The sequence below is a fragment of the Aotus nancymaae genome, unplaced genomic scaffold (genome assembly GCF_030222135.1).
Source record: "Aotus nancymaae isolate 86718 unplaced genomic scaffold, 86718_ANA_hifiasm-v0.15.2.pri h1tg000008l, whole genome shotgun sequence".
Taxonomy (NCBI): Eukaryota; Metazoa; Chordata; class Mammalia; order Primates; family Aotidae; genus Aotus; species Aotus nancymaae.
Genome location: NW_026988419.1, coordinates 11,374,010 through 11,633,549, shown reverse-complemented (window position 1 = coordinate 11,633,549; position 259,540 = coordinate 11,374,010). Strand labels below are relative to the sequence as shown.

Sequence of the window (259,540 nt, the reverse complement as noted above, 5' to 3'; positions counted from 1 at the left end):
GCACATTCTTCCTCAGCTCCTAGGAATATTCTTGGAAATTAAACATTGAACATTCTTACGTCTCCAAGTGTATTTTATAATCAGAAGTTATTGTGAATTCATCACAGAAACAAATTTGCTTTTCTTTGGCATATTTTAGTCTGCATAAGAGTACAGAAGGCTTAGAATCAAACCTGATTGAAGGAAAACAATGCTGGTATATATTACAAAGCTTACCTTATATGGAAAATCAAAAGAGATATCTAGCAGAGGATAAATGCAATCTCTTACACTTTCTTCATTTACATAACTTCAAACTAAGATCCGGCTGCAGTCATTTCTAACACTCATTTCAGAAATAGTTACTACAGTAAATATTAGCTACTCCTCAAACAAACTCACACTATAACAAATACAATTAAAAAAAAACATGATTTCAAAGCAAGAAATGTAATGCATATTTAGCAAGCATGCAGTTCATTGTCCATAATGTGAATTTCATCATCTTTGTATAATAGCAGAAATGTGAAATACAAATATTAGCTAACAGAAATTCAATGATTAAAGAGGGTGTGAGTTGAATCACAGAATAACTGGGGGATTGCTTAGTTATCAAGATTATAAATTCATCAATTCTATAAAGAATGATTTATTAAAATGGCAAAGATTGAATACTTAATAAAACAGGGAGTAACAAATAGTAAGAAATTTAATAGATCTTGTTCTCATGTTGGAAATTCCACTGCAATGTGCTTTATTCCCAGTTACACAGGTGCTGCTAGCCTTGGAGGCAACAATATAGACACGTTCACAAAGACACCTTAAAATGTCACACAGTGCAGAACTGATTAAAAATGGAGGCCAAATATCCTTTAGTCTCTCTAGTGGTTCCTGTCACTGAATATAAAACAGTGAGAGTTCCACTGTTACAGTGCTAATTTTTCTCAAAACTCAAGGTGCTTGCCATAATATTTTTTCACCTTTCAAAAAATCTTATGAAGTAAAGAAGGAAACTGTTTACCTCAGCTTCCCAGGTTAATGTGAGTCTGGGAAGCCAAGTCACCTAACATTCATTCCAGAGTACCCCTTCAGCAGACTCAACAGAACATTTATCAGTCACTCACTATGTGCCCAGAACTGGTTAAGGCTTTCTGGATCAAATGGATGACCAGATAGATAAAGTCCCTGTTCATGTCTTCACATTCCGGTTGCAGGGATTGCTGAAAAATGCAACTGATAAGTAAGACTACTGCAAACAGCGTAACACTTATTAAATAAAGTAAAGCTTATTAAGAAAGTAAAACTGGGATAGATATCCACTGAGATTAGAGTGGTCGGGGCAGACCTCTCTGGGGACGTAATATTAGACCCTTGGAGACCTAAATGAAAGCAAGGTCCATGTAGGGCTTTAGTTTCCAAAGAATTTTCGTGTATTTACCCTCTTATGTGTACAAATCTCCACATCAATTCCATGAGGTAGGTGGGGATGATACTCCCCACCCCTAATTTTATAGATGTGGAGCCTGAGACTCAAAAGAGGTAAATGACTTTTAATGGCTTTTCTGACTAAAGAGAGAACCAATATTCAGGCTTACACCTTCTGGTTGCAGATACTGACCCCAAACCCAATGTGCTTTCTTTTTTTTTTTTTTTTTTTTTGAGACGGAGTTTCGCTCTTGATACCCAGGCTGGAGTGCAATGGCGCGATCTCGGCTCACCGCAACCTCTGCCTCCTGGGTTCAGGCAATTCTCCTGCCTCAGCCTCCTGAGTAGCTGGGATTACAGGCACGCGCCACCGTGCCCAGCTAATTTTTTGTATTAGTAGAGACGGGGTTTCACCATGTCGACCAGGATGGTCTCGATCTCTTGACCTCGTGATCCACCCGCCTCAGCCTCCCAAAGTGCTGGGATTACACCAATGTGCTTTCTAGATGTGCATGTTCTTCACTAACTCCTGTTGTATTCAGAGGCTGAATGTTTAGTTCATCACCTGCATCATAAGTTTCTTTCACCGATAACTCTAAACTGTAGTCCCAGAACCTAGGTAGAACATGGTATGGGGGCCAGGAGTTTCCGACCAGGTACAAAGACCAGGCCAGGCTGGGTTTTTTGTAGTGACTCTACTGGTAGTTTTCACTCATAAGGTGAAGAGGTGTCCAGGATTGAATCAAGCTTTTCCAAGATGATGAAAGTAACCATGGGAAGAGAGAAAAACACTTCATTTTCACCAGGAGTCCTCTAGACAACTAACTTGTTATTTCAACAATTAAACTTCTTAAACTCCTGCTTTGTCTAAGGTGCTGGTGTGCAGGTCCTTCCACGTGAATAGAAATGATTAAATCAAATCTGCTGAATGAAGAGAGGTGAGAGAGACATCTGAATGCCAGATAACCATGAGAAACCAGACAGATATTTTCCATGACCACATCCTGCCACTCAATTCCCGGTAACAAAATCAGAAATTAGCAAAAAAGCATGGTAAGCCACAGAAAATATCTCACCATGTTTAGATACTGAGCCACTAAGTGTGTCTCTTTGATTTAAAAGTATTCTGACTCAAATTTTAATTAGATGAAATTTGCACATGCAATCCATAAGAGAAGCAAAATGTGGCTTTTGTTGTCATTGAGGTGATTCAAGAATGTATTTCCCAGTTATGAGGACTCTTTTAGGTTACATTATTGGTGTATTTTTCTGGAACACAAATAAACTCTAAGAAGAAAGCCGGTGCCCAAAGTAACTTTAAACAGACTTCCAGGTTGCCAGTTTAACACACATAAAAAACTCATGTGTGTGTACACATGTGCACATGGTTACATCCACAAAGCCAATTTGTTACTAGTATGCATATATTTTATACGTAATACATCTTTATACATATACCTGATACATACATATATACACGTGTAGCTATACTTCTGCAACTTAACAGTTTTTAGTGGAAACAGAATTTTAGCAATGGAGGTAAACAAAGAATGAATAAAAGGTAAAAATGGATATAGAAGTAAAACACAAGACATGGGGGTATAAATAAATTAAAACTAATCTCTGAAAAACGATTTTTAGCAATAGAAACCTAAAAACATTTCGTAGAAAGCAGAACAAAATCTAATAACAGAGTTCAATCTTAGTAGATCAAGAGTTGTGGTAGTAAATATGTAAGTTACTTCTCTCTTCGGAATACAACAGATCTCACTGGGCTCCTATTAAATCCTAGAAATAATCCCACAAAACACCCATTTTAGCAACGTGCATTTCCACGTATGAGCTATTTCTCGCTCAGCCCCATTTAAAAATGTAAAATTTGGATTTAGATGGGGACATATATTTAGGGAAGAGAAGCGCCACACAAGTAATGGAGCACTTTTACCATGAAATTAATGTCATAAAATAGATTTTTCTATAAATACCTCTTTTTTATTATTAAGACAATGCATACATAAAACACTTCATACTGTAGTTTCTACATTGCAGCCAACCCACTTATCAATGGCCAATAAATTACTTCACCTCTATGATAGATACAAATGCTCAATTCAAGTTCAATTAATAGAATAGTGTCAGGATATCATGCAGACAGCTTGCATAAATACTCGAGGAATAATAGCATACCTTCAGTAGCTTCTGCTATTTTTAAGCATGAAAACTTTTTCTTATTCCAAATTTCAAAAGATGGAATAAAGAATGTTTTCATATAAAATACATTTGGAACAGTTTTCCTTCTTTAAAAAAGGCATCTAACCCACTTGCAACATACACTGGTAATTCATCTTTGTAGTTACAAAATGAGACAGATATGTATTCTTTTTCAACTCATGTGACTGTATGTGAACATTTCAGTAATTCCAATATCAAACAGCTAAATTCAAAATCATATTATACTTTCTAATATGTGTATATGATATATATGTTTGTAATCAAAGGCAGAAAGACCTTCAGTTAGTTGATTTCATCTTTGGGCACTATTTTATATTTAATCAGATAATTAAAAGCCATTAGTTATTTCACAGTATAAAATATTGAATCAATTACCAACAGGCCTTTATTTTCTGCTCCTAATTTCGAAATGTATTTGGACTCGAGGTATGGAACTAATGTCACTGCTTATCAAACAACTTTTCTGGAAATCTTAATGCACAAAAGTTTCCAGATTTATATATTCAAAAATAAATTATATCTTAAATGAAATTGAGAAAAAATGGCGAGGGAAAGGAGAAAATCTAGTTTACATTCGGCGTGAATAGCTTTCAATATCTTCCAGGTGGGGGCAACAGTAAGTCACTTTTGAGAGAAGGGAGAACAGGCTCTTTAAGCTCCCTGAGTCCAGTTACAGAAGATGAAATGACTTCCTGGCAGTAACACCGTGAATAAAACAACCACAAGCTTCCAGGAGATGAGACTTCTGGGCTCTGCTCCAGACAACACCCGGTCGTGGGCAAGTAAGGCTCACGGCCCTGGGCGCGCCACCGCCTCTGCTGCGCGGAGTCGGCCCCGAGCGCGCACGCGCGCCGTGCACCTGCCCCAACGCGCCCAGCTGCGGCCCGCTGGTTCTTCCCTCAGCTCTGTGTACGCCCGCACTGTGCCGGCGGGTAGTGTCCGTCACTCTCAGCTCTCAGGATGTCTTCCTTTCCTGGACCGCTAGGAAGCAGGGTACCCTTTCCCTCTCGTGTTTACATCCATTTCATTCTTCCTCCGGGCAATTCAAGTCCATTCACAGCCGCCACAGATCCACTTGCGCGCGCGCAGCTGCACCTTTAAAGAAACTCTCAAGCCCTGGCAGCCAGAAAACCCGCTTTCGGGTGGGGCGGCAGGGCTCCCCCTCCCCTTGCCTCCTCTCCGCAGATCTTTGTGCTCTGGGGAGGGATGGCCGCACACTCTGGCGAGGACGAAGGTGGTGCATAACGCAGAGGTCAGTTTTGCACAGTCCGGGCAAAAGGGACCCCCCACCAGCATCCCCACCTGGTCAGTTTCCCTCTCTGGTACCCCTCGAAGGACGACGGGTAACAGAAGCCCGAGGGACAGAAAACCGAGGCCCCGTAGTGGCGGAGTTGGAAGGGGATGTGAGTCCGGGAGAGCCCGGGGGCCGCAGGGAGAGGGCGCAGAAGCTTGTGTGCACCGAGCCAGAGGCCCCCTCTTCGGTCGCGCGGGACTGGAGGTGCAGGCGCCAGGTCGGCGGCCCGGCCCGGCTACGTGTCGCTCCTCCGCGCGCCGCCGGCCGCCGCCCGTGCCCGCGGGCCGCCGCCGCTGCCGCCGCCGCCGCTGCCCCCCGCCGAGCCCGCGGCCGCACCCTCGGGCCGATACTTGAGCCAGCAAATGACCCAGGTGACAATGACCGAGAAGAGAGCCAGGATGCTGGCCACCGACAGGCAGATGGGCCCCACGGGCGAGGGCGAGGGCGACCCGGTGGCCGGTGCCTCGCCAGGGGGCGCCCCGCCTCCAGGGGGTCCCCCGCCGCCGTAGTGGTTGACGAAGATGAGGCCGGTGAAGAGCAGCACCACCATGGAGAGGAAGGAGAAGACCACGCACACGCAGCCAGCGGTCAGCGCCGCGCGCTTGCAGTTCTGGCAGCTGTCGTAGGCGCCTGGGGCGCGCAGGCCGGGGCGGGCGCGAGACCCGGGGGCCTCGTCCTCGGCGTGCGGCGGCGGCTGCGGAGCGGCCGGAGAGGGCGGCGGTGGCGGGGCCGGGGTGGGCGGCGGGGTGGCGGCGGGCGCGGGCAGGCGCGCGGGCAGCGGCGGGAGGCGGTCCTGGGGCAGCGGGTCGTGCGCGGCGCGCAGAGCCAGCGGGAAGGCCTCGGCGAGCTTGGTGTTGTTGGGCAGGCCGTGCACGCGGCTGTCGGGCAGCGGCGTGCGGTGGCGGCACACAGGGCATGCGATGGCGCCGGGCGGGCCGAGCCAGGGCGGCGGGCGCGGCGGGCGCTCAGGCGCGGCAGTAGTGGCGGCGGCGGCGGCAGCGGCGGCGCGGAGCTGCAGCTGGCTCAGGCACTCCTGGCAGAAGGTGTGCAGGCACGCCAGCAGCTTGGGCGCACGCCGGTCCGCGTCGAAGTAGTTGTAGCAGATTTTGCACTCGTAGTCCTCGAGTGGAGGAAGGCCAGGGACCGTCTCCGTCGCGTCCCGGGCTCCTGCGTCCCCGCAGTCCGGGGCTCCCTCCACGGCGACTCCAGTTCCCTCTCGGCTCCTGGGGCTGCCGCTCGGACTCTGCTGGCTGCCGCCGCTGTCGCTCGCTGGCGCTGCCATGGCATGATCCGCCCCTCATCGGGGGCAAGGTGAGGTGCCTTCCTCCCCCTGCGCCGCCGCCGGGGCTGCGGGCGGGGAGGAGGCGCTTCTGCCTCCCCCACTCTGACTGCTGTCGCCTGGCGGGGGAGGCACCGCTGGCTGGGCCAGGCGGGGGCGCAGCGGCGACCGCCTCCCCCTCCCGCCTCCCCGCCCCCGGCGCGTGCACCGCGGTCCTTCCCCGTCCCTGGGCGCCTCAGCAGTCCCCTTCGGCACCCTCAACGCAGCTTTCCCGGCAGCTTTGGATATCGGCTTTAGTTGGACTTGGAATTGGGAGTTGAGGGCGGCCCGGTGGCGCGCGGGAAGGAGATTTGGGGTGCGGCTGCTTTATAAAGATGTTGCTTTTCAACCCAGCAACTCCCCGCCCCCCACGCGGGGTGGTGGCAGGAAACCGGGTCCTGAATTTTCCTGCTTTCTCTTCCTCGACACCACCTCCCCACTGGTGTGGTTCTGTTTATCCTCCCCGGTCTGGGGCTGGGTCTCTGGCGAAGTCTCCTTGTCACCCACCCACCCCCAAGCCAGAGCTCACCAGTGATGTAATGCGGGACCCGTGCAGGGAGGGGAAGTGGCAGCCTCAACGGCCTGGCAGCGGCGGTTCCTTCTCTTCTTGAAAATTGTGATCTCATCTCTCCATCCGAGGGAGAAAAAACAGCCATCACCAAGCCATTCACGCTTTGTGCTTTTGTTAGCGGAGTCCTGGAATCCCTGCAGCGCGCATCTCAGGGTGCAAACGGAGCCGCAGCCTTTTCCTTGTATCATTTAGAGCAAATTTTTGAGCTGAACAGTATTTTCTCTCTCTCTCTCTCTCTCTCTCTCTCTCTCTCTCTCTCTCTCTCAGAAATATTGCTGAAATTTAAAGGAGGACGAAGACAAACTTATAGCTGGGTCTTGCTGTTTTCCTGACGCTGACCACAGCAAATTGAGGTAGCTATTTCGTTGGTGCACAGGCGTTCACAGAGGCAGACGTGGGCGGGGCGGGGGGGGGAAGTTAAACAGGTTCACAGACTTTCAAAGTGCAGCTCAAACCGAGTTCCTGGGCTCCATCACTCTCTTGGTCCACTTAAACTTTTAACATACACATGCAGAGAGCTGAAACTCCAGAGGCAACATGGGACAGGTCTTCTTGATTTAATCAAAACAAATAAATCAGCTGGACTGGGTAGCAAGAAACAGCTTGCTTAAGAAGCACTGAGTAGGTGACAGGAGTGGGGGGCTTGAGGGCGGACCATCTGAGGGCTGGTGTTCAGATATTCCTAACCAGAAAGTCTGCGCCTGGATTTCTCAGGTTGGGCCTCACCCTAGGAGCAGGGAAGCTACCTTCCCCCTGAACACAAAAGATGGCTGTGGAATGTTCTGGATTCCCACAAGTTGGGAATGTTCCTACTTTTTCTTCAGGTTCTCTGCAGAAGACAGCAAGATGCCCCCAGGGAATGTTTGTGAAAAGGATGAATGGATTGGAAGCAAGCTGAAGAAAAAGAAGGAAGAAGGAAAGAGAGACACCAGTAAATCACCAATGTAAAGTCAAGAGGTAGAGAAGAGGACTTACACATATTGCTTCTGTGACATTTGAAAATAAATTTTTTACTCTATACTAATGGTGAATGTAATGTCTTCAGTTTGAGGGGCTTTAAGTGAAGTTCATTAAAACCCACTACTTTCCATTTCCTAGTTTTAAATTTTGCAGTTATTACTTGGGGTGATGATATTATTCTTTCAATTTTTTTAAGCATTTCACTTTGTGATGGGGTGGTGATCAGAGAGGGTGGGTTGAGGGGACATCAGAAGAAGGCCTTAGTCTGGTCTTGGAACATTACAAAGTGTCACAAACCTGACTGGAGGAAGTGGCTTTCTGTCCTCTCCCCCTCATTTAGTTGTATGACTGTGAAAAGCCTGAAAATGTGCATTTATGCACAGTGTTAAACTGGGTTCTTGTGCTTTAAGCCCTGAGTAGCTGTGGGCTGAGAAGAGACCTAATGCTGATGTAGGATATATTGAAAACAGAATATCCGGGAGTAGAGAAGCACGGGAACAGGAGGGCTAGTGTGACCTCCACGCCAAGTGACTAAAAAAAGTTCTGAAGGTCTCTATGTTTGCATATAGTGTGCATATGGGCAAAACATTGAAGATTTTGAAGTTTCACTTTATTATGCATCCTCACTATTCAATGACAGATTTGAGGAACAGAGTGTAGGATGACACCCGGGTTTCTCTAGCTCAGAATTGACATTTGGAGCTGGAAGTCTTTGATACCAGGCTGTTCTGGGCATTGTTCACTGTTTAGCAGCATCTCTGGCCTCTACCCACTTGATGTCAGTAACATCCCTCCCCATTATGACAACCAGAAATGTCCCCAGTTGAGGACCATGGAGCTACAACAAAGTCACAGATTTGGTTAAAGTGAAACCGAAACCAGTAATCTCTTACAGCTCCTAACTAGTGTAAGATAGCATTCTCAAAGAATTTAGTGGCTACAGGCATTTCTTCTATAGCTCATGGTCATTTAGATACCACTGAACTCTCTTTGAGAAATCCAGTACAGTTTTTGTCAATAACACATCCTACCGTTGGAGTCATAAATAATTGCCTGAATTTGGTTAACAATGCTAAAATTTACACTGTGTTTGGATAAGTTTTTCAGAGGAACCTGAATCTTCAATTATTTTATAACCTGGGGCCAATCATTCATTTTTAGGACTCATAAAAATGTCACATGGGGCTTCCATAGGTACAGGGCATGACATTGCTAAGGAGTGTGAGTTTGTGTGATGCAGGCCATAGGCATCCTCCTTAATAGACTGTAAGGCCAGTGCTAGTGTCACCTGCAGGTTTAAGCAGTAAAGCTTGGAAATTCATGTAGAAATTAGAGTTCCACTTTGGAGAAAGATGTGTTGAAAGAGATAAGAAACAAGGAACTCAGTATAGATTGGGCATCCGTAATTTGAAAATCTAAAATCCCAAACTTTCTGAGCACCAACATGATGCCACAAGTGAAAAATTCCACACCTGACCTCATGTGATGAATACATAAATTAATATTTTATAATATTAAAAATATTATATAGGCTGGGCACGGTGGCACACGTCCATAATCCCAGCACTTTGGGAGACTGAGGCCAGTGGATCACTTGAGGTCAGGAGTTTGAGACCAGCCTGGCCAACGTGGTGAAGCCCTGTCTCTACAAAAAAATACAAAAATAGCCAGGTGTGTTGATGGGCGCCTATAATCCCAGCTACTTGGGAGGCTGAGTCAGGAGAATCACTTGAACCTGGGAGGCAGAAGTTGCAGTGAGCCAAGATCGCACCACTGCACTCCAGCCTGGACGACAGAGACATTCCGTCTGTCTCTCTCTCTCCCCACATATATATATATTATATATTTATATATACAATATCTACATATGTTATATATAATATATATACACAGAGCGAGACTGTATTATATGTATAATATATACATATATATAATATATACACAGAGTGAGACTGTCTCAAAAATATACATATTATATATATATTATAAAATTACAAGGTTATATATGTAAGGTGTACATGAAACATAAGAAATTTCGTGTTTAGGGTCCCATCCCTCAAATGTCTCATTATGTATATGCAAATATTCCAAAATCTGACATCTGAAACACTTTTGGTCCCAAGCATTTCAGATAAGGGATATTCATCATGTATTCATGTCAGTATTTGAACTGACTGTGCAAGAATCTTGTTCATCCTTGAACATGTTAGACATCCACTATTTGGTGAATTGTTTTATTTTTGAAGATTTGCATATAAATGGGAGACAGCCATGCTGTCAGGCAATCTCTTACATAGATTCCCTCTACTGATCACCTAAAGTGAGAGAATGCTTTAGTTTTGGAGTTACTGTCTCACAAAGGACTTAGTGGTGAAAAAGCATTCACATCAAGTGTGAGATGACAGTCCTGAGTCCAAATCCTAGTTCTGCTGCTCATCCTTTGTGTAGTATTAGATGTGCTACTTAGCTTTTCTATGCTTCAGTTTCCCAAAGTGTAAAATGAGGATAAGGGTGGTTACTGTACAAGCCCGTTGTGAAGATTGAATATGCTGTACACATAACATACAAAGACTCCTGGGTTGCTGTTAACATTCAATATTATCTATGACAGGGATTCCTATACCTGATCTCAGTAATTCTTACGAAACCCTGTGAGAGAGGTTCAGAAAGTTTATGTAATCAGCCCAAGGTGACACAGCCAATAGTAGCAAAGTAGTTCTCATTCAACTGTTCTGTTATTTCACAGCTAGAGATACAGGTAGTATTTCAGTCAAGAAGACCAAGCAGAGGCCTGACCTATGAATTTAATCACACATTATTGATCTGCTAGTTGCAATAAATAAAGCCCTGCATAAAACATCAGGACAAAGTGAAATCTCACTGGAGGCATTGGAGGAATATATATATATATAGGCAGCTCATGCCACTCAGAAGCAGGTAGTAGATGATTCAATCAAAGCCTTGACATTTTAAAATAGAAACTGGGTCAATTCAGTCAACATTTATTGAGGTCCTATTCCAGAAGCCATTGGTGCTGGTGATAATATACCTGGACTCCTGGATCCCATAATTTAATAAATGAGCCAAGAGGAGCCTCAGAAGGCAGGCTGATTATATGTGGTGTAGTAATATCCTGGAGGGAATCCCAGAACAGAAAAAGTAAGAGCATTAGGGAAAAGCTAAGGAAATCTGTGTAAAGCATGGACTTCAGTAAATAGTAGTGAATCAACAATCAGATTGTCATAATTTATGAAAATGGGTAAAACTAGATAATGGGGATACAGATGCTCATTATACTACTCTCTTCCATGATATTTAAAAATGTTCATGACAGTCATCAATCTGAGACACACTCAAAATTGGCATCATTTGTATAAATATAGCACAAATAATGCTTACAGTTTTGAAGACCTCACTGAGCACATTAGTTTTGAGGGATTGGAGAAAACGATCTGGAATCCAGCTCTTTCGTTCATTTTTTTTCCCTTCAGTCTTTTTTTGTTCTCTGCCTTCTTTAAGAAATCTACAGTGGGGTACAGTGTCTCACACCTGTAATCCCAGCACTTTGGGAGGTAGAGGTGGGAGGATCACTTGAGGACAGAAGTTCAAGACTAGCCTGGGCAACATAGGGAGATTGTCTCTACAAAAAACTAAAATATTAGCCAAGTGTGATGTTGCACGCCTGTAGTCCTAGCTACTCAGGAGGCTGAGGCACGAGGATTCCTTGAGCCCTAGAGTTCGAGGCTACAGTGAGCTATGATCACACCACTGCACTCTAGCCTGGACAGCTGAGCAAGACACTGTCTAAAAATCAAAAAGAAAAGAAAAAAAAAAGAAAGCAAGGAAGGCCAAGGGTGGTGGTTCACCTTTAATTTCAGCACTTTGGGAGGCAGAAGTGGGAGAATCACTTGAGGCCAGGAGTTCAAGACCAGCCTGGGAAATACAGCCAGCCCCTATCTCTACAAAATATAAAAATAAGTAAAACTTAGCCAAGTGTAGTGGTGTGCACATCTGGTCCCAGCTACGAAGAGAGGCTGGAGTGGGAGGATTCCTTGAGCACAGGAGTTCAATGCTACAGTGAGCCACAATTGCACCATTGCACCTAGCCTGGGTGACAAAGGAAGAGTCCATCTCAAAACAAAAACAAAACAAAAAGAAATTAAGGAAGCACTGAAGAGGGCAGGGACCCCAGGTGTCACCTTTTTGAAACAGGAAGGAAAATCAAGGCTGAGCTCACTGCCCAGCACAAGTCCTAGGAGCCCTTCTCTTCCTCTCTCCATTCTCTGCAGGCACTGCTCAGGCCTCAGAGCACTGCCCTTATCACTCCAGATGTTAGTGATATCCTTGCTCCAAAACCCAGACTGCATGGACCACAGCAGATGAACAAGAAATATGGGAGCTTATCAATGCTATATAATAAATAGAATAATGGGAAAATGGCAGAATGGAAAATAGGAGCTTCTTCTATAGTGGATTTTGTAAGAATTACTAAATCCACTGTGGAAGAAATACCTGTTTAAATACCTGTTTCTAATCTATACATGGTCTTTGAAGCTTTTTGCTTTTCAGATCTTTTCAAAGTTTTAAAAGATGCAGGTCTGGAAGGCTGGACTCTCTCCTCATCTGGGAAAATGATTGCCCCACTTTAATCTCTGGAAGCCATTCATGAGCTTATGCCTTCTATGCCAACCAGCTACAGGCTCAATTCTAAAATAGCTTTTTCCTCCTAACATTTGCTACGCTTTGTATGGCAAAGCCAAGATCAAATGGAAATGCATGCAATGTACTTTCTTTCTGAAAGATCATTCTGCAGCCTGTGACTCCTTTTTTAAATTTTTGAGATGGAGTCTTGGAGTCTTGGTCTGTTGCCCAGGCTGGAGTGCATAGCACGATCTCAGCTCAGTGCAACCTCTGCCTCCCAGGTTCAAGCAATTTTCATGCCTCAGCCTCCCAAGTAGCTGGGACTACAGGTGCCCACCACCATATCCAGCTAATTTTTGTATTTTTAATAGAGATGAGGTTTCACCATATTGGCCAGGCTGGTCTGGAACTCCTGACCTTGTGATCCGCCCACCTTGGCCTCCCAAAGTGCTGGGATTATAGGCATGAGCCACCACACCTGGCCACCTGTGACTCTTTCAATCAAGTCTGCATTGTTGTCAGGAAAATTTTTCCCTTTTATAATTCTACCCTTTTATCTGATGCTATTAATACAAAAACACTTATGTCAAAATGTGTGTTGAAATTGAAAAGGCTCTTTCTTTTTGAACAATGAATATTGTCTCTGAGAAATAAAAGTAAAATACAGCACTTTTAATATAGAGAAATACACCTTCTTGGATGTCACAAATAGGAGTAAATGAAGCTGCCATTGTATTGCATTTCTTACCTTTATTTGTCCTGGCAGTTCTATCAAAGCAATGAATCTCAAAACCCAAAATATTGCCCTAGTGCTGGGAAATATTAAAGGCACTCAAGTTCCCAACCTGACACCAGGAAACATCTTGACCTTGAGGAAGAATAAAAGCCAAAGATGGTGTTAAGACTAATCAAGTCTTTGACTGAAAGAAGAGGTACTGTAAGTTCCCATGGACTGTAGGAGGTGAGGAGATGGCCCAGCTTCTGAGACTCTTGTCTCTTTGATACTTCACAAAGATCTAAGTAGTAAAAGGCATCACAGACTGTATGGCCAAGCAGTTCTTGATGTGTTCGATCACCAGTTGCAATATTTGAAAGGAAAGGAAACATCAAATGAAAACATTTCAGACCTGGTGTCAATTTCTCACTCTTTAATGCCCTTTATACACATATGCAGTCTATTTATAATCTCTTAAGCATCCTGGCTCCAAGGGGAATTTATTAAAAGAACTACAGTTGATTAGAACAAAAGTGAACAAAGGTCCACAGAAAGAGAAGTACAGTTGAACAACATGGGTTTGAACTGGGTGGGTCCATTTATACACGGATTTTCTTCTTCCTTTGTCATCCCTGAGACAGCAAGACCAATCCCTCTCCCTCCTCCTCCCCAGCCTACTCAACACGACAACGACAAGGATGAAGACCTTTATGATGATTTACTTCTACTTAATGAACAGTAAATATATTTTCTCTTCCATAAGATTTTCTTAATATTCTTTTCTCTAGCTTGCTTTATTATAAGGATACAGTATATAAAACATATACAAAGTATGTGTGAATCAAGTAATTTGTATTACCTATAAGGCTGCTAGTCAACAGTAGGCTATTAGTAGTTAAGGTTTTAGGAAGTCAAGAGTTATATGCAGATTTTTGACTGAACAAGGGCTGGTTCCCCTAACCTGATTGTTCAAGAGTTAACTGTAGGCTGGGCACAGTGGCTCATGCCAGTAATCCCAGCACTTTGGGAGGTCAAGGTGGGTGGATCACTTGAGGTCAAGAGTTTGATATCAGCCTGACCAACATGACAAAACCCCATCTCTACTAAAAATACAAAATTTAGCCAGGCATGGTGGTGGGTGCCTGTAATTCCAGCTATTTGGGAGGCTGAGGGAGGAGAATTGCTTGAACCTGGAAGGTGGAGGTTGCAGTGAGCCAATATTGTGCCACTGCACTCCAGCCTGGGTGATGAAGTGAGGCTCTGTCTCAAAAAAAAAAAAAAAGAAAAAAAAAAGTCTCAACTTTTCTAGAAAGTCTAGTTGTAAATGGCCTTCATTCATCTTTGAGTAGCTCCCAGACAGTCACTGTTTCATGGTTGCTTTTGTGTGTGTGTGTATGTGTGTGTGTAAAACCCATAAGACAAAATTGATCATCATAACCACTTTAAGTGTACAGTTGAGTAGTGCTAAGTATATTCACATTACTATGAAACAGCTATCTATAACTTCTTATCTTGCAAATCAGAAACTCTATACCCATTAAAGAACAAATTCCTTTTCCCTGCTCTCCCCAGTCCCTGGTAACCACCATTTTACTTTCTGTTTCTATTAGATTGGTGCAAAAGTAATTGCAGTTCTTGCCATTAAAAGTAAACTTCACCATTTAGGTACCTCACATAAGTGGAACCATATGCTTTTTGTCCTCTTGTTACTGGCTTATTTTACTTAGCACAATGTCCTCAAGGCTTATTCATGTTGTAGCGTGTGTTAGAATTTCCTTTTCTTTTATGGCAGAATCATATTCCATTGTATGTGTATACCACATTTTGTTTATCCATTCAACCATCAATGTACATTCTGAGTTGCTTCCACCTCTTGGCTACCCTGAATAAGGCTGCTCTGAACATGGGAATGCTGATATCTCTGACATACTAATTTCAGTTCCTTTGGACATATACCCAGGAGTGAGATTGCTGGCTTCATTGGGCAATTCTATTTTTAATTTTTTTTTTTAGAAATGTTCATACTGTTTTCCATGGTCGTTGCATCATTTTACAATTCCACCAATAGTATGTAAGTATTCCAATTTCTCCACATCCTTGCCAACACTTATTATTATTATTAGTTGTTGTTGTTGTTGTTTTTGATAGTAGCCATCCTGATGGGTCTAAGGTGAAGTTTCATTGTGGTTTTGATTTGCATTTCTCTGATGATTGGTGATATTGAGAATCTTTTCATATGCCTGTTAGACATTTGTATACCATATCTGGAGAAATGTCTATTCAATGCCTTGGCCCATTTTCTAATTAGGTTAATTTTTTTGTTGTTTTTGTTGTGTCATTGTAGAAATTCCTGACATATTCTGAATATTAACCTTCTACAAAATATATGATTTGCAAATACTTTCTCCCATCCCATAGGTGGCCTTTTCATTATGTTGACTGTGTCCTTTGATGTGGAGAAGTTTTTAGGTTTGATGCAGTCCCATTTATCTATTTTGCTTTAGTTGCCAGTGCTTTTGGTATTGTATCCAAGAAATCCTTGCCAAGTCTGATGTCATTAAGCTTCACCTCTATATTTTCTTCTACAAGTTTTATAATTTTAGGTCTTACTTTTAGGGCTTTAATTCATTTTGATTTAATTTTTGTACATGGTATAAAATAAAAGTCAACTTTATCCTTTTGCACATGGATATCCACTTTTCTCAGTACCATTTCTCCATTTCTCTGTCCTTTCCCCCTTGAGTAATCTTGGCATCCCTGTCAAAGATCATTTGATTATACACATGGGTTTATTTCTGGGCTCTCTATTTTTTAAATTAATTAATTAATTATATTATACTTTAAGTTCTGGGATACATGTGCAGAACGTGCAGATTTATTACATAAGTATATATGTGCCATGGCGGTTTGCTGCACCCATAAACCCCTCATCTACATTAGATATTTCTCCTAATGCTATCCCTCCCCTAGCCCCCCAAACCCTGACAGGCCCCAGTGTGTGATGTTCCCCTCCCTGTGTCTGTGTGTTCTTTTCTTTTCTTTTTTTTCTTTTTTTTTTTGGAGACGGAGTTTCGCTCTTGTTACCCAGGCTGGAGTGCAATGGCGCGATCTTGGCTCACCGCTATCTCCGCCGCCTGGGTTCAGGCAATTCTCCTGCCTCAGCCTCCTGAGTAGCTGGAATTACAGGCACGCACCACCGTGCCCAGCTAATTTTTGTATTTTTAGTAGAGACGGGGTTTCACCATGTTGACCGAGATGGTCTCAATTTCTTGACCTCGTGATCCACCTGCCTCAGCCTCCCAAAGTGCTGGGATTACAAACGTGAGCCACTGTGCCCAGCAGTCCATGTATTCTTGTTCTCATTGTTCAACTCCCACTTAAAAGTGAGAACATGCAGTTTGGTTTTCTGTTCTTTTGTTAGTTTGCTGAGAATGATGGTTTCCAGCTTCATCCATGTCCCTGCAAAGGACATGAACTCATCCTTTTTTATGGCTGCATAGTATTCCGTGGTGTATATGTGCCACATTTTCTTTATCCAGTCTGTCATTGATGGGCATTTAAGTTGGTTCCAAGTCTTTGCTATTGGGAACAGTGTTGTAATAAACATACATGTGCATATGTCTTTATAATAGAATGATTTGGGTATATATCCAGTATAGTAGAATGATTTGGGTATATACCCAGTAATGGGATTGCTGTGTCAAATGATATTTCTGGTTCTAGATCCTTGAGGAATCACCACACTGTCTTCCACCATGGTTGAACTAATTTATACTCCCACCAACAGTGTAAAAGCATTCCTATTTCTCCACATCCTCTCCAGCATCTATTGTTTCCTGACTTTTTAATGATTGCCATTCTAACTGGCATGAGATGATATCTCATTGTGGTTTTGATTTGCATTTCTCTAACGACCAGTGATGAGCCTTTTTTCATATATTTGCTGGCCACATACATTTCTTCTTTTGAGAAGTGTTTGTTCATATCCTGCACTCACTTTTTGATGGGGTTGTTTTTTTCCTATAAATTTGTTTAAGTTCTTTGTAGATTCTGGATATTAGCCCTTTGTCAGATGGATAGATTGCAAAAGTTGTCTCCCATTCTGTAGGTTGCCTGTTCGCTCTGATGATAGTTTCTTTCACTGTGCAGAAGCTCTTTAGTTTAACTAGATCCCATTTGTCAGTTTTTGCTTTTGTTGCCATTGCTTTTGGTGTTTTAGTCATGAAGTCTTTGTCCATACCTATGTCCTGAATGGTATTGCCTAGGTTTTCTTCCATGCTTTTTATGGTTTTAGGTCTTACATTTAAGTCTTTAATCCATCTTGAGTTATTTTTTGTATAAGATGTAAGGAAGGGGTCCAATTTCAGTTTTATACTGGCTAGCCAGTTTTCCCAACAGCATTTATTAAATTGCTATGTTTTTGTCAGGCTTGTCAGAGATGAGATGGTTGTAAATGTGTGGCATTATTTCTGAGGCCTCTGTTCTGTTCCATTGGTCTACATGTCTGTTTTGGTAACAATACCATGCTGTTTTGGTTACTGTAGCCTTGTAGTATAGTTTGAAGTCAGGTAGTGTGATGCCTCTAGCTTTGTTCTTTTTGCTTAGAAGTGTCTTGGCTACATGGACTCTTTTTTCATTCCATATGACATTTAAAGTAGTTTTTTCTAATCCTGTGCAGAAAGTTAATGGTAGCTTGATAGGGATAGCATTGAATCTATAAATTACTTTGGGCAGTATGGACATTTTCAATATTGATTCTTCCTATCCATGAACATAGAATGTTTTTCCATTTGTTTGTGTCCTCTCTTATTTCCTTGAGCAGTGGTTTGTAGTTCTTGAAGAGGTCCTTCGTATCCCTTGTAAGTTGTATTCCTAGGTATTTTATTCCCTTTGTAGCAATTGTGAATGGGAGTTCACTCACGATTTGGCTCTCTCTTATTGGTGTATAGGAATGCTTGTGATTTTTGCACATTGATTTTGTATCCTGAGACTTTGCTGAAGTTGCTTATCAGCTTAAGTAGATTTGGGGCTGAGACGATGGAGTTTTCTAAATATACAATCAAGTCATCTGCAAACAGAGACAAATTGACTTCCTCTCTTCCTATTTGAATACCCTCCATTTCTTTCTCTTGCCTGATTGCCCTGGTCAGAACTTCCAATACTATGTTGGAGAAGAGGCATTCTGGTTTTTGGAATTTTCAGCCTTTTTACACTGATTTTTTCCTTATCTTCATTGATTTATCTACCTTTAGTCTGATGTTGGTGACCTTCAGATAGGTTTTCTGTGTGGACATCCTTTTTGTTGATGTTGGTGCTATTCCTTTCTGCTTTGTTAGTTCCTCTTCTAACAGGCCCCTCTGCTGCAGGTCTGCTGGAGTTTGCTGGAAGTCCAGTCCTGAAACTGTTTGCCTGGTTATTACCAGTGGAGGCTGCAGAACAGCAAAGATTACTGCCTGTTCTTTCCTCTGGAAGCTTAGTCCCAGAGAGGCACCTGCCAGATGCCAACTGTGAGCTCTTCTGTGTGAGGTTCATCTCACTGGGACTGATTAGACAGTGAGTGCAGCCTACGGAGGGTGTCAACCCTGCTGGGAGGTGTCTCTTAATCAGGAGGCACAGGGGTCAGGGACCCACTTGAGGAGGCAGTCTGTTCCTCAGTAGAGCTCGAGCACTGTGCTGGGAGATCTGCTGCTCTTTTTAGAGTCAGCAGGCAGAAACGTTTAAGTCTGTTGAAGCTGCGCTTACAGTTGCCCCTTCTCCCAGGTGCTCTGTCCCAGGGAGATGGGAGTTTATAAGCCCCTGACTGGGGCTGCTGCCTTTCTTTCAGAGAAGCCCTGCCCAGAGAGGAGGAAACTAGAGAGGCCATCTGGCTATAGTGGCTTTGCCAAGCTGCAGTGGACTCTGCCCAGTTGAAACTTCTGGGTGGCTTTGCTTACACTGTGAGGAGAAAACTGCCTACTCAATCCTCAATAATGGCAGATGTCCCTCCCCCCACCAAGCTCAAGCATCCCACATGAACTTCAGACTGCTCTGCTGGCAGCGAGAATTTCAAGACTGTGGATCTTAGCTTCTTGGGTTCTGTGGGGTGGGATCTACTGAGCTAGGCCACTTGACTCCCTGGCTTTAGTCCCCTCTCCAGGGGAGTGAACAGTTCTGTCTCACTGGCATTCCTGGTGCCACTGGGGTATGAAAAAATAACTCCTGTAGCTAGCTTGGTGTCTGCCCAAATGGCCACCCAGTTTTGTGCTTGAAACTCAGGGCTCTGGTGACAGGCACCTGAGGGAATCACCTGGTCTGCAGGTTGCGAAGACCATGGGAAAAGCATAATGTCTGGGGTCAGAATGCACCTCACATCCATCAAAGCTTCCCTTGGCTAGGGGAAGGAGTTCCCCGACCTCTTGCACTTCCTAGGTGAGGCATCACCCCACCCTGCTTTTGCTCACCCTCCATAGGGTACACCCACTGTCTAATCAGGCCCAATGAGATGAGCTGAGTGCCTCAATTGGAAATGCAGAAGTCACCCACCTTCTGTGTTTATCTTTCTGGGAGCTGCAGACCAGAGCTTGGCCATCTCTCCAGGCACATTATACATACATATATATATATATATATATATATATATACACACACAGAGTCTCACTCTGCCACCCAGGCTGGAGTGCACTGGTGCAATCTTGGCTCACTGCAACCTCCACCTCCCAGGTTCAAGCAATTCTCCTCAAAAAATCCCAAGTAGCTAGGATTACAGGCATGTGCCACCACACCTGGCTAATTTTTGTATTTTTTTGTAGAGGTGAGGTTTCACTATGTTGGCCAGGCTGCTCTGGAACTCCTGACCTCAGGTGATCTGCTGTCCTTGGCCTCTCAAAGTGCTGGCATTACAGGCATAAGCCACCACACCCAGCTGGGACTCTGTATTTTATTTCATTGTTCTATTTGTCTGTGTTTGTGGCAGTGCCATATTGTTCTGATTTCTGTAGCTCTGTAGTATGTTTTGAAATCAGGAAGTGTGAGTCCTTCAACTTTGTTCTTCTTTTCCAAAATTGTTTTGGCTATTCAGGGTTCCTTGAGTTTCCACATGAACCTTAGAATACATTTTTCTATATTTAAAAAAAAAATGTATTGGAATTCTGATAAGGATTGCACTGATAGTCACTGTTCTTTAATAAATGCAGTGAAGAATCTTAAAAACATAGTGAAAATTACTGAGGCCACAGGCAAAATCTTGATAGCTAGAAACTTGTATAATTTTTCTCAATTTCTTTATAAAATGAAACTACTACAGCAGAAAATTATGAAGTGAATATGTTTATCTTAGAATGTCTTCTTTTCAGATCTATACAGATAGTTTAAATAACTCCTATTAGAAAAGAATGAGAGAACCAATTGATTCCTTTGAACATGGTAGTAATAATAATAATAATAGTTGTTGTCATAGTACCATATAATTTGTTTGGTTTTATGTTAAATAAAGCATTTAAATTATATTGTCTCATTTCATTATAGTCTGAAGCAGAATTTCCTAGTTATGGTCTTTAAAATAATAGTTCCTCAAAAAAAGGGTTTTGTCATTGAATAATTTGGAAAGTATTCCAAACCACATTCTATATTTTCTACTCAGAGATTGATTATTAAAGGCTCTGAGAAGTACTGTTACAAAGATGTAAAGAAATCAGTATGATGTGGTATAAACAAGGTTTATCAAACCTTTACAGCCTCAAAAAATTTTTTTTAGTAAACCTATTAATGTATCTAATGTATGACTAAAAGCCTTAAGAGAAGAGAATTTTGAAGAAACAGATTCAGATGCTGCATCATAAATATTGAAATGTTTCAAAGTGATGCAGGAGAGAAAATGCATAAGACAAAGGAGCACATCTACCAACATAAGAATTGACTTTTCCCTTTATACCTAGAAAAGGCTAAAGCTGGAAGTGAGACTCGATATGCATGGAGAACCGGATGTATTAACAATAAAGAAACAGGGTAATTTTTTCCATATGTCATTTGCATCATCTACATGAAGCCATGTACCTACGTGCAGCAGCGCCCTTGCTGAAAAGAAACAAACAGATTCTAAGGGCATATTGAGCCAAGATAGACTGCCTCTGTTAGATGGTATCTGCTTAATTGACTCTTCACATGATGATGATTTTGTAAAATTTCCCATAGATGGAAATAAAAGACAAATCACCTTTCATCTAGCATGGTTAATCATAATTGGTTGTTTATGTATTTTTCTCCCCGACCATGATATATCCTCCCTCGTAATTTATTTCGTATTTTAAAGAATGTCTTCTTCCAAAACACTGTAAGAGTTCAAAAACCTTTCAACAATGTATTATTTATCTTTCTGGCCACACAGATTCCTTCAGAGTCATTACAATCCATCAGCTGTGCATTTGCTGACTTAATAACAAACAGATTTGCTTTTCAGGAGACTGAGGCAGCTGTAAAGGGCACATCCATTAGGTTCTTTCCCATCCACTATCAAAGTTTGTGGGTGAGATACTCACTTCAACCAGGTGCAAGCCTGTGGGCTTGAAGTTTATACTGTTTGGAGGTCCTTTTTAAGAAAAATAATTCAAACTACTTGGAAAGAAGTCAAGTATTCATTTAGAATTATAAAATAAACCACTGCCACATCCAAACATTTAAAGTTGACAAATTCAAGAAGATATCAAAATCCAGAAAAAAATTTTTAAATTTAATTAGCTGTCTGATATACCCATTAATAAAACTATTTGATTTTCTATTCATACAATAAGAATTTTGTCATACTTTCTACAGAGAGACTAGAAGAAGAAATCAGTCTTTCTTCTAGCATGGTGGACCAAACAATGTATTTTTTTAAAAAAGTTAATAGTATGGAAAGGTTCCATTTGGTTTCACAACTTGTTGGTATTGGTGTGTACATTTTTAGGATTATTATTAATTTTAGAAACCCTTCTCTAGTGAATTTCATATATGAGCTGTAAAATTGCAAGGCATTTTAGGGATTTGTTTGTTGCAGGGACTAATTTTAAGTACTCTGAATTGACAACACTCACTGACTAGCTTGTCTTTGGTGTCCCTAATATTGTGGCATATTAGGAGGGTTATATGAGACCCTGCACCTTCCTTTATAAAGTCAGATGCACAGGTATACAGGGTGGTAAGATTAGGACTGAAAATTGGTTTTTGCACTGGGACAGCTAACTTCTACAATGAAGAATCTGTGAACTACATAAATATTTTACTAAACCAAAACTAAAGATCCACTTCCTTAGTCACGGTCCAAAAATGCCCATGGATACTTCGATGCCATCTAACAAGGGGAAGTTGAAGTGGAAAGAAACAATAGTCTCAAGCATTTGCAGTTAAGTTTATTCCTACGAATTTTGTGAGAACATATGGACATGGGGGTACTTTAAGTTCAAATGAGGGGCCTTGAAACACACATTTCATTAGTTTCATGGTAAATCTACTTCTGGTTTAAACTCAAATTTTCTTCCCCAGAGTTGCTGTCATTTCTTTTGAAAGAATGCATATTTGCATATTGAACTAAAGAGACAGAGTGTGTAGAAATGAAGCAAATACATGAAAGACAGATATATGACTGTAACCCAGCTGGCCAGATTATTAATCTAATAAACCAAGGAGGGGCTTCAGGATGGCTGACCAAAGGCATCTGGAGCTGCCTTCTCCACAAAGAAGAACCAAAATGGTGACTAGATAATCACACTTCTAATAGATCACCTGGAGAGAGAGAGAGAGAGAGAGAGAGAGAAAGAGAGAGACAGAATATGCTGGAATTTAACAGGGAAGTGACAGGAAACACGTAAGACAAGGAAGGAGGGGGAAGCAAGGCAGCCTGCTCAGCAGGGATCTGCTGGGAGCCTGGAGAAGCTCTCCAATGTGGGGAAAGGGTGAATGAGAAACCTCCAACAGGTTCACCTTCTTACCATGGACTCCTGCAATCCTAGCCTGAACCCTTAGCCATTCAACTCAAGCAGACCCTGAGACTAACATAAGGAGCTGCCTGGAGACTACACCCCAGTATTCCTTCTGAGAGGAAGCTCATACAGGGTCCTACAGAGCTCCTAAATCCTAAGCAGTTACAGGAAGGAGCCATTTTGAGAACACAGCCCCTATCATACTGTATTCTGCTGAAGGGCCCAATAGCCCCTGGATCTTCACATCCCTGGAGCCCCGTTGACATTCTCCACCTACATTCACCACCATGGCTGGCTCTGCTGCCAAGGCCAAAACACAAGCCATTGGCAGTAACCCAGCTACCTCCAGTAGCAGGGACACTGTACATTTAAAATCATCCCGAAGAAAGGCTACCTCACTTATAGCAGCTACCTGAGGCCAAAATGTGTGCTCCCCAGCCACCTTTTTATGACTGTTGCCACTTAAAGCAAACCTTCCCTCCCTAGCAGCAGGGTCATAGCACAGCTATCCCTGTGACCTGGGGATTACCCTGCTTTTCACAGACAGCACCCATATGTACCACCAAGGGGGTCTGAAGATAGGCCCACCTGACCTGGCTCCATCCCCCTTCCCCTAGTGTCTAAGCATAATGTCTGGGTGCTTTGGGATTGCCCAACTTTATCTACCACTATAGGCACCTAAGTACTCTTTCCAGGGGCCTGAGGACAGGCCTACCAACCTGCCACTACCACCACAGCTGCCACCCACTTGTATGCCCCACCTGCAGGCCTAGGGACTAGCCCACCCTGCCCAACACAGTCAGCACTGACACCAGCACAGTCAGGATTGTCCTGTCACTGCTACTGCCATCACCCATGCCACACTTGCTGCCCAGGGACCCAAGGACCCTCCCACCCACACGGCCCACTGTTGTGACTGCCAGCACCCAAAAAAGCCTCCTGGTGGCCCAATAATCAGCTGACCTAAATCCACTAACACCAGTGCCAGTGTATACTACTCTGCGGCCCAAGCATAGAGATGCTTGGACTGTTGGTGGCACCACTGGAACCTGAGGACTGGCTCACTTGACATGTCTGTTCACAGCAAAACTTTACCACAGCGCCTACTAATAACAGCACCCTCAGCCATTGAGGAAATCATAGACACTACTTGTAAGGTCTGTTCTCGCTGAGTTTAAAAGGAAAGAAACTGAGGCCAGCACAGGAAGATCTGATGCGAAGGAATTTATTCAGGCTCCTGGACGAGGTTCTGCGGTCTGACAGGAGGGGCCGGAGAAGTCGCGCAGACTCCTCTTAGACGTGGGGTTTTATAGGGAGTGAAGGAGTTTGATTGGTTGTGCCCAAGGTGAGTGGGGCAAAATGGCGGGGAGTGGGGCCCAGATGGAACAAAATGGCAGGGAGTGGGGCCCAGATAGGACAAAATGGTAGGCAGGAAGTGGGGCCCAGATAGGACAAAATGGCGGGGAGTGGGGCCTGGATTGGACAAAATGCTATCAGGCAGGTCCTGGCGGGGCTTTTTTCCCCCGGGCTCCCTGAGGGGGGGTGTGTCCGAGCTCTCCACAAGGGAGGGGGGAGCGTTGAAGCTCTCTGCGAGGGAGGGGGGTGTGTGCGTGAGCTCCCTCGAGGGAAGGGGGTGCACCTGAGCTCCGTGCGAGGGAGGGGGGTGCGTCCGAGCTCCCCGCGAGGGAGGGGGGGTGTGTGTGCGAGCTCCTGGCGACGCAACCAGCCTTACACTACTGACACAGTTTATAGCAAAAGAAATCATATGGAGACCACACTACTGCACACACCTAGACTCAAAGCCAAAGTGTCCTAACCAGCCAATATCATAGATGTATCTTCAGAAAAAAATTCTCCCCTATGAAAGCAAATTTTAAAAAATTGGAAGAGGTGGCTTTTATGCCAGCTGCACAGATATCAATGTAAGGACACAAGAAACGAAAAAACAAGGAAATATGACACCTCCAAAGGAAAAATTAACTTTACAGCAACAGATTCCAATGAAAAAGAAATTTACAAAATTCTAGAAAAAGAATTCAAAACAATGATATTATGTTATTAAAAAAGCTCAGTAAAATTCAAGAGAAGTCAGAAAAAAATACAAAGAAATCAGAAAAACAATTCAGGATATGAAAGAGAAATTTACCAAAAGAACAGATATCATAAAAAAGAATCAAACAGAAATTCTGGAACTGAAGAATTCATTAAGTGAAACACAAAATACACTCAAATGTTTCAACAATAGACTAGATCAAAAAGAAGAACAAATTTCAGAACTTGAAGACTGGTTTTTTGAAATAACTCAGTTGGACAAAAACAAAGAAAAAATAATAAAAACAAATGAACAAAGCCTACATGACATGTGAGACAACATAAAGCAACCATATAGTTGTATTTTCAGTGTCCCAGAAGGCAAAGAGAAAACTAAAGGAATATAAAACCTATTTAATGAAATAATAGCTGAAAACTTTTTAGTCTAGCAAGAGGTTTAGACATCCAGATTCGGGAAGTTCAGAGATCCCCAAATAGATACAATTCAAAAAGGTCTTCTTCATGGTACATTACAGTCAAACTGTCAAAAGCCAAAGAGAAAGAGATAATTCTAAAAATGGCAAAAGAAATGTGTCTACTCACTTATAAGGGAACCCCCATCAAACTAACAGCAGATTTCTCAGTAAAAATCTTAAGACCTGGAGAGAATGAAATGATATATTCAAAGAGCTGAAAGAAAAATAAAATGCAAGCCAAAGATACTATACCTAGTAAAGTTATCCTTCATAAATGAAAGACATATAAAGTCTTTCCCAGAAAAGCAAAAGCTGAAGGAATTTATCACTGCTAGACTGGCCTTATAAGAAATGCTTAAGGGAATCCTACAAGCAAATAGAAAGACATCCCATATTCATGGATTGGAAGAATTAACATCATTAAAATGACCATATTACCCAAAGCAATCTACAGATCCAATGCAATCCTTATCAAAGTACCAACATAATTTTTCAAAGAATTAGAAAAAAAAAATCCTAAAATTTATATATTAAAAAAAAGCCCAAATAGCCAAAGCAATTTTGACAAAAAAGAACAAAACTAAAGTTATCATACTACTTAACTTCAAAATATATTACAAGGCTATAGTAACTAAGACTGCATAGTAGTTGTTTAAAAACAGACACATAAACTAATGGAACAGAATAGAGAACCCAGAAATAAATTCACATATTTACAGCCAACTGATTTTTGACAAAGTTCCCAAGAACATACCCTGGGGAAAAGGATATCCTTTCAATAAATGGTGCTGAGAAAATTGGATATCCATATGCAAAAGAATGAAACTGTACCCCTCTCTCTAATCACATATAAAAATCAACTTAAGATAGATTAAATGCTTTAAGGTAAGATCTGACACTATAAAACTACTGGAAGAAAACATAAAGAAAACTCTTCTGGACATTGGTCTAGGCAAAGATTTTATGACTGAGACCTGAAAAGTATAGGCAACAAAAACAAAAACAGAAAAATGGGATTACATTAAACTAAAAAGCTTCTGTACAGCAAAGGAAACAATCAACAGAATGAAGAGACACGTTGTTGAAAGGGAGAAATATTTACAAACTATTCATCTGACAAGGAACTAATAACAAGAATATATAAGAAACTCACATCAATAGTAAAATAACTACAAATAATTAAAAAGTGGCCAAAGGACATGAATAGACATTTCTCAAAAGAAGACATACAAATGGCCGGCAGGTATATGGAAAAAAATTCAGCATCACTAATCATCAGGGAAATGCAAATTAAAACCAAAATGAGATATCATTTTATCACAGAATAACTATTCCCCAAAAGTCCAAAAATAACAGATGCTGGTGAGGATGTGGAGAGAAAAGAACTCTTACACACTGCTGGTGAGAACGTAAATTAGTATAGCCACTATGGAACAGTATGGAGAGTTCTCAAAAACCTAAAAATAGACCATACGATCAAGCAATCGCACTATTGGTTATTTATTCAAAGGAAAAGAAATCAGTATATCGAAAAGATACCTGTACTTGCAATGATATGGATACTGGTTCTTTCCCAGTATAAGTTTTTGGAACTATATGAATTTTTAAACTGTGTGCTTTATTACTTGGATTTAAAAAGTGTTAAAATTTAAAAGTCTAATTTATGGTATTTCACCCCATTTACAGAAAATACATTAATAGGGATTCCAAAAATCTCTTGGCAACTACAGATTGGCAACTCTCCACAGCTGTAATAAAATAAAACTAAGGTTCAAAATGATCATTCAGATGTATTTTGAGATACCATGTGCCTTTATTAATGAAATATAATACCATGCTTTTAAAGGTTTGTGTTGATAGGCTGGACATGGTGACTCACTATCTGTAATCCCAGCACTTTGAGAGATTGAGATGGCTGGATCACCTGAGATCAGGAGTTTGAGACCAGCCTGGCCGACATGGTGAAACCCATCTCTACTAAGAGCACAAAAATTAGCAAGGTGTGGTGGTGCATGCCTGTAATCACAGCTACTTGGGAGGCTAAAGCAGGAGAATTTCTTGAACCCAGGAGGCAGAGGTTGCAGTAAGCTGAGATTGTGCCACTGTATTACACCTGGGTGACAGAGGGAGACAAGACTCTGTCTCAGGAAAAAAAAAAAAAAGTTTGTGTTGAGTTTAATTCTATGTTAATTTATAAATTTTTGATTTAAAACGTGAAGACAATGACTTCTTACTACCCAAATATTTTATTAAGCTAGACCTTTTTTTTCTTTGCACAACTTCTTGTGAATTTACATGGCTCTTAAAATTTGGCAAAATCAAAGAAAATTTCCAACTTTGATTCTTAAGAGAAACTATTAAAAAGAAATGAGGAAAAAATCTTCACTTAAAAGAATTATGTATAAGAATTGTATCAACCTAGAACCAATCTCTGTATGTTACACAAGGAGTTTTTAAAAGTTCATGGGACTGGTTAAAAGATAATGAGTTATCTCAATTGGTTGTTCACAGTCAGTTACAGATCAAACTCGTTCTTCTATTCTTCCTCCCCTTCTCACTACTGCACTTGAATAGTCTTCAGAACAACAACAACAAAACCCCCCCAGAAGCTCATGGAAAATAGAACTTTTTCACAATATGTGAAAATTTTGTGAAAAATTATGCATGAATTTCAAATTCTTTTGTGCCAAAAATAAACTCATTGTTAATAAATATTAACTTGTTGTAACATGTCTGAACAAGATCTAGTTTGGGATAAGACATCAGTTTGAGGAGTGCCCCTCTCTGAGCAACATGAATTCTGCTAAAATTGAAGCAAGAACAAACATCAAATTTATGGTAAACTTGAGTGGAAGAATGATAAAATCATTGAAGCTTTACAAAAAAATGTACAGGGGACAATGCCTCCAAAGAAATCAGCAGTTTACAAATAGATAACTCATTTTAAGAAGGGATGAGATAAGGTTGAAGATGAAGCCACAGTGGCAAACCATCCACAATGTTCCACGGCAAGGAAAAAAATTATCTTCTTTGTGCCTTAAATGAAGAGGACCAACAAATAACAGCAGAAGCAATAGCCAACACCATAGGCATCTTAACTGGTTTAGTTTACACAATTCTTACTGAAAAGTCAAAGTTGAGCAAACTTTCCACTTGATGGGTGACAAAACCATTGCATTCAGATCAGCTGTACACAAGAGTAGAGCTTCTAATGGAAATTTTAAACAAGTGGGATGAAGACACTGACGCATTTCTTTGAAGAATTTTAACAACTGACTTCATCTTCCAACTGTTCTATTAATTTTTGAATTTTTATATCAAATACAGTCATCCCTTGGTATCAGGAAAGTATTGGTTCCAGCCTGTGTCTTCAGAGGCAGCCATTTGTCCAGGCGTTTATATGTTAAGTTGTATTGCAGAATTTATGTAACTAAGGATACAAAAATTTGAGGATACTCAAGTTCCCTATGAATGAAGGAGTAGTTGCATATAACTTACATACATCTTCTATACTTTTTTCTTTTTTAGAGAGAAGGTCTCACTATTTTGCCCAGATGTGCAACATATGCTTTAAACCATCTCTAAATCACTTATAATACCTAATACAAATGATTTACATCGGTAAGTGCTATGTAAATAGTTGTTATACTGTGTTATCTTTTTGCTTGTATTGTTTTCTTTTCTTTAATTTAAATACTTTTAATCTACAGCTGGTTGAATCCAAGGATGCAGAACCCACGGTTATAGATAGCTGACTGTAATATTTCCAAGAGCTGCTTCTTGTATTTTGAGGACCCCTTTATGTAAGTACTTTTTATGAGTACTATGCCTTATAGAATATCTCTGAAGATACTAAAGGAGATTTTTGACAGATATCTGATACCACCTGAATTATTTCTGTTTTCTCCAAGATCAACTCTCTCATCTATAGAAATATAGATGAGAATAGAAGATCTGATTATGAATGTGGAGCTTATTTGCTGGTAGGAGGTGGTCTGGGAGATGGCATTTTCCCTAAGTACCCACCAAACAACAAAATGTGGAACAGCTGTGCTTGTGGTTCAGCTGAAAGTTCGTTCCATTTCTTTAGAGGTAAAACATTCTGATTTCCTCCTCTGGGAATAAGTGGCCCATATTCTGTATGTGGTTCTATGTGTGGGAATGGGAGAGGTATGTGTCAAACTCTCAAGAGGAGTTAACTGCTTCCTACTCAACTATCAGTTTATCCCTATATTTTCAGCTTCTTCCTGCCTCTATTAAATCTGTCTATCATACTTGAATCCGGAACCATGTTTGGGTCTTGCTGAACAGATTGGTTCCCTTCTCCATTGCAGCTACCTCCTACAATACTCTAGTCTGCAGTTTCCCCAGCTATATTTTTAAAAAACTATCATCTTCTATATGCTATTGTCTGCCAAAAATTTATTGAACTCTCTCATCTGTGAAGGTCCTCCTCTGAATAACTTAGCTTTTATTCCCTTTTTATTCCTGTACTATAATTTTAATGAGATTTCTGAAGGGAAGGGAGTGAAAATGTATGCTCTATATGTGAATACCATATTGAATTTTTAAAAAGTAAGGTATTTCTAACCTGTCCTTGATTTGAAAACTTACAGAGACTTATTATAAAAAATCTGGAAGGTTTATGACATGCTTTTCCCAAAGGACCATACAAGAATAAACTTCCTTCTCCTTTAAATATAACATAATCCAGTTGGATGCAGTGGCTTATGCCTGTAATCCCAGCTACTCAAGAGGCTAGGCAAGAGAATCACTTGAGCCCAGGAGTTTAAGTGAGCGATGATCATACCGCAGCAGTCCAGCCTGGGCAACAGAGTGAGACCCTTCTCTTTAAAAATAAATAAAACATAATCCAGATACTAAACCAAGTTGGACATAGATAACACAAAGAGAAAATAATATTTCTCATTTGTTGAATACCATTTTGTGCATGATACTTTAAGATATTGCCTCATTAAATACCTATTTTATAGATGGAGAAACTGAGGTTCAGTTAAGCAATTTACACAAGGTCACATATCTGTTATAATAAAGGGTAATTCAGTATCAAACATAGTACCATCTGATCTAACCATGCATGTTGCCTACTGGGGCAAAGCTGCTACAAAATATGAGTGACGCCCACAGAGGCAAGTTCTGAGCATAAAATAAAGACCTAAGTATCCATTAAATGGATTATAGCAATAGTCAACATGTACAATGCAAAGTGATCGGGAACTTATTTGTGAGTGTATGGGACTTTTGACAGTTCTATCTCCCCAAGATTGAACACTTGAGAGAGCTGGATTAATTGGCCCACAGTCTCATGTGGCAAGCAGGCTGTTACCTTCCATTTTAGCTCTGTTATTAAGAGGCTCTGTTGAACTCTGTCTTCAGCATACACGCTTATAATCATATTAACATTTCAGTTTCAGAGAAAAGATATCATTAATTAAAACATATTATTGGACAGTCACAGTACATGTTGGATTCTACTATGGGGATGGCAGTAAATGGGCAATTAATTAATCAATTATTGCTACAATTCCAAACTATACTGACAAATAATATTAGTTATGTGACTTAAAAAAAATAGAACTGCTGGCCGGGTGTGGTGGCTTATACCTGTAATCTCAGCACTTTGGGAGGCCTAGGCAGGTGGATCACAGGGTCAAGAGATCAAGACCATCTTGGCCAATATGGTGAAACCCCGTCTCTACTAAAAATACAAAAAAAAATAGCTGGGCTTGGTGGCGCATGCCTGTAGTCCCAGCTACTTGGGAGGCTGAGGCAGGAGAATCACTTGAACCCAGGAGGTGGAAGTTGCAGTGAGTTGAGGCTGAGATTGCAACACTGCACTCCAGCCTGGTGACAGAGTGAGACTCCATCTCAAAAAAAAAAAGAACTGCTTTACTTACACCAATGTCATGTTTTCTTTCCTCAGTTTGAAGTTTTAAAAGACTAAAATTTTCAGTGGCATTATTAAGTCAAATATTTATTACTACTTTTAAAACTACTTCATGACAATGAATCTTATGTATGTAAATGGAAAAATTAGAACTGTAGCTCTCCAGATGGAAGCTATTCAGAACAGATGCCATCATCTAGATATATACCCTGGGGGAAGAGATATTAATCAAAATAAGAGATAATAATGTAGCTCCTAACTGGCTATAGCTGGTTTCTAACTTACAAGATAATTGACAAATATGGGGGAGTCAAAGCACATTTAGGCAGAAGCAAAGAGCCCCTGCTTCCAATAGTATAATTTTCAGGGGAGTGAGGAACATAGATACATCTTGTTTTGTTATTTTAATTATTGACTCAGTTTATTGCTGGAAGTGAAATTGCTATCTCTAGAAACCTCGATACAGGCATAGCCATAAGGAAATACAGAGACCTTACAAAGAGCTCAGAGCACTAGTCTGATATTTCTATGGGTTGATAAAACACCTAACCTAGGGAATATTTTATGTGTTAATATTACTTTTCTCAATGAATCTTTTTCCATTAAGTCTTTAAGAAGCTTTCAGTTTTTGTACTTCATAGATTGAGAATTGGTATTTTGCTTGAACACTCTTTGCAAAAATATATATATATATTTTTGTTACAGTTAGCTGGGAAGGAAAAACCTGAATGAGAAATTCAGATAAATTCTAGCAAAGTTCAGCCTAATTTAAAAAATAAACTAAAAGCCAGGTATAAATTTTGCAAAATTTCTGCCAAACACTCAAATATTAAAATCACATTTATCTTTGACTTTTCTTTTCTTTTTTTTTTTTTTTTGAGACAGAGTTTCACTCTTGTTACCCAGGCTGGAGTGCAATGGTGAGATCTTGGCTCACCGCAACCTCCACTTCCTGGGTTCAGGCAATTCTCCTGCCTCAGCCTCCCGAGTAACTGGGCCTACAGGCGTGTGCCACAATGCCCAGCTAATTTTTGTATTTTTTAGTAGAGACGGGGTTTCACCTCATTTCTCTGAATATCTCTACAAATTCAAAAAACATTTGAAATTTAAGCAAGGTCAGTAAAAGAAACTGTAGTCCCAAGGAAGGTATTAGAGTTAGATTTATGTCAGATGATATTGGCCAAAGAAATTGTTTTTATGAAATAGAAAACCTCAGTGATGTAAGATACTATGATGTTATACAATGCTGTACGTGAACTCTGCCTCTTAGAGTTAAGATCCTTGCAGAACAGAAGAAAAAGAAGTAAAAGACAAAAGCAAAACCATACTGTGATTTAGTTTTGCCTGTGTTGAAGTTAGAGCTTAGCTCACTTAAGAGATGCAGCATGAAATTATAAATGTCATGCAGTTTCAGACTCACGTTCATATCCAAAGGGAAATGGAGACGTGAGCCCATTGTGTAGATAATGAAGACATATCTTTCTTTACTGCAGATTAGACTATGAAGATAATCTTTAGACTGGGATGGATAAAAGTGCTATGTGAAGACAAGAGGATGCCCCAAAGAATAACTACTGTGATGTCACATCATAAGGCCAAGAGACTCACATTTTATAGTAAAATATAAATGAACACTCAATGATACAATATGTTATTTGTGATAATTAGCAAAGTATTATACTCAAGAGCATCAAAATGAAAATAATCACAAATAGTCCAAAGGAAAGTACACATTAAAATGATAAATTGGATTTTGGTTTGAATTTATATATATTTAAAGTAAGTGGCTAAATTTTTTAAATGATGTGGCAATTAGATTTGAAATTCAGAAATGCCATATTTAAGATTTGCAAACTGGAACAATTCCACAGGTTGATTTCACTCTGATAAGGAAGATTATAACTTAAACTGTGCCCTGCTAACACTATAATTACTATTGGCATTGGACTGATATGAACACTTCCTTGCAAAATACAGAGTTCTCAATCAATTTCAAGTGTTAAAAATCTAATGTGCTTAAAAGGAACTTTAAAGATGACAAATATTATCTATTCCTTTTGCCAACTCTACAATAACTGCTGACAAGTCACAATGTTAACTAATTGCTAACACTTCAGCAAAATGTAGTATTAACTAGAACTATACTTCACAGGGCTTAAATGTCTTATTTCACTGAGGAGTATGAAGTAGGCTATATATTTAAGCTTATATACTTTACTTATACTTACATACTTACAGATATAAGTATATATACATACTTAGGTATATATACTTATATACTTTAATATTTTATATACTTATATACAACTTAGTTATATACTTAAGTATATAAGTATATATACCTTATATAGCTAAGCTTATAAACTATGAATCCAGGGAAACCTGTGGGAGTCCTCCCTTCACAGTGACACTGTGAAAATTATTTCTAAACCCTCTGAGCCTAGATTTCTTCATTTATAAAGTCTAATACATGTATCTACTCTGTAGATAATAAAAAGATTAAATAACAGAGCACTTAACAAGTACCTAACCCATAAGATGTAAATTTTGCTTTGTTTTGACAACCTAAATAACAGAGAGAGAGAGAGAGACTCTCTAAAAGAAAATGATGTTTATTCAAGAATAAACATTGCAATGGGAATAAGCATGAGATAGTAAACCAAGCACATATTCCCATTGATGCTGATCCTGAATAAATATCATTTTATTTTAGAGAGCTCCGTCTGTTATTTAGATTGACAGTTTTATTAAATTTTGATGAGTGGATGAAAGTGGAGGACATTATGTTAAATGAAATAAGCCAGGCACAGAAAGACAAATTTCTCGTGTGTTCATTCATTTGTGGAAGCTAAAAAGTAAAACAATTGAACTCACGGAGATAGAGGATAGAATGATGGTTTCCAGAGGCTGGGGAGGGTAGTGGTTAGGAGAGAGGGGAAGTAGGAATGGTTAGTGGGTACAAAAATATAGTTAGATAGAAAGGTAAGATTTAGTATTTGGTAACACAACAGTGTGACTACAGTAAACACTTTATTGTATATTTTAAAATGACTAAAATAGTGGAATTGGAATGTCTGTAACATAAAGAAATGATAAACGCTTGAGGTGAGATGCTCTATTTGCTCTGATGTGATTTTTATACACTTTATGCCTATATCAAAATATTTCATGTACCCCAAAGATATGTGTATATGTATATCATATACTCATAAAAATTAAAAATGAATAATATCCTGTAAAAAGTTATTTCAATATGACACAAATTTAGTAGATATAGTTTGGGAGCATAAATAGAACCTTTAAAATATTACATAGAAAATTTCCTTCTTTGAGGAAATAGATGGCCCAATATGCTTATCGAAAGTAATCTTTGGAAATATCTACGTATGAACATTGTTTGGCAAATAGAGTTCAATGGATTATTTATTTTCAATAAAAGTTATTACTCAGAGGAGAATAATGCTGAATTCACTTATTTATTGGTTGACTTATTCTTACATATATTCACTCATGTATTCAACAATCGCATTCCCTCTATCTGGAATCCGAACCAAGAAACCCAAAGGAAAATTGTAGTCTGTGGGAGGCACTTGAGCTGGAAGGTCGTTTAGATCAAGGCTAAGATGGCTAAATTGGGCCCAGTAGGAGATGAAAAAGCAGAGGATGCTTCAGAGGAGAGGGCAAAAGTGAGAATAAAGCCAATGAAAGCAAGAGATAGAGTCACATGGAGATGAGGTTAGCAAGGCCCTGAGGAGATGGGAACAAGGCCTTGGCTTAGAAATGTTTCTGTTCCTACACCCATGCACTGTGATGACCTAAGTTTCTGGGAAATTTATCAATGGATTATTTCTTTTCAATAAAAGTTCTTACTCAAAGGAGAATAATGCTGAATTCATTTATTTGTTGGTTGACTTATTCATACATATATGCTCTAAATTTTTGCCACATCCCTCCCCATTTTACCTACTTTAGTTTGTGAGGGGGTTTCTGTGCCTTATGACTGAAAGAACCTGGTACATAGTAGACACTATAAAATGTGTCCTTTGGACCTGATACCTATCTTGGGTTTTCTTTTGACTCAAGGGGAAATCCCTCTCTTGAAGACATCCTAGTAATACAAAGATTTCTTATTCTAGTGAGTTAGAAAGATCAGAAAAAAAAAGTGGGAGAGGTACTGGTAAGGAACTTGATTTTTGGTATCATGAGTTCACCTGTCTCCTTGTTGAGTTTTCTGGTTGGCAAATGGACATGATGAAGATGGTACCAACATTCAATTAGATACTTTACTGGCACGTCATTATGTATCTAAATAATAAAATCATTTAGAGACATGATATCTGTTTACAGTTTGGAGAATGAAGAGATGCCTAGTGATGGTTCAGCAAGATGGCATAAGACAATATTCATTGTTTCCACTCTGACTTTGTGTGATTCATCAGTTACATGGTAGTTTTTTAACCTTTCTACTGTGATATATCATGGTAGAGTATGCTATGCTGGATTAACATAATCATACTTTTTGACTATTAATATGACTTTTTTGTTAACTTTTAAGTTCAGCGGTACATGTGCAGGTTTGTTAATAGGTAAACTCGTGTCATGGGGGTTTGTTGTACAGATTATTTCATCATCCAGGTATTAAGCCTATCACTCATTAGTTATTTTTCCTGATCCTCTTCCTCCTCGCACCCTCCACCCTCTGATAGGCCCAGTGGGGGTTGTTCCCCTCTATGTGTCCATGTGTTCTCATCACTTAGCTCCTAGTTATTAGTGAGAACATGCAGCGGTATTTGGTCTTCTGTTCCTACATTATTTTGCTAAGGATAATGGCCTCTAGCTCCATTCATGTTATTCATATGACTTTTTAAAAAAATCCTAGACTCTGTAAAAGACACCATTTTAGGCTAATGCACAGGAATGACAGCACAGAACTGCAGAGGTTAGTTAATGGAGGCCGAAATTCTACACTGCTCATGAAGCATGATATTTAAGAGTTGCAGCAAATTATCCATGAAGTTTCAGCATTGAGCTATAGAAGAAAAATATTTTATGCAATTACAAGGTAAGATTAACTCTATAGATATTATTTATTACCTTAAAATATTTGATGCTTTATTTATTCCTCAATAGTTATTATTGTTTACTAAATATTACTATTATTAAGGGATAAAGTATTATATGTAATAATAACTATTAAAGGTCATTATGCATGTTATATATATAAAGTACATATAAAGTATATAAAGTATATAACAATTAAAATATTTATTATTCATATAGTCAAATAAAGTTCTACTCCATTTATAATATATAGTGCTATGCATTAAAAACAATTATTTCAAAATATTTGGAAAGTATAGGAAATAGAAAAAAAGACAAAAATCCCTTTATTCCACTTATTTTGTTGATATTTTAGTCTATTTCCTTTTGGTCTTTTTTTTAATATAGAAGTTATGCTATTGTTGTCATTTTCTTTGGTTATTATCAAAAGCATCTAGAGTTTTTCATCCTGCTTTTTAAAGATAATGTTATAGCCATAGTGTTTTCCAAGTTTTTTAAATAAAATGTTCATAATTTTTATCATGGTACAATACAGCTGACCTTTGGACAACATAGATTGGAACTGTGCAGGTCTACTAACTAATACACAGATTCTCTTACACCTATGCCACCCTTAAGCCAGCAAGACCAACCCCTCTTCTTCCTCCTCCTCCTCAGCCCACTCAATGTGAAGACAATGAGAATGAAGAATTTTTTGATGATCCATGTATTATTCTATTCTCACACTGCTGATAAAGACATACCCGAGATGAGGGAATTTATAAGGGAAAGAGGTTTTGTGGACTCACAGTTCCACGTGACTGGGAAGTCGTCACAATCATGGTGGAAGGCAAAGGAGGAGCAAAGTCATGTCTTACACGGTAGCAGGCAAGAGAGTATGTGCAGGGGAACTTCCCTTTGTAAAACCATCAGATCTCATGAGACACTATAACAAGAACAGCATGGGAAAAAAAACACCCTCGTGATTCAATTACCTTCTACTGGTTTCTTCCCACCACATGTGGCAATTATTACAATTCAAGGTGAGATTTGGGTGAGACACAGAGCCCAACTATGTCAATCCATTTCCACTTAATGAAGGTAAATATATTTTCTCTTCCTTGTGGTTTTCTTAATAACATTTTCTTTTCTCTAGCTTACTTTGTTATAGAAGTATAGTATATAATATATATAACATACAAAATATATGTGAATCAACTGTTTATGTTATTGGTAAGGCTTCTGATCAACAGCAGGCTATTAATGGTTAAGTTCCAGGGGGGTCAAAAGTTATATGCATTTTCAGTTGTGCCAGGGGTGGGCATCTCTAACTCTTGTGTTGTTCAAAGAGCAACCGAATTTCATTGTATGGTTGTAGCACATTTCATCTATCATTTCTAACTGCACATTTTTCTTTCTAAATAATTTTTATGCTTTTTCTTGGAATATTTTTAGTGAGTCTTCATTAGAATGTAGGAGTATCTTCCTATTATCTATATTTTACTCCTTTAAGTCTGCTTAGTTATTTTAATTGTCATTTGCTATAAATCTTTTAAATTCATATGAGATTTAAATATTTCCACTTCAGATGCAATGGAACTTACTGAAGAATGCAAAACAGTAACTATACTGAGGCTGTGATCACTCTTGGAGACCCAGTCACTATTGCTAATGGTATTTTGGTTTTTGGAGGCTGTCCTCCTAGAACTGGGAAAAGTAATCTAGTACCAACATTTGAAATATTTTCCCTATTGGTGCTTTGCTTAAACTTTGTCAGAGTTTTTAATAACAAAAGTGACATGTTTTAACAAGTCAAACAACATTGAAACACTTAAGAAAATCTAATAATCTGCCCTCTACTCCTGTTGAATCCCACTTGCACTCCCCAAGATAACTGATGTTAACATTTTGCTGCACAAGTTTCTATCTTTCTCAATGCTCATGTTAATATATATCATAAATATACGTATGTATATACACAGAGTTCATTTTTGAAAATGAAATTACATCACATCCCTGTTCTACAATCTTTTTCACATAGTAATATATCATGGGCATCTCCAGAGCCAAAATGTACACCTAACATCATTTTTAATAGCTGCATAGGGCCAGGTGCAGTGGCTCATGCCTATAATCCCAGTACTTTGGGAGGCTGAGACTGGCGGATCACCTGAGGTCAGCAGTTTGAGACCAGCCTGGCCAACATGGTGAAACCCTGTTTCTGCTAAAAATACAAAAATTAGCCGGGTATGGTGGTGCATACCTGTAATCCCAGCTACTTGAGAGGCTGAGGCAAGAGAATTGCTTTAACTCAGGAGGCGGAAGTTGCAGTGAGCCAAAATTGCGCCATTGCACTCCAGCCTGGGCAACAAGAGAGAGACTATCTCAAAATAAAATAAAACAAAACAAACAAACAAACAAATAGCTGCATTATAGCACATGTTATTGATGTGGCATAATTTATTCAGCCATTTCTTAACATGGACGTCGGGTTGTTTAGAGGTGGATTTTTTTTTTTTGTCCTTGTAAATAATGTCATAATAAACATTCTTAAACACATATTATTACATATTGGTTTTCATTTCTATAGGATACATAATTCCAAGTGGAATCCTTAAAGCATATGAGTATTCTAATTTTTAGTAGATATTTTCAGATTAATTTCACAAAAGACTTCAGCAATTGACATTAGATTGCTAGTTTCAGCCCCATCCTCAACAACATTAGATCCTGTTGCTCTTAATAGACAATCTGAAGTTAAAAAATTATCTTGCTTAACTTGCATTTCCATGCTACAAATGGAGCTATTTATGTTTTCAAGAGTTTCTTGATAATCTGAATTTTTTCTTCTATAAATTGTCCATACTTTCTTTTCTTTTCTTTCTTCTTTTTCTTTTTTCTGCTTTTTCTTCTCTTTCATTCTTTTTTTTTCTTTTTCTTAAGGCTTAGCAGGAGGAATTTGTAGTAGGAGGAAATGACACTTGGTTTGTCACATATAATGCAATTATTTTGCTCCAATCCACCATTTGCTCTTCAATTTTATACATGACATCTTTCCCCACATAATTAAAAAAAATGAGTATGGAATTTTGTTGTTTGGGGGTGCATTTTAGACAGAAAGTAAATTATGCCAATATCATGTGTTCAATTATTTATTACCCTGAATTGAAATGTCAGCTTGATTATATATCAAGCTACCATATATCCTTAGAGTTGTTCCTGTTCTATTTTACTGCATTGTTCGATTAACATCTCTGCTATGATATATCATCATAGACTGTTCTATATTGGAGTAAATAAACAATTAATTAAAATTATTATGAGCTGCACACAGTAGCTTACACCTGTAATCCCAGCACATTGGGAGGCCGAGGCCAGCAAATACTTGAACTCAGGAGTTCAAGGCCAGCCTGGGCAACATAGCAAAACCTCATATCTACTAAAAATACTAAAATTAGCCGGGCATGGTGGCGTACCTCTAGTTCCAGCTACTTAGGAGACTGAGGTAAGAGGATCACTTGAGCCCAGGAAGTGAAGGCTGCAGTGAGCCATGATTGTTGTACCATTGCACTCCAACCTGGGCAACAGGGCCAGACCCTGTCTCAAAAATAAAATAAAATAAAATAAAATAATTATGTTATCTTGTTGACTATAAACATACTGTTCTTTTTTTTTTTTTTTTTTTTAAGATGGAGTTTTGCTCTTGTTACCCAGGCTGGAGTGCAAAGGCGTGATCTCGGCTCACTGCAACCTCCGCCTCCTGGGTTCAGGCAATTCTCCTGCTTCAGCCTCCTGAGTAGCTGGGATTACAGGCATGCGCCACCGTGCCTAGCTAATTTTTTGTATTTTTAGTAGAGACGGGGTTTCACCATGTTGACCAGGATGGTCTCGATCTCTTAACCTCGTGATCCACCCGCCTCGGCCTCCCAAAGTGCTGGGATTACAGGCGTGAGCCACCATGCCCGGCCCCAACATACTATTCTTAAGTTCTTTCAGTATTACATCATTGACACTAAAATATAAAATGTTTTAGACTAATGTACAGGAATACTATCTTATCATAGTAGCTTTGTAATGAACTTTAATAGTTGGGAAAGTAAGATGGTATCTATTCCCTGCACTTGTGTTTATGTTCACATGCACATATACACATCTTCCTAAAAAAATTACTGGCTTTTCTCGGATATTAATCCCTCCACATAAAGTTTATATTAATTTTGTCTACTTTTAAACATTGATATTATAACTGAGATTGCATTAAATTATTGCATCCATTTAGAAATCACTGGCATTTTTAATCTTAAGACTTTCCACACAGGAGAAAATGTTTCTCTCTTAGCTCAATTTCATTTTATATCCCTCAATTAAAATTATAGTTATCTAAATAAAAGGCCTTTGCTCATCTTGGGTTGTGGGTTTTTTTATTTGCATGTTTGCTTTTGGTTTGGTTAATATGAATGGAATTTTTTTTTCCATTTCTACTTCTAACATATTATTGCTGTTATAAAATAAGATTATTACATTTTGTGTAATAATTACACAATTATTATTACATTATTATTACATTATATATTATTAATAATTATAATAATTATTATTAATAATTATTACATTATATATATAGTGCCTAAATACATTACCAATTTCTTTTATCATTTTTTTAAAAGTTTATTAGCTTCTTAGTTTTTCTGAATATATAATAATGTTAAAAAGAAAACATAGTCATTTTTGTCTTTACTTTTTCAATATTTATAATGATTATTTCCTTCTCTCATTGTTTCAGTTAAAACTGGATATTATAATTGTGGGAATTTTTTTTGTGTGTGATGGAGTCTCACTCTGTCACCCAGGCTGGAGTGCAGTGGTGCACTCTCAGCTCACTGCAACCTCCAACTCCTGGGTTCAAGTGATTCTCCTGCCTCAGCCTCCCCAGTATTACAGGATTACAGGTGTGCACCACCACACCCAGCTAAGTTTTGTATTTTTAGTAAAGCTGGAGTTTCCTCATGTTGGCCAGACTGACCTCGAACTCCTACCCTCAGGTGATCTGCCCAGCTTGGCTTTCCAAATTTCTGGAATTACAGGCATGAGTCATTGTCCCTGGCTGCAGGCATACTTCTTGATCCTAACTTTAATGGAAATGACTTCAAGGTGTTATTTCTTAGTAACATCTTGACTATTGATTGTTACAATTGTCACAGGATTTTTGTGAGTGGTCTTTAACATATTAAAATACTTCTTTTTATCCTATGCTACTAGGAGTTTTTGTTGAAAATGACTGAATATTGATATAATAATGTGATCTTTTCTCTTTTAGTGTGTTGTTTAATGAACTAATTTGATAGATATCTTAAAGTTTAATGACATTTATGGAATAAGAAACTTTAAACTTTTAGAAATCATAATTTAATTTCAATAAACATCTAAATATAGCTTTCAAAATATTTAGGATTATTTCTTTTGTATTTAGTCCCAGATGTCAATAAGTCAATAGAAAACGTTTGTGAGGGACTTTGTGACATTTTAGAAATCTTACTTAGTTTCTAAAATCTTATTTCATAGAAGGTCAAATACAGGTGAGACCTTAAAGAGTAGCATTTTTATATAATAAATTTTGTGGACGGATTTTGGTTCTCCTATTTGTGTTCTATATCTAATAGAAAAAAAAATCACATTACACTTTCTACTTGAGAAATGTTTGAATCGTACTTAGGTTAATGTCATAAAGATTATTAATTTGTTTCAAAACCTACATTGAAACTTGCAGATTCAGAGATAAAGTGTATTCTGAAAGGGAAATACCCTCTCTAACCTCATTTTTTTTTTTTTAAATCAGAGACAGGGTCTCACTTTGTTGTCCAGGCTGGATTACAGTAGTTATTCACAGATGTGATTGATCACAGAGTACTGCAGCCTCAAACTTTCAAGCTCAAGTGATCCTCCTGCCTCAGCCTCCTGTGGAGCTGGGATTACAGGCAGAAGCCACTGAGCCTGGCTCAAATTTTCCATTTTAATGAAATATATAGTAAAGAGTAATAGATTGTAGTTACCATAATATTATGATGTCTGCAAATGAGGTTGAGTGAACTAAGCCTTCTATTTGAAAATGGAACAAAACAGAATTACATTTGATTATAGTTTTGAATTTTTACAGTTCATTATAGCTTTCGAGCAGATGCAACATTGTATGTAATAATACAGTACCAATGGTGTAACTAATGGTCCTATCTTCTCTGTGTACTTTACTGTTTTTGTTTCTAGTCATGAGTCAACCCTGTAATGATTGAAATATATTCAGTAGCAGACTTATTTTTCAATGCTAACAGGAAAATCAAGTCTAGGAAATTATGTTCAAACTACAACACACAGTCTAAGAGATTATTAGCCTCAAGTATCAAAATGTGATGATGTCCCTTGGCTTTTCTCCTACAGTTTCGTGTACATGGGGTCAGATTCAAAGCTTCTGTATTAAGTAAACTCAGAGGAGCATGACAGCTGAGTAAGGCCAGGAAACATAAAAAAGTGATAAAATTATTGATTAAAAAAGGAGGAAATATCTGATTTTTTTTAATTTTTAATTTTTAATTTTATTATTTATTTATTTATTTTTAATTGCATTTTAGGTTTGGGGGTACATGTGAAGAACATGCAAGATTGTTGCATAGGTGCATATGTGGCAGTGTGATTTGCTGCCTTCCTCCCCATCACCTATATCTGGCATTTCTCCCCATGCTATCTCTCCCCAACTCCCCACCCACCGCTGTCCCTCCCCTATTTCCCCCCAACAGACCCCAGTGTGTAGTGCTCTCCTCCCTGTGTCCATGTGTTCTCATTGTTCATCATCCACCTATGAGTGAGAACATGCGGTGTTTGATTTTGTGTTCTTGTGTCAGTTTGCTGAGAATGATGGTTTCCAGGTTCATCCATGTCCTTACAAAGGATGCAAACTCATCGTTTTTGATGGCTGCATGATATTCCATGGTGTGTATGTGCCACAACCTCTCGAGCTAGACACTGCAAGAATGAGCTTAGGCAGAGATAATGGAGGAGATTGCCTCATTGGTGAGGTGTTAGGGCACTATAAAGAGCTGGATGCTTTATAAATCCTGCTCCAGCTACTGATGCATGCTTGAAATTCTACTGTTTGAGTTCCTTTTTTCTTTCTTCCTTCCTTCCTTTCTTTTTCTCTCTTTCTTTCTTCTTTCCTTTTTTTTGCAGTTTCTTACATTTTTAGGATATATTACCACTTTGAGAGGCCAAGGGAAGTAATGGGAGGCATTCCAGAAAAAAACACACAGACATCGACTGAGAATGCTTTATACCATTTGGAATAAATAAAACACATTTTTCTACTTGTACAGAATATAAAAATAATCTTTTATGTTTATGCTTCACTCCCATTTTTTTTCAGGCAGAAATTCATGTTCATTCTTGGAAAACACACAAAAGTGTTGCAAGGATATGCAAAAACATACAAAATTTTCCATACAAACAAGTAACACAAAAGGTATGTTTTAATCTGTTCCAAAGTTAATCTAACCACAAAAGTGCTGTTTAGCTTGAATGAGAGGATGAAATTGTAGCATGCTATCTGATGAAATGCCATGTCATCTTTGACAGTCAGTGGAATTCATCTCTTGTTTTGACTGTTAAGTGATGAAAAACTATTTTTCACATAGTTCATAAAGGTAATAATGGAATCAGAGCTCCCATCGTACATTTTTTGAGACAAGAGCAGGCCTGAGTCAAGGAACATCAGATTTCTTCAAGACTCTCTTCGCTTAAACCATGTAGCATCAATTCTTTTGTGAAGTCATTGTTGGCGGAATTTGCACGTTTGATGTCAGCAAGTTAAGGATTATAAACACACATTTAATTTCAAGATCACTGGAGCAGAAATAACCATCAAAAGAATTCTGCAAGGTTCCAGGTGCCCACAGATTTTTGCCTGCAGAAAATTGGGAAAAAATATTATTCTCTACTTCAGCCTATAGAAACATTTTTTTTCTATTATTGAAAATAACAGGAGTGCCTGCTCCCATCTCCTTTTCCAGAGCAGCAATTTGGACAGAAGAGCTCACAGAGGCTCTGCAGCTTTCCTAATAGCATGTAAAGCTTTGAATGGAAAAGATCACCTCAATAATTTCATCAAAAGTATCCACCAAACAAGTCAAGCCATGAATAAACTCATCCATGTCCAATTGTCCTAAGTAAATGTTCCTTTATTCTCAACATTTCCTTCCCCTTTCCCCACTTTTTCTTTTTTGCCTGAAGGTCATTCAAATGCTTAAGACTTATCTTGTAGAAAGCCAGCAAATTATTGTCTCTAGAAAACATACTTTAGGCTGGGCAGAATGGTTCACGCCTGTAATCCCAGCACTTTGGGAGGCCAAGGTGGGTGGAATATTTGAGGTCAGGAGTTCAAGACCAGCCTGGCCAACATGGTGAAACCCTGTCTTTACTAAAAATACAAAAATTAGCTGAGCGTGGTAGTGAGCATCTGTAGTCCCAGCTATTTGGGTGGCTGAGGCAGGAGAATCACTTGAACCTTGGGAGGCAGAGGTAGCAGTGAGCTGAGATCACACCACTGCACTCCAGCCTGGGTGGCAGAGTGACAGAAAGAAAGAAAGTAAGAAGAAGAAGAAGAAAGGAAGGAAGGAAGGAAGGAAAGGAAGGAAGGAAGGAAGGAAGGAAGGAGGGAAAGGAAGGAACTTTATTTTCTACTGTATTTCTTTTATAAAAAAATCTTGAAAAAAGTAAAGATTTGAGGTCCTGAGTGTGATGAAGTTTCTGTCTTTCATGGAAATGGACCAGATTTATTGCAGAAAGATTGGCAGGATTTCTGTTGTTGTTGTTGTTGTTGTTGTTGTTGTTTTGTTTCTTTGCCATCAATTTTTGGCTTACATAGAAAGCCACAAACACACACGTCTTTTCCAAAGCTGCAAGTATTGATGTGCTATCACGCATCACAGGGCCCCATCTCTACAGCGAGTATTAAGATTGTTCTTTTAGTGGAAGTCTTACTTTGCAAATTCCATTCTAATGTTGTCGACAGTCTTTGTATGTCCAAAAGGAGATAACAGGGATTCTTTGATGGTGTTAGTGCAGCATAAGGAAGGAAAACCAAGATATGATTCCTTTGGTAGACCATACTATGGGCAGAACCGACAATCCCTCTATAATCTTTTTCAAAATATTCTGGAGTTGGCAGCAATCTTTCATTAAGAAACCACTTCGGTTTTCTTCCTCTGCTTCAAGCCACAAGCCAGCTTGACTATTTCCAGGGTATATAGCTTCAGAAGATCTCTGCAATTGTATGTGGGCAATTTTTTTTTCATTCAAGCATGTTGTAAACAAACTTGAAGAGAGGAGATTTTGTGCAGGAGCAAATACCAATTTTGATAGAGTTTTGGTCTCTATTTAATTATTATCAATTTTCTTCAAAATGTCACTGTTTTGTTTTTAAAGTAAAATCCAGTAACGTTTACACATGGCATTTGTTAACCCTAATCAATTCCCCACCCCCATCCCCAACCATGCATTGACTTCTTGAAAAGACTAAGCAAATTGTCTTTTAGGATATTCCACATTCTGGATTTGTGTAGTTGTTTCGGTTAGGTCTTGTTTAAATTCTCCTATCCTTGGTATTTTCTATGAATTTGAACTTAGGTGTTAAGATTTCAAGAGGCATTTAATGTCAGTTTGTCCCGCTATTAGTGATATTTAAGTTGATCAGTTGGTTACCATGGTGGCAGCCAGATTTTTCCTTTGTAAAGATTCATTTTTTCTCTTTTCGATTAACAATTAATCTGGGGGATACTTTAATCAATCCGTTGGGTAGAATAATACTTTGGTAGCATGCAAACATCCCATTAGCTTTTCTTAAATAACTTTACTGATATATAATTGCCATATAGCAAACTGTACATGTTTAAAGTGTACAATTTAGTAAGTTTTGAAATATAGATATACCTGTAAAATCACCAATACAATAAAGATAATGATAAAGATAATCCCCCTAAAATGCTTCCTCTTGTCCTTTCCTCTCCTTCCCATCCCAAACCATACATCTGTTTTTTGCCACTATAAATTAGTTTGCATTTTCTATAATTTTATACCAATGGAATCCCACAGTATGTATTATTTTTTTGGTCTGGATTCTTTCACTCAGTATAAATATTCTGAGATACATTAGTGTTGCTGTGTATATCAATAGTTTGTTGTTTTTTATTGCTGAATAATTTCCATTTAAAAATATACCATTTCTGTATCCATTCACATGTTGAAAGATTATTCTTTCTTGACTGAACTACTTTTGAATCTATGTTGAAAATTAATTGACCTTTTCTGCATGGGTCTATTTCTGGATCCTCATTCTGTTGTATTGATCTATTTGTCTATCTCATAGCAAGATCATAGCCTTGACTACTGCAGCCTTATAAAAAGTGCTGATGTTACTGTGAGTCTTCTAACTTTGTTCTTTTTCAAAGTTGTTTTTGCTATTCTAGGTCATTTGCTTTTTTATGCAAATTTTAGAATCAACTTTTTTTTTTTTAATAATAATAAAACCTGCTGGGATTTAAATTGAGATAACATTAAATCTTTATGTCAATTTGAGAGAACTGACATTTTAACAATATTGTGTCTCCTAATCTGTGAACACAATAGAGGAACTTTAGGTCTTTTTACATTTCTCTCAGCATTGTTAGTTTTCAGTATACAAGTCTTGCACGTTTTGGTCATATGCATCCCTAACATCAACATTTTTGATGTCATTGTAAATGGCATTGCTTTAAGTTTATCGTTTTCAGTATGTAAGAAAGTCAGCTGACTTCTTTATAGTTAACTGTCATCTGACCACCTTGCTTAACTCACTTACTAGTTCTCATTGCTTTTCTGTAGCTTCCTTAGATTCTCTATGCAAATGATCATACTATCTGAGAATAATGACAGTTTTATGCCTTTCTTTCTAATCTGAATACCTTTTATTTCTCTTTCTTGCCTTATTGCACTGGCTACAAGTTCCAGTGCAATATTGAATAGAAGCAATAGGAGCTTATTCCTGGGTGGAGGAGGCATTCAGTCTTTTACCACCAAATATAATGCCAGCTACAGGTTCAGAGCTGCTCTTTATCAGGTTAAGAAGTTTCTCTCAGTTTTCTGTTTTTTTTTTCTCTTAGAAATACTGATTGATTTTTTTTTTTTTTTTTTTTTTTTTGAGACGGAGTTTCGCTCTTGTTACCCAGGCTGGAGTGCAATGGCGCGATCTCGGCTCACCGCAATCTCCGCCTCCTGGGTTCAGGCAATTCTCCTGCCTCAGCCTCCTGAGTAGCTGGGATTACAGGCACGCGCCACCGTGCCCAGCTAATTTTTTGTATTAGTAGAGACGGGGTTTCACCATGTTGACCAGGATGGTCTCGATCTCTTGACCTCGTGATCCACCCGCCTCGGCCTCCCAAAGTGCTGGGAGAAATACTGATTGATTTTTAAATGCCAAGCCAACTTTGCATTCCTGGGATAAACTCTACTTGGCTAGGATTTTTATATTCTGCTCTGTTCAATTTGCTAAACTTGTGTTTAGAAGTTTTGGCATATATGCTTATAAAGGATATTGGTCCATAATTTTCTTTTCTTTTTAATAAAAGCTTTATTTGGTTCTGTTATCAGAGTAATACTGGCTTCATAAAATGTGATAGAAAGTATTCCCTTCTACAGTTTTGTGGAAGACTGTTTAAAATGTGTGATGTTTCACCAATGAAGATATCTGGGGCTAGAATTTTCTTCATTGGAAGTTTTTTTGGATTTTTTTTTTAACTGCAAATTAAATTTCTTCTAATATTTTCAGGTAGTTCTTTCCCCGATCTCAGGTAGTTTCCTCACATGCATGTGCTTATCAATACTGAGTTGAATATTTGAGGGAGATTTCCATTATATTTCCAGATTTTTAAAAAATGCAGCTCACTTTCTTTCTGCCCTGTGAACTCTGGGCATCTTGGCTTCCCTAGATTGCCAGCTCAATACTCTCAACCCAGGGATACCACTGAGCTCTGCCTTCCCTGTATGGCAGCCTGGAAACTAAATCGAAGCAATAAACTCGTACATTCAGAGGGCTACCTCATTTGTTTTCCACCTCACAAGGATTACTGTCTTTTGTTGTCTCATATCCAGTGCTGAATGTCATCATTACATATTTCATCTAGTGTTTTGCTTGTGTCAGGTAGAAGGGTATATCTTATCCCTGTTACTTTACCTTTAACAAAAACAGAAATCCCATTAGCTTTTTACCTAATGTTGCTAATCTTCATTAATGATTGCTGCTCTGATCAATTATGTCATTGAGGTTTGGGGATTTAAAAAAATATCTACCTTTTAAAAAAGTTAGGTAGCATCTATCTGTAAAGAGGAGCTACCTCTTCTGGAGAGGAAGCTTCTGGAGATGGAGAAGCTACTCTTCACCATCAACTGGAGACGAGTTTTCATTCCTTCTACTCCAAATTAATGCCTAACTCTTTTTCTCTTTTCAGAATAAAGAGTTGTAATAGTTGCCTCCAGGGGTGGTAAATGAGTTTCTTTTTTTCTGTTCTTTTAGTTTTGAGTGTCAGTATGAACCAGGGTTTTTATTTTCTGTATTACAATCACTTTATAGTCATTATTCCTTCTGATGTTGAAACTGTAGCCAATGGGAGTGTCTTCATTCTGGCTTTTGAGTCATTTTGAAACATCCCATTAGACTTTGAGCATCCTTGCTTTAGGGCAAGCAGCTCTCTTAGGTTCATCATGTACTTTTTATGCTCCAGACCTAAAACTGTTCATTCTTCAAGAAGCCTTAGTTTTCGTTAATAAAAAATTGTATTTATAAATCAAAGTCTTGGAAAAAAAATCAAAGTCTTGGGACTACTGGAGTTCTTATGGCACTTTCAACAGGGAAAATTATTTTAGATGTCACAGCCTGGCAACTACAATAATTATACTTTATCCCGTTATGCACGACAGCATATCTGATGCCAGATAACACTTTTCAAAAAATTTGAAGTGTAATGATACTTTAATAGCATTATTAGACTTTTTTCACAATAAATTTTAAAATATGTAAAAAAAAAAAAAGGTTTTTGGAGTTAATTTAAAGAACGCTTTACAGGCTCTCTCCATTGATCACCAAGAAGTGTATGGACTTAGAGCAGTTGTTCTCACCTAGCTTCACACTCTTACCAGGGAAACTTAAAAAATACTGATACCAAAGTCCTACTTCAGAATAAATTAAATCATACTTTTTTTTTTTTTCTTTGAGACAGAGTTTTGCTCTGTTGCCCAGGCTGGAGTGCAGTGGCTTGATCTTGGCTCACTGCAACCTCTGCCTCCCAAGTTCAAGAAATTCTCCTGTCTCAGCCTCTGAGTAGCCAGGACTATATAGGTACCTGCTGTCACACCCGACTATTTTTTGCATTTTTGGTAGAGACAGGGTTTCACCATATTGGTCAGGCTGGTCTTGAATTCCTGACCTCAGGTGATCCACTCCCCTCAGCCTCCCAAAGTGCTGGGATTACAGGCATGAGCCACCACACCCGACCCAGAATTTTTAAAAATATATTCCAGAATTATTGTTTTTGGTTTTTATTTTGTTTTGCTCACATCTTCCCAGTTGATTCTAATGTGTTGCTAGTGTTGAAAACCACTCTCTTAGAGTCATGATTGCATTAAAAAATGCAAGCACCATTGTAAATAGTAATACTTGGATATGTGATAATTTCTTTTTATACCTCATTGATGCTCAGGAGAAGAGAAATAGCCAGGCCACTTGGATGTGTGGATAGTTGCTGAGAAGAGCAGAAGCAAAGAAAAAAGTCAACATACAAAATGAACTGCTTTTTTGCTTGAATCAAATCCTATGATTAACCCCTTTAAATTGTTTACCAAAAATGCAATAAAACTTTGTCAGGAAATATTTGTTTGAGTTGTTGGCAGACTGACAGAATTAATGCACTGTTTGGATAATTCCAGCATCTATGTCCCTTATTCATGTCACTGTATTCCAAAGTTGGCCAGCTGCCACTGCTGCTGTTTTGAAATAACTTACAGCAGCAGTGGTAAGAATAAAAGAGTAAAAAACTCAAGTCAGTAGCCACACTGTCCTTATATTCTGTTGCACAAAATATTTTCCAAATTAATCATGTCACTAAGTCTCTCTCTAGATCTAATGGCCTATAATTTGGAACAAGGGAACTGCTGATATGGTGAGAAATGGTTTTCTCATTTAATTTGTCAAGCTTCCAACTACTCATTTATTCTCCAAGCAAGGTTGCAGCCAAATCTATATTTCAAAATTCAATTATAATTGATTGAAAATATTCTTTCTTCAGAGCTTGTTTCTGAAGAAGGTGTCCTAGAAGGCCTTGTCCTCTGTTTTCATCTGTTCAGGCTGCTATAACAAAATACTATAGACTGGTGGTTTATAAGCAACAGAAATCTATTTCTCACAGCACTGGAGGCTAGAAGTCTGAGATCAAGGTGCTGGCTGATTCACTGTTTAGTAAGTGTCCACTTCCTGGTTCATAGTCAGTGCCTTCTCACTGTATCCTCACTAGGCGGAAGAATAAAACTCTGATCTCTTCAGGTTGATCAAAGGGCACTAGTCCCATTTGTGAAGGTTCCACCCTCATGACCTAATCACCTCCCGAAAACGCCATCTCCTAAGACCACCACACTGAGAATTAAATTTTAGCATATGAATTTTGTAGGACACAACATTTAGTCCATAGCATCCTCCCATTTTTTAATATGTAAAATTTCAAACATACACAAAAGTTGAAAAAAATAACACAGTGAATACCTGCACAGCCTCACCTAGGCTTAACAATGAACAGCATTTTGACATGTGTATTAGTCAGCTTGAGTTGCTAGAACAAAGTACTAGAAATGTGGTGGCTTATACAACAGAAATTTACTTTCTGACACTTCTGGAGGCTAGAAGTCTGAGATCAAGGTGCCGGCAGGGTTAGTTCTGAAGCTTCTTTCCTTGGCTTGTAGCTGGCTGGCCTCTCCCTCTGTCTTCACAGTATCCTCCCTCTGTGTGCCTGTCTGTGTTTTCTCTTCTCTTCTTATAAGACATCAGTCAGGGCCGGGCGCGGTGGCTCACGCCTGTAATCCCAGCACTTTGGGAGGTCGAGGCAGGTGGATCATGAGGTCAAGAGATCGAGACCATCCCGGTCAACATGGTGAAACCCCGTCTCTACTAAAAATACAAAAAATTAGCTGGGCATGGTGGCGCATGCCTGTAATCCCAGCTACTCAGGAGGCTGAGGCAGGAGAATTGCCTGAACCCAGGAGGCGGAGGTTGCGTTGAGCCGAGATCGCGCCATTGCACTCCAGTCTGGGTAACAAGAGCGAAACTCCGTCTCAAAAAAAAAAAAAAAAAAGACATCAGTCATATTGGATTAGAGCCCACCCTAACCACCTCATTTTAATTTAATCACCTCTTTAAAGACCCACTCCAACTATAGTCACATTCTGAGGTACTGGGGGTTAGTATTTTAACATACACATTTACAGGCTGGGCGCAATTCAACACATACCATTATGTTTGCTTTATCTCTTTCTTTAATACACAGGCATATTGATTTGATAATCCATTAGAAGGTATATTATAGACATTATGACATCTCACTCCTAAACATATCGCCTTGCATCATTTAAGAATAAGGATGATCTCCTGCGTAACTTTAATGTCATTATCACATCTAAGAAAATTTAAATGTGTATCAATCCATATTTAATTTTCTACAGTTGTCCAGATAATTTTTTATGGCTGTTTTTATTTTCCTGAATAATGACCCAATAAAGTTCATATATTGGTTTTGGGTGTTATGTCTTTTTACTCATTTTAACTCTACAAGAGTCTCCCCTATCTCTATATCTCATCCTTTTTTTTTTTCTATAACATTGACTTTTTGAAAACCCTAGATGGATAATCTGTAGAATGTTGCACATTTTGGATTTGCCTAATTATTTCTTTATGATATCATTTAACGTTTTCCTCTCCATACTGTGTTTATATAAACCAAAAGTTAGATGTGGTTAGACTGAAAAACTGACAATTTTTCCTATCAAGTGGTGCAGTCTGTTTCTCCTCCCCTAGACTCTGGGCCTGGCCGTATGGCTTGCTTTGGCCAATGAGACAGTAGCAAATGTGGCACAGCAGAGGCTTGCTACGTGCTCGTGTGCTAGGTTTGCTCATCTTTGAATTCATCATAGGGCTTCAGCAGCCATCACCAATTTGCCACACTCACGTCCCCTATGCTTCTCTCTCTTTCTCTTTTTTTAGTTCTTAAAGCAAACTCCAGACATCACATTATTTTAGCCCTAAATATGCTACAGCATGAATTTTGTTATGGCTTGAATGTTTTGACAACTTAATTCCCAACAAAACAGTGTTGGGAGGTGGGGCCTAATAAGAGGTGTAATCACCTAATGGTCATGAGGGATTCATGCCAATATTGTGAAAGTAGGTTCCTTATAAAAGGATGAGTGCAGCCCCCTTTTGCGTTTCTCTCGCGCCTTCTCTTTACCCTTGTGCCACAGAATGGTGAAGAAAGAAGGCCCTCGCCAGATGTCGCCCCCTCAATCTTGGACTTTCTAGCCTCTGGAACCACAAATCAATAAATTCATGTATATTATAAATTACACAGTCCATGGTATTTTATAGCAGCACAAAACAGAATAAGACAAATCTCAAAAGAAGGATGATTTTTCTTAAACAATTATAATGCATTACCACACACAATAAAACTAACAAAAATTCCTAATTCCACCTAATAGTCGGGCCATATTCATATTTCCCCTCTATGCTAAATTTTTTTAAATTGGCTTGTACATATCAAGATCCAGACTTGGATTGTGCAAAATCCAGATATGGCTTGTACGTATCAACATTCAGGGCCACTCATTGTATTCAGCTGCTAATAATCTTATCTCTGCTTTAACCCTCAACTTGGAGCATTCTCTCCTCATTTCTGTTTGTTTATTTCTGAGCCGCTGATTTCTTGAAGAAACCTAGTAATGTCCTGTAGAATGGTGCACATTGTGGATTTGGCTGAATACATATTTTTAAAAAGAAAAAAAGGGGGGTTTTAATTGTGATTCCATAATATTGGCCTGTCTAAAAGTCTCCAAAATACGAAACCCCTAATAATGATAACTATGAGCAAAAGACCAAAATTGGATTATATTAAAAGACATTGGTTTAATGAGCAGCAAACTAATTAGATATAACAAATTGTATTCCCTTTTCTGAATAAGTGTTATTTGGAATGAAAAAGAAAGTTTATGGAGTATTTGGCTTTTTGAAAAATATTTGAAATAGTGCCCTTAATGAATGTAATTAATGTAAGAATACTCTCAATTACGTGCCTTGTAAGGAAACACAATGGTGTTACAAAATAAATATAAATAGGAAAATAAAAATAATAGGAAAGCCAGCAAAGAATAAAAGCAGTATTTCAAATAAAATTTGAAATTTGAGAATATGGATATTTTGACTCTATTCCCATTTACTTAATATGGTTGGATGGGCAAAAAAAAAATGTAGGATACCCAGATAAATTTAAACCTCAGATAAGCAACAAATAAGTGTTCTTAGCACAAATATATCTCATGCAATATTTGGGATATACTAAAAACTATTCATTATTTCTTGAAATGCAAACTTAACTTAGCATCTTGTATCTTAATTTGCTAAATCTGGCAACCCATGGCCAAAATCTCTACTAGAGTAAGGTGCAGGCAATCTGAGGTGGAAATATGGTGCTGGGGAAAGAGTGTTTCATGAGGACACTGTCAACCTCCTGACCCTACTTGGGCAATGTGGAAACACCCGCCCATCTGTGGTGTTCTCTAGCTGATTGCTTAGGAAGGCTGGTTTCCTATTTCTACACATCAACTCCCCCAAGCTGAGATTCTATGGGGACCCTGCCAAACCTGAGTGGAATATGAGAATATGCCTGCTCTGACCTTTCTCTTCGCAAAACAGAAGTCATAGAGGCCAGAATCCCAAGAGATTCTAGAAAGAAAATGAGAAAATTGCCATTGGAATTTCAAAGCCCTCTCTGTAAATACCAGGGTATCCTAAGACTGAACATAACACAAAGGGAAGACAAAGACAAAGGAGAAAATAAGAGGGATAGGAAAATTATGTCCAAAGATTTTGCCTACAAAGTCTTCTCAGTGTTCTGTGAAACTTAATTCTGACCTTCCTAGCAACCAAGGCAAAGAAAAAAATCCAATGGGTTACAGAAATTCTGTGTGTAGGCTAGCAAAAGAAAGTCTCTTCATTCACACAGGAGCAAATGGTTTTACCAACCCTTAGTTCTGAAGGACATTTTTGCTGGGGCTCATACATATTAAGGATGTACAAGAATGGTTTAGTAGCAACTGTTTCTTCTAAGCAAAACCCAAACTTTCTTGTGTAGAAATTTCAAAACCTCCACTGCCTGTAGGCATTCAAATCTTTTAATGACAGTTTGATATAGTTTATATCCTGTATGTCCTTAAATGTTGCATCCAGATTTTTTCAAACCTGGGCCAAAAGCCAGGATAAAATAACTTCATGGCCATCTACATTTCGTGCCCCGACTCTAGCCTTTTCTGTTTCCCCCTCCCCCTTTATAAAGGCATATCTCAGTTTTGCCCTTGATTTCTTGTTTGACAACATGATTTGGATGTGGACTTCCACATTTTTAATTTGGCAACCTTGGGCTCTACTTCCACTGCCCATCCTCCCCATGTATGCTCTTCCCCACTTGCTGAAAAGTGTTATTTCCACTTGTGCCCTTGTGCCACGGGATGATGAAGAAAGAGGGTCCTTGCTGAATGTTGCCCCCTCAGTCTTGGACTTTGTAGCCTCTGGAATGATGAATTAATAAATTTATATATATTATAAATTACACAGTCCATGGTATTCTTTTATAGCAGTACCAAACAGAATAAAACAAATCTCAAAAGAAGGATGACCTACTTTCCCAATAATGGCACACATCAGTATGATAAGAAAGTAGCCCTTTTCTCCAGCTTGCCTGCTGCGATACCGTAGATGTACCTGAGAGTAAGGGTGACAGGTTGCTTGCATTAAAAGCCCCAACTTTTCACACTTCCCTGTATCTATACCCTTTGGCAGTGCTCTCCCACACTACCTCTGGGCTTGGCCACGGTCTTCCTTTGGCCAATGAGAAAAGAGCAAGTTTGACATATCAAACTTGAAAAATGTGTGCATATTTCCGTTTGCTCTCTTGAACAGCTGGGTCCCCTTTCTTGGACTTGTGCCATCGTCTTGAGGACAGACCTGAGCTAGCCTGCTGGAGGGATATGCATGACCCATGCAGACAGACTGAGTCATCAGCTAAGGCCACCCTAGATCAGCCGGCTCCCTGGCCAACAAGCCAGCTGACCACAGACACGCAAGCAAACCCAACCCAGATCGGTAGAACCATTAAACCGACTCATAGCCTCAGGAGAAGTAATAAATGGCTGTTGCCTTAAGATGTTCTGTTTTGGGAGAGTTTATTACACAAGCCATAGTTGACTATACAGTGGGAAAGATGAATTTCATATTTAAATTAATAGCCATTGTATTTCTGCACAAAAGAGAGCTCCATGAACTCTTATAAGTTGCATAAAGGCATTTTGTTTTCCCAGAAAATATATTTCTGAATCTTCTGACATTCAAATGAATATACTCTTCAATCCTCCAAATCCTACTTCTTTAAGAATAGAAGTCAGTGGTGACAGTCACTGGCCTGGAAAACTCTAAGAAAAACCTTAACATGGCTCCTCAGTCATCAGATATGGGTCAAATTATTTCAAGGCCAATGGGGTTTGCATTTGGGTCAGAAGATTCTGGTATCTCTTAAACAGTCCATATTGATACCATTATTTCGTGAACCATGAAATTGGTAGCTCTTCTGATATTTTTGATCTAGCATTAAAAGCTGACTTCACTATTTCAATTCAAGCGTGAATACTTCAATGATTACAAGAAGAGAAAGACTCTAGAGGGAAAAACCACAGAAGAATAAATGCTGTTCAGAACAGATGATTAAGCTGGTAAAAACTGTGGAAATGAGAGCAAAGGGTGAGTCTCTGGGTCCCTTGGAAACCACACCTGGTAGTGAGGAAGGAGGGACTATTAGGGCCAAGATCAGAGAACTACCCCATTAAACATATGGCAGTGAATTAAATTATCTTTCAAATGAAAAAATAAAATGTTCCTGGAGTCAATTAGAGCTGGACCAAGTCCTGACTCTTGTAATTGAATATGGGAAATGATTTGGGGCTGCATTTTATGTTGCTGAAGAGACAGAATGTGATGCAGATTCTTTTCTTTAAAATAATTTTTTTTTGCATTTAATTCAAGTACATACAAAATTTTTTATCCTGGTTATAGCAGGTCCTCCTAAGGCCAGGAAATGATAAAAAAAAGATCTTTTAATAGTATTGTTTTTCAGCAAAAGCTTATGGGAATACCCATTTTACTATTAACTGTCTAAAAGATCGTATCCTATGCATTGCTAGTTTAGAGCTCAGAAGTCAATTAAATTTTAAACTACTCAAAGCAAGTTTGGAAATTCTGTCAGATCACCTGACTACTTCCATAAAGGCACCCGTCTAGCAATCAGATTATATCAGACAAATCATTGATGTTGAAAAGACTTTGACTTAACTGTGGCAAGTATTCCTGCAAAGGTTCTGAGGGGGTTAGGCACAGTCTATAGAAGCACCATTTCTTATTTTTCTTTAGACAGGTCTTATGCCTGAGCTAGGTCTCTAAAATAAATAGAAACATCCAGTAGAAGGCTTTAGAAATCATCTCAGTTCTTCCCCCAAAACATAGCTGTCGCCAAGGTCACAGCCTGTCAGAGCTATGGACTCCATTCCTAGAAGTCACTTTTGATTTTGTGGTGCCATTTGGTCAAAGTTTGTTGTACCTGAACACAGCACTGTGGAGCCAGGAGGCACCACGTGACTCTCATCGACTTGGCATGTTCCTAAGCAGAGGTATGTTATACACAAACACAAACTGGAAATCCTTTGTTGAAAATGACCTTCTGTTAAAGCCAGAACTGTGTCAGCTGTAACCTTGACACCAGAAACTTTACAGTAGAATCATTGTGGGGGCTGGGAAAGAGAGAGAGACAGAGAGAATCCCAACTAAATACAGGATGGGCACAGAATGTCTGGACAATTTATACAGAAACAAAATTTAAAAAGTAATTGAAAATGAGGCATTTACCAACAAGAAATAATCCAAGTAAAGCACCAACCATAGAAGCATCCTGGAATTCATGTTTTCCAAAATCAGAAATCTGTCTTCTAACTCTAATGAGCCAGTGCTTTTTGGATCCTGTAGTAACTTGTTTCTTATACTGTTGTGCATTTTTACTGATTTTATTATCATTGGCTCAACTTTATAGACAAAAGAGAGAATAAAAGAAAAGCAAATTACTGAAGTGAACTTGGAAATGCATATGGTCATATCAAGATGACATTTGAAACACTGATCCAAGTTTTCCTTTTAATTGCACAGTTAAGATCACAGAACAATATGGGAAATGAGCCAGATTACACGGTACATTAAAATAAACTAGAGTTATTTCCTCAACCCCATAAAGTAGCCAATGCCACGGACCACTGCCTTTCCATGAGATAGGGAAATACTTTCCATCTTTTGGAGAGGTACTATTTTAGTCTTTGGAAAGAATATTTGGATTTCTTTATTTTATTTTTATTATACTTCTCTCCCTTGCTAATATATTTCGTATAGTATAAGGCCTCAGCCTCTTCTCTGTGGCTGGTAATACTGTGGGTTGGAATAATACATTGTTTCAGGTTTTTCAAAGTTTATCAATGATCAAGATGATTCCCTTTTATAGAGGAGTCAAGGTGAATATTCTCAAAGTTTCTTTGGGAGTGATATGGTTTGGCTGTGTCCCCACCCAGATCTCATCTTGAATCGGAGTTCCCATTATCCCTGTGTGTTGTGGGAGGAGCCTGGTGGGAGGTAATTGAATCAAGGGGGTGGTTATTACCTCTATGCCGTTCTCGTAATATTCAGTTCTCACAAGATCTGATGGTTTTATAAGGGGCTTTTCCACGTTTGCTTGGCACTTCTCCTTGCTGCAGCCATGTGAAGAAGGACATGTTTGCTTCCTGTTCCGCCATGATTATAAATTTCCTGAGGCCTCCTCAATCCTACGAAATTGTGAGTTAATTAAACCTCTTTCCTTATTACATTATCCAGTCTTGGGTATTTCTTCATAGCAGTGTGAGAACAGACTAATCCAGGGAGGATGTTGGCTTTATTTTCCTATGATGAAAAACAGCCTGGTTGTTATCAGTATTAGAAAATTAGGTTTATTTCTGTCCATCTGTATTATAAACATGAATTACTTTAAATTAATTTAGTATCTTTTTTTAGGTTGGCTTATTAGGTCCATAATAATAACTAAAAGAGAGCCAATTGATTTAAGACCCAACTGCCAAAAATTATATTAAAAATTAGAGTTTTCTTGCTTGTTTCTCTGTGACAAACCCTGAGTGTGTCTCTTTCTCTAGCATGCTTTTTAGGAATCAGTTTAAAGCTACTTTAAAATCATTCAGCCTAAGGTAATAATTGACAGTGGATCTTGTCAGTTTGCTGAGTCCTGGAGTCATTTTCATAGACATTAGTAAGTATTAATTCCTACAAGCAAGGCTCATACTCTGCCCAGTTAAACTAAAGATGGCAGAAAAACAAGGTTCCATTGAAACCTGAAAATTGTGTGTCCTTTTCATAAAATAAAAAATAAATACTTTGCTTATTAAATAAAAATAGGCTGGGCACAGTGACTCACACCTGTAATCCCAGCACTTGGGAGGTTGAGGCAGGTGTATCACTTGAGGTCAGGAGTTCAAGACCAGCCTGGCCAACATGGTGAAACTCTATCTCTACTAAAAATACAAAAATTAGCCAGGCGTATTGGTGGGCACCTATAATCACAGCTACTTGGGAGGCTGAGGCAGGAGAATTGCTTGAACAAGGGGGCGGGAGTAACAGTGAACTGAGATTGTGCCATTGCACTCCAGCCTGGGCAACAAGAGAGAAACTCCATCCAAAAAAAAAAAAAAAAGAATAGAATATTAACTAGGCATCTTGTTATACTTTGCCAAATATATATCACATAGCATACTATGAAAAAGAAATAAATGGTTTTTTATAAAGCAGAATGTATTTTATTACAATATTATAGAGATTGAGAACTTTAGTTTTAAGACTTTGCAATATAGAATGTAATCTATTTACTCTAATTAATGTTGAAAGTTTTTTCCTGTCTTCAAAGCTGTAGTTAAGTCTCGTTTTACTTTTTAACATATTTCCCTGGTGTTCTGAGAACTGACTCCATCATCTGGGCTTACTGTTCTGTGCTGAGTCATCCTTCCTTTTTCATGAAGGCTAACACATGTTTGCAACTTAGTAGTTTTATTAGCCAGTTTATCAGTCTTAGTAGTTTATCAACTTAGTAGTTTATCAGCCTGTAAAATGTGGGGAGTCTAATGGTCTTCTTTCATTCTGTCCCCTTGCTGTCCCTTTCAGACCCACCTTGCTGTGTTTCTTATGGCCTAACATTCTTAAGAACATCATGGGTCTTTTAGGTATGTCACAAGAGATTCATTTCATTAGACAAGAGGTTCCTCCACAGTTCCTTCATGGAAAATCCTATCTTTATTCCTGGCTTTGCTGAGATGGCCAAAGGGATCCTTGAGTCATATGCTTACTCTTCAGAGTCCTTTGTGTAATTAAATATACTGTCTTTTTAATCCTTCCCAGGTACTAGCAAAAGATTGTCTGTTTTTTCCCCCCAAATTATTAATGAATAAACAGAAACTTGGAGATGTTATTAACCTGCCTAAATCTCTCTCAATTCACGATGGCCACACTGTGATCCTTGCTATTCCCCTAATAACAGGGCCTCACTCACCTCAAGTTCATTGCTGTTTCCTTTGCCTGGAATACTCTTCTTCAAAATTTCTATTGAACTTAAGGGTTTCATAGGATGCAAGCCTTTTAGTGCTAAAACTGGAAATGTCCCAGACAAACCAGGATAAATTGGTTGCTTGGTTAGAATACATACTCTACAAAGGCAGAAGCCTTGGTTATTTAGTCATGTTTCCACAGTCTCTAGAAAAGAGCTTGCATCTGGTAGACAATCAGTAAATATTTATTGCATGAATACATGAATACCATGCAGACTCAGTTGTGACAATAGGAGGCAGGAGGGCAGCCATAGTGAGTTTGCAGTGGCAACATTCAGTATCAGAATTGATACTGAAGGCCCAAGATTCACTGCCCAGAGTCTAGTGGTGGCAACCATGGTATTTCCACCAGATCACTACAGTGGGATTTAGGGCATTTTCTTGGCTATGTAACCTCAACCTGATCCTTCCGCCTTCCTAAATATATATGAAACATTCAATATCACTGGAATAAAATTAGGATATGTTTTTAAAAAAGATGATATAGAAGAAGTGTGGTTAACCTGTAGACAGGCTCATTTAGGTGGAATGCAGTTGAAGAACCCAAATCACGGAGGGACTAGATTAAAGCAATAACATGATAGAGGGATTGAAAGAGGGAGAGACTGACTAGAGAGAGATCACCAGTAAGGCCAAGTTAATATTCTAATCTTTACTCTGATATAATGAGGATTCATTCCAAGAGTCATCAGACTCAAGTTAAAGAGAAAAGTTGTGAGACTATTGAGGGCCAGAAATGAAGAGAAAGGAGCCTCAAACATAATTCCAATACAATATCCGCTTCTTATTAGGGCATACAAAGCCACAGTAGACCATAATTGTCATCCTAATAAGCAAATCAAGCTAGAAAAGGTACAAAATCATGTTTTTAAAAACTTAAGAGAGTGTGGAGGATGCAAAGAACCTAAAAGAACCAAATGTTAGAAAGAGACATTTGGAGAGAAGAGATCCACAGTTGCTCTTATTCTTAACACCAGGGCAAGAAGAAAAAGAATTCGGCTGAATTTTCAACAGACTTAATGGCATGTGTGAGCAGATGTGACAAATGAAAATTCCAAGGAAATGCAGCCACAGAGTGAGTCTACAACCTACACCCACCTACCAACACTTTCCCACTTCATTAATGCACCAGTGGAATTTCCTGAATGCTTGAGGCAAGGCAGAAGAACTAAGAGAAATCTTTCCTGAATACATGGAGTCTCTCCCATGTTCAAGGCAATTGCTCTCTAAAGATGAGGGCAGACCAAGAGAACGAGAGAACTCCATCTAAGGCTCTCTAGGCTTCTAGCAGTACATGAGACAGGGAAAGCTGAAAGAAAGCACTTGAGGCATTCTGAGCTTTCAGCAACTGATGACAAGGTGAAACAGAAAAGCTGGGAGAATTAAAGAAACCACCTGGAGGCTATATCAGTTCATTCTCACACTGCTGTAAAGAAATACCTGACACTGGGTAATTTATAAAGGGGCTTGATTGGCTCACAGTTTCATAGGCTGTACAGGAAGCATGATGCTGGCATCCGCTGAGCTTCTGGGAAGACTTCAGGAAACTTCCAATCATGGCAGAAGGCACAGAGGAAGCAGGCATGTCTTACATGGCTAGAAAAGGAGGAAGAGAGAGTGAAGGGGGAGGTGCTACACACCTAAACGACCAGATCTCATGAGAACTTATTCACTATCATGAGGACAGTACCAAGGGAGGATGATGCTAAACCATTCATGAGAAATCTGCCCCCATTATCCTATCACCTCCCACCAGGCCCCACCTCCAACATTGGGGATTACAATTTGACATGAGATTTGGTAGGGGCACAGCTCCAAACCATGTCAGAGGAATTTCTCTGAAGTACTTTTTGGGACTTTACAGAGTATAAGGTAGCAACCCTCTGGGGCTGGAAAAAGAGAGATCCCTCAAAGCCCCCAAATACTGAGAATGGGACTGAAGAGGCATAAATAAATAAATAAATAAATAAATCTCCACTTAACAAAAAACTTGACAGCAAACCTACAAAGCTGAGAGAAGTCACCATTTGAAAGCTGATGACTCAGATGTAAAGTAAAGAGATGTCTGACATCTCTCTAGCACTCAAATCACAAGGTCTGCTGAAGGGAAAGAAATCCTGATACCATTTTTAAAATATTTGATGCTCGTGGTGAAATTAATTAAGCTAAAGCTGCAACAAAGCCCCGATCCAGTTCAACCACAGATCAGAATGACTCAGACATCATTCTAAAGCCAACAGAAGAGGAGCATGCCCTTTTCTCAAGGTAAATATTGCTTACTTTAGTCCCTAATATATAAAATATACAGCACACAGTGAAAGTTATTATGTCACCTGAAAGTGCAAGAAACGCGACCCATGGTCAAGAGAGGAAATAATCAATAGTAGCAGATGTAGAGATGGCTCAGTTGTTAGAATTGTCAGACAAACTTTGAGATAAAAATGCTGATGTATATATTGGCAAAGATAAAAAATATATATGAAGAAATGGGGAGTTTCAGCGAGTAGCAGAGAGACGGAAGGTCTACAAAAGAACCATAAAGAGAAGCTAAAAATAAAAAATGTGATACCAGAAATAAAAAATCATTAGATGAGCTTAATGTCAGGCTGGACCTATGAGAGGAAAATATTAATGAACCTAAATACAGGTCAATTGGATATACCCAAACTGAAACATAAAGAGTGAGGGAGAAGAAAAAGCCAGAACCGAGCATCTGACAATACCATTCAGTCTAATACATATGAAATTTGATTCCCAGAAAAAGAAGAGAGAGAGAATGGGGCAAAAAAAAAGTATAAATAGATCATATCAAGAACATTTCAAAACTGTTAAGTAATATCAACCCGCAGATCCTAGAAACTCAACTAATCCAAAGCAGGCTAAATGCAAAGAAAACCACGCCTCAGCATATCATAATTAAACTGCTGCAAATCAAAGAAGGCAGCAAATCTTAAAGGCAGCCAGAGAAAAAGACACATTGTATATAGGGACACAATACATATAATGGATGAAATCACCAGACAAAATGGAGGCCAGAGGACAATGAAATAATGTCTGCAAAATACTGAAGGATAACTCCAAGGTTGAATGTTGACTGCCAAAATAGTGTTGTCATTCATAGACACTCAATCTCACTATTTTCATCAGGAGGTATTTAGAACTAGAGTAAATCAAGAGATAGAATGAGCTCTCAGAAGCAGAGAGAAAAACTAAGTGGCTGAATAACACTCACAGTAATTGAGTAAAAGGGAGAAACAAAGGAAATGTAGAGGACATAAATGTATGCAGTGTTTCCAAACAAAGGTGCTATCGGCATTTGGGGCTGGGCAGTTCTTCATTGCATACTATAAACACTCCAAAATATTTTGAATCCTTAGCTTCCAGTATAAACGCCAATGGCACTCCCCAGTCTTTCAGTCCTGAAATCATCAAAATAATTCTCATTGCTCCTCACATTTCCAAATGTTCCTGAAGAAACTACACCATTGTGTATTAAATGTTTTTTTGGCCTTGGCAATATTGATATTTGGGGCCATATGATCCTTTGTTGTAGGTGGCTGTCCTGTTCATTGTAAGATTTTTAGCAGCATTTCTGGCCTCTAATCAGTCAATGTCAGGAACATCCCTCCCCCAGTTGTGATAACCAAAAATATGTCCAGATATTGCCAAATATCCACTGGGGATAAAATCCCATCTCCCGTCCTCTCCATTAAGAATCATTTGACTCCAGCCTGGGTAACAAGAGCAAAAAAAAAGAAAAGAAAAAAAAAGAATCACTTGAGGAGAGGGGAGAAGCAATATGACTTAATAAAGCCTCCACCAATCATCACCCATGACAGGGACACCAATTTAACAATGATCAACACTAAAAAAAAAAAAAAAAAAAACAGCTTCATAAGAATTAAAAATTAAAAATTAAAAATCAGGTGAGCACTCACAGCACATGGTTTTAACATAACACTGAAAGAGGCACTGGAAGAGGGTACAGAAGACAGTTTTGAATTGTTGACACCATCCCCTCCCATCTCGCAATGGTGGCTGCATGCCATAGAGAGAGAGAGGACAGCAATTGTGAAACATTTTATTGAACTCAATGCTGCACTGTCTCAGCAGAAAGCAAAACCAGCCTGAATTTAGCTAACATCTGCCCAAGGAGAGAGCATTTTAACCAACCCTAGCTAGAGGAGATTGCGCATCTGAGTGGTTAGAACTTGAGTTCCAGCAAGGCTTGCCACCACAGGCTAAAGGGCTTTGGGGCAAACAGGCATATGACAAGGTGCTCAACATCACTGATCATCAGAGGAATGCAAATCAAAACTACAATAACATATCTTCTCACCCCAGTTAAAATGACTTTTATCCGAAAGTCAGGCAATGACAAATGCTGACAAGGATATGGAGAAAAGGGACCCCTCAGACACTGTTGATGGGAATGTAAATTAGTACCACTGTGGAGAACAGTCTGGAGGTTCCTTGAAAAACTAGAGCTACCATATGATTCAGCAATTGCACTCCTCGGTATATACCCAAAAGAAAGGAAGTCAGTATATCAAAGAGATATCTGCACTCCCATGTTTATTGCAGCACTGTTCATGAGGCAAGATTTCGAAGCAACCTAACTGTCCATCAATAGATTAATGGATAAAGAACATATACACAATGGAGTACTATTCAACTATAAAAAAGAATAAGATCCTGTCATCTGCCATAACTTGGATGGAACTGGAGGTCATTAGGTTAAGTGAAATGAACCAGGCGCAAAAAGACAAATTTTACATATTCTTATTTATATTCTTACATAATTGTGAAAGCTAAAAATTAAAATAATTGAATTCATGGAGGTAGAGAATAGAAGGATAATTGCTAGATGCTGAAAGGGGAGTGTGGGGTTCAGGAGAAGTGGAACTAGTAATGGGTACAAAGAAAAATAGGATGAATAAGGTCTAGTATTTGCTAGCATAACAGGGTGACTATAGTCAATAAAATAATTGAATTGTGCATTTTTGAGTAACCCAAAGAGTATAATTGTATTGTTTGTAACACAAAGGATAAATGCTTGAGGTGATGGATACCCCATTTACCCCGATGTGATTATCATGCATAGCATACTTGTATCAAAATATCTCATGTAACCCATAAATATGTATACCTATTATGTACTCATACAAACTAAAAAATTTTAAAAAGAACCACTTGGGCATGAGAAAGCAAAATAAAAATGTGAATCTTTAAAAAGAGATAATGAAGTACAATAGAAGAAACAAGAAAGAGGTAAAGGAGAATGCTTACAGAAAAGAAGAAAACACATCAATATAGCAGTGTACACTGAAGTCAGATTACAGGGTGTTAAGAAGAGAATTGGTTGAGTTAAAATAGCAGCAACGAAGGTGAACATTGATTTTAAAAATTAGGTAGACAGTGGGTGAAACTGGGAAGATACCCAGAGAGGAAACAGGGTTAGAAAAAAGTCTTCGTTTTGGTTTGTCTTATTTCCCCAAGAGAATGAAGAATTTTGATATCTTAAAGGCAGAAAGACAAAACCTGGTAGAGAAATGGAAACTAAGGATATTGCAGAAATGGAAAAGAATATAAAATCTAGCACTTCTCTGAAACCATGTGTGCGCAGTTGACACTTGATTAAGTAAGTAGGTAGATGTTGTGATGTAGGAATTATTTAAAGTAGTGTTTCTGTATCTTCTGAAACTTATCTGCTCTTTTATATACACAAAGTCCTTATCCCATCTTTGTTTATGACGAGACAAATTAAATCAAGTGGTCACAGCTTTACTTCGTTTTTAATCTACATATGATCCTCCCTCTCCCAGATCTAATAGTCTCTCAAAGGTGAAGTATTTCCTTCAATCTCTCTCCAGTTAGAGAATCATTAATTAGAAGCATAAAAGCAAGATCAGGTCTCACTTACAGACAGTGACTGATGAGATGAGGAAGGTGTGAGGGGGAGGACTGAAAGGGAAAGTGGACCAGAACAGATGAGGGTTAGAGAGAAAAAGGGAGAAGGAAAGTCAGGAATAGGAGAAGGGAATGAAGAAGAGATAAAGGAGGGTAAGAAGGAAAAGGAAATGGCTAAGGTAGAGATATTTAACACATTCAATTGAATTATAATAGTCCTAGTTTCTGCCCTCAGTAGTTAATGTATAGGAAGCATCCCACTCTTGACAGATGATAAGAAATAGAAAAACATGGTAAATGAGTCCAAATTGGATAGAAGGAGCTAAATTCCTACCTCATTCCCTACACCAAAACAAATTTCACATCAACATTAGACTTAAAAAATCGAAATTATAAAAGTGTTGGAAGAAAGTGTGAGTGGATTTTTAAAAATAATATGGGCACATAAAAGACTTTAAAGGCACATTATAAAATCCAAATTCTGTGAAGGAGAAAAAGTGCTAAAAATGACTGACTATAAAATTTTAAAATTCTGCCTGGCAAAAACGACATCATCAAATCAAAATATAGAAGGAAACTGGAAAACACTGTCACACATACTATGGACAAAAAATTTTGTCTCTTTGTGATGATACAAAGAACCCATAAACAAAAATTTTTAATGGGGGAAGAAAAACAGGAAAATGAGCAAATAATTAGGGAGTTCATCGCAAAAGAGATACAAAAAGGCAATAAACCTTTATAATGATAAAAATGCAAATTAAAATGAGAGATGCCTTTTTCACATACTAGATAGGAAAATATTTACAACATCGATAATATTTAATATCATTGAGCATGTAGTAAATTAATTTCATATCTTCTTAGAGGGCCTTTAAATTGGTGACATTTCTCTGCAAGATAATTTTGGAATATCTTTCAAGATTAAAAATGTACAACCTTTTGGCCCAGCAAGATTCTCCCAGGAGCTTATCCGAGACATTAACAGAAGCCTGCACCAAGATGAACACAGCTGAATGCTCACTAAAGCCTTGTTTCTGAGAGCAAATGCAGGGAACAACCTCAAGTGTTGGCAGCAAAACTGAGTCGATACTGACGCTGATCCCTCTCTTGAGGGTCAGGATTTTTCCTAGAGAGTGAAGGAGGGCTTAACACAGTGGAGAAAAGGCAAATAGCTAGCTCAGGTGGAACATCACTAAGGCCTACACAGCCCTACCGAATGCTTATGCTCGGCTATTTTAATAAAGAGTCCCAATTGAAAAAAAAAATCTTTAAAAAGCACTGAGTAGAAAAGCATTCTTATCACACCACATATTTAGTAACCATAGGGGCTTGAAAGCCACAACAAAATTTATCTGGGGTCCTACTCTAAGCCATGTATCCTAGTTAGGAACATGGCTGGTGTCAGAGTCCCTGTAACTCATCGCCCAATTCAGTACCTTTTCACTAGAGAAGATATGGTCATCTTGATTATTGTCTATGTTGAAATACTCATATATTTGAACAGGACCTCAACAAAAGTCTTTAGCATTTCCTAAGCTTCACACCTTAAAATAAACATGGTAAACCTCTTTATGTTATCAGTCACAAGCTGTTCCTGTTTGCATCTATTTGGCATGGTAGCAAATTTCCGGCTAATTATGCTAGTGTGAAACTGGCTATCATGCTTAAAGGCAAGTTTACATCAGGACAATTAACTACTGAATTAATTTCTCTAGTATGAATAAGCTCAAATATCATATTTTCCATATCATCAAATCAGAATTTGGAAAAAATAATTGTTTTCAATGGATATTTTATAAGGATGAAGTTGGTGAACCAAAGGCTAAATATATATTTTAAAATATGTATGCATCCAAAGTACCTAACTGCAGATTAAAATGGGTGGAGCACCTGAGAATCTTGTATAAAGTATACTGAAATTCAGTGTTGCCATTCCTATAAAGTAGAGACAGATTGCATCACTTCATTTGGAGAGTATCACATCTATATTTGCATCGCTTTTGCATTTTAAATGATAACTGTGTTGCTTGCCCAGATTTAGTTAAATATATGGATCAATACTTAATTCAATAGTTCTTAGAAGTTTACTCTGAATATAATCCTTAGCAGTTAAAACATGTTCTCTCTTTCAAAAGCACAAATCAATATATACTTTCTTAGGGCAAGTTATTGCTGTTTTGTGATTCACCTAATCTATCTGTGGTAGGGACTATATTATGGTCTATATAAAAGTGAAAACTTTTCCTTTTGCAGTTAAAGCCATAGTTGTTCATAATTATTATTTTCATACCCGTGTCCCCGTCTCCCTTTCCAACACACACACACACACACACACACACACACACACACCCCTTTGTATACCTTGAGCCATGCCCTAATACAATGTGCTCAACAAATATTTGTTGGATTGATGATGAAATGCCCTTTTCAACCACGGGAGAGACACTATCTGCTATCTAGCCAATATCCATTCTTGCCTCCACCACTCCTGTGAAGAAGACCTTGATTTGTTCAGTTGGTGACTAGGATCTTTACCCCAGCCCGAGGTGATGTATTGTGATTGGTTTAAACCAGTCGTAGCAATATCATTCTCCTTGGTCAATACTGACCCAAGAGTGGCCCCTTCTCCTCTCTTAGCCCGAAAAAATCACTGATCTGCTCTCTACCTCTATAGATTTGCATATTCTGGACACTTCATATAAATGAAATCGTATAACATGTGGGGTTTATTGTCTGGCTTCTTTCATTTAGCATAATGTTTTCTAGGTTCATCTATGTTGTACATGAATAATTTTTGTTTCATATTTTAATTGTGGAATAATATTCAGTTATATGGATACACTATATTTTGTGTATCTGTTCTCTGTGATTGTCTTGATCATGCCTTTACAGTAGCATTCTCTTAAACTGCATTCAATACTGTGAAGCAGAAGCAGGTCCCTCACCATCTCTTCTTTTATAAGGAAGCAAAATCTTTTTCAGGAACCTGGGGCAAGCTTCCTCTTACAATTCATTGGTCAGGATTGGGACACGTGACCACCTGGGCTTCATGTGAAGCTGGGAAAGTAAGCATCTTTGGCAGAAGGCAGGCAAGGATTGAGGAGACTGGAAGTGTCTCTTGGGTTTCTCCTACTATGGGATTTATAATTTTTTTTCATTGTAAATGAATGCTTAGCTATTCTTTCTTTATAGACATTGGCATTTTGTTATACAAGTTAGGGATATGTCTAGTTGAATATAATGTCTCTCCACTAAGAAAGTGACCTTTAACTGACTCTCAGAAATGGAGGGTATGCTAATAGATTATGTTTTCTCAGAACTCTATTTTTGAAGCACTTTCTCTCTCTTGCCCATGGTGGAGTGTAGTGCTGAGTTCATAGCTCACTGCAGCCCCAACCTCCTGGGCTCAAAGTTTCCTCTCATCTCAGCCTCCAGAGTAGCTAAGACTATAGGTATGTGAACACCATGCCCGGCTACGTTTTTTATTATTTGTAGAGACAGAGTCTCACTATGTTGCCCAGGCTTGTCTTGAACTCCTGGGCTTAAGCAATCCTCACTCCCAAAGTGCTGGGATTACAACTGTAAGCCATGCCCAGCCTGACCTTTATCTTTCAAAGATGCATTCTGAAATATTTACAGGTAAAATTACATGATGTCTGAGATGTGTTTCAAAATAATCTGGGATGGAGGGAGACAGATGGGGTATGATGAGGCAGTGTTGGCTATGGGAAGATGATTGTTGGGGTGGGATGAGTGGTACATAGGAGATTCATTACACTAGGATGTCCGCTTTTGCATGTGGTCTAAATTCTCAAAAAATATATCAAAAGATCAGTCTAAAGTCAGTAACATTAGTAGCAGGTCCAACTAGAACCTTAGTGATGGTGATGACCCATCTAAAGACTGTAAATTCAGAGCAGGGAATACATGTTGGTGGTTGGAGAAGCAAGGTTGAACCATGTTCATCCACTGTTGTCTGAAGGAAAATCCTCTGATCATAGAGCTAGAGATGGAGCCCCTGGTGCCCATCTATCTCCACGTGGATTGTGAGTCCCAAGGTCTCTGACTTGATGAAACTGGCCCTGTAAGCTGATCGGCTAGACCCCTTGCCTTCCTTTCCCTGCTTCCTAAACAGATTTCTGGAGGAGAGAATATACTCAGAATTCGATCGTCTGGCCCCATGGGATGTATGGTTATCTTTCTCTGTAAATGAATAATTTGTGATTCTTTTTTATATGCGTGGGATTTATAATTATGTTTTCATTGTAAATGAATAATTTTCTATTCCTGTTCATTTACATTAGTATTTTAGTCTAAAAGTTAAGGATATGTTTAGCTGTATGTAAAGAGAATCCAAAATAAGAGTGGCTTCCATGCATGGAGTTTATGCTTACCTGCAAAAGAAAACCACGAATAGGTGGATCAGGATTGGTGTGGGTTCACAAAGTCGGTGGAGACCTAGGTTATTTCCATCTGTGTCATTGTATTAGTCTGTTTCAACTGATATAAATATAATATATATTAGATGGTATTTCCATCTGTACCATGGTATTGGTCTGTTTCAGCTGATATAATAAAAATAATATGTGTTAGATGGCTTAAACAACACACATTTATTTCTCATGGTTCTGGAGACTGGGGAGTCCAAGATCTAGACACCAGCAGATTTAGTGTCTAGTGAGGACCTGCTATCTGTACATGGCTGTCTTCTAGCTGTGTCTTCATATGACAGGAAAGGGCAAGAGAGCTCTCTAGGGTGTCTTTTATAAAGCACTAATCCCACTCATGAGAGGTCCATCCTTATGACCTCATCACCTCCCAAAGTTCCCACCTCCAAATATCATCACAATGAGAATTAGGATTTCAACACATGAACTTGTGGAGGGGTGAGAGACACAAACATTCAGTCTATAGCACCCACCACTCTAGTGATTGATTTCTGTCTTCACAGTTACTCTTGATTCAACAGTTGAGTGCTGGGGCTGTTGAAGCTTCAATAACCCCAGCATTCAACTCTGTATTCCAGGAAGCAGGAAGAAGAATAATGTAATACTCCTCATTGGCCAGAACTTTGACAATGGCCACATATAGCTGAAAGAAAGACCAAAAAAGGTAATTATCAGCTGAGCATATTCTGACCCTGAATCAAACAGACTCTAATTACTAAGGGAATAATTAGAGAGAAGAGATGTTATATAGGCAACTAGCAGCCCAGTTACTGGTTACTATGAATCAGTCCCCAAAGCCTAATCAACCATAGAGTTGCCTAACGCAAGTTGCTGCACTTGCGTTAAAAGTTAAGTTCAAGTTGGGGAACTTACTTTAATCTTAAGTAGGTTCACCAAGGCCATATCTCTACCAAGAAATTGAAAGCTTGTTGGGTAAAGTGGTGGTAAATTTGATAAAAGAAATGCAACTAAAAGGAAAATACAATTTATCCTTGAACCACATGAGTTTGAACTGCATACGTCCATTTATACGTGGATTCTCTTCTGCCTCTGCCATTCTGAGACAGCAAGACTAACCCTTCTTCCTCCTCCTCAGCCTACTCAGTGTGAGGACAATATGATTCACTTCCACTTAATGAAGAGTACATATATTTTCTCTTATGATTTTTAAATAACATTTTTCCTCTAGTTTACTTTATTGTATGGATACAGTATATAATATATTTAGTATGGTAAATATGCATTAGTTAATAGTTCTTGTTATTGCTAAGGATACAGGCAGCATAGGCTATTAGTAAAGTTTTGGGGGAGTCAAAAATTATACAGGAATTTTTGACTGTGCAGGGGGTCAGCACCTCTAACTCCTGTTCTGGTCTGTTTAAGTCCAGAGATAGTCAAGTTTTAGATTTACTTTGACTCAGAGATTCATGTGGATACAATGTCTTCAGCCCCATTTATTTTTGCTTCTTAAAGCTGTGTCCTCCTCCAGCTTCACTCTCCAGGATGACTTCGGCTATGGAAGTTAAGCTTTTGTCAGTAGTTACTAAGTCGTCTGTCTGCCCTTCCTTCCTTCCTTCCTTCCTTCTTTCCTTCCTAAGTGCTCTCATGGCTCTAGCTAATCACCAGCATATGGCATTTTCATACCTCTGAATTTTTGCCATCTTATCGGCATAAAATAATGTCTTACTACAGTCTTAACTGTGCATTTATCTGATTACTAATAGTGTTTAGCATCTTTCCACGATTAAAGTTGCTCTAATTATGTGGTTCATGTCTTTTATCCACTTTCTACTGGATGGTTTGTCTTTTTCTTATTGACTTGCAAATAATATCTTATTAGTTACACGGCCTTGTAAATATCTTCTCCTAGTTTTGGGCTTCTCTTTTCATTTTCCTATGATGTCTTCTGCAGTGCATAAGTTCTTAATTTTAATAAACTCAAATGTATCATTTCCTTTCATGATTATTAGTTTTGTCTTCTTTTTAAAAATCCTATTCTGAAAATATATTTTCTTACACTAGCACAAAATTAACCAATCCTAAATATTAGTATAGCTTCATCGAAGTTTCCTTTATTACTAAAGATTTATCACTGCTGTTTCGCATGGGGGTGTGATTGAGCAAAGTGTTTTGAGCTGCTTTCGTGCATGGTTGATACCTGCTCGTTTTGAGCCAGGTGATCTAGAGGGCATTTTCACTGGGGCAGGGATGCTTGCATGTGTAATCTTACTAAGAGCTAATAAAAAGGCCAGGACCAGACTTATCTGTTTATATGGGGTGGTGTGGACCCATCTAGACATTTTCAGTATCTTGCTTTGAATAATTAAGCTACATTAACTACATAAATACTTAGTGAAAAAATTAAAATATGAGAAAGAAAAAATAAGTATAAATAGTTGTTTTCAGTTCTGCAAACACAGGGTCTTTAAGGTTGAATTAGCAGAGGTTTGGCTGAGAGAATTACTCAAATAAGAGTATGATTAATTTAGGGTATGGTACAATGGGGCAGGATATAATGTGAGGTATGAGTTCAGATTTATTTTTTTCCATATGGATAATTAAAGGCCAGCACCCATGTTGACTCTTCCATGCTTTTCCCAATGATCTGCAATGCCATCTTGTCATATTTAAAGTTTGCCTATGCATGTGCATCCATTTCTGGGCTCTATATTCAGTTTCATTGGTCAATTTTTCTCTCCCTGAGCCAAAACCAATAGATTTCATTATTCTGGCTTTGAAATAAGTTTTGACTTCTAATACTCTGAACATCTATAAAACAGGACAAAGACATGAGACAACAGCACAGGGCTGTGATCCTTAAGAGTAAGACACAGAAGGGGAGCTCCACATACAGCTCTCTTTCTGCCTGCAGGCATTTTCTAAGCCAAAGCATTGAGAAATGGAGCTTCAACAAAAGCTGTGCTCTTGCTGGATGGAGAAAGAAATATCAGACGTGGGGGCTGCTGAGGCAACTGGAAGTTGTGATGTAGGTGTTGGAAAGAAGGGAGATAATAGAGAAAGTTTTCAGAAATCTGTTTGGTTGAACACTAGGCTTAATCTCTGAAGGTTTCACAGAGCTGAAATCATTAAAATTCTAGCCAGTAAATGGGGAGAGACCTATCCAAACACCATGGCAATGAGTTGAGATTCTAGAGAGACTATTCTTATGAGTAAGGCTACCCTAGCCTTAAAGTGAAGGCTTATGAAGCTGATCTTGCAGCAAATTAACTCCCTACAAGAACAAGGCTCAACATTCTTTAGGGGAGACAACAATATTCAAAGTCCTAACAACTTAATCCAGGTTGAGCATCCCGAATCTGAAACTCTAAAAAAATCAAAATGCCCCCAAATTTGAAACTTTTTGAGCACCAGCATGACACCACAGTGGAAAATTCCACACCTGACATCATGTGATGGGTCACAGTTAAATGAAGGCACACATCACACAGTTTATTCGGCATCCCCAAAGGAAGACGACCCTCCCAGCTCCCTTCAGCTGTAATATGTTTTTTCCACACACACCCAGATTCCCCCTGCAAGCATACCCACAATGGGTAATAAAATGATACATGTACAGGCTAGGTCATGTACAGGAGGTCCCACATGGGGCCAAGACCTCCATGCATTACTCACTATGTTTTTTGATTTTTGGGATTCTTTTTTTTTTCTTTTTTTGCTTATTCTCCACACTGTGGTATAGATATTGTTGCAAATGTCAAAAAGTCCTGCAGATATCCTTACAATTAACAGTAATAAGAAAAAGAGGAAGAATTTATGCTTATCCATAGCACAGAAAGTCCAGCTGTTGGAGAAACCAGCCAGTGGTATAAGTGTAAAACACCTTACAGAAGAATATGATATTAGAATTATCAGCATACATGACCTGAAGAAACAGAAGGATAAACTGTAGAAGTTCTACGCTAAAAATGATGAGTGGATATTAATGAAAGTGAAAAATAGGAAAATGCCACATGAAGCTAAAAATGAAGGTCTTGATCATGTATTGAAAAGGTAGGTCTGTCTGTGTCACAGTGAACACATGCCACTTCATGGTATGCTAATCACAAAACCAGTAAAGAACTATCACGATGAACTGAAAATTGAAAGGAACTGTGAATGTTCAACAGACTGATTGCAGAAATTTGAGAAAAGATACATTAATTTTTCTTAGTGCATCTTATTGTTGGCATTTCATTAATGAAGTTTCCAAAAGCAATGTGTTATCATTAAAATTATTATACATACAGAAAGTTTATCAAACATACATGTGCATTTTACTTTTTTATTCTATTTTAATTTATTCATTATTTTATTTTATTTTGAGGCAGATCTGGGTCTATTGCCAAGGCTGGAGTGCAGTGGCAATGATCTGGGCTCAATGCAACCTCTGCCTCCCAGGCTCAAGCAATCCTCTCACCTCAGCCTCCTGTGTAGCTGGGCTACAGGCATGTACTACCAAACCCGGCTAACTTTTATATCTTTTGTAGGGATGGGGTTTTGTCATGTTGCCTAGGCTGGTCTAGAACTCCTGGACTCAAGTGATCCGCCCACCTCAGACTCCCAAAGTGGTGGGATTACAGACGTTAGCCACCAAACCTGGCCCTATTTGCATTTTAAGGAGTAATATCAAAGCAAACATCCATGTGAAAACCACCCAGTTTGGGAATGGTACTGGCAGTACCTGAGAAGCTCCCTCTATGACTTTTTGAGGCAGGAAAATAGGGTCTGGAGGCAGGGAAGGCCAATTTATACTTCAACTATAACAGGAAATATCTGCTCCATGGGGCATACATCAAGTAAATGACTTTGTAATTTTACTTCATTCTCTTCATTTATATAGGGCGTACCTCAAATAGAGGGCATTTAAACTCACAAAAACTCTGTAACAGGGCCTTTGAGCCCTTATGCTCAGGTCTACTCCCATACCGTGGAGTGTACTTTCATTTTCAATAAAACCCTTCATTCCTTCCTTGTCTTCTTTGTGTGTTTTGTCTGATTCTTTGTTCAAGATGCCAAGAACCTAGATACCCTCCACCATTAACATTTCACTGATCTGCAACTATCATCCCCACTTTTGTGACAAACTTTTCTATGTATTTCTTTACAGTTTCTTTTACTGGAATGCCTTTTTTGTATATTATTGTTGGAAAATCTTAATGTAATCACTTGATCTCAATGTGTAATTTCTGATGATCTCTATTGGACAAAATGACTGAACATAACTTGTGATAGTAAATGGAAGAAGGAGTACATTTTCACCCCTAGGTGAACTGTGGCCTTGACATGAATTTCATGAATGTTTTCTTTGGACTCACTTTAGAGCCTCTGGGGTTAAAACCTACATTGCTTTCTGGGTTCCAGAGTGATACCCAAAGGAGAGGTGGATATAACCTTTGGGGCTAACAATGAACAGAACCTATAAAAATTTGAACCACTGGATTAAATTCGTAAAGACTGCTGGTGATTAAGCATCTGCTGATCACAAAGCAGCAGAGAAATTCACTGATAAGTTAATCAAGGTCATCACTGATGAAAATCTGATGCCAGAACAAGTCTATAATACTGATGAATCATCACTGTTTTGGCCTTATTACTGCAGAAAGGCATTGACTACAGCTGGTGAAAAAGCCCCTATAGGAATTAAGGATTCAAAGACAGAATAATTGTGCTGGGATGTGGTAACACAGCAGGTATGCATGAGTCTAAACTTGCTGCGATAGGCAGAAGCTTTGCTGTTCTCAAGGAGTGAATTTCTTAGCAGTCCTTTGTTATGCTAATAAAAAGCATGGATTGCCAGGGACATCTGACCTTCTTACATATGCGAGAAATATATCCTTAAAATCCATCAATACGCTGGAAGAAGGTGATATTGAAAAATTTTCTAACATTGATAACAAGGGTCCAGTTTATTCAATGACCAATGGTGAAATAAGCCAAAATGGTTCTGAATCAAGACGATCATGATAATAGTGATGATGAAGATGATGTTAACACTGTAGAAAAAGTGTCTATTGATGACACGGTGAAAATGCATGATGGGCTTTTTGAAGGGCTACAGCAGTGTATATTTATAACAAGGCAAGAAATCATGTCAATTTATAAAATAAAAAAAAAGACATCTAAGAAAAAAACTCATTGTTAATGAAGCAGATGACTCTGGAGAAAATATTTTTAAAAGCCATCCTGAAGAATGCCTCTTCATTCCTAGAGGACATAATTCCTGGTCCCTCAATTACTTTTGATGTTTCTTGTTACCAAACAAAAAGAGGAAGGACAAGGAGGAAAAGGAGGAAGAGGAGGAGGAGGAGGACGAGGAAGAGGAGGAGGAGAAGTGGAGGAGGAGGAGAAGAGAAGAAAAAGAGAAGAAACACACTGATTATTAACCTTTTAGTCAAAGAAAAGCATTGTAGGTGGAGACTGAACCACTGTTGTTGCAGTTGTGTAACAGCTGAGACAGGTGTTCTGGTGATGTTACTGTGCTGCTTAGTTACTCTGCGCACATTGTTTCTTCATTGTATTCATGCCATGCCATATTTTTTACTGTTAAGTATATATATGTGAACAAGCTTAAGAAAATGATTGCTTATTAGTAGCATATCAATTCAGAGCCAAGGACGATCGTGATGCCAAACAACCAGATTGTTCACTGGGTGGCTAAGATAGTGACAGTTTTGCTTCCTGATGGCTCAGTGTACACAAACTTTGTTTCATGCACAAAATTATTTAAAATATTGTGAAATTGCCTTTAGTGTATGTGTATAAGGAGTATAGGAAACACAGATAAATTATTTGTTTACACTTGGGTCCTATCCCCAAGATATCACATTATATATATGCAAATATTTAAAAATCTGTAAAAAAAAAAAAATCTCAAATCCAAAATACTTCTAGTCCTAAGCATTTTGGATAAGGGATATTCAATGTGTATTAACAATGACCAGCATACAAGCTAGGCATGGCGGCTCACACTATAGCCCCAGCTATCAGGAGGCTGAAGTGAGAGTCTCACTTGAGCCTGAAAGTTCAAGGCTGTAGTGAGCTATGATTGTGCCACTGCACTCCAGCCTGGGTAACAGAGTGAGACTTCATCTCTAAAGAAGAAGATGGCCAGAATACAATTTTTAGAAATGCTAGATATGCAAAGAAGCAGAAAAATGTGCCATAACCAGGATAGAAAAAGTTAGCAAAGTTCTTCTGTCTTCCAGTCCTCAATGGCAATGACCAGTTGTTGAATTTAACAGACAAGGATGTAAAAATAGCCACTATAAATGTATCCTTGGATGTAAAAGAAAAGACACATATAACAAGAAATCAAAATGGGGAATATTAATGTAGGAATGGGAATTCTAAAAATTAATATCGAATTTGAAATGAAAAAGTTATATTTTCAGGAAATAGTAGATGGAATTAACAGCAGATTGAAAACTGCAGAGGAAAAGATCAATGCACTTGAATAGAAAACAATAAAACCTGTCTGTATTAGTCTGCTAGCAATACATAGCAAAATACCACAGACTGGGTGGCTTAAACAAGACAAATTTATTTTGACAGTTCTGGAGCTGGAAGTCCCAGATCAAGGTGTCAGCAGGGTTAGTTTCCTCTGAGACCTCTAATTCCAGATGACCATCCTCTTCCAACTCTTCGTGTGTGTGTGCCTTGTGCATATACCCTTGGTATCCTTTCTCTTCTCATAGAGACATCAGGCAGAATGGATACCTCTGATATTCTTTTATTTTATTTTATTTTAATCATAGGCTGTTCAGCTGTCATGATATTCTCATTTTAACTCAATCACCTCTTTAAGATCTTATCTCAAAACATGATTACACACTGAGGTACTAAGGGTTGTGAGTTCAAAATATGAATTTAGGGTAGGGGCGCAATTTAGCCCGTAACACTATCTAAGCTGGAGAGAAAAGAGGAAAAAAGCTGGAAAAAACGGAAAAGAAAAGCATCTTAGCGACCTGTGGTAAATATTAAGCATTCTGATATATATGGAAATATAGTCCCAGAATAAGAGGATTCAAATTTTAGGACAGAAAATATTTGGAGAATAAATGACCAGAACTTTTGCCAATTTGATGAAAGCTCAGAAAACCCAAGCAGGGCAAGTCCAAAAAAAAATCACACCTAGATACGTATTAGCCAAATTACTAAGTCTTAAAAGTAGCCAAAGCAAAAAGGTTTTATAACCAGGGAAATAAACGTAAGAATAACCACAGGCTTCTTATCAGAAAAAAATGGAGACCTAAACACAAGAAGATGACATCTTAAAAATATTAAAAGGAAAAATCTCTGTCAACTCAGAATTTTATATCCATCTAAAATACATTGTAATACAAAAGGAAAATAAAGGACTTCTCACATAAATGAAAGCTGAGACAACTTACCTCAATAGGCCTACATTGTAAGCTTTTCAAGGCTTAACGGAAACTCTACCAGGAGGAAAGCTGAATCTTCACAAAGGAATGAAAAACACAGACAATGACAAATATGTAGGTAAATTAAAATAAGCTTTGTTTCTGGTAGAACAAATCCCTTTGTTCCTTCCCCTCCCCATCATTCCTCCTTTCTTCTTCCTTCTGGCTTTTTTTCCACCAATTTTAGAATCAGCTTGTGTGACAGACATAGACTTGCCTTGCATAGACCTCCTTCAAGGAAGAATTTGCTGGCAGGCTGAAAGGAGTGCAGTCAGAGACAGCCCCCAAATGTCAGTTCCTTTAAGATTAGCCTCAACTTCAGAGAAGCACCTCCACTGAGACTCAGCCTTTCCAGGGGCAGTCTGTATCTGGTGGTTCAGTGGGGTAAGGGACATTTTGGCCTGAAGTAGAATGCTCTAAAGGACAATACTTGTCTCAGAGCTCCCCACAGGGTCGGTTGAAACTTGTCCAGGCTGCATCATAGTTTAATATCTTCCTCTATCCAATTCTGCTTTGTCCCTGTTCCTTTCATGCCTTCCTAGTTGATATGGTTTGGATCTGTGTCCCCACTCAAACCTCATGTCAAATTGTAATCCTCAGTGTTGTAGGTAGGGCCTGGTGGGAGGAGATTGGATCATAGGGGTGGATTTTCCCCTTGGTACTGTGTCATGATAGTGAGTGAGTTCTCTTGAGATCTGGTTAAAAGTGTGTGGCATCTCCTCCCTCACTCTCTCTTGCTCCTACTCCTGCCATGTAAGACGTGACTGCCCCCATTTCTGCCATGATTGTGTTAAGTTTCCTGACACCTCATCAGAAGCCAAGCAGATGCCAGCATCAGGCTTCCTGTACAGCCTGTGGAACCACGAGCCAGTTAAATCTCTTTTCTTTATAAATTACCCAGTCTTAGGTATTTCTTTATGGCAATGTGAAAACTGACTACTAGTAAACATCTAGCACCTCAAACTCCATCTCAATGTCTACTTTTGGAGTATACAACCTATCAAGTCCCTTAAAAAAACTTATTAGAATTTTCATAGCAAATGAATTGATGGTATAGAACAAGTTAAAAGTGACATGTTTTAACACCAAGTTTTCATATTTATCCATATGACATAATTCTTCATTTACATCTTCTTTACTATCTTACAATTAAGTTTTCCCATTTCTCATTAAAGGTCTTGCACATATTTCGTTAGTTTTTTTCTTCTAGGTAGCTAGGAGAAAATATTTTTGACTGCATTTACATATGCACACACATATGTATGTTTAAAATAAGTTTCCTATATGTTGTAAGTTTGTGAAACTGGCTTTTCTGTATTGATGATTTGTACTTTCTTATTCATACACAGGACAGAAAGCTATTTTCATACCCTGACCACCAAACAGAAGGATTAAGCTTCACTCTGATTGGACCAACTGGGATCACATACCCATTCCAAAATGAATGACTGAAGTTGGGAAAATGCCTCATGTTGATGGTTGGACCTGGGTTATATAGTGCACTGATCTCTGTGGAAACAGACACAGAATTATGCAACTATTGGAGGCCAATCAAGAGCCACAGCAGTAACACATGGCTAAGAAACTAAGGTTTGATTAGGAAACACGAGTGGAGGATTTTTTGCTTAGGAAGGGCCTCATCATGTCCACTACTCTCAAAAACACTTCTGTTGCTGTAGGACCCTGTATACCCCAGCTTCACCGAAACACTTGATGATTCATTAGAGCAGCAGCAGCGGCAATCTCAACAGCACTTTAGAATATCACCAAGGTTACAAAGTCCAAGGCATCTGATTGGTTATAAAAAGGTTTCTCTTATCCCTGAATAATTAACCATTTCATTTAGGAATAAAGAAAATATAATGCTTTTATCATTCAGCAAATATTTGGATGAATTCTTTATGTTTAACTCAATCTACATTCGAGACAAAAAAGACAAGCTTTGTTTCTGCCAGACATTCTGTTTTATTATATTATTCTATTTCCACAGTATTCAGTGGTTTTATTAACCCCATTTTGTAGATGAGACAGCTAAGTCTCAGAATAATGATGTGGATTCTTGCCCCAGGTAATACAGCTCCTAAGATATTGTGACTCAAAATCAAGTATCTAGTGATCCTAAGTCACATAACACAGTCAGGTGAATTGGATCTTACTGTCTTAAAACAAATGGTCCCTGTTACAGTGAACTATTCTGAGGATAGACATGATTGCTATGTATACAGTATCATTTGCATTATCTGATTATCAGATCTCACATTTCCATGAGCATTTTCTTTCACTGCCACATTGACAATTTTGTGTTCTTTTTTCCGATGTTCCCAGGAAGTAGAAAAGTAGTAAAAGATATTTTAATTTTGTCAAATAGGGGTCTGACAGCCAATATACAGTCGTTTATTATTACAACCATGTCTCAAGGCACCTCATTGCAGCTATTTTGCAAGGTATTTTTAGCTTCATACATATGGTCCTGTGTCAGTCCATTTGTTACCTTAAGAGCCAAACACTCATGTGTATTTTTAGCAACATGATTATGCTGCTTCCTTTATCTGCAGAAGCCCATCTCTTTGCCAATTACAGGATCCATTAGTTGACCAGCTGCCATATGAGCTCTGCTCCTGACATTAGATGTGTTTTTTTCCTTATAATAATTTTTAGAGGAGGAGCTAGCCTTTCTGGAGCAACACAAGTTTTGCCAAACAACATACCTGAGGTAAATGATTCACTTGTATAATCTTTATTAATCTAATTAAAGTTGGCACGAGAAAGCTTTTTTTAAAATCTTGAGATTAACATATTCAGACCTGAATTGTTTGAGGAAAAAAAAAGATCAGAATCTGTTTTAATGGGAAGTGTTATATAAACCAAGCACATAATTATTTTGTTAAAAAATATTCCACTTAAGCCAGGTAGATGGTGTACTCCTGTAGTTCCAGCTAATCAAGCAGCTGAGGCAGTAGAATTGCTGGAGTCCAGAAGTTTGAGTCCAACCTGAGCAACACAGACAGACTCGTTTCTAAAAAAAATTTCTTTAAAATATTTAATTAGTACATAAAAACCTACTCTAGTTCTTAAGATCATAACTGATTTTATCTCCCTTTTTAAAAAGCCAATATATGTAATTTAGTGATTATGCTAGTGTTGAATAACAGTATTTTCTGTAAATTAATACTTAGAAAAGTGTTATTGGAGCCATATTTCATAACTCAGCTTACTAATTAGAAGAATATTCGAACTATTGGCTAGAACAAAATGAGTTGATATTTTAATCTCATCCTCATACAGCCTGTCAATGGCCACTGTTTACTAAATGCCTACTGTGACCCAGGTACTAGTCTATGCTGGCGTTTTATAAATATTATCTCTAATAATCACAGCAACTAAAAAGTTAGGAAAAGTTACTATTAGACTATTTGACAGATGAGAAAACTGAGATTTGAAAAGGCTAAGTCACTTGCTATAACATATAACTTTAATCCATTATTAACTACTATCAACTCATAAGTAGCCTAAATGTTTTTAAAAATATCATGTACCTTAGGACAAAAAACAACTTTTCTTCTTTAAGCAGCTATTGGGGAAAAGTCCCATTTAACTCCCTCATCTAATAATCATCTATAAAATTATTGGGAAGGCCAACATTATGGGCTGGATTGGTGAGTAACTTTTTGCATGAAGTGAGGAAGGCAGGATCAAAGGGGTCTGTTTTGAAGGGATGTCTAGTTGGATGGTCTGGTCTATTCTCCTCCCCAGTTGGTTTCCAACATCCTTCAGGATGTGAGGCTGTTTCTGCACATTTAGCGATCCTGCTCTGGTCTGTTAAGACATTTTCATAGTCTTGTTTAAAGGCCATTTTAATCCCAGGATCTATGAAAACCATGCCATGGAATCCTGAATCCCTCTTAGAGAAGATAAAGGGGGAAAAAAAGGAAAACAGAATTCAATTCAATGCTGAATTGTTCAGCACCAGCTAAATAAAAAGCACTGCTTTAAGGGTAGAAAGTTGAAAAGAGAAATCAACATAGATCTTGTCATCCATGAATAGTCTGTGGGAGTATATGGGTAGATATGGTAACGACTATAACAGCCAAACTGTTCTAAGATGGTGTGATGTGGGAGATAAAGGAGGTAGAAATTAATTGTAACTGGGAGACCAAAGAAACCATAATTGAGGAAGTAGGATCTGAAGACCCATTGGCGGCTGGCAAAGCCCTGACCAATGAGCTCAGGGAAGGATACAACAGAGAGAAGACAGAATGCATTGCACAGAGAAAAACAGAAACAGAAAATGGTGTGAGTCAAAGTCAGGGAGTGATGTAAAGGGAAGAAGTTATCCCAGAGATTAGGAGAAGGCACAATAACAAGATGACTCCATCAGGGTCTGACAACAAGGCTCTAGGGCAGAACAAATTAGTTTGTTGACCAAGGTATGTTCACTGGTTGATGCTAGGGATTCAGTAGTCCAAATAACTTCCAACTTTAATAAAGTCAGGCATTAATTAGAGCTTGAGGATACCCTAGAGATCATCTTGTCTAACCCCTCCCTATCCGTGTGTGTGTGTGTGCGCGCACACGTTTGTTTGTGTGTGTGTGTATAGTTGACCCTTGAACAAACAGGTTTGAACTGAATGGATCCACTTGTATGTGGATTTTCCTCTGCCTCTACCCCTTCATGACAGCAACACCTACTGCTCTTCTTTTTCTTCCTCCTTAGCCTACTCAATGTGAAGAAAACAAGGATGGAGACCTTTATAATGAACCACTTTCACTTAATGACTAGTCAATGTATTTTCTCTTTCTTATCATTATCTTAATAGTTTCTTTTCTCTAGCTTACATTATTGTAAGAATACTGTATATAATACATGTAACATAAAAAATATGTGTGAAGCATCTCATGTTATTTATAAGGCTTCCAGTCAACAGTAGGCTGTTAGTAGTTAAGTTTAATGGAGTTAAATGTTATATGTGGATTTTTGACGATGTGGGGGTCATTACCCATTACCCCTTACCCCTATGTTGTTGGAGTGTCACTTATACACATAAATATGCAACCACTCTAATCCTAAGAAGTTAACATGACAATGATTACACTGGGATGGGACCAGCATTCATGCCTCCTTGAATTCTTAGGAATAAATTTTTACAGTCTGGTGGACTACAGTAATTCCCTAGAAGACTGTGTCTGATGTATGATAGGCAAAGTCTTGTCTGGAATTCAGACACTTCCTTCTGTGTGAGAATTATCCCCCATCCTTGGGTTAGGAGTTCAGTGGCATACTCCTTGATGCTAGAGACCATCAGAAGATTCACCAGGGGCTCTGGCCACTGGAGCTCTTTGGAAATGTCCTGGGATATATGGTGGCAATTACTATTTTCAAGACATATTTTAAGATTTAAAAAAGTGTAAAAGAATGTGCCCCTAAGTGTGTCACTTTGTGATCGGTATACAGGGAATATATACGCTTTAGCTTTGACTTCCCCAAAATAGATGATCCTGAAAAAGTGAATAAAAGAGGAAAGATGTATTAGTCTATTCTCATGCTGCTAATAAAGACATACCCAAGTGCCGAGTACCAGCTCAGCCAGGAGACCCTCAGCCAGGCAGTGCTGAAAGAAATGAGAGGCAAACACCCAGATAGAACAACAAAGTGAGTCTATCTGGGGGGCCAGCAGCCTACTGAGCTGAGAGTCTCAGGGCTGACAGCATTCCAGGCTGAAGGCCCCTAGCAGACTCTGATCCATTTTTTTTCTCTGAACAGGTGACTATTATTAACAAACAGGTGTTCTGTGCTTTCCCATAACTCAAAAATATACCAAGTAGGCAGCTGTTACCTGCTCACCACTGATTACTGACAAACTAAAAGGTATTTTCCATGAGGGAGCCATAGGGGCAGAGTAAACTTAATATTTCTCAACATCTGAGACTAGGTAATTTATAAAGAAAAAGAGGTTTAATGGACTCACATGGCAAGGAGGTCTCACAGTTATGGCAGAAGGTAAAGCCACATCTTACATGGTGGCAGACAAGAAAGAATGAGTCAAGCAAAAGGGGTTTTCCCTTATAAAACCATAAGATCTTATGAAACTTACTCACTACCATGAGAACAGTATGGGGGAAACTGCCCCATAATTCAATTATCTCCCACCAGGTCCCTCCCACAACTCATGGGAATTATGGGAGCTACAATTCAAGATGAGATTTGGGTGGGGACACAGTCAAACCTTAAAAAAAAAGGGTGCTTAGAACATGCCTCTACAACCCCACAGACCCAGCCTTTATCTGACCACTGGCGTGGCAGTCATTGCCTTGGGTTGTAAGGTCTGCTGTTTGGATCACTGCACAGATACTTACCTCTTACTGAGTTAAAAACAACAGTGAAGAAAAGGAGAGAGAAGTATGAATAATGGTTTTTAATAAGTTGTATGGTCCTTTAGAAAGACAAGGTGCACTTTTCACTACTGCTTACTATTTCCTATCCACTTGCACTTCCTTACATGAGGCCAATTGTAAAAATTTATTAGGAATAAAATTTGATTACCCTGGGGTAAAGAAGGAAAAAAAATGATTCTAGGTAAGATAAACATTTGTGTGTATGACACATGAGGGATGTATCAAATATGGGTGGCCCAAAACAGAAGCTACTTGTATTGGTCAATTTTATATGTCAACTTGACTGGGCCACCAGGTGCCCAAATATTCAGTCAAACATTTTTCTGGGGCAGGTGCAGTAGCATACAAAAGCAGTCCCAGCTACCTGGAGGCTGAGGCAGGAGGATCACTTAAGCCCAGGAGTTTGAGGCTGTAGTGCACTATGATGTGCAATGGTAGTGCCTGTGAATGGCCTCTGTACTCCACCCTGAGCAACATAGTGAGACTGTACCTCTAAAATTAATTAAAATTGTAAAAAAAAAAACCCACATTATTCTAGGTGTTTCTCTGTGGGTGTTTTTTTGGATGAGATTAACATTTAAATTGGTAGACTGAATAAAGTGATTACCCTCCCTAAGATGGGTAGACCTCATCAAATCAGTTGAAGGCCTGAATAGAACAAAAGGGCTGACTCTTCCCCAAGTAAGAGAATTTTTTTCTGCCTTGAAACTGGAACATCAGCTTTTTCCTGTCTTTGAACTCAAACTGAAGCATCACCTCTTCCTGGGCTTCAAGCACACTGGCCTTCAGACTGGAACTGCATCATTAGCTCTCCTGATCCCTGGGCCCCTGGACTTGTACTGGTGCCACACCATTGGCTCTCCTGGTCTCTGGTTTACCAACACACCCTGCAGAGCTTGGGACTTACCAGCCTCCACGATTGCATGAACCAATTCCTTATAATAAATCTCCACAACCTATTGGTTCTGTTTCTCTAAAGAACCTTGACTAATACACTACTCTAGATATTTGAAGTAGCAAGAGGGTTAGTACAGGGATTAGAAGCTCATTACCCATTGGAAAGACTGGGAGGAACATAAACTATGGAATCTGCTGACATTTAGGTAATCAGAAAATAAAGGAATCACAGGATCCTGTGGGTGCTCCACAGCAAGACACCTAGAAGCTGCTGGCAAATATGCTGAGGTTCACATGCAAGGCTGTCCATGCTGCCGGAGCAAAACAGCTTCTGATTTTTCTTTCACCTTCAAGTATCACCCCAGCATCTCCCAGGGAGGAATCTAAGCTGGAACTCTGCCAATAAAAGTGAGTTTGAGAAATGTAGTTTTTAGGCCTTCACCCCCTGTAATAATTGGAAGAGCTTGGAAGAGTCACGAATAAAACATCAGTGATTAAAAATTTTTTGTTCTACTCTTTCCCCTCTTCTCACTATTGCTCTTGACTAGTCTTAGGAGAGAAAAAAAAAAAAGGCTGGGGTCCAAAGTAGTGAGTTAAGGCAATTGATTGTTCATAGTCAGTTACAGATTTAACTCCTTGTTCTATTCTTTTCCTTCCTCTCACTACTACACTTGACTGGTCTTAAAAAATACATAAAGTAAACAAAGTAAAATAAAAACAAATTGATAGGATGAAATCTCATTGACCTGAACAACAACAAGAAGATTTATTCCTTTGTAAGACACAGCAAGGGCACACCATTTTAGCTGTGATGGCAGCAGCAGGTGGTGTGGGGACTCCTGCCTGTTGGCTGTGTGAGGTGATACCCGGAACCCAGCACTGTGATTCAGTAGCAAAGCCAAGTTCTCCTAGAGTCCATAAGGCATCATCAGGCTTCCTGGTTCTCAGGCCTTTGGACTGGGAGATGTTCACTGTCTCTATATATGTCAGTGACATTTGAACAGATTCAGCGATACTATTTCCCTGACACAAAATGAAGGTTAACCAAGTATAAAAAAGGAAATGGAAAATTGAAGCCAGACAAGGGAGAAGATTTTGCATTCACTAAAAAGTGGGACAAGCTCCTGGTTCTTAGGAAATTAATAGCTCACTTCTGTCAAAGCAGTCAGCAAACCAACTAAAAGAACTCTCCAGCATGGAGAGTATATGGTCAACAAATCCACCTACCAATTAATACATGTAGACAAACAGTGTTTACCACGATTAACAAATTCAGTTCATGATGACACTATGGATTTATAAACTCCATGAGTGTTTATTAACCAGGCAATACATTGGTATTTTAATGTGGCATCATGTCAACCATAAAACACAGTGTAAAAGCTCTAAATATTCAAGCCCCTAGAACGTGTAGGTAACAAATGGAAATTAGAAATCAGAGTGTGTCTGATTGTCCTGTTGGTCTCCTGCTAACACTTCGCTGTTCATCATGAAGGCTCTCCTTCATTGCATGCTGATCACAGAAGTTAGCAATAAGGAGGGCTTTATGGCATGCAAACAAAGCTGTTAATTTCACCTAACAGAGTGGCTCCAACTATGAATTAGCCTAATGATGCAGGGGAAACCATCTCTACAATGGTGCAGATAGGAAAAATTTGGAGATCTGGAGAAACTCCTATTACAGTTAAAGGAAGAAAGAAGTATCCCATTAACTTCCTAAAATGACCCTACAAGAAAAGTATCCTAATTGTACAGATAGTTAAACTGGGGCACAGAGAAGGAAAGAGAAATATCCAAGGACTAGGAGACCTGGATATGAATCCGGAGTGTGCCTAAACTCAAACCCACTCCACCAGCTGATTTTGCCTCTCAGCATTATTAGTAATACAAAGGGCATTATTAGCAATAAAAAGAAGGCTGCTATTAGCAATGAGAAGGGACCATGCACAAAATCATAAACTAGTATTCTGTTATTCTTCTGAGTAAATAAGTATTTGTTATTATTGTAAGACAACATACCTTATAAAAATTTCCAGTAAACTTACTGACTCCCCTTGAGAGAAATTGCTGCAAATGTCAAGATGGGTAAAATTTAAACACAGAGAAGGAAATTCAGATACAGGATTGTTTGCTAACAAACACTAATTATACTAAGAAAGGCAAGAAGATTTGGAGACCAGACATACGACTAAATTAGATGATACAGATGCCTCTGCAATCTTTTCCACTGCATTCTAGATTCTAGGTGAAGGACTGTTGATTTCTTTTTGGATTGAATGTTGAGACTCTTCTGATACGGTTTAGCTGTGTCCCCACCCAAATTTTGAATTGTAGCTCCCATAATCCCCACATGTTGTGAGAGAGGGACACGGTGGGAGATAATTGAGTCATGGGGGTGGTTTCCCCCATACTGTTCTCATGGTAGTGAATAAGTCTCACAAGATCTGATGGTTTTGTAAGGGAAAACTCCTTTCACTTGGTTCTCATTCTCTCTTGTCTGCTGCCATATAAGATGTTCTTTTCACCTTCCACCATGATTATGAAGGCTCCCCAGCCATGTGGAACTATGAGTCCATTAAACCTCTTTTTCTTTACAAATTGCCCATGATGTACAACAGATCTCTTGATCATATTCCTTCTGTCTAGCTGAAATTTTGTATCTTTTTACCAACACCCTAAGGCCATAGTAACCACCATTTTACTCTCTGCCTCCATGAGTTCAACTTTTTCAGATTCCACATACAAATGAGATCATACAGTATTTGTCTTTCTGTGTCTGGCTTATTTCACTTAATGTCCAGATTCACTTATGCTGTCACAAATTACAGGATTTTCTTCTTAAGGCTGATATGCCTCATTGTGTGTTACATACCACATTTTTTTAACCCATTCATACACAATAAAGACTTGGGTTGATTCCATATCTTGGCTGTTGTTAATAATGCTGCAATAAACACGGAAGTGCAGATATCTCCTTGATACATCAGTGTGATTTCCTTTGGATATATTGGTACACACCCATTTTTGGGATTTCTGGATCATATGGTTGTTCTAGTTTAATTTTTTTGAGGAACGTCCATACTATTTTCCATAATGGCTATACTAATTTACCTTCCCACCTAGGAAGTCACCTGATTTTTAAAGGCTGGCAATTAATTCTATTTTTTAAGATGATGATGTGGGCCAGCCTCTTCTTTAGATGTTAGTTCCTGTGTATTGATAGTTCTCACATTTGTTTGCAGACTCTGCTAAATTAATGCTGATGTCTCAACCAAAGCCATGGTGTGGTCTGCAGGTCATTCTGGTTCTGAGAGTCTGTATCAGCAGGCATGATGGTCGGGGCCTTTGTACAGAGTAGGCATTGCAGGCCTATGTGCACAGGCCACTTACAAGATTGATCATCTGCCCACTGCAGACAGACGTTTTAGTTGGATGGACCTTGCTTAATCTGCCTCTGCATGTTGGAGAACCTTGAGACCCAGAGGGGTTATAGCACGTTCCCAGCACCTCACACTGCTCCCCTCCCTACCCAGGGACCTTCTCACCACCACAAAATGACTTAGTAGATCATTTGGTTGGAAACAAAACAAAACAAAAAAATTCTGTTGTTTATCAGGCGAGTTTAGCAGAGATATTGTTAACTTTGTAAGAAAGATATTCTTGGGATACCTGCTGGCTCACAGCCACCTTTAAATGATTGTGATCTCTCAGCATAATTACAATCTCTTTTGTGTAAGCATTTGAGAAACCTGCTTCTCTCACTAACCAAGCCTGACCAGTTAGGACAGTTTTAAAAGAAAAATAAATCTTTTAAATCACTAAAGCGATACATGTCTGTGAAAATTCAAACAAATGCCACGTAGAGTCAAAAATTAGAAGTCTCCCTTGGCTCCTGTTCCACACCTCTTCCTACAGGGAGCTGGTGTTAGCCAGTGGCTGTTTTTCCCCTAGATCTTTTGCTATTCTTTTGCATGTGCATGCACACACACACACAGACACACACACACACAAATGTGTATCTTAAATATTTTAGACATAAATAGCAACATGCTATATATGTGCTGCATTATTCTGGGACTTACTTTGTTTACTAGACAATGTATTTTAGGGGTGACTATCTGTGAAGTTTTCCAATCAACTTTTAGGTTTTAGGTTATTCATGAAGTTGAATATGTGTATAAAGTACAACCAAAAGTGCTTCACTTAGATCCGGAAGCTTATCCAGAGCTACATGAGGCTTTAAAATTTTTGGATAACTAACTGCTACAGCTGTACCCAGATCTATATAATAAACATGGTCTTGGAAAGTACTGTTAACTGAATTGTAAACTGAATGATGTTACAAAAAATGTCCAGGAAGCTGACTATTGGGAAGGATCCTACAGTGATTTCTTTAAAAAAAAAAAAAAAAAAAAACTTTTATGTATTTACTTTGAGATTTAAAAATACAAAATAGAATTGTCTTGAATATCTTTTTATGACCCATTCATTAAATCTTTAGTATGAATAAAGAATCTGATATATATGCAGCACATATATACCATGAAATACTACGCAGCCATGAAAAAGGATGAGTTCATGTCCTTTGCAGGGATGTGGATGAAGCTGGAAACCATCATTCTCAGCAAACTAACACAGGAACAAAAAACCAAACACCACATGTTCTCACTCGTAAGTGGTTGTGGAACAATGAGAACACATGGACACAGGGAGGGGAACATCACACCAGGGGCCTGTTGGGGAATGGAAGAGCTAGGGGAGGGAGAGCATGGGGGTGGAGGGATTGGGGAGGAATAACATTAGGAGAAATACCTAATGTAGATGACGGGTGGATGGATGCAGTAAACCACCATGGTATGTGTATACCTATGTAACACTCCTACACAATCTGTACATGTACCCCAGAACTTAAAATATAATTAAAGTATAATTTAAAAAATAAAGATATATATTTTTCATTAAAGAGAAGAAAGGGGTTCACCCTTAACAACAGAAGATGAATGCAATGCTTTATATTTCAAAATTTCAGTGACCTGGATAGAAGATGAATGCAATGCTTTATATTTCAAAATTTCAGTGACCTGGAGCTGAGGCTATGACCAATTCATTATCAAATGTGTGCCTCTAATCTGATAAAGCTACTAATCCTCAAGTATTTACATAACACAGATGCAAAGATATGAATTCGTGTTTTTTTTTAAAAAAAACTGTCAGTTACCAAATTCATATACAGGAGTTTGCAAATTTTGAAAAGGCTGTGTGTATCAAAAGTTTTCTTGGCTTTCAAAATGCATTGCCCAAATAAAGTGGCTAGATTTCCAGCAAAGTCCAGGAAGCATTCCGATGTATACACGAGGTGAAATAGTATCAATAGATCACTGAGTTCCAGAATCTCTTAGGAACCCCAGATCCTGCAGTCCTCTGCAACATTCCCAGGCCCTGACACAGGTAGGAATTGGTAGTTTCCATGGCAGCAGCAAGCGAACTCAGCAGAGAGGTGGGTGGGGCTTTGGTGATCTAGTAACTGTGAAGCAAAGGTAGGAAGAAGCTCAGGTTTCAGTCCTAGAGCCTGTCTTTCCATTTCTACCAATTCCTGGCTGTCTGAGTTAGCCCTCTCCTAGCAACAAGTAACAGAAATAAGGAATTTGTTAATAAGTGAATTGTCTGGAGGGCTACTGCTGGCTGTGGAGTGTTTTTCTCTTTTTCCATGGCAACTCTCATCATCTTGGAAAAGCTTGATTCAATGCTGGACACCTCTTCAGCTCATGAGAGAGAACTATCAGTAGAGTTACCGCAAAGGTCAGACCTGGTCCTGTCTGCATACCTGCTTAAAAACTCCCAGTTCTCATGGACTGGATTCTGCCTAGGTTCTGGGGCTTCAGGTTAGAGTTATCATCACGCTTTCACAGCATCTATATTTCAGGTGAAAGAAACTCATGATTCAGATGACGAATTAAACATTCAGCCTCTGAATACAATATGATTTAGTTAACAACATGTACATCTAGAAAGCACATTGGGTTTGGGGTCTAACGATCAGTATCTGCAGCCAGAAGGTGTAAACATGAATATTGGTTCTCCCCTTAGTTGGAAACGCCTTTAGAATTCATTTAACTTCTTTGAGTCTCAGGCTCCTCATCTATAAAATTGGGGGTGGGGAGTATCAGTCCCAACTACCTCAAGGGGTTGGTGTGAAGATTTGTACACATAAGAGGGTAAATGTGTGAAAATGCTTTGGAAACTAAAGCTCTATGTGAACCTTGCTCTCATTCAGGTCTCCAAGGGTCTAATATTACCTCCCCAGACAGGTCTAATAGGTGAGTTTTGGGTTCCCTGAGCTACCCCAAAGCAGGAAAAACCTTACAGTGGCTGGGACCAGGGAACAGAGAGCTGTCTTTCAGGGGCTGTTTGCTCACTTTTGACTTCTCTTTATGGCTGCTTTAATCTTCTCTCATTAGCACATGACAGAGTTATCTGCCTTATAGTGTGTTCTCCAGGTTTTAAATTTTCTTCTCTTTAGTTCAGCAGATACTGATTGGGATCTCTGAATCCAAATTCCCAAAGAGAGATCATGTGATTAGCCCAAATTTGATCGGGTGTCCAGCCCAGGGCCAATTAGCTCTGGCCAGGGCCTGGCTCATCTGGCTTAAACGTGGTGGTCAATCTCCTCTCCCATTCCCTCCTCCTCCAACAGATAGATGATGGGTGGAAGAGGAAGGAACCTCTCTCATAAAGTATTGTGAGATGGTAGATGGTGGGCCCACAAAATGTACCTAATACATTTTATAACTTGAGGAGAAATCACCCCACGTCTCCAAGCCTCGGTTTTCTCCTCCATAAAATGGGGATTAAAACCACTTGCCTACCAGGGCTGCTGTAGAATTTAAATGTAATAATTTGAAAATGAGTCATAAAGTCCAAAAGTTCCAAAAAATGTGAGGCCTTACTCTTAACTAGAGCAACATTCACTAAGTATTTATTTGGCACTTATTATGTATGAAGAATACTTTTCAATACAGAAATGAAAAGTAAAGATAAAACCCATGAATAGAGTGTAGTTTAGTAATAAAGATCACTGGTTTTGGAGTCAAACAGATTTGGGTTCAATTGTTGTAACCACTTATCAGTTGTGTGGCTTTGGCCAAGATTGCTATCTCTGAGCCTCAGTTTCCTCACCTGTAAAGTGAAAGTATTACTCTTTTGGAGATGGAGTCTTGCTCTGTCACCAGGCTGGAGTACAGTGGTGCAATCTCTGCTCACTGCAATCTCCACCTCCTGGGTTCAAGCGATTCCCCTGCCTCAGCCTCCCAAGTAGCTGGGACTACAGGTGCGCACCACCTTGTCAGGATAACTTTTTGTAATTTAGTAGAGACGGGGCTTCACCATGTTGGCCAGGATGGTCTTGATCTCCTAACCTCATGATCCACCTGCTCAGCCTCCTAAAGTGCTGGGATTACAGGCGTGAGCCACTGCACCTGGCCGAGAGTTTTACCCTTAATTACGGCCTCTACAGCCCTACTTGATTCAGCCTCTGTACATGTCTTCCAGGGTCAACCCTGGCACTCAAGCCTCTCCAGCCAGGCTTCCCAGTGGTTGCTCCAGGATGCAGAGCTTGTGCTTGCCTCAAGTTCTTAACAACGGTGGTTCCCTCTGTCTGGAATGCTCTTTCTCCTGGTCTTGGCAGGGTGGGCTCCTTCACTTATTTTTCAGGACTCTGCATAAATATCTCCTCCTCTGAGGTAACCATCCTACCTAAAAATGTGTTCCCCCCACCCCACCCACATGTGATGCTATTTTGTGATATCAAGTGTTTTAAACCTTTGATATTTGACAAACTTTCCAAATCAAATTATAAATTATGTCTTTTTCTTATCTAATTTTTCTTGGATACAAGTCTTCAAAATAATGTTTTTAATGTTTTTTCCTCTTTTTCTTTTTCCTGTTTTTCCTAATTTGGAGTCACTAAAAACTAAGCTGTGCTTTCATAAAGCCCTGTAATCCAAAGCTAGGCAACTTCAACTTCAGAAGAAAGTAACAGCTTGTTTCCATACATAAGCCACTTTCACACCTGCCTACTGATGTATGGGCTTCAGAGTAACGTGGCTTATATCGATTTTCCAGGATTGTTCTTTTGTTTATTGTTGTTTTTCTCCCTTTCTCCCCTATTTCTCTTCATAGGACATAAGACTTCACAACCTTCTGAAAATGAGCTTTCCTAATAACTTGGGACTTACCCCTCTAGGAAGAAACCATCCTAGCCATGAGACATCAGACAAAACATAAGACCAGAGACTCATTTTCTTCTAAAATCCTTTCTCTAAAAGATTTTTAAAAAGAAAATCGGGGAAATGTGAAAGGAAAATATCTTGGAGCCCCAAAATCACTGAGCTAAAGAGAGGAGTCAAGCTGGAATCTGCTTAGGGCAAGCCTGCTTCCCATCCTATTCAAAGTCACCCCTCTGCTCACTGAGATAAATGCATATCTGATTGCCCCCTTTGGAGAGGCTAATCAGAAACTCAAAATAATGCAACTATTTGTCTCTTATCTACCTATGACCTGGAAGCACCCTCCCCACTTCAAGTTGCTTCACCTTTCCAAACCAAACCAATGTTCATCTTATATTTGTCGTTTGATGTCTCATGTCTCCCTAAAATGTATAAAACCAACCTGAGTTCTGACTACCTTGGGCACATGCCATCAGGACCTCCTGAGGCTGTAGCACGTGTCCTCAACCTTAGCAAAATAACCTTTCTAAACTGTCTCAGATTTGGGGAGTTCACAAGAGCATCTGAATCCTAATCCAATGACTAACGCCTTTAGAAGAAGAAGGAAAGTTAGACACGAAGCGCCACATGGGGAGAACGCCATGTGATAACAGAGGAAGATACTGGAGTGAAGAGGAAGTTGGTACATCACTCTCTAGAGGTCCATTAAGCCATATCTCACAATTACAAATGCACAGGCCTTTAGATCCAACAACTCCATCGCTAGGAGTCTATGGTATGGAAGTGCAGGTGGGAACGATGGTTATTTATTGCAGCACCGTCTGTAGTATCATTGTTCGAAAACAACCTAAAGTGTTCATTACTAGAGGACTGGTGAAATAAATTACAACACATAGAATGTTCTGCAGTTAAAAAAAAAAAAAGGTCTTTTAATACTGATGTGTAATAATCTCTAAGTATATCATAATGGACAAAGCAAGACAGAGAACAGCATGTAACATAAGCTACCATTTGTGTGAAAAAGAAAAGAATGGAAAAGTCAGTAGATTCGTGCTTGCTTCAACATGCAATTGAGTGAAATTTCTTCCATCTGAAAAAGTCCTATGAAATCTGAATTATGGGGGCCTATAACGAATATCCACATCTCCAGCATTTCCCGGCTTCCAGACACCATTCATTCAATAGCAAACTTCCCAATTAATTTTCTGGAAACCCTGCTTTTCTCATGTCTTTTATTTGCTTTCCAAAGATTTTTGGGTTTTGTTTGTGTTTTTGTTTTCTGAGACAGAGTCTTGCTCTGTTGCCCAGGCTGGAGTACAGTGATGTGATCTCCGCTCACTGCAACCCCCACCTCCCGGGTTCAAGTGATTCTCCTGCCTCAGCGTTCTGAGTAGCTGGGATTATAGGCACCCACCACCATGCTCAGCTAATTTTTGTATTTTTAGTAGAAACGGGGTTTCACCATGTTGGCCAGGCTAGTCTTGAACTCCTGACCTCAAGTGATCCACCCGCCTCAGTCTCCCAAAGTGCTCCTGGCCTGCCTTTCAAAAATTTCTTATTGCCTCAAACATACTATAAACCTCATAACCTGACATTCAGGACTTACTGCTGAGAAGACACAATTTCTCTTTCCCACATTATGTTCCACTACTCAAATACAAAAACTCTGTATCCAACCAAAATCATTTGCTCACTGACCCCAGACACTAAACACTTTTATTTTACTGAGGAGCTTTGACAAGAGTGAGCGTAAAATATTGTCAAATGGCTTTTCTACATCTATCAAAAAGACAATGTAGGGCTGCTGTGACACAGTGCCACAAACTGGGTAGTTTAAAACAATTGAAATGTGTTGTTTCACAGTTTTGGAGGCCAGATATCAAGGGTCATGCTCCCTCTGAAACCTGTAGAGAAATCTTTCCTAGACTCTTCTGGCTTCTGGTGATTTGCTGGCAATCCCTGACATTCCTTGGTTTTCAGCTGTAAAACTCCAGTCTCCACCTTCATCATCACGTGGTGGTCTCCCTGTGTGTCTCTGACCTCCCTTGGTCATCTAAGTGAGTAAGTGCCTGAGTCATAATAGATCAGGGGTCCAATCTGTTGTATGTTGAGTGTCCCTTATCCAAAATGCTGGGGGCCACAAATGTTTCAGACTTCATATTTGTTCAGATTTTGAAATATTTGCATTTGATTGACCAGTACAGGATCTCTAATCTGAAAGACCAAAATCTGAAATGTTCCAAGGAGTATTTCCTTTGACTGTCACATCAGGGTTCAAACAGTATTAATTCTGGATCATGTCTGAATTTTGGATTTTCAGATTTAGGATATTCAACCTGTACATGATGAGCTGTTCTTGACTAATTATATTTGTGGTGACCCTCAAAATAAGATGACATCCTAAGATATTAGGAATTAGGATTTCAACATATCTTTTTTAGGGCAGGGAACACAACTCAGTCAATAACAGATTATATGATTTTTCTCTTTAGCTGTACGAATAGGATAGATAATATTGATGGATTTCTAATACTTAAACTATTTGCATTACTAGAATAAATCTCACTTTTTAAATTAAAAACTATTGTTTTTTAAATGAGCTGCTGGAGTCTGACTGCTGATATTTTAAGATTTCTGAATGATTTTCACAAGTGAGAGTATTCTGTTGTTTTCTTTTGATACTATTTCAGGTTTCAAGATAAATATAATTGCTTCATAAAAGAAATTTTGAAAAACGTCTTTATCTGCGATCTGGAATGGGTTAATTAGCATTGTGATTAACTGTTTTTCAAATGATGGATAGAATGTTTTTGTGAAGTCAGCTAGGCCTGGTGCTTTCCATAGAGGAGTCTTTTAACCCCTTTCTCTACCCGTTTTATGATGATTAGTCTGGTTAGATTTTATTTTCTAGGATTAATTTTAGTAAGGTGTGTTTTCTTTAAAAAATATCTATTTCATCTATTTTTTAAACTTATTTCCATAGAGGTGTACAAATTAGCCTCTAAGGCTTTTAAAATTTTTCCTCTGCTTTTAATGATTCTTTTTCCTTTAACATTTTGTGCTTTTGTTTTTCCTCTTGTTCTTTCTTTATTAGATTAGCTAATGGTTTGTCATTTTGTTGCATTTTTTCCAGGAACTCTATTTTGCATTTATCAGTTCTACTCTTTTCTAATTTAAGAATTTATACTTTCTTTAAAAATAGCTGGAATTTTGGCAATTTTTGAGGTGATTCTGATTCCAGATTTGGGAATTACAGCTGTGATACATGTAGTTTTTTACTAGAAATTAGTCATCTGGTGCCCCATTTTTTTCCTTTTAGTATTGTTTCCATATTATTGCATGTGTTTTTCTCCGTGTATGCACCTTAGATGGAAGCTCTTTGAGGCTAAGACTATGCATTGTATTTCTTAGGAACAATAAATATTGATATTACAGCTATGAAGTTAGAGAATTAATGTAAGCAGGAAGAACTTGTGGCATGCAGCTTCTGAAAGGGCTCCCAACAAGCCCTACCTACCTCTTAGTACTCATATTCTTGTCTCACTCCTTCTGTCCTTTAGTGTGGGCTAGATCTAGGGACTTGCTTCTGTGAATTAGAATAGGACAAAAATATTGGAATGTTACCTCCAAGATTGGGCTATAAATGGCATCTACTTTGTCCGGTTCAGACTCTCTCTATATGTCTTGATTTTCTCATTTGCTTGTTTTGATGAAGTAAAGGGCTATATAATGAGGTATTCTATGAAGTGGCTGTATAATGAGCTGTTCTATGAAATGGCCCATGTGTTGAGGAAAAGGGAGTGGCCTCTGGCCTATAGTCTGCAGCGAATTTAAGTCTACCAACCACCATCTGAGCGATGCTGGAAGCAAATCTGCCTCCAGTTGAGCCTTGAGATGATGTAGCTTAAACCAGCATCTTGACTGTGACCTTGAGAGAAACCCAGAGCCAGGGGACCCAGCTGAAATACACCTAGATTCCTGCTCTGCAAAAACTTTGATAATAAATACTGTTGTTTTAAGCTACTACTTTTGTGTGATAATTTGTTATGCAGCAATAGACAATCAGTACAGAAACCAAATTCTATATACTTGTCTTGATCCAGGAAACATTGCCCAGTTGAAAACTGAACACTCTAGTTGTGATTTGGAAGTAACCTGCTCTGCAGAGAAATAACTAAATCAGAATTTACACAATAATGCAATTAATACCAAAATTTTTCATTTAAGATGAAAGATATTATAACAACATTTATAAAAACACTTTATTTTAATTTATTAAAGGTTACCAGTTGTCCCTGCCCTCATTTTTTTTTTCTTTGGAGATAAGATTTCGCTCTGTTACCCAGGCTGGAGTGCAGTGGTGTGGTCATGGCTCAATACAGCCTCAACCTCCTGGCCTCAAGCAATCCTTCTGCCTCAGCTCCTGAGTAGCTAGGACTACAGGTTCATGCTACCATGCTTGGCTAACTTTTAAAAATTTTTTGTAGTGATGGGATCTCCCTGTGTTGCCCAGACTGGTCTTGAACTCTTGGCCTCAAGAGATCCTCCCACTTCAGCCTCCCAACGTGCTGGGATTACAAGCATGAGCTACCATGCCTGGCCAGTTGTCTTTTGGAATAACTTATTTTTAGTGTGGCTTCTTTTAAAAACTTGTATCTGCACATGAGTGTTTATAATATGCCAAGTGAATGACAGGCTGCCTAGATAAAATGTGTAGATTAAGGTTGAATTATAACATGTATTTTTTACTGTACAGTATTTTAACCAACATTAGTTTCCTAACACTGGTGGAGACTGCTGGTTGTCTACAAAAATTTCTGTCCTCCACTTCTTCCACAGTAATATAGTTTAAGCTGGACATAAGGTTACCCTCCTAGAGATAACATTTCCAAGTCTTTCTCACTGATGGAATGCCAGTGGAAGTGATGTGTGAACTTCTGCCCCACTTGCTTAATAAGACATTGATGCTCAGGACACACTCTCTCTTCACCCTATCAGGAACTGAACTTCAGATGTGCCCTAACCCAGATTCAACCATGCAAAAGAGGACAATGACCTAAGGCTCAGTTTCAGGGTATGGTGGAGCAATCAGATGAAAAGAACCTGAGTCACGGAGTAGGGCCACGGAGCAGAGCTTCCTGCCAACCTCAACTGCTTGCCTTAGAACCATTCTATGAAAGAGAAATATGTATCTGTGTTTCATAAGCCACTGTATTTTGGGGTCTCTTTGTGACAGTACCTTAATCTTTATCTGAACTAATATTAATACATCCATCATCAATTCCTTTTAAATATGTCGTTTTGTAATTTATATATATATACAATTGAGCAAAGTACAAATACTGGATTTCTGCCCTGGAAAGAAAGAGGGGCGAGGGTGAAATGTGTTTCCCACAGGTATGACTAGTGTTCAATGATCAAGAACTACAAGTTGTTTTTCTGGCATCAAAAAAAAATTTTTTTTGCATGACTTCAAGCTACTATTTAATATCTGCACCATTACAGCAGTCTTTCAGCCCTACCACTTCTCAAAGATGTTGATTTTTGTTAGGTTGGTTGAGAAATTCATGTTCAGAATATAAGACTGGGCCTTAGGAAAAAAGGGTCTAGGGAAATGTACTTACCACTGCCCAGAAGGCTCCTCAGTCTCACTCGAGATGTTCAGAGCCAAATTCTCCTGAGGATGCCTTCCTAGATTGAATGGCTGCAGCACAATACACCTTGTTATCATGATCTCACTAGGCCTTATAGAGCTTATCTCAAGATTATTTTTACAAGAGCCTTATAAGAAAGACAAGAAGTGAGGATTATCATTTCATTACAGAGATAAACCCAGACATGCTGTAACTTACATCAGGTGGCATGGTGAGCCACTGAAAGCTGGAATCAGTAACTGATCCTCCATGGAGATAAAATGCTATCTGCAAATACAATTCTTTGGCAATTACCTTAATGCTGGGTGTGCCATGTTTTGCTTTTCCTTTTTCCTAATTGGGAGAAAGAAAAATTGAAGCACTAAATTTGGGAGACACGTGATGCAAGTGCCATTACAGGAAAACATATTTCTTTAACACATAAGCAGAACAGGTTCCCAACGACTGTAGCTCCATCTTCTAAAACCAAACCTGTGTAAATGAGCCAGCAGCATTGTGGAGAGAGGCTTCTAACTCCTGGGCTGGACATTTCTGTGTGTGATCCCGCCAGGCAAGACAGTAACTCTGTGTGTCTTCTGTAAGAGGAGAATGGTGTTCCTGAAGAGCTACAGCACTCTCTGAGTCCCCTTGACTTTGTTCTCCAGACAGGAGTGAGAAGCAAGAAAAGTAGAAACTAGGGCATGAAGGGGGACCACACCATCCGGGAAAGTCACATCCCAAGGACATTCAGTCCTAAAAGGACAACTGAATAAATAAGGCAATGACAGATGCTCATTAATCATCATTTGTGCAACCAAATTCTTAGTAGGCTTTGCATGGACAATCAGTAAACATGCAGGCTTCTGTGGCAAACGGAAGACAGGATTAAATTGCACTTTTGTTGCAGACAGATCACCTGGGCCTAATTTGGCTGCTGCCTCCCACGGGACCTCTGAGCCTAAGAGGGAAATTTAGGAAGGGGGAGGGAAAACCAAGGCCGGCCTGCAGGATGTTTCTTTGTTGCCTTCCGCTGAGCGCTCTAAAGCAGGTGCAGGTGCAGTGAGATACCTAATCCTGTCCCCACTCCTCCAGCACTTCGTTAGCTTCTTGTTTGAAGTCCCCCCAGATGGTCTGATGCGGTCTTCCTAGTGCCATTGGTTAAAAGAGAGGCAGAGCGAAAAGAAGTAGGAGAGAGTGGTAAGCATCTTTTTTCTCAATGCGGAAAACCCAGAAGGGAGTTTCCTCCCCACCCACCTGAAAATGTTCCCCAGTTGCCAAATCAAGGGCGGGGGCAGCGACGCGGAGGATGTTGACTCAGGGCCCACTTTGAACCTCCTGGGTACTTGAGCAAAGTCGAGGGTGTTCGGACCTCTGGGGAGACGTTGCATCACGCAGTTTGGAAAGAACCTGGGAATTTTCCTTAGGGGGCTCGCTGTATTTACTGGGAACTAGTCTTGTAGGGACGTGGGAGTACGTGGGTGGCTGTGGGGAGCTGGCGTGTGAGGAAATCTGGCTTCTTGGGCTCAGAGTTGCAAGGAAAGTCACTATGGGATCAGCCTGCGCCCGAAAAGATGGACTCACGCAGGTGCACGCGCGCTCGGCCGCTCCATTAGTGTCACGGGAGGAAGTGGGATGTTTGGGGGCGCCGCGAGAAGAGAGGCGCAGCTGGGACACCTGCACTCCTCTGCCCGGTTACTGGCTGTCCTGGCCCCAGGGCAGCCCAGGTTCCCAACAGGGTTCCCTTGCCCGCCGGGACGGAGAGAAAAGGGGACGCGCCTGGCGCAAGGTGGAGGCGGACACCTGGGCGGGCGCTAGGACCCGGGCGGCGCACCTGTTGGCTGGGACCCGGGGCCCCGCCCGCCCGGCCTCCGCCCGGGGTGCGGGACCGGCGGGGGCACGGCGGGAGTGGCGGTGCCAGCGGAGGGCACCGGCCCGGCGTGGCGGCGGCAGCAGAGCGCGGCCCCGGGCTCACCATGGCCGAGCTGCTGCGGAGCCTGCAGGATTCCGAGCTCGTCGCCCGTTTCCAGCGCCGCTGCGGGCTCTTCCCCGCCCCGGATGAAGGCCCCCGGGAGAACGGCGCAGACCCCGCCGAACGCGCGGCGCGGGTCCCCGGGGTCGAGCATTTCCCCGCGGCCAACGGTGGCGGGGCCCTGGCCAAAGGGCTGCGCGGAGCCGCAGCGCCGCAGGTAACCGCGGGCAGGTGTTCGCCAGGGACGGGGAGGAGGCGGCTTGGAGACTCCGCCAGGCTGGGCTGGCCGGGTAGAGAGGGCGCAGTCCCCGCCAGCGACCCGGCTCCCGGCCCTGCGAGCGGACGGGGAGGCCTGGGCTTCCAGTAACCAGGATGCAACCCCCAACGCTGCCAGGGCCAACCAGGTCCACTGAGGTATCCCCAGACCCTGTCAATGCCGTGCATTTAGAGACTTCCCACTTTAAAAAGTAGTTAAATTCAGGTAGATGCCAGCAGATATGTAAGAGTTACGTAATGGAGCAGAGGAGTGGGGATGTCCTTGGCACTTCCCCGGGGAGACGTTCTTAGACTACCCTCCCTCCGTATTCTTGCATTTCCGCCCATCCCCCTTCCCAGATCCGCACGAATGCGGGTGCTGCTGGGCTTGCCGTGCTCCTCACCAGCTCTGGGGACAGAACTTCAGGCTCAAACGGCTCCTAGAGAGATTTATAACCCCCTGGACTAGCCCCAGCGATGATGTCCTAACAGCACCTCCCGCTCGCCCTCCCCCAGAGTCTGGCGCGCGCGGAGGGGGGGGTCCCTCCTGCCGGGTGGGTCTTCTATGGACTGACGCCAGTGACTTCTAACAGATGCTTCTGATGCTTCTGGGAGGGAAGCCCGCTGCGCTCCCAACTAGGCGTTCAGAGAGTGGTTATACAACCCGCTGCGGCTTGGCAGGAACCAGCGTGAGTTGTCCTCGTCGCAGTGCACAGGGACTCCAGGCAAGAGGGAGCAGACGGGATGCACTTGGCTTCTGGGGATGTCTGTCCACAGGGGGCACCGCCAGCGGCTGCCCTTTCCCTGGGCAAAGTCAAAAGTGTGGCGCAGGAGAACAGAAGCAACCTATTAACAATTCCAACTCCTTGTACAAAAGCCACATTTTGTTCTTCCTAGGAGGTTTCGGTGATAGAAAAGTGGCCTTTATTTATGTGTAAATTTCTAGATGTAACTGAGGAATTATGAAGAACCTGGCTTCTGTGCGGAATGGAATATTTTAGGCATTGGATTCTAGAATGAGTTTGGGAGGATGAAGGTGGATGTGTGTTCCACTCCAGAGAAATCCCCCTCTGCATTTTTTTCTCTTTATTGTTCCTTCTTTATCCCATGTGACTTTCTAGTAACGTATAGATGAGTATGAGAACCCCCTCTTCTCTCTTGCCTTGTCTTAAAAAGAGGGCAGAGTAGGAGGAATAAGAAATTCGCCGGGTGTGGTGGCGCACACCTGTAGTCCCAGCTAGTCGGAAGGCTGAGGGAGGAGAATAGCTTGAACCGGGAGACAGAGGTTGCAGTGAGCTGAGATCGCACCGACAGAGCCAGACTGTCTCAAAAAAAAAAAAAAGAAAAAAAAAAAAACCCTGGCTGAACCGTGCCATGACATCTTCGGTGCACACACCATTTGCACCCGCAGGTGGATGCGTGGGTTGCTTTCTGTTGCTGTCTTCACAAGTTTCCACCCTGTTTCTCTAATTCAGGAAGCTGAAAAAGAGTGAATTGTTCCACTAGTCCTTTTCGAGCTGTTTTAAACATCAGCCCTGGTAACTTTAAACTCCAGAGTTGGGTCCTCTTGACCTTTAAAAGCAAGATAAGGAGATTTCTTGCACAGTGATATCTTCTTACTACTTGCCGATCCTGGGTCTTCAGTGAGGCAAATGGTGGGGTCTTCCCGGCACCCACCTGCCCAACACAGGACATCTGCTCAGAGATCACGTAAAAGCAAGAGAGCTAAATGCACAAGATAAGAAATCACTGTGTTGGTGTATAACGTGAGACATAAACTTGAGAGCGTTTGATACATGAAAGGTTAATGCATGTTTTTACAGGTAGGTTGGTTTGAAATGACTTGGGAAGATTAATCCTTTTTATACACACATAGAATCCCTCCTCAAAAATGATCTCATAACTGCACCCAGGTAATGTACAGGACTTTAAGGGGGTAGTTGTGAAAAGTATGCGCCCCCTCTGCCTCAGGCCTTTGAACAGGCCTTGGCCTGCCTGAGCTGCCTGTCCTTTCTCTAAATAACCTCCCCACCCATGCTTCTGTTTCCAAAGGTCATTTCCTCTATGGGTGCCTTCTCTGACCTTCCAGCCTAGCTCCCTCTGCCATAGGCTCTCTTTGCTTGCTGGGTTTCTTCATTACAGCATTTATCACATTGTCTAAATGTGCCTTTGTGTGGATATCTGATTATTGACAGCCCCTCCAGTGGATGGTAAGCTCTAAGAATCCAGGAAACTTGTCTGTTATGGTCCTTATTTTCTTCCCATGGCCTGGCATATAGGAGGAGCTGGTAGCTTTTGTGAATACATGAGTGTACATTGCAATATAAAATAATAGTTTTTTAACTTTTTTTTTTTAAGAGACAGGGTCTTGCTGTATCATCCAGGCTGCAGTGCAGTGGTGCAATCATAACTCACTGCATCCTCCAACTCCTGGGTTCATGCAGTTCTCCTGCCTCAGCCTCCTGTGTAGCTAAGACAATAGATGCATGCCATCATCTGGCTTTTTTTTTTTTTTTTTTTTTTGTAGAGACAGGGTCTCAATATGTTGCTGAGACTAGTCTTGAACTCTTGGCCTCAAGTGATCTTTCTGCCTCAGCCTTCCAGAGTGCTGGAATTACAGGTGTCAGCCACTGTGACTGGTGATGTTTTGTTTAAAAAAAAAAAGAGTGAATATTGAAAATCAAATGATATTTCTGCATAACCTAGAAGGCAGCACCAGGATATTGATTTAAGACGCTTCAAACAATAGAGAAGTTTTCTTCTTCATTTGAGTGACTTTAGATCTTAATGCATCTAATTTACCTTCCTACCTTTCACATTTTCTATATTTCTTTTAATTTTGAAAACAGGACAAGTAAAGAAATGATTGACTGAAAGTTTCCTCTGCAAGTTCTCATTATACCACATGCTGCTAGCTTAAAGATTAACTGCATCTTTTACACACCAGGCGTGGGCTTGGCTTGTACAAGCCTGTCATTGAATAAATTGGACTGGGCCTTAAAGATTTCCCAGTAGTCATGAATTTCACAGAAAGTCTGAGTCCTGAAGGGTTAAGTGATTTGTTGAGGACTTCCAGGATATCTTCAAGGTCAGGGGAAGTCAGATCTTTTGACTCCCAAGTCTAAACTTCTTTGCTCTGTGCAGATTCCAGGGAAAATTCCAGGACCTCACTTTATCTAATTCACTGAGGTGTGTCTTGTTGGTACCGTCTGGGACAGGGTGGAGATCGTGTGAAAAGAGGTGGTATTGCTTTCAGTTTGCAAGGGTATCTGAATTGCGAGAGTAACTGTAGGAAGCCATTATTGGTTATTGCATTGGGAAGCATTGCCCTGAGCAAAAGGCAGGGGTCCTAGGACTGAGCTGGGAAGGTAAAGTGTGATGAGAATTTTGTTTATTTGTTCTGGGGTAAAGCCAGCCTCGGATACAATGGAATTTTGATTTCTAACATTTTTGCTTACTCAATACAGTTGTATTTAGTTAGACTCTGCAGCGCCTTCCTCGGCATTACATTAGACTAAGGATCATCTTTTCTAATATCCCTGTGTCCAGTGCTTTTTGCTAACTGCTCGGACATAGTTCTCACATTGACTTAGGGAGATCAAAGATAAGTTGTTTCTAGAAATCTTTAGACTCCTAGTTTCCCTCATGAAGCAATCGAGGCCTTCTAAATCTGTTAATCTCCAAAACTCCACCCTTGATTTCATTGGTGTGCTAAAGTACAAACAATATATCCCAGAAACCAGGAGACCGGGATCTAGTTTTACCTTCATATTATTTTGGACTTCTCTGAACCTCAGTTTTTCCATCTGCAGAATGAACGGAGTGGAAAAGGACCATGGTTATCTTTTTCGCTCTCTCTCTTTCTTTTCTTTCTTTCTTTCTTTCTTTCTTTCTTTCTTTCTTTCTTTCTTTCTTTCTTTCTCTTTCCTTTCTTTCTTTTCTCTCTTTCTCTCTCTCTTTTCTTTTCTTTTCTTTTCTTTCTTTTCTTTTTGATGGAGTCTCACTCTGTTGCCCAGGCTGGAGTGCAGTGGCTTGATCTCAGCTCATTGCAACCCCTCCCTCCTAGATTCAAATGATTCTCCTGCATCAGCCTCCCAAGTAGCCGGGACTATAGGCATGTGCCACCATGCCCCGCTAATTTTTATATTTTTAGTAGAGATGGGGTTTTGGCATGTTGGACAGGCTGGTCATGAACTCCTCACCTTAGATGATCTGCCCACCTTGGCCTCCCAAAGTGCTGGGATTACAAGTGTGAGCCACGAAGCCCGACCAAGAACCATGGTTTTCTAACCATGACTGTACAGTATAGTCACTTAGAGAAGCTTTAAAAGCAAAACAAACATAAACCAATGTCCAAGATTCAGATTAGAAGAGGGGTCCAGAGAAGCTGGCCAACCAAGCTGGGAAACTCTGAGTTCTCTTCTCCTGGGCCCCATGACCCTTAGTGTATTCAGTAGGAGGGTGGTGATGGCTGCAGGCAGTGGTCATGGCCCCTGTGACATTTTGACTTCATCATTACTAAACTGGCCAACAGGTCAGAATGCAAGTTTTGATTATCTTTTATTGGATGCTGAGGTTTGAAAGGACAAAATGAGATATTTTGAAAGTATACATTTGATCATTTTTTCTAGTTACAGATATCATTGTTGTTCATAGGAGAACACTTGGAAACACACAAAGAGAAAGTGAAATTCATGCCCATTACATCACCCCCCACCCCCATGCTAATCACTTAGTAAATGTTCAGCCTAATTTTTAATGGCTGCATGTTCCTCCACAGGATGGATATACTATAATTTAGTCAGCCAGGTGTGGCGCCTTTGGATTGTTTCCAGTTTTTGCATTAAAAATGGTAACATCTTTGTTCAAGTATCTTTCCACCTGTGTTTTATTACCTTCTAAATAAAATGTCCAGTCTTGAAATTGCTGAGTGAAAAAATTGCATATATTATGGCTCTTAAGAGCTATTACCAAATTGCCCCACAGGAAGGATATATTAGGGTAAACCACTACAAGTGCAGATTTTCTCACCCCTCACCAGTGTTAGGTATTAATACTCTCAGTAATCTTTAAAGTAAATAAACCACTTCGGCTTCTATCTCACCTTTGCTTCCTTCATTTCCAATCAACATTTATTGATGACTACCATGTTTCCTGGGCAGTCCTCAGCCTTAGAGACATACAGATAAATACAATTTAGTTTCTACCTTGTGAAAGCCCAAATAAAAGGGTGCAATGCAAAAAAAAAATACTAGAATAGAAGGATGAATACAAGGACAGGGAGACAATAGCAGGAGTCACCTTCCCCAGGGGAGCCCATTGAAGTCTTGAGTTAGGGCTTACAGAGTGAGTAGGAATCACACAGGCAAAAATGAGAGAAGCTCTTTCTTTACCTGGATTCTCCTGTGCTAGAACATAAAGACACATGTCATTTTTGGTGAATGTTGACAAGTTCAGCGTGGGTAGCATCGGAGTGTTAACAGGAAATAGTTGACCAACTTAAAAAGGGTGATTGAGACCCTTAAAAATGGTTAAAATCATACATTTTATGTATCTTTTACCTTAATTTTCTTAAAGAACATAGGCTCTATTCCACCTTTAGGGAACGAAGCATAGCTCTCTATTTCTTTTTTTTTTTTTTTTTGAGACGGAGTTTCGCTCTCGTTACTCAGGCTGGAGTGCAATGGTGCGATCTCGGCTCACCGCAACCTCCGCCTCCCGGGTTCAGGCAATTCTCCTGCCTCAGCCTCCTGAGTAGCTGGGATTACAGGCACGCGCCACCATGCCCAGCTAATTTTTTTTTTTGTATTTTTAGTAGAGACGGGGTTTCACCATGTTGACCAGGATGGTCTCGATCTCTTGACCTCGTGATCCACCCGCCTCGGCCTCCCAAAGTGCTGGGATTACAGGCGTGCTTCTTTTTTAAAAAAATAGAGGCAGGGTCTCATTATGTTGTCCAGACTAGTCTTGAACTCCTGGGCACAAACGATCCTCCTGCCTTCGCCTCCCAAAGTGCTGGGACTACAGGCATGAGCCAGCACACCCAGCCTCTCTATTTCTTAAACATGGGCTACACGTAGTGGCTGCCTTCCGGAGAGTGCAGTATGGAAAGAGAAGGGGGAAAAAAAGTAATTTTACAGTTATAGAAACTTGACAGACACTCCCTTGGCCAGATGATCAAGGTCAACATCACCAGTGGTAAGTCACGTGACATCATATTCTCTTGTTGCATATCGAAATTATGTATTCTTGTTACGTGTTGAGGCAAATCCTGCAAAATACCTGACTGGTACTCTTCAAAACTGTCAAGGTCATTAAAAACGAGGAAATTCTGAGAAGCTGTCACAACTCAAGAGGAGCCTAAGGACGAATGACTAAATGTTATGTAGTGTCCTGGATGAGGTCATGGAACAGAAAAAGAGACATTAGGTAAAAAATAAGGAAGTGTGTGTAAAGTATGGACTTTAGTTAATAATAATGTCTCAATATTGTAACAGATGTATCATACCAACATAGGATGTTAATCATAGGGGTAACTGGCTACAGAGTATAAGGAAGGCTGTGAGTATATGGGAATTGTGTATTATCTTTTCAATCTTTTTATAAAGATAAAACTTTTCTTTAAAAATAATCTATTTAGGCCAGGCATAGTGGCTCACTTGAGGTCAGGAGATGTAATCCCAGCACTTTTGGGAGGCCAAGGCGGGTGGATCACTTGAGGTCAGGAGTTCAAGACCAGCCTGGCCAACATGATGAAACCCCGCCTCTACCAAAAAATATAAAAATTAGCTAGGCGTGGTGGTGCACAGCTAATGTCCCGGCTACTTGGGAGGCTGAGGCATGAGAATTGCTTAAACCCGAGAGAGGGAGGTTGCAGTGAGCCGAGATCATGCCACTGCAGTCTAATCTAGGTGACAGACAGAGACCCTGTCCCACCCCCAAAGTCTATTTAAAAATTTTACAAGGTGGGGATAACTGAAGGACCATTTACAAAGATGTGGGCAGGGTTGGAAGAAAACCAACTTGGGAGGATGAAGCATCTTGGAGCAAGCAACTTCAGCCTAAAAAACTAGAACAGGGTATAGGGTTCTGGTAACCCCAGACCCACTGAGAGCTTAGATGGTAGAGGGGATTCCCTGACCAGAGCTGAGGCCCTTAGTAAAGAAAGGCAGCCACAGCCAGGAAGGAGGAGTGAAGGGGATCAAATCTCAAGCTCATTCTCTATATGCCCTCTTTCTCATATCCTACCAGTGCTCCCCTTTAACCAAATTTAGTCTACAGTCATATAGCTTGGGAACTGGCTGAAGAAGTCCATCAAGGTCAGCCTCCCTGGAGAAAGGCAGAGAGCGCGCTAGAGAGGAGAAATGAAATCCATCCAGTGTAGGTTGCATAAAGAAGTTGGTGTGATGATACAGCTGCAGTTTGGGGCTGCAGCCAGAGTTTTAGGCTGAAGCCTTAATGTGGCTTACTGCAGAATTTGGACTTTATCCTATAGACAAGAAGACAGCAGTCAGTTTCATCCTGTGTGGCAAATCAGAATTGGCAACTCGGAGCCTGTGTGAGTATGGAGGGAGCCCAGTGGTGAAGACTTTAAGAAATAGTGGTGTTAGATTCAAGCAGCAACAAATACAGGACTCACATGAAATCAAACTTTAATGTCTGTTTTGGGTTCTTCATGGTACTCCTATTGTCGTTCTCACTCACAGATGCCTTAGGAGGAAAAAACACAAATCGTTTCTTAAGACAGAGGTTGCTATGTTTTGAATCATAGGATCCCATGATTATGACTACAAGCTGATTGTGTCAGGGATCAGCCCTGGAGTGAAAGGCAGCCTGCTATGGGCTGGCCAGCATTTTATGACATGGCTTGGCATGGGGACTTCATCCAGTAAAGATCATGCATATTATATAGTAACTGACAGACACAATCAAGTTGCTCCCTGGTGAGTCTGAACGCAAGACCCAGACACGGGCATAAATGGTAGAGTTCTGACAAACCTCATCGAAAAGAGGGAGGTTGTAAAGAAACGGAAGCTTCAAGACGCAGGAAACAGTAGGAATTCAGAAGCCAGAGGTGGAGAGGGGAATGAAAAGTCTGTAGAAAAGATAAGCAGAAGAAGTGGAGTGGAAAAAGAAGCTAAGATTTGAGTATGGCAGACTTCACTGAACATGAGAAGCTAGAGGAAAGGTTGTGTTTCAGGATAGAATGGCTCAGAGGGGATCTTAGGAAGGAAGCTGGCTGTGTGGCTGCTGCAGTTTTCTTAGTTCTATTTATTTATTTCTTTATTAATTTATTATACTTCAAGTTCTGTGGTACATGTGCAGATCATGCAGGTTTGTTACATAGATATATACGTGTCATGGTAGTGGTTTGCTGCATCTATCACCCTGTCATCTACATTAGGTGTTTTTCCTAGTGCTATCCCTCCCCAATCCCCCCACCCCCTGCTATTCCTCCCCCAGCCCTCCACCCCCAGGCCCCATTGTGTGATGTTCCCCTCCCTGTGTCTGAGTGTTGTCATTGTTCAGCACCTACTTATGAGTGAGAAAATGTGGTGTTTGGTTTTCTGTTCTTGTGTCAGTTTGCTGAGAATGATGGTTTCCAGATTCATCCATGTCCCTGCAAAGTTTTCTTAGTTCTTGAGGAATTATATCAAAAACCCCTTTTTGTGGAGGGAGCCTGTGGGGATCTCCCAGTGCAACCAGCATGTGCTGGTCCCTTTGAAGGATTTCCACATAATTGCAAGTAGGTCATTATTTCTCTTGCTGTAGTTCCCCCCGGTGGCGGGTGAGGAAGAACAATGGGGGGAGGAAGTTAAATCCCTCTGCTCACCTGTGTACCCTCAGGGCCTGACATGCCCGGAGCAGGCAGGTACTTAATCCTACCTGGTGAATGGAAGCTTGAAGGGTGTGCTAAACTCACCCTCTTCTGACTTGGCAGAAATATGCTCACCTGTCCTTTCCTCTCACAACAGAGGTAACTTATCCCTGGACACTTGGCCTGGCTGTGTCTTCTTGTAGCTTGATGATTTTTTTTCGGTATTGGCTCCTTCCTTTTTATCCAGGAAACTGATAGAGGGTTTTGATTAATGAGTAACTTTTTAATTGCTTTGCTTCCTTCTGATGACGGGAGCTATTGCTAAAAAGTTAGTTAATGGTGAAACATCTAACAAGTTTAAAAATGTGTTTCAATAACTATGTTTTAGGAAGGCTGTGGACAGTGGACCTAGTGTGATTTTTAACTTTTTTGACTTCTAATTAAGATGTCAAGACATTTGCATTTTTTAAAAAGCACTTTCACTTCCTCTTGCAGAGTTTTTGTTAATGATTAAGTCCTCTGTGGTCTCGATAAGAATTATGTCCTGAAGAAAGGCATTCTTGCATTTTATCCAGCAGGAGATTTTCTTGTGAGAAAACACTGTCACGGTTTCCAGGCAACGCATCGAGAGTGTTCCTGTCTATATTAGGAATCTATGAAAATGCTAAAATTTGGGGCATCCACGGGTCTTTATTATTCTTCTCACCTGGTGAGATACATTCCCTTTACTGCGAAAGTGAAATATTGAAAAATCAAGGCCAGACTGTGACTTACATTTTTCGATTAATTAATTTTTGAATTTATAATTGACACATAATAATTGCATACGTTTATCGGGCACAGGGCAATGTCTCAGTGCATAGATGTGTCAATTCATGTTTTTTGTCTCCCTCAATCTTGCTACAAGCACAGTATGAACTAATTGGTGAAGTGTTTTAGAAACAAACAAAAAATTCCCTGAGGCTTTGGGCCAGAGTGGATGAAAAGGGAAGACACCAACCACCTAGGATCTTGAGGGCAAGGCTTGGGAGTCTTGCAAAAGGGGGCAGTGGTTTCCTTCAGCCATTTTAAATATTCTCTCTCCTCCCCTAATTGCTCATTGGCAGTGCAATGAAAAAAAAAAAACACCCCATTCATTGTTACTTTGTTAATACCATTTATTTGGTAAATGCCTTCATAAGAAATGCCCTTTCTGTCATCTCTGGGTATGTTTTGATTTCTCCAAATGGCAAAAACTTTGTTTCCATAGAATTTTGTGAAAAATTGCCCATCAAAGCAAAGATTCCTGTGGCTAGGAGAAAGAGGTGTGGTGGCGAATACACAGGCTCCCAGGGTAATGTGACGACCAGGCCTTAACTGGTGGAGAAAGGGCTTAGGTGAAAGATAACTAACGTGTAGCTATGAAATACAACATCGAGTATTTTGTTTAAAGCTTGACAAATGGAAGGAGGCTCTGTTAGAAGTTGGTTTGTGTACTATTCAGAGTTCTCTAGAGGGACAGACCTAATGGAATGGATATATATGTATATATAAAGGGAAGTTTATTTAGTATTAAGTCACATGATCACAAGGTCCCACAATAGGCCATCTTCAGGCTGAAGAGCAAGGAGAGCCAGTATGATTTCCAAAACTGAAGAACTTGGAGTCTAGTGTTCAAGGGCAGGAAGCATCCAGCAAGGGAGCAATGTAGGCCGGGAGGCTAGGCCAGTCTCTTTTTTTACATTTTTTTTCCTTCTTATATTCTAGCTGAGCTGGCAGCTGATTAGATTGTACCCAACGAGATTAAGAGTGGGTCTGCCTTTCACAGCCCACTGACTCAAATGTTAATCTTCTTTGGCAATATCCTCACAGACACACCCAGGATCAATACTTTGTATCCTTCAATCCGATCAAGTTGACACTTAGCATTAGCCATCACATGTCCACCCTTTGCCAACTTGAACCCATACAAATCCCCCGAGATCGTACGTAATCTTCGTATAAAGACAATAATTAGGTCATAATTATGCCTAACATAAGACAACTATCCTTCATACAACAGGAAACTCACCAATCCCCAACACAAATATTATTACATAAAGTTAGCAATACTTAAATGCTGATGTGAAGTCCATAAATCTTATGTCACATGATAAAGTAGCGAGGAAATAAAGATATTTTCAGTACAAGTATATACATGTACAAGCATGTTTTTAATGAAAGAAGGAAATACTCATGACAATTACAATCCTAGTTTCTGCAGCTTGGTCACGTGGTTGTAGCTGGTATTGATGACTACCTTCTTCTCCTACCCATTCTGTAATTCCATTTGCCTTCAGCAAGCACTTTAGTACTTTAGCAGGTCGTGTGCTTTTTTCCCTCGTGGAGTGACCCAAACCTTCATTCCTGAAGGGTGTGAGTCATTTGTAGTCTTGTCTGGATCGGGCTGTTGTAGTTTCCCATTGACTTTAATCACAGGGCATGGTAATACTAAGAGACGCCCTAATGGATCTTCTGTATTCCATGCATTCTCCTCCTTACCTCTGTTGTGGAGTATCATCTTGATAGTCCTGGTCAGTTACCCCAGCCAACACTGTAACTCCTTTATTGGCCTGTTGACTTAAAGGTAGGAGGAGCCCAAAGTGTCCAGGTGGCAATCTTAACTTCTGGTTTAATGGAATCATCATTATGTCTCCTGGTGGCAGTTCCCCCACTCTGGAACTAAGACCTCTAGGCCAGCAGAACATAATGTCACAGGAACAGGAAGCAAACATTTTGCTAGTAGATCACTAGGGGTAATGGTTAGTGGTGCTACTTCCACTCCCACCCCTTAATTCCTGGACCCGTGAATCCTGACCGGGAGAAACAGTACCATATATTGGACGCTGATTCAGAGCATACACAGCCTTCTGGAGAACTTTGGCCCAGCCCTGTAAAGTATTGTCACCTAGTTGGCATTGTAATTGTGACTTCAAAAGGCCATACCACCATTCTATCAATCCAGGTGCTTCAGGATGATGGGGAGCATGGTATGACCAGTGAATTCCATGAGCATGAGCCCACTGCCACACTTCTTTGGTTGTAAAGTGAGTGTCTTGGTCAGAGGCAATGCTGTGTGGAATATAATGACAGTGGATAAGGCATTCCCTGAGTCCATAGATGGTAGAGTTAGCAGAAACATTGCATGTAGGATAGGCAAACCCATATCCGGAGTAAGTGTCTATGCCAGTGAGGACAAACCTCTGCCCTTTCCATGATAGAAGAGGTCCAATATGATCAACTTGCCACCAGGTAGCTGGCCGATCACCCCAAGGAATGGTGTCATATCAAGAGCTCATTGTTATCTCTGCTGCTGGCAAATTGAGCACTCAGCAGTGGCCATAGCCAGGTCAGCCTTGATGAGTGGAAGTCCATGTTGCTAAGCCCATGCATAACCTCCATTCCTGTCACCATGGCCACTTTGTTTATGGGCCCATTGGGTGATGACAGGGGTGGCTGGGGAAAGAGGCTGAGTGGTGTCCACAGAACAGGTCATCGTATCCACTTGATTATTAAAATCTTCCTCTGCTGAGGTCACCCATTGGTGAGCACTCACATGGGATACAAATACCTTCAGTTTTTGACTACTCAGAGAGATCCATCTGCATACCTCTTCTGCAAGTTTATTTGTCACCAATTTTCCAATCATCCTTCTTCCAAGTCCCTGACCATTCAGCCAAACTATTGGCTATAGCCCATGAATCAGTTTATAATCGCACATCCGGCCATTTCTCCTTCCATGCAAAGTGTACGACCAGGTGCACTTCTTGAAGTTCTGCCCACTGGGAAGATTTTCCTTCACCACTGTCCTTCAGGGATGTCCTAGAAAGGGGCTGTACTGCTGCAGCTGTCCACTTTTGAGTGGTGCCTGCATATTGTGCAGAACATCTGTGAACCAGGCCCTAGTCTTCTCTTCCTCTGTCAACTGATCATTGGGAATGCCCCATGAGACCATCAGTGCAGGCTTGGGGAGAGAAGGCAAGGTGGCAGGAGTGGGGACCATAGGCATTTGAGCCACTTATGTAACTTACTTGTGCCTTCAGGAGCTGCTCGAGCCCAATCACATATTTGGCTGTGCATGAACCACTTTATGGCTAGATGGGTCAGAAATCACCCGGTTCATGATGGGCGTTCAGGTCTCATGGTGACTTGATGGATTATGGTCAAATGTTCAGTTTCCACCAAAACCCAGTAACAGGTCAAGAGCTGTCTCTCAAAAGGAGAGTAGTTGTCTGCAGAAGATGGCAGGGCCTTGCTCCAAAATCCTAGAGGCCTCTGCTGTGATTCACCTATGGGGGCCTGCCCAAGGCTCCCAACAGCATCCCTATCTGCCACTGACACCTCAAGCACCATTGGGTCTGCTGGGTCATATGGCCCAAGTGGCAGAGCAGGTTGCACAGCGGCCTGGACCTGGTGCAGAGCCTTCTCCTGTTCTGGTCCCCACTCAAAACTGGCAGTTTTTTAGGTCACTCAATAAAGGGGCTGGAGTAACACACCCAAATTAGGGATGTGTTGCCTCCAAAATCCAAATAGGCCCATAGGTATTGTGCTTCTTTCTTGGTTGTAGGAGGGGCCAAATGTAGCAACTTATTCTTCACCTTAAAAGGAATATCTTGACAGGCCCCAAACAACTAGACCCCTAGAAATTCTAGTGAGGTAGAAGATCCCTGAATTTTAGTCGGGTTTATTTCCCATCATCTGGCATACAAATGTCTCACGGATAAGTCCAGTGTGTTTTCTAGTTCTTGCTCACTGGATCCAATCAGCATAATGTCATCAATGTAATGGACCAGTGTGATATCTTGTGAAAGTGAAAAGCGATCAAGGTCTCTCCGAATAAGATTATGACACAAAGCTGGAGAGTTGATTTACCCTTGAGATAGGACAGTAAAGGTAAATTGCTGGCCTTGACAGCTGAAGACAAATTTCTTCTGGTGGGCCTATCGACAGGAATGGAGAAAAAGGCATTTGCCAAGTCAATGGCTGCATACCAGGTACCAGGAGATGTGTTAATTTGCTCAAGCAATGAAACCACATCTGGTACAGCGGCTGCAGTTGGAGTCGCCACTTGGTTAAGCTTATGATAATCCACTGTCATTCTCCAAAATCCATCTGTCTTCTGCACAGGCCAAATGGGAAGAGTTGAACAGGGATATGGTGGAAATCACCAACCTGACATCTTTCAAGTCCTTGGTGGTGGCACTAATCTTTGCAATCCCTCCAGGGATGTGATGCTGTGTTTGATTTACTATTTTTCTAGGTTGGGGCAGCTCTAATGGCTTCTATTTGGCCTTTCCTACCATAATAGCCCTCACCCTACCAGTCAGGGAGCCAATGTGGGGGTTCTACCAGCTTCTAAGTATGTCTATGCCAATTATGCATTCTGGCACTGGGGACATGACCACAGGATGAGTCCGGGGACCCACTGTACCCACTGTAAGTCAAACCTGAGCTAAAACTCCATTAATTACCTGACCTCCGTAGCCTTTCCTTTAACTAGAGGATCACAATGATGTTTTGGGTCCCCTGGAATCAACGTCAGCTCAGAGCCAGTGTCCAGCAGTCCCTGAAATGTCCGATCATTTTCCTTTCCCCAGTGCACAGTTACCCTGGTGAAAGGCCAGAGGTCTCCTTGGGGAAGGATGGGAGAAAGATTCACTGCATAAACTGTCGGTAATGTCATGGGGTCCTTCCTCTGGGGGACCCAGCCTCCCCTTCATTCAAGGAGTTCTGGGTCTGTAAACTGGCTCAAGTCTGGAAATTGATTGAGGGGCTGTGATTCTCTGTTTTTATAATTCAAGTTGGTCTTTGGTCCATTTGACCTAGAAGTTTTCTGCTTGTTTAAATTAAGTAGGAACACAGTAGGCTTCCTAATAATTTCACTTCTAGGGACACGATGATTAATTAGACAATGCCAGAGCATTACACAAGTCAGACACACCCAGGATTAATACTTTGTATCCTTCAATGCAATCAAGTTTACACTCAGTACTAACTATCACAGGTTTTTGTTTTGTCTTGGTTTTGTTTTTCTGGGAAGATGTCACCTTTTTTTTTTTGAAATTAATTTTTTCCTTTTCAACTAGTAAAGTAAATACATGGTTATATTGGGAATAGTGAAAGACATCAAAATGTATAAAGAAGAAAAAATTCTGTCACAATTTTGCACCTCAGACCAACTACCGTGAACATTTTAGAGTATTGCTTACTTTTCTTTCTGTGCACATATAGAATATTTGAGTTATGAACATGCTTACACATGCAGTGTTAGAATTAGCTTTCTGCTACTCGTGGGTGTTTTTCTCACATCATTGAATATTCTTTAATAGTTGCATAACAATTCATCATATGGTTGTATCTTTTTAAAAAAGCGATATTCTAATGTATATGTTTAGATTGTTTCAATGTTTATCTTTGTATCTCAACTTGAGTCCAGATATTCACAAGCTTATTTTAGCATTCTTTATACCTTCGCTTTGACACTTGCTGCCAAATAGCCTTTTTGGAAAATGTGTATCCATCTTTGCTCCCAACAGCAACCCAAACTGCTGGCCCAATGCTAGCATTTAGTATTATCTTCTTTTTTTAGCTTTATTTTTTATTTATTTATCATAACTTTCATATACTAAATGTACAGATCTTAAATGTACTGCTTGGTAAGTCTGACTATATGTCTACATCTTTATTTACCCAAATGAAGATGTAAAACAATCCCACAAACTCAGAAGACTCTCTCAGGCTCCTGCCAGTCAAATACCACTCTCACCCCTGGTAACCACTATTCCCCCCTCTATCTCTATTTCTATTAACATTCCTTTTTCATAATTTCTTTCTTTCTTTTACTTTTTCTTTTTCTTTTCTTTTCTTTTTTTTTTTTTGAGACAGAGTCTCCTTCTATCACCCAGGCTGGAGTACAGTGGTGCAATCTTGGCTCACTGCAAACTCCACCTCCTGCGTTCAAGTGATTCTCCTGCGTCAGCCTCCGGAGTAGCTGGTATTAAAAACACTTGTCACCACACCCAGTTAACTTTTGTATTTTCAGTAGAGACAGGGTTTCACCATGTTGTCCAGGGTGATCTCAAACTCCTGACCTCACGTGATCCGCCCACCTTCGCTTCCCAAAGTGCTGAGATTAGAGGTATGAGCCACCATGCCCAGCCCCTTTCATTGCTTCTTGATCTTCACATAAATGGAATTATATAGGATGTGTAGCAGTAGTGTTTTCATTTTTCATGCCATGTGGAATTCGTTGAATGAATACATGACTATCCACTCTGCTGTTGATGAACATTTGGGTTATGAATAAACAGCATTAAGTATTATCTTTAATGTTTTATTTTTAACTTTTTATTTTGAAATAATTTCAGACTTTGTAAAATTTGCAAAGATTGTTCAAAAAATTCTTGACCCATGTTCTCCTATGTCAGCATCATACATAACTGCAGTACAATTATCAAAATGAGGAGGTACTGTGTAATCTGTGAACCTTATTCAAATCTTAGTAATTGATTCACTAACTTCCTTGTGCTGCTGGAAACTCTAACCCCGAATTATAAATCGCATTTAGTTGACATGTCTCTTTAGTCTAATCTGGAAAAAATATTTCAGTCTGTTTTTTTCTGATGTTGACACTCAGAGAGTTTAGTCCAGTTAGTTTGTATAACATCCCTCAATTTGTGTTTGCCTGATTTTTCTTCATAATTATGTTCATGGTTCTGCATTTTTGATAGGAAGAGCACAGGCAAAATATTGTGTTTTTCTTAGTGAATCATACCAGGAGGTACATACTGTTGATTTATTCCCTTACCTGTGGTTTCAAACACTTTTAAAGAAGTATATTTCTGTTTACTATTTTTCTCTCTGTAATTAATAAGTATCTTGTAGACTGGTGTTCTGAGGTATCATGAATATCCTGTTTCAGGCTGGGCATGGTGGCTCACACCTGTAATCCCAGCACTTTGGGAGGCCAAGGCAAGGATGACTTGAGGCCAGGAGGTTGAGACCAGCCTGGGTAACAAAGTGAAATTCCATCATTACTTTAAAAAAATAAAAATATATTGTTTCTTTACCCATTAATTTTGGCATTCACTAGTGTAACCTTTTAAAAAAATAATCTGCCAATTTGATAGCAAAATAAAAGCATCCATTTATTTTAATTTTGTTTTCCTTTTATCTCTAACAAGGTTAAATATTTTTCACATGCTTAGTGGATATTTATATCTCTTTTTGTGAATGACCTGGTTACAAACTTTACCCACTTTTTTCACTGGGGTAGGTTTTTTCTTACTGATTTTTGATGGTCTTTTTATCCATTGTACATCAAAATCTTCTACTATAAAACAGTTAACAAAAACTTACAGCTAACATAATTCAAATATTTCCTCATAAAGAGAAAATATCTGGAATCCAAGGGAAGGAAAGGAAATAGGGAATGGTAACTCCCTTCAAGGTATCTATGGGTTTAGATAAGTCATGCCTGATTCTTCCCCTCTGCTTTCCAAGTAAGACTCATCATTTGTGTCTTGTGAAATATTTGCTGTGTTTCAGAAACCTTGGGCAGGGGTGGGGAATTCTGAAAGGTTTAGGGAAAACACACATTCACTAGCAATTCTAAGTCAGGAAGGCACTATATGCTTAGAGGGTGTTATCCACATATTCTAATGCTATGAAATTGAAACAAGGAAATGAATTAGTTATGTGGTGCATTGCAGAGGGTGGCAGACAACTCTGGACATGCCATCTGAGTTATCCTAACCTTGGGTCTCCTCCCCCTGGATGTCTCCTAGGATGGCTCAGGATTGCCTTCTTGTCATACTCAGTTGCATCACACATGTCCTCAAAAAGGCAGAATGGAATGACTATTCTGAGTAGTAATTCTGTAGTGTATCTCTGAATACCCAATACTTTCGGAGAGGAGGAACTAACATTAATTGATTACTGAATTTTTTCTCCTTCTAAGCTCAACATAGCTCACAGCAGCCCCAAACTCCTGGGCTGAAGCAATTCTCCCACCTTAGGCTCCCGAGTAGCTAGGATTACAGGCATGCACCACCGTGCCTGCACATGTCATATTTTATTGTCTAAACGTTTTGCTCTTGAAGAAATTGTCTGAATTTTTTCAATATGTTGGACAATAAATGGTCTAGCCCTGATTTCTTCCTACCACCCCAGTATCATTGCAGAGATACAAATGGGACTTCCCCTACTTGTCCTGAGTGCTTCCTGGCATAGGCAGGCATACGTACACATATTATTGTGCCCATGTGTTATAATTAGGCCCATAAATGCAATATCTCTCCTAGTTTTAAAATGATTTATTTTGTAACCAATGCTTTTTCTCCTTCTACTCTACCTGACCCCAGGCCCCGTTAACTCACCAGATAAGTAATCCATTATGGGAAAATGTTACTTTCAAAAGAGAAATTTTCAAAAACTTTTGAAAAAGTTTGTACTAGATATACATTTGCCAGGCAACTCACAATAGTACTCCTGGGCCTTTATCCCAGAGATATGGAAATTTATTCACATAAAAACTTGTACATGGTTGTCACAGCAGCTTTATTTGTAATAGTCAAAAATTGGAAACAGGCCAGGCATGGCAGCTTACACCTGTAATCCAAACACTTTGGGAGGCCGAGGCGGGTGGATCACCTGAGGTCAAGAGTTCAAGACCAGCCTGGCCAATATGGTGAAACCCTGTCTCTACTAAAAATACAAAAATTAGACAGATGTGTTGGTGTGTGCCTGTAACCCCAGCTACCTGGGAGGCTGAACCTCAATAATTGCTTGAACCTGGGAGGCAGAGGTTGCAGTGAGCTGAGATCATACCATTGCACTCCAGCCTAGACAACAGAGCAAGACTCTATCTATCTCCAAAAAAAAAAAAAAAAAAAATTGGAAAAAAACAAAATGGCCCTCATAAGGTGAATGGCCCTCATGAGATGAGTAAAAATGAATGTCCCTCATGCATTTTTACTGCTGAGCAGTATTCTATGACATGGATGTAATGCAGTTTAGAATTCTGCTCAGCAATAAAAATGAATGAACAATTGATACCCATGACAATTTGGATGTATTTCATGGGCATTAGGCTGAGTGAACAAGCTAATTTTAAAAGATCAAGTTCTGTAGAATTCCATTTATAGAACATTCTTGAAATGGCAAAATTTCTAAGATAATAAACAAATTAGTGGTTGCTAAGGGTAAGAAAGGAAGGATTGTTATAAAGGGGTAGTCTGAGGGAGCGCTTTGTGGTGATGGAATGTTCTGTCTTGATTGCGATAGTGGTTATGGGAGTCTGCACTTTTGATAAAATGGCATAGAACTCAACACATGTGCCAAGGTCAGATTCTTGGCCTTGCTATTGGGTATAGTTATGTAAGATGAAAACACTGGAAGGAAATGGTGAAGGACATATGAGACCTCGCTCTATTACCTTTGCAACTGCTTGTGAATCTATAATTATTTCAACATAAAGTTTAAAAATTCAATACTGCCTTATAAAAATTGGTTCTGCATCTTTCTCACAACTTTTACTACAGGCATTATTTGTAATTTCTGCACAAGGAAATGTGGAATAGCATTCAGGAGAAGGTGCCCTCTGAGCCTGCCGTGCTTTTATTTCCAGAGCTTCAGGGTTTGGCTGTCAACCTTCTGCTCACTGACTGCTGCTATGTGCCGAGGAGAGCACAGAGAAGCATCTGAGTGTCAGAAAAGCACATTTGTCCTTAATTTTATTTTGACGGACTTGTTTTAAAGCTTCATGTTTTTTGTGTTTTAAAATACTGTTTTTTTTTTAACGTTTTGCTAAGCTACTTTAAATTGGTGTTGCAAGTAGATCAGATTTGCGTATTACAATGACTTTAGTCTCTCTTCCAGTTGTCTTTTCTTCCTCCTCAGTCTACAAACATGCTCCAAGTCATTAATCCCTTTCTTCACCCACCGTAGAACATCAGCTTTCAGCCTAGCAGCCCTGGAATCTGATACTCTCTGCTTCCTTTAACCGTGGAACATCTTAAAAGAACCATCTAAGATCTACACTCCCTTCTACTTTTTCACACATTTTGTTCCTGCTGCACAGCTCTAGCTGGTATAGTGTGAACTAAAAGAAAATAAAACCAGGAAAGTGTATTCAGCATAAGAGATCATTTTTGAGGCTTACTTTGTCCATGTGTAATTTCATTGAGAGTAGCTAATTTTAAATGAAAAGTTTTAAAATAGTTAATTCTCTTCTGACATACATAAAAAATAATTCCTCTGTATTTTTAACTGTATTCTCAATGGTGAGGCCTGGGGCTTTGGCAGGGAGGCTGACTCATGGTTTAGTGGCTGCTTTCCCTGGACTCAAGGTCGACAATAGACATTCCTCATATGGTAGAACTATTCCATTTGTTTAATAGTTAGATTCATGTTCTTCTCCCACACGTAGTTTTCATTATCAGAAAGCATTTGTCAAATATCCAGTTGTAAAAGGTTTATTCAACTGTGTTCTACAAAGGGAGAAACTTAATCACAATATCCAAAAGATATTATAAAAGTAATTAAAATTCCATGTACTTCTAGACATGGAAACACATTCACGATATGTTGTTCAACCAGAACAATCAGATTAAAAAGTAGAGTTTATAATATGAAGTTTTAAATGTATACATTTTAAAACTGTAAAGCATATATTTGAATATATATTTTTAAAAGGATCTGTATTGGTGAATCAAATGTTGCCAGTGATTGTTCTTGGACACAGAGGGTTTAAATGTCATTTTAATTTTCTTTCTTTTTTTTTTTTTTTTTAAAGACAGGGTTTCACCATGTTGGTCAGGCTGGTCTTGAACTCCCGAACTCAGGTGATCTGCCCGCCTTGGCCTCCAAAGTGCTTGGATTACAGGTGTGAGCCACCACGCCTGGCCTTTTTTTAATTTAATTTTATTTTTATTTTTTATTTTTTTTTAATTTTCTTACTTGTAATTTTCTGTATATTCTACATTGTTTACAATATGAAGGTAGGAATTTTATGTTTAGGAAAATTAAATTATTTTAATTTTATAAAAAAGATTCTATGAGGATATTTTATACTTTTGAGGAATATTAGTTACTAAAATTATTACCATTGATTCATATTACAATCTTAAAAAAAATTGACATTTTTGTAATAAAATGCCAAATTTGAACTGTATTGCTTATGATCTTTACCTTGAAGGAATATTTATTAAACTATGTGAAGTACTTCAGTGGCCTTCTTAACTGAAACAAAATGGTGTCCCCATGTCTCTGCATAAAGACGTCCCATGGAATTACAGTATTTCTTTTCCTATTCTGTCCAAGCAGCCACATGAAATGCTAAGAACTTAAAATACACAATGTTCTTTTGCACTAATGGGAATTTCTTAATGCACTGAACAATTTCAGCCTTAAAAAGATCTTTTCTTGGCCAAAAATACATTATTAAAGAACTCAGGGCCATCTTAAGAGAAGCTGATATTAAATGTTGTATCTCCTCTTCCCTTTGGTATATTTTTGGCATGTATCTTCTATTGCTTCCTTAAAAGTTGTTTTTGAATATCTCTTTTAATGGTTTTAGGAGCTGGTTTTAGCTATATGGTTTTAGGACCTGGTTTTAGCTATTTACTCACCTGCTGGCAACGTCTTGGGCATGCTTTGTGTTGGATCTTGGTATCTCTTCATCTGGTGACAGTGGTTGAAGTAAAGGGATTTTTGAAGTAGGATTCAATTTAGAAGAATCACAAATACCACTTTCAAATGTTTAATCTGGTTCTTTATTGAATTATAAGAATTTGTCAATTTTTATTTTGGAATAAAAGAACTGCTAATTTTTAAAACTAGAATGAAATGATATTTTCTTTTTTTAAAAAATAACAATTCTAAAAACAAAAGAAAAAATAGACGAGCAAAAAAAAAATAAAAAATTTTAAAAAAATTAAGAAAAAATAAAAAAATAAACATTCTAAGAATTAAACTTTTTCACTTTCCTAAAAAAAAAAATCTTAAATTGTCAGGTGTGATGGTATGTGCTGGTGGTCTCAACTACTTGGGAGGCTGAAGTGGGAAGATCTCTTGAGACCAGCCTGGGCAACATAGTAAGACTCTATTTCTAAAAAATAAAATAAATAAAAACCAAAATAAATGTAAAATAACTTGTAGCTAATATTAATTTTAATGGGAATTATATTGAAACTGTGGGTTAATTTAGGCATAACTGACATCTTTATGATAGTCTTTTTACCAAACATGGTATTTCTTTCCAGTTATTTAAATATTTTTAAATGTCTTTCAGTAAAATTTTGTAATTTTCTTCTTAAAATCTTACTAGAGTTATTCCTAGATCATTTGTTACTATTAAAATATTTGAAACTGCATTTTCTGTTTTGTACTAGTGTGTAGGAATGCAATTAAATTTTGCATTTAAGGATATTTGCATAATAAAGCAAATTTTATTTGTGTATTCAGTTGGCAACCATGCTAAACCTTTATTAATTCTAATAAATTGTCTCTTATTTGGGGTGGGGTTGGTATGTAAACAATCAAAAAAGTTTTGCTTTTTCCTTTTCAATTCCTATACTTTACTTTTGTTTTCTTTTTCCTACCTTATTGCATAGGCAAGGACCGCCAGTTTAATGTGGAATGGAAGTGGTGAGAACAAACATTCTTGTTCTTGATTTTAAGTGAATGATTTCAACATTTCAACACAAAATATTATATTTGATGTAGTTTTTTTCCTTTTAGAGCTAGTTTTCTAAGATGTTTTCATAAATTATGATTAAATTTTATTGAATTTTTTTTTCTGTATCTAATAGGATTATACTTTTTCTCTTAATCTTACAAAAGGGCTAATTAAAGGGATTTTCTATTTTTCAAAAAAGTGTACTTTAAGTTCTGGGATTCATGTGCAGAACATGCAGGTTTGTTACATAGGTATACACGTGCCATAGTAGTTTGCTGCACCTATCAACCCAGCATCTAGGTTTTAAGCCTTTCATCCATTAGGTATTTCTTCTTATGCTATCCCTCCCCTTGCCCCACATCCACCGACAGGCCCCGGAGTGTGACGTTCCCCTCCCTGTGTCCATGTGTTTTCATTGTTCAACTCCCACTTATGAGCGAGAACCTGTGGTGTTTGGTTTTCTGTTCCTGTGTCAGTTTGCTGAGAATGATGGTTTCCAGCTTCATCCACGTCCCTGCAAAGGACCTGATTTTATCCTTTTTTTATGGCTGCGTAGTATTCCGTGGTATATATGTGCCACATTTTCTTTATCCAGTCTACCATTGATGGGTATTTGGGTTGGTTCCAAGTTTTTGCTATAAATAGTGCTTCATAAACATACATGTGTATGTGTCTTTATAGTAGCATGATTTATAATCCTTTGGGTATATACCCAGTAATGGGATATCTGGGTCAAATGGCATTTCTGGTTCTAGATCCTTGAGGAATCGCCATACTGTGTTCCACAATGGTTGAACCAATTTACATTCTCCCCAGCAGTGTAAAAGTGTTCCTGTTTCTCCACATCCTCTCCAGCATCTGTTGTTTCCTGACTTTTTAATGAACACCATTCTAACTGGCATGAGATGGTATCTCATTGTAGTTTTGATTTTCATTTCTCTAATGACCAGTGATGATTAGCTTTTTTTCATGTTTCTTGGTCGCAAGGTCTAATATCCAGAAACTGCAAGGAACTTAAAGAAATTTACAGAAAAAAAGCAAACCCCATAAAAGCCCCATCAAAAAGTGGGTGAAGGATATGAACAGACACTTCTCGAAAGGGACTTTCTGTTATTGTACCAACTTTCTATTTTTGAAATACACTCAGCTTTTGTCATGGTATAAATAACAATATTTAATGCTTACAGCAAACATAAAATATTATCTGTTAGACTTTTTGTACTAGTGTGTTTTAAAAGTATCTTTTTATCTTCTCTCTTTTTTGGCTTTATTGGGTGATATTTTTCATAAGTACAGAAAAACATTGAATAATTTAATCATGTAATTCATCTTCATGTCTGTGAATATTAGATACCAGTATCATAAAATTTGATTAATTAGCAAATATCCTTGAACATATAAAATACCCAGTCCCCTAGGTGATAACTGAATGAGTTGTTTTTTTTTTTTTGGCTAAGATCTAAAATGTTTTTTAAGAATCCAAAATGTAGTTTCTTTTTGCAACATGTTTCCGTACTAATATTTGAGCTCTGTAGTATCTAACGGTTTATGAATCCACTCTAATATAATGGTGTAACATTGGAAGTATGTGTCTCAGGGGACCCTTAAATTTACCCTTTCCCAGAGCAGACAGTTTTATAGCCCTCAGTATTAAGATTGAGACCACAAGCTCAGCAGGAGTCAGTAGATCAGTCAGACTGGAGCCTCGCTGAACAAACCTGAAATCAGAATGATCAAATATTGAATTATGACATTATAGTAAGGAACGCCTCTGAAGTAATTGTCACATTTGCTTGTAATGACCTTTATAAAATACCCATGCTTGAAAATGACATTTTTAATAGTTTCCTCCTCTAAAACATTGTCACAATCTTAAAATTGAAAACAGCCCAGAATGGCAACTGTCTGGTGAAGTAGAAGTGCTGCATCATGGAGTGAAATGATTCTCATCTTTGTCCCGTGAATCCTATTTTTTTTTAATTTCAGCTTTATTTTACTTATTTTTAAAATTTTAATTTAGATTCATGGAGTACACATGCAGATTTGTTACAAGGGTATATTGGATGATGCTGAGGTTTGGGTGTCTAACAATCACATCACCCAGGTAGTGACCATGGCACCTGATAAGTCACTTTTCAACCCTTGTCCGTCTCCCTCCTTCCCCACTTTTGAAATCCCCAGTGTCTGTTGTTCCCATCCTTGGGTCTGTGTATACGCAATGTTTAGCTCACACATATAAGTGAGAACATGCAGTATTTGGTTTTCTTTAGTTTATTTTACTTATGAAGGGAAAGATTTACTAGGGGCCACCATAGAGAGAAGGAATAATTCCTCTTGCTCTTCCCTACCATTTCTTCTCCCTGGTATTTTCTTTGCAGGTCTGTGTTGTGCCAAGATTAGATATTGTTTGTTTTCCAGTTGTTTGGTTTTTTTAACCATTGGTTTTGGTGCTGTTGACTTAGGTTGTGTGCTGCAGGGATGTTGGCTGTAGTGAGCCCTTCATGGCCACACATGGACCCTCACAGAGGTCTGTGTGCTCCATGTCTGTGCTGTATTTTGCAGGGGAGGCAGTGTAATAGGCTAAGATGGTGCTTGGCTTCTTACACATCTAAGACACTTCATGTAGCCTCTACTCTCACCTCTACTGCCTTGGTTTCCTTATCTGTGAAATGGGGGGAATAGTCACATATGCCATCTAGAGTTCTAAGATGTAAATAAGATCATCTGTGGAAGTGCTGAATACATGGTATCTGGTGTCAAGTCAGCCTTCAAAGGTTATTTTAACTATCATCTCTACCATCCCACCATCACCAACGCTGCTATTGCTGCTACTACTACTAATGTCACTTCTGTTATTTTAACCCAACAAGGTCTTTTCCAATATGAAATTCCTGTCTTGTTATAGAGCATGGGTGATGGGAGACGAAGGGCCTTGGGACCATACAGATGGTGCAGATTTATTTCTTATGCCACTTCATAAAGGTAGACTCTAGTTTGGGCTAATCATATGCTTTAAACTGTGGTCTTGCAGCATAGGGAAGCATTCAGCCATATTGTTTTCCAGGATTTGCATGGTAGGAGCTTGGCAGTCCTTCCTTCTGGTGGTCTGTGGCACCCAATCATTTGCCATAAAAATGCTTTTCCAGGTTCTGCTGCTTTTCATCTACACTTATTGAGTTGTAGAAAATTTTAGAGAGTTTCTTATTCTGAAAGAACACTATTAATATTCAGCCAGTATCTATGAAGTAAATACAATATGCCAGACCCTAGATTTGCCTGTGAGCCCTCTAGGGTGGATACACCTGCTGGTCCCTGCTCTTAGAGAGCTCTCAGTCCATTGGTGGAGACAGGTAAACAGGTGAGCAGGACATATGAGGGAAAAGGACAAATTCTTTCTCAAAGATCATCAAAGTTCATCTGAACAAGATCTCTCTTTCTCAGAGTCCTTGATTCCCCTTAAGGAAATAATAAACCAACAATTTTGAGTGCGGTTTCCTCTGAGGCTCCTGATAGAAATGCTAAGAGGATTAAAAACTTATCAAACATAGAACTAGGTACAGCAGAAGGTCTCAGACTTTAGAAAACAATACATTGCACCTATGGGGGAAAAAGTCCTTGGAGATTTTTTATTAGAGTATGTGAAGTATAGATTCATGCATAAGACTAGAATATTATAAGCTAAGAGAATTTTAAGATGGGAAAATAAATTGTGAATGTGAGTAATAAGATAAAGCTTTGAACATGCTGGCATCCAGACTCCAATTAGTCCCTGGCCAGACCCCAACCCAGGAGAGAGTTAACTGTCCAGGGACGAGAAAGAGAGGACCCTTTAGTGGTCCTTGACTCAGTGCAAAGTTACGAGAATAAAGCCACCTCTGTGGAGCCCCCATGGGTAGCAATCATCCCGTGTAAGGTGAAGATAGTAACTAATTGCTGCTGCTGGGACCTGGCCTTGCTGAACTTGGTGGCCCTGCTTGAACCTCAGAGCTGGAGGTCACAAACCAGGGTTTGTTGGACCAAACATAGATGAGAGACATACTTTGTTCACACATGGCTTTACTAGTGGAGGCTTTCTAAACTTTCTGCCTGTGTTCTTTAAGAAAGTGGGAGCTGCAACAGCACTGGCTTGCATTCCTGCACAACCATAAGTGGTTGGTTTCCAGTTCCAGTTGCCTCCTTGCACATTTTGAACTCCCTCAGTCCACAGGACTCCCTCTTGTCCCACACCTGCAATGATTTTGCTGACTCACATCACTTGCTCGACCCACATAGGCATTTGAATTTACTACTCCTGGCCTAGAAAATTCCAGAGAGAAGGAAAATATCCAGGGTTTATTGAGTAGAAGGACTGTGCTACCCTCGAGACTAGGATGCCCTGTCTAATGCTCCCGGAGGTAGACGGTGGTCCCCAGAGGAGAGGCTCAGAATCACTTTGGAGTAATTAGACCATACAGAGCTGCTGCTCTCGATGGGAGGATGTGTGGGAAAGGCTGAAAACTGGCAATTAGGCATGAAGTCTTTTTATTCTGTGCCTGCTCTGCAGACCCGGAAGCCTTGAACCTTGTCCTCTCCTCTGAATCCTCCCAATGCCAGGCTTAGATAGATCAACTCCCTGCCTCATGATCTGGGTACCAGCCCAGGAGCTTCCTGTTTGGCCTAGGCTGATGAGAAAGGATATGATGGGCTTTGCAGAATGTAAAGGGTTTGGATTGTCAGAAGAGTTGGAGAGAACATTTCAGAAGGTCAGAACTACAGAGCAAAGAACCAGAGGTGGGATTAAATGTGCCATGTGGAAGAAATGTTTGGGGACTGACAAGAGCAGAGGAATGAGTGGAAATAAACTCAGGGGTCTGCTCAATCTGCCCTTGAATGCCTGTTGAACACTTTGGGAGCTTATACCTAGAGAAACCAGTCATTGTTAACTTTAAATCGGGGAGTAACCTGAAGAGTGGTGATGATGAGAGAGCTGAGTACGGTATAGGTTGGAATAGAGATAAGAGGTGGAGGAGCCATTGGAAGGTGGTAACCTTGGATTTCTCAGATGCTGGTAATGGAAGGAGAATGGAGAGACAGGGATGAGTCAGAGACACCAAACACAAAACAAAAAACCCAAGAAAACCTTTTTTCTTATTGTACATGCAGTATGTTTTTACTGTAGAAACTATAAATAGTCAAAAGTTTTAAATCAAACAGTCAATCCGAGTACCCAGAACCCTGAGGGTTACCTGTTGTTGCTATCCTGGGGAATAGCTTTCTAGATAGGTTTTCTATGCATGTGCTATATCACATCTTTAATTTTAAAAAACATAGTTTTTCCAACTTAATTTTCTTATGTATAAAATCTATCTTTAGCTTTGTTCCACGTCAATAAACATTCATGTGCAAAACTTTAATCATTATTTCATTTTCTATTCATTATTTATCATGATTTATCTCTGCCAGTCAATTAAGATCCTTTCCATTTTTGGCTAATGTAAACACTGGAATATTTATGCCGATATCCTTATTGATTTGATTGAGGCATTTTGAACAGGTTGACAGGACTCAGAGATGGATGCCTTCTTTGCCCTTCACATCCAGTGATAACTCAACATTTGGAGTCTGAAGGATTCGGGGCATGATGATGATGATATTGAAATAAGTGAGAAAATATGGAAAAAAGGATTATGGTTGTAAAGGAAGTCTGTAAACTCAGTAGTAAAGAAATTTTTGCTGCTATAGGTGACAGTAATCCCTGTTAACAGTTGCTTGAAATTTTTTTCTCGTAGAACAAGAGATTAGAGGCTGTTGAGTGCTGACATTTGTTCAGCTGCTCCACAGTATCGTCAAAGACTCATGCTGCTGCTTTCGTATGCTCCTCCATGTTTTGCCTGTTGGCTTGTTGCCTCATATGCTAAGATAGCTACTGTTGCTCTGGCATCAGAACCATGTTCCAGCTAGGAACAAGGTGCAGTAGTGATGGCTGCCTGTATCCTTTTTTTTTTTTTTTTTTTTTTTTTTTTTAATGGAGTCTTGCTCTGTCGCCAGGCTGGAGTGGTGCAGTGGTACAGTCTTAGCTCACTGCAACCTCCGCCTCCTGGGTTCAAGCAATTCGCCTGCCTCAGCCTCCGGAGTAGCTGAGATTACAGGTGTGTGCCACCACATCTGGCTAATTTTTTATATTTTAGTAGAGATGGGGTTTCACCGTGTTGGCCAGGATAGTCTCAATCTCCTGACCTCATGATGGGCCCGCCTCGCTCTCCCAAAGTGCTGGGATTACAGGCATGGGCCACCATGCCCGGCCTATATCCTTTTTATAAAAAACAAAGAAAAGCATAACCAGAAGATCTCATTCACCTCCTTACTTCTCACTGACAGGACTGGGTGTCATGGCCACCCCTAATTGCAAAGGAGGTTGGGAAAGGAGACAGTTGAATTGCCAGACTGACTTGTGCTGTTACCTGAGGTTTTGCCTGAGTTTGGGTTCTGCTAACAAGCCACAAGGAAGTGGGTAGTGGCCAGTAGGCAATTAATAGCATCTGTGTGCTGTGCTTTGAGAAATTGAGTTACTGGCATTCAAGGGGTATTGCTGTAGGTGGCAAGGGACCCCTGATATCTGGGCCAAGGGTCTATAATAAAAAAGATTAGCTGGACACGGTGGCTCACGCCTGTAATGCCAGCACTTTGGGAGGCCGAGGTGGGCAGATCACAAGGTCAACAGATCGAGACCATTCTGACCAACATGGTGAAACCCTGTCTCTACTAAAAATACAAAAATTATCTGGGCGTGGTGGCACACGCCTGTAGTTCCAGCTACTCGGGAGGCTGAGGCAGGAGAATTGCTTGAACCAGGGAGTCGGAGGTTGCAGTGAGCCAAGACTGTGCCACTGCATTCCAGCCTGGTGACAGAGCAAGACTCTGTCAAAAGAAGAAGAAGAAGGAGAAGAAGAAGGAGAAGGAGAAGAAGGAGAAGGAGAAGGAAGAAAGAAGAAGAAGAAGAAGATGAAGATTAGAGTGATGGTTGCAGAACCATAGAACCATAGAGGAAACAGAGATTGAATAATCAGACACATAAAAGTTAAATAACAGATTATTGCATTTGAAGGAGAAAACCCTATGAGAAGTGAAAAGAACTAAGCTTTGCTACATTTTACATAGATGTTTTCATTTAATTCATTTAATTTTCCTAATGAGAACCTAGTCATTCTACTAATATTTATTTAGTGTTTACTGTATGCCAGCCACTGAGTTAGGTACTGGGAATACAGTGGGGAGTAAAACAGGTAAAGTCTTTTCAATGCTGAGCTCACAGGTTAGTGAAGGAGGCAAAAAAATAACCAGAGGAGCAAATAGCAAATAATGTCAGGTAGAAATAAGCACAGTAAGAAAACTTATAGATAAACAAGGGGATAGAGACAGCAAGAGAGGTGTTATCTCCAACATCACAAAGCAACTTCTGCTGTCACCATTTTATTGCTAAGGACCCAAGGCAGGCCGGCCAGAATCCCAAGCGACCAGGTGGTATTCAGCAGAACCTCGCTTATGATCCAGGTTGGACTCGGAAGCACATGCTTGGGAATACGTCATGCAGCTGGGAATTGGGGAACCATTTAGTGTCTATATCTAAGTGGAGACCTGGGGTCCCCGGTGGGACTTGGAGAGAAGAAGTCAAGCTCTGTGCCATAAAGCTCTTTGGAGTTTTATCTTTGTCCTAGGCCAGGAGCACTCACTGCATGATTTTTACCATGACTTCTTGGTCTCTCTGCTGGCCAAGTGTGGTTGTTAAAAAAAAAAGGACTGTACCCCACCATGCCATGAGTTATGTGGGACATACCAGCCCCTGCTTTATGTGCAGGCTGGAGAGATGGTTGAGAGAGCCCAGGCTCTGGAGTCTGCTTGGGTTTGTGCACTTACTCTCCCACTCCTGGTGCATAAACATGGGAAAGTTAGCCTCTGTGGGACTGTTTCCCCACCTGCAGTTTCTACTGTGTTACAGTGAAGAGCACATGAGATAATGCAGATAATGGGAGCACAGGAAATGCTTAATACATGCTGTATTGTTTTTGTTGGTAGCGCTTAGAAACTCTTTGCATTATTTTTTTTATACTCACATTTCAGAGCTAGCCTCAGAAAGACACGTTTTTCCATGCAGAAATCTCACATTCACAAGTTTATAAATTGTGAACAGCCTGGTGACATGACAAGGCACTGTGTTCCCCTGATGGCATATTTCTGAAGCACAGCATGCTCAAAATTTTATCTTCCCATTTTACATGCTTTCGCAGACAGCACAATGTGGAATCGGTCAGGCTCCTAATTATGACAGCAGTCCAGAGCCAGAATCCAATCATCCAGTTGACAAAGGACTTGGTACGGAGAACGGTGACCAGCTGTTCCCCATCTCCAGTGAACAGCGAGTAAGAGGAAATGGGTTTAAGCTGCATGAAGGATTTGGGTTATTTATGGCAGAATTTCCTGACCGTGAAGGTTGCTCAACATTAGGACTGGATTACAGAGAGGTTGTAGAATTCTCGTCTGTGGAGATTCCAAAAACATGTTCTTGTTTGTGAGGTTACTGCAGATGCTGCCTTCCCACTGTGCTTTCTGTCTTGTCTCTCTCCCTTTCTACCCATCTGGTCTTTGTAACCAAATGAATCTTCTCTAAGACACTGGGGGCGGGGCCGCTATGTGGAGAAGGGAAGGGGGCTCCTAGTTAACTGGTCAGGACATCATCCACTTTTTCAGGCTTGGATTGCAGGCTTTGGCATTCTAGGTGAGGACACATGAACACAAATTCATTTAGTTAACCTAGGCCTGAAAAGCCCACCTGGGCCAGGTGAAAAACAGAAATGGTCAGGTTTACAACTTTGATGAACTTGGGGAATACGTCCCCAATCCTAAGGACACATCCTTTACTCAGGTCAGCCAATTCTTATCACAAGGCCTGTGGGAAATTAGCTTGTTGACAAGCTAATTTCAAGAGCGGTATGAAATCTGGGGAGTTTTAAAATTCTGGCAACTGATATTTTAAAAGCCAGTTATGTGTGTGCCAAAGGGAATGTAGATCTGTGGATCATAATTCTGTGTGCAGAGTGCTTGTTTGTGACTTCTGATCTGTGAGGTCACCTTGGTACATTGGCCCTGCCAACGAAGAGGGAAATGACCATCTCTCCAAGTGCAGACACTGTTTTGAGTGGCAGAATTCCTCTTTTAAAATGGAAAACCTCCGTATTGTATTTATGAGTGGAACCATAAGAAATAGACATTTTTTGTATCAACAATAATCAAATATTGTCAAGTTTATGTGCTTCAATCTAAAAGGAATCATCTACTTAAGAGAAATTAGAATATGAAATATAGACTGTGTTCTCTCCTGCGGCATCAAATATTTCTGCCTCCTCTGAGACGAAGAAAGCCCTTGCTCTCTGTTCCGGCACCCCACTTTATTTACTAGCAGACCGTGCCTAGCAGATGGAGATGACATCAGCCATTGCCTGAATAACATCCATCTTCTCATTTGCACCAAGCAGCTTAAAGAGTCTGTCCTTCCCGGGACTAATGGCTTTTACATTGTTGAAGCTCTTTTTAGCAGCAGCATAGACATTTGTGGAAATTTTCCAAATAATCATCTTTCTCTTCTTTTCTATTTCCATTAATTTGTTATAGGCTATCATTTTATACAGATATCCTTAGTTTCTATAGATATCATTGCATAGATACCATGAAATCAACTGGGCATAGCTGAAGATGAAACAATTGTTATCCTCAGGCAGGTGGACAGACTCCTCCTCCAAAAGCAGTAAGATCAGTTTCATCCAGGATCCACAACTGCAGTGATTCAGGTGTTTTCTTAAACAAAAAAGTGCATTGGGAGAGAGACAGCTGGCAGACGACCTGATGGGAACTTGGAGGGGAGGTTCCACCTCGGATGCAACATCTTCCCTGCCACTCCCAGACCAAATCCTGGGGGAAAAGAGGGTTGGTACCAAGCCTTTGTCATGTTTGAAAGACAGGAAGAGAATCTCACTTTTCTCACTGGCTTTTCCATGCATCCTAGAACTCGAACTCTGATGAAAGCATTTCTTTAGTTCCAAGAGCTCTCCGGATGAATAGGGTTAACAGGTTTCTTTTTATTTTCTTCTTCTTTTTTAACTATTTAATGTTTACTTCATATTGATTTATAAACAACCTCTTTGTGAATTTTTTTCATAAAATAGAAAATGTATTTTTACCAAATGCATAATGCATTCTTATTGTCTTAATTAATTGGAATTCCAACACTCCCTTCCCCCATTTTTTCACTTTTATTGAAAAGTAGCAGGTGAATAAAAAACATACAAAAAGGAAAACAAAACCTGTAATCAGACACTTAACCAAACAAAACTCCCTACTAAAACCAAACTTTCCATAAACAATTTTCAAAGTTCTTATGAAATAAATCATCTGGGAGGATATTTTGAAGGGAAAAAAGTGCCCTGTAAAATGATTAGCTTAGTTTCTTCATGTGGCCTAAAAAAGGAGCAGGTGGATATAATCTACTTCTCACCCAACTGATGGCAAATACTTTAAAGTGATATTAATCATTTAGAAAGTATGTGACCACACATGAGACACTCCAGCTGCCTCTACGTCTGATCTAATAAGTGTATATGGAATTATTTTGTTGTGTCCAAAGTACGTAAACCCTACATGCTCTGTGTGGCTGACTGAGAAACTGCAGAGCAGATGTCTGAAGGGCTAATGTGCTGAGCCCTGGGCTGTGCTGTGAGGCACAGCCATCTCCAGATACAGCTAGCCTTCCTTTTATCTGATGCTTGCTAGACTTTCCCACTCACCACAGGCTCCCTGCAACATTGTGCCTTGGTTTGTAGATTGATGGCATTGCAAGGATACTAAAAGTAGAGGAAGATAAATAGATAAATATCAAATTCTTAATCAAAGGAAGGAAGATAGGGGAAAAGATCTATAAATTTAAAAATATTTTTTCAGCTGGGCTCGGTGGCTCATGCCTGTAATCCCAGCACTTTGGGAGGCCAAGGCAGTTGGATCACGAGGTCAAGAGGTCAACACCATCCTGACTAACACGGTGAAACCGTCTCTACTAAAAATACAAAAAATTAGCCAGGCATGATGGCTCGTGCCTGTAGTCCCAGCTACTCAGGAGGCTGAGGCAAGAGAATCGCTTGAACCCAGGAGGTAGAGGTTGCAGTGAGCCGAGATTGCACCATTATGACAAAGCAAGACTCCGTCTCAAAAAAAAAAAAAAAATCTGTTTACTGAGCATGGTAGCAGAGATACATGCAAACTCATTGCCTAGCAGTTGTTTCATGTCTGATGTGTGGAATAATCATCATTATTATTATCATCGTCAAGAACTTTTTTTACTCAGCACTTTCTATATGTCAGGCACTATCTAAATACTTCTCATGCATCGATGCATTTAATTTTCACGGCTCTTATACACCAATGACAAACTTAAAGAGAGCCAAATCAAGAACAAACTGCCATTCACAATTGCTACAAAAAGAATAAAATACTTAGGAATACAACTAACAAAGGATGTAAAGGACCTCTTCAAGGAGAACTACAAACCACTGACCAAGGAAATAAGAGGGCACAAACAGAAAAACATTCCATGCTCATAGTTAGGAAGAATCAATATTATGAAAATGGCCATACTGCCCAAAGTAATTTATAGATTCAGCACTATCTCCATCAAGCTATCTATGACCCTCTTCACAGAACTGGAGAAAACAACCTTAAATCTCATATGGAACCAAAAGAGAGCCTGCATAGCCAGGTCAATTCTAAGCAAAAAGAACAAAGCTGGAGGCATCACACTACCTGACTTCAAACTATACTACAAGGCTACAGTAATCAAAACAGCATGATATTGGTACCAAAACAGAGATATAGACCAATGGAACAGAACAGAGGCCTTGGAGGCGATGCCACACATCTACAACCATCTGATCTTTGACAAACCTGACAGAAACAAGCAATGGGGAAAGGATATATGGATATAATTGCACTTTAGGTTCTGGGGTACATGTGCAGAACATGCAGGATTATATATATATAATTTTTCACAGCTCTGTAAAGTAAGTACAGTTGACCCTTGAGCAACATGGATTGGAACTGTGTGGGATTACATAACAGATTTCTTCCCCCTCTGCCACCCCAAGACATTAAAACCAACACCTCCTCTTCCTCTTCCTCCTCAGCCTACTCAACATGAAGACAGGGAAAAAACTTTCACTTAATATTAAATATATTTTCCTTACGATTTTCTTAATATTTTATTTTCTCTAGCTTACTTTATTATAAAAATACAGTATATAATGCATAGAACATATAAAATATGTGTCAATTAACTGTTTACAAGTAAGGCATCCAGTTAACAGTAGTCTATTAGTAGTAAAGCTTTTGGAGAAGCAAAAGTTATATGCAGATTTTTGACTGCACAGGGGTCAGCACCCCTAATCTGTGTGTTGTTCAAGAGTCAACTGTATTTTATGTTCTGTAGTTGAGGAAACTGAGGTACAGTGAGATTAATTCATTTGTCCAAGGCCGCACAGCTAGTGAATGGCAAGGCAAGATTGAAACCCAGATTCTTAATAATGGTGCTGACCTGCCTCTTTTGATAAGCATACCAGAGAACATGAGAACTCAGAGGTTTTTAGTATATTCACAAAGCTGTGCAACTATCACTATTACCTGCTTTTAGAATTTAAGAATAAATTGCTTTAAGTTGCAAAAATGCAGTGGTATAGGAAATGGTAGTACTGATCCTAATGTGAGTGAAAGAAGGCTTGACCGAGATGATGGAGGCTATGGTGTATTTCCGAAAGTGCAGATGCCTTTTGTAATCTTTTTCTTTTGTTAACAATTGCTATTTAATTTTTTTCTCTAGCAAGGAGTTCCTTTTAAATCCTTCAAAAATGGAAGCATGTTTACTGCATGATTTTTTTTTTTTTTTTGCCAATGAAAATCAGAAAATTTTCTCTCTAACCTGCCAGCATCAAAAGATAAAGAAAAGACAACCTGATGGTTTTTTACTTTCTCAAGAAGATAATGAAAATATGACACAGCTGACACTTGAGAGATGCTCTTCCCATTGCTGATGTTCAGTATTTTACATCTTTACATTCGACTTTAGAGAAGAGCATGTAAGGTAAAATGTGTTTACAGCTCTCTGCCAAGGTAAAAACCTTGAGGTATTGTACCGTAATAGGAAAACCTGGGAGAGGAAGGAGCGAGTTCAGGGATAACTTAACTTTTTCTTGTGATAAATTCTGAAGTGGTCTGTTATGACAGTTCCTTTCAGACCCATGGGTCAAAATAGATTTTCCTTAGTGTGAACCACAGGGATTTCACAGATACAATGTAACGAAGGACCAGACACACCCACAGACTCATTCCTGGAGAGCTGAGCTTCTTACACTTGACAAGCAGGCTTCTGCTTGACTAGCTGAAAACTCAGGCAAGTGTGAGCCTCATTCTCTTCTCTGAAAATGAAGGAATTGGACCAAACAGTGGAACTGTTTGAAAAAAAATAGGGCAATTTAGACCTTACTCCAGATTTAGTCAATCAGGTTCTAGGAGTGTAGTCCAGGTATGTGTATTTTTCATAGCTCCTTGGGTGTCATTAAAAACCCATAGATGGCTTCTTTCTAACCAGAGTGTGTGCTAATGGCGGCCTCCACTTTTATATCTCTGTCTCTTCAGACAACGAGCATTTGCTGAATGCTTACTGCATAGTGGGCAGAACAACAGCCATTGTGCTAATGCCAGGAATTCTGCAGGAACCAGGTGCTCAAGGTCCTTGCCTTGAAGGAGCTTGAAGTCTAGTTTAGATGAAAAAAACTAACAGGTACAAGAGTAAGAGAATTAGGTTGGGCATGGTGGTATACACCTGTAATCCCAGCTACTTGGGAGGCCAAGGTGGGAGGATTGCTTGAGCCCAAGAGTTGAAGACCAGCCTGGCCAACATAGTGAGACCCCCGCCACTCCACTCTCTTAAAAAAAAAGTTTAAGAGAATTTCAGATGGGCTACAAGCTATGAAGAAGATAGAACAGGGTCATGACGTGGAGCTAGGGAGGTGAGGAGGGCCAGAGTAGGCATCACTGAATGGACACGTGTCGGGGCGATGGAATCTCAGAGATGCAAAGGAGCCAATCAGGAGGAGAGCATGCTTAGGACAAAGCTCAGGAGGCTGGAATGTGCAAGACATACTCGAGAAAGAGGCAGTAAGCAAAGGCCAGAGTGGCTGGAACATAAAAAAGGAGAGGCAGGGAAGTAGGAAAGAGAAGCAGAGGTCAGATCTCAGCCCCTGACCATGCTGTGCATTGGAACTTCATTCTAAGTGCAGTTGGGAGCCATTGGAGGATGGAAATTGTTTGTTTTCAGAAATGAATTGGTTCTTGATTTTCATTTGAATAAGACCATTTGAGCTGCTCTGTATGATACCTGAGAACGTGGTTATAAAATTATTACTTGATATTTGACTAATTCGGCTTTATTTTCTTCGGACATGCTCTGTATTACACTGTCCAGACTGGGAGCCACCAGCCTCATGTGGCTGTTGAGCACTGGAAATATGACTTCTAACTATTAAGGAACTGGATCTTTTATTTAGTTAAATTTAAATAGCCACATATGGATGCCCATTGAACAGCACAGTTCTATGGCAACTTACAAACCCATAGTCTTATCTGAGATCATTTTTCCCATCTCTCCTACCTCCCCAGTGTCTAAAATGATTGAAATGTTAAAGCATATTTATTGTATTTATACCTAATCCTCAGTACAAAGAAAAAGCAGGAGAGTTTCCACAAGGAATCCAGATGACAAAAGGCGTAAAGAACGGATGGCAGATTCTGAGCATCTTCTGGGGTAGAATAGGATCTGAGTGGGAGTTAACCCGCTTGTCAACACATGGGTGACATCTGTGTGCTCATGGAAGCCAAAAGCAAGTGGTGACCCAGAACCAGCTCACGAAGAATAAAAGTAATTCCCAAAGCAGAATATTTTGAGAGGGCAATAAATAAGGCTATTTCTCCTGCTCAAGTTGTGGGTTGCATGGGACAACAGGAACAAAATCACCCTTTCTAGTATTATGTCACTGAACTATTTGTTAAGAAGCATCAAAGTGCCATGAAACACTCTAAACTCTCATGGTTAAACTCATTAAGCCCCACCCTCCCCAGGTTCCATTTAAGCTGTTTCTGTTACTTAAAAAAAGAGAAAAAAATCTCCAGAGCCTTGAATTTTTGTCTAGAGGATTTGCTTTTCCATCCTTCAGAAGTAGCAAAGCCCAGGAGGAGCCTTAAACTTTATTAATATTGTCAAATATTCAGTGGTTTTTTTCATTGTTCATTTCCTGTTTAAATATTTTTTTGACTACCATGTTTTGCAAATATGAGGCATACATGAAGGTAAACAAATTTAAGATTTTTTTTAATCTTAAAACTTCCTATATTGTTTTGGAACAAAAATAAATTCTTGGTATTTTTTATGTATGACTTTATGAAAAGATGGGATGGCCTTTAATGCATAAGGCCTATGCATTAATATTTGCCGATAAAATATGGCATGTTCCAGAGAAGACCAGAAATACTCCCTTATTATTTAACAGATGTAGAAGAAAAAAAGCAATCAGACAACCTCTAAAATTGCAAGGTTTTAAGGTAAACACACAAATGTAGACTGAGGTCAAAATATTTAAAAGTTATTTATTAAAGTAACAAACCATTAAATATAATGTTATGGCCTTCTATCTTGACATCTGTGTCTTCACGTGATCTGGAAAGTGAGGTTCAAATTTAGAATTCCCTGCCTAGAGATTTACCCTAAAATGTAGCAAAACTAAGGGAGGTAGCCTGTCTCCATCTAAGACTGCACAAGGGCTCTGTCTGGGCCCGTGTTCCCCTGTGAACAGCCATCCTTGGCCAGACTTCCAGTCTAGAGTAGTGCACGTCTGTGCTGTCCTCCACCCCAGGGAGGGTAGACCTGGGGCAGAGACCTGTGCAGGCCTGGGATGCAGGCTCAGGCATTTGAGAAGGAAATGCTGGGATTGCAAATGAATGATCTAGAGGACGGAGCGTCTTCTCTTGCTTCATAGGGAAGGACATGGCTGGAGGAGGGTCAGAGCAGGGGGTCTAAAATCAGAAAGTCCAGGATACAAACCCTAGGTACCCGGTTCTAAGAGCCAATGACCATTAAGTGCCACTTTGTGGTTTTTGTTTTGTTTTTGTTTTTGCTTGCAACGGGGTCTTGCTGTGTGACTCAGCCTGGAATAGCAGTGGCAAGATCATGGCTCACTGCAGCCTCGACCTCCCACTGAAGCGATCCTCCCACCTTAGCCTCCTGATTAGCTCGAACTATACGCATGTGCCACCACACCTAGCTACTTCTTAAATTATTTTTTGTAGAGATGGGGAGTCACTATGTTGGCCAGGCTGGTCTCAAACTTCTGGGCTCTAGTGATCCTCCTGCCACATCCTCCCAAATGTTAGGATTACAGGTGTGAGCCACCATGCCTGGCCCAGTGCCTCTGTTGAAAGAAACTCTGCTCCCTAACATTCCCCTGGTGAAATTTTACCAAGCCAGGATGGCAGAGCAGTCACTTATTAGAGTGCTAAAATGTCCTATATTGTTTTAGAGCAAAAATAAATTCTTGATATTTATTATGTATGAAGTTATGAAAAGATGAGATGGACTTTAATGCATCCTTAAGATGTGGCTCTACAGATGCTCTCTTTTACAGTCAGAAGTTTTCAGTTTGCTATTTCCAAGACTTCGGAGTGCTTTTAAATTTTTTCTAGCTTTATTGAAATGCAGTTCACATACCATGCAATTTACCTATGTTATATTTAGTAACTTCACAGCATTGTGCAACCATCACTACAGTCAATTTTAGAACATTTTCATGACCCCCAAAAGAAATCCATGCTCATTAGCAAGGATTCCCTTTTTCCTCAACTCACCTCTAGCACAGGGCAAGCACTAATCGGCTTTGTCTCTCTAATTTGCCTCTTCCTCACTGGAAGTGCTTTCGCACTTTTAAGACAGTTTCCCTATACATGTGTACATATTAAGTAGGCCCAGATAGAATAGCAAATACAGCCAGGTATTTTGTTTTCTCAGTATATGTAGGTTAGTGCTTCTCAAATGTTAACGTGCAAGAGAATCACTCTGGGAACCTGGTTGAAATTCCCACTGATTCTGCCAGTCCAGGGTAGGGCCTGAAATTCTGAATTTCTCACAAGGGATGCTCATGCTGCTTGTCTGGAAGCCATATATTTTTTTTTTTCCTTTTGAGACAGAGTCTCACTCTGACGCCCAGGCTGTGGCACAGTCTTAGCTCACTGTAGCTTCCTCATCCCAGGCTAAAGTGATCCTCCCACCCCAACCTCCCAAGTAGCTAGGACTACAGGCATGTGCCACCATGCCTAGCTAATTTTTGTATTTTTTGTAGAGACAACAGGATTTCACCATGTTGGCCAGGCTGATCTCAAACTACTTAGCTCAAATGGTCTGCCTGCCTTGGGCCTCCCAAAGTGCTGGGATTACAGGCATGAGCCACTACACTCTGCCTGGAAGACATATCTTAAAGGACAAGGACACATGATGCTGAAGTCATTATTTTAACCAAAACAGTCTCTATTTCAGACAATGTGTCAGGACCCAAGATTTACAACTGGTTTAGTATGGCAGGTTGGGGGAAGGGGGCTGTGCATGCATGCATGTGTGTGTATGTGCATGGGCGTGTGTGTGCATGTCTGAGAGAGTGAGAGAGACAGAGACAGAGACAGGCAGTGGATAGAGGCTCTGTGAACATGGACCTCCGTTTACCATTCTGAAATGAGGGCTGTGAGGATTTCGTACATTTCTTTTCTCCCTTCCGGCCTTCAACTCCATGCTTTTCCTGATTCACTGTCCTCCTTGTACAGCCAAGATATTGCAGGTTGTTCCCTTCTTTATCAAGGCTGGAAAACCACGTTCCTCTGACCATTGCTGACGCATCAGGGTCATCAGTTCTGATCACATGGCACTTTCTGGAAACTGTGTTCTTGTGAAAAGAAATAAGAACCACATTTCCCACACTTTGATATTTTCAACAAGCTCCGTTTCCTTGGGCATAGGAACCACAGTCCCTGTTTACAGAGCAGGAATCTGAAGCACGTGCCCTTGGTGACCAGGCTCAGTCAAAACCCAGGGCCGGCCAGGCACTGTGGCTCACGCCTGTAATCCCAGCACTTTGGGAGGCTGAGGCAGGTGGATCACAAGGTCAGGAGATCAAGACCATCCTGACCAACATGGTGAAATCCCATCTCTACTAAAAATGCAAAAATTAGCCAGGCGTGGCGGGCACACACCTGTAGTCCCAGTTATTCAGGAGGCTGAGGCAGGAGAATTGCTTGAACCTGGGGAGGCGGAGGTTGCAGTAAGCCAAGATCATACCATTGCACTCCAGCCTGGGCAACAAAGAGAGAAACTCCATCTCAATAAATAAATAAATAAATAAATAAAAACCCAGGGCCTCTGGGTTTGGTCGGGGTGGGCATTGCACAGCCTGTGGCGTTCAGTTGCCATCCACAGAATGATTCACTTTCTCTGGGTTTTATCACATTGTTTGTGTTCCTGTGGTTTCTTGCTAAATAACTGTATCATCAGATCCCACATGACAGCGCCAAGGCCAAACACAGAAACCAAGCTTTATTCATTTTCCAGGCTGGCTCATGAGACTCTCTGAGTGCACAGCTATTATTTCAGATGTGAGGAGGGAGCGTGGGGAAGCTCTGGTGGGGCTGCTGGGCTATGTATGGCAGAGACTGGGTTGTGTATAAAACCCCTGAGAACATGACATAAGTGGTTAAGCTTCATAACATGTCTGTGACTTCTTCTTAAGATACATTTGAATCTGTAAAAAATGCAAAATTACTGAGAAAAGACAAGAATGTGAATCCAGTGGTGACCGTTTACAGCAGCACATCTCTGATCACAGCACCTCCTGGCCCCAGCACATTCAATGGCTCCCTAATATCCAAGTGCTAAACCCAGTCTCATTATCACCTCCAGGGCTCTCCTCTCTGGCGTTGGCCTCCAATTCTAGCTCTGCTGCCTACAACTCTCTTTATAAGTCCCTCCCACTCCAGCTACTCTATCATGGACCAAGTACTGTTTCAGGAACACGGTGCCTCGCAGCTTCCGTGCCTCTCCTCATGCTGTTCCTTTCTGCCAGAATGTCCTTCTTTCCCTTCTCTGTTAAAATTTGAGTCTTCTTTTCAGGATGAATTATTTGCCTCCTCCTTCATGATGCATTTTTTTTTTTTTTTTTGAGACGGAGTTTCGCTTGTTACCCAGGCTGGAGTGCAATGGCGCGATCTCAGCTCACCGCAACCTCCGCCTCCTGGGTTCAGGCAATTCTCCTGCCTCAGCCTCCTGAGTAGCTGGGATTACAGGCACGCGCCACCGTGCCCAGCTAATTTTTTGTATTAGTAGAGACGGGGTTTCACCATGTTGACCAGGATGGTCTCGATCTCTTGACCTCGTGATCCACCCGCCTTGGCCTCCCAAAGTGCTGGGATTACAGGCGTGAGCCACTTCATGATGCATTTTTTAAAAAAATCTCTTTAAATTAATTGATTTAGAGATGGGATCACACTCTATTGCCCAGGCTGGAGTGCAGTGGCGTGGTAATATAGTGGGATCACACTCTATTGCCCAGGCTGGAGTGCAGTGGTGTGGTAATAGCTCACTGCAGTCTTGAACCCCTGGGCACAAGCACCCCTCCTGCCTTCCAAAGTGCTGGGATTATAGGCATGAGCCACCACATTCGGCTGTTTTTTGAATCTTCTTACTGTCTTTCTCTCCTTTTTGTTCTATTCCAACTGGACTTCCTTTTGACATTGTTTTGTGATTTACCTTGTTAATAGAAACAATGCAAATATAACGACCATTTATTGCACACATGCTGTGTGTCTAATGGGGTATCATGTGGTTTACATAAGTGACTCCATTCCTCTTCCAAATGCCGTAGTAAAGAAGCTGGTGTTGTAACCACTGAAAGGGGAAGTTATAAGTTCAGACTTCCCCAGAGCTGCCCAGCAGGTCCGGCATTGGGACCAAGGCTGGTGACCACACCCAGACCCTCTTAGGCAGCAGCCCCCAATTCTTTTGGCATCAGGGACCAGTTTCCTGGAAGATAATGTTTTCTTGGACCGGGCAGGTCGGAGGATGGTTTTAGGATGATGCAAGCACATTGCATTTATTGTACACTTTATTTCTATTACTACATTGAAATATATTAATATAATGAAATGATTATATAACTCACCATAATGTAGAATCAATGGGAGCCCTGAGCTTGTTTTCCTGCAACTAGATGGTCCCATCTAAAGGTGATGGGAGATAGTGACAGATCATCAGGCATTAGATTCTCATAAGACGTGCACAACCTAGATCCTCGATGTGCAGTTCACAATAGAGCTCGTGCTCCTGTGAGAATCTAACGGGGCCACTGATCTGACAGGAAGTGGAGCTCAGGTGGTGATGGTCACTTGCTCTCTGCTCATCTCCTGCTGGTTCCTAACGGAACCAGTCCATGGCCCAGGGGTTGGGCACCTGCTCTTGGGTTCTGTTCATATTCATTTATCTCAACCAGAGCTGGCTGGAGCCGACAAAGAAAGCCTCCAGCTTGTGTTCAAACCCCTGTGACTTCCAAATTATAGAGTACCTGGCTTTACCTGTGTGAGATAATTTCGGGGACTATCCCTCTGCCTCAGCACACTGACCATCATGAGTCATGCCTGCCCCCAGGTCATTCTTTATTTCAACAGTGTATCTCTGAGCTATGGCCTTTGAGAGGCCTTAAAGGGTATGCTTGAAATTTTTGCAAAACCTAGCAGGGAGATCTTGGGTCCTCACGAAAACAACACAAGCAAATGTTGTAAGCCTAGAAATCGAAGTGTGTAGTGGTGGGGATATAACACAGTTGCTTATTTGGCCAAGTTAAGGAGTGAGCAGGGTAGAGAGAGGTCCGTGGGAATGGGGCCTCCATGCACCCCAGCAGAAGTGAGTAGGGAGCTGGAAAGCCTCTTGGGTGACAAGACTCACGTTAGAGCATAAATGAGCAAGGAGTAAGCAGGGAGTTAGAAGACTCTTGGGTGACAAGGCTCATGCTCACATCAACACTGGTTATCCCATGGGCTTGTTTGCTGTCGGGGTCAGCTGTTGGATCTGCTGTGAGCATGGGTGGATGAGGAGGTGAAACACAGCAAAACTGGATCTAGACAGGTAAAAAGCTAAGCTCAGCCAAAAGAATGGTCTGAAATAATATTTAGGGATCTAGAGAAATGCTCACAATGTAATAATGCTTTAAAATTTAAGATTGGGCAAAATCACAACTTTGTTAAGGTACATACCACCATATGCACTCACGGGTATGCATAGGAAAGAGACCGGGGGAATGTTCCAGAGGATTGTCTGAGGGATGGGACAATGACAATTTTGATTTTGCTTTTATACAGTTTTTGAACTTCCACAGTGTTCTCAAGTAAAATGTGTTAATCAGAAAAAAAAACCCTGATAATCAGATAATCAGAAAAAAAATTCACAGAGCACAAAGCAAGCAGTGTTGATGGCAGTCTGGGCGGGAAGGACCATTGTTCCCACCCAGCATGGTTTTCTTCTTAATGTTCTTTCATGTGTGTGCACCCAACTTCAAAGCTTTTCCTGAGTTTATTTTTGTGACAAATGACTTTAAACTTCCTCAGAGACAGCCCCCCATTGGGGAACTACAGTTTGAATATGTACCAGAAATTGATGAAACACCCCAAGAATTTCTGGTGTAGACAAGACTTCAGGAGGAGCATGGAGAGAGTGAGATCCTCCTGGCAAAATGTCCTCCCCCTTCCGTTCTGTCCCCTCTTGGCCTGTTCCATCCCTGACCGATCATGGATCTCCACTACCACATACCCACAGTCACCCCAGGGACTTGGATGGATCGAGAAAGGAAAATCCTTCCCGAGAACTGTCTTTACCATCTTGGATTCCTTTAGAGCTCTGAAAAGCAAAGGGCTGGATTTAAGAAATGGGGAAGAGGCTAAGTGTAGTGGCTCTAGCCTGTGATCTCAGCATTTTGGGAGGCAGAAGGATTGCTTGAGGCCGGGAGCTCAAGAACATAGTAAGGCCCTGTCTCTACAAAATCTAAAAAAAATAGAATCAGGCATTGGTGACACAGAAGGGTCTCTTGAGACTCTTGAGAATTGAGCCCAGCCTGCGCTACAGAGTGAGACCCTGTCTCTATTTTAAAAAACAAAAGAAAGAAATGGGATGGGTAGCATGAAGATACTGTTTCGCTTCATCCTCCTTCTCTATGTACACATGCACCTACTAACATGACCGTCTTGAAAGAAAATTCTAAGCTAAAAATTTTGAGGCCATTTAGCCCAAATAAACAAAGAAGAAAGCGGGAAAGCCCTTGGATAAAACTGCCTTGACTTTGGTGGCAAATCTGTCAGACTTCAGTTTTGTTTTTGTGTGATTTTTATATTTGCTTTTAAAATCTTGGTACATAAAGGATTATTGAAGCAGAGGTTGCAGCAAGCCAAGATTGCACCACTGCACTCCAGCAAAAAAAGAAAAAAAGATATATCAAAGAAAAAACTTGATATGTGCCTGAATAACTGTCTTACATTTTGGCAGTGCCTTTTAATGCTTCAGAACATGTTTTTTGAAGGGAGGTAGGGATGGGTAAGGACATGCTGCCAGGTTAGAAGAGACTTAATCAACCCTCCCACGTTCTGAATCCTGTGTGTGTGTGTTGGGGTGAGGGAAAATGACTAGATGAAAACAAATGCACTCAAGTTTACAACACTTATTCTCAAACATCATATAGCACTTCCAAATGTCATTTTGATAAGTTAATGTAAATGAATCAGAAACATCTGCCCTCCGAATCCCCCTGCACATACAAGGGCTTAACAATTACATGGAAAAAATGTTCAGTACGATGTGTTTCAGGTTTTAGCAGATCCAAGATGTTTTGAAAAACAGTTAAGTTCTTAAGACATTTTGATTATTTAAAGGGCAGCTGACTCTCCCACCCTCTTTAAAAATGGCAGTGGTTATTTCTGTTCTTCGTGTTGATGCCAATTTTTCTTATTGTCTGTGGAAGAAATTCCCTAGCAGAAGCTCACATCCCTGGTCTCTGAAATGATGACTGCAAATTGCTGTCCTATCCAGACAAAGGCTCACTTCTAACCCTCTCATTCTCCTTTGCCCAGATTTGGTTCCTAAGCAAATGCTGTGTCCTTCAAGTACAGAGGTTTTTTGTTTTCTCACTCTGTTGCCCAGGCTGGAGTGCACTGGTACAATCATGGCTCACTGCGGCCTCCATTTCCCAGGCTCAAACAATTCTGTCACCTCAACCTCCCAAGCTGCTGGGACCACAGGTGTGTGCCACCATACCTGGCTAAAATTTTAACTTTTTGTAGAGACAGGTCTCACTATGTTTCCCAGGCTGTTGTCAAACTCCTGGCCTCCAGCGATCCTCCTACCACAGCCTCCCGAAGAGCTGGGATTATAGGCATGAGCTACTGTACCCAGCCCAGGCACGGGTTTTAAGTGATGATGAGGCAGTGTTTTTCCTAATTACAAGACCCTTTCCTAGAGTCAAGAAGAGCATTGTTGCCACAATGGGTCACTGTCTCACAATTTCAAGAGTTTCTCAGTTTATAGTTCTGGTTCACCTTCAGGAAAAGGAAGAAACGATAAATGTTCAGGGGATGAGCTGAAATATGATAGATTATCAAGAGAAAAACAGTTCAAATGTGTAAAAGACTACAGCTGAAATTCCACTGTAAAATGAAAGCCACATTGGGCTCAGTCCCCTCACACGTCCCTCTTATTCTTGGACGCAGCAGAGGGATCCCGACAAATGCCCACTAAGCGGACGAAAGTGATGAGTGTGCAGTTCCCTCCCAAGCTCTCTAACTCCAAGAAGTCGTCCTTAACATTTTATTGACGTTCAGTCTCGCCATCCTGAAATTTTAATCACCCGAGCGCTGCTTAGACATCAGCCAGCTCACCCAACTTGTAATTCTATCTGGACGTGAAGATGAAAGAAGAAACCCTCATGCATTTTTCTTCCTTCTATTTACCCCTTCAAGGGACACTGTCAATCTTTCTTAGGCTTCCTGAGTAATCATCATTTAATTTTCTTTATAGGTTGGAAAGTCTTGAATCTCTTAAAAAAAAAAGTGAGAGTAATGAAAAGTGATGGGAACAGGTTAGTAAATAGGTGTGTCAATTCAGGACACCACATGTCTCCCTCATGGTAGAAATGGTGCCATTTAACCCCAGTGGCTTTTAAGTTCAGAACTGGGAATTAATGATATTTTCTCACCAAGTTTAAGAAACCAAAAACAAAATAATTAAAGCGGGGCTTCATCCCACTGTTTCAGGCCAAAATTTGTTTTAGTCTCTCCAGAGTAAATCAATTTGGGCTCCCATTTAAAATCGTTCCATGGCTTTCTGTTCCTTCCAGCCTCAGGCGCAAGTCTGGGCTTGGTTTCGCGTCTGTTCTTGAGGTCATCTCCTCTCTCTCTTTTTCACACATGTCCCAGCAAAGCAGAGCTGCCTCCTGCCTGGGGCCTTTCACTAAGTGTTCTCTCTCTGACCCACAGAGCCCCCTCAAACAACCAATGCCTCTCCTTATCCAGGGCTCAGCTCAAATGGCTCCTCTGTGGCAAGCATCCCCAGATACACATAAATCACTTTGTAGCCATTATCCTGCTTTAACTTCATCATAGCACTTATTGCTAAATGAAGTAGTCTTGCTAGCTGGGCGTGGTGGCTCACGCCTGAAATCCTAGCACCTTGAGTGGCCAAAGGAGGAGGATTGCTTGAAGCCAGGGGTTCAAGACCAGCCTGAGCAACATAGCGAGATCACATCTCTACTTAAAAATAGTATTTTAAAAATAGTCTTGTTTGTTGTCAACTTTACATCACTGAAGCATATGCAGTGAATAAATGTTCTATGTAGACATGGCCTGTGTTTGGAAAAACTTTGCTGTTTTCAATTATTTATTTATTTATTTATTTGTTTTGAGATGGAGTCTTGCTCTGTTATCCAGGCTGGAGTGCAGTGGCGTGATCTCAGCTCACTGCAACCTCTGCCTCCTGGGTCCAGGTGATTCTCCTGCCTCAGCTTCTCAAGTAGCTGGGACTAAAGACACATACCACCATGTCTGGCTAATTTTTTTGTATTTTTAGTAGAGATGGGGTTTCACTGTGTTAGCCAGGATGATCTTGATCTCCTGAACTTGTGATCTGCCTGCCTTGGCTTCCCAAACTGTTGGGATTACAGGCATGAGCCACCACAACTGGCCCTCAATTTTTTTTTTAATGTTGGGCATTGCTGGGTTTGTACCTGGTGTGTTAACATGCTAGTTGGTGTCTTCTAATAGCTTGGAGAGAGTGTTTATTTTTCAGTGATTCCATCTCTGTGGTGTGTGATGGCATACTGCCAAAGCCCAGTCTTTCAGAAAGGGGTTAGTAGAATCAAAACCTTAAGGGATAGGCTCTATTAAAAGAAGCACCAAATTTCTTAAGATTTGCCTTTCCGCATCTCTAGGCTATAGATTTGAAATTCTGGCTGAATGTACACTGAGTATGAGGATCAGCTAACGAAGGCTGGGTTGGTGCCTCACGCCTATAATCCCAGCACTTTGGGAGGCTGAGGAGGGTGGATCACTTGAGGTCAGGGGACCAGCCTGGCCAATATGGTGAAACCCCATCTCTACTAAAAATACAAAAACTTAACCAGATGTGGTGGTGCATGCCTGTATGTAGTTCCAGCTACTGGGGAGGCTAAGGCAGGAGAATCACTTGAGCCCAGGAAGCACAGGTTGCAGTGAGTCAAGATTGCACCATTGCACTCCAGCCTGGGCATAGCAATGGGACTCTGTCACAAAAAAAAAAAAAAAAAAGGAGGGGTGGTGTGGGTGGGTGCTGGGTGTGGTGGCTGATGCCTATAATCCCAGAACTTTGGGAGGCTGAGGTGGGCGGATCATAAGGTCAGGAGTTCAAGATCACCCTGGCCAATATAGTGAAACTCTGTCTCTACTAAAAATAAATTAAAAAAAAAATAGCCGGTATGGTGGCGCATGCCTGTAATCCCAACTACTCAGGAGGCTGAGGCAGGAGAATTGCTTGAACCTAGGAGATGGAGGTTGCAGTGAGTAGAGGTGGCACCACTGCACTCCAGCCTGGGTGACAGAGCAAGACTCCATCTCAAAAAAAAAAAAAAAAAAAAAAAAAAAAAGAATCAGGGAACAAGACAACTCAGAGTTCTAGTCCTTAATCTCCCTTCAGGAACACCACTTCAACCTTGTAAGGAATTTTTTGGAGGAGGACCTGGTCTTCATAAATGGCTATTAATCCACAGACAATAGGCGATACCTGTCACCTTCACAATCCCAAGCACCTGAAGACATTCAGGCCTACCTTGAGAATGAACTCAGACAAGCAAGTGACAATGTGACAACCCTCAGAAGCTGATGAGAATGAGAATGAGCATGCAGGCCTATTTAGGTGAAATGTAGATTATTGCAGATGTAGCTAAAAATGACAATTTCCTAGCCAGGTTGGGTTAAAAAACAAAGTTTAGAATTTCCAAAAAATCATTGATTTTTTGGAGCTCCCCTTTTAGTGTTTATTTTCAGAAAACATAATGACAGATGTTCGCTGAAAAGGTCTAAGAAACCTGTTTCTAAGCCAGGATTCTGTGCAAAATATCTTCTTAAGGAAACATGGTTTAGTTTTTTGGAATTGTGATGCTCTGAGAAGTTAGGAAACGTTTTCAAACTTCATTACTCCTTCTTAACTAATTCGAATTTGTCATTCCAGTATTTATGTAAACCTTTCTCAAATCAAGGCAAGAAGCCCGGTAGCTTATTACTTTCTGCATCACCAGTCAGTCAATCATTGCATCAGGCTGCTGTCTCAGGGGGCCGTGTCTTACCTGTGCCTTCCCTTTGGTACTTCCTAGGGTCGAGGTGCTTGTCTGGGCTCAGTTCCTGTGTGTGGACTGTTGCAGGATCCTCCATGGAATCTGCTCACTGTTCTCCTCTGACTTGTCACCAGCATTTTTATCTGTCACCTGGATCACGTTACTTACTCTCTTAATGCCAGTTGAGACATCCTCTAATACTGAGGATTAAATCTGAGAGCCTTACTTTTATGTTGAAAACCCTTCTCTGGGGTGTTCTTGATCCTAAAGTGACTACAGTGAGGTCCATAGACCAGCAACATGGCAACATCAACATCAGCTATGCTCCTGAGAAGTCTCACCCCTCCCCCAGGTCAACTGCATTAAAAATCACACTGCCACATATGCACCTATGCAACAATCTTGCATACTCTTCACATGTACCCCAAAACCTAAAATGCAATTAAAAAAAAAAAATCTTCTCATTACCAAGATGCCCAGGTCATTCGTATGCATATTGCAATTGAGAAGTGCTTTCTAGAATCCTCACGGCTACCACCCCCACTATCATCATCATGTCCTATTGAGAAATTTCTTTGCCAGCTCTGATCTGAGTACCCTGCACACACCATCAAAACAATCTCATTTCATCCTCCCAAAGTCTCTGTGTGGAACATATTGTTGTTATTCCCACTTGCAGGTGAAGAAGCTGAAGATCAGGGAGATCAAGTCATTTATATGAAATTATCCAGGTAGGAAGCATAGGTAGCCTGAGTTCAATCTGAAACACTTTGCTTCCAGCGTCCATTTCCTTCTCCCTCAGTCCTTCCTTCTTCCCTGATGGCCAGGTCAGTTCACTCCGTAATCATTTTATTTGCTTCTTTCTAGTCAGTCTGCTAAACTCCAAAAGCAAAGCACTTATGAAGGGAAGGCTGCAGCTTGGTGAGTTCTGTAAAAGAGCTTTGGATCTTCAAATTATTTTAAAATAAGACTGAGTTATACCCTGTGTAGATTTGATCTCAGCCCCAGAGAACAAGCTCTTTCTGCTGCTTCCAATTAAACTGGATGGCTTAGAGTTGCAGATTACCATCCCTCTAGATGTCAACTCCTGGCTCTGTTGAAGTGGTGCAGTATCTTGGACTTGACTTTTGGAAGAAAATGTATATTTACAGCTCTAATCTGAAAAAAAAAAAATAGAGAAAGTAACATGACCTTGCAATGACATTGGTCTACAGTTTATCAAATTCTTTAAAGACCTCAAGATCAGAATACCTACAGCCTATTTACTTGAGACCAAAAGTTAATTACAGGAAGGTGATATCTGGGGCCTGGAAGAGGTTGAGGTCAGTGATTTTCAAACTGATCACTGAACTACTCTGCTCTGAGAGATGCTCCCTCCAGAGAAGGACTGGGGAGTGGGTGGCGGGGGTGGGTGCAGCTGGCCTGAGATAGGGGTGTGGTGAACCCTTCTTCACTTTCAACCAATTAGTACAGTACTTTCAATGAGTGCTTGCAATCTTATATCATTTTATATAGTAGGCCCTAGGGTAACATTTAATTTAATGAGACTCTCCTTGCTTGTGAAAAAAAAATTGTACATTAAAAAGCAACTGAGCTAATCCTACTCCATCCTTTGCGTTCTTGGCAGTTGAGGCTGTTGAGGCTCAGAAAGGCAAATTGACTCCCCAAGGTCACACATTGTTTTGACTGAAAGCTATTTCTTGTATTCCTCCTTTGAAAGCTCAAAAGCTGGGCCGGCCGCCAAGTCTGCTGGACTTGCTCCTCTGCTGTCTGGATCAGCCCTTATTATATCCAGTGGTGCTGACCTGGGTATATTTCCTTTGCATTTAGGACTCCTTGGTGTGTGTTTGGAAAACAAAACACTGTTCAGGTGTTCATTGGCAGAGCTTAATAAGTCGTACATTCTCAGAGTTCTTTTTCTTCCACCATGCAGTCAATCTGCATGCCTCCCCTTCTTTCCTGGCTTATTTTTACATTGAAGGCAGCCTTGCAAACAGCGCTGAATACTCCAGCATCAGCAAGATAAAGTAGCTCTTCTGCGACCACAAGGTTAAATGGTGGGAAAATCCCATTTTAGGAAAATGTGCACTTAAAGAACTTACGACCTAGAGGGAATATGGGGTTGGGAGTCTGAAATCACAAGAAGCCCTATAAAAACCCCCCCTTTTTTTTAACTTTCATTAAAATAAACCAATAAATAAGAGCCACCAGTGAGGAATATCAGTGACATTTTGCAGTTAGTAATAATGGGTATGTGGGTAATTTTCATTTTATCACTTCTTGTCAGACATATCTTCATTTGCTCTGTGACAGAGGAGATGCATACTAAGAAACATTTTTAAGAGTGGCTCTCCTCAAAGCCTGCTGTCAAAGCCTGGGCCCTCAGCTCTTGCGCTGGCCAGTCAGAAATGTCGAAGTAGGATTCTGGAACTTGGATTCTCATCTCTGACGTTCTATTTTACCTACCATTTCTATTTTTTTTTTTTTCTCGAAACAGAGTCTCGCTCTGTCGCCAGGCTGGAGTGTAGTGGCACAATCTCGGCTCACTCCAACCTCTACCTCCTGGGTTCAAGTGATTCTCCTACCTCAGCCTCCTGAATAGCTGGGACTACAGGCAAATGCAACCACGCCCAGCTAATTTTTATATTTTTAGTAGAGACAGAGTTTCACCATGTTGGCCAGGATGGTCTCAAACTCCTGACCTCAGGTGATCCGCCCACCTTGGCATCCCAAAGTGCTGGGATTACAGGCATGAGTCACCATGCCTGGCCCTACATTACCTACCATTTCTAAATACTGTTTCTTCTTTCTCTAGTTGTTCCCAGTGGGACCAACACACACACTGGAACTGAAATGCCTATTATTTCCAAAGATGTATTGAAGTCACACACACTGAGATTTCCTACAAAGGAAACTCTTCCTTATTCTAAAAGGATAAGTACGTATTGTTTTATGTTTTAGTGCTGCACTGTTTACATAGCAAAGACTTGGAACAAACCCAAATGCCCATCAATGATCAACTGGAGAAAGAAAATGTGGCACGTTTACACCACGGAATAGCATGCAGCCATAAAAAAGAATGAGTTCGTGTCCTTTGCAGGGACATGGATGAAGCTGGAAGCCATCAATCTCAGCAAACTAACACAGGAGCAGAAAACCAAACATCACATGTTCTTACTCATAAGTGGGAGTTGAACAATGAGAACACATGGATATAGGGAGGGGAACATCACACACCGGGGCCTGTTGAGGGGTAGGGGACAAGGAGAGGGAGAGCATTAGGACAAATACCTAGTGCATGTGGGATTTAAAACCTGGGAGACGGGTTGATAGGTGCAGCAAACCACCATGGCACATGTATACCTATGTAACAAACCTGCACATTCTGCACATATCTCCCAGAACTTAAAGTAAAATTTAAAAAATTTAAAAAGACAAGTACGTTTTTTTTTTACTTAGATACATCTAAGTCCCCAAGAATTTTGAGGGAATATTGGCTCTCAAGTATTTAATCACGTATACAGAGAAGTTATCTAAGAAATCCTTGGGGAGTCATCTATATATGCTGATATTTTAAACTTCGCCTTTGGTTATTCTGTTCCTGAGAAGAGTTATAGAATAGTTAGCTTTTCCCTCAAAAAACATATTCCTGAGAGATTGTAATAAAGCCTGTCTAAAGGTATCAGTGAATGATATGTAGCACTCAATCAGTTTGCTGTCATTTTTGGTGGACTTTTCAATTGTTTACTAGGATTAAGATATTGAACACGGTCTCAGGTAAACGTCTAGAGTAGGAAAATGATTGTTGCTGAGTATTTATAATGTCATATGACACTTGGGTATTATGAAATGATACCACGGAGGGAGTTGACGTTTGTTAGAGTTTGGCAAAATTTGTCCTTTTAAAGCTTCAAAGCTGGAAAGATTATCAGGTGTACCTGGTATAACCAACCTTTATCTAAAAAGGAGCTCTTTATAGGGTGTGCCTCAAGGTCAGCCCTGTTGGATTGTATAGTCATAAACAGAACCTGCAAAGACTAGTCCTTACCTCAGGCAGTTCATGTTTCTGCTCTAGAGAGAAGCATTTGTCACTTATTTGTCTCAGACCTTTGTGCCTGTTTTGCATGTGCAACCATGATATCTTAGCAGAGAGGTGAAACTATACGCTTCCTTATCTAATTCATTTTGTGCCTTACTGTCTTTCCTGTGTAGGATGCATATAGTGCCATTCTCTTTCATTTGAATTCACTTGGAAGTAAAGTTTATTCCTGATGGGAGGCCCCTTTTTAGATCACATCATGCACTTATCCCTGCCCAGTAACTGTCTCCCAGGTAGTCCTGTGCGCTGCTTGGTCTGGAGTTGAATTCTTGTGCTTATCATGACTCCTTTGGTTGAATCTAGATCCACTCACGGAGAGCAGTGTCAACTTTCCCCTGAGTCACAGGGCTATGTGGGGGAGGTAGAGGTGCTGGAGTAAAACTGGGAACCTCTCGGGGAGGTAACAGAGAGGAATGCATACTTGGTAGTCCACCAATAGTGTCAAGTACAGTGATGTCCTTGCACTTTCCAAGGTCATATTTTTTTATTTTTCAAGTATAAAAGTACTCTCGGCCTTTTTTAAGGCCTTAAACACAACATGGATCCTTTAAAAATTTATTCCCCCAAATTGTACTCTTCCCCGCTCTCCCATAAGAGTTTCTTGAAGCAGAACGTCACACCTAGCTCTTCTACATATGCTTAGCACCTAGCCCAAGTGCTGAACATCAGGCACAGAATGAATACTTCCAGAACAAATACATAAACACACATAACTTGTTCTCTGAAATCCCCTGGGATTCAAGAACCTCAGACTTTGTGTAGAACAAAACAAAACAAGAACCCAGATCTCCAAGGGTCTTGAGAAACATCTCCTGTAACAGTATTGCCTCTTTTTCTCTTCTGTTTTAGTGCTGACATTTTACTTTGATTTTATCTTTATAAAGTTTATGACTACCTTAAGTAGCATTAAAATTCTGTTTTTTAGTTTCATGTAACAAGCTGATCATGTTTTTGTTTTTTAAGTTCTTAATATACCATAATGTAAAGGTGTTTACCATATTTTTTAATAGATTGCTGATTTTCTGTTTTAACTCCCTAAGTCTTTCTTTTCTGCCCACTACCAGGATAAGTGGGAAGAAAAGGATGATAGAAAATGAGAAAGCATTTTAACCAGTCTCATGTGTACTTTCTGCTAAATGTTTGTCGCACCATCATTGTGATGGGTTAACTTTATTAGTACCATTTAAAAGGTGAATTTATAAAGTTCGGGGGCAAAGGATTTTTCTAACATCTTTGTATTAGTTATCAATTGCTGCCATAACAAATTACCACAAACTTAGTGGCCTAAAATGCAAATTTGTAATCTCCCAATGGGTTCTTCTTGCTTGCTACACAGATAAAACCAATTCACTGAGACAGTTGTATTACAGTAGAGAAAGAGTTTAATTAATGCATAGCCAGCTAGCCAAGTGGAAGATGAGAGTTTATTACTCCAACCAGCCTCTGGTTGGGGGCCACAAGACCAGTGGAGTCATGAGTCATGGGTCCAGGTGGAGTCAGTTGGTCACCAGAATGCAAAAGTCTGGAAAACATCTCAAAAGACAAATATTATGTTCTATAATACTAATGTTATTTATAGGAGCAATTGAGGAAGTCACAAATCTTGTGGCCTCTGGCCACATGACTCCTGAGCAGTAAGGGAATTGTAGAAAGGTCAGCTAGGGGACAGTGGCTGGTTGTCGTTTAACTATGCCTACATCTTAAGAATTCGGGCCTCTCCCAAAATTCTGAGCTTGTGGCCTTTCATTAGTCTTACAAAGGAGGTTTTCATCCCCCAACAGGGAGCAGACCAGTTTTAGGGAGGGACTATTATCATCCTTGCTTCAGAGTTAAACTAAACTAAAGGCCATGGCAGGCAGATCACCTGAGCTCGGGAGTTTGAGATAAGGCTGGCCAACATGGAAAAACTCCGTCTCTACTAAAAACATAAGAATGACCGGGCATTGTGGTGCACATCTGTAGTCCCAGCTACTCGGGAGGCTGAGAGGCAGGAGAATAGCTTGAACCTGGGAGGCAGAGGTTGCAGTGAGCCAAGATCAGTCCATTGCACTCCAGGATGGTTGACAGAGTGAGACTCCATCTCAAAAACAAACAACAACAACAACAAAACAAAGTTAAACTAAACAGCAAAACTAAATTCCTCCCATAGGTAGTCTTGCCTATGCCCCCGAGTGAGTGAGTACAGCCCGCCTGTGAGGCTAGAAGCTAGATAGAGTCAGCCAGGCTAGACTTCTTCACTCATAATCTGAAGCAGTTTCAGATTTATTCTCTTACAGGTCAGAAGTCCAAAATGGAGCTTTGGCCAAAATGAAGGTGTCAGCTGGGCGGCATTTCTTCGGGAGACTGGAGGGAAGAATCTGATTCCTTGCTTTTCCCAGCAACTAGAGGCTGCTATGCAAATTCCTTGACTCACGGCCACTCTCCCCATCATCAAAGCCAGCAGCTTAGCATCTTCAAATCATTCTCTGACTCTGACCATTCTGCCTCCTCCTTCCATTTCTAAAAAAATCCTTGTGATTAGGATTTTCTGAGCCCGCTCAGAAAATCCAGAATAATCTCCCCATCTCAAGATTATTAATTTGAGACTGGGAAGGCAAGGGGATGAAGAGAGGTTGTTTAATGAGTACAAATATACAATTAGAAGAAATAACTTATAGTGTTCAATAGCACAATGGGGTGACTACAGTTAAGAATAAGTTATTGTCTATTTCAAAAATAGCTAGAAATTATCTAAAATGTTCCCAGCACAAGGAAATGATAAATGATAAATGTTTTGAGGTGGCAGACATCCAAAGTACCCTGACTGATCATTATATGTCGTATGTGTGTATGAAAATATTACACGTGCCTCATAAATGTGTACAATTACTATGTATCAATACAAATTTTAAAATAGATTATTGATCTCATATTTGAAATCTCTTTTGCCCTGTAAGATAATATATTCAGTTCTAGGATTTAGGACATAGAAATCTTTGAGGGAAGTATTACTCTGCCTACTGCAGAGACCCATATAATGTCCTAACAGAGTTGACTTTCTTCGGGTTTCTAGCTTTCTGCATATACAAGAAAAAAGTTTCCGGCTTTTATTTTTTGGTGTCTTCTCCTAGTACTTCTGTCTTGGATATTAGTTATTTAATTTTACAAAAAAACTCACATCCTCTATGTTTGTTTGGATAAATTGAGGTTGAAAAGTGTTCAATGACAGTAACAATACCTTAATAACATAATGGGAGAGGAGGCAGCGTTTTGGCAATTGAAATCTGTGAGTTTTAGACAGAGATGTTTAAAACTTGCCCCATACTGACATATTGCATGAACTCACAGAGTCTTCTAACTTTTGTCTTTTAGGCTTTTGTACAGAAGTACATCGTGAAGAATTATTTCTACTATTACCTATTCCGATTTTCAGCTGCTTTGGGTCAAGAAGTGTTCTACATCACATTTCTTCCATTTACTCACTGGAATATTGACCCTTATTTATCCAGGAGGTTGATCATCATATGGGTTGTAAGTATTATAACTACTTATTAACTGACGTCACTTCTAAAACAGCTACTTCCTTTGGTATTCAAGTACTTTGCACATATCTTCTCTTTTTAAAACCACTTAGAGTTGGATTTGTTGCCTAATCTACTTTGGAGAAATTAGAGAGCTATGAACACAACTTGTTTTATTTGCAAAAAACAAACCTGTGACTTCCTGTACTTTGAATTATGCTTTCCCAAGGGCAGATCAAAGTAGGAGAGGGGAGAAGTGATGAACAGAGGAGAAAGGACCTTTTTTTTTTTTTTTTTTGTAATGGAGTCTCGCTGTGTCACCCAGGCTGGAGTGCAGTGGTGGGATCTCAGCTCACAGCAATCTCCATCTCCTGGGTTCAAGCAGTTCTCCGACCTTAGCCTCCTGAGTAGCTGGTACTACAGGCGAGCATCACCACAACCAGCTAATTTTTGTATTTTTAGTAGAGATGGGGTTTCACCACATTGGCCAGGTTGGTCTCGATCTTGACCTTGTGATCCACCTGCCTCGGCCTCCCAAAGTGCTGGGATTACAGGCGTAAGCCACCGCACCAGGCCAAGAAAAGACCTTTCTAAGGACCCACAGATGGGTATGAAATGCATCCTCCCAAGAGGCCTATTTTAGTAAAATTTGATCAGAAACTAAAATCAGAAGCTGTTGAGCAATACCTCCAAGAAGTATTAGGCAACTATACACATAGGAGAGGCCAAAACACATAAGGCAAAGCACCTTCCTTGTGGAGTAGGAGCAGCTGCAAATACACAGAAACCATATGACAATCCCAGGTAGACAGACAGAGCCCTTTTCTGCTATTTTGCTGGTAACCTAGCATTTAATTTTGTTCAGGGCCAAATGAGTTCTGATTTTGTGCCTAATTGAAGGAGATGATAGACATTTGCAAGGCAGCAAGGCATACTCCAAATATGTAGGTTTGGTGTCAGAGAGGCCTGAGCTCAAGTACAGTCCAGCCCCAACTGTGTGCCCTTGCTCTGAGCCTTGCCTTCCTCATTTGTAAAATTGTGTGAATAATGTGCATCCCCATAATAATCCTTCACCATGCGGAGATGGAGGCACTAGGGAGCAACGGCCCCTGGCTCCACCTGGGACTCCCTAGCCCTGTCTCCCTGTAGCCCTCTTTTGAAATCTAGCTTCTGTCTAAAAGTATAATTTGAGAGTCTGCAAAAGCATAGACATCTTGCAAATCATAAAGAGAACATTAGTCCAGTTGTCCCTCCAGGTTTCTGAGGCCACTTCTTTGTCCACAGAGCAGGCAGGATGGGGGCAGGAGGGAGAGAACGGGAGTGGTCTTTCTGTTCTCAAGATCTGAAAACCCAGGAGCTTAAGTTTCTTTTCTTCTGTCATTTATTTTCTAAGATGCATGTGTGTGTGTGTGTGTGTGTGTATAAGTGTGTACATATGTGTATATGTGTGTACATAGTTGTGTATGTAGGTGTGTGTGTATAGGTGTGTATGTGTGTATGTATATAGGTGTGTATATATCTATGCATGTATGTAGGTGTGTGTATATGTATATGTGTATATAGGTGTGTGTATATATGTATGTATAGGTGTGTATATACATGTGTGTGTTTATAGGTGAGTATATATGTGTGAGTGTGTATAGGTGTGTGGATATAGCTGTGTATATGTTTGTATGTATATAGGTATATATATGTTTATGTGTGTACATAGGTGTGTATATATGTGTGTTTATAGTTGTGTATATGTGTGAGTGTATGTATATAGGTGTTTATATATGTGTGTATATATAGATGTGCATATATGTGTGTGTATATAGGTGTGTATATGTGTGTGTGTTTATAGGTGTGTATATGTGTGAGTGTATATAGGTGTTTATATATGTGTGTATATGTATGTATATATAGATGTGCATATATGTTTGTGTGTGTATATAGGTGTGTATATATGTGTATGTATGTGTATATGCGTGTGTGTTTAAAGGTGTGTTTATGTGTGAGTGTATGTATACAGATGTATATATATGTGTGTGTATATATAGGGGTGTGTGTGTGTGTTTGTGTGTTCTAAATCCCAAAACCTTAACGACGGTTGAGTGGGACAGATGATGGGAAGTACATTACCCGTGAATATCTTACAATGTGTTTACTCCACTCAAGGTCAATTATCTCCTCCACTGCAGGTGGAAAACTTTCCCTGAGAGCTGGGAAGACCTCTAGACTTTATAGAAGGCTGTGGTTAGGGGATTCTCTGGTTGTCGTTATCGGTGGTTATTTTATGCTTTGGATTCCTTACTTCAATGTGTCAGAGTGCCTGTTTGAGGCAGAATGACAAGCTTTTGTCATAGAGTGAGGCAAATAAAATCTTTGCCTGTGAAAGGAAGAAATAACCTCTGAATCTGCAGTTTGTCCTGAGGTTTGGCCACCTGTTACTTAACTTTTTTAAAGGGCGCATGGCCTGGTTCACCAGCCACCACCACCCTGCCCCCACCCCCCCAAACCCCATGCTGAGACTTCTGTAGTTATTCTGTGTGGTCAGCTGCATCTGTAAGGGCGGTGTGAGAAGTGTATGGTAGTGTGTTCGTTCCTGCCAGTGCCTGGGGAGAGAATGGAGGCCATTCCAAGGGGACAGAGGGAAGGAAGGGTTGGGGGAGGGAGGGAGGAAAGTGCGAGTGTGCTTGCGTGTGTTTGTGCATCTGCATGTGTGTGCATGAGAGAGAGTGTGTATATGTGTGTGCATGTTGGGATTAGGAGTGCTCTCTGATGGGCTACAGAGACAATAATGAGAGCTATTTGGTTTGCCTCTAGAGTTGAAGATAGATGAAAGGAAGGGACAGTCCTGGTAGTAGGAGGCGGGGTTGGTAAGGGAGGCTGGGGTGGATAAGGGTTAGGTTCTGGTACTTGGCCCAGCCAGGGCAATCAGCTTCCTGCTGAGGCAGCCTTTTTTTCTGTAAAGGATATCCCTAAATTAGTGACTCCTTCTTCAAAGGGGTAGGGATTAAGAAATGTTAATTGCATAAGGGACAGAGCTTTAAGTCTTATAACTGAACATCTTATCTCACCCAAAACTCATTGGAAGGCAGCTTTGTTCAGGACTGCCAACGCTTGGCACATTTTATATGAACTTGGGAATTGTCATTGGATGAAGCCCCAACAGGTTTTATTGCTTTTAAAAATCGTTTGTTACATTAGAGGTGACTCACACTGTCTGAAGTAGCTTAGCAGAATTTGTGGTTGTATCAAGTACTCTCTCCTCACAATCACAATTAGTCCTCACCTGGATTGTATGTCTTTTGTTGCTTTTATAGGCATCTATGTTCATTATCTTATTTGAGCTTCATAACAATGGGCAGTATCATTTTCTAGAATGGAATAGTAATATTTCAAATATTAACAAGCCATACCATATATTGAGCATTTAGTATACATGCCATTCACTGTCAGAGTTCTTTACATGTTTTACTTGACTTTCTCCTACCAGCAGTCCTGAGAAACAGTTATTACTAGCCCACTTTACAGATCCTGATACTGAAATATAGAAAGGTCAAATAACTTGCCCAAGATCACATTGGATTAAATGGCAAAGTGGGTTTGATCCTGCACCCAGGCCTTGTCTACCAGGGCAGCTCTCATTGTTGTTTCTTAGAAGAACACAGTTAAGTGGCATGAGGAACACAATATTTTTTTAAAGATGTTAAAACTGGGGCTTTAAGCATTAAAATGATTTGCCCAAAGTTTTCTTCTATTGCATATTTGCTTTGGTTTGTGTTCCAGCGGTGCCCTTATGGCATTTATTAACCCTGTACTCTACTTAACTGTTTTTTTTATACACCCTTCTTAACTCATTTATGCCTAGTGTTCCATTATTGGAACACGAAGCTTGTAGGAGTTATTTATATCCTACAGCTCAAGGTCATCGCCAAGGTCTGATTTTTCACACACAAAAAATGTGCAACCTCCAGCATAAATGGGTTAACAAACCCCACAGTGTTACATAGCCTTTTGTTAAATTAGCTGAAACACATCAATCAAATCATTACTTCTCTCTTCTGTCCTGTATCAAGGTTTTTAACCTATCTTTGGGCTCAAAAGAATGTAGACATTGGGCCAAAAAAAACAGCAAGTGGATTTTCTGATTAGAATGCTTCTGAAGAGATATTGTGGATGATGTTTCAGAAGATGAGTCACTGTTCCATGGAGTGATTATCTAATCTCTCCACTTTCATTTTGGCATGGTGACAGACCTAACAAAAAATAAAAGCTTTAAAGTTATATTTCTGTATCTTTAAAAGGTTAGAGGCAACTTCGCTGAATCTGGCCGGTGTTTAGTTTTGTAACATGAAGCAAAAGTCTCACTCACTTTTTGCTAAATTCCTCATTTTGTGAAACAGCAATGCAAACATTGATACCACAACTGATCCTGGAAGCTTGGAAGCCTCATTTTCTCTGTTCTTATGATATTTTACACAGGTATTCCTTTTCACGGATACTTCATGGCATTCATAATGAGATGTAGAAAAAACGAGATAAGCAGATAAAAATTGAAATTAGGGGGAACACAGATGCAATACAAGATGAAAGCCCAGACTAAAGTGAAATGAGGCATGCTGGTCCAAAGTGAGCCGCAGATTTGTATTTGAGCTTTGTCTTGACCAACCAAAATGAAGTTACGCTATCCACTAGGAAATCATAGGCCTATTTCTAAGAGAGCAAACCTTTTCCTGACTCATGAAATTGATAGAATTGTCAAGGCTAGTGATATATGTTACTTAATTATTTTCTCAGAAATACCTGGTGTCAGTACCTACTTATCATCTGTGTGAGAGTACTCATTCTGACTCCTCTTCCTCAACTTTCTGTGGTCTCATTTTTAAATCATTGCCAATTTAACCAATGAAAAATGATGTCTCCATGCACACACATATATTCATTGCAGCACTATTCACAATAGCAAAGTCATGGAATCAACCTAAATGCCCATCAATAATAGACTGGATAAGGAAAATATGGTACATATACACCATGGAATACTATACAGCCATTAAAAGAAATGAGATCATGTCCTTTGCAGGGACATGGATAGAGTTGGAAACCATTATGCTCAGCAAACTAACACAGGAACAGTAAACCAAACACCATAGGTTCTCATTTATAAGTGGGAGCTGATTGATGAGAACACACGGACACATTGGTGGGGGGGAAAGGACACACACTGGGCACTTGTTGGGGGTTGGAGGGAGGGAGAACATCAGGAAGAACAGCTAACAGATACAGGTCTTAATACCTAGGTGATGGGATGATCTGTGCAACAAACCACCATGGCACATGTCTACCTATGTAACAAACCTGCACATCTTGCACATGTATCCCAACCTTAAAATAAAAATTGAGGGCGTGATGGCTCACACCTGTAATCCCAGCACTTTGGGAGGTGGGCAGATCACGAGGTCAGGAGTTTGAGACCAGCCTGACCAACATGGTGAAACCCCATCTCTACTAAAAATACAAAAATTAGCTGAGTGTGTTGGCATGCATCTGTAATCCCAGCTACTCAGGAGGCTGAGGCAGGAGAATCACTTGAACCCAGGAGGCAGAGGTTGCAGTGAGCCGAGATCTCACTACTGCCCTCCAACCTGGATGACAGAGCAAGACTCTGTCTCAAAAAACAAAAATAAATAAAAATAAAAATTGAAGAAAAAGGAAAAATGGCATCTCAGTTAATTTCCAGTTCATATATAATTAGTGAAGATGAAAACATTTTTTTTACTTTCATTAATCATTTGTATTAACTTTCATGAATTGCAAGTCTGCCTTTTGAGTATTTTCTTTTCTTTTTTTTTTTCTTGAAGAAAGAAAGAAAAAAAAGAATGAAGAAGAGGAAGAAAAAGGAAAAGAAAGAGAGAGAGAGAATGGGATTATTGCTTTCTTGCCCAGGCTAGAATGCAGTTTAGTAATGGGTATTAAAAACCTCTTTTATACCAATAATTATACTTAATGATGTAGACAGGAAGGAATAAGGGAAGAAAATAACAAACAAGCAGCCAACCAATATTTCATTTAAACCTATGGAATGCTATGCGATTACTGAGGAGTGATTTACTTCCAATTATGTAGTCACTTTTGGAATAGGTGTGAGGTGGTAATGTATATTTTATGTATTTGAAGTGGAGAGTTCTATAAATGTTTATTAAGTTTACTTGTTCCGGGTCTGAGTTCAAGTCCTGGATGTCTCGTTGATCTACAGAATCGTTAGCTCTTCTTGTTACATTGATCCTTTTGCCATTATGTAATGTCCTTCTTTGCCTCTTTTGATCTTTGTTGCTTTAAAGTCTATTTTATCAGAGGCGAGAATTGTATCTCCTGCTTTTTTGTTTATTTATTTATTTTTACTCTCTGTTTGGTTGGTAAATCTTCCTCCTTCGCTTTGTTTTGAGTCTTTGTGTATCGTTGCATGTGAGATGGATCTGAATGCAGCATACCAATGGGTTTTGGCTTTTTACCCAATTAGAATATATATAAGTTTAATACTGGCATTTGATGCTAGCTGGCTGTTTTGTCCATTAGTTGGTGTAAATTTTTCATTGTGTTGATGCTCTTTGCTTTTTGATATATTTTTGGAAAGGCTGATATTAGTTGTTCCTTTATATGTATAGTGCCTCTTTCAGAAGCTCTTGTAAAGCAGGCCTGGTGGTGGTGAAGTCTCTAAGTACTTGTTTGTTCACAAAAGATTTAATTTTTCCTTCGCTCATAAAGCTTAGTTTGGCTGGATATGAAATTCTGGGTTGAAAGTTCTTTTCTTTAAGGATGTTAAATATTGGTCCCCACTCTTTTCTGGCTTTTAGGGTTTCTGCTGAGAGATCTGCTGTACGTCTGATAGGTTTCCCTTTATGGGTAACCTGACCTTTCTCTCTGGCTGCCCTTAGTATTTTCTCCTTCATTTCAACCCTAATATATCTGGTGATTATGTGCCTTGGGGTTAGTCTTCTTGAAGAATATCTTTGTGGTGTTCTCTGTATTACCTTGAGTTGAATATTACCCTGCCTTGCTAGGTTGGGAAAGTTTTCCTGAATGATATCCTGAAGAGTATTTTCCAACTTGGATTCATTCTCTTCGTCACATTCAGGTACACCTATCAAACGTAAATTAGGTCTTTTCACATAGTCCCGTATTTCCTAGAGACTTTGCTCATTCCTTTTTATCCTTTTTTCTCCAATCTTGTCTTCTCGTTTCATTTCACTAAGCTGGTCCTCGACTTCCGATATCCTTTCTTCTGCTTGATCAATTCGACTGTTTAAACTTGTGCATACTTCGCGAAGTTCTCGTGTTGTGTTTTTCAGCTCCATCAATTCACTTATATTCCTCTCTAAATTGTCCATTCTCGTTAACATTTTGTCAAACCTTTTTTCAAGGTTCTTAGTTTCTTTGCATTGGGTTAGAACAAGTTCTTTTAATTCACAGAAGTTTCTTATCACCCACGTTTTGAAACCTGCTTCTGTTATTGGAACACACTCATTAAGCCTTGTTCCGTTACTGATGAGGAATTGTGATCCCCTGTAGAGGGAGAGGCATTCTGATTTTGAGTATTCTCTGCCTTTTTAGGCTGGTTTCTTCCCTTCATTATATATTTATCCCTCTGTCGTCTTTGTAATTACCGACTTTCTAACTAGGTCTCTGAGCGAACGTCCAACTTGTTGATTCCCAGCGCCAAAATCTGAGCAGTCCACTGCGCCAGCCAAAACAGTGGTGTTAAGATTGATTGCTAAGGCACCAGCAAAACTGCCACGCCGGCCACAAGAGTCGCCCTGGTGACCTGTGGGGCTCCTCCACTGGGAATCTCTTGGTCCGTGAGCAACAAATGTTCGTCTGAAAGTATGGCGTCCTCTCGTTCTCTGCGCTTTCACTGGGAGCTACGTGCCCGAGCTGCTAGTGATCAGCCATCTTGGATCTCTCTCGGAATGAGTGATTCTGAGTATTTTCTTTTAAAGAGGGCTTTCATTTTTATTGATTTCCACGAGTTGTTAACATAGAATGATACTGAATATTCTATGTCTCAGAGGCAGTGTATCTTTATGTATAAGATGTTTAGAAGTTCAAGACTTTAAGAAGTAGTATTTAATTCTATGGTATCATCAGTGGTGACCTAGGAAAATCCCATAACATGGAATTTGAATGCTTTTATACTGAGTGTTAACTTTAGGCACAGACCTTGCCACTCCCTGTTGTCTTACCCTTTGTGACCTCCCTGATTCTTTAATGGCCATTTAATTTGGGACTCCTGTCCTCAGATACTTAATACTTCTGATGTGTAGTTTCCCTGGCATAAAATAGCTTACTTGGAGGGTAACCAGCCCTTAGAAAACCTGGTACATGCTGCCTGAACTCCAATAAAGTTAAAATTAATTTGTTTTTAAGTTTCTCCTTGCTTTTTTTCCCATTTGTAAGATTTTTCTTTTTTCACCTAACGTCAAAAGATATATTTCCCACCATTCTTACATGGCATGGTTATTTTTAAGTAAGTGTTATCATAACTAAATTGTTATTATGGCTTTTCTGATTATGTGGAAGCTCTGGTTGTCCCTGAGAATTTCCAGACAGGATTGATCTCTCTTCTAATAATTATTGGCTTTTGATCATCTCCCAGATTGGAAGCAAGGAGTATTTGTGTGAGAAGTGGGAGGGGCTGCTTCTACTTCACCAGCAGCTTTGAAGTTTGGTCAGAAGTTTCTGGTCCTGTAATACCACGAAAGGAACACCAAGCTGATGTAATATATAGTGTTTATTGGCTTCCAGAAACAGAGCTCTGCTCAATCTAGCTCAGGAAAGTGGGAATTTGTTGTAAGGTGATGGAAAATATAAGAACCAGAAGCTCACAGGAACAAATACTAGAGAACAGTTTGGTTGTCTGCTACAATTCAACTGTGACTTTTCTGATATCTTTTTATCTCCTGCTGTTGGCTGGCAACTTTCTCAACTGTCTTTTATTTGATCGATTGACTGATTGATTGACTGATTGGAGACAGGGTCTTGCTCTGGTACCCAGGTTTGAGTATAGTGACACAATCATAGCTCACTGCAGCCTTGAACTCCTTGACTCAGGTTTTCCTCCCACTTCAGCATCCTGAGTAGCTGGAACTACAGGCATGCAGCACCACACCTGGCTTAGTCGGGGTCTCACCATGTTGGCCAGACTGGTCTCAAACTCTTGACCTCAAGCAATCCTTCCACCTTGGCCTCCCAAAGTGCTGGGATTATAGGTATGGGCCACCATTAGCCTCTCAACTGTCTTTTAGTTCAGATGTTCAAGACAGCCAAATGCAGCTCCTGGTGTGGCCTCATAACAAAAGTCCATCCATCTCTGGCCAGTGCATACATTGGTTGTACTTGGTCTAAAAAGCTGTATTGGGTAGGGATGGAAGGTTAACTGTGGCCACAGAGCCGTAGGCCAGGTTCTGGAACATCAGGACACCTGAACTACAATCTTAGCAGTGAAACCTAGTTCAAGGAACTTGCAGATTCTGGTCTGCAGATTTCCTAGCTTCAAAGTGAAAGGACTCAGCTAGAAGATCCTCGGAGGCTTGTGATGTCGTCATGACTCTTCATCACGTGTTGGCTATGTGCCACTTAAAAGAGGTTCATCCATGGTATAGAGGAAAATATTTAAAAAAAAAATAGAAAGTATTTCCTCTCTTCTGCAGACCGAATGCAAATGTGGCTTTACTTATTTTGACTTGTGTTTTGAATCACCTCAGTATGAGACAGTACACTTGAAATGCATATCAAACCCATTGCTAAATAATTGTTAGCTTGCCTCTGGTTTTGTATTCAACATGACTGAAGGAATACTTTAAAGGAAAATGCATAATTGCCTGGCAAATATAAATTTCATTTTTTTGTAGAACCAAAGTCCTGGTGATAAGGAAGCCTTAAAAGCAGAAGATTCCTTTTAGCAGGTTCTTCTGTTCCCATTCTTCTAAGACAAATTATGTTAAAGAGCTCCAGTTTAAAATGATGATTTTCCCATATCTTTCACATTCTGGTTATCAGCAGCTAGCTAGCTGATAATCATGGTAAAAAGTACACTGAAAATTTACATTTAAATTGGACATACTATTTAGATAGTGTTTAACTGCTATAGAGTTTAGGGTATTATTTTATGCAACAGTCTTATAAATTGGTTAAGAGGTAAACATTTTGTGAAAACGTTTCAAAGTGTGTTTTTGGATGTGGGCAGGCTGCCATCTGGCTGTCTCATAAGGGAGTCTGTCACCTGGTTCGGGACGAAAAAAGCCTGTCCCCATCCCTATAATTCACAACCCGTAGACTGGGGTCAATCTTGGTACCAAAAGATGACTTTAAATGTGATTATCTCTTAATCCTCTGTTTAAACCACTACCACTTTACTTCAAAAGATTGCCCTGCTTGTTAAGTTGGTTCTTGCTTGAGATTAATGAGTCTTTAAAAAGTATTCAACAATGGCCAGATTGTCACCCTCACTAACTTGCAATGAATGGAATAGAATTAGGCATCACAGATTCTGCCTAGTCCCTCTAAAGTGGAATCTGTAATTTAGCCTTAGTTAAATATTAAGGAAATGTCTCTAGGGGGTTTATTATAAAAACTGCATTGGTTTGGTTTTGAAACACAATAAGGAAAAGTTTTGGGTTCAGTATAGGTTTAAAAAACAAACAAAAAAAAAACCTTAAAACTGAACCTGTGATGAACAAATAAAGTTAGATCTCTCTAGTTATCAACCATCATCCCCAGAAAAATGATTCTCCTTTTTTGTGATGATGACTGGAAAATGTACCCACATTCTCCCCTCCCTCTTTCCTTCCTTCCTGCTGCTCCTGCCCCACAGCCCTAAGACTGCAGTGCTGTTGATGGAGAATTATAGCTGTCCCAGAGAGATCCCGTTGTTCCCCTCACCCCATGTATCATTTCGACGCTTCGTTTGTTTTATCGTGTGGATGGGTGACGGCTTTAAAGCTTTGGCAGGTAGAAAATTGTTTGGATCATCAGGATCCTGGAGCCAGGAAATTTTTAAAGATGAAATTAGGTTGGATCTGCTAAAATGATGCAAAGAACTGAACACTTCATACAGAGTTTTATTGTGGAGTTAGTTCTTCTTCCCTCCTTTTGGTCTTATGCTAGCTGTTAATGTCTTACTGGGAAAAACAAATAGTCATTGCCAAGTTACATTTAGGCCCCAAACCAAGAAGCATCCTGATATGGCAGAGGGTAAGGAACTCAGTTTCTCCCTGGCTGTGACTAAACCTGAATCCTCCTCCACTGCCGACAGGAGAATTGGTCCCTAAGGGGTTTCTCTACAAAGGCACCATTCCAGACTCGATTTTGTGCCCGGTTCTCTTGTACTCACTTGTAAAACAGAAGGGAAGATAATGAACCAATTCATAGGTCATGAGGCCTTTCAGATAAAATTTTCAAGAAAATCTTAATTTCTTTCTCTCTCTTTTAAACCAATTGATTCCATTTGCAAAGCTGCCATCTGGAATGGATATGGTTCTCATGGAAGCTGCTTACTGCTGCCTCCACTACATGCCAAGTACTTTATACCCAAGAACCCCATTTTACAGATGAGTACAACTGAAGTCCAAAAAGATGAAGTGGCTTGCTCAAAGGGGCATAACCAGTAAACAGAATAGGCAGCGTTCGTCCCTGGCGCTCTCTCTAAACCCCATCCATTCTTTTCCACTGTACCATGTTGCCTCAGATGGCGAAACTTTACTTTTTTTCCCCAATCCAATTATTCAGAAATGTGCTTTGCCTATTTGATTGGAAAGGCTCTGTTTAGCATCACGGTCTCATTTGCAAGTGCCTATATGTACAGCAGCCATATGTCACAGATTTTCTAGGCATTTTCCTTCCAATTCTCCGTGCCTTGGTCCTGGTGAGTCCCCTTCCCACCCCCGCATTTGTCAGACTGTGTGTCCCAGATTTTTCACACGTACTCGAAAGGCCAGAGCATCACGGGACCTAGCAGGGCGGAGAAGGGCTTTGGTACTTTTGTTTCCGAGCTGGAGGCCTGCAGAGGGCTGCCTGCAGATCCAGTGGGCTTGTCATTCCTGGGCCCATGTGCTACTTCCTTATCCTATTCTGCAAAGCAGCCAAGTGGAAAAGAAGGAGCGAGGGAAAGAGTGGGCCCTTTGTCCCTGTTAGGAGCTAGGGATTTGACCTAAGGGGACTGGGCATTTTTCTTGTCAATGTGCAAACCCCCCGCCTCCCCCGCCCCACCTTCCCAGGCTTCTCGCCTCTGCCTGCCTTCATCTTCCTCGCACCCGTGCCTGTCCAGCTCCCATGTGGTGACTCCTCACCAGCTCTCTGATCGCATTTGAGGATTAGAAAGTGTTCCCCGTGCTGGGAAGGGAAAGGAGAGGCTTTCCTTGGTTAAGTGCTCTATCAGTTCACAGCTAAAGAGGCCACAGTTTATTTTGGCCTCTGGGATTTTCTGAAAGCTTGAAAACTGCAAAGCAAACAGTCTTTTTCACCTAATGGCTGTTATCACTTCTCTTCCGGCTCCTTTCCCCAGCACCGGGTGGGGCTTCCTGGGAAGCCCTCTCTAGTTAGAGGGCTGGGCCTCAGGGAAATGGCCTTGACCTCCATTCCTCTCTTGTGAGTTTGCTGCCACAAAATGCCTCTCGGTTTTTGTTTTGTTTTGTTTTTGGTGTAGTGGCCTTGGTGGGCTGCACGTGACAGGGAGGTGCTGCGTCTGCTATGAGGAAGTGGGCCTTAGCCAGCTGAGGCTACCTTTGGGAAACTGAGGCTTTCTGAATCTGACTCCGTGGGTGCCAGCCCCTCTCTCTGGACATCTCCCCTCCCCCAGCATTCCTGACCATCTCCTGGTGCCTGAGGCCCTGGCCCCAGTGGTCTCCTTGCTTGCCTGCCCTTGTTATCATCATTATTATCATCATCGTTATTATTATTAATTATTATTATTCCGTCCTCCATGAGGTGGAATGAAAGGTCTTGAATAAATAATTGGCAAAGAGCCACGATATGACTGCCTATGAACAATAACACTATAGAATTTGTAAACATGAGCCACATGTGGCTGTGTGGGCATAGTTTGGCTCTTCCTCCAGTGAGTATAAACTATTTGCCAGCTTTCAAGATACTCACTCTCTGTGCAGCAAGAGCCATCATTTACAAGTCCTGACTAGGTGCTAGATGCGGGGCTGTGGTCTTTATAAATATCCTTGAGGGAAGTGTAAACACTACTATTATAACCCATTTTGAAGGTGAGGAAACAATGTGAGAGGGTCAGCCAAGCTGACATGGCCAGAGGTATAGAGCCTAGATTCAAACCAGTAACTATCTGATTCTAGAATCCTGGCTATGAACTTCTGTACTCTGCTCTAACCTTTTCCCTTAATTATGTTAAATATACTAAGGCTTTTTTGTCTGTATTAAACATGTTCCAATAAATTCCACTTTTCATTTTGCAAGTAGTAAACCATGTTAATTAAAAATTTTAGCCGGGCGCGGTGGCTCACGCCTGTAATCCCAACACTTTGGGAGGCCAAGGCGGGCGGATCACAAGGTCAGGAGATCGAGACTAGCCTGGCTAACACGGTGAAACTCGTCTCTACTAAAAATACAAAAAAATTAGTGGGGCATGGTGGCACACACCTGTAGTCCCAGCTACTCGAGAGGCTGAGGTAGGAGAATTGCTTGAACCTGGGAGGCAGAGGTTGCAGTGAGCCAAGATTGTGCCACTGCACTCCAGCCTGAGTGACAAGGCAAGACTCTGTCTCAAAAAAAAAAAAAAAAAAAATTAGGAGATATGGTTTATAATACAAATGAAAGTTGTTCAGCCTCTGTTTATTTTACCTAGCACATGCTTTTCTAGAAAGGTCGAATGAGAAATGCACATGGCGGACATAGCCAGGTTGGGATGGGCTCAGAGCCTGCAGGATGTTACAAGCATGCAATGAACTGCAGTTCAGCCTTTACTGGTAACAAATTGATGTTTCTCTGGGCCTCAGTTCAACCATCTGTGAAATGTGAAGTTGAACAAAATGACCACAGGGCCCCTCTCAATTTTGAAAGTTTTATGATGATAAAAATACTGGTGGTAATGCATCTCATAGGATATTTAGTCTTTTCGTCATATGCTGTGGCTTCAACAATGCATCTGCAGTATGTTGGGACAAATCCGCATTAACCTCAGTAGAGAAGACACCAGGTTCAAGAAGCCAAAGAAGAGGCTCGGAGTGAGCAAACGAGATGTGGGGTTTTATTAGGGGCTCACATAGGACAGACAGTCCAGCGGCAGTGCACTGGCAACGTATCTGCCCTCCTCCAGGTCAGTAGTGGACAGAAAATCTGCAACCACTTGCAAATAGCATGCATTTTATATAGCATTTCACTTCACACCCGCCTCCCTCCCACCAAAAAAACAAAAAAGAGCTCCACTTGGCAACTTTCGTTTAACTCAACCCAGGGCCTCAATCCCCTGTACACCCCATATTCCACAGGACAGGGGGCTCAGATGTTTATCATAGAAAATAAATAGATCTGCACACTGGCCACTCCTGGATTCCCTAACTCAGAACACACATTCAGGTGCATCTGCCTTACAGTGTCATTCTAAATGTGTGCTTGAAATGTTGCTATTATTTTACCTTGCACCCTGCAAAATCTCTCCTGGGTGACTCCCACACACCTGACTGGGTTAGCTTCTACCAATTTTCTTCTGGTCCCCCATGATAGGGAGAGGAAGCAATTGTTAATGATCCTCTGTGAGAGGGGTCCTTAGAGACAGGGGTCCCCAAGCCCTGGGCCATGGACTGGTACCATAGCCTGTTAGGAACCAGGTGTTAGAGAGCAGGAGGTGAGCAGTGGGTGAGCAAGCATTACTGCTTGAGCTCCATCTCCTGTCAAATCAGCAGTGGCATTAGATTCTCATAGGAGCACGGACCCTATTGTGAACTGCGCATGTGAGGATCGAGGTTGTGCACTCCTTATGAGACTCTAATGCCTGATGATCTGAGGTGGAACAGTTTTATCCTAAAACCGTCTTCCCCCAGCCCCTATCTGCGGAAAAATTGTCTTCCATGAAACCGGTCCCTGTGCTAAATAGGTTGGAGAGTGCTGCTTAGTGAGACAGTGGTTGAAACTAACCTAAGTCTGAGCCACTAGAAATCATGTGACCTTACAAATACACGTCGAAGGGTATGCAATTCCATGTGGGTTCTGGGCTCCACTAGTCCAGGCACAAAGGCATGAAGAACATCAAACATGCAAGCCTTGCTCTCAGCTTCGGGGGGTGTGTGTGTGTGTGTGTGTGTGTGTGTGTGTGTGTACAAACATACACACATATAAATTCTTTGTTTGCATTGCGTATACTCAGATTTAACTAGAAACAGATGTTAGATTTTTTGTTCCTTTTAAAATTAAATTTCTTCTGGCATTCACAGACACTGAAATCAGAAGGGGAAAAAATGTTTTGTTCAATTTGAAAATGTTTTCTGAACACATAGAAATTTGACTCCGGGGGTTGGGGAATGAAATTCTGAAGGTTTTCCAAAAAAAACTGTAACTTGGAAATTAGCCAGTCATGAGCAACAGTAAGCCTGCTTCCTTTTAAATTAACGCTAGTGAAACAAACAAAGGCTAAATTAGTAAAATAAGAGAGCTGATTTATTTTATTAGACCATAATTGAAGATCCAGACAAAGGAGACCATTAAACCTTGCCTTTAATACAAATTCTACAAGTGATTGCACACCTGTAACATCACTGCCAGCGGGATGAACCCTTCCAAGCCAGCCCTTGAGGGTTTCTTAAACAAACTGTGCAAAATAAATAGAGGTTGAGCAATTTTCAATGTTTGTTTACATAATTGGAAAGAATATTTAGCTTGAAGGAATAAACACAAGGTGATGGACTAAAAGTCTCCATTTTTTTTTCTGTAGCCAACAAGGACTATATGTTGGCTGTTAATTAGAATGTATTAAGAAAACAAAAAACAAAAAACAGGGCTCATTGATTTGGGAAAGCATTTCAAACAAGCTAAAGGTTGTTTCAGGTCTTTGTCTTTTTGGAGGCTGAAATCAGAAATTTAAACCTAAATTTATACTACAGAAAGCTTTTAGAATGTATGTTAGAGACTGAGCTTTAAAAAAAAATAAGTCTTCTAATCTGTTTGTCCTACAGGGCAATCAAAAGGGTGTGTCTTTAACACTGAAAGGATTAAATCACTGAAACTCTGTGGACTTTTGTAATCCCAGCACTTCGGCAGGCTGAGGCAGGCGTATCACCTGAGGTCAGGAGTTGGAGACCAGCCTGACCAACATAGAGAAACTCCATCTCTACTAAAAATACAAAATTAGCCTGGCATGGTGGTGCATGCCTATAATCCCAGCTACTCAGGAGGATGTGGTAGGAGAATCACTTGAACCCGGGAGACGGAGGTTGCAGTGAGCCGAGATTGCACCATTGCACTCCAGCCTGGGCAACAAGAGCAAAACTCCTTCTCAAAAATAAATGTATAAAATAAAAAGTAAAACTCTGTGAAAGGCTGAGTTGCAGAAAACCAGGTGCCTGTCTTTGTTTAAAACAGTTCAGCGACCTAAAAGTATGTGTTTAAGGATGTGTTGATCTACATCTAGCCCTTGTGCATGTTAATTTTGAGTAAGTTTCTATATTTGTGAGAAACATATTTTTATAAATTTTTATATAGGAGATACAAAATCACCTAGAACCTTTTTAGTGTGTCACTTTTAAGATTAAAATATAAAGAACCATGCATGGGATGGACCCTAGTTCAGAAAATATACTTGGTAAGTGGAACAGGGTTTTTCCAAGTGAAATCATCCTAAAAACTGAGGGGAACAAGCACTCAAATCAAAACCCAGGCAATGACAAAATACTCTTATGGAATCACTTGGACATTTATCAGCCTTTGCAACCCAAAATTCCAAGATTATGTACATTTATTGTTTTCTTTGTTTGAGTTCTTTTTGAGACAGGGTCTTGCTCTGTTGCCCAGGCTGGAGTGCAGTGGTGCAATCACAGCTCACTGCAGCCTAGACTTCCTAGATGTAAGTGACCTTCCCACCTCAGTCTACCAAGTAGCTGGGTCCACAGGCACAAGCCAACACACCTGGCTAATTTTTTGTTGTTGTTCTTTTATTTTGTAAAGGCAAGGTCTCACTATGTTACCCAGAGTAGTCTCAAACTTCTGGGCTCAAGCAATGCTTTCATCTTGGCCTCCCAAAGTCCTGGGATTACAGGGATGAGCCACTGCACCCAGCAGTTACGTGCATTTGAACACTAGAGGTTGACATAAGTGAGACCACAGGCATAGTAATCTTTTTGAAGGTATCTCATAAAACAGCTTCTGAATCTTGCATTCTTATAGATCCATCAAGTCTAGGTCTCCACTTGTAGTTTTTTGGTTTGGGCGTCTTGTAACCCTGAGCATAATTCATTAGTTATCTGTAGCAACACCTTCTTCCTGTACTGTCTGGGTGTGCCACTAAGTAGGTAAAACATGTAAAATGAGATTTTAATGCGATTGCCCAGTAAGATGAGGTGATTGTACTCTAGTAATAATTGTCTCATGCCAGCTCTTCACCCCTAGGAACCATGAGTCAGTCATTGTTTCTAAAAATAATATTTAAGATGTCATAGCACTTCCAAATGCATTTTTTTCTAGAGAACAGGGTCTCCCTCTGTCACCCAGGGTGGAGTGCAGTGTTACGATCATAGCTCACTGCAACCTCAAACTCCTGAACTCAAGAAATCCCCCTGCCTCAGCTTCCTGAGCAGCTGGGACTACAGACATGCACCCCATGCCTGGCTAAGTTTTTAATTTTTTTGTAAAGTTAGGATCTGTTTTCACACTGCTATAAAGATACTACCTGAGGCTGGATAATTTATAAACAAAGGAGGTTCAACTGACCCACAGTTCTGCATGGCTGGGGAGGTGAAACTCACAATCAAGGAAGAAGGGGAAGCAGGCACATCTTACATAGCAGCAGGCAAGAGAGAGTGAGCAAGAGCAGAGAAAATTGCCTTATAAAAGCATCAGATCACATGAGAACTCACTATCACAAGAACAGCATGGGGGAACCTCCCCCATAATCCAGTCACCTCCAACCTGCACCTCAACAGGTGCAGATTAGGGGGATTAACATTTGAGATGAGATTTGAGTGAGGACACAGAGCCGAACCATATTATTCTGCCCCTGGCCCCTTCAAAATTTCACATCCTCACATTTCAACACACAATCATGACTTCCCAACAGTCCCCCAAAGTCTTAACTTATTTCAGTATTAATCCAAAAGCCCACAGTCTAAAGTCTCATCTGAGACAAGACAAGTCCCTTCCACCAATCAACCAGTAAAATCAGAAACAAGTTTATTCCTTCCAAGATACAATGGGGGTACAGGCATTGGGTAAATACACCCATTCCAAATGGGAGAAATTGGCCAATACAAAGGGGTTACAGATGCCATGCAAGTCCAAAATCCATCATTAAATATTAAAAGCTTCAAAATGATCTCCTGTGACTCCATGTCTCACATTCACCAGGGTACACTCTCACAGCCTTGGGCAGCTCCTTCATGGGCTAGCATTGAGTGCTTGTGGCTTTTTCAGACACATGGTACCAGGTGTCAGTGGAGCTACCATTCTGGGGCCTGAAGGATAGCAGCCCTCTTCTCACAGACTCACTAGGCAGTGCCCCAGTGAGGACTCTGTGTGAAGGCTCCAACCCCACATTTCCCTTCCACACTGCCCTAACAGAGGTTCACCATGAGGGCTACACCCCTACAGCACATTTCTGCCTGGACATCCAGGCATTTCCATACACCTCTGAAATCTAGGTGGGTGTTCCCAAACCTCAGTTTTTGACTTCTGTGTGCCCATAGGCCTAACACCATGTGGAAGGCGCCAAGGCTTGGGGCTTGTACCCTCTGAAGCAATGGCCTGAACTGTACCTTGGCCCTTTTTAGCTACAGCTGAAGCTGAAGCAGCTGCGACACAGGGCACCAAGTCCTGAGGCTGCATAGAGCAGGGAGGCCCTGGATCTTGCCCACTAAATCATTTTTTTCCTCCTAGGCCTCTGTGCCTGTGATGGGAGGCCCACATCTCTGACATGCTCTGGCAACATTTTTCCCATTGTCTTGACAATTAAAATTTGGCTCCTTGTTACTTACGGAAATTTCTGTAGCCAGCTTGAATTTTTCCCCAGAAAATGGGTTTTTCTTTCCTATGGCATCATCAGGCTGCAAATTTTTCAAACTTTTATACTCTGCTTCACTTTTAAACATAAGTTCCGATTTCGGATAATCTCTTTCAAGTTCAAAGTTCCACACATCTCTAGGGCAGGGGCAAAATGCCACCAGTTTCTTTGTTTAAAGTATAGCAAGAGTGGCCACTGCTGCAGTTCCCAGGATGTTCCTCATCTCCATCTGAACCACCTCAGCCTGAACTTCATTGTCCGTATTACTATCAGCATTCTGGTCAAAACCATTCAGCAACTCTCTAAGAAATTCCAAACTTTCCCTCATCTTCCTGTCATCTTCTGAGCCCTCCAAAGAGTTCCAGCCTTTGCCTATTACCCAGTTCCAAAGTCACTTCCACATTTTCAAGTATCTTTATAGCAGTGCCCACTACCTTGGTACAAATTTACTGTATTATCCATTTTCACACTGCTATGAAGGTACTACCTGAGACTTGGTAATTTATAAACAAAGGAGGTTCAATTGGCCCACAGTTCTCCTTGGCTGGGGAGGCCCCAGGGAACTCACCATCACTGCAGAAGAGGAAGAGGCACGTCTTACATGGTGGCAGGTGAGAGACAACAAGCAAAAGCAGGGAAAACTGCCTTATAAATTCATCAGATCTCCTGAGAACTCACTATCATGAGAACAGTATGGGGGAAACTGCCCCCATGATCCAATTATCTCCCACCTGGGCCCTCCCTCCACATTGGGGATTATGGAATTACCATCCAAGGTGAGATTTGGGTGAGGACACAGCGCCAAAGCATATCACGAGGTCTTACTTTGTTGCCAGGCTGGTCTCACACTCCTAGGCTACAGCAGTCCTCCTGCCTTGGTCTCCCAAAGCACTGAGATTATAGCCATGAACCACCACACTCAGCCCAAATGCATTCTTAACTAAGTCTAACATTAATTTTGTAAAGCATGAATATCTACATTTACATATGACAAAACTGAAGGTGAGACGTTAATAACAACAGAGCTCATTCTCAAGCCAGCCCTCTTTTTACTTCATCGTACTGTTAGGCCTAAAATAAATTTGGAATGTTGAATAACATTTATAGAAGGCTATTGGTTTGGTCCAACTCATGCTAAAATTCCCCATCACCAAACCAAAACCAATCTGTTCATTTGACCTTCTGAGAAATCAGGAGCGTAAGAGAGAATAGCCGTAAAGGCCAGTTTCAGTGGGCAAGATAACTAATTTCCCTCTGTTTCAATCCTTATTTAAAAACAACATGATATGAACTAATCAATCATTTTCTATTGTTCTATTTTCCTGTTCCCAGCTTTCAAGGAAAATCGCTTTAAAACCACCAAACTGCTTTTTGTTTTCTTTCCTCAGCCCTTTCCTGTCTGTAAAACCAGCCTCCTCTGCTGAACCCATTGGAACACTCCTCCTATTTTATGGAATGAAGTGTTGCCCAATTCTAGAATCGCAAATGAAGCCAATTAAGATTTTTCAAAGGATCCCAGCTGCACTGAGCACTGGGAAGAAAAAAGATTTAAAAAAATCTTTAAGCTAAATTTGTTGTAATTTTGTCTTTTGACAGGAGGAAATCAAGAGTTTTGGAAAGGGCCCAAAAGGCTGGACTGTAGGCGGTAGAGATAGAGAGAATGTTCACGAATGAGCAAATATACTCCTTATGAAGTTTCAGAGAAATGGGTAATGACACTGACTCGTCAGGGAAATGCTGGGAGGTTGCAGCGGTGATCTCCCAGGTCACCTTGCCAGCCCACAGCTGCCCAACTTGCACTTGTGGCTTCACTGAATAACTATGTGTTCACATGCAACATGCTGAGGGCGCCAGTTCAGCCCTGAGTGTGCAGTTCCACGACCGTCACCAGTGGTCCACAGTCATTATGTGTCCAAAATCTTAGCATGAGGCTTTCTCTAATGGGAGCTAACCAAGAGCATAAATTCACCTCCAAAACAATTGTATAGCTAGTCATTTGACGATACATGGGGGCAATCAGAGCAAGATTTAAACATTTGCCAAAGACTGGATATCTCTTTTTCTCCCCTTTTTGTTTTAAAAGGAAGTCTGTGTTTTTCTGTGTGTTGGAAGTCCTGGCCTTGCCTAGCATCAGCCACTCAGAAAGTTCCTGGAGGCTATTCTTTAGCTTTCCCTTAAAACATAAGAGTTGCTGAGGCAGAAGAATTGATTGAACCCAGGAGGCAGAGTTTGCAGTGAGCTGAGATTGCGTCACTGGCCAATAGCCTGGGCAACAGAGCGAGATTCCATCTCCCCACCCCCTCAAAAAAGTTGCTGATGGTTTGAAAACCTGAAGGAGTTTGCTAATGTCAGAGTTTACTTTTAATTATTTGCACCTAGCCAGGCATGGTGGCTCATGCAACTTGGGAGGCAGAGGTGGGAGGATTGCTTGAGGCCAGGACTTTGAGACCAGCCTGGGCAACAAAATGAGTCCCTGTCTCAACAAAAAGTTAAAAAATTAGTCAGCCATGGTGGTATGTGCCTGTGGGCCCAGCTACTTGGGAGGGTGAGATGGGAGGATCATCTGAGCTTAGGAGGTTGAGGCTGCAGTGAGCCATTTTTATGCCACTGGACTCCAGCCTGGACAACAGAGCAAGGTCCTATCTCAAAAAAATAAAAATAAAAACTATTGGTGGGGGATCCAAGATGGCCAAATAGGAACAGCTCTGGAGTTTAGTTCCCAGTGAGAACAATGCAGAGGGTGAGTGATCACGGCATTTCCAAATGAGTTTTTACTGCCCACAGACCAGGAGATTCCCGGGCTGAAAAGCGCCACAAGTTTCCAGCACAGCTGTTTTAGTCACTGCAGTGGGTCTCTGCACAAAGACTCACACAAATCTGGGTGGCCATTTCAAGTGGTGCCTGGAATGCCTGGGAGACAGAGTCACTCATTCAACTGAAAAAAAAAAGGGGGACTGAAAAAGGGAGCCAGGCGATCTGGCTCAGCAGGTCCCATCCCCACAAAGCCCAGCAATCTGAAACGTGCTGAATTGAGAGTTTTGTAGCAAGTGCAGCTGGACACAGGATGGGGGAAGGGCGTCTGCTATTACCGAGGCAGTCCACCACTACCAAGGCAGTCTGCGATTACCGAGGCAGTCCGCCATTACTGAGGCAGACTGCCATTACTATACCTCTGGAAACAAAACCACAAGGAAGCTCAAACAGCAGCTGTGCAGAGCCCACAGCAGCTCAGCAATGCCTCTGCTGCCAGACTGTGACTAGGCTCTCTCCTTGCTGGGCAGGGCAGCTCAGAAAAAAAGGCAGGAACACATCAGGAACTTATAAATAAAGCCCCACCTTCCCAAGACAGAGTACCTGGGAAAAAGGCAGTTATGAGTTCTGCTGCAGCAGACTTAAACCTACCTGCCCAGCAGATCTAAATGGAGGAACAGAGCTCCCAGCACAGCGCTTGAGCTCCTATAAGGGACAGACTGTCTCTTCAAGCAGCTCCCGACACCTTTATATCCCAAGAGTCACCTCATAAAGGAGAGCTCAGGCTGACATCTGGCAGGTATCCTTCTGGGACAAAGATAACAGAAGAAACTGGCAGCCATCCTTACTGTTCTGCAGCCGCTGCAGGTGATCCCCAGGCAAGCAGGGTCTGGAGTGGACCTCCAGCAGTCCTACAGCAGAGGGGCCTGTTAGAAGGAAAACTAAAAAACAGAAACAAACAACTTCAATATCAACGAAAAGGACATCCACTCAGAGACCCATCCAAAAGTCACCAACTACAAAGACCACAGGGAGATAAATCCACAAAGATGGGAAGAAACCAGTGCAAAAAGGATGAAAACACCCAAAACCAGAATGCCTCTCCTCCAAGGGATCAAAACTCCTCACGAGCAAGGGAACAAGGCTGGATGGAGAATGAGTCTGATGAATTGACAGAAATGGGCTTCAGAAGATGGGTAATTAACAAACTTTTCTGAGCTAAAAGAACATGTTCTAACCCAATGCAAAGAAACTAAGAACCTTGAAAAAAGGTTTGATGAAATAATAATGAGAATAAACAGCTTAGAGAAGAATATAAATGACTTGATGGAGCTGAAAAACACAACACGAGAACTTCGTGAAGCATACACAAGTTTCAACAGCCAAATCGACCAAGCAGAAGAAAGGATATCAGAGATTGAAGATGAGCTCAATGAAATAAAATGAGAATGCAAGAGCAGAGAAAAAAGAGTGAAAAGAAATGAACAAAGCCTCCAAGAAATATGGGATTATGTGAAAAGACCTAATCTATGTTTGATAGGTGTACCCAAATGTGATGGAGAGAATGAATCCAAGCTGGAAAATACTCTTCAGAATATTAGCTAGAAGAACTTCCCCAACCTATCAAGGCAGACCAACATTCAAGTCCAGGAAATATAGAGAACACCACAAAGATATTCCTCAAGAAGAGCAACTCCAAGGCACATAATCATCAGAGTCACCAGGGTTGAAATGAAGCAAAAAATGCTAAGGGCAGCCAGAGAGAAAGGTTGGGTTACCCACAAAGGGAAGCCCATCAGACTCACAGGGCATCTTTCCTCAGAAACCCTACAAGCCAGAAGAGAGTGGGGACCAATATTCAATATCCTTAAGGAAAAGAACTTTTAACCTAGAATTTCATATCCAGCCAAACTAAACTTTATAAGCGAAGGACAAATAAAATCCTTTATGAACAGCAATTGCTGAGAGATTTCATCACCACCAGACCTGCCTTACAAGAGCTCCTGAAAGAAGCACTAAACATAGAAAGGAACAACCAGTATCAACCACTCCAAACACATACCAAATGGTAAAGAGCATCGACACAATGAAGAAACTGCATCAACTAATGGGCAAAACAACCAGCTAGCATCAAAGTGGCACTATCAAATTCACACATAACAATATTAACTTTAAATGTAAATGAGCTAAATGCTCCAATCAAAAGACACAGACCAGCAAAATGGATAAAAAGTCAAAACCCATCAGTGTGCTGTAACCAGGAAATCCATCTCATGTACAAGGACACACATAGGCTCAAAATAAAGGGATGGAGGAAGATTTATCAAGCAAATGGAGAGCCAAAAAAAGCAGGAGTTGCAATTCTAGTTTCTGATAAAATGGACTTTTAAACCAACAAAGATCAAAAGAGGCAAAGAAGGGTATTACATAATGGTAAAATGATCAGTGCAACAAGAAGAACACCCAATACAGGAGCACCCAGATACATAAAGCAAGTTCTTAATGACCTACAAAGAGACTTAGACTCCCACACAATAATAGTGGGAGACTTTAACACTCCACTGTCAATATTAGATCAACAAAACAGAAAATTAACAAGGATATCCAGGACTTGAACTCAGATCTAGACCAATCAAACCTAATAAACTTCTACAGAACTCTCCACCCCAAATCCACATATACTTTCTTCTCACCAGCACATCGCACCTACTCTAAAATTGACCACATAATTGGAAGTAATCACTCCTCAGCAGAGGCAAAAGAATGGAAATCATAACAAACAAGTCTCTCAGACCACAGTGCAATCAAATTAGAACTCAGGATTAAGAAACTCAATCAGAATCACAAAACTTCATGGAAACTGAACAACTGGCTCTTGAATGTTGATTAGATAAACAATGAAATGAAGACAGAAATAAAGATGTTCTTCTAAATGAATGAGAATGAATACACAACGTATTAGAATCTCTGGGACACATTTAAAGCAGTGTCTAGAGGGAAATTTATAGCAATAAATGCATACATGAGAAGCAAGGAAAGATATAAAATCGACACCCTATCATAAAAATTAAACGAGCTAGAGGAGCAAGATTAAAAAAAAAAAACAAACAAACAAAAAAAAAACTCAAATGCTAGCAGAAGACAAGAAATAACTAAAATCAGAGCAGAACTGAAGGAGATAGAGACAAGAAACCCTTCAAAAAATCAATAAATCCAGGAGCTGGTTTTTTGAAAAGATCAACAAAATAGACAGACTGCTAGCTAGATTAATAAAAAAGAAAAAAGTGAAGAATAAAATTGATGCAATAAAAAACGTAAAGGGGATATCACCACCAATTCCACAGAAATACAAACTACCATCAGAGATTATTACAAACAACTCTGTGCACATTCACCAGTAAACCTGGAAGAAATGGATACATTCCTGGACACTTGCACCTTCCCAAGCCTAAACCAGGAAGAAGTTGAAACCCTGATAGACCAATAGCAAGGGCTGAAGTTGAGGCAGCAATTAATAGCCTACCAACTAAAAAAAGCCCAGGTCCAGATGGGTTCACAGCCAAATTCCACCAGACATACAAAGAGGAGCTGGTACCATTCCTTCTGAAACTATTCCAAACAATCCAAAAAGAGGGAATCCTTCCCAAATCATTTTATGAGACCAACATCATCCTGATACCATAACCAGACAAAGACTCAACAAAAAAAGAAAACTTCAGGCCAATATTCATGATGAACATAGATGCAAAAATCTTCAATAAAATACTGGCAAACCAATTACAACAGCACATCAAAAAGCTTATCCATCACAATCAAGTAGGCTTCACCCCAGGGATGCAAGTCTGGTTCAACATACACAAGTCTATAAACGTAATCCACCACATAAACAGAACCAAAGACAAAAACCATGATTATCTCAATAGATGCAGAGAAGGCCTTCGACAAAATTCAACAGCCCTTTATGCTAAAACTCTCAAGAAACTACATATCGACAGAACGTATCCCAAAATAATAAAAACTATTTATGACAAACTCACAGCCAATATCATACTGAATGGGCAAAAACTAGAAGCATTCCCTTTGAAATCTGGCACTAGACAAGGATGCCCTCTCTCACCACTCCTATTCAATATAGTACTGGAAGTTCTAGCCAGAGCAATCAGGCAAGAAAAAGAAATAAAGGGTATTCAAATAGGAAAGGAGGGAGTCAAATTGTCTCTATTTGCAGATGACATGATTGTATATTTAGAAGACCCCATCATCTCCGCCCAAAACCTCCTGAAACTGATAAGCAACTTCAGCAAAGTCTCAGGATACAAAATCAATGTGCAGAAATCTCAAGCATTCCTATATACCAATAACAGACTAAAAGAGAGCCAAATCAAGAACGAACTGCCATTCACAATTGCTACAAAGAGAATAAAACACCTAGTATACAACTAACAAAGGATGTAAAGGACCTCTTCAAGGAGAACTGCAAATCACTGCTCAAGGAAATAAGAGAGGACACAAACAGATGGAAAAACATTCCATGCTCATAGTTAGGAAGAATCAATATTGTGAAAATGGCCATACTGCCCAAAGTAATTTATAGATTCAATGCTATCCCCATCAAGCTACCTATGACCTTCTTCACAGAACTGGAAAAGGCCACCTTAAACTTCATATGGAACCAAAGGAGAGCCTGCATAGCCAAGACAATTCTAAGCAAAAAGAATAAAGCTGGAGGCATCACGCTACCTGACCAAACTATACTACAAGGCTACAGTAATCAAAACAGCATGGTATTGGTACCAAAACAGAGATATAGACCAATGGAACAGAACAGAGGCCTTGGAGGCAATGCCACACATCTACAACCATCTGATCTTTGACAAACCTGACAAAAACATGCAATGGGGAAAGGATTCTCTGTTTAGTAAAGGGTGTTGGGAAAACTGGCTAGCCATGTGCAGAAAGCAGAAACTGGACCCCTTCCTGACACCTTACACTAAAATTAACTCCAGATGGATTAAAGACTTAAACATAAGACCTAACGCCATAAAAATCCTAGAAGAAAGCCTAGGCAAAACCATTGAGGACATAGGCATAGGCAAGGACTTCATGACTAAAACACCAAAAGCATTGGCAACAAAAGCCAAAATAGACAAATGGGATCTAACGAAACTCCAGAATTTCTGTACAGCAAAAGAAACAATCATTAGAGTGAACCAGCAATTAACAGAATGGGAAAAACTTTTTCAATCTACCCATCTGACAAAGGTTAATATCCAGAATCTACAAAGAACCAAAACAGATTTACAAGAAAAAAAAAACCCATTCAAAAGTGGGAGAAGGATATGAACAGACACTTTTCAAAAGAAGACATATACGAGGCCAATAAATATATGAAAAAATGCTCATCGTCACTGGTCATTAGAGAAATGCAAATCAAAACCTCATTGAGATACCATCTCATGGCAGTTAGAATGGCAATCAGTAAAAAATCTGGAGACAACAGATGCTGGAGAGGATGTGGAGAAATAGGAACACTTTTACACTGTTGGTGGAAGTGTAAATTAGTTCAACTATTGTGGAGACAGTGTGGCGATTCCTCAAGGACCTAGAAATAGAAATTCCATTTGACCCAGCAATTCCATTACTGGGTATATATCCAAAGGATTATAAATCGTTCTATTATAAAGACACATGCACATGTATGTTCATTGCGGCACTGTTTACAATAGCAAAGATCTGGAACTAACCCAATTGCTCATTGATGATAGACTGGACAAGGATAATGTGGCACATATATACCATGGAATACTATGCAGCCATAAAAACGATGAGTTCGTGTCCTTTGTAAGGACGTGGATGAATCTGGAAACCATCGTTCTCAGCAAACTGACACAAGAACAGAAAATCAAGCACCGCGTGTTCTCACTCATAGGCGGGTGTTGAACAGTGAGAACACATGGACACAGGGAGGGGAGCATCACACACTGGGGTCTGTTGGGGGGAATAGGGGAGAGACAGTGGTGGGTAGTGAGGTTGGGGAGGGATAACATGGGGAGAAATGCCAGATATAGGTGACGGGGGGATGCAGGCAGCAAACCACATTGCCATGTATGTACTTATGCAACAGTCCTGCACGTTCTGCACATGTGCCCCAGAACCTAAAGTGGAGTAAAATATATATATATACATATATATATGTGTGTGTGTATATATACGTGTGTGTGTGTATATATATATAAAATAAAGCCATCTCACTAAAAATAAAAAACAAAAGTATTTGCACCCAAATCCTTTTATATTTACATTTTCTCCTGCAAATGAAAAACTGATTAGAGAATATCCACAAGGTCTCTCGGCTTAAAAATGAGAAGAAGAAAAATGGCTTAGTTGAATTTTACTTGAGCTGTCTACGCTGCTAGAAAACAGAAAGCATGAAGATAATCCTTCTACCCTTCTGCATGTTCCAGGAAAGGATTTACTCCAAGGAACCCCCCTTCTCCCTGTGGCTTAGATAAGACCCACAGATGCATCCCTTGTTTATTAGTGACAAGGCCAGACACAAACCCTCCAAATTCCCATTCTTTGTCTCATAAATGATTAACTGAACTCTGTCCCCACTGGTCAGTCTGGACAAAGTACCTGCCACCTTGAGTTGACCAAACTTTAATTAAGTTTCTCTCTATCTGTAGACCCCTGAACTTTGACCCATTCTTACCACACAGCCCCTTCTGCAAATAGGCTGACCTCAGTGTACGCAGTTCTACTGTCCTGACCCATCTTCACCTTCCATCCCACTTCCACACATCTAGTTCTCCTGAGCTTTGTTCATTCTTCTCTAAGTAATAGAAAAGCCCTTTTCTCCTTTACATTCCAGACATTTGCAGATCTCTTGGTCTCTGTGTCATGTGGTGCCCCACTCCCTTCGTGCAAGAATTCTTTTGAATGACGTCTCTCCTTACCTAAATTCAGGTTTGCTTTTTATTTGACAAAGATAATAAATAAATAAAGCAAAGAATTCAACCCTACACTTCCTGTGCCTGCCTGTGGAGATGTCTCTGAACACAGAGCAATGTGAAACACAGATGTAAAACAGTTCCTGTCCATGAGGTCTTTTCTTCTAAAATTGAGACACTTTTCAAAGTAGTAAGCAGAGTCTTTTTCTCCAGGGAGGCAGGATTGTTGCATTTATTCATTTAATAAAGACTTATCCTATACGGACACTGGTAATTTTGTATTCCAAACATTTCTGGAAACATTTCCTCTGTTCAGGCCTGCATCATCTTTATTTTGCACTATCGCAGTAGATGTTCTCATCAGTCTTGCTTGAGTTGTTCTTATACCCTCAAATCCATCCTCCCCACAGCATTTGGTGATCTATCTCAAAGGCAGATATGATCTTTTAAAAATATGTAATGTCTAAGCACCTTAAAGTTACATACAAGTCTTCTCACAGTCAGACTTCTGCCTAAATCGCCACCTCTAGCCCTTTCCCCTGTTTGTTCTTGTCTCTGGTGAAACTCCCCCCCACCATCCCCTACATATGGGGCATGTACCTACTCTACTCTATGCCCCTGTCCTGGTGTTACTCTGCCATTCATGCTCTCACCATTCCTGCCTGCTCCCTACCCCCTTTACTTCAGCTAAGTCTCAGTGCAGGCATCGTCTCTAGAAAAGCCACTCTGACTCCTGTATCTGCATTCCCTCCCAGTTGGTTTCTTATTGCTTCTTCAACCTGGCAATTCAATAAATAAATACTGGATAACATGAATAAAGGCCATTTCTACAACAGTGATTTAAGAGATGTCCCCTACAGGAGCACTCATGTAAAGAGGTCATTACAGTTCAGGATGGTAAAAATACATGGAGAACATCTATAAAGCACTACAGTAGCATCCTAGAGGAATTGTTTTTAGAATGGAATTGTTTCCATCTGGAATGGCTCCCCATTATCCCTGATGAAAAGTTGGGAAATAAATTTGGTCAAGATTCCCTGAAGGTGTTTGCAGGATGAAAATAGAAATGCTGCATGTTTCTGAACTGTTCAGGAGTTTCGGAACCAGAAACCAACTTGTATTTGCTTTTTGAAAAGAGCATCAGATCTCTTTCTTTCTTCATTTATTTATTTATTTATTTGACAGAGTCTCACTCTGTCACCCAGGCTGGAGTGCAATAGCGTGATCTTAGCTCAACTCAACCTCCGCCTCCTGCGTTCAGGCGATTCTCCTGCCTCAGCCTCCCGAGTAGCTGGGACTACAGGTGTGCATCACCACACCCAGCTAATTTTTGTATTTTTAGTTGAGACGGGGTTTCACCATGATGACCAGGTTGGTCTCGAACTCCTGACCTCAGGTGATCCGCCCACCTTGGCCTCCCAAATTGCTGGGATTACAGGTGTGAGCCACCGCATCCGGCAGATTTCTTTCTTAACCTTGTAATTGGTGAGCAACAACCTTTAAATGTATTTATTTTGTTCATTCATTTAACAGACACTTGGCAAGGACCTACTATGTGCCAAATATGCCAAGTGGTACATATTAGGCAATGGACAAGACAGACTCCATCCTGCTCTGGGGTTCACATGTAGGCAAAACAGACACTAACAGGTAATCAATACAGGAATTAAGTATTGTACAATTACTGTTTAGGACATAATCAGGGAAGAGCAGAAACCTATTTTAGAGAAGGTGTTTGGGGAGGGACAGTTTGTGCCAGTTTCCTTTAACTTAAGTCTTGATGGAGAGGAGCCAGCCTCATGAGACCCCTGAGGGAGAGAGTCCCAGGCCAAGAAAATCTCAGAGCGGGAAAAAGTTTACCTTGTGGAGGAGTGAGAGAAGCTAATGTGACTCAGCAGAGGTAGAAGTAGCTTTCTTCTAGAAGCTTCCAGGAGACCACATGCTCCTGGATTACTTCACACGGGACCCCTTCTCAGTCTCCTTTGGTGATTGCAGAGGGTGTGGCCCCTTTGGGAAACCTAAGTTCGGTGTTGCCTCAACCATCAACTCAGCCTGAGATCATGGATTGTCATTTCACTGATTTAGACTTGGGTTCTCTCATACGTAAAAGGCAGAGGTTGTATGAGGTGCTCTCAACTCTATACCATGATGCTATTAACATTAATAACTGTGTTCACTTCAGCAGCACATATTCTAAAAATTAAAACGATACAGGGAAAATTGGCAGGGCCCCTCTGCAAGGGTGACACATCAATTCATGGAGCATTCCATATTTTTTAATGGCAGCCAATATGTCTGGGACATTTGGAGAAGCCAATGTGGTCTCCCAGCCCAAAGAAATCATTAATTACTAAAAGATCACTGAATCTCGAGAAGCATCATTTATTCATTCATTCATTTTAAAAGTGAATGAATGAATGAATGTTTTTTCAACAACAACAAAAAATTGAGCACTTAAAATGCCAGATACTGTTCCAGACTCTGGGCCACACTAAGGTGGAACGTCCACTCAGGGTGAAGATGAGGCTGATAAAATAAAAATATATAGTCTAAATGCAGGCAGGGTATAAAGTTGTATGAAGAAAAACAGAAACAGGTTATGAGGAGAAAGTGATGAGAAGCATGGTGTGTTAAGTAAGGTGGTCAGAGAAGGCCTTTCAGCAGAGGTGTTTGGGTACAGGACAGACTTTACTTAATTTACTTAAAACTCACATTTAAATTGTTTATGGCAAGTCTAGAATGTTTGAAATGTATCATCATCCTTTCTAGTTGATTTCTGTGTTCATATGGAAATCGGTGGAAACCAGAAGTCTAAATACTCCAGCAAGAAAGGCTTCAGAGAAGATAGATAAATTTTAAAAACTGCAAAGCCATCTTTGAATTGGTCTTTTCATCTTTAAAACAAAACATGTGCTATCATTCAAATCTGTTAAGACATTTCATCAAACATGGTTTCTGTAAAGAGACTTCCATTGTCAGCATTGCTGAGCCTCAGCCTTATAGTGGAAAGTGGACATTGCACAGAGGAGTAGGGATGTGACTGCCCCGAAGGCAGATTCTGACAGGCTCCAGTCAAGCCTTTCTCATTAAAAAGGGTCATTGGGAGGTTACATGAAAGTTTAGGAGGTGTTGACGGTGTGAGCAACCTCCCCTCCTAATGGAGCAGAGTTAATCACTCACTGACCAACTGGAAAATCAATGGCTCCCTGCTTTCTCTCTTACACTTTGCCTGTGCTCGGCCAGCCTGCTCCCCTGCTCCCTGCAGTGAACTGGCGTCAGGCAGAGGACTCTGGGATTCTTCTCCCCTCCTACTCAAAGACTGGCTCTTCAGAAGGAGAGTCATCTAACCCCAGGGGACGAGAGTGTGTTCTTCCCTAACTGGGAGAAACCTTATAATGAAGACTTATTGCCAAAGAGGAGGAGGAAGCAGAAAAGGGGGCATTAGGGGAAACACAGGTTGGGGCATTGGGGGAAAGGCAGCCTTTCTGAGGAAAGACATCATTGCAGCCAAAATGAAAAGGAAACAATATCCAGAGATGATGGGCTGAAAGCATTTCCAATTCAGTGTCATCTGCGTTTTTAGAACCTTTTTGTTAAGGAGATGGTGAGTTGCCTGTTTGTGGTTGAGCTCTACATGTCTTCATGTTTACCCTAAATGAGGCCATCCATGGAACTGACTAGACCACAGGTCCCCAGGCAGAAGGCCTGAAGAGTCAGGATGCTAGCGTTCTGGACTGGAACTTACAAGGTTAAGTTCTCATTTTGGGCCTCACTAGAAGTACAGCTGAACCCTTTGGTTGCCAGAAGGGTGTTACCAGCAGGAATAATTGTTTATTAAGGTCAAAAGAATTGTTATTTCAGTGGGTCTGGCTAAGTGGTGTTCATCCCAGAGGTATGCGAACCACCACCTGAGCTTCAGGGCTTAGATACTCCGTCATGTAAGGAAGAAGGTTTAGAAATTTCCTAGGAGAGAGGTTAAATCTTAAAGTAGGAGCCAGTATTATGACACGGTGAGATGTGAGACTGTGGTTCTCAGTGGTGGTGGTGATACACCACTGGGATGGAGGGGTGAGTGGAGGCTGGAAGCATGGAGGGAAACAGTCAAGTCATGACTGTCTTGATTCTGACTTCCAGCTGGATGTCTTCATTTTCAGTTTTAAAGGAGGAGAAGCAATAACCAGAAAAAAAGGAGGGAGCAATGAGGAGTAAGTGGGGGTGTTGTTAGAAATACAGCCAGTTTGAGGGTGTTTAAGAAGACAGTAGACTTAGTTTGCCACACATTGTTGGAAGCCAACCTGCTCATGGTCACCATGTTGGCAGTTGTTTGGAAAGAGTATGGAATTGGCTTTTCCCAGTGTGGGTAACATAGCCTGTGATGTCAAACTGAGAATGGAAACATATGTTGTGTGAAGAAATGAGAGAGTCCATTTGGCTGTTCCCCCAGATTAGCAGATACACATCCAGGGCGCCCTCAGTGAAAACTGGTATCGTCTGCCTTAAGTGAATTTTCTTCCCTGCATCCTGTGATTATGGCTTCCATAACTTTGTTAGCCTTCATATTGAGTTTTTATGCTCATGCATTTCCTCAGCTCTCCATTTCCTTCCAAGCATCTTAACTGGTAATTCAGTTTGCTCATGGACTGCTTCTCAGCAAAGCATCTCACCATGAAATGGTGCTTCTCCCTACATGTGTGAAATAGAACTAGCAATGTTGGCCTTTGGGGACAAAGAACTCACACCTGAGGGTTTGTGGATGATCATCTGCTGTTCTTATCACCATCTGGCTCCCTGCCATAAGACAAGTGGAGAGATTTGGGTTTTTGTAAAGAGAACCAAATTCAGACAAACAGAAAACCTGTGATCTTTGGGCTTTCCAACCAAGGACCCTTAGTTAGGGCTAGAGCAGGAGTCACTTGAGCCAGCCCCATAAATCCAGGTCTCCTTTTTGCAGTACAGGTGACTATTCATGGGAGAGGAGGCCAGTGACTGTCATTCCGAACCTGGACAGATGAGTTTGCTGCAGCTTGGCCCCTTGGAGTCTTTAATCCCTCCAGAAATAAATCTTTCTTATTTCTTTTGAGTGATCACCACTCAGATCTTTTCTGAATTCTATTAAGAACAAAAACCTGTGATAGACCCACTGAGGTGACCTCCAGCTCTAACAGCTCACTACATAGGGAGGTTCTCAAACCTCAAAAACTGTCCTTTTACAGGAGCTTAACATTAAATGACCCAACTCTGACCATATGTGTAGGAAGCGTGGGCAGTTGCTGGAAAAATTAGGTGTTCGATGTTAATGACTTTGAGCCTAAAATCAGACTCTCAGTCAGCAAAATGGCAGACCTGATCTCACCTCATCGGGAGATTTCCTCATAAACAGACATTGCCATAGAAGGGCAGGTGAGAGAAGTGCATTCACGTTTTCTGTTGTCTCAGGGTAAGTCAAGAATAGATACTCTGAAGCTAGATCACTACTCCAGGATATACTGAGCCTGAATCTCATTTTAATATCTATGCTTTTTTCAACTAAACTTTTTCCCCACAAATTGTGAGACATATTAGAAAAATCCAAATAGTCTACAGAGTTGTTTTTGTTTTGTTAAGGGTTTGGATGTTTGATGATGGTGGAGGAAGGAGGAGACAGGTAAAACATTTGCCTTTATGGTTAGCATCTTTAAGACAAATGCTTTCTCAATCTTTATGGTAAAACCCAAGTTTACCTGGCTACCACTAGAATGACCAGAGCTTTAAGAAAGGTCTGGACAGATGTTCCTTATGCCACCCTCACAAGTTTTCCCATTCATTAGGTGCACTCATAAAATACAAGTGATTGAATTTGTTTTGCAAAATATGTGTGAAATAAGGAAATTGGCCTAGGTAAATTGGGAAATTTGCCCAATTAAATTGTTTTAAATCACCAAGAATCAGGATATATATATATTAAAATGTCTTGAGAAAATTACATAAGTTTATAATTTAGATTTAACCTAACCATATCCCCGTCTTGCTCATGGACTGCTTCACAGCAAAGCATCTCACCATGAAATGGTGCTTCCCCCTATGTGTGTGAAATAAACTAGCAATATCAGCCTTTGGGGACAAAGAGCTCAGACCTTAGGGTTTGGGGATGATCATTTGCTGTTCTTAACACCATTGGAGGAAAAATAAGAGTGACTTTCTGGAGTAATTTGAAGATAGCCAGGATCCTTTAAAGGCAAAGACTATTGCTTTCCTTAAACTATTACCAGGCATACTCCATACAGATTGAGTATCCCTTATTCATAATGTTTGGGACAGAAGTATTTTGGTTTTTGAATTTTTTTGGATTTCAGATTTTTTCAGATTTCAAGATATTTGCATTCAGCATTCCTAATCTGAAAATCTAAAATGTGAATAACTCCCATGAGTATTTCCTTTAAGTGTCATGTCAGCATTCAAAAGATGGTGGATTTTGGATTATGGGTTTTCAGATTAAGGACACTCAACCTATTTTTTTTTATAATATGTGCTGTAGATAGGCTGCTGTTCACAATGTCGATTTCTTTTCTTTTCTTTTTTTTTAAAAAAAAAAGGAAGAAAGAAAGAAAGAAAAAAAAAGAATGAAGAAGAGGAAGAAAAAGGAGGAGAAAGAGAGAGAGAGAATGGGAGTATTGCTTTCTTGCCCAGGCTAGAAAGCAGTTTAGTAATGGGTATTGAAAACCTCTTTTATACCAATAATTATACTTAATGATGTAGACAGGAAGAAATAAGGGAAGAAAATAACAAACAAGCAGCCAACCAATATTTCATCTAAACCTATGAAATGCTATGCGATTACTGAGGAGTGATTTACTTCCAATTATGTAGTCACTTTTGGAATAGGTGTGAGGTGGTAATGTATGTTTTGTGTATTTGAAGTGGAAAGTTCTATAAATGTTTATTAAGTTTACTTGTTCTGGGTCTGAGTTCAAGTCCTGGATGTCTCGTTGATCTATAGAATCGTTAGCTCTTCTTGTTACATTGATCCTTTTGCCATTATGTAATGTCCTTCTTTGCCTCTTTTGATCTTTGTTGCTTTAAAGTCTATTTTATCAGAGGCGAGAATTGTATCTCCTGCTTTTTTGTTTATTTATTTATTTTTACTCTCTGTTTGGTTGGTAAATCTTCCTCCTTCGCTTTGTTTTGAGTCTTTGTGTATCGTTGCATGTGAGATGGATCTGAATGCAGCATACCAATGGGTTTTGGCTTTTTACCCAATTAGAATATATGGTTTAATATTGCCATTTGATGCTAGCTGGCTGTTTTACCCATTAGTTGCTGTAAATTTTTCATTGTGTTGATGCTCTTTGCTTTTTGATATATTTTTGGAAAGGCTGATATTGGTTGTTCCTTTATATGTATAGTGCCTCTTTCAGAAGCTCTTGTAAAGCAGGCCTGGTGGTGGTGAAGTCTCTAAGTACTTGTTTGTTCACAAAAGATTTAATTTTTCCTTCGCTCGTAAAGCTTAGTTTGGCTGGATATGAAATTCTGGGTTGAAAGTTCTTTTCTTTAAGGATGTTAAATATTGGTCCCCACTCTTTTCTGGCTTGTAGGGTTTCTGCTGAGAGATCTGCTGTACGTCTGATAGGTTTCCCTTTATGGGTAACCTGACCTTTCTCTCTGGCTGCCCTTAGTATTTTCTCCTTCATTTCAACCCTAATAAATCTAGCGATTATGTGCCTTGGGGTTAGTCTTCTTGAAGAATATCTTTGTGGTGTTCTCTGTATTACCTGGAGTTGAATATTACCCTGCCTTGCTAGGTTGGGAAAGTTTTCCTGAATGATATCCTGAAGAGTATTTTCCAACTTGGATTCATTGTCTTCGTCACATTCAGGTACACCTATCAAATGTAAATTAGGTCTTTTCACATAGTCCCGTATTTCCTGGAGACTTTGCTCATTCCTTTTTATCCTTTTTTCTCCAATCTTGTCTTCTTGTTTCATTTCACTAAGCTGGTCCTTGACATCTGATATCCTTTCTTCTGCTTGATCAATTCGACTGTTTAAACTTGTGCATACTTCGCGAAGTTCTCGTGTTGTGTTTTTCAGCTCCATCAATTCACTTATATTCCTCTCTAAATTTTCCATTCTCATTAACATTTCGTCAAACCTTTTTTCAACGTTCTTAGTTTCTTGGCATTGGGTTAGAACAAGTTCTTTTAATTCACAGAAGTTTCTTATCACCCACCTTTTGAAACCTGCTTCTGATAATGGAACACACTTGTTCTCCATTAAGCCTTGTTCCGTTGCTGATGAGGAACTGCGATCCCCTGTAGAGGGAGAGGCATTCTGATTTTGAGTATTCTCTACCTTTTTAGACTGGTTTCTTCCCTTCATTATATATTTATCCCTCTGTCGTTTTTGTAATTACCGACTTTCTAACTAGGTCTCTGAGCGGACGTCCAACTTGTTGATTCCCAGTGCCGAAATCTCAGCAATCCACTGCGCCGGCCAAAACAGCAGTGTTAAGATTGATGGTGCTTTTCTGCCTGGGAATCTCCGGACTCTGCACCAAGAACTGCCGTGCTGAGGCACCAGCAAAACTGCTGCGCCGGCCACAAGAGTCGCCCTGGTGATCCGTGGGGCTCCTCCGCTGGGAATCTCTTGGTCCGTGAGCAACAAAAATTCGTCTGAAAGTGTGGTGTCCTCTTGTTCTCTGCGCTTTCACTGGGAGCTATGAGCCCGAGCTGCTAGTGATCCCACAATGTTGATTTCTAACATCTAAATGGCTTCTGAACAGATACATATGTAAGTGATGATTTAGATAAAGGCATCAGCTGCTTATTATCAATGCACCATGCTGAGAAGCTCTAGCTTGCTGTTGCTAAAGCCAACAGTGCCACGGAGAATGGCAGCTCATCTTGGAGGCTAACATCAGGAATGGTTTGCATTGGAATTGGCACCATTCCTGAGAGAACATTCACTCTGTGTACAAAATTCTATCCTTTAACACTGCTTCAATTCGAGAGTTGTATTGCCTTTTAAAAATATGAATAGGAAGAAATAAGAAGTTGAAATATTCTAGGTCTTAGTTTTAAACTGGTTGTTAATTAATATGTAGCTGGTTTATTTCTAATTGAAGAAAAGTTACCCATTCTAAGGACATCACCTAGACTATCCTTTTATTCTAATCACCTGCGATGGAAGATTCTGCTTTGAGAGGCCTACAGAAATACAGAAACTGTATGTTCCTGATAAAAAGATCTCTGTTTAGATTATGTAGCCCATTCAGGAAAAACAACCAAATAAGAGAACCCAAAAGGGTAAAAAACAAGAGCATCGTTGCTAAGGATGAGGGATGATCAGAAAGTCCTTCTGTTGTAGCTAAAGCTATATATTAAAATGATGATAAGGCCAGGCGCCGTGACTCATGTCTATAATCCTAGCACTTTGGGAGGCCGAGGCGGGTGGATCACATGAGGTCGGGAGTTTGAGATCAGTCTGGCCAACATGTAGAAACCCGTTTCTACTAAAAATATGAAATTAGTCAGGCGTGGTGGTGCAGCTTGTAATCCCAGCTCCTTGGGAGGCTGAGGCAGGAGAATCACTCGAGGCAGAGGGAGGCAGAGGTTGCGGTGAGCTGAGATTGCACCATTGCACTCTAGCTTTGGCAACAAGAGCAAAACTCTGTCTCCAAATAATAACAGTAATAATGAATGTTTAATTTTATTACATATGTTATAAAATATTCAAACATATTAAGGCTAAAATAAAGGAAATAGAGCATGGTGCATTCTTGTTTTAAAGTGTTAAGAGCATAGATTTATTTATACAAGTTCACTTACCTTCAGTATTCAAGTCCACCTTCAGTATTCAAGTCCACCTTCAAGGGACACATAAGAGTCACTTGTAGGGCTGTTTCTGTGGTGAGATGACAGAGGTCTCAGGTCCCTGGTAATAATTGCTTTGAATCAGTGTATAAATTACAGGACAGCATTTTTTTTTCCCAGTATAATGTGTGGGATTATAATGCTAGTGATTATAATGTCTATTTTGTGTGTCTCCATGTGTTTTATTTTCTTACCTGCACTCCTAGTGTGCACATGGAAATTTTATTGATGACACTGATGATACTCAACAAGGGAAGACTCTCAGGTCCTTCCTTCTTCATGGGTCTTAGATGGGACCCATATAAAGAGAAAGGAAGGTTCTCAATGTGTTGGGATGGAATTGGGGCAAGGATTCCTCAGTGACCGAGGGCCTCACTCTCCCTCTCATACTTTTGCTGGGGTAAGTGCTCCAGGACTCTTACTCCTTAGAGGTCATGCAGACCATAAGATAGATCCCCCAGTCAGTTTCTATGGCCAAATTTGTGGTCATACCAGAAAATCAGCTTGATTAAATGATCATTGAGAGCAATACCCTCCCCAGATCAAAAGTGGGATAGTTGCCTTTGTGGCAACCAGCCGGTCCTGAGTGTAGCCTGGGATGCTCTTCCAGGGACCCTTGATGCCTCCTTCATCGACTCCTTGATGTCATTATATTTGGTACCTTTCTCCAGATGGCAAATCACATTCTCAACAAGCTTTCCACTGACTTGGAAGGCCAAGTCAGTGAACTCTCCATTCAACTAGGGGATTATCCTGTACACAGTTTTGGCTGGGCCAGGGATTCTGGGATAATGACCACTGACATGACACTACAGCTTGCTAGAGAATCATGATCTGTGGGAAGCAGTGATGGCATGGACCATGGTCTGAGATTCCTCCATGTTACCACAGTCATCATCGATGACTTCTGCCAGGAGAACCAAGCACTTGGTATGCAGGTGACATTGCTGATGATTTCAAAGGAGTTGTCATCTTCACAGTTGTCTCCCATTCTGAGCATATGGAAGCATTGGCGAAGCCAGTAGGAATAATAACCCTTTGCCTCCACCTTTCAAGTGAATCCTAGCCTTGTCTTGGATGGTAAAGAGTACAGTGGGCTCTATGATGTATTCAACATCACGTCACCCCATTTGGTATTGGGGGGATCCTGAACTTGGAAAATGAATGTAGGATTTCAAATTGACTGCACTCATATCAGCCTTGATGGTGCCATTGAACTTGCCATGGGTAGAATCATTTCTGGACATGTAGTTCCTGTTATTGAGGTCAAGAAAGGAGACACTGATGGTCGCAATATCCATTTTGGAAGCAGCCTGTTAACTAGGTGCCCAGAACGGACAAACCCATGTAATCCGATTTTTGCCATCGTGGCAGGGTGAGAAGGCTGGCACTGCACAAAAAGGTGAGGCTTCTATTTGTTGGAGAGGAACTGAGAGAGCTGCATGGGTTTTAAATGTGAAAGTGAAAGTAATACATTTTAGGCCAAGTCCAGGAAGCAAGCAAGGTTGGATAGCAAGTCTTACAAGTTGTTCAAAGCCATTTGGTTCCTGAATTTTAGAGCGCAAGTAACATGAGTTTCAATAGCAAAGAACTTATACAAAAGTTTATCTAAATATATTCAGCTTCTGATTCCAGAAAGCAAAAGTTTGGATAGTGAGGCATATTTATATTTACTGCTTGCTTACAGGCACTCACACATGCATGCATTCACTCACTCTTTCATTTAGGACCTTGATTTATTGTAAGAGCTGGGAGATGAAACAACCATCATCTAAACTAGAGATAATCATATGAAGATGAGTAGATATATGTAACTGCATAATTGTAAAAGAACTACTATGGTTCCGAAAGTGTCAAGTATGTGAGATGAGCTTGTTTTGGTTTAGTTTATATATGTACATCGTGGATTGAATATACAGTTGATCTTTAAACAATATGGGTTAAATCAAGTGGGTCCACTTATACACGAATTTTTTAAAATAAATGTATTGAAAACTTTTCTGTAAATTTGCAACAATTTGGAAAAACACAGATGAAAGGTGTTAGCCTAGCAATGTTGGAAAAGTTAAGAAAAAGATATGTCATAAATGCATAAAACATATGTCAGTACTATGTATGTTATCATTTACTACCATAAAATATATATGAATCTATCATGAAAAGTTAAAATTTAGGCCAGGCCGGTGACTCACACCTGTAATCCCAGCACTTTGGGAGGCTCAGGAGGGTGGATTGCTTGAGCTCAAAACTTCAAGACCAGACTGGGCAACATGGCGAAACCCCAACTCTACAAAAAATACAAAAATTAGCTGGGTGTGCTGGCAGGTACCTGTAGTCCCAGCTACTTGGGAGGCTGAGGTAGGAGAATCATCTGAGTCCTGGGGGTCAAGTCTGCAGTGAACCGTGATCATACCACTGCACTCTAGCCTGGACTGCAGAGTGAAACTCTGTCTCAAAAACAAGAAAAAGTAGTTAAAATTTACCAAAACTTAGACACATAAACGAATAAAACTATGCATGACACCAGTCACAGCCTAGGAAAATTAAACAAATGTAAAGATGCAGTATTAAATTATAACAGCACAAGTTAATTGTAGTGCATACTGAACTACTGTAATAATTTCATGGCTACCTCCTATTGTTATTGTGGTGAGCACAAGTGTTGTGAGTATCCAGTTAAATCACTGAGTAGCGCTAATCATCTCCATGTGAACAGTTGTCTCTCCAGTAAATTGCATCACAGTAAAAAATGATATCTCGCAGTTCTCATGCATTTTTCATCATATTTAGTGCAACACCCTAAACTTTGAATAACACCATGGGGCCCATTCAGAGTGCCACTAATGATGCTGGAAGTGCTGCCAAGTAGCAGAGAAAAGCTATGAAATTACAAGAAAAAATTGAACTCCTTCAGATGTACCATAGGTTGAGGTCTTCCCTCTGCGATTTCCACCATTTCATACAGATGATTCATCTTATAAACAGATGATACGTTGATAAATATAACACAGTACTGGAAATGTGTTTTCTCTTTATTATGATTTCTTAATAACTTTTCTGGCTTAGCTTACTTCATTGCAAGAATACAGTATATAAGACATATAACATACAAAATGTGTGTTCATCAGTTGTTTATGTTATTGGTAAGGCTTCCAGTAAACAGAATGCTGTTAGTAGTTAAGTTTGGGAAAGTCAAAAGTTACGTATGAATTTCAACTGCGTGGAACATTGGCACTCCCAACACTCAAGTTGCTCAAGGGTCAATTGTATATTACAAAACTTAACTAACAATCAGATCATGATTTCAAAAGGAAATAAGCCAATTTAAAGACCAGTGTTAAAGAAATAATAACATGGGTGGTCCATGAGTGTGGCAGAATCTGGAAGGTGGTTTGTGAATGACTGTGTTTGAAAAACATGTGGGCAGGGTGATCTGGGAGCACAGAGAAAACCTCCAACCCCAGCTTTGTAGGAGACCTACAGAAAGTGTCCCAGTACAGGTCCACTCATATTCCACTTAAACTATTCTGACTCCATCTTGAAAATCTGGAAGAACTAGTCATTAATAAAGATCAAGGATAATGCTTGGTGATTTAGTGAAGGTGATTGGTGTAGAATTCAGCTGTTGGTGCAAATGGCTTTCTTGGATTTTCCTGAGTTTGTTAGAGTTTATAACCTATGAAAAAGTATTGGTGCAGGTTTTACTGTTTTGGATGCAAGTAAAAGAAGAAAGAGTCTTTGATTAGTAATCAATCAGCCAAGACTGAAGACAGACTTCTCTCCAGATTGCATATTCTGAGAATATCTTTAAGATTTGTGGTATCACACTTAGAGATAGGAATCATTTGTGGTTTTAATCAGATGAGAAAGTTGGACGTGGGACACGACTAACATGTATTACCTTGTTGCCATCAGGGGTTTGTAAAGAGAAAGCTTTTGATCTTGTAATATTATTGCTTAGTCTTTTCATAGTCAGGAGGACTGACAATTAAAATTCTAGCAATGTGAAGGAGGAATCTAGTAGAAAAGAATTTTCTTAGCAATGCTTCTGTTGCTATCTGAAGTAAATTTTTATTTGTTTTTGCACAAAAAATTGAAACGTCACACAAGGTGTGTTTGCAAAGTGTGTCTCCTGCCCACTCCCGACTTCAATTCTAATCTCCCAGTGAATCTACTATTCAGTTTCCCATGTACCTGCATGCATTGGTATGTAAATACCTTTTCAAAATGCAAATGGCAGCAAAATGTACTCTTCAGCCTCTTGCTTTCTCATTTAACAGTATATCTCATAATTCTTTTTTAACAGTTACATAACTTATTTAACCAGTGCCTGTCATGAACATTTAGGGTTGCTCCCAGATTTTTGCTGTTGGTTGATTGACTGTTCATTTGTTTGAAGGAGGGTGAGCTTATGCATGATTTTTGTGTCTGAGTGTGTTCTACATTTCCTAGGACTGAAAACGCCCATTCCCTCAGTGGGAGTCATTTGGATGTGATGTCCATCCAATGGCAAGTAAACGACACCAATCCTAGCATTCTGGACTATTCGTTGGTGGGATGGGGATGGTAGGGATAAGCAATTTTCTCATCAGATGTGACATCTTAATCTCTCAGCAGGGCACTCAGTGTCCTCTACTGAACTCCAGATGGATCTAAAGGATTAAGATAATGGACTTTGAGTTTTTTAAGGATAGATATCTATTCTCATGTATTATACATATGGCCTCACTTAGATTCAGTGAACATTTCATGTAAGTGGAATCATACAATGTGTGTCCTTCATGTTTGACTCCTTTCACTCAGCATTACCGTGTTCAAGGCCTACCCATGTGGTAGTCTTGTATCAATACTACAGGTACTGATGTAGCTGTACTAAGGTAGCATGTATCAGTACTTCTTTTCTTTTTATGGCCACATAATATTCCACTATGAAGATATAACACAGTTTATCTGCCTATCAGTCGATAAACACTTAGGTTGTTTAAACTTTTTGGAGATTGACAAGAATGATGCTAACAACATTTATGTACACGTTCCAGTGAGGAAATGTGCTTTCCGTTCTTCTAGGGATACACCTAGGAGTGGATGGCTGTCTGGTGTCTGTTTATCCAAGTCATCTTATTGGTAACCTGAGAAAAAAAGGGAATGAGATTCATTTGGATAAATTAAGAAGCAGAATAGGTATGTACTGGTAGAGAGGCTGTGGTCTTTGGGTTACAAATCATTGCTCTTTTGCCTCCAACAGTCAGTGATATAACCAGCTCCTGACTTTTTGGAAACAAACTTGTAGATAGACTGTAAATCCCAGTGGTTTGCAGTGTTCCTACCCCATGAGACCTGAGAAATAATAGTACACTCCCGTTAGTTAACAGTGCATCACTTGGGCTATTTGTCCATGGTGAAGGGGACTATGAGTGTAGCCAAGGGAAGGAAAAAAGATATTGGGATTTTTCTAATTTTTTTTATACGGTGGGCGTAATTTGAAAAGGGCCTTTTGGTGCTCTGTTCATCCTGCAGATGACCTAGCTTTTATTATGATTACAGTTCCATGCATCCCTCGATACCATGTGGGAGCCCCCAGCCAGTTTGCCAAGGTGATAATGATCTTTTGATTACTTCCTGTGTTGTCTCCTTTTGGGTTTTTGCTTTTATGCACAGGCCTTTGGGACCTCAGCCCAAAGAAGCATGAAGGATGATGGAATTTAATTGGGTTACTTAAGGAAGGTGGCCCCTTCAACAATACAGAGAAAAGCCCTTCACTTAGGGCAAGCCACACATTGAGTTAGTCATATTCTTTTTTTATTTTTATTTTTATTTTATTATACTTTAAGTTGTTCTGGAGTACATGTCCAGAGCATGCAGGACTGTTACATAGGTATACACGTGCCATCGTGGTTTGCTGCATCCCCTCCGTCATCTACATGGGTATTTCTCCTAATGTTGTCCCTCCGCAATCCTCCTACCCCTGCTATCCCTACCTTAGCTCCCGCACCCCACAACAGGCCCCAGTGTGTGATGTTCCCCTCCCTGTTTCATGTGTTTTCATTGTTCAACACCCACTTATGAGTGAGAACATGCAGTGTTTGGTTTTCTGTTCTTGTGTCAGTTTGCTGAGAATGATGGTTTCCAGATTCATCCATGTCCCTGCAAAGGACATGAACTCATCCTTTTTTATGGCTGTATAGTATTCCATGGTGTATATGTGCCACATTTTCTTTATCCAGTCTATCATTTATGGGCATTTGGGTTGGTTCCACGTCTTTGCTATTGTAAACAGTGCCACAATGAACATACATGTGCATGTGTCTTTATAATAAAACGATTTATAATCCTCTGGGTATATACCCAGTAATGGGATTGCTGGGTCAAATGGTATTTCTAGTTCTAGATCCTTGAGGAATCACCACACTGTCTTCCACAATGGTTGAACTAATTTGCACTCCCACCAACAGTGTAAAAGTGTTCCTATTTCTCCACATCCTCTCCAGTATCTGTTGTCTCCAGATTTTTTAATGATCACCATTTTAACTGGCGTGAGATGGTATCTCAATGTAATTTTGATTTGCGTTTCTCTAATGACCAGTGATGATGAGCATTTTTTCATACGTTTGTTGGCTGCATAAATGTCTTCTTTTGAGAAATGTCTGTTCATATCCTTCGCCCACTTGTTGATGGGGTTGTTTTTTTCTTGTAAATCTGTTTTAGTTCTTTGTAGATTCTGAATATTAGCCCTTGTCAGATGGGTAGCTTGCAAAAATTTTTTCCCATCCTGTTGGTTGCCGGTTCACTCTAATAATAGTTTCTTTTGCTGTGCAGAAGCTCTTAAGTTTAATTAGATCCCATTTGTGTATTTTGGCTTTTGTTGCCATTGCTTTTGGTGTTTTAGTCATGAAGTCCTTGCCTATGCCCATGTCCTGAGTGGTATTGCTTTGGTTTTCTTCTAGGGTTTTTATGGTGCTAGGTCTTATGTTTAAATCTTTAATCCATTTGGAGTTAATTTTTGTATAAGATGTAAGGAAGGGGTCCAGTTTCTGCTTTCTGCATATGGCTAGCCAGTTTTCCCAACACCATTTATTAAACAGGAAATCCTTTCCCTATTGCTTTTTTTTTTGGTCAGGTTTGTCAAAGATAAGATGGTTGTAGATGTGTTGCATTACTTCTGAGGCCTCTGTTCTGTTCCATTGGTCTATATCTCTGTTTTGGTAGCAGTACCATGCTGTTTTGATTACTGTAGCCTTGTAGTATAGTTGGAGGTCAAGTAGCATGATGCCTCCAGCTTTTTTTTTTTTTTTCTGCTTAGGATTGTCTTGGCTATGCAGGATCTTTTTTGGTTTCATATGAAGTTTAAGGTGGTTTTTTCCAGTTCTGTGAAGAAGGTTGATGGAACATATCTCAAAATAATAAAAGCTATTTATGACAAACCCACAGCCAATATCATACTGAATGGGTAAAAACTGTAAGCATTTCCTTTGAAAATGGTCACAAGACAAGGGTGCCCTCTCTCACCACTCCTATTCAACATAGTGTTGGAGGTTCTGGCCAGAGCAATCAGGCAAGAAAAAGAAATAAAGCGTATTCAACGAGGAAAATAGGAAGTCAAATTGTCTCTATTTTCAGATGATATGATTGTATGTTTACAAGACCCCATTGTCTCAGCCCAAAATCTTCTTAAGATGATAAGCAATTTCAGCAAAGTCTCGGGATACAAAATCAATGTGCAAAAATCACAAGCATTCCTATACACCAATAACAGACAGAGAGCCAAATCGTGAGCAAACTCCCATTCACAATTGCTACAAAGAGAATATACCTGGGAATACAACTAACAAGGACCACTTCAAGGAGAACTATAAACCACTGCTCAAGGAAATAAGAGAGGACACTAACAGATGGAAAAACATTCCATGCTCATGGTTAGGAAGAATTAATATTGTGAGAATGGCCATACTGCCCAAAGTAAATCATTATACTCTTTAACTGATAATTAAATGGAGAAATAGTTCTCTTCTGCAACAGTAATTTTTTTTTTTTTTTGAGACAGGGTCTTTCTCTGTCACCCAGGCTGGAATGCATCACGGCTCACTGCAGTCTTGACCTCCCTGGCTCAGGTGATCCTCCCACCTCAGCCTCCCGAGTAGCTGTGACTACAGGTGTACCCCACCACACCCAACTAATTTATGTATTTTTTGTAGAGACAGGGTTTTACCATGTTGTCCAGGCTGATCTCAAGCTCCTGGGTCAAGTTATCCACCTTCCTTGGCCTCCCAAAGTGCTGGGACTACAAGTGTGAGCCACCATGCCTGGCCCACCACAGTGACTTTTAAAAATAAACTTTATTGTTTTAGAGAAGTTTTAGGTTCACAGCTAAGTTGAGTGGAAAGTACAGAGTTCCCACATGCCTTCTGCCACACCACATATACACAACCTCCCCCACTACCAAAATTCTCCACCACAGTGATACATTTGTTACACTCCATGGCCCTACATTGATATATCATTATCTCTCAAAGTCTATAGTGTACCTTAGGGTTCACTCTTGGTGTTGTATGTTTATGGGTTTTGACAAATGTGGAATGACATGTAGCTACCCTTATAGTATCATACAGAATAGTTTCACTGTCTAAAATTTCTCTGTGCTCTGCCTGTTCACCCTCCTTCTCCTCAGTCCCTGGAAGCCACTGATGTTTTTTACTGTCTTCATGGTTTTGCCTTTACTAGAATGTCATATAGTTGCAATCATACAGTATGTTGCTTTTGCAGACAGCCTTCTTTCACTTAGTGATATGCATTTAGGCTCCTCCATAGCTTGTCATTGGCTTGATGGCTCATTTTTTTAGTGCTGAATAATATTCCATAATCTGGATGAATCAGTTTATTTATCTATTTACCTACTGAAGGATATCTTGGTTGCTTCCAAGTTTTGGCAATTAAAAATAAAGCTGCTATAAGCATCCATGTAAAGGTTTTTTGTGGAGGTAAATTTTCAGTTCACTTGGATGAACACCAAAGAATGTGACATCTGAGTTATATGGTAAGAGTATGTTTAGTTTTATAAGAAACTGCAAAACCATCTTTGAAAGTGGCTGTACCATTTTGCATTCCTATAGGCAATGAATGAGAGTTCCTATTGTTCCATGTCCTTGTCAGTATTTGGTATTGTTATGTTTTGGACTTAGCCATTCTAATAGGTATGTAGTTGTATTTCATTGTTTGTTTTAAGTTGGAAGTCCCTAATGTCATGTGATGTTGAACATTTATAGTAATGTTTTTAAATCTTAGACAAAACTATTCAATTCTGCCAGACCCCATACCTCTTTTTTTCTTAAAGCATGTTGATGCCATTTTATTGGAACAATAACATGTAAAGGAGCTAAGCAGACTTTTTGCTAATGTTTCAGTTTTTATGCTGTGTGGGAACAATGATCTTGTCTATCTTCTTCTCCATGGTATTCGCCCAAACCAGCACAGTACCTGATCCATATGGTTCACTCGCCAAATAGTCACTGTATGTAGTTGGTTAAGTAGTGGCATCTGAAAAAATATGCCCACATTCAATTCCCTAGAATCTGTGAATATTGCTGTTTGGGGAAAAATGGTCCTTGTTTATGTAATTATGTTTAGGATGTTGAGATGGAGAGATCATCCGGAATTATCTGGATAGGTCAATGCAATGACAAATATCCTTATAAGAAAAAGGCAGAGAGATGAGACAAGAAGAAGAGGAGACAGAAGAAGAGGAAGCAATGTGACCTCAGAGGTACAGATCAGAGTGATGTGACCACAGGTCAAAGAGTACCTACAACCATGAGAAACTGGAAGTGGCAAAGAAAGGACCCTCCCCTGAAACTTTTAGAATGAGTGTGGCCCAGTGGACCCCTTGATTTCAGACTTCTGGCCTCTAAGCCCTATGTATCCACTAATCCATTTTCTGTCTCTATGGAGTTGCTTATTCTGGACATTTTACATAAATGGAATCATACAACGCATGATCTTTCATGTCTGGCTTACTAAATTTAGTATCATAGCACCTCCCGTTATATTCTAAATATATTGTAATAATTCTTTTACTTTCTTAAAATTCATAATAATCCTTTTACTTTCTTAAAATTTTAATTTCTTAAAATGACCTAGTGACACATATAATTTTTTAAAAAATAATATGCCTTATAATAAAAATAACTTGTAAAATAAGTAATTGCTGTAACTTGTCTATACTAGACTATTTATTTCATAGGATAGTAGGATCCTGGAACCTGCTTTACTATTTATGAAGTAGTATCACCATGAACGTGCCAATGATGGTAGCTGGGACGCAGATACGCAATGTCAAAGTCTCAAATACAATAAGGAGCATTTCCCTTCATAACCTGATTTCTCCAAATGATGAACAATTCTTTTTTCAAATTAATTTTAAAATAAAATAGAGATGGAGTCTCACTATGTACCCCAGGCTGGTCTCAAATTCCTGACCTCAAATGATCCTCCTGCATCAGCCTCCCAAAGTGCTGGGATTACAGGCATGAGCCACTGACTACACCCAGCTAATCTTGATAAAGTTCCAAATAAGCCAAAGTCAATCTTTTCTCAGTCTACACAGTAGTTGTGGCCTTGGAAACTTTAGTGTATGTTCACACCCTGCAAGAAAATATTTGGTGTTTACTTGTAAAATAGAGTTAGGCTCTCAACTCAGAGGATTATAGATGTGTTTTTTGCCTACATGAATGTCTGGCAGAACACTCAAGAGTCACGTTAGAGGCCCGGTGTGGTGGCTCACACCTGTAATATTTCAAAGGCCAACGCAGATGGATCACGAGGTCAGGAGTTTGAGACCAGCCTGGCCAACATAGTGAAACCCTGTCTCTACTAAATAAAAAAACTTAGCAGGGTATTGTGGCATATGCCTGTAATCCCAGCTACAAGGGAGGCTAAGGCAGGAGGATCGCTTGAGCCTAGAAGACAGAGGTTCCAGGTTCTATTTTGAGATGGAGTCTCTGAGATCGCACCATTGCACTCCAGGCTGGGCAATAGGGTGAGACTCCATCTCAAAATAGAAAAAAAAAAAAAAAAAAAGAGTAACATTGAACACAAAAACCAGTTTTCATAGAGTGGCACTGTCCTGTGCATTGAAAGGCATGTTGCATCCCTGGCCTCCTCCCTCCAAATGCCAATAGTGACTGCAATCACTGCACTGACCAGAATGTCCCCCAGGAGAGCACCCATCCCTTATGAGGACCAGGGGCTAAACCCTTCTCAACTCCAAAACCACATCCACAGTGCCTGATCACCTCTAAGTCCATAATTCCATTGATTTCTTTTTCCTCTCTTCCATATGTAATTTCTCCCTATTTGTCATTCTCTGTGCATTTATCAACCTGTTCAACATTCTTTCATTAAAAAAAAAATTCTTCAAATCGCTCTTCTGCCCTGCTGCCTTACATCATATTGCATCTCTCACCTGGATTTTGCAATATTCTCTTAACTCATGTCCTTCCTTCAAATGCTGATGTCCTCACCCCCAATCTACTCTTGGTATCAAAGGGAGTCATCAGATATGCAGATCAGGTCAGGCTAGGCCTCTGCCCAGGATCTCCCAGTAGGCTAGAGATTCATTCTACAAATGTTGCCTCATCATCAGGTTCTCCTCAAATATCTGCTTCTCACATTTCAGAAAAAATGTTGAGCCACTTTTTTTTTTTAATTGAGACAGAGTCTCGCTCTGTCACCCAGACTGGAGTGCAGTGGCACAATCCCGGCTCACTGCAACCTCAGCCACCCGGGTTCAAGCGATTCTCCTGCCTCAGCCTCCCAAGTAACTGGGACTACAGGTGTGCATCACCATGCCCAGCTAATTTTTGTATTTTTAGTAGAGACAGGGTTTCACCATATTGATCAGGCTGGTCTCGAACTCCTGACCTCAGATGATCCACCCACCTCGGCCTCCCAAAGTGCTGGGATTACAGCCATGATCCACCACACCTGGCCTGAACCACTTTTTACAACGTGATTGATATATAATAAACCACACATATTTAACAGCTTTATTGAGGTATAATTAATGTTCTGCACAATTCACCCATTTAAAGCATATAATTCAATAATTTTTAGTGTAGTCACAGGGTTCTCACATGTTTAAAATGTACAAGTTGAAGGCTGGGCCAAGATTGTGAGCCAAGATTATGCCACTACACTCTAGCCCAGGCGACAGAGTGAGACTCTGTCTCAAAAAAGTAAAAATAAAAACATAAACAAGTTGACACATTTTAACATAGGTACCTCTCCCTGAACGCATTACCACAATCAAGATGATATTTATCACCCTCTAAAGTTTTCTTATGTCCATTTGTAATTTCTTTTCCCCTCCCTAGCAACCACTTATGTGCTTTCTGTCATTGTAAATTAGTTTACATTTTCAAAACTTTTATGGAAACAAATCATGTAGTATGTACTGTTTGCTTTGTCATTTGTCTTGGTCTGGCTTCTTCATTCAGCATAATTATTTTGAGATTCACCCATGTAAGCATATGTCACTAGCTTATTCTTTTTTTGTTGCTGAGTAGTATTCAGTTATGTGATTATAGCACAATTTGTATACTTACTTGTTAATGGTAATTGGGTTGTTTCCAATTCAGGACTATTACCAAAAAAAAAAGCTGTTAGAAACATTCATATATGAGTATTTGGTCACGTTGCTTTTGTTTCTCAAGAGCAAACACCTAAGAGTGGGTTGGTTGGATCATATGATAAGTATATGTTAAGAAACTTATCATGTAAGTATAAAGTGGACTTTTAAAGAAACTACCAAACTATTTTCCAAAGTGGTGGTACCATTTCGTGTTTCCTCCAGAGGCATATGAGAGGTTCATGTGCTCCATATCCTCACCAACACTTGATGTGGTCAGTCTTGTTAGTCTTAGCCCTTCTAGTGAATGTGTAGTGGTGTGTCTCACAGTTTTAACTCTAGTGGTCCTAATCTCCTAGTAGTTCCCACTACATACCATCCGGCATCACTTCCCCAAGCCTTTGCTTTGGCTGTTCTTGTAACCTGGATGCTTCTTTACCCATCTCTTAGTTAAATCATCTTCCTTTTGATACAGACAAGAGACAAGGAAATACTGGGTAGAAGAGGGTGGTCCCCTGGCAAAGGCCCCACCCTCCAGCCTGGAAACTCATGGCCCTAAATAGGAACAGGCATTTCTGTTTTCATGCCCCCTTATCCTGTACTCATATAAACCCCAAACCCCAGGCTCCACAGGCAGACAAACAGAAGAGCAAAAGAGCAGCAGAATGGCACAGCAGAGAAGGAGAGAAGAGAAATCATGTCTCAGAGTTCGGCTGGGAACAATCAGAGAGGAGATCCGCAGCTGGATAACCAGACTCCAGGGGAAGATCATTTTCCCACTCCATCCTCCTTCCAGCTCCCCATCCCTTCCACCGAGAGCCACCTCCATCACTCAATAAAACCCCTGCATTCACCAGCCTTCAAGTCTGTGTGTGACCTGATCCTCCCTGGATGCTGGACAAGAACCTAGGTACCAAGATGGCACAGAGCTGGTTAACACTTAAGCTGTCTGTGATGACAGAGCTAAAAGAGCACTGTAGCACACCCACTGGGGCTTTGAGAGTTGCAGACACACACCCCTAGACTCCTAATATGGGGCCAAAGCCCCAAAAGCTCTCGCTCTGGCTCCTACTTCTGCCCATCTGCGTGCTCCCCCGCTTAAGTGGTTTGAGCAGCAGCTGCATTCAAACAGAGGAGCCACACCCCTGTCGCAAATCCTGTGAGGTGGGTCAGGGAACTATCCTATTTCCATTTAACTAACCTCAGGTTCCCTGGCCATCCAGGTTGAACCGGAGTTTCTCTCTCTCTCTCTCTCTCTCTCTCTCTCTCTCTCTCTGTCTCTTTCTCTCTCTCTCTCCTCTCTCTCTCTCTATATATATATATATACACACACACATATATGTGTATATATATATATATACACACACATATATATGTATATATATACACACACATACCCATAGAATTCTGTGGATTTTTTTCAAAGCCTTTTCACATTATCCCCTGAAATCTTCTTATTGTGTTACTGTTTTCCCTACTCAAGGATGGGGACCTAATACAAGGCTTGGCCCATCATAGCATCATTGTCACAAATGACAATGTTAGAGACAGGATACAAACTTCTAAGAGTGATACTTTTCTTCTGCAACTTGAAAAATGTAGCTCTAACTGTTTTCTCTTGTTTAAAGAGAGCTGCGATCACAGTCATTGTTACTTGAAAATTATTAATGAGAAATAATATACAGCTGTAGTAATAGTTTTAAATAAAATGAATAATTTTCCTAATTCTACAAAACATTCTTCAAACATAGAAGATGAGATACAAATGAAGACGAAGGAACTCATGAACCTCAAAGAAATTAAACTTTATCTGAAGGAGAGTCACCCAATCATTATTTTTATGATTTTAAAGTTTCTGTTTCTGAGGATTTTAAGTATTTTTTTACCCTTATCCTCTATGTTATGTATGGTGTGAGGATTTTAAGTATTTTTGAGGGAACTAGGATTAGTAATTATACCTATAATAGTTTATATGTTGGTGGGTGAGGAAGAAGTAGGACTGAGAAGTATATTTCAAGCAGCTTCTGAGAAATTCTCAGTAGTCAATAACACCTGCAAGTTTTTCAGCTCCCCAGATAATGGTCAGTTAGATGCAGTTTTTACAGGTTCACAGGAGTGAGGCAGAAACATAAAAAGAGTGAGCTGGTTTCCAGGAGAGCGGTTCCTGGTGGTAAGGGGATGGTAAAGAAGTTAAGTTTCAAAGTCCGATTCGAAATTGCAGCTATGGAATTCAGAGTAATTGTCACTGAGGCTTTATAGCCTGTGGATTTGGCCTGCTGTGCACAGGGAGTGGTTCTTGGTTTTCAGCCCAGAGCAAAGTGGCAGTGAAGCACAAAAACATGCAACACCTTCTCGGGGGGTTACTGGGTTTGCTGGAATTATGCACAGAATTAACCAGCAACTAAAGGAGTTAAAAGAAAACACTAGAATGTGGGAACTCATACAGCAATCCAGCTGACTAATCAAAATGATTTTGAAATGGTTCCTCATAGCTGGTTTTGTTCGAAGCAAGGTAATGCCATCCATCACTAGCTAAATAAAACCCTAGTAAGGTCAACACAGTCCTGGTAAGATATATTTTATGATTAAAGCCCCTGACAAAGTGATTTGTACAACAGTACTATCTAGCTCAGTGCTTCTTAAATTCCCTTGTGCACACGAATCACCTGGCAGTCTTTTGAAAATGGAGATTCTAATTTAGTAGGTCTAAGGAAGGTCCTGAGATGATGCATTTTAAAGCAGCTCCTGGATGGGACTGGTACAGCCAGTTCTCAGACAATACTTTAGCTGCAAAGGCAGGTACCTAAGTAAATATGTTGCTCTTGGATATCACATTATGAAGTTGACTGTAAATTCCTTTGACAAAATTAATTAGTCTATTGTTAATAATCCTATTCACTCCTTGACAAAATAAATAAGTCTGTTGTTAATAACAGTACCCACTTTTAGAGGATATGGACATCCAATTCTTTTTTTTTAAATCAACATTTATTTTAGATATGGGGGATGCATGTGCATGTTTGTCACGTGGGTATAGTGCACCCAGGTAGTGAGCATAGTAAACAGTAGTTTTTCAGCCTACTCCCTCCCCCTCTGGTAGTCCATAATGCCTGTTGTTCCGATGTTTACGTCCTTGTGTGCTCAATGTTTAGTTCCTAGTTATAAGTGAGAATATGTGGTATTTGGTTTTCTGTTCCTGAATTAATTTGCTTAGTATTATGGCCTCCAGCTCCATCTATGTTGTTAGAAGGATTGTTCTGGATTTTAATCCCAATTCTTCCACTTGCTGACTCCGTGCCTGTAGATGAGTGTGCAATGGTTTACTCATCTGTAAAATGGGTGTGCATTCTGCAGGTGTTACTGGATTGAGTAAATATCTGCAAAGCTCCTAGAACAGTGCCCAGCACATATATAAGCTATGTAAATGTTTGTTAAATATATGATTAAAATAAATAATATATCCATTAATGTCTTGTCTTAGTTGCTCAGTAGTCCTATGGAATCCAGAAAGCCTGTTCCCCTTTCACCAACTAAAATATCCTACAAGACTTTGCCAACAGGTAGCTAGCTGGTCAGAGAGAAAGGAGACTTCAACCAACAACCTGAGAACCCCAAAATAAATCCATGACACTTGGAAATGCATTCATTTTCCTTATTTTGTTAAACTTGCCTTGGTCCTTTGGTTTTGCAGTTGGTGATGTATATTGGCCAAGTGGCCAAGGATATCTTGAAGTGGCCCCGTCCCTCCTCCCCTCCAGTTGTGAAACTGGAAAAGAGAGTGATCGCTGAATATGGAATGCCGTCCACCCACGCCATGGCATCCACTGCCATCGCCTTCACCCTCCTTATCTCTACTATGGACAGATACCAGGTAATGTGGCCTGTTTCTTTTTCCAATCCATCTACTGAGGCAGCCAATAGAGGCTGCACTTCTGAATTTTCTCTTAAAGCTGCTTTGAGGGACCTTAAGGCTTATGAAATAAAGATTAAGAGAAACATATTAAGCTGATGACAATTGCATCATAAATAAAGTGACCATGTAATTTAGTATTCAAATCAGGTTGTGCCTGAGTGTGAACATCAGCACCATTAATAATGATACCAGGGCAAATAGCATAATATGGACCATCCCAGGAGACCAGCATGTATTATCACCCTGGGCTGCCTGACAAGACAGTGCTTGAATTAGTGCTCTCATCCTCCGTTTGCAAGAGGAGTTTATGTCCTAGCAAATGATCCTCCAGGGCTGAGATGATTCCACCAAATCCCTCTGCCAGACTCCCCAGGGCCTGAGGCAGCAAAGAGTCTGTGCCTCAAATTAGCCTCCAAGGATGTCTCTGCCCTGGTTAAGGTTCAGCCACTAGAAATGATGGCTCAGAGTTTTCTAGAACGGTCTAAGTGGTAGGGGATTAATAAATGTTGAAAATAGAAGAATTTTACTTAATATCTGCTTAAATGACAATTATAGTAAGACTTAAACAGTTGTATTATTACAGTGATGCAAGTTATTTTTCTCCTATGTGAGACCTATGGCTCTAATCTTGTGTTTAATTTTATAAGTGTTATCTTTTACCCATTGGAAGTTTTATTTATTTGTTTGTTTCTGAGACAGGTCTCTGTTGCTGGGGCTGGAGTGCAGTGACACCATCACCGCTCACTGCAGTCTTGACCTTCTGGGCTCAAGCGATCCTCCCACCTCAGCTTCCCAAGTAGCTGGGACGACAGCTATACACCACTACATCCGGCTAATATATTTTTTTAATTTTTTGTAGTGAAGGGGTCTCGCTATGTTGCCCAGACTGGTCTTGAACTCCTGGCCTCAGGCAATCTGCCTGCCTGGGCCTCCCAAAGCACTGGGATTATAGGCATGAACCACTGCACCCGGCCCCACTGGAAGTTTTTGATTCCGTTCAATCTTGCAGTCTTGTAGATAAATGACAGTATTGTTTTGCCCTGCCCCTTTACCCCAGAAGCCCAGGGATGGTCCACATTCCAGGTTATCCAGAAGCAGGAAGTCAAGCCTCATGTAGCTGGAAAGATTGGGACTAGTGTGGGGTCCCACCTCTACCGCTGTAGCCCTCTACCTGGTCACCTGGGTTTAGACCTCTCTTCTATAAGAAAGGGACAGGTATAAGGAATATATTTGACTAGATACCAACTTTTGTCATAAGTTACTTTAATGTCATGCCACAGCCCAACAGTATCTGAGCTCCTAGCACTGTCTGAATTAACTTAGTGCAGACGCGGAGCCATGTTGTACCCAATGTCAGCTGCCCTAGAAGGATGTAATGGGCCAAGTGCCAGCTCCCACTGGGTTGCTCTTGGTGCCCAGAAAAGTCTGTGAACATGCTAATATTACTTAAGAGAAAAGCGGCAAGTGGAGGCTTGCAGCAGAAAAATAACTACCACCACCACAGACACATCCATTGCAGAACCGCCGAGTCCTCCTTAAAAAATTCTCATCACCTTACATGATGTAGCAGTTTTCATAAGGTCTGAGTCATGTTGTTCATTTCTTTCCTATTTAATTTTTAATGGTGAATATATTTCGCTAGCTTTGTTTGCTCAGAAACAGCTCTGTATATTGGCTTATTTATATACACGTGTGTTGAGTACCCCAAAAACTATTGAAATAAAAATTTTAAAATGTGTGCTACTGCCCACACTCTAATTTCCAAATATATTAGCTCATTAATTCTTAACACCTTTAAATTAAAGAGACTTTAGTTAATGATAAATCTTCAGAACAGACATGACAGTCAGGTGTTTTTGTACTCATGTGTTACATGGGAAAGAACGCACTGGGCTTGGACTCAGAAAGCATGACCTCCAGTTCTGACTCTCGGCTGTGTGACCTCGGGCAGATCATTGCACCTCTCTGAGCCCCAAGCTTCTGCTCTGAGGGTCAAATGGGAGTACTGATGGGAAAGTTTCTTCGTGATAAAGTTTATTACTAATGTCATTTATTATCATGGCTAAGGGCTTCCTCATTTGTAAAATGGGGCTAATAATGGAGCCTACTTCATAGAGTTATGTGAAGATTAAAGGAGTTGTCTATAATATAGACAGCACTTTACTGTCTTTGATCTTTCACTATGGAATACCACTGACACTAGTGCTTGAAGCAGGTGGCTTATATGCCTATGTCTAGTTTATAAGCAGAGTATCTGTGTGTTCCTTATATAATTCAGCATTAGCTGGATTCCTCTAGCCACTAGTATTACTCAGCAGCAAATGTTGAGAGTCAGTCGTATCTGCACAAGTGCTTTTGACATCTGAATGCAAATATGCTGATTCTTAGTTTGGGTCCATTGCTCCTGCATCTCTTACAGAGGAGAAGAAGTTGCTTGTTAGGACTTTCAGATGATAGCCCTGGCCATCTACCTTGCTTGGTCAAATTGTTTCTTATTGTTCTAATTTAAAAATAGGTAGAAATCAAAGTTACTTATTTCACAAAAACTATTAGCACCATAGTTGTGGTCATGAGTCTTAAAGCCAAGTCCTACGACGTCTCAGGTGCATGCTTACGTGCTGTGAAAATTCTTCCCAGTACTGTATAGACCTAAGTATCTTCCCCTTCTCTTTCTTCTGTCTCCCCACTTAAAAAATGTTTTTAGATATTCAGATTCTGGTCTGGGGAATGAAAGGTTTGGACTTGCAATTCTTACATTAATGAATCCTGTTTCCACCTATGACAACAAATCGTCTATGTCTGAGTGTGATCTAATTTCCTTGTCTTTCCTCCTCCCCCCGACAGTATCCGTTTGTGTTGGGACTGGTGATGGCCGTGGTGTTTTCCACCTTGGTGTGTCTCAGCAGGCTCTACACTGGGATGCATACGGTCCTGGTAAGGCTTTGGGGTCAGGTCTTGTGGTGATGGTTTGAATGGTGTTATGGTCACTGTGTCAATATGTTTCTCATACTACTTGTTGATAAAGTTGTTTGCGTGTGTATTTATATTTCTCATCATGCCAATGCAGTAAATAATTATGTTCAGGTGCATGTGTGACAATAGTAATGAAACATTAAGATAATATAAATGAGGCTGAGCTACACTGAACCCTCAAGATTTTGAAAAATGGGCTAGAACAGCATTGGAAACTCCAATCATTTACATTCATATAGGTTTACTAATGATGCAGCAAGCAGTGCAGGAGAAGCCCCAGGCTCACAGACACAGGTGAATAGATGCAGTTCCCCACGTAGGTCCTCATACACAGGGGCCTGAAATCTGGGGCTCCAGTGCCCTTGCAGGGTAAGGGTCCCCCCACATCAGAAGAGCCTGGAATCGTGGCTTCGCTTCCTTCCATACTGTTTTAGGCGGAGGCAGTGTTGGGAACACAGAGTCCCATCTGCATTTAAAGGTCCATCCACCCTTTTGCCATATTAGAAATATTTTCCAGGGCTGCCATGATTAGCACAGTTAAAATTCCTTGAGAATTCCATTTCCCAGTGTGTTCACAGCTGCCTTGAAGCTCCAGAGCATAAGGCTGGTTGTGGTTGAACATAGGGACACTATTGATCATGGTAATGGGTGCAAGAAAGATTTCTTTACAAAGAAATGGACTCTTGCTCATTGTGTGTTTATCTCAACTCTGAAGCTCAAAAGTTAAGTTGGCAGAAAACCTTGCAGGGAAAGGCCTACACCCCCCATGGGCCTTCTTGCTTCTCTCTCTGGTCTTTGGTGTGGGGTTTTTATGGGAAATGTGGAAAGGAGGCGGCATAAGCCGCAGAGTGAACAGATTGGGGAGATCATTTGTCAAAATGAACAGAGGCCAAAGTAACTCAGAGAAGGGGGTGTCATGGCTTTGGGAGGGTCTGTCAGACAGCAACATTACGCTTTCCTCTTAAAATGCACAGGCAGGTGCTGATAGCAGCTGACTCAAGCCCAGGCCTCAGAAGAGGCAGACAAATCTCCAAGTTAAGGAGTGCTAAAGATCTCAGGAATCAAGATAAATAATTTAAATGCAATTTTTAAAAACACATCAAAATTCCTGCCACAAAACCCCCATGATGAGCTAACTAGTCATATTTTAAGTAAAGACAAGATCTGACCCTGTATTTGCATGCCCCTTGCATCACCTGCTTCACCTCAGCCTGGCCCTGATCTGGAAGCCACGTGACACCACACTGGTGTCTTCTGCGATAGAGACAGGGAGGGGAGGAGGGTGTTCTCAATCTGCTATACTGCTGCTTCGTGCTACAAAGAGGTTCTCTACAAATATGTTCATGGACTTCGATATGAAATGGAGGTGAACTCTCAGGTTCTCTGGCATCTCTTTTTATCTAGGGCTACTTTTAAATTTCTGTAGGCATTAATAAAAAATGATCTCGGCAATGATAGACTGGGTAAAGAAAATGTGGTACACATACATCATGGAATATTATGCAGCCATGAAAAGGAATGAGATCAGGTCCTTTGCAGGGACATGGATGAAGCTGGGAGCCATTATCCTCAGCAAACTAACACAGGAACAGAAAACCAAATACCACATGTTCTCACTCATAAGTGGGAGCTGAACAATGAGAACACATGGACACAGGAAGGGAAACATCACACACCAGGGCCTGCTGGGAGGTGAGGGGTGAGGGGAGGGAACTTAGAGGATGGTTCAACAGGTGCAGCCACCAGCATGGCACACAAATACCTATGTAACAAACCTCCACGTTCTGCACATGGATCCCAGAACTTAAAGTAAAAATTTTTTTTTAATGATTTTGAGAACTCGGGTTAAAGTTAAAATAAAAGTAAGCACGAGCATGCGGAGCTACAGAAATGAATGAAGAGTACACAAAACCCACCTCACTAGAAACACAGCTACAGCTTTTTCTTTTTAAAGTGAGTTGTGGGGAGGGTAAGCAGATATTTAGGGAAAGGTAAATTAGGCCTCTCATCCAGATGCAAGGAATGGGTCCTGCCCCCTTTTAGGAGCATTTGTCCCAGAAGAAGCTGGAGTAAGAGGCCACAGCGACCATTGTTCCCAACTCCATTGTCCCGTCTGTTGTGTCAGGACCCAAATCTTCTTTCCTGATATAATTTTATTTCATAAAGATCTTAGATGCTGACTCAGGCAGACTCAGGCCCAGGTACCAGTCAGGCTACAGGACCAGAGCATGGCCTAGGGTACAATGATGAGTAATTTCTAATAGAAGGGAACATTGGTTTTAATAGTAGGATAAGGTGGAATTATGGTTTCGTAGTCTTTATTCAGCAGCAACTTAATCGGTCCCTACAGGGCGCTAGGCTTGGAACTAGATCTGGGAGCTCTTGTGGTAAACAAACCTACCCCGCCCTTCTGGTGTCCAAGTCTACTGAAGGAGACGGATGTCTACGCTGCTGATTACCTGACATGATGATATGGTTAGGATGGAATAGCTGGATTGAGCCAGCTATGGTAGCGTGCCCTTTCCCTGGGCCCCTCGCAATCTCTCGGGAATTTCTTTTATAGTCGCTCTTAACCGTAGCTGCATATTCAAACCCAATGGGAAGCTTTCAAAAAAATCTCTCTGAAGATATTTGTAGCCCCATGTTCAGAGCAGCCTTATGCACAGTAGCCTAAAGGTGAACCCAAGTGTTTACTGACAGATGACTGGATAAACACGGTGTGACATCCAGGCTAACAAAGAGTCATGGTGGGTTCAGTTCCAAACCATCAAAATCAAGTGAATATCACAACAAAGCAAATCATGCACATTTTTTTTTGTTTCTCAGTGCATGTAAAAATGATGTTTATACTATTCTGTTGCCTAGTAAATGTTCAATTGCATTATGTCTAAAAAAAAGCAATGTACACATAATGTCTTAATTTAGAAATAATTTATTGCTAAAAAATGCTAACAATTACCTGGGTCTTCTGTGAGTCATAGTGTTTTTGTTGGTGAAGGGTCTGGCTCGGTGGTGATGGTTGCTGACTGATCAGGGTGGTGATTGCCGAAGGGTGGAGTGGCTGTGGCAAGTTGTTTGTTTGTAGTTGTTGTTTGTTTTTTTTGAGACATATCAATCTCACCCAGGCTGGAGTGCAGTGGTGTGAATCTTGGCTCACTGCAATGTCTTCCTTCCAGATTCAAGCAATTCTCATGCCTCAACCTCCCAAGTAGCAGGGACTACAGGCACGCACCACCGCATCTGTCTAATTTTTGCATTTTTAGTAGAGACGGTATCTCACTATGTTGCTCAGGCTTGTCTTAAATTCCTGGACTCAAGCAATCATCCCACCTCAGCCTCCCAAAGTGCTGGGATTACAGGCGTGAGCCACCGTGCCTTGCCTGGCTGTGGCAGTTTCTTAAAGGAGACAATGAGGTTTGCTGCATCGATTGACGCTTCCTTTTAGGAAGGATTTCTTTGTAGAATGCCAATGCTGTTTTACTTCCTTATTTTCTCCCCTTTACATATGACAAACCATGTGATGATATTTGATAGCCTTTTAGCTGGAGTAGAACTTTCAAAATTAGAGTCAATCCTCTCAAACCCTGCAACTGCTTTACCCACTAAGTTTATGTAACATTCTGTACTTCTTTGTCATTTTAACAACCTTCATAGCATCTTCACCTGGAGTAGATTCCAACTCAAAGTACTAATTTCTTTGTTTGTCCATAAAAAGCAACTCTTCATTCAAGTTTATCATGAGATTGCAGCCATTCAGTCACATCTTCAGGATCCACATCTAATTCTAGTCCTCTTGCTATTTTCTTTTCTTTTTTTGAGATGGAGTCTTGCTCTGTCGCCCAGGCTGGGGTGGAATGGCACTGTCTTGGCTCACTGCAATCTCCGCCTCCCGGGTTCAAGCCATTGTCCTGCCTCAGCCTCCCAAGTAGCTGGGGACTACAGGCATGCACCACCATGCCCAGCTAATTTTTGTATTTTTAGTAGCGGCGGGGTTTCACCATGTTGGCCAGGCTGGTCTTGAACACCTAACCTGAAGTGATCCACCCAACTTGGTCTCCCAAAGTGCTGGGATTACAGATGTGAGCCACTGTCCCCCGCCTTTTGCTTTTAAAATCATATCTGCAGTTACTTCCTCCACTGAAGTCATAACCCCCTCAAAGTTATCCATAAGGGTTGGAATCAATATCTCCCAAATTCCTGTTAATGTTGATAACTTGACCTCCTCCCATGAACATGAATCACAAATGTTCTTAATGGCATCTAGAATGGTGAATCCTTTCCAAAAGGTTTTTGATTTACTTTGTCTAGATCTATCAGAGGAATCACTATCTATGGTAGCTTACAAAATGTGTTTCTTAAAAAGTATGACTTGAAAGTAGCAATGACTCCTTGATCCCTGGGCTGTGGAATGGATGTTGTGTTTAGCAGGCATGAAAACAACATGAATCTTGCACATGCCCATGAGAGCTCTTGGGTGACCAGGTGCACTGTCCATTAGCAGTAATATTCTGAAAGGAATCTTTTGTTCTGAGCAGTAGGCAAAGCAATAGGCTTAAAATATTTAGTAAATTGGCAGGGCACGGTGGCTCACACCTGTAATCTCAGCACTTTCGGAGGACAAAGCAGGTGGATCACCTGAGGTCAGGAATTCGAGACCAGCCTGGCCAACGTGGTGAAACCCTGTCTCTACTAAAAATACAAAAATTAAGCGAGTGTGGTGGTGGGCATCTGTAATCTCAGCTACTCAGAAGGCTGAGGCAGGAGAATTGGTTGAACTTGGGAGGCGGAGGTTGCAGTGAGCCAAGATCCTGCCATTGCACTCCAGCCTGGGGCACAAGAGCGAGACTTTATCTTAAAAAAAAAAAAATTTAGTAAATTCTGCTTTAAACAGATGTGCTGTCACCCAGACTTTTTCATTTCTAGAGCACAGGTAGAGTAGATTTAGCATAATTCTTAATGGCCCTAGAAATTTCAGAATGGTAACTGGGCATTGGCTTCACCTTAAAGTCACCAGCAGCATTAACCGCTAACAAGAGCATCAGCCTGTCCTTTAAAGTGTCGAAGCCAGACATTGACTTCTCTCTGAATATGAAGGTTCTAGATGGCATCTTCTTCCAACAAAAGGCTGTTTTGTCTGTGCTGAATCGCTGTTGTGTAACGTAGCCACCTTCATTAATGACCTTAGCTAGATCGTCTGGATAACTAGCTATAGTTCTCTATCAGAACTTGCTGCTTCACCGTGCACATTTATGTTTTGAACACAGCTTCTGTCTTTAAACCTCATGAACCAAATTCTGCTGGTGTCAAACTTCTTTTCTGCAGCTTTCTCACCTCTCTCAGTCATCATGGAGCTAAAGAGAGTTAGGGTTTTGCTCTGGATTAGGCTTTGGCTTAAGGGAGTGTTGTGGCTGGTTTGATCTTCTATCCAGGCCACTCAAACTTTCTCTGTATCAGCAATAAGGCTGTTTCATTTTCTTATCATTTATGTGTTCATTGGAGGACCATTTTTAATTGCCTTTAGGAACTTTTCCATTGCATTCTCAATATGGCTGTTTGGCATAAGAGGCTTAGCTTTCGGCCTATCTCAGTTTTTGAAACGCCTTCCTCACTAAGCTTAATCATTTCTAGATTTTGATTTAAAGTAAGAGATGTCAGCCAGGTGCAGTGGCTCACCTGGAATCCCAGCACTTTGAGAGTCTGAGGAGAGAGGACTGCTTGAGCCCAGGAGTTGGAGGCTGTAGTGAGCTGTGATTATACCACTGCACTCCAGCCTGGGTGACAGAATGAGATCCAGTCTCTAAAATAAATAAATAAATGAAATGAGAGACATGTGATTCTTCTTTCACTTGAACACTGAGAGGCTATGAGGGTTATTAATTGTTTCAATATTGTTGTGTCTCAGAGCATAGGGAAGCCAGAGGAAAGCGAGAGAACACAGAGACACAAAATGAGCTCAGGCTGCTGGAAAGGTGGCACTGATAGACTTGCTGTATTACCACAGAACTTCAATTTGTTAAAAGACACAGTATATGCAAAGTGCAATCAAGTGAAGCACAGTAAAATGAGGCATGCCTGTCCACATACAATGGAGTATTATTCAACCTGGAAAAGGAGGGGAATTCTGACACCTGCTACAACATACATGAGCCTTGAAGATACTATGTGAAGTGAGATAAGCCAGTCAGAAAAGGAAATCTTATATGATTCCACTTACATAAGGTACCTAGAGTAATCAAATTCATAGAGACCAAAATTAGAATGCTGGTTGCCAGAGGCTGTCGAGGAGGGGGGAGTTATTAGTGCATAGAGTTTCAGTTTTGTAAGATGAAAAGTATTTTGGAATCGGACGATGATGTTGGTTGCACAACATAAGTGCTGTTAATACCACTGGATACTTTAAAATGGTTAAGGTGGCAAATGTTAGGTCATGTGTGTGTGTATACATATTAATAGATATATGGAGGTGGGTCCTGGGCTTTGGTATTTTTTTAAGCTCCCTGGTTGATTTTAATGTGCAGCCGGAGTTGAGAGTCATTGATTGGATTAATGATCCGTCTTTAGTGCTGGATATGGGCATACTCCTGAACAAAACTGGGTTGGAAGGTGGAGGGAAAGTGGAGACAGATACTCTGTAGGCACCCAGCATCCACATGTACTCATACACCGTGAGCATCAAAGCTGTGTGCCCTGATCCACCCTGATCACACACAGCTTTGATGCTCATGGCATATAAAAGTACATCATTCAGGTGGCTGCCTGCTTTATAGTAATGCTCTATCTGCATAAGTAGGAGAGCTATAATAATTTGCTTATCCCACCACTTAAGAAGTCATTCCTTGTCAGATGTGGTTTGGTGCCCCTGTCAAAGCTCTGCTGACAGGCTCCGACTAGGCTCCTGGGCAGGCCTCAGTGAAGCATGGGAGGCATTAAACTTACACGGTTGTGTCGTCATCCTCACCAAACCAGATCTGGCCCCACCTCGGGGAGGGCGTCCCTGTCTACTGAGATGCCCAAGCAAGAAACATGGGCAACACCCCAGCTCCTCCCTTCCCACACCTCCATCAGTCAGGCTGAATCCCTTATGGCTCTTAAATATGTCTCAAAGCTGTTCTTACACCACTGCTAGGAAATTATTTCCAAATCTGATTATGCTGTTCCACACATGGAGGAGAAGTTTCTCTCTCTTGCTGGATGTGAATGACGACACAGCCCCAGTTGTGAGCGGCAGCCATTTGGGAATGTTTGGGGAATTGGCATTTGACAGGTCAGTACTGTTCATGCCAAAACATTGAAATAAAACACAGGGGCCTGGTGACATCCCTGGGTGACTGTACCACCCGGGGGCCATCCTACCTCTGGGCTCACCATTCAAGGAAAACAGAGTTCCTTATTGCTGAAGGCAGTTTTTACTGAGGTCTTACATTCTCCCATGGTGAAAAGCATTCTATGTGAAGTGATAATTTACAAAAACAGTTTTGTGGTGTATAATTTCATGTTCTCTTGGTTTGAAGAATAAAACACTTGCAACCAGCTGAACAAAAAGAGAGAGAAGGAGGGAAAGGAGGCAGGATAGAATGTATTTGAAGGACTGGGGTAGTTCGTGGAGCTCAGGAAGGTGTCAAAAAGCCACGCCTCAGGAGGGACCAGAAGCGGGGTGGCTTGAGGAGTGTCATCACCTTCCCTTTGGAGTGCCACCATTCATGTATCCCAGATCCCAACAACTCTTCCCTCAGATCAAAACTCTAACATATGGAAGTGAGACTTCGGTTGGACCCAGCACTACCCTTGGACCCTTAGCCTTGGCAGGGGGACAGGGTCACAGAGCAGAAATGGAAGCTGAAAGCCACCCCTTGGGATGTGAAGGCAGTGTCCTGTGAATAGGGATGGGAAAGAGCCCCATCAGGTCACCACAATTGAGTGTGCCCAAAGTCAACTGGTTACCACCTGGACTCCTTGAATGCAAATAGCAGACACCAACTCAAACTAAGCTTACAGGAAAATGTATTGATGTTTATAACCATAGTACAAGAAGGTCAGAGGTGTGACTGGCACTGGGAGAGTGGGACCCCAGGCCTTGACCTTCATCAGAAGCTTCCCACACCATTCTTCCCCAAGCTCATCTCTGCATGATGGATTCATGCTCTCGGGTTGCCATCCTCCCTGAGGTTAGAATCTTGGGCTTAGTTTTTTTTTTTTCTGTTTCACTCCTTAAAGGACTTCAGGGAGGAGAGTTTCAGGGAAGATCTCTCATTGGACGCACCTGGATAAGTCCATGGCTGCATCAGATGCTATCCCAGGGGTGCCAGGAACTGTGATGGAACCAGCCAGGTCTGGAGCCAACCTGTGTGAGCAGTGGCTCTGATTGGCAGCAAAGGTTAGGGTAGGGATTGGCATACAGGAGGTTTGGTTCTCTAAAATAAAGTGCCTCCTGTCATCAGAAGCAGGGAAGACAAAGCCCTGTGATATGCTTTCGACATCTATATATAGCATGGCATTTTTCCTACTTTTTTTTTTTTTTTTTTTTTTAGAAAGAGTTTTGCTCTTGTTGCCCAGGCTGGAGTACAATGGCATGATCTCGGCTCCCGCCTCCTGAATTTAAGCGATTCTCATGCCTCAGCCTCCTAAGTAGCTAGGATTACAGCAATGTGCTACCAGGCCTGGCTAATTTTGAAATTTTTTTTTTTTTTTTTTTTTTTTTAGTAAAGATGAGGTTTCTCCATGTTGGTCAGGCTAGTCTCTAACTCCCAACCTCAGGTGATCCACCCGCCTCGGCCTTCCAAAGTGCTGCAATTACAGGCATGGGCCACTGCACCTGGCCATTTTCCTACTCTTTCAAAGGCTCAAAATGTGGACCTAAAATTGTGTTTGTGGAGGAAGGAGGACTAGAGCAAACCCAGAAGATGAATCATACTATAATCGTGATGCCCTGAACTATTCAACTTACACAAAACGGATGTTAAGCCCTTTGACTAATAAAGCAATCATCCCAAATATAGTAACAGTAAAATTAGCCAGAATTTTTTGTTGTTAGTGAATGTGTGAAATATAAATAAACAGCGAATAGTTGTTCCATTATTTTGCATGTGACCTAGCTGAAATGCTGCTCTATGTTATTGTCCCTAAATTGTTTGATCTTTGGATAATTATACAGATACTGTTTTATTTGCTTATTCATTTATTTTGTTTTCATCCCAAGTTTTGCTTTAGTTTTGGTTGGAATTGGAGAATGTTGAAAAGGCTTCTCAAATACTAAATTATCTGCAGACCACACAGAACTGTGTTCTGGCTTTGGACTATAGCATTTTTGTTGTATTTTTTCATGTTGTTTAAAAAAATCTACTTCAAACTGCCTTACTTAATATGGGAAAAAAAGTCAATTGCAATATAAATTACACCCTACCAAACCTTACTTTCTGTTACACCCTGTTGGATGAGTTACTGAGATAAAATGAGAATTTAGTTATGTTTCTGCGTATCAGTCACTACGTTATTAAGCCCATTGTTTTCTCTTTACCCTGGAGAGAAATATTTTTACCCTTTTGTAAAAATAGAGAATTTTTTCTGGTTGAAAAGTAATGAATACTCATGGAGAAACATTCATTCCCTCTTGGTTTTAAGGTTTTTTTAAAAAAGACAAAATAAATCATTTTTTAACCACCAAAGGAAAAGTTCAGACACTCATTGTTGGGGTGAGGTAAAGGGAAATTGAAGGCATTTTATGCTTCTGTATTAGTTGAATCAAAATTAGGGCTTAGCACAATTTCCAGCAAGAATTTTGGTATGTATTTCTAACTACAAACATAGGCAAATTAATTTTTTTTGTCTTCTTTTCCAACACTATTCAAAAAGCCACAGTGTGAGTGCAGTGGCTCATGCCTTTGGGCATGGTGGCCCAACACTTTGGGAGCAGTGACCAGCACTTTGGGAGGCCGAGGCAGTCAGACCACTGGAGGTCAAGAGTTTAAGACCAGCCTGGTCAACATGGTGAAACCCCGTTTCTACAAAAATACAAAAGTTAGCGGGGCATGATGGCAGGTGCCTGTAATCCCAGCTACTCAGGAGGCTGAGGTGGGAGAATTGCTTGAACCCAGGTGGTGGAGGTTACAGTGAGCTGACATTACACTACTGCACTCCAGCCTGGGCAATGGAGTGAGACTCCATCTCAAAAAAAAAAAAAAAAAAAAGAGAAAGAAAGAAAGAAAGCCACAGTGCGGCAACCATTTTCATCTGTTTTACAAGTGTGGGATGAATGAGCTGCTCAAAGTCTAGGATGGGAGCTGGATGAGCCTTGAGCACAGACCGCGGGAGATGGATAAAGACAGAAGTTGGTCAGGCACCAGAGTGAGGCAGAGGTCAGAGGTCCCTGCACAGCAGAGAGCCACAGTCAAAAGGGCTGGAGCAGGCATTAGATCCATCTGCATCAGACCAGAAGCCACTGTGCCACAGTGGAGAAACCAGTTGGCCCCTGACATTCTGCAGCCTGGCACCTGGGCAACTGCTTCAGCATGGTGTGTTGTCAGATCTGGAGGAGCTCATAATTAACTGACAATTAGCCTGACTGGGGGTCCCTCAGGAGGGGATCTCCCTGAGGCTAATGGCCAGGCAGCTGAACAGACTAGGACTCTGGCTTCAGAGATGGTCCATTGGGAAGTGGGTGGTTTATCCCAGAAGACCCAGAAGTGCCACTTAAATCCCAGCATGAGCAGTGAGCTCAGTAAAGGCTTAAAGTCTGGGTGGTACTGAGAATGCATCCACTTTTCCCAAATAAATAAAAAGCAGCCACATTTAGGGATAGCACAGATTTGAGGTCTAACACTACTGTGTGTTGTATTCCAGTTTCTACTTAAGACTGAGGGGTTGATGAAATCTTCCATAGCCAGGCTCCATCTGCTTCTTTATTTTATTAGGTGCTTGCCTTTTGGATTATATAGCATGTTACAGGTAGTTTCATTGAAAGGTGAAGTTTTTCCATAGCTTATAATTGTATGCCTCTCTTAATGCAAAAAGCACCGTCTTCAGAATTTGTTTGTGAAGTCACCTTTTGTAAAATCAATCTGACTTTCCCATTTATTTGCATCATTTTTAATTAAAATGATAAGAATAGGTAATATACTCTATTTTAGCTGAAAGGCCAAGGAAGGATGTTTACATCATTGTTTTTAAAAAATGTTTCAGCTGGGCACGGTGGCTCACACCTATAATCTCAGCACTTTGGGAGGCCGAGGTGGGTGGATCACCTGAGGTCAGGAGTTTAAGACCAGCCTGGCCAACATGGCAAAACCCTGTCTCTACTAAAAATATAAAAATTAGCCAGGCATGGTTGCAGGCACTTATAGTCACAGCTACTCAGGAGGCTGAGGCATGAAAATCACTTGAACCCAGGAGGCGGAGGTTGCAGTGAGCCGACATTGTGCCATTGCACTCTGGCGGGGGGATAGAGTGAGACTCTGTCTCCAAAAAAATAAATAAATAAAATAGGAAAATAAAACATTGTTTCTTTGGCCCCTTGGGAAAATATAAATGCAAATTTCTGCCAGCATGATCATTGTTATGACGTTTAGGAAAATCTTGGCATGTGCCTGTACTTCATTTTTATTTGTAAGCCTCTAAGTTATTGTTAGTCTGTCCCAGTAGTGGAACAAAAAGAAAGAGAAATGGATGATTTACTGTAATTCCTTAGCTAACCACTGAAACCTGAGAATAAAGCCTTATTTCTAAATCAAATAATAGGGAAAAATGTCAACCTAGTTCAATAAAGAACTTACCTTCTTCAAAAGGCAAATGAACTCCTTAGAAAAGAAGGATCCTAAGTATTTAATGATAGTACAGTGGCTCAAAGCCATGAAGGCAGAAACAAATATGGGTGTCAGGGGCAAACTGTGCCTCAGCCAGGAAGCCTCCTTAGTCTACACGCTGTTTCCAAACCATTTGGGAAAATTAGAAAATATAAGTGAATATTTATATAAATGCAAAATAGAAAAAGCCCTTTCTAGGCATGATAGTAAATGTATAATCCTCAAAGAAAAGAATAGATGAGTTGACTACATACATTTTTAAAGAAATCTCTGCATATAAAAAAATTGAAAGTCATCTTTAAAACCATAAATGTAATAGGTAATGAAGAATTAATGCAACGAATTAATAAGCAGAAGCCCAGCATACCAATGGACAAGAACAGATAATTCCTAAGAAATAAAAATGTCTAATAAATATAAGGAAACAACTCCATATGTATTTATAGAGATATGAAGGAATAAAATAAATACAAATAACAGTGAGATACCATTTAAAAATTTTTGCCTGCAAGACTGGTTTAAAAAAAAAAAGAATGACAGTCAAGGTTGATGAGAGGCTGTGAGTAAAGGGACATTCTCATTAAGGGACATTTAAATGTAATATACACAAAAGTAGTAAAATGTTTGATGCATACCTCTTGACCCAGGAATTTTTTCTAATAACTTTTCCTGAAGAATAATGGAACAAATGCATACAGACATTTAAATGAAGTTGCAGTGTTATTTAAAATAGTAAAACATAATCTAGCATGCAGCAATAAGGATTTATCCAATTAAATGAATGGCATATCAAGATACGGGGCAACATTTTTTGACTACTAAAGGTCATACAGATACTCTGTTATTATATTGAGAAGTTTTATTATTTATCTTCTTTAGATCTATAATCTACATGGAATTGTTCTGTGATTCTTCTTTGTTCTACATGCATACCCAGTTTACTCAGCACGATTTACCGAAAGCATTACTCGTTATCCTTTTACAGAAACATCAACTTTGTCATAAGTCAGTGACTGTACTCTGCATATACAGTAGTTCCCTTTTATCCTCAGGGTATTCATTCCAAGTCCCCCAAAGGATGTCTGAAGCTGCAGGAAGTACCAAACCCTATATATACTATGTTTATTCCTACACATAGACATCTGTGATAAAGCTTAATTCATAAATTAGGGACAGTAAGAGATTAACAACAACAACCAATAATAAGATAGAACAATCATGATATGCTACAATACAAGTTATGTAAATGTGGTCTGTCTTTCTCTCAAAATATCTGATTGTACTGTATTCACCGATGTTAGGACTGCAGTTGATCATGGGTAACTGAAACCACAGGAACAAAACCACACACTGTACTCTGTACTCTTCCCATTAGTCTATGTGTCTATCCTCCTGCCAGTGCCACTGTCATTATTTACTTCAGTTTTGTTATAAGTATTGATATCAGGTAGTGACAGTTCCCCAACTTTGTTCTTCAAAATTATCTTCACTATTCTTGTATTCTCATATAAATTTTAGAATCAGCTTGTCATTTTCTCCAATACTGGACTTTTTATTGGGATTAAATTGAATTTATAGATGAATTCGAGAGATCTGATATCTTTTGTAATATTGACTATTCCAATACATGGGCACAGTACATCCCTCTATTTAGGTCTTTAATTTATCTTAGTAATGTTGTTGTTTTCATTATAGAGGTCTTGCATATCATATATTAGATGTATCTCTAAGTATTTGATCTGCTAAGTGCCATTCTAAGTGCTTTACATATATTAACTACCTCATAGGGTAGTTAGCAGAAAACCTATAAGGAGGTACTATTATTATCCCATTTTTACAGATGAGGCATAGAGAAGTTAAGTAACCTAGCCAAGGTCATGTAGCTGTTAAAAGGCTGAACTGAGATTTTAAGTTCACCAGTGTGACTTCAGAATGCATGCTTTTAATTACTATTCTGTACTATACCTCCAGGATGTTCATGAATGCATTTAATTGCAAACAATGAAAATATATTTAATATCCATCAATCAGATCTCATTATATAAAGCGTGGTATGTCCATAAAGTGAAATATTATACAGGCCTTAAAATATAGGCTAGCCATGTGCAGAAAGCTGAAACTGGACCCCTTCCTGACACCTTACACAAAAATTAACTCCAGATGGATTAAAGATTTAAACATAAGACCTAACACCATAAAAACCCTAGAAGAAAACTTAGCCAATACCATTGAGGACATAGGCGTAGGCAAGGACTTCATGACTAAAACACCAAAAGCATTGGCAACAAAAGCCAAAATAGACAAATGGGATCTAATTTAACTTAAGAGCTTCTGCACAGCAAGAGAAACAATCATTAGAGTGAACTGGCAACCAACAGAATGGGAAAAAAATTTTGCAATCTACCCATCTGACACAGGGCTAATATCCAGAATCTGCAAAGAACTAAAGCAGATTTGCAAGAAAAAAATAACCCCATCAAAAAATGGGCAAAGGATATGAACAGACGCTTTTCAAAAGAAGACATTTATGTGACCAACAAACATGAAGAAATGCTCATGATCACTGGTCATTAGAGACATGCAAATCGAAACCACATTAAGATACCATCTCACACCAGTTAGAATGGCTATCATTAAAAAATCTGGAGACAACAGATGCTGGAGAAGATATGGAGAAATAGGAACACCTTTACACTGTTGGTGGGAGTGCAAATTAGTTCAACCATTGTGGAAGACAGTGTGGTGATTCCTCAAGGATCTAGAAATAGAAATATCATTTGACCCAGCAATCTCATTACTAGATATATAACCAAAGGATTATAAATTATTCTATTATAAAGACACATGCACACATATGTTCATTGTGGCACTGTTTACAATAGCAAAGACCTGGAACCAACCAAATGCCCATCAATAATAGACTGGATAAAGAAAATGTGGCACATATGTGCCATGGAATACTATACAGCCATAAAAAAGGATGAGTTCATGTCCTTTGCAGGGACATGGATGAATCTGGAAACCATCATTCTCAGCAAACTGACACAATAACAGAAAACCGAACACCACATGTTCTCACTCATAAGTGGGTGTTGAACAATGAGAACACATGGACACAGGGAGGGAAATACCACACACTGAGGTCTGTTGGGGGGTGAGGGGCTAGGGGAGGGATTGCAGGGAGTTGGGAGGTTGAGGAGGAGTAACAGTGGGAGAAATCCCTGATGTAGGTGATAGGGGATGGAGGCAGCAAACCACCATGGCATGTGTGTATCTATGCAACAATCCTGCAAGATCTGCACATGTACTCTAGAACTTAAAGTATAATAAATAATAATAATAATAATAAATATATATATATATAAAGTTTTCCCTTGGTATAGGTGGGAGACTGGTTCCAGAACTCTCCATGGTTATGAAAATCCACAGATGCTCAATTCCCTTATATAAAATGTCACAGTGTTTGCATATAATCAATGTCTATCCTCCCATACATTTTAAATCATCTCTAGATTATTTACAGTTCCTAATATGTAAATTCTGTGTAAATAGTTGTTATGCTTTATTGTTTAGGGAATAATAACAAGAAAAAAAGTCTGTACATGTTCAGTGCAGATACAACCATCCATTTTTTCTTTCAAATATTTTTGATCCAAGATTGGTTGAATCCACAGAAGCAGAATCCATAGAACCCGTGGATTTTGAAGGCTGACTATAATATAGCTCTATGATTTTGGAAAGGTGCCTGTGACATATTGTTAATATTTTTTAAAAAGCAAGTTACAGAACAGCTTGTACAGTATGGTGCCACTGTTGTCAAATTGTGAGTGTGTATGGGGCATTAGTTATGGACAAAGGACTCTGAAGTGCATTTTTAATAGTGGGCCTGGCTTGTTATTGTAAAATAATAAAGCTATTTTTATTTAATGGACAGAGAGTATTCTTATTCTCCTCCTGTCTATGTATATTTCTCAGTAAGTAATAGCTAATGAAAAATAAAAGCACATAATAGCTATTGAATGACTGAACAAGTAATTATTTGAGCTCTATTATTATTAACATGAGGATTTCCTGGAAGAGAGGAAAGATTTTAGACTTTATTGTGATGAAAAATAACTCTTATTCCATTGGTACTTGCATTTCTTAGGATTTCTTTTTTTTTGCTCTGTGTCTTTTTTTCTTTTTTAAAAATAGAAGAACAACACTTAATGTGAACTTTGGCAATCAAACAAGTACATGGGTTTCAAAGAGCTTATGTCTTTTTTATTTTTTTTGAGAAGAGCTTCACTTTGTTGCCCAGAGTGGAGTGGAGTGGCACAATCTTGGCTCACTGCAACCTCCTCCACCCAGGTTCAAGCGCTTCTCCTGCCTCAGCTTCCTGAGTAGCTAGGATTACAGACATGTGCCACCACGCCTGGCTAATTTTTGTATTTTTGGTAGAGACAGGGTTTCACCATGTTGGTCAGGTTGGTCTCAAACTCCTGACCTCAGGTAATCCACCCACTCCTCAGCCTCCCAAAGTGCTCGGATTATAGGCTTGAGCCATCACGCCTGGCCCTCAAAGAACTTATGTCTTTTGTCTGTTATTGCTTAGGAATCGATTTTTAAACTCTCAAACCATTGATTTGCAGAATTTCTCTTAATCATTGCAATCCTACCTCCCAAATACAATTGGAAAAGGGAACCAAGTGCTCAAAAGAATTAATATCTATCCTTCCCTTCTCTGTGATGGCTGTTTCAAAATGGGAAATTCCACCTTAAAGAGTTTAGAGTTGAGCTGGCCCAAGTAGCCTGTCAAGAGAAACAGCAGATTCCAGTTGTCACAAAAGGGCAAATGGATTGTTTATCCATCACAGCCGTAAAACTGCCTGAGAACTGGTCTGTTACCAAAATATATCCTGTTGGTGATTTGATGAATGCTGATTGGATACAGCAGATGTAGAAGAGCAAAGTAGCCGGCTTGCAGCTATGCTCTGAAAATTAGCTAAAGGTCTGGAACTTCATTTTAGTCTCAAAACACTGCTGAGGTCTGTGTTTACATATGTCTGTGGGAATGTTCCTTGAAACATGCTCACTTGGGAAAGGAAATAAACATGTCATATATCATATGTTTAAATGCACACAGGGTTTCCTGTAAGGGCTATGATTTATTTGATTTTTTAAAGCCCTGACAACCTGCATAAGATTAATTCATGTGCATAGGCCTATGGCATACTTGGATTTCCACACCATAATCCTCAGCTTTCACCACATTTACAAAAGCAAAAGGTCACCCAAGCACCACAATCTTGTACCTCATTGCACCTTGGATGTCACTTCTCTATTGTAATAAAATTAAATGACTTAACCTTCTGCTCACTTGAAACATACTTAATAACAAGGATGTCACAATCTCTGTAAATGAGATTGTCCAGCCTCATCAAAAAAAGAACATGGCCATATTTGACTTCACTGCAACAATCTGCAAAAAACGACTAATATTTTTAAAATCCTCAGTAATCTCTAGTTCCCAGTAGGTAGAAGGGATACAAAATATTTCCCCAGGGAGCTGTGCTTTTGCACAGGAGCCATGACTCACTAGCTCAAGCAGCATTCCCCAAGGTCAGTGACAAAGGGTGGGGATAGATTCACTCTCCTCTGCATGTGAACACCCAGGTCTCCAGGTCTACAAAGAATTTTCAGATCTTCTTCTTGTGCCTCTTTGTGCTTATGTATTATATATTGCAATATCACTCTAGGACTTTCAAAGACAACAACAGCACTAATATAATTCAGATGTTTTTATTCTTTTACATGTGTGGCAAAAAAAAAAGAAAAGAAAAGAAAAAAAAGGGCATGCCAGAAGGTCTGACGTGCCCCCTTTAGCATGAAGAGCTCACATTGGCCTCTGTGATTTAGCAAGGTGAATCCTCTGACCAGCAACCTCAGCATCTCCTGGGAGTTTGTCAGAAATGCAGACTCTCAGGCCCTTACCAGACCTACTGAATTAGAACCTGCATTTTAACGAACTTCCCAGGAGATCTGAATGCAATATACAGTTTGAAAAGCACTGAAACAGTCTAGATGCACATCCCAGAAAATATGGTGGCGATGCCAATGAAGCTTCAACCTGCACGGGCCTGTTTAACAATTATATTGCATCGAACATAGCTCTTCTGTTGTCTTGTTGCCCAGAGGCCCCTCTGCCCACCCAGATTTGAGCAAAATTATGAGAAAGTTTGACAGTGTCTTTGTGTCTTCCAGCAGGTTGCCCTTCCCTAGGCTTGTCATTCCTGCAAGCTGCTTAGCAGTTGTCAAAGACGATGTTATAACCTGTCTGGAGGCTTGTTTGATCTAATGTCACAATCCTATTGACCTGCCAAATCCTGTGATTCATTATAAGTAGAACTGTTCATATTCATGTGAATTATGGGTGGGGAAATTTTGTCTGTTTCATGAAGACTTCTGTTTGGACTTGTTAGGTTCTGTGAAGTCAAGACAAGCAAGTGATTATATCCTAAATCATGCTTGATATGAAATGAAGTTGAGAAATATATTGTATACTCAAATACTTTTCCAGTTATATTGATATTATACAAAGTATGCAAATTATACATTATATTATCATATTATCACATGGAAAAACATAATACCTGCCTTATTTACCTTTTAGCAAACCAGTATCATTTAAAGAGAATATACAAAGGAAAGCAAAATTAAAATTGCACTTGTTTTTACATGCAGTATACATATTTAATCATCTAACATAATTTTCTTTATAAATATTTAGTCATATAAATGAACACTGAAATAATAATCTACTTGCTAGGGTATAATTTTTGAATGGTAAAATCATAACTCCCTTCCAAATATAAAATGAATATGTGTCAAAGATTTTATTAAATTCATTAATGAAAGTACCAGTAAGATTTAATGAAGGAATTAGTAAATATCTATAGACAATCTAAAAAAGAAATATTACATTGAGATTATTAGGTTATATACAAAACTAGTTGTATGTCCTACAGAGTTACTGTCCTACAGGGCAACAAACTGTAACCTTCAGGTTTCATTTCCACCAAACCGAAATTATTTGCCTTTCACCCAGACAAAAATCTACCAGCTAACCTGTCATTTCACCAAGTCTGAACTCGTTAATCAATAGTAAACAATAAGTTGAACAAAGTACTTTCCCTTTTATAATCCTGGGATGGCCTTTGCCCCCGAATGACATAGAAATCAGGTTTTACCTTCTGTTCACCTTTTGTATGATTTTTCTTAGCACACTTACAGAAAACCATCTTTTGTTAAAAATGTCAATTTCAACTGAAGGTTTAAGTATGCTCACTTTCCAAGCGGGCACTTCTTCTCAAATTACAGATGGTGCAAATTGACATACTTTTTTCTACCTCATGTAGTTATTCCTGAGCCTCAGTCAGTTTTCAGTTTTTTTTCAAAGCCTTCTCTGTATAACCAGAGATTTCCACACCTAGTGATTTTTAGTTCTAGACTTGTAACAATGCTAGGATATCTAAAGTGGCTCAGAGGACAGTCATGACATGGAAAGGACGAGCTTTCAGTGACAGAGTGCCCACTCAAAGACCCATTCGTATCAGGTGATTCTACTGCTTTTGCTCATACCATGTGGCAAGGTAAATCAGCTTTCTGCTTTTGACTGATCCCTATGGACATTGATGTGCTTTCAATAGGAAATTAATATTTTTGAACTTATGCATTCACTTTTCTCCCCTATACATATGCTAATTACATGTAGGTTTCTCTCTGTAATCATTTATATTCATATTCATGAATAATGTTGCCTCCTCCTTGTCATTTGGCTGCTATTGAATCCCATCTGCATTATTCCCAGAAATTGAATTAATTTTGAGCTAGCATAGAAAAGAATAAGTATTCTGAGTCTGTTAACTAGGAAACATGAGCCGATCTATGACTAAAAGTTATGTTCCAGAATAACTGCAGTGTTTTGGTTTGTTCCATTTTGTTTTAATGTCAGCGTCTGCTTGCATTCAAAGCATTCACAGCGTCTGCAAAGAAGTGGGCCTTGGCTTTTACTCTGCTCCTGGCTTCAGCTCGCTCTGTGAAGGCAGCCAAGGGCAGAGAAGGCCCTTCACATTCTCAGCAGGGGACCTGGCAGAGGGGAAGATGCCAGAATCATAGAGTTCTCAGCATAAATAGTTCCACAATCTGAATGCATTCTTTCCCAACAATTGACTGAATGGGTTTTTTCTCTCCCCTTCTTTCTCTCTAGCTAACCTTGTGTTGTGTTGGCCTGTTCAATAGCATTCTTCAGTGAAGATGTTTGGAGATAGAATGTAAATTTGTCGCAGTAAACTGCATATGGGAATGTGATGGAGCGTCAGAATTCATAAATGCTGGAAGTTTGCAGGGTTAGAGTCTGCTGTTGAGATACCCAGAGATGTTTACCAAAAGGGGGAGTGTTTCTGTTTGGCTAAGAATGAAAACACTATTTTATGTGTTTATATAAGCATTTACTAAAATTTGTTCTGATGCTTGGGGTAGCTCTATTAGCATTCTTTTCTAAACACTGGAGCTTGTCTGCTTCTATTATTGTTTCCTATAATAAGATATAATAAAACTCAAACTTTTACCTAAATATCGAGTTTTATAACTGAAAATGAGAATAGGTTAAAAAATCAAAGGGATTTAGAACTTTCTGCATTTGAACTTTGGAAAATGTTAGTTTTGTGTAATGATTTTTTTTTTCCAAATAATTTAAAAGGCTACATGTAAACCTTGGATGGTAAACTGAATTAAAGGTTGACTATATTTCAAACAATGCTGTGGGGTAGGGCTGAAAACACATCTTGCACGCCTTTATTTTAAAAGTTACTTGGATCATGAAGGAATGGTATGTTGATGATCATATAGATTTTATTTTTTGGCATGATATGAAAATTATAAACAATCATTTCAACTTTAGTCTGTTTTAAAAAAAATTCTGATTTTCACATTCTGATTTTTTCCCCTTGATTTCATTTTATTATAATAAGAACAACAGATATTGACTCTAGAAAATTTGGAAAATACTGAAGTGTAGAGAAGATAATAGTCATCTATAATATCCCAACACAGAGAAGAAATTACTCCTAACATTTTTATTTCTCTCTATTTTATCCATGCTTATAAGCATATATTTATATAAAATTAGGATCATCCTTTCTGCAAAGCTTGTATTCTATTTAAAACATCTCATTTATGGCTACCTTGAAACCATAAAAAATAAGGTTGCAGAAATTTGTCTTTTCAAATGGAAAATGTTCCTGCTATATTATTAAATAAGAAAGCAGCATGGTTTTTAATCTCATTTTTGGTGTAAACAGAATAACGTGCTTGATTTATCTTTCTAGATTCTTTCTTATTATGATGTATGTTCCATTCTTTATGCTATTTTTGCTTGTTTGTGCTTTCTGATGTTTCTGTAATGGATCATGTGGACTTTTTGGACTTAAATGACATGAGCTGAAATAACCCAACAAGAATCATCGCTATATACTTCACGAGAAGCCTTATTATCTTCTCTGATTATTTTCTTACAGTAATTTCCTATGAGTGGAATCACTGGGTCTAGGTGTTGGAATATGTTGTATATTTTGTATACTTTGTAGTCTAGTTATATTTCTCTATGGGAAGGAGTTTTAAATTTGTTCTTTGCAAAGTAAAGATATTTATTCTCTCCATTTTTGCTCTTATGTCTTTCCCTTATCACGCCTTTTGCACCATTCTCTTTACCTATCTTCCATGTATTTCATATGTTTCCTATCACCCATCTACACTCTTTTCTCTCTTTTCTTCTCCCCATCCCTCAAATCCACCTGTTCAGGACAGTTATCCCCATTTTTTGTCTTCTGTTACATGGTCATCTGCCCTACAGCTTGCCTTTGCTGTGCTGTAGAACTGTGAACCATTTTCCCTCTGGCCTCACATACTGTGCAGCTCCAAAGAAGTCACCTCCTAACTTGGAATATGCAAAAAAATAAAAACAACAAATCCAGTTCAGAGATGGCTATTTTGTGAGCTTTCATAACTTCTGTGAATTTGGTAGCTTAAAAAAAAAACTAACATAAACAGTTGTTTTCAAATTTTCAAGTATTTACAGTCTTTATTTTTAGAAAGTGTTTGGAATAATTTTATTACAAGAAATTTAGAGCCTTGTACTACAAAGCTCATTAGCTATAGTTCAAGTATTTTCCTTACAAAAATACCTACGTGTTTTTGTTACAATATCACCTTTTATGGCTGAAAATCTCACCAACAGCCATATCGACTAAAATTACTTTTGCCTCAAATGCTGGGGCTGTGAACCAAAATAGTCTAGTCTCCTGATGCATTGAAGATGAACAGAATTCATTTTACAAAAAATATTCCCACCAGATGTCTGAGAATTTGGTTACAAATCAGCAGTTATAAAGGAAGAGAGGAAAGGAAGACAAATTGTTATTTACCTATTGAAACAATGGGTACTAAGTATTATAGGTACTTGGGATGAGAGAAAGGCATTCCATTCTTATGCCTTTGCATCCTCATTGCTTACCTGCCACTTCTGAGTGAGAACATACAATGTTCGGTTTTCCATTCCTGAGTTACTTCACTTAGGATAATGTCTCCAATCTCATCCAGGTTGCTGAGAGTGCCATTAATTCATTTCTTTTTATGGCTGAGTAGCATTCCATTATGTATATACCACAATTTCTTTATCCACTAGTTGACTGATGGGCATTTGGGTTGGTTCCACATTTTTGCAATTGCAAATTGTGCTGCTAGAAACATCCATGTGCAAATACCTTTCTCGTGTAATGACTTCTTTTCCTCTGGGTAGATACCCAGTAGTGGGATTGCTGGATCAAATGATAGTTCTACTTTTAGTTCTTGAAGGGATCTCTCCAAACTGTTTTCCATAGTGGTTGTACTAGTTTACATTCCCACCAGCAGTGTAGAAGTGTTTCCTGTTCACTGCATCCAAGCCAACATCTATTATTTTTTAATTTTTTGATTATGGCCATTTTTGCAGGAGTAAGGTGGTATTGCATGGAGGTTTTGAATGACACAGAGGACTCTGGGGACTCAGGGAAAGGATGGGAAGGGGATAGGAGATAAAAGACTACAAAGTGGATGTAGTGTATACTGCTCAGGTGATGGGTGCACCAAAATATCACAAATCACCACTAAAGAACTTATTCATGTGACCAACCACCACCTCTTCCCCAATAATCTATGGAAATAAAACATTTTAAAAAAAGAAAGAAACAAAAGGAGAAAGGCATTCCAGTGTCCCAGTTCCTGTAACTCTATGTCTGCTACGTGTTAGGCACTAGGCTAGGAGCTTTGTGGAATAATGCAAAGACCCTGGCCTTGCCGATCAGACCCTATAATCAACTTAGAGGAAAAGCAGGCAACACACACGAGAGCAAAAGGTAATGCAAGGAAGGGCTTTTGAAGTAACACCCAGCAAGTGCCTTCACATTCAGTTCAGGGAGAAGGCGAGAGAAAGGTTGTTTCTGACTGTGTTAATACAAGAAGATATTTTGGAAAGGAAGTAGCTTTTTACATTTAGCCTTAGAAGCACCAGTAAGATCTTGATAGAGGTGGTTAAAGTGTGCTGTACATAAAACAAATGCAAAATTTTTACCCTAAAATTGTATTAGGTATATTTGGGAAAAGCAAATAGACCTATTTGAGTAGAGCAGAAAGTTCAAATGGGAAAGCGAGAGAAAATGTGGAATGATGGGCTATGAAACCCATGTCATAGAAGCCTTTGTAAACCTCTACGCTAGCATTTCCGAGTTTTCTATTTAGACTCACAACAATCAGAATTACTTTGTGGTGTTAAAATGTAGACTCCTGGGCCACACTTCTGATCAGAATCAGAGGACAATACCCTGAATCTGCATTTTAACCATTTTCCTAGGAGATTCCAATGTACACTAAAATTTGAGAATGTTTGCTACTGAAATAGCCATCAGCGCACTGTGGCCTAGAAGTGTGAGGAAGAAAGGATTCTTCCTTTTGGAGGTCCCTCTGCCAGGGGAGTCTCGAAGCAGCATTCTTTAGCTCTGTGCTTTGAAGATTTAGGTAAAGTGACTGTTTTTATCTTCCAGGCTTCGTTAGGGCTCAGACTGGAGTCCAGTGGAGCTGCTTGGGAGATGATCTGAGTGGCAGAATCTTCTGTCCCCGTGAGAGAGGAGAGGTTGTTTGTAGTGTGAAGCTCATTGCACCTGGCTCTGTCCTTCCCTTAGAATTCTTATGCCTTTAAAAACATACAAACAAAATGCCCTCAGAGCTCCAGAGGTGAGATTTTATCACACCGTCCTGTGAGGCGGACACGTGAGGGCCCTGAGATCTCACTCATATGGAAGTGGAAAGGCAGATGCTGTTTGGAAGAGGAGAGACTGAATTTTATCTTACATTTTAAAAAGAGGTCCTATAGTCATATGACACAAAGTTCAAAAAATACACAGGGCATCTTGTGAAAAGTCTCCTTCCTGACTGTCCCCAGTCATCCAAGTAGCACCTCTGTGTATTCAAGTGAAAGGATATCTCTGCATCTGCCCAGCCTTAAAAAATGGAAATCAGAAATGGTAATATACTGTATGCTCTTTTCTGCACCTTGCTTTTTTTTTTTTGAGACAGAGTCTCACTCTGACACCCAGGCTGGAGTGCAATGGTGTGGTCTCAGCTCACTGCAGCCTCCACCTCCCAGGTTCAAGTGATTCTCCTGCCTCAGCCTCCTGAGTAGCTGGGACTACAGGTGCCCACCACACCAGGCTAATTTTTGTATTTTTAGTAGAGATAGGACTTCACTATGTTGGTCAGGCTGGTCTCAAACTCCTGACCTCATGATCCACCCGTCCCTTGGAGCCTCCCAAAATGCTGGGATTACAGGCGTGAGCCACCACACCTGGCCTGCACCTTGCTTTTTAAAATTTCTTGTCAGAGCTTCCTCATTCTTTTTGCAGCTGTGTAGTATTCCACTGTGTGACTATATCATCATTAAATTTAACTAGTCCTCTATAGATGGAACTTGGGTTATCTCCAGTGTGTTGCTGTTACAAACGATACAACAGATAACTTGTAAACATTTCCTTTCAAACTTGAGCAGTTATATCTCTAAGATCAAGTCCCAGAATGAGATTGTTTGACTGGAGGATAAATAAATGTGTAATTTTTAAAGCTATGGACAGGCTCCTCCCCATAAATGCTACACCATTTTGCATCCATATAATTAAAGAAAGAGTCCCATTTCACCCCTACAGTTTCATTAACAGAATGTTAAACCTCGGCATCTCTGTCAGCAGGGACAGATGAGGAGTCAATTTTCTGCACGGTTTGTGTGGGAAGGTGGAGGAGGGAGCAGCTATACTGGGAACCTCGCTAGGGGTCCTGAGCCTGCTTTGCAATAGCAGCAGGCATTCAGTGACAACAGAAAAGCCCACCAGCTTTTTAGTTTTGGTTTACGTGTCTGAAATATATTTTTAAATTTTATTTAAAAAATTGACTTTAAGTTTGGCATAAAGCTCCGTGAATGTTAGCACATGTATCGATCTGAGTGACCCCACCACGATGAAGAACAGTTGTATCATCCTCAAACCTCCTTCCTGCCATCCGTTTGGAGTCACCACCTCCCCCTACCCCGAAACCCCTAGGCAACTGCTGATCCATTCTCCATCACTGTGGTTTTATCTTTTCGAGAACATGATATAAATAGAACTGTACAGTATGTAACCCTCGGAGCTTGACTCCTTCCGTTCAGCATAATTTCCTGGAGGTTTCATCCAAGCTGTCGCACGCCTCCATAGTGTGCTGCTTTTTACTGCTGAGGAGTATCACAGTTCATGTACCCATTCACCCATTCAGCGACATTGGGGTTGTTTCCAGTTTGGGCTGATTATTAATAAAACTGCTGTAAGCAGGCATGTACCATTATTTGTAGAAACATAGGTTTTAATTTCTCCTTGGCATAGTTTAATTTCAATACTGATTATTAATAAAACTGCTGTAAGCAGGCATGTACCATTATTTGTAGAAACATAGGTTTTAATTTCTCCTTGGCATAGTTTAATTTCATATCGTATTGAGTAAGCTTAGGGATATTTTCATACATTTAAGGGACATTTATATTTCCTTTTCTGTTAGCTGCTCATTTATCCATTTTTGTTTTTTTGGTGGTTTTCAAATTGGTTTAGGGGAGCTGATAGGACATCCAGATGGAAAGGTTTAGCATTCAGTTAAAAAATGCAGGCTTCAATTTTGAGAGAGACTGAAAGATGTGGACTTGAGAGGCACACTGATAAGGAAGGGAGAGATGAAGCCAGGGAACTATGCACACTCAAGAGAGAAACACGCAGGGCTTGAAGACAGAATCTGTGGAAATGCCCACATTTAGGATGTGGAGAGAGGAAGATTTAATGGAAGAAACCAAGAAAGAGATTTCTTAGAGGTCACAGAAGAACCAGGCTATTTCAGGGTAGCATTAATACAAGCTGGATTTTAAAGGTCTGATAAGTAAAGGGTTTAAATCCCAGGGCACAGCGTTAAGAGAAAGAGAGAACATCTCTCTCCAAGAATTGCAAATAAAAGGCCTACACTTCATTCTGATTGTTTCAGCGAGGTCACATGATTACCCCTGCACTACTCACTAAGAAAGGAATTCAGTGCATTGATTGGCCTACCTAGGTCATGTGCTTCAACTCCATAATTTCCCAGAACCTCATGGATCCCCAAGGAGAAATATGGGGCTGTTGCTGGAAGACTTAGATGCTGAAGAAACAGCCAATGAGTGTCCAGGGAGTGGCCTTTGAGAGTGGTGCATCCCCTGAGTGCGGGAGCCTAGGAGCAGCTGCATATCAGGTTGAGAGACTGGTGGCAACATGTGTAGAAAACCCAAAGAGTTGGGCTCAATTTTGGAGACCAGGAAGCCTAAATGAGGGACTTTTTTCGCCAAATTAAGGCAATATGAGTGCATATTCATATGCCCAAGAAAAGAAACCACAGGGACGGAGGCTGCAGAGATCGTGAAGCCTGAGGGGATAGTGGACGGGGACTGAAGTGCGCACTGGTAAAGCCCTGGAGCCACGTGCAGGCAGTGAGGACACACAAGCCTTCCTCTGAGAGGCAGGTGGTCTCCCTCAACCCACCACCCTCACTCCTCCCCCATCCACTCTCACTCCCCCCACAGCCTCACTCCTCCCCCGTCCACTCTCACTCCCCTCACACCCGCACTCCTCCCCCGTCCACTCTCACTCCCCCCACACCCTCACTCCTCCCCCATCCACTCTCACTCCCCCCACACCCTCACTCCTCTGCCATCCACTCTCACTCCCCCCACACCCTCACTCCTCCGCCATCCACTCTCACTCCCCAACACCCTCACTCCTCCCCCGTCCACTCTCACTCCCCCCACACCCTCACTCCTCCCCCATCCACTCTCACTCCCCCCACACCCTCACTTCTCCCCCATCCACTCTCACTCCCCCCACACCCTCACTCCTCCCCCGTCCACTCTCACTCCCCCCACACCCTCACTCCTCCCCCATCCACTCTCACTCCCCCCACACCCTCACTCCTCTGCCATCCACTCTCACTCCCCCCACACCCTCACTCCTCCGCCATCCACTCTCACTCCCCCCACACCCTTACTCCTCCCCCATCCACTCTCACTCCCCAACACCCTCACTCCTTCCCCATCCACTCTCACTCCCCCCACATCCCCATGCCTCCCCAGTCCACTCTCACTCCCCAGTACCCTCACTCGTTCCCCATCCACTCTCACTCCCCCCACACCCTCACTCTTCCCCCACCACACTCACTCCTCCCACAACCACCCTCACCTCCCACCACCCTCACTCCCCCCCACTACCATCACTCCTCCCCCTCCACCCTCATTCCTCCCTGTCCACTCTCACTCCCAACCCTCACTCCTCCCACCACCCTCAGTCCTCCCCCAACTTCTCTTCCCTCATTTCTCTCCCCTCACTCATCCCCCACCATCCTCACTCCCCCACCACTGTCCCTCCTCCCTGCCTCACTCCTCCCCTCCACCCTTACTCCTCCCCCACTTTCCCTTCTCCCTCCTCACTCCTCCCTTCATCCTCACTCCTCCTCCCCCCACTCCTCCCCCGACCACCCTCATTCCTCCCCCATCCACCCTCCCCACTGCAGACAATCTTTTTTTTTTTTTTTTTTTTTGAGACGGAGTTTTGCTCTTGTTACCCAGGCTGGAGTGCAATGGCAGAATCTCGGCTCACCGCAACCTCCGCCTCCTGGGTTCAGGCAATTCTCCTGCCTCAGCCTCCTGAGTAACTGGGATTACAGGCATGCATCACCGTGCCCAGCTAATTTTTTGTATTTTTAGTAGAGATGGGGTTTCACCATGTTGACCAGGATGGTCTGGATCTCTTGACCTTGTGATCCACCCGCCTCGGCCTCCCAAAGTGCTGGGATTACAGGCATGAGCCACTGCGCCCAGCCCAGACAATCTTTTAAAAGTGAAAATCCAGTCATGTTGCTACCCAGTGAGAGCTACTTCAGGACTTCAGGCTGCTCCCAGGACGCGGTACTCATGGCGTGGGTTGGACTTCAGGGCCCTGTGTGAAGTGTGAAGTGGCTCTTGTCTGTGTTCACCCTCTCCTCTCCAGCTCCAAGGGACCATCAGGATCCCTCACTGGCCTCTTTCTCTCTAAAATAATGGTAACTGTCTCTTTACCAGACTGTGAGGTCCAGGACAGGTGGATATTGTGTGTTTGGCTCACCCTGGATGCTCTAGCACTGTGTTTGGCAAATGCAGTAGGCACTCATCCATGGCCACTGGAAGGTTGGATGGATGCCCACTAATCTGTGAAACTTGCTGTTGCCTTAGTGATTATTTCTAAGATCTAATTCTCACCCATTGTTTATCCAAATCAGAGGTAATTGTATTAGAGACTAAGCAAGAGAAATAAATAATGAAGTTATTAGAAAAAGCAAGACCAAATATTAGAATTCCATTTTATATGTAGGAAAAAAAGAATGTATGGAAACATGCAAACATAGGGAAAGTGCTTAACTCCAGGTATTGAAACTAAGAATCGATTAATTACATTGTGCAAAGAGAAGACTAAGGAAAGAGGAAAATGTGGGGCATCAAGAAGTTGAAGATATTTTAAGCAGGGAAGGAAGGGAGGAGGTGATGAAGAAAGGAAGTTTACTGTTCTAAAGAGTGGGATTAATTAAATAAATCATGGTACAACTGCTCCATGAAATTGTATGCACACTGTTTGAAATCCTGTCTCTGAAGGCAGGGTATAGTGCCAAGGCTGATGCAGAAGAGCTTTGGTGCCACCACATCCAATGTCTCCTCAAACCACCCCAAAAGAGCATGTCCTCTATGTAACAGTGTGCTTGCTGTGTGCATTCAGCTCCCCTAGAAGCGAGCTTCCCCCTCCAGCCAGCCTGCAGCCCAAGCCCTGCCTGCCAAGAAAGGATAGTGGCGCCTCTGTGAAGACGGTGACAGTATTTGTGATATAAGCATCAAAATACTTACTAGGTTTATATAAGTTTGAAGGACAACGAGATTATAGTTATTCATTAAGAAAACAAATACAGAATTTATTCCAAAAGGTTAAAAAGGTGAAAGAAGATATGTAACATGAGCAGCATGGTTGTGGGGAGCATTTTTTCCTATTTTCACTTCAACTTTTTAGAAGTTTATACTTTCTTTGAACATGTACTGTAAAGGAAAACAATGCAAAAATTGTGTTTTAAATATCAAATTAACCATACTTGACTCAGAATTAGATCTGTATGCAAGGAAACACTCATTGGTTCACACTCTTCTTTTCTCTCCTTCCCAAAGGATGTGCTGGGCGGCGTCCTGATCACTGCGTTCCTCATCGCCCTCACCTACCCTGCCTGGACCCTCATCGACTGCCTGGACTCAGCCAGTCCCCTCTTCCCTGTGTGCGTCATAATTGTGCCATTCTTTCTGTGTTACAATTATCCGGTTTCTGATTACTACAGCCCAACCCGGGCGGACACCACCACCATTATGGCCGCTGGGGCTGGAGTGACCATAGGCTGCTGGATCAACCATTTCTTCCACCTTGTATCCAAGCCCGCCGAATCTCTCCCTGTTATTCAGAACATCCCACCGCTCACCACCGACTTGTTAGTTCTGGTTCTGACCAAATTTACAGTGGGAATTGTGTTGATCCTCTTGGTGCGTCAGCTTGTCCAAAATCTCTCACTGCAAGTGTTATACTCATGGTTCAAGGTGGTCACCAGGAACAAGGAGGCCAGGCGGAGACTGGAGATCGAAGTGCCTTACAAGTTTGTTACCTACACGTCGGTTGGCATCTGCGCTACAACCTTTGTGCCGATGCTGCACAGGTTTCTGGGATTACCCTGAGCCTCAAACAGTTGAAAACTAGCCCACCGGACATGAGAGCCAAGACATAGGAAAGTTATTGGTAGGCAATTCTTGACAACTCATTTTTCTTAAACAAAAAAAGTCATATGGCTGTCTTGCTACTATCAGATAAATGATGCCGCTATGTGAAAGGGAAAAATTGTCTCATAGGGGTCATTAGTCTGCAGTGGTTATGCTACAGTTGAACCCAGGCTAAAAACCATAATCCAGATCTTTAAAGGCACACCCCCACCCCAGCCCCTGCTCCTCTGTCTTTCTGTTGCATGAACTTTGGACCTAGTCACGGGCTAGCGGGAATTGTGGTCTGGCTTAGATAGCTGTGAGCCCCACCAGGTTCTGGAGAGCCAGTAGAGATGGGATGATCTGGGAAGCTGGAGGTAGAGCCTTTCTTTTCAGTTACAAACTTGCCTAGCACTGAGTCTGACTTCCAAAATGGGAACCTTGGTCCAGGAGAAGGGATGGCACCATATAAAACTACATTCCTTGGAGAGGGTTACTTCCTTATCATTTATTTGGTGTTGTTTTTGTTTTGTTTTGTTTTGTTTGAGACAGGGTCTTACTCTGTTTCCCAGGCTGTAGTACAGTGGCACAATCTCAGTTCACTGCAAACTCTGCTTCCAGGGCTCAAGCGATCCTCCTGCCTCAGCCTCCTGAGTAGCTGGGACTATAAGAATGAACTACCATGCCCATCTAATTTTTATAGAGACAGGGTTTCACTGTGTTGCCCAGGCATGTCCTAAACTCCTGGGCTCAAGCGATCCACCTGCCTCAGCCTCCCAAAGTGCTGGGATTACAGGCATGAGCCACTGTGCCCAAACTCCTCTTTGTTGTGATCAAATTAGACTGTGCCTGGTTGGGTGGTAGGACCACTCTGAAAAAAAAAAAAAAAAAACTCACTGTGAACAGATGAAAGGCAGAGGCAGAGCTGTGAGGTCATGGGGAAGAGCCTGCTTTCCTTATGAGTCCTGGTGTTGCTGTTGAAACAGAGATCTGGTCTTCCTTGTTTATATACATTTTGCAGGATTCCAGGTACCATTACTAAACTTTTCTGACCCATAAAACAAGCTGGTTGCTCCCACTTCACCAAACAGGTTGGGTGTTAGCCTTCAACACAAGTGGATACATCTGGGATTCACTGAGATTCCCACCCTTTCCTGCTTCCTAGTGGTTTGGGACAGGCCCTCTGCCCATCTTCAGCAGTTTTTTGCTTTCATACAAACTTGGAAGACACTGGCATCTGCCTGGAAAGTGGATCCATAGAAGAACAGATGAACTCAATCCTTTCTGGAGCTTGACAAACAAGAAATAGGTTTCCTTGACATTGGCTGGTCCAGACAAGGCCTCCATGACATTACTCCTCCAATTTCACAGTTACCTTCTATAAATCTATTTTCCCATCTACTGAATAGAATCAGGCTCCCTTTCTATCTTCCCACCTCTTATCTCTTGGCAATTTTAAGGGTAATTAATGCAAGAACAACTTTAGCATCCCTTGGGAAAACAAGCCAACCAAATACAACACCCATTAAGCCTACCAGGGTGAGTCCTCTTAACATAGGAAGGTGATTATGCACACATCAGAGTCCCTTCCTCTTCAGTTCCTAAGAATAAGGAGCAGGTATCAAGAACTTTTTCAAAGTTACTATAACTACAGTTAACAAAGTATCTATTGAGGCACAGTGCCTGTAGGACTGAAGCCTATGATTTATCAACCCAACACATCATTACCATGTACATACTTTGGAAAAAATGAAAGTTACAGAGGATCTTAATGTGATAAAACTGAAAAATCACATTCTTGTTGATTTCAAATATATTCTACGGCCTTACTGTTGGGATGATCATTAGTATCTAACTTAGCGCTCCAATTTCTCAAGAATTTTTAGTAAAACATCCTCTTTTTACTTAAAATTCTTCTCACCTTTATTATAGTTAGAAAGCAAAGATCAAGATGACCTGCCATTTGATTGCTTTTACATCAAACTCTGACGAGTATTTGCAGCACGACTCAGGGGAAGGGCCTTAGCAAGCAGGCACCCCCAGCCCGCACCTGCACCTGCACTGTAGGGGCTGTCAGCTGGATGAGGCACTTTTCTGTATTTCCATCCTCATAGCTGCCCAGCCAGAGTTCGAAACACTGGATATTTACACAAAATAATTGTGGTTGACTTGTCTGAAGCCAGCTGACAAGAGGTTCAGCTTTTCCCACTTGTGTCTTTTAAAAAGAGGGATTGTGATAATTGTCACAGCAGTGGGTGTTGGCATATCCTATATAAGTGTGTGTATATATATGTGTATATATATATCATATGCATACTTTTTAGTGCTGTCTCTAGTTTTAAGTCCCAACAATAGGAAGGCCCATCAACTATATTGATATATTTAAGGCTGTACTTAGCTAATTTGGATTGAGGATGAATATATCAGCCACAGCACATTAAAGCATGAGCCAAGGATTAGCCATGGTTGGTCACTTTTTAAAGTATCTGATTGCTGCAACTGGAGAATGAAAAGTATATATTGGTGACGCCAACCTCCGTTTTTGAGCCCTCCTGCTCTGTGGTGTAGAAGCAGACAGAAATTGATTGGGGGAAAAACAAGGCATTACCTGACTCAAACTCTTGTCTTGCTAGCCCTCTTCCATTCCTTTCTCACATAATGCTTTGCTGGGTTAAATCCTCTCTCACTCACACCATTGCATGCCCCTTTGAAGGGTATGGCTTCAGGTTCCTTTCAAGACATCTGGATTTTCTCTCTGGGGAAAGAGTGCCCCCTACTGGTTTGGCTTCAGTCTAGGTCCCTCGTCCCTCTCTTGATCTGGCGTCTTGGAGATTAATTTAAAAGTCAAGCTCACCACAATATAAGCCTATGGTCTGGCCACCCTTGCTTCTGGGAACTGTGACACCAAAGCTCTCAGGATAATCTGCCCTTCCCAGAGCCAGATAGAATGACATGCCTTTTTCCTAGTTGTCCCCATCCCACCCCCAACCCACTGCCACTGTAGGCCAAGGCATCTTGATCTAAAGATTAGCTGCAATCTTCATCTAAAACAGCTCTCATTTCATGCCGGTTTTGCTCAAACCTGCACCATCACAAGATATTCAGAAGATGAAAACGTAGAATACACCCCTGAATTAAAAACACTTATATGGCAGTGGCTGGAATTACTCTAAAACATGCCCAGTGATCTTACTGTAACATGGGATTTTCTCACTCAAATGGGCAACTCATGCTTCCTGAGTGTAATCAAAGCACGTGGTGTTTTGGGGCCATATGCTCCAGGTTTCTATTTTAGAGACCTTCAGCTGTCTTGCTTGTGTACCGTATGTCTAAATTTATTCTTTTTAAAATCACTTTTATTTGATTTTGACTTATTAAATGCTTTAAAGGCCAGTGTTCTGTTTCCTTGGATTTTTTTCTTAATGTAGACCTTTTTCTCTGAATTCACTGGACCTGAGTTGAGAAGGGGACAAAACTAAGTGGCAGGCTACGTAATTCTCTGTTCTTGTCATAATCCAATCGTGCAAATGTTGACGAGCGTCGGGGGGCCCACGGGTGTGGTAACAGGACAGAAGTGGCCTGCTGGCATCCTTCAATCCCCTCCTCTACTCCCTGATACGAAAGAACCTCCTTTCACCTTATATGGAGTTAAATGTCACTATGTTTTGAAAGGTAAATCTTGTAAGTGTTGCTAGTTAAGGTAAGTAAAAGGTTTTTAGAGATGAGTTCCCTATCTGCTGAACCAAATGAGCACAACCGTAATTCAAATTCACCTCACGTCACTGCAACAATACGCTTTGCCTTTAAGCATCCCAAATTTGCTATTTGAGATGGTACATATGGTTGACACTGCCCCTTATTTGCAAGGGCAAACCTAGGACTCTCTGTACTTTGAGCAGGATGTATGGGATGTAAAGCTCCAACCCATCCTGCACAGTTTTCCCAGGAGAGAGAAGACATTACAATTCAGTAGCCAAATGGTTATGGCTGTAGGGAAGAGAAAGCTACAACATGGGAACTTGGAGGAGGGGCAGACTGCATGAGCGAAGTTTAAAGAACAGATGGGGTTCGCACAGGGAATGTGACAGGAAGTAGGTAGGAGATGGTATTCCATGAGCTTGTCTGAGACACTTCCCAAACGCCTCCAGCTCTTACAAGGGAAAACCAAACCAGGTTGGTGATTGTAAGAATAACGGTGGTGGTGGTAGTGGTGGTGGTGGTGGTGGTGAAATAAAGGATGAGCACAGGGCTCAGACGTTGCAAAACCAAACCACATGAATGGGAAGTGTAAGCAGCCCCTCCCAGAGGGGGTGACGTCCAGAGGTAACTTCACATACTCCTTTCATCATTCCTCATTGAAATACAGTTGCCCCTTGAACAAGTGTAGGATGCTGACCTCCTATGTAGCAAAAATGCATATAACTTATGACTCCCCAAAACTTAACTACAAATAGTCTGCTGTCAATGGGAAGCCTTTCTGATAGCACCAACAGTAGATTACCACATATCTTATATGTTATAGGCATATATTGTATTCTTACGATAAAGTTAGCTAGAGAAAAGAAAATGTTAAGAAAATCATGAGGAAGAGAAAATACATTTTTTCTTCATTAAGTGAAAGGGGATCACCACAAAAGTCTTCATTCTCATCATCTTCATGTTGAGGCGGAGGAGGAGGAGGGAGAGGAGGGGTTGTTCTTACTGTGTCAGGGGTGGCAGAGAAAGGAGAAAATCCACATACCACTAAATGTGTGCAGTTCAAACCCATCCTGTTCAAGGGTTAACTGTACTTACCAGTCAGCCTGGGCACGTTCCCCCGCTGCCATCTCTGAACGCACAGCGTCATTCATATCTTCTTGTTCCTCTTTTAGTAGCCATGGCCAGCAGCTGGGACTTCGTTCTGTATTCTTCATGCCCATGCCCTTCCTCAGTCTTCTCTCTGCTCAGTGCCCTGAACTAGTCACGTGAAACTTCATTTTAAAAATATTTTACCATGATCGTGGCTCTTCAGGGGACTTCGAAATGCTCCAAGTCTTTCTTTAATGATTGTGAATGAAGCCCTCGTCCTCTAGAAAAAGGCCACCCGAGAGCCAAGTGGAACAGCAATATATACGTATCTCATTTTAGACCAGAGATGTTTTCCTCAAAGCTGCATGTGTTTCAATGTTTTTCACGTGAATTTTAACTGCACTTACAGGTTTCAGTTAAAATTCAGATTCCTCATTTCTGTAAACATAAGGCTTTAATGGGTGACTCTGTGCACACCATGTATCCATTGTTTTCTTAAAATGAGACACACCTGTAGTACAGGCTTGACTATTTACAGAATGCTCATTAAGAAGAATCAGAGTTGAATGTGGGCCATGAAGAGAAGGTTAAATTCTTAAAACTGTAGCCACATGAGAAGGGGAGCTACACAAAGCCAAATATAGTTCTTCCTTTCCACGCCTGTCTGTATGGCATGCAAAAACAAACAAGCAAAGTGAGGATGTAGCTAGGAGTTCCGCTGTAATGGTTCCTTAACGCATGCACTCAGCACATCTGCTGGCCTCGCTCTTTCTATGGCAAGCCAGATTCTGCCCAATGCAGGTGTTCAAATGCCAATGCCTCTTTAATATACACAAAGACGGTCTCAGATCACTGGGGGCGAGCTAGGATGGCAATTGAGTGCTGCCTTAATGCCCATGCCTGCAAGGGTCTTATAATCTACCTGTATCCATGAGCGCAGGTAGGAGTGAAGCCTCCCGAGCTTCCAGTCTGCAGCGTCTCTGTCACATGGAAACCTGATGGGTGTCATTGTGAGTGGGGTCAGTTATGCACAGTGCACACTAAGCACAGGTCACTTTAGTCTTCCTAATTAGCCACCAATAAAAAGACGCTGAAGGATCCTGAAGATCAAAGAGAGCTTTCCACCGTGGCTCAGGAGAAACCCCAGTCCGGGCCTCTGAGTGACAGGTGTTGTGCCAGGTGTTTTGCACAAGTCATCTCACCTACGTGATTTGCTTATGGGGTGCCTCTCTGTCTGGCTATCTTGTCTCATTTGTCCCAGTCACCCAAGTGATCCTTGCTTAAATGTTCTGCCCAAGACTCACAGCCAAAATATCTCTAATGAATCCCTCCTATCTCCAATGGGGCTTTTTCTCGGTACCTTTCCAGTGTCAAATGTGACTGTTTATTCCGTGTGTCACAACTGGTTTCTTGTCAGCCCTAAGCAGGTGATTATTTTAGGGACAGGCATATTTTATTCCTGACAGAAAGCTATGACATGTGGAAAGCAGAACATTTCTTTTGCTCTCAGGTTTGATATCAACCAGGCACATTTTCTCCACATTTTCACCTTTCTGCCTAGAAGGCCATATTTACTTCCTGTCTGTGAGCCCTGATTTCAATGCTGTACTTAGCAGTTCCCTTTCATAGCCTTGCCAGCACTCCTAACATGATGGATTCTTCCAAATGTTTTTTTGTTTTTGTTTTTGTTTTGTTTTGTTTTGTTTTGAGAAAGTGTCTCACTGTGTCGCCCAGGCTGGAATGCTGTGTGGTGCAATCCTGGCTCACATGGCAACGACAGGCGTAGACCACCATGCCTAGTTAACGTTTGGGTTTGTTTGTTTGTTCTTTGAGATGGAGTCTCACTCTGTCGCCAGGCTGGAGTGTAGTGGCTTGATCTCGGCTCACTGCAACCTCTGCCTCCTGGGTTCAAGCAATTCTCCTGCCTCAGTCTCCCCAGTAGCTGGAACTACAGGTGCACGCCACCACACCCAGCTAATTTTTTGTATTTTTAAAATAGAGACGGTTTCACCATGTTGGCCAGGATGGTCTTGATCTCTTATGATCCGCCTGCCTTGGCCTCCCCAAGTGCTAGGATTACAGGCGTCAGCCACCACACCTGGTGTATTTGTATGTGTATATATATATATATATATATATATATATATATATATATATATATATATTTTGGTAGAGATGGGGTTTTGCCATGTTGCCCAGGCTTGTCACTAACTCTAGGGCTTTAGTGATCCGCCTACCTCAGCCTTTCAAAGTGCTGGGATTACAGGCATGAGCCACCACACCCAGCCTTCAAATGTTTTCTAATGGAGATTCATGCCTTTCCTACCTTTCTTCAACAGAAACAAGGAAGGCCAAACCTTACAGATGAATAATGAAAAGCTTGAGTGTGGACCTTGAGTATTTTCTTAGCACACTCCATTAGTCACATCGAGAAGAAAAAAACCTACAGGGTTTGGTCAGACATAACTCAATTAGACCCTTTGCTGGAGATGTTTATTCAACCCACAGTCTAGCTACAATATGCATAGTCATCCTTTCTGCCTACTAGAAAGCCAAAGCAGGGCAGAATGCCCGAACGTGAAACAGACATCGTGGAGACACAAACCACTGTGCGTCTGCTCTGCCTTTTTTGCTGCCTGACCCGTTCGTCAAGCACAGTCGTTTGGCAGCGTGTTCCCCACATGGACTCTGGTCAGGGATCTGAGATGATTCCTGCAAAACACTAGCTAGGCACAACATCTGTCACGCGGAGACCTGCACTGGGGTTTCCACTGAGCCATGGTGGAGATCTCCCAAGTAGCTGGGACTATAGGCGCACTCCACCATCAAAGTATCCTGTGATCTTCAGGATACTTCAGTGTCTTTTTATTGGTGGCTAATTAGGAAGGCTAAAACGATCTGTGTTTAGTGTGCGCTGTGCATAGTTGGCCCCACTCACAGTGGCACCCATCAGGTTTCCATGTGACAGAGACACTGCAGACTGGAAGCCCAGGAGGCTTCACTCCTCTCTGAGCCTCATGGGGAACAGACTGTCCCAGACGTGTACTGCTGCCTTGAATTGTATCATGCATGCCACTCTCTACTCTTGAAATGCAAGTTTTCAATAACGTGTTTTAGTTTGCTGTGACTGTCACAACAAAAGATTACAGGCTGGGTGCCTTCAAGAAAAGAATTTTATTTCTCACAGTTCTGGAGGCTAGAAGTCTAAGATCAAGGTGCCAGCAAAATAGGTTTCATTCTGACGCCTCTTAGCTTGCTGGTGGCCACCATGTTGCTATGTGCTCACATTACCTCTTCTGTGTGTGCACCAGGTGAGCAGAGAAAGAGAGCAAGCTTTCTGGTGTTTCTTCTTAACAGGGCACTGGGTCCATCATGAGGGCCCCCTTCTCATGACGTCATCTAGCTCTAATCACCCCCTAGAGGCCTCATCTCCAAAGAGCATCACGCTGGAGGTCAGAGGGTCAGCATGAGTTTGTGGGGATACATTCAGTCCATAATAATATACATAAAGTTATTCAAGGTCCTGATAACACAGTAAGCCAGAACCTGTGTCAAAGGCTTTAGTTGCTTAGGAGGCACATTCTGCTTAAGGCAATTGTGTCCCTTAAAGGCTATCTGTCTGTTTTTGGATAAAATGGACAGAAGGGCCAAAGTCAATACTCAAGTATTAGGGTTAGTGATGTCATAAAACACCCAACACAAACAGATTAAGACTGAAAAGCAAGATTTTGAGTAATGTTCTCTCTTACCAAGCTGATCAGCCCATCATTGCTGAGAGCAGGGGCAGTGGTTAGGCTGGCTGGTTTCTAGTAGATTACTCCTGTTTAAAATGTGAGCATAGTCATCCAACATATTTTAAATTCAAAACACACCCTTTGACCTAGTGACTCCTACATCTAAGATGTAAGGTACTGGACTAATACATCATTCAAGTACAAACATCACATCAAAGAAATATCTAATTACCTCTATGCATTTCTGCATGTGTATGTCAAATGTGGATATTTATATAGTCCTGCACCCATTAGGACTGGTTTTCCTTGGGCCCTAAGCCAGCACTATTTTTTGGGGTGGGTGTTAATTGGAGCAGTGTTTATAACTGCAAAAAGTTTTAAACAACTGAATGTCCACCAATGGGGAAAAATTGAATAATTATGGACATCTGTACAATAGAATACTACCTCATTTAAGAGAGATAGGTCTCTAGGCACTGACCTGAAAAAATGGGACATATTAAGTGAAATGTCATGAGATATATGTAAAATAAAAAAACTTGTCGCAAACAAGTAGAGCATGACCCCCCCAAAATGTGAGCAGGTGTATGTGACTGACTGTACAAATCAAGGAAAATGCCCAAACTAAGGAAACAATACAGGCTACATTGTTAACAGCAGTTAGTTACTTCAGGGAATTATGAGGAAGAAAGGTAGATTAGCTTGGGAAGGCCGCATTTGCCCAGTTTTTAAAAGCAGTGGACTTAACAAGGTTTAACTTTTTGTTTTCCATTATTTTTATATTTTAAAAAAAGTATAGAAAGTATCATTATTTACTTTTGCATAAATAATAATGCAAACCAGTGAGTGGGCTGTGGACTCCAAGTCACTCTTAAATAGTGTCTCAAACTCATTTATTGGTTATGTGACTTCTGAGTAAGTTACTGATCTCTCTGAAACTCAACTGCTTTCACCCTATCCATCAGGGAGAATTCTTATTCTCATATTATTATTAAACCAAAACAATTAAAATGTGAAACAAGATCAATTCAAAAATACTTCAACAACAGAAGAGCGGGCCGGGCGCAGTGGCTCACACGCCTGTAATCCCAGTCCTTTGGGAGGCCAAGGCAGGCAGATCGCCTGATGTCAGAAGTTTGAGACCACCCTGGCCAACATGGTGAAACCCCGTCTCTACTAAAAACACAAAAACTAGTCTGTAGTCTCAGCCACCCAGGAGGCTGAGGCAGGAGAATTTCTTGAACCTGGGAGGTGGAGGTTGCAGTGAGCCAAGATTGCACCATTACACTCCAGCCTGGGTGACAGAGCAAGATTCTGTCTAAAAAAAAAACAACAGCAACAAAAAACCAGAAGAGCACTGCAGGACTGTCAGGCTGTAGTAGTGAAATTTAAGAAGTTTTCTGTAAGCTAGACTATAAATCAATTACATTTAATTTTCACTTTAATACTAGAGCTCCCAGTTTTTACCAAGAAGGTGTGCATCTTCTCTAATGAAGGCTTTTGGCAGTACTCAGACTGCCCAGGCTCCAGTTCAAATGCTTCACCAGGAACAGGTGTAAGATGATCTGGCTGCGGAGCCTCGACTCATAAGCTGAAGGTTCACTTCTTCCAATGTGGCCGACACCGTTTTTCTTCCTACCGTTTCCTGCTTCTGAGGGCAGAAACATCTACATTATGCATGGAGTTGATCGTTCCCCTTTCATGGTGGGATATACAATTAGGCATTAGTGAGTCTTTCATTACAAGTAATTTTGGCTACCCCAAAAAATATCCAGGTGGGTAGCTGCTGACAGAATGAATGGTTCCACCTATTTCAACAACGGCTATCATATGATGATCCATACGCCATGACTTTAACTAGAGTGAACCTGAAACTAAGGGAGAATATATCATTAATAGTTGTGGACCAGTGAGCTATCTTGAATAGAAATGCCAATTCTACAGTTCACGCTATTTCTCTATACATTTATCAGCTAGTGTTATGTAGTTAAATTATTAAAATACATTACATTTTATTCTTTTTCTCCTAGTTTTACTAAGGTATAACCTACACCTGCAGTACACCTACCACCTCAATTAAGATATAGAAAATTTCAGTCGCCCCAAAGTTTCCTCTTAACCCACTGCAGTTTTCTTTCCTGAGTCTCTGCCAACCAATCTGCTTTTGACTTTTCTGGACTTTCATACAAATAGAATGAAAGAGAGTCTTTTGTGTCTCTTGCTTTCACTTAGCATACTGCTTTTAAATTCATTCATGTTGTTTTGAGGATCAGTGGTTCATTCCTTGTTATTGCTGAGAAGTATTCCATAGTATGGATATACTGCAATTTGTAACTACTAAAAGTAACACTGTGAACACTTGCATAAAAATCTTTGGCCATATGGGTAAACCTAGGAATAGAATGGCTAGATGGTAGGTGTATGTTTCAAGACATTGCCAAGCCATTTTCTAAAGTGACAACATATGTAGCATTTTACACGATGACTCACCAGCAGTCCATGGAAGTTCCACTTGCTCCAGTCTCACCAACATTTGATTATAAATCTTTTAACTTTTAGCCATTTTAATGGGTATGCAGTTTATCAATCATTGTGGATTTAATTTGCATTTCCCAGATGTCTAATGATACTGAGAATCTTTTCACATGCTCATTGGCCATTCATATCTTTTGGGAGATGTTTGTTCAACTCTTTTGCT

The 259,540-nt window shown here is 40.5% G+C and overlaps 2 protein-coding genes, 1 long non-coding RNA gene and 1 other non-coding gene across 5 annotated transcripts; 3 read left to right on the top strand and 1 right to left on the bottom strand.

Moving 5' to 3' along the window:
• Window positions 1–4,833: 4,833 nt before the first annotated feature.
• On the top strand, window positions 4,834–7,725 carry LOC105712925 (uncharacterized). 2 transcript variants are annotated; one of them, XR_010341352.1, is made up of 3 exons: window positions 4,834–4,888; window positions 7,087–7,172; window positions 7,644–7,725. It is a non-coding gene; the product is annotated as an uncharacterized LOC105712925 (long non-coding RNA). The 2 variants fall into 2 exon arrangements; XR_010341351.1 differs by lacking the exon at window positions 4,834–4,888 and adding an exon at window positions 6,483–6,564.
• RNF228 (ring finger protein 228) lies at window positions 5,166–6,212 on the bottom strand. The gene has a single exon (XM_064372808.1). The coding sequence runs from the start codon at window positions 6,210–6,212 to the stop codon at window positions 5,166–5,168; it is 1,047 nt and encodes a 348-aa protein (XP_064228878.1).
• Window positions 7,726–102,481: 94,756 nt separating the features above from the next.
• On the top strand, window positions 102,482–251,713 carry SGPP2 (sphingosine-1-phosphate phosphatase 2). Its single transcript, XM_021666546.2, has 5 exons — window positions 102,482–102,694; window positions 159,696–159,854; window positions 214,910–215,089; window positions 217,976–218,065; window positions 247,748–251,713. The coding sequence occupies exons 1-5, from the start codon at window positions 102,482–102,484 to the stop codon at window positions 248,297–248,299; spliced, it is 1,194 nt and encodes a 397-aa protein (XP_021522221.1). The 3' UTR covers window positions 248,300–251,713.
• Window positions 190,922–191,029, top strand: LOC135273705 (U6 spliceosomal RNA). Its single transcript, XR_010341521.1, has one exon. It is a non-coding gene; the product is annotated as a U6 spliceosomal RNA (small nuclear RNA).
• Window positions 251,714–259,540: the final 7,827 nt, after the last annotated feature.

Coding starts and splice junctions, on each gene's coding strand:
- RNF228 (XM_064372808.1), bottom strand. CDS start 6,212: ATGGCAGCGCCAGCGAGCGACAGCGGCGGCAGCCAGCAGAGTCCGAGC.
- SGPP2 (XM_021666546.2), top strand. CDS start 102,482: ATGGCCGAGCTGCTGCGGAGCCTGCAGGATTCCGAGCTCGTCGCCCGT. Junction 102,695..159,695: donor GCGGAGCCGCAGCGCCGCAG/GTAACCGCGGGC, acceptor TTTGTCTTTTAG/GCTTTTGTACAGAAGTACAT. Junction 159,855..214,909: donor GGTTGATCATCATATGGGTT/GTAAGTATTATA, acceptor TTGGTTTTGCAG/TTGGTGATGTATATTGGCCA.